Consider the following 288358-nt stretch of genomic DNA (forward strand, 5'->3'; position numbering starts at 1 on the left):
GCTGTAGACTATGAGGCTCTCTAGGCTTTGCCTCTCTCCACAAGGTCAGCTGTAGACTATCAAGCGAATGGCTCTGTCGCTCTCCCTGGGATTTCTACCATGTCTAAAGAGCCATCTCTATTCCTCTGTGTCTTTTTCCAGGCTCAGGTTCTTTCTTGCCAGGACTTGCTTCTCTTTCCTCTGTGTGCTGACTTCTGGGGCTCCAGCTTAAGACTTCAGCATCAAACTCCAACATCAGAAACCCTCAACTCTGTCCTTTGCCATGCCTTTTATCTGTGAGCCCTCACCCACCAAGGGTGACACCCTAATGTCGTGGCCCAATCAAAGCCCTAATCAGGGAAACGGACTTTGGCCCAGTGGTTAGGGCATCCGTCTACCATACGGGAGGTCCGCGGTTCAAACCCCGGGTCTCCTTGACCCGTGTGGAGCTGGCCATGCGCAGTGCTGATGCGCGCAAGGAGTGCCGTGCCACGCAAGGGTGTCCCCCGCGTGCGGGAGCCCCACGCGCAAGGAGTGTGCCCGTGAGGAAAGCCGCCCAGCGTGAAAAAGAAAGTGCAGCCTGCCCAGGAATGGCGCCGCCCACACTTCCCGTGCCGCTGACGACAACAGAAGCGGACAAAGAAACAAGACACAGCAAATAGACACCAAGAACAGACAACCAGGGGAGGGGGGGAAATTAAATAAATAAATAAATCTTTTAAAAAAAAAAAAAAGCCCTAATCATAACATAATCATGACCAGGTACAGACCAGATTATAAACATAATCCAATATCTATTTTTGGAATTCATAACCATACCAAACTGCTACAGATACTACAGAAAAAAGATTAGTGAACTTGAAGTTGTAGCAATATTTTCAAAAGGAAGCATGGACAGAAAAAAGATTGAGTTTTAAAAAAGTCTCAATGACCACTGAGATAATATTAAGTGGCCTAATATGGAAAATGAAAATTTCATGAGGGGGACAACAGAAAAAATTATTTGCAAAGATAATAATATTGAGAGATAGGATTGTAGGAAGATGTAAGAAGCTCCAGGAATCAGTCCTGCTACTAGAACAAATATTAAACAGTAAGGAACTGTCTGAATCAACTATTTTAAACTCCAGAGTCCTGCAGAACACTATGAAGCATCCAGGGAAGACTGAGAGGAAGAGGCTGGTAAATCATGGTAAGTACAGGTGAATTGAACTCTATGGTGGCAACCATCATTTATCCCCATTCTCATGGCTGGCAGCAGAGAGGTGCTCAAACTTGGTCCCTGGTGCAGTACAATGGTGCCAGGGTGTGATATAAAGAACTCATTTTCCCAAGATCCCGGGGAATATGGTCTACTCACTAATCACTGCTTTTAATTTGGCTCTTCAGGTCACTGGAGGACTGGCTCTGAAGGTGGCCATTGTTCCAACCCTCCCCAGACAAAGGTGGCAGAGGAAACTTAAAGATGACATATGTCCTCAGAGCTGTGGAGAGCAGTTGAAAAGCTGCCTTTGCTGCGCAGATGCCAAGTCAAGAAAATTCAGTTTTGGGGAGGCATGAGGAAAGCTCCTGATGTTCTTCCTGGTCCATCTCTCATTCCTTCCCCAGGGCAATTTGGGGCCTACCAGCACTTCCTTTCTGAATCCCTTGCCTTGTTCTGACTAGGAAAGAAAATCTAAAAATTTATCTTCAATATGCCCAAGGAGATGAAGGCAAACACAGAGAAAGAACTAAAGGATATCAGCAAAACAATGACTGAACAATATGGGAATCTCAGTAAAGAAATTCTGAAAAAGAACTAAACAGAACTACTACAATTGAAGATCATCTGGGTTTCAACAGTAGATTGGAGCTGGCAGAAGAAAGAATCAATGAACTCAAAGACAAGGCAATTGAAATGAGTCTGGCCAAGAAGCAGCAAGAAAAAGAATTATAAAAAGTAAAAATACCCTACGATATTTGTAGGACATCTTCAAGTATACCCATAATACATTATGGGAGTCCCAGAAGAATAAGAAAGAAAGGGGAAAAAGGAATATTCAAAGAAATACTGACAGAACACTTTACAAACTTAGCAAAAGATGTGAATATGCACATTCAAGAAACCCACAGAACACCAAACAGGATAAGCTTGAGGAGGATATTCCCTGACACATACTTTCCAAACTGTTAAATCAAAATGACAAGGAGAGAGTTCTGAAAGATGCAAGAGAAAAGCAATGTGTTATGTACAAGGGAGTACCAATTGAATTAAGGGCCTAACTCTCAGCACAAACTATGGATGCAGGAAGGCAGTGGGTTGAAATATTTATAGTGTTGAGGGAAAAAAATTGGCAACCAAGAATTTTATATATAATGAGACTTTCTTTCAAAAATGAGGAAGAGATTAGGACATTACCAGATAAACACAAGCCAATGGGTTTCATTACTACTAGATTTGCCTGACAAGCATGCTATAGGGAGTTCTTCAAAATGTAAGGAAAGGATACTACAGTGGTTCAAAGCAACATAAAGAAATAAAGACTCACAGTAAAGGTAATCAGACAAGTAATTATTTACAAATACCAGTATTATCGTATTGTAATTTTTGTTAAGGAACACCACTTCTTACTTCTTACAAGTGTTAAAATGCAAATGCATAAAAAAGAATGATAAATCTATGGGCATACAATGTACAAAGATGTAATTTATTACAAATATAAAAGAAGGTGGTGGGACGGAGGAGTACAGGAACAGTGGAAATGTATACTACTGAAGTAAGTGGGTATAAAATCAAATATAATTGTTAAATATTTAGGATGTCAAATTTTAACCCCACAGTAACCACAAGGAGAACATATTTAAAATATATCCAGAATGAAATGAGAAGGGACTCAGTATGTTACAATATGAAAAATCAAGTAAATATGAAAGCTGGCATTCATGAAGAACTGAGGGACAGAGGTAATCTAAGACTTACAAACACTAAATAGCAAAATGGCAGAAGAAAGTCCTGCATTATCAGCTATTACTTTATGTGTAGATGGATTTAACTTTCCAGTCAACAGGCAGAGACTGGCAGAATGGATAAAAAAGTATGACCCAACTATATGCTATTTACAAGAGACTGATGTTAAATTCAAAGATATAAGTAGGCTGAAAGTGAAAGGACGGAAAAAAATATATACCATGTGATTAGTAACCAAAAGAGAGTGGGGGAGTGGCTATACAAATATCAGATAAGATAGACCTTATCTCAAAAACTGTTATGAGGGGAGTGGTTATGGCTCAAGGGAGGTCCCAGGTTCAGTTCCCGCTGCCTCCTAAAAACAAAACAAAATAAAACAAAAAAACAAAGAAAAAACAAACAGATAATAAAAATCAATCCAGGGGATTGCTGGTTAAGTACCAGCTTCCCACATTCAAGGTCCTAGGTTCAATTCCTGGCCCAGGTACCTAAAATAAAAAAACCACAACTGCTATGAGAGACAAAGATGGCCAACATACTGATAAAACGGTCAATTCAACAAAAGACATAATTATGAATATATATGCAACTAACAGCAGAGTCCCAAAATATAAGATGCAAATATTGACAGATTTGAAGGGAGAAATAGTTCTACATTTATAGTAGGAGACTTTAATAAACCATTTTCAATAAAGGATAGACTATCTGGATGGAAGATCAATAAGGAAATAGAAAATCTGAATAATACTCTAAACCAGCTAGACTTAATGGACATATATAGAGTACTTCACCCCAAAGCAAGAGAATACACATTCTTCTCTAGGATAGGCCATATCTTAGGTCACAAATCAAGTAAAAACATTTAAGTCATACAATGTATCTTCTCCAACCACAATGGAATGAAGATGGAAATCATTAATAGAAAGATTAATGGAAAATTCACAAATATGTGCAAATTCACAAAGTACTCTTAAACACCAAAGGCTAAAGAAGAAATAACAAGGGAAATTAGGAAATATCTTGAGGAAAATGAAAACGAAAACACAACATACCAAAACTTATGGGATGCAGTAAAAGTGGTGCCGAGAAGGAAATTTATAGCTCTAAATGATTACATTAAAAAAGAAGAAAGATGTCAAATCAGAGACAGCACAAAACTGTAGGAACTAGAAAAAACAAGAGCAAACTAAACCCAAAGTGAGCAGAAGCAAGGAAATAACAAAGATTAGAGTGAAGATAAATGGAATATAGAATAAAATTAGAGAGAATTAACAAAACCAAAAGTTGGTTCCTTGAAAAGATCAATAAAATAAACATATGACAAAGGTAAAAACGATGACACAAATAACTAAATCAAATGGTGCAGGGAAAACTGGATCTCCATTTGCAAAAGAATGAAGGTGGACCTACCCATATCAAAAAATAACCTCAAAATAGACCAAAGACCTAAATTTTTTAAAAAAGATTTATTTATTGACTTATTTCTCTCCCCTTCCCCCACCACTCCAGTTGTCTGTTCTCTGTGACTATTTGCTGCATCTTCTTTGTCCTCTTCTGTAGTTGTCAGCATCATGGGAATCTGTGTTTCTTTTGGTTGCGTCATCTTGTTGTGTCAGCTCTCCATGTGTGCGGCACCACTCCTGGGCATGCTACGCTTTCTTTTCACGCTGGGTGGCTCTCCTTATGGGGTGCACTCCTTGCACATGGGACTCCCCTACACGGGGACACCCCTGCGTGGCAGGGTACTCCTTGCTCGCATCAGCACTGCGCATGGACCAGCTCCACACAGGTCAAGGAGGCCTGGGGTTTGAACCGTGGACTTCCCATGTGGTAGACGGACGCCCTAACCACTGGGCCAAGTCCGCCGCCAAGACCTAAATATAAGAGCTAGAACTATCAAATTCCTAGAAGAAATCTTCAGGACCTTGAGTTAGACAATGGTTTCTTAGACTCTACACCCAAAGCATAAGCAAAAAAAGAAAATACAGATAAATGGAACCTCATTAAAATTAAAAACTTTTGTGCATCAAAGGACTTTATCATGAAAATAAAATGACAACCTACATAATGGAAGAAAATATTTGGAAATCACATATCAGATAAGGGTTTATTATCCCAAATTTATAAGCAAATCCTACAAGTCAACAACAAAAAAGACAACCCAATTTTAAAATGGGTAAAAGACTTGGGTAGACATTTTTCCAAAGAAGGCATCACAAATAACCAAAATGCAAATGAAAAGATACTCAATATCACTGGCCACTAGGGAAATACAACTCAAAACCACAATGAGATAACATACTAAAAAATGGTAAGTTACAAGTATTGGAGAAGATGTGGAAAAATAGGAACACTCATTCATTGCTGGTGGGAGTATAAAATGGTATAGCCACTGTTGAAGACAGTTTGGCAGTTCTCAGAAGGTAAAGTATAGAATTACCATATAACCCAGCAAGCCTACTTCTAGGTATATATGCAAAAGAATTGAAAGCAGGAACTTGTACAGATATTTGCACACCAATGTTCATAGTTGTAGTATTCACAATTGTCAAAAGATGGAAGCAACCAACATCTCAATCAACTGATGGATGGATAAACAAAACATGGCATATATTCACAGTGCAATATGATTCAGCTGTACAAAAAGAATGAAGTTCTGCTACATTAGACAACATGGATGAACCTTGAAAGCAACATGTTGAGTGAAATAAGACAGACACGAAAGGACAAATTTTATATGATCTCAGTGATATGAAATAATTAGAATAAGCAAACTTATACAGTTAGAATTCTAGAATAAAGGTTATACCAGGGAATGATATAGAGACAGGGTGGGCCTTAATGCAATATTGCTGAAGTCTTTATAAGCAAAAGACATGAGCAATTGGACATGGAAAGAGAAGCCATAGGAAGAGCAAGAAGCTAGAAGTTAACAAAACCCAGAAGAGAAAGGATAAGATGCCCAAATGTGCATTGCCCCATGCCAAAATGCCAGTGACCCAAGGATTGTCAGCAATCCAAAATGCCACAGTGTTTGGTAAGAAAGCATTGCCTTGCTGATGCCTTGATTTTGAAATTCGCCTATGTGCAAAACTGTGAGCCAATAAATTCCTTCTCTTTAAGCTAACCCACTATGTGCTATTTGTTTTAGCAGCTGGCAAACTAATACATTAACTTTTATAGAACACACCACTCAACAATAAGAACATAGACTATTCTTTTCAAGAACATAGAATATTCACCAAGTCAGATCATATTCTGAGCAATTGCACAAGATGCAATAAATTTTAAAACACTGAAATCATAGAGTATGTTTTATTACAGTAAAATTAAATTAAAAATTAATAAAATTACCTATAAAAATATTTGGAAATTAAACAACAATCTTCTAAATAACCCATAGGTAAATGAAATTGAAAACAAATTAGAAAATATTTTGAATTTAAGAAAAATGAAAATATGATATATCAAATGTGTGGGATGCTGCAAAAGTAGTGATTAGAAAGAAATGTATAGCTCTATATACTCATATTAGAAAAAAAAGAAAGATCTAAAATCAGTGATCTAAGTTTCCACCTGAAGAAGTCAGAAAAGGAGAGCAAGTTAAAATAAAAGTAAGTAGAAAATGTTTAGTATGCTCAGAGGGGATGGTCTGACATAGGACGGACTCCTGGGGAATGTCTGAATGCTCATTTTGCCAGGGTGGGTTGTACCATTGGGTAGAGACCCAAGTAGTGAGAGTGGGGGTGGACCCATATCCTGAGGAGGGCTAATGCCATCAAAAAAGAGGGAACTGTATCTCTCGAGAGAAAGGGTGGCTCCCAGGGCATTAGGGCAGTTGAGCAAGTCAGGCCCTGAACACTGTTGCAAGTATCTCTGGACGTGGCTCCTCAGGAAATGGAGATTGGCTGTCACTGTGGGCCCCAAGGGGAGGGGAAAATGGATGTTGAATGGATGGAACCAAGGTAAATGTGGGGGTAAGAGAGGAGTTTCGTTAGAGTACACAAGGATGGATATAAAACATGTAATATTACACCAAAAATATATAGAGGATGACAGACTAATAATGTAAACCATAATGTAAAACATAGGATAACTAAAAATTTAGAAAACTGTATATCCTAAAGTATGGACCACAATGTAAGCACAGATGTCACCTTGTTTGAAAGCTATTGTCTCAGAGTCTGTACATCAGTTTAAGTAAATATGATATGAATAAGTTATAAGATTATCGCTGTGGAAGGGAAAAGGTTTTATGGTAGATGTGTGGGAGTACTGTATATTGTATATATGAATTACTGTGATCTAAGGCTCTTGTGAAGAGAAGCTCAATAATTAGGAAAAAAGAAAAGAAAAAGATAGGATGTAGAATTTTTCCAAGTCAATACGTATTCTAGATCTAACCTTTAAACTCATCGCTATATTCCATTTTACTAGTAAGGGAACCTGACATTATATTGGGCTTCACTTTTCAGGAAGTTTTGGAACACAGAGTGGTTCAACAATGGCAGCGGAGGAATACTGGTATGGGATGTTATTGACAGGCGATATATGGTTGACAGGGCATATGTCCAGGGTGCATGGTAATGTCTGGATATACTCATAGTGGAAACAATTAAAAACAACAGCTGGGTGGGTACTGGGTTCCTGGCTGGGAGCGCTCTGTCATGGTCCCTAGGGGAGCAGCGGCAGTCCCCCAGGTGCAATGGTAAGGACCAGGAAGGAATGAGGGTCCAACAGTGAGCCCCTGATACTAATGACTATGCTTGTGAGCCTATACGCCTGAAATAAGAACAAGGCCTAGAGCAGCACTGTGCCTAGGAGTTTCCTCCTGACAGCCTTCATGTTACTCAAATGTGGCCAGTCTCGAAGCCAAACTCAGCACGTAAATGCAATGCATTCCCCCCAGCGTGGGACATGATACCCGGGGATGAGCCTCCCTGGCACCGAGGGATCACTACCAAATACCAGCTGATGATGCAACTAGAAAATGACCTTGAATTAAAGGTTCAACGTAGACCAGCAGAATATCCCTGTCTACATATAATAACAGGAGTTTAAAATGCTGTTTGACCTAATGTAAGGGGGAAATGGAAAGGAGAAATGAGTTTATATGGCTATGAATCTCTAAAAAAGAGTCTGGAGGTTGTCAGAAGGATTGCCCTTATGCACACCTGAGCAGAGTCTCAGAGACAGATAAAGTAGATGCAACCCCAGATACTGGTTCTTTTGAGGGCTAAAGAGACCCACGGGTTCTATGGTTATGGCAGATGGGATTCACTGCCATGTCAGTTGGCCCTTCTTTGGAGCTGGTGTTTCTGCATGATGGAACTGGACTCAGATGGGATCTCTTTTCACAAGACTTTCATGCTACTTTACTGGAATTGTAGTTGGTGCTGGGGTTTAAGATATATCTAGGGGATTTGAATCCTGGACTGACAATATGATAGCCAGGCCCTGAGCCTCAACAGACTTCAGCTCCTACACTCTGGTTTATTGGACTTACCCCACTCAGCTAACATGGAGTTGAAGAATGTCAACCACCACACTATGGAGCCTAGAGTGCCTACAACTGAAAGCAGGAGGATTGCATCCAGTATCCATGTGGAATCTAAGCCCCCTCTTGACATAGATGTGCAATGGACACAACCAATCCAAGGTCCACAGAGAAAATGTGGCATTGGTGTGGGAAAAGTGGCCATGGTGGCTGCTGGGTGCAGGGAATGGGAGGAAGAGATGAGATGTGGAGGCGTTTTAGGAACTTGAAATTGTCCTGGGTGGTGCTTCAGGGACAATTACCGGACATTGTAGATCCTCCCAGGGCCCACTGGATGGAACATGGGAGAGTATGGGCTATGATGTGGACCATTGACCATGAGGTGCAGCGATGCCCAGAGATGTACTTAACAAATGCAATGGATGTGTCATGATGATGGGAGAGAGTGTTGCTGTGGGGGGAGTGGTGGGGTGTGGGCGGTGGGGTTGAATGGGACCTCATATTTTTTTAATGTAATATTTTTAAAAAATGAATTAAAAAAAAAGTAAGTAGAAAAAATGAAATAATAAAACTCTGACAGTTTAAAGTTCTTTTTTGAATCCCAAAAGATTTTGTTCTTAAACTAATCTATTCTTGTGGCTGTGGTTCCCTTGGATTGAATTCAGTTCATTTTAGGTGATTATATTAGATTGCTTTTGATTGGACTATTAATACATCAGTGAGGCATGACACAGGTTGGGTTTCCTCTCTCTTGCTGGGCCTCATATAAATGAAAATCATAGAGAGACATAGAGAGAAAGGAAGCTGCCATATCAATCCTGCCATGTGAGCCAGGGGACTTCAGGAAAACAGAGAAACATGAGCTGGGACCATGAAGCAGCTCAAGACTGAGATGAGCCTGATCACCATGAGGCCGAAACCATATGAGCATCTTCATTGAGGAGTAAAAGCATGGACAAAATTCAACACCCAGTCACAATAAAATTTCTCGGCGGCCTTCAGGAAGATGGTGGACTAGAAAGACACGGGACTCTCTCCCAGAAAAATAGCTAGAGGACAGGCTGAATTGGCCTGAAAAAAGGTCTTCAGGGTTTAGGACTCCAGGGGAAGGCTGGACACCACCCAAAAGAGAGAGGGACAAAGGAAAAGAAGAGCAATGGCGAAACTGCGAGTTAAAAGCCACAGCTGCAACTGCCGGCACCCTCCCCACACCAAAGGTACTTTTGAAACCTCAGGCCTCAGAGCAGGTGGATACAGACAAAAGGGGCCCCAGGGACCACCTCCTAAGGAAAGGGAAGCAAGGGGAACACAGCCTAAGGCTGCCTCAGCTTTTGACCCACAGATTTGGTCTGCTGTGTCCCACAAGCCTTTCCAGGCAAGGTGGGGCCGTGTCATTGTTTGCGTTGGGTGTCTGTAGGAGACTAAAGAGAACCAGGACGAAAGAAAGCCAACCCTCCCAATCTCCCTCTCTACTAGCTGGGATTGACTGTTGAAGACACAGAGGGGAGTGGAATTATTTCCTGCCTGGGAAAAGGGTGGGGGCTGACAGGGAAGGCTGGAGAACTGTCTCTGAGAAAGTTTGAATTACAAGGCTCTTAGCCTCCAGGCAGGAACCTCTAGCACACAGATCTGGTCCATATTGCAGCCAACACACTCCAACCAGACATCGAACTGAGAGGGCTGCCAAAGTGCACCATCTGCTGGCAGACCAAGAAGTGCACATGAGAAAATTAAAAGGAAGTAAGAGAGACTTTTTCCGGCCTTTATAGCCTCCCTTCCCCGAAGACCTAAGAAGCAGGTCTGCAACCTATTACTGGGTTCAGCACCCAGTTTTGAGCAACTAACAGTGGCAGTTATAATAATCCAGGCTGAACCAGGAATCAAAGAACAGCAGTAGCACGTAGCCTCCTGGCACTAAATCCCTGCAGAAAAGGAAGAAACTAAGCATCTGAGTAAAATACATTCTAATCAGATGCCTAGGCATCAGAAAAGATTTTGAGACATACGAAGAAAATGAGGGAAATGGATATGGCTCAACTGATAGTGTCCGCCTACCATATAGGAGGCCTAGGGTTTGGTACACAGGGCCTCCTAGTCCATGTGATGAGCTGGCCCATGTGCAGTGCTGATGCACTCAAGGAATGCTGTGCCACACAGGGGTGTCCCCCACATAGGGGAGCCCCATGTGCAAGGAGTGCACCCTGCCAAAAGAGCCACGATGAGCGAAAAAAAAGAAGTGCAGCCCATCCAGGAGTGGAGCTACACACACAGAGAGCTGACACAGCAAGATGATGCAACAAGAAGAGACACAGATTCCTGGTGCCGCCGAGACACGGAAGAACACATAGCGAATGGACACAGCAGACAACAGGGCAGGGGGAAGAGGAGAAAAATAAATAAAAATAAGTCTTTAAAAAAAACAAAACAAAGAAAATGAAAGACATGGCCCATGAAAAGGAATACACCAAAGCTCCAGAAGAGATGCAGGATTTGAGACAACTAATTAATGAGATACACACAAATTTCCAAAATCAAATAATGAGTTCAAAGGCAATATGGCTAAAGAGATAAATGACATCCAGAAGACACTGAGTAAGAAGAAGAATTTGAATCCAGAATAAAAAGGAACAGAGCTCATGGGAATGAAACACCCAATAGGTAAGCTCAAAAACACATTAGAGCCATACAACAGCAGACTTGAAATGACAGAAGAAAGAATAAGTGATACCAAAGACAGAATAGCTGAAATAGAAGAGAGAAAAGCATGGAAAAAATTAAGCCGGGGCTCAGGGAGGTGAATGACAACACAAAACACAACAACATATGTGTCATGGGAGTTCCAGAAGAAGAAGAGAAGGGAAAAGGGGCAGAAAGAGTATTTGAGGAAATAATAGTTGAAAATTTCCCAACTCTCACAAAAGAAATGAACTTACATGTCCAAGAAGTGCAGTTTACCCCAATCAGAATAAATCCAAATAAATATACTCCAAGATACATACTACTCAGAATGTCAAATGTCAAAGCTAAAGAGAGAATTCTGAGAGTTGCAAGAGAGAAGCAAATCATCACATACGAGGATGCCCAGTAAGACTTAGTGCAGATTTCTCATCAGAAACCATGGAGGTGAGAATATACTGGTATGATACAATTAGGATACTGAAAGAGAAAACGTGCCAGCTGAGAATTCTTTATCTAGCAAAACTGTCCACCAAATACGAAGGTGAATATAAAATATTCACAAACAAACAGAAACTAAGAGAGTTCATAAAATAGAATCTACCTTTGCAGGAAATATTAAAGGAAGCCTCACGACGTGAAAGAAAAAGATGAGAGAGAGTTTGGAGGAGAGTACAGAAGAAAGAATAGCAGAAAGGATAAACAAAAGAGTAAAAAGACAGATGAAAATATATGACATGAAAACCAAAGAATAAAATGGTGGAAGTACAAATGCATTTATAGAAATATCATTGAATGTGAATGGATTAAACTCCCCAATCAAAAGATATAGGCTGACAGAATGGATAAAAAAATACGTGAGCCATTCATATGCTGCTAACAAAAGAATCACCTTAGACCCAGGGATACAAACCAGCTGAAAGTGAAAGGTTGGAAAAAGATACTCCATGCAAATAGTAACCAAAAAACAGCAGGGCCAGCTATACTAATATCAGACAAAAGAGACTCTAAATGCAAAAAAGTTACAGAAGGCCATTATATATTAATAAAAGGGACAATCCACCAGCAAGATGTAACAGTCATAAATATCTATGCACCTAACCCAGGGTATCCCAAAATATATGAGACAAACTCTGGCAAAACTGAAGGGAGAAATAGACATCTCTACAATAATCATTGGATACTTTAACACACCACTCACATCATTAGATAGAACAACTAGACAGAATATCAACAAGGAAACAGAGAACTTGAACAATATGTTAAAACACATTAGACCTAACAGACATATACAGAATACTGCATCCAAACTCAGAGGGTTATACATTCTTCTCAAGTGCCCATGGATCTTTTTCCAGGATATAACACATGTTAGAACACAATGCAGGTCTCAATAAATATAAAAAGATCGAAATTATACAAAGTGCCTTGTCAGATCATAATGGAATGAAACTGGAAATCAATAATAGACAGAAAGGAGGTAAATTGGCAAATGTGTGAAGGCTGAACAAGACAATCCTAAATAATCAGTGGGTCAAAGAAGAAATTGCAAGTGAAATCAGTAAATATATTGAGACAAATAAAAACAAGAACACAACTTATCAAAATTTATAGGATACAGAAAGTCAGTATTGAGATGGATATTTATAACCCTAAACAAGCACCTATATTAAAAAAGAAGAAAGAGTTAAACTCAAAGATTTAACTGAACAACTAGAGAAACTACAAAAACAACCAATCCTAAAGCAAGCAAAAGGAAAGAATAAAGATTAGAGCAAAAATAAACAAAATTGAGAACAAGACCAACAACAACAAATACAGTATAGAAAATCAACAAAACCAAAAAGCTGGTTCTTTGAGAAGATCAATAAAATTGACAATTCCCTAGCTAGACTAACAAAGAAAAAAAGAGAAAAGATGCAAATAAATAAAATCAGAAATGAAAGAGGGGAAGTTATGACTGAGTCCATAGAAATAGAAAAGGAACATAAGAGGATATTATGAGAAACTGTATGTCAACAAACTAGATAACCTAGATGAAATGGACAAATTCCCAGAAATGCACAAACAACCTACACTGATGCTGCAAGAAATACAAGAACTTGCGAAGTGGGTTTGGCCCAATGGATAGGGCATCTGCCTACCACATGGGAGGTCCAAGGCTCAAACCCAGGGCCTCCTGACCTGTGTGATGAGCTGGCCCACACACAGTGCTGATGCCCACAGGAGTGCCCTGCCACACAGGGGTGTCCCCCACATAAGGAGCCCCATGTGCAAGGAGTGTGCCCCATAAGGAGAGCCGCCCAGCATGAAAAAATGCAGCCTGCCCACGAATGGTGCCACACACATGGAGAGCTGATGCAGCAAGATGACATAACAACAACAACAAAAAAGAAATACAAGAACTTAACAAACCAATCACATTTAAAGAGATCGAACCCATTATCAAAAATCTCACAGCAAAGAAAAGTCCAGGAGCAGATGGCTTCACAGATAAATTCTACCAAGCATTTCAAGAAGAATTAACATCAATCCTATTTAAGCTCTTCCAAAAAATGAAAAGAAGGGAAAATTACCCAACATGTTTTATGAAGCCAACATCACCTTAATACCAAAGCCAGATAAAGACACTATAAGAAAAGGAAATTACAGACCAAGCTCGCTAATTAACATAAATGCAAAAATTATAAACAAAATACTGGCAAGTAGAATCCAACAGCATATCAAAAGACTTATACTTCGCAACCAAGGGGGAGTTATTCTTGGTACACAAGGCTGGTTCACCATAAGAAAATCAATTAATGTAATACACCACATTAACAAATCAAAGAACAAAAACAACATGATCATCTCCATCAATGCAGAAATACAGCAACCTTTCTTTATAAAAAACACTTCAAAACATAGGAATAGAAGAAAAATTCCTCAATATGATAAAAGGCGTATATGAAAATCCCACAGCCAACATCACACTCAATGGGGAAAGGTTGAATGCTTTCCCTCTAAGATCGGGAACAAGACAAGGATGCCCACTGTCACCATTGTTTTTCAACATTGTTCCAGAAGTTCTAGCTAGAGCAATTAGACCAGAAAAAAAAAAAAAAAAAAAAAAAGAATAAAATAAATAAATAAAAGGCATTCAAATAGGAAAAGAAGTAAAACTCTCACTATTTGCATACCACATGATCCTATATTTAGAAAATTCTGAAATGTCTATGACAAAGCTGTTTGAATTAATAAATGAGTTCAGCAAAGTGGCAGGATGTAAGATCAACATGGAAATACCAGTAATGTTTCTCTACACTAGTATTGAACAATCAGAAGAGGAAATTGGGGGGAAATTCCATTTGCAATAGTAACAAAAAGGCTTAAACACCTAGGAATCAATTTAACCAAAGAAGTATAGGGTCTATATGTAGAAACTATAAAGCAATGCTAAAAGACATCAAAAAAGACCTAAGCAAATGGAAAGGTATTCCATGTTCATGGATTGGAAGATTAAATATTGTTAAGATGTTAATCCTACCCAAACTGATTTATAGATTCAATGCAATCCCTATCAAAATTCCAACAGCCTACTTTACAAAAATAAAAAAGGCAATTACCAAATTCATTTGGAAGGGAAAGTGCACCCAGATAGGCAAAAGCATTCTAAAAAAGAGAGAAATGCGAGGAATTTCATTGCCTGATCTTGAAACATTATTACAATGCAAAATGCCAGAGACTTTGATCAGTGCAATAGAAGTGAAAATCTAGAAATAAACCTTACCTCTACGGCCAATTATTTTTGACAAACCTATCAAAGTCATGTTAATGGGACAAAACAGTTCTTCAACAAACAATCTGGAGAACTGGATATCCATAACCAAAAGAATGAAAAAGGACCCCTATCTCAGTTGTTATACAAGAGCCAACTGAAAATGGATCAAAAACCTAAATGTAAAAGCCAGGACCATACAACTACTAGAAGAAAATATAGGGAAACATCTTAAAGACCTTGTGGTAGTTGGTGGTTTCTAGGACCTTATATCCAAAGTACAAGCAATAAAAGAAAAAAACAGATAGGACCTCCTCAATTAAACACTTTTGCACCTGAAAGGACTTTGTCAAAAAGTGAAAAGGCAGCCAACTCAATTGCAGAAAACATTTGGAAATCACATACCTGGTAGGGCTTAAATATCCATGATACTAAGATATAGGGCGATGTTACAACTCACAATCAAAAGACAAATGACCCAACTGAAAAATGAGCAAAAGACCAAAACAGACATTTGTCCAAAGGAGAAATTCAAATGGCAAAAAAGCACATGAAAAAATGTTCAACATCCCTAGGGATTAGGGAAATGTAAGCCCAAACTACAATGCGGTATCGTTTCACACCTATTAGAATGGCTGCTGTTAAAAAGACAGAGAACAACAAGTCCTGGAGAGGATGTGGAGAGAAAGGAGCACTTATTCACTGTTGGTGGGAATGTAGAATGGTACAGTCGATGTGGAGGACTGTTTGGAAGTTCCTAAGGAAGTTGAGTATAGCCTTGCCATGTGACCCAGGAATACCACTACTAGGTATATATCCAGCAGAAATGAGAGCAGTGACACAAACAGACATGTAAATGTGAACACCAATGTTCATAGCAGCTTTTTTTCATGTTTGCCAAAAGATGGAAACAACCCAGGAATACATCAACAGATGAATGGATAAACAAATTGTGGCGTATACACACTATGAAATTTTATGCAGCGATAAGAACAACGAGGTAGTGAAGTATGTGACAGTATGGATGGACCTGGAGGACATTATATTAAGTGAAACAAGTCAGACACAAAAGGACAAATATTGCGTGACTGCACTACTATGAACTAAATATATTGTATAATCCCATGGCGTTAATAACTTGAATATGGGTCACTAAAAAATAGATTGAGATTAGAGAATGAAAAGCTGAAAGTTAACTTATGTAGAATGGTAAAAAGGATGTTTGTTAATCTTCGGAAATGAATAGAAAAGGTGAAAGCCCAACATAATGTCTGAAACTGGCAGTACTATTATGTGGGTATGAAAGGGATTAAAGGAAAACTCTAAGGTCACTTATATTACTAACAGGAAAGGTAAAAATGTAACATGAAACTGTATAGCATAGTAAAACCACATGCAAAATATAAATATGGGTAAAATTGTATGTATGACTTTCTCTTTGAAAATTGAACAAATATGTTAACACTACAAGATGTTAGTATCAGACCAAAAAAAACCATTATACTAAGTGAAAGAAATCATACACAAAGTATGACATATTGTATGATTTTTTTAATATAAAATGCAAATATAAATCCACTTATAAAGATGAAGTTAGATTAGTGGTTACATAGGGCTGGGGAAGGACTGCTAAGGGGTATGATTTTTTCTTTTTGGAGTAATGAAATTGTTCTAAACTTTTTTGTGGTGATGACTGCACAACATTGCGATTATACTAAAAGCCATGGATTATACACTTTGGATAGACCGTACGTAAATGAATAGATCTCAGTAAAACTGCTTCATAAATAAGGAATTGTGCAAGAATAGCCAGTGTTAGCAGCTATGTACAGCAGGGGAAGCACAGAGAGATCGAGGGGTAAAGAATTTTCTTGTTAGTCTGTTTATTATTATAATTATTGAAATAATGAAAATGCTTTAATGATGACTGAGGTGATGAGTACACAACTATGTGATTATACCAAATACCATTGATTGTACACTTTGGATGAATTGTATGTTTTATTAACATGTATCAATAAAATGGATTTGTTGAAAAAAATTCTCAGCAAACTAAAAGTAGGTAGGACATCTATGACAAACCTAGAGCTATCCTTATATTAAACATGAAAGAATGAACACTTTTCCCCTAAGATCAGGAACAAGCAATAACATCTGTTCTTGCCACTTGTATTCAACACTGTACTGGAGGTTTTAGCCAGTGCCATAATACAAGAAATAGAAATGAAAAGTATGTGGGGGAAGCGGACTTGGCCCAGTGGTTAAGGTGTCTGTCTACCACATGGGAGGTCTGCGGTTCAAACTCCGGGCCTCCTTGACCTGTGTGGAGCTGGCCCATGCGCAGTGCTGATGCATACAAGGAGTGCCCTGCCATGCAGGGGAGCCTCTGGAGTGCACCCTATAAGGAGAGCCGCCCAGCGAGAAAGAAAAGTTCAGCCTGCTTAAGAATGGCGCCGCCCACACGGAGAGCTGACACAACAAGATGACACAACAAAAAGAAACACAGATTCCTGTGCCGCTGATAATAACAGAAGCAGACAAAGAAGATGCAGCAAATAGACACAGAGAATAGACAACTGAGGTGGGGGGGGGGCGGTTTACTAACTAAATAAATCTTTAAAAAAAAAAAAAAGAGAAGTATGTGGTACCCCAATGGACATTAGGTAATAGTGTATCAATATTGGCTCATCACTAATGCAAGGTGTGAAGAATAGGAGAAATTGGGGAAGTTGGAGATGGCTGGGAACAGGAGTAATGGGAATTCTGTACTTTATGTTCAACATTTCTATAAATCTAAAACTTCTCTAAAAAATAAAGTGTATTAATTTTTTTAAAAAATCATATGTAGTTCAAGCTCTGACATGTAAAGAGTTTAGAAATTATGACTCCTGCCTCACAAGAAAAACACTGAACAATCTGGAAATCAATGACTTTTCTTAGATCTATCAGAGAATTGTCACAGGGAGAACTACAACTCTGAAATCTGGAGAGATAATCAAATACAAGATCTGCTTACCTGAAGCAGTAGCCACTGGAGCTAGTAACTGGTCAGAATATTTAAATGGTTATTTTGGTGAATTTTTGGAGTCTGAGTGTAGACTAGCTTGAGAGATTAGAGGTCCTGGGTTCCTAGTCATAGAGGCCTCATCTCCCATTCTATGGCTTTTACTTCCAGGAGCCCCAACAGTTTGTCAGGGTAAAGACTGATGGAAAATCTCCTAATGCTTCTGGAAAGGAAGGGGGAAAGTTGCCATTTTTTGCAATATAGCCAGAGTGTTCTCCCTAACAATAGCCTACCCTCCAAGGATACTATATTACCAGAGTCTTAAGTGACCTGGGGGAAGCTAACCTGGCCAGCTCCAGCCCTGTCTACACTTCCTTTCTCATATAAGGAGTTTAAAAAAGCTAACAAATGCTTCTGAATATCACATCCCAGGGACTCAGGCCAGAAAAAAACTAAGATTAAATCATAAGATTATAGAATACTTCCCTTTGCCAATACCACCATCACATCAATAGGATTCCAGTAGAATATAATAACAATGGATTATAACTGAAAAAGCTGCAAAACACAGACTCTGTTTAAGAAACTGTTCTTAGGAAAACTCATAAAAAGTAGAGGAGTTTTTTTAAAAAAGGAAACTGAAGCCTCTGGCACCTACAGTTAGAGCAAACATTCAACACAGCCCAGCTCCTATCCAGATGAATATAACACCTCACACTAAAGCTCGATTACCTCAATTCCTTTCACCAGATATATCAAATCTGATTTACAACAAAAAATTAAAAGGCATACTAAAAAGTAAGAAAAAATACAGTCTGAAGAGTCAAAGCAATGGGCAGAACCAGAGTCAGATATGACACAGATTTTGAAATTATCTATAGAGAATGTAAAAACCCTATGATTAATATGTTAAGAGTTCTAATGGAAAAGGTAGACAACATGCAGATGGGTAATAAAAATAAGGAGCTAGAAATTCTAATAAAGAATCAAAAGGAAATGCTGGACACCAAAAAGACTGTAAAAACAAAGATGAAGAATTCATTTTATGGGCCTGTCAGAATAGACAAGCCATGTCTGAGCAATGCAAAGAGAATAAAGAATAAGAAAGAAAAAAAAGCAGAACATCTAAGAATTGTGAAATAATTACAAAAAAGATAACATATGTATAATGGGACTAAGAAAAGGATAAGAAAAAAGGGGCAGAAGAAATAACTGAAGTAATAATGATTGAGGATTTTCCAAAATTAATGACAGACACCAAACCAAAGTTCAAGGAAACTCAGAAGACACCAAGCAGGATAAATTCCAAAAAATATACATCTAGTCATATCATATTCAAACTGCAGGAAATCAAAGACAAATAGAAAATCTTGAAAGAAGCCAGAGAAAAAGAACATATTACCAATAAAGGAAAAGGATAAGAATTACATTGGACTTTTCACCAGAAACCAGACAAGCAAGAAGAAAGTGGAGTGAAAGTGTTGGGGTCAGGGGGAAAAAAACAAAACAAAACAAAAAAACCCACTAAGAATCTGTATCCTTTAAAAGTTAAAGAGTAATAGACTTTGTCAGATAAAAAAATTCTGCTTTGCAAGAAATGTTAAAAGAAGTTCTTCACAGAACAAGAAAACTATATAGGTCAGAAACGCAGATATATAAAGAAAGGAAAAATGTTAGAGAGGAATAAATGAAGGTAAAAGAAAATATTTTACTTTTCTTATTCTTAATTGACCTATATATAACTGTTCAAACAATAGCAACAATATATTGGGTAAATACAGCATATGGACAAATGAAATAAATAGCGACAATGTTCTAAAGAATGGGAGGGGGGAATTAGAAATACTCTATTATAAGGTAACTGCACTACCCTGAAGTGGTACAATATTATCTGAAAGTAGACATAGGTTAGTTTTAAATGTATATTGCAAACTCTAGGACAACCATTAAAACTTTTTAAAAGAATTCTAATTGGTATACTGAGAGGAGAGAAATGCTCAATTTAAAATAGAGAAGGCAGAAAAAGAGGGGAAGACAAAAAAGAAATGAAGAATATGTTCAACAAATAGAAAACATTTAAAAACATAGGAAATATTAATCCCGCTATATCAGTAATCATTTCAAAATCATATAAAAAAGAAATCAAAATTTTTGAACAGACACCATACCAAAAATGATTTACATAGCAAATAAGCATAGAAAAAGATGTTTAACATCCTTTGTCATTAGGGAATTGCACATTTAAACAATAATGAATACCTCAATATCTTGACCTTTACTTCACACCATAAAAAAAATTACTTGGACGAGCTAACACCATAAAATTTCCACAAGACAAGACCAGAGAAAATAACTTTCCTCTAAAATTACTGGCAATGCATTTATGTAAGAAAATGCATGTCAAAACAAAATTTCAAGAATAAACAGAATCAGTCAAATATGTTTAATATGGCTTTAGAGGGTAGAGCAGTTTGATACAGTTATGAATTCCAAAAACAGATATTGGATTAGGTCTGTAAACTGGCCTCTACCTGGGCATGATTAAATTATGATAAGGGCTTTGATTGGACCACATCAGTAGGGCGATGAGATAAAAAACATGGCAAAGGACAGAGGTGGAGAATTTTGATGTTGGAGTTTTGATTTGGAGTTTGATGATGAAGTCTTCAGCTGGAGCTCTGGGAAGTAAGTACACAGAGGAAAGAGAAACAAGCCCGGAAAGAGAGGACCTGAGCCAAGAGAAGAACACAGAGGAATAGAGATGGCTCCCTGGACACAGCAGAAACCCCAGGGAGAGAGACAGTCATTCACCTCATAGTCTACAGCTGACGTTGCAGAGAGAGGCAAAGCCTAGAGAGCCTCATAGTCTACACCTGACATTGTGGACAAAACAGAGACCTGAGCCTGGAGAGAAGCAAGACCTGGGAAGAGAGAAACCCTGGAAGCCTGAACTGTGGCAGATGTCAGAAGCCATCTTGCTCCAACATGTGGAAATAGACTCTGGTGAGGGAAGTAACTTATGCTTTATGGCCTGGTAGCTGTAAGCTCCTATCCTAAATAAATACCTCTTATAAAAGCCAACAGGCTTTTGGTATTTTGCATCAACACTCCTTTGGCTAACACAGAGAGGTATTGCTGAAGCAGATGTTATATTCCCTATAGTTAAGAAGGACTGATGAGTCTTATGTCTTACATATTTTCCAGGCAAATTCCATCAGCATTTTTCATGGTTTGGGTGAGGAATCCCTGCCTTAATATATAAAACTAGTTTCTGCTTTACTTTTCCTTTTATTTTTTCTCTTTACATGTTTCTGATGTATCAGTTTATAATGTCTGATCATCTCCCAACTGGATTTTTAGTGTCTGATTTCATAACAGAGTCCCAGGAAATCTTAAGTTTGGACAAAGGGTCTAATCAAAATAGACATCAAGATTAATAACTTTCCAACCCACATAGTATACTGTGTAAACTAATAGCAACCACAACAACTCCTTATACTTGGATGTAAAGCCTATGCAAGTTAATAAGCTAGGTCTTGAATATGTTATACACTAATACTAGAAATAATTCAATGAAAGATGTTTCAAGGTAGCCCAAGCACTTAAAAGTAAGATGTTCTGCTAAAAAGTCAACTGTATTTTGCAAAGCCTTTTAAAGTCTTGAAGTACCTCACAATTAGACTTAGGTTGATAAAAAGTTAAGTTTAGAGAAATTAATTTTTTAAAGTCCTTATTGGGAAAGTATTTACATAAAAAGTATTAGCAACCATGTTTCTAATCAAATATTATATCTTCAATCACAAACTTAAAAACAACAATTCTCACCCTAAGAATTATATTTACATATCAATTAGCTAAACATTTAAATGAATAGAAAAAAGCTCAGTAAGAAGCTTAATAAGAAAATCAGATCACTTAGAAGATGAAAGAATCATACCAGTTTTTTTCTCCACAAACTACAAATTGAAGGACAGAACAAATTACTTCCCTATTTGGGCAATTGTATTCCTTCTTCTATGTTTCCTGTAAATCTAATTATACAAAAAATATGAGAGATGTATAATATATACTTAGAAAGAGGCAAACTTAGAGCTATGTCAGACCATTCAATAGGAATGGTACACTGCTAAATTTTTTAATTAAAGAAGTACAAATAAAGGTTCTCTCAGAAGAATATGTTTAGGATCCCAAATTTGCTCTAGTTCACACAGAAAAAATAGGAATTGATTCAAAATAATCACTTTTTTTTTAAAGTTACTTTTAAATAACACAGAATATAGGGGTCAGAAAGAAAAGAGAATTAAAGATAATTTTTTACACTGTTTTCAAATCTCATTTCTGCCATTTACTATCTATGTGAACTTGGGAAAATTGCCTACTTCCCTGTTTTTCAGATTTTTATCTGTAAAATGGGGATATACCCTGCCTACCACCTAGGTTTGTTATGAAGATTCAATTACTACTATGTGTAAGGCACTCTTTACAGTGTCTGGCACACAGGAAGCTTCAAAGTGTTAGCTATCTTTTATCATTGATGTGGAGGCAGTGGTCACTGGAGGTTCTGAGGGAAGGGAGAGGGGAAAAATAGGTGTAATATGGAGGCATTTTTGGGACATTGGAATTGTCCCGAATGACATTGCAATGATAGGTACAGGTCATTATATATCGTCATAACTTACAAGATTGTGTGCGAAAGTGTTTAAACTATATTGTAAACTATAATTCAAACTTAGTGGCAATGTCCCAATATATGTTTACATATAGAGGGCACCATACTAATGAAGGATGTTGTTAATGTGGGGAAGTGTGGGAGGGGTAGGGAGTGGGGTATATGGGAATCCCCTACATTTTTTATGTAATATTTATGTAATCTAAGTATCTTTAAAAAAATAAAAATAAAGTATTAAAAAAAAACTGTTAGCTATCATCATTAGCAGCAGCAGCAGCAACAGCAGCATTTATTCTCCTGGAAAACACTAGGGAGAACAGATTTTTCAAAATTATTTGACCAAAAGTGTTGAAGAAGGTAGGTTTGGCATATGGAAGAGTAAATGAATAGGGGATCCTTGGAATAGAGTTTGACTCCAATTTTGATGTTTGACTGCTGATGCCTTACAAGTCCACCACTTCCTCTTTCCCCCATGCCCCACATCTGGGCAGGCTGATAGAAAAGTCTGAATACATCCTTCTTTAGTGCCAGTAAAATGTTCAAACCCCACAAGCCCAGGCCAGCACATAGGAACCCTCACCCCAGCACCAGTCCCTAACTACGATAAAACCCCAAAGCAGTCTCCTTTCCCTGTTCTCTCAAGCCTTTTCTGGACCAGCTTATGAGTCAGCCCTGCTTGCCCCAGAAAGCCTCAATATCTGAGTGATAAGCCTTTAAATATCCTCTTGGTGTGTGTGTGTGTGCGTGTGTGCGTGTGTGTGGTGTCATCAGTCTCAACATCTCAATATCTGAGTGATAAGCCTTTAAATATCCTCTTGGTGTGTGTGTGTGTGCGTGTGTGCGTGTGTGTGGTGTCATCAGTCTCAACATCTCAATATCTGAGTGATAAGCCTTTAAATATCCTCTTGGGGTGTGTGTGTGTGTGTGTGTGGTGTCATCAGTCTCAACATCTGAACCAGATTAAAGATGGGGTCCATCCTGCTTCTGTGCAGTTTTCCAAAGAGAGGAATTTACCACCCCCCATTATGAGAAAGCCAAGAATTCACCTTGTGAATTTTGTAAGAGAGACATATCTATGAATATCTGAAAAACAACTGTAAGTATTTCAAAATCTTGTATAAGGTGCTTAGTAACAATAGACTAAAAAGCAATTAACAGGGTCTGAGTTTCTGCATTTTCATAGGCCTCAGGATGTTAACACAATATTAATGAAATGTCAAAGGGCAAGAAGGAAAAAGAAAGGCAAGAGTCCATGGCTTCTGTATTCCTACTTCTAAATTCAAGTTCCATTTTTAAAAAAAACAACACAGAATGAATAACCACTTTTTAATTCGATCCATCAAATCTTACTCCCCTTCTGGCTCTACCTAAATTTAGAATAACTAAAATGACCTACATAACTCTCCAACTAGATCAAAATACATTTTTTAGAAAGAGCAAAGGCAGAAAAAGAGGACTGGAAGGCAATATATCAAAATGTTTTATTATTGAAATAATGAAAATGCTCTAATGATTGAAGTGATAAAAGCACAACGATGTGATTGTATCAAATACCACTGATTGTACACTTTGGATAAATTGTATTCTTCATTACTATGTACCAATAAAATTGATTTGGTTAAAAATTGTTTATAGGGGCTTTTCTTGTTGGTAGAATTACAGGTAACTTATTTTTAATGCTATAGTTTTCTATACTTTTCAGAGTTTCTACTAATAGCAAGTCATTTACATATTTATGCAGTTTTATTGCTGCTCTTGTTTTGTTTTCCTCACATTTGACTTACAAATGTGGAATTGTGTTCATGGCTGTTCTCGTGAAGCTCAGGCAAATTTTTATCTTTCTTAAAATAAAATAGGAATTTTTATATTTAGATCAGCTATCATTTTCAAAATTATGATGAAGACCAATCAGAAATATTATTTTAATTCTATGAATCATATTGTGTAATTTTATAGCCAATACAGATAATTTAAACTATCTATATACCAATAGATTAATATACACTGAAGATCATAATCTCTATATATTGAAGTCAGTGTCTGTAATGAAAAGGCAGAAAAACAAAGTAACAGTTTAAAAGAGGAACAATACGGAAAGATAAAAATACCGTCTTATATATAAAGATCGCCCTAACATATTCATACAGACCTCCTATTTCTGTTTTAGGCAGCCTCCTCTTCAAAAATATTTTATCCTTCCTTTCCTCCTTCCTCCTTTATTTAGTTACTTCCAGTGATGAATATTTGGCCATACGCATATAGTTTAAAAAGTACTTGTCACACACATTGTGTGATTAACAAGACAACTGCAGTTAAGTGTTTCAGATAGTCTATAGATGATTCCTTAAGGCAGTAATGTTCAAAACCTGACATCTCTAAGTTTTGTTCCAGGCAGGATGAATTTACTTATGTATACTTAAAAATTAGATATCCTTTCACTGGTACCTTGTCTGTGTATACCATTTACCATGTCAGAATTTATAAACTTCTTTTATACATGAAGACATATAACCTAAATTTTCCCAAGCTCATTAGTTAGGACTTAAAAGCTGGGCCAGTGCCAACCAATCAAAAGAAACAGATGTGGTTTTTTTAGCTGGGTAGGCCAAGGTGGAAGTCAATGGAGAAGAGAGTGTTTTCCCCTCCAGGTAGAAAGGGGAGGTCAGATCTATACTTCCAAGAAACAGAAAAAATACAGGGGTACTTCCAATGTAGACATGGTGGGGGGAAAATCCAATTTCTGTGGAAGATCTCTCGGTCTCTCACATTCTCTACTGATAATCATATCTAAAACAAGGAATCAGCCGTCAGTTTTAATAAGCACCCAAAGCAGGCAGTCTCCACCTTTATTTATTTCAAATTATTTATGAGAATGACAGCAGGCTCTACCTAGATAGAAAATAATTTGAGGAAGCAATGCCAGAAACTGAAGACATGCTTCCCCAATGTATAAAAATGGCATATATCCGGAAGCTTTTACTTTACCCTTCCCTTGGTCTTGAGGATATTTGTACTCTGCAGCTATCTAGCATTTATTTACTACCTTGGGTTCACTGCTATTAGGTTATAATTTTTAAGTTATGCCTAATTCCCTTCCTTATTAACTTTAAAAAGCAAACACCTATACAATTAAATTTTACAATAATTTTCAATAAGAAAACAAAATATTGGACAAAATAATTTTAACAAAAAAGAAAATAAAGCAACTAGAATAGGGTAACTAAAAAGAAGCAGTAGGTAACATACTGGCATCATTTCACACAAAATGATGACAAAAGTAATCCCTTCCCTATCATTTAGGCAGCGATTTTCAAAGTGTGCTCCATGGATCCCTCAACCCTTTCAGGTGGTCTACAATGACAAAACTATTTTCATAACAATACTAAGATGTTATTTCCTTTGTATTTTTTGCCACGTTGAAATTTGTGCCAATGGTGTAAAATTAATGGTGGGTGAAACTGCTGGCACCTTAGCACAAGATGGAAAGGCCCTTGAGCTGGAACTGTCCAGCTGCTTCATATGTATGGGGCACATGAGCACTGTCCCGCTCATCATTTGAGCTTCAGCCACACACTTTGGATTTGGGTGTGGGAGCATTCCACACATAGGAAACAGAAAGGGCATTTTCTCCAGATTTTGTTTTCTAATTTCAACTCTAAAATTGTAGAAGTTTTCATCTGGGTCAGAATCCATTTCTGGGAATTCAGAAGTGTGATGGCATCTACCTTAAAAAGAAAGTTAAAATGTGGTTCTTGAGGTTGTTCTTTACACTACTAGTAAAACACCAAAGTTTGTACCTATATACATCTAACAAAAGTATTTCTACCCAGCTTACAATAAGAGCTACAAAGACCATCCCCTAGGAAAGAAAAAGGTTTGGACATTATGCTTTCCTCTGATAAATGTCAAGATCACAAAGAAATGAACGGGAATTCATTAATTAAACAATATACACTTAAAAAGAGAAAAAAATAGAAAACAGAATGTATAAAGAGGTATTTTCAAGTGCTAGAGGCTTCCAGTCAAAACATGGCAGCATAAGATGCTCCCAGGTACCACAAACCCACAAATGTATCTTTGAACATTTAGCAAAAATTGGCAGAGCCATCTTCCTCAAAACTCCAGAAAACAAAGGGCTGCAGTAACCAGATGGCTGTCAAATCAAGAAAACACAGCTTTAAAAAGGTAGAAGCTCATGACGACCTTGCTGGTCCCTTCCCCATGTCCCTGTCAGTGCAGTGTAGAGCCAACTTGTGCTCCCACTGTGAGTCCCTGGCCTTGTTTCAGAGGGATCAGAGTAACCCCTATGCACATACTGGGATTTCTGTGTATTGATGAAAATCTATCAGGTGGCAGCCTGAAAGACTGAGCAAGGAAGCTTTTCACTGGCTTACCCTCCCAGAAGTTGCACTGCAGGCAGAAGAAAATGTAGACAGCAAATGCAGTGTAGGAAACAATTAAGTCAAAGCAGCCTGAAGTGAAAGATTAACTGCTTTCAGAAATACAATAGAGCACCCAGGAAGGTGGGAAAGTCTATTTCTAGAGGGCAATGGAATTACTGTAAATGGGGGAAGTCCTAAGGCCACAAGCAAACACAAGTCCAACAAAAGGCACAGGCTCAGAAAAGACAGAGAGGACACTATACTTCCTGTTCACTGTTCACCTCAGGGTGATTTCTTTTTTTTTTTTTTAAGATTTATTTTATTTATTTCTCTCCTCTTCCCACTGTTGTCTGCTCTCTCTGTCCATTCGCTGTGTGTTCTTCTGTGTGCTTGCATTCTTGTCATGTGGCACTGGGAAACCAAGTCGCTTTTTTGTTGTTGTTGTGCCATCTTGCTGCGTCAGCTCTCCGTGTGTGCAGTGCCACTCCTGGGTGGGCTGCGCTTCTTTCACACAGGGCGGCTCTCCTTACAGGGCGCTCTACTTGTGTGTGGGGCACCCCTTCACAGGGGACACCCTGCGTGGAACGGCACTCCGTGCGCATGGCAGCACTGTGTGTGGGCCAGCTTACCACATGGGTCAGGAGGCCCTGGGTATCGAACCCTGGACCCTACATATGGTAGGCAGATGTTCTATCAGTTGAGTCACAACCACTTCACTCAGGGAGATTTCATGATAGGAGGGCTAAACTCTGAAGAATACCAGTCAATATGGAGCCAATTTGCAAAGACTAGACTATGAAAGGTGATTTTTCTGTTGATTTATTTGTTTTTGTTAGCTGCTGGCACTCAAGGAATTTGCTGTCATATTACTAGCTGAATACAAATTTAAGGAACATACAGCTAAGGGACTAAATCCCAGAGTAAATACATGAAAACATTGAAATGTACAGTGTGTAACAAAAGATTACAAGACAAAGGAACAAGAAATGATGACCCATCCAAAGGAATAAAGATAAAATTCTAAAAACTATTAATGAAGAAGACCAGACATTGGATGTACCAGAGACTTTTTTAAAAATGATATTCAGTATGCTTAAGGGAATAAAAGAAAACATGGAAAAAGAATTAAAGGATATCTGGAAAGTGGTGAATGAACAATATGCACAATATGGTAATCTCAGTAAAGAGACAGAAATTTTAAAAAGGAACCCAACAAAAATACTGGAGTCGAAGACCACAATAACTGAAATGAAAAATTCTCTAGAGAGCATCAACATAAGTCTGCAGCTGGCAGAAGAAACTATCAGTGAATTCAAATACAAGACAATTTAAATGATTCATGTTGAGGAGGAAAAAGAAAACTTCAGCAAAATGATGGGGTACAAGATCCACACACAAAAATACCAGTAGTGTTTCTATAAATTAGTTATGGACAATCGGAAGAGGAAATCAAGAAAAACATTCCACTTACAATAGTAATTAAAGAATCAACTATCTAGGAATAAATTTAACCAAGAATGTACAGGACTTGTACATGGAAAACATTGCTGAAAAGAATCAAAGACGACCTAAATAAATGGAAGGGCATTCTGTGTTCTTGGACTATAAGACTGAATATTGTTAGATGTCAATTCTACAAAGCAATCCCAATGAAAATAACAAGAAGCTTCTTTGAGGGAATGGAAAAACCAATCATTAGCTTTATATGGAAGAGTAAGGGGCTATGAATAGCCAAAGCCATCTTGAAAAAGAATAAAGTTAACTCACATGTCCTGATTTTAAAACTTATTACAAAGTTACAGTAATCAAATAACATGGTACTGGCAAAGGACAGATATATACACCAATGGAATTGAATTGAGGTTGAGAAATAAATTCTTGCATCTATGGCCAAACAATATTTCCCAAGGGCACCAAATTCACTCAGTGGCGAGAAAACAGTCTCTTCAACAAATGGTGCTGGGAAAACTGGATAAGTAATGAAGGGGGAACCCTACCTCTCACCATCTACAACACATAATTCAAAATGGGTCAAAAAGCTAAACATAAAAACCAAAACCATAAAATCTCTGTGAAGAAAACATAGATATGTATCTTCAAGACTTAGTGTTATGCAATGGTTTCAAATACTTTACACTAAAAGCAAGAGCAACAAAAGAAAACAAAACAATAACTGGGACTTCATTAAAATTTTAAAAACTTGTGCAAAGGGCTTCATAATGAAAGTAAAAAGACAATCTACAGAATGGGAGAAAATATTTGGAAACTATAACTAATAAGGGTTTAATATGTAGAACATATAAAGAATTCCTACAACTCAACAAAAAGACAAGCAAAACTCGGTGAAAGACGGGACTTGAATAGACATTTCTCCAATGAAGATATAAAAATGGACAATATGGACATGAAAAGATGTTCAACATCATTAGCCATTAGGGAAATGCAAATCAAAACCACAGTGATTTTAGGATTAAATAACATAAATGTGCTTGGACAGGATTTTTTTGGAGTAATGCTTCCACATAGTTAAGTTCCCTTCTGTCTTTTATTATCTAAAGTTGAAATAAGGTTTAAAAAACACACAATGAGATATCATTTTACATCCATAAAAATGACTCTTATTAAAACAGGATAAATAACAAGTGTTGGAGAAGATGTAGAAAAATTGGTACAATCATTCATTGTTGGTAGAAATGTTAAATAGTATAGCTGCTGTGGAAGACAGTTTGGTGGTTCCTCAGAAAGCTAAGTCTAGAATTACCATATGACCTGGCAATCCTATTCTCAGGTATATACTGAAAAGAATCAAAAGCAGGGTGTATTAGTCAGCAAAAGGGGTGCTGATGCAAAATATCAGAAATCTGCTGGCTTTTATAAAGTGCATTTATTTGGGGTAGAAGCTTACAGTTACCAGGCCATAAAGTATGAGTTGCTTCCCTCACCAAAGTCTGTTGCCATGTGTTGGAGCAAGATAGCTGCTGACATCTGCCAGGGTTCAGGCTTCTGCTTTCCTTAAGACTCTATAGTCCCAGCTTCTTTCAATATCAGCTGTAGCTGGGGTACATCTCATCTATCTCCCAGGGTTCATTTTGCTCTGGGCTTAGCTGCTCTGCTCTCTCCACAAGGCTAACTATAAACTGTCAGGCTCTCTCTCTTCCTGGGGCCTCGGCCATGTCTATGGAGCTGTCTCTATTCCTCTATGTTCTTCTCCTGTGTGTTTACTGCATGGGGTTCCAGCATGAAAACTCAGTGTCTTCTGCCTTGTCATTTTCTCTGTGAGTCCCCGCAAAGGGGGAGGGGATGCAACATCCCTGACATGGCCCAATCAAAGCCCTAGTCATAATTTAATCAAGTAAAAGTGAAACCTCTGAATTCAATACAATCTAAGGGTATCACTAGCCCAGGGGAACAGACAAGTTTACAAACATTACCAGTATTTCTTTTTGGAATTCATCACTGATATCCAATTGTTACATAGGGATTCAAACTGATAACTGCACACCAATGTTCATAGCGGCATTATTCATATACCCCAAAAGATGGAAGTAACCCAAGTGTTCATTAACAGATGGATAAACAAAATGTAGAATATACATAAAATGGAATATTATTCAGCCATAAAAAAGAACAAAGTTCAAGGTCCATCCATGCAACATCATGGATAGACCTTGAAGACATGTTGAGTGAAATAAACTAGATGCAAAAAAGACAAATATTGTATTATCTAATATCAAGTAATTAGAATAAACCAATTCATAGAGTGAGAAACTAGAATACAGGTTACCGGGGAAGAAAATAAGGCAGCAAACTTTCCAAATTTATTGGAAAACAATAATCAACATATCCAGGAAGCTCAAAGACCTCTAAGTAGGACAAAGCAAAGAGATCCACAAACAGACACAACATAACAAAAATGCTGAAAACCAAAGACAAGGAGAAAATCTCAAAAGCAGCCAGAGAAAAATGATGAGTCTCTTACAAGATTAACAGCAAACTTCTCAGCAAAAGGAATGGAAGCAAGAAGGCAGTAGCATTGAAAGTGCTCAAAGAAAAAAAGAAAAAAAAATCAACAACAACCAAAAATCCTGTATGCAGCAACTATCTTCCAAAAATGAAGACATCAACCCCATTGTCAATCAAGATGGCAGAGCGAGAAGCTCCATGGCTTGGTCCTGCTTTAGTTTTCTTTGGTTGTTCAAGCAAATACCATGAAATGGGTCAATTTAAACAATGGGAATTTATTAACTCACAGTTTTGAGATTAAAAGAATGTCCAAACCAAGACATCACTGAGGTGATACTTTCTCCCCAAAGACTGTGGAACTTATGATGGGTTTACGATGGCTTCACACCCACAGGAATGGATTAACTTTAAGAATATTTTTTTCTGGGTAATATACAGTTTCAAACCATCACATTCCACCTGGTCTTCCTGCATGCAAAATACATTCATTCCATCACAACAAAACAAAAAGCCTAAGTCATTTTAGAAATAATGCTAAGTACAAAGTCATCAAAATTGGTTATGGGCATGGTCTGTCCTGAGGCACAATTCTACTATGTCTGTGGACCTGTGAAACCTAGAGAACAAATTATCTTCTTCCAATATAAAAAGGAGGGACAGGGAAACGGACTTTGGCCCAGTGGTTAGGGCGTCCGTCTACCATATGGGAGGTCCGCGGTTCAAACCCCGGGCCTCCTTGACCCGTGTGGAGCTGGCCATGCGCAGTGCTGATGCGCGCAAGGAGTGCCGTGCCACGCAAGGGTGTCCCCCGCGTGGGGGAGCCCCACGTGCAAGGAGTGCGCCCGTGAGGAGAGCCGCCCAGCGTGAAAAGAAAGAGCAGCCTGCCCAGGAATGGCGCCGCCCACACTTCCCGTGCCGCTGACGACAACAGAAGCGGACAAAGAAACAAAACGCAGCAAATAGACACCAAGAACAGACAACCAGGGGAGGGGGGGAAAATTAAATAAATAAATAAATCTTAAAAAAAAAAAAAAAAAAAAAAGGAGGGACAGGCATATGATAAACATTTCCATTCCCATAGGGAAAAAGTGGAAGGAAAATAGGGGATGTGGATCTCAAACAATTTTGAAACTCAGAAGTACAAATGCCATTAGGATTCAAAGTCAGAGAGTCATCTATAGATTGATGTTTGTCCTCCAGACCTGATGGAGTGGCAGCTCCACTCTTTCTAAGTGCTTGCACAGTAGCCATGCTCTCTCCAAACACTGAGGTAATGGCTCTATCATCTCCAAGCACTGGGATGAAAGTCAGGTTCTCTGTGAATACCAGGGCATAGGCTCCACTCTCCCTGAACAATGGATTAGAAGGCACTGGGGCAGAGTCTCCCTTTCCACACACATGTGCCCACTTTTTTGTCCCAAGGAGATCTCTTCATGCAATTCATGAACAGAAAGTATCAGGGGGCCCCTACACTTTGGCCTTGAATTATTCTCTAAACTCACTATATGAATAAGCCCTGAAGAAGAGTACTCACACAGGTCAATCTGAAAAGACTGAGAAAGGTGTTTTCTTCTTCTTTTTGGTTAGTTCTGGCATTCAAGGAAAGCTCTGCTGTAACACTAGCTTAAGGAACAGACATCTCAAAGTCTACGTTCCAGCAAATAGCAAAATGCCCAGATTTCAATAAAAGATTACAAAGTAATAGGATATGATGACTCAGGCAAAGGAAAAGATTAAAGCATTAGAAACTATCAATGAGGAGTACCAGAACTGGGACATACCAGAGGAAGACTTTTTAAAAAGTGGTCCTAAATATGCACAAAGAGCTAAAAGAAAACAAGGACCGAGAACTAAAGAAATCAGGAAATGATAAATGAAGATCAGGAGAATATTTACAGAAAGCTGGAAATTGTGAAAAGGAACCAAACAGAGCGGAAGACATCAGTAAAATAAATTTAAAATTCCCTAGAGGGGATCAGCAACAGATTGGAGCTGGCAGAAGAAAGAATCAGTGAACATGGAGATAAGACCATTGAAGTCATCTAGAATGAGAAGCAAAAAGAAGAAAATATAAAGAAAATCGACTAGATCATGAACGGTGGGACAGTATCAAGCATACCAATATATGCATTGTAGAAGACCCAGAAGGAACATAAAAATACAAAGAGGGGAGGGCAGATGTGGCTCAGGTGATTGTCACTCACCTCCCACATGGGTTTGGTTTTCAGTGCCTCCTAAAGAAGACAAGCAGACACAGTGAGTAGACAGATGAGGGAGCCATCTCAGGGGGTAATAAAAATAAAAATTAAAAAAAAAAATAAAATATAATATAATATAATAATGATACAAAGGGGCAGAGCGAATATTCAAAGAAATAATGGCTGACAACTTTCAAAATATAATGAAGGTCATGAATACATATATCCAAGGTTCTCAATGAACTACAGAAGAAACACAAATAGATACACAGCATGTCATATCATAATCAAACTGTTGAATGCCAAAGATAGAGAATCTGAAAGCCACAAGAGAGAAGCACTGTGTCATGTATGAGTGATCTTCATTGGATTAAGTGCCAATTTTTCATGGGGAACCATGGAGGCAAGAAGGTATATTTAAAGTGCTGAAAGCAAAAAAAGTTGGCAACCAAGAATTACATATCTAGCAAAATTATCTTTGAAAACTAAAGAACAGATTAAACCATTCCCAAATTGAGAGAGTTTGTCACCATTAGACCAGTCCTACAAAAGATTCTAAAGAGAATTCTGCGGGTTAAAAGGAAAGGACACTAGACGATAAACAGAAGCAGCATGAATAAAGCTCGCCAGTAAGGATGACATGGGTAAAAACAACTGTCCATACTATTTTATTTTTGGCTATAACTCCTCTTTCTACTTCCTTCAGGTTCTAAAAGGCAAATGCATACAATTTAATGATAAACTGGTTGTTTTACACTCATAATATATGAACATGTAATTCATGACATAAACTACATAAAGGTGTAAGGACAGAGAAGGCCCATGGTTTACTACAAAGAAAATACTGGAGAATATGCAAACTCATAGAGACAGAAATTAAAGTACAGTCACCAGGGTAGGGGGCAGAGGAATGAGGAATTAATGCACAATGGGTATAGAGTTTCCATTTGGGGAGATAGGTAACTTTTAGTAATGGAATGTAGTGAGGGGATCACAACATTGTGAATGTGATTATTCACACTGTATGGTATGCTTGGGAGTGCATATATGTTGTATATATATTTTCCCACAATGTAAGGGAGGGAGGGAGGGAGGAAGAGAAGGAGGACAACTAAAGAGACAATGACAAGTAAAGGCAATACTATATACACACACACACTGGAATATTCAGCCATAAAAAGGAATGATGTGATGCTATACGAAGTATTCATGCATTCTACAACATGGATGAACTACAAAAACATTACGCTAAGTGACAAAAGCCAGTCACAAAAGGTCTGGGGAGAATCTGTTTATCAGATACAGTGTTATTTTGAAATGACAGAAATGTTTTGGTCTGAGATAGAGGTGATTATACAGCATTGTGAATGTATTAAAAAAATTTTAAGAAAAGAATAAAGATTGTCTAAAAAAGACAAATCTATTAATATAGAGACAGAGAGCAGATTAGTGGCTGCCTGGGGCTGGGGATGAAAATGAAACATGACTGCAAATGGGAATGAAGAAACTTACTGAGTGATAAAAATGTTCCAAAACTAGTGATGGTTTCACAATCTGGAAAGTTTACTAAAAATCATTGGAGTTTATACTTAAATAGAGTGATTTTATGATATGTAAGTTATATCTCAATAAAGTTTTAAAAATGCAAACCTGGGAGAAAATGCAATTTTCTAAAAATTTAGATATAATATATTCTTGGGCCTAGAACATATAAAAATAAAATGTATTTGCCAACATATAGTTGTACAAAGGAGGAGGGTAGGAGCAAAGCCCAATTAGCCTAAAGAAATGACTCCAGATAGTAACGAAAATCCACAAGAACAAATGAGCAGAACAAGAAATCAGAACTAAGAGGGTTAATATAACAAAAACTATATATAAACATGCTCTCCTTTCTTTTTTTGACTTAGTATAAATCTCAAGCTAATTTGAATAAGGTAAGCCCTAGAATATAAGCCCTAGAGCAACCACAAAGGAGATAACTAAAAAAAAGTTATTAAAAAAATTAAAATGTTATATTAGAAAATATTAATGCAAAAGAAAGCAGTGAAGGATAACTAGAGGAACAAAAAAGACATGACACATAAAGGAAACAAAAAAAGTAAAATGGTAGACATAAAGCCAATCATATTAATAATAACATTAGATGTGAATTAATTAAACAATCTACCCAAAGGCAGGGATTGTCAGAATGGATTTATAAAAAAGATCCAAACTATAAGCTATCTACAGTATATGTACTTCAGATTCAAAGCTACAAATGGATTGAAAGGAAAAGGAAAAAGATACATGCAAATAGCACCCACAAGAAAGATGGAGCGGCTCTACTAATAAACAAAATAGATTTTTAAAAATATTACTAGAGAATATGACAAAGTGAATATACTAGGAAGATAAAATAATTGTAACCATATACACATATCTCATAACAGAGCAGCAAAATACATGAAGAAAAAACTGAAGGGATAAAGGCAGCTCAACAATAATAGTTGGAGACTTTGTATTAGACATTTAATGGACATTGAAACTTCACGTGACTGAAATAGAACTCTTCATTCCTTCTCCCGTCCCTAAAATCTTTTCCTTCTGTCTCTATCTCTATAAATGACAATGTCCTCCTTAGTTACTCAAGCAAAAAAACCCTAAAGTCTCTTTATCTTTCACCCACCTCCAATCAATCAGTGAACCCTCTAGCCCCTACCTAGAAATATATCAAGAATCCAACCATTTCCCTCACCTCCACTGACAGCAACCTGGTCCAAGCCACTACCACCCTGCAGCTATATTATTGAAATAGCATCCTCCTGATCTTTCCCCCTCTCTCGGCCCCCTGCAGTCTACCTCCACCCAGCAGCCAAGTACACCTTCAGAAAGAAATGAAATCATGTCACTTCTTTCCTCCAATATCCAAAGGCACCAAAGTAAAATTTAAATGAAATCTAAATCCTTTCCAGTTTTATTTCCTACTCCCTTCATCACAGCACTCTTGTCACAACGGCCTCCCTGTCCTCAGCAAGTTAGTAATCAAATTTATAATATAAACTTGTTTTTAAAAATACCATTCATATATATAAATACACAGAAAAAGTCAGAAAGGAAGGATATCCAGGATAGGAAAATGTGAATAGTAATTACCTTCAAAAGTAGGAATACAGACAATTTTGATTTTTTTCTTATTGCAAACAACATATTTCTAATTTATGTATTAGTTATGTGTGATTTTTACATATTACTTACATAATAAAATATATGAAAAGTTGTATATAAAACTCTTTACACCCAGTAGGGTGACAGTATTTGATTACATGCAAATTCTGGAAATAAACAATTTGTATCTCACACTTCTACACAAACCTTGCCCATATTTATAGCTAGTCTTTAATATATGTGCTGGGCTTGTAAATTCCTTTTCGCATTTAATTCTTTTAATAACCTTATGAGATGCAAACAATTACCCCCATGAAACTGATGTTTAAGGTTAGTCTGAAGTTGCACAGTAAATGGTGGACTCCAATTCAATTGTCTTGAATGCTATTTTCTAAATACTATTCTAGATATTGTCCCATACTTACAGACAATACTGCAAAACTTGAAACGATCTAGACATCCAGTAACAAGAAAAGGGAATATGATATAGTTATAAAAATGTTTATTAAAATTAGGATGCAAAAATTGACGGTGATGTTACATGAAAAAGCTATTACACTCTACATATAAAGTGCCTATGAAAAATTTTAATATTTCATAAAAATAAAAGCCAAAATAAGTTAATGTTTGTTCTTGATTAGGTTTCCGTAATGGGATTCCGGGTAGTTCTCATTTCTTTTTCTTTGTTGTATTCGCCAGATTTTCTTTTAAATAATTAAACACCAGAATTATTTCAAAACAAGCAAAACATTAAATCACACTTTCAGGAAACAATGGGAAAAGCTTCCGTACCTTCCCAAAAGGTTAAAAATTCCAGTATTAGGGTAAACTAGAGCCTCGAGTCTTAAGCGCAGAGTTCATCTGTATTCTTTTAATTGACATTTGGGGATTCTACACGGACCAAGAGTTTTCTTCAAAGGGTTTTATGATTCTCTTTATTCTTAATGTAGTCTATATTGAGTCTATTAAGAGCTCACTAAGATTGATGATAGCAGCGAAGCTTAGAAGATAAAATTTCAACAATTTTTTTGCACAGGCGGAACTTAATTCAAAACTATTTTCAAACTAGATATGGCACGTTTATCTTGTATGGAAGTAATAATGCTTTCAAAGAAGCAAGCAAAGATAGTGAGAAAAAGCTAAGTCTTCAGGAATGCAGCGGTGGCCCCCGAAGCCCTGCGTCCACGCCGGGAGGCTTTCCGTCCCGCCGCGCGGCGTGGTCCTCAGGGTTTCACGCCAGCGTGGGCCTGGTAGGGGCTCCGCAGCCGAACGCCGGGGCGGCCGGGCCCGGCGAGGCAGGTCCCTGAGCCGAGGCTCGGGCGCCTACTTACTCCTCAGGCCGGCTCTGCGGCTTGGCAAACGGCCTCGACAGGGATGGCGGGACCAGCGCCGTCTAGACGGGGACCGAGGGCACAGGAGCGCGGACACCAGAGAGGCGGTAACAGCGCCCTCGCCCAAAGGCGGGGCGCGCAGGCCTCGACCGCGCGCAGCAGGCGGAGCCTCGGGCCTCGAGGGCGGCTTGAGGGCGGGGCCTGCCGAGGGTGGACGGCCGGCGCTCCTCAGCCGAGCCCGCCCCACGCCTCGCCAGGACGCACGCGCGCGCGCAAGGACCACTCCCCCCCTCCCCCCCCGGCCCGGGGCACCGCGCCCTGGCCAAGGCCCCGCCCCTCTCGGGCGTCCGGAACTTCCGCGAACGTCGTGGGCTCCTAGGCTGTTGCCAGGCGTTGGGGTCCTCCAAAACAGCATGGGGCACGGGCGGCCTTCCGGTCCGTGGGACCCCAATTCCCGGCTCGGGAAGCGGCTAGAACGAAATGTCTGGCGTGAATTTAGCGTTTAATGAACGGTTTGCTAAATTATTAAACTAGTAAGTGAATATTTGCTTTAATTTTAACTCTTGTCTTCGAAACACCCGACTCTTCCAAGAGTACACAAATCCTCTTCCAACTTTACTCTCCGAACTGGCAGTATTGTGCAAGTGAATTATGTGAAACTTTTTTTTTTTAACAAATCAATTTTATTGATCCATATTAATAAAGCACATAATTCATCCCACGTGTACAATCAATGGTATCTGCCATAATCACAGTTGTGAGTTTATCACTTCAGTCTTTATTAGAGAATTTTCATTACCTCAATAGTAAGAAAATTCCTCACCTCTCAATCTCTGTTTCCCCCATGGTACATAACTGCTATTACTGGTTATTTTATCCTAAGTGTATAATCAATGGCTTTTAGTATATTCACAATGTTCTACATTCATCATCTCAAAAAACTTTGGAACAGTTTCATTACTCCAAAAAGAAAGACTCCATGCCCCCTTAGCATTCCTTCCTCAGACCTACATAACCACTAATCTGCTTTCATCTTTATAAATTTATTTATATTTACATTTTATATAAATGGAATCATGGACTATGTAGTACTCTGTTTGGTCTCCTTCACTTAGTACAATGTTGTTTGGTCTGGTATTAACATTTTGTACTACTGACTTAAACGTTTTGTTCAGCTTCAAAGAAAAACGGTCTTAAATATGCAATTGTACCCATATTCATTTTATAATTTTTTTCTGAGGTGAGACATTTTTAGAGGAAAATCTTGCCAGCGTCCTTTTCGAGACTTGTTTTATTGTGCTCGTTTAAAATCTTGTTTCCCAAGTCTGAACGTTAGTCAGACACAACTTGGCTTCAAACCTGAACAATCTTAGGGCTAATATTCTTCCCCCCCCGGCCTCCATGCCCACCTTCCCCACACTCCACTTAAAGCTTACTCCTTGAGAACTGTAAACAGAAAGGGACCTTGGAGATAGTTAATATTGTGATTGAGGAAACTGAAACCCGGTCTATGAGCTCCTGACTCATCAGCAATGAGGAAGCCGCTAAAGCCTCCGGATAGAGAAAAAAAAGGGATTTCTGGATCCCAGACCAGGATTCTTTCCATTGTCTTCATTTAACAAGCATCTGCCTACCAAAGAGCTCTGGGTGGTTATCCTTGAGGTAGATGCTAAACAAGAAAACATTTCTGTGGAAGCAGCTTGGCAAGAAGGAAAGAGCACAGCCTTGGGAGTCCAACATTCGTTCAAATCCGGAACTGAGTCATCATAAGCTACATTTCATTGTCTCTTAATGCCAGTTTTCTCATCAGCAAAACGTGGTAATAGTACCTGACCCGATACATTATTCCATTTTATTTCCAAGGTAAGGTCTCTTGCAGGTTTTACTACGTGAGGTATTGATTTTTAATTTTTTCTTACTGTAATTACACATTTTTGGGTTATTCATGTCAAAATGACACATGACCATGACCTTATGAGGGGGAATGAGGAAATATAATTAAATATAATGCTGAATTCTTAATTTTTTGAAGCTATATGGGGGATGGGGACATACAAGTAGAAACAATTAGAAACTCTAAATATATGGTTAAAATAAGGACGATTCTCGACATTTCTTAAAACTTGTTCCTTTCAAAGACAGCCAAGTTAATACACCTAAATCTGATTTAGAAGGGTACAAATCCTAAGGAACACAATATAATTTAGGGGCATATAAAGAAATTCCACCACTGGGTGGGGGAAATGAATTCACAAAAATAAATAATCCAAGGGTCACCTTAGTGCCCCATAGTATTAGTATTTTAACACGTCTGGAATTCATCCAACCAGGGACTCATTTTGTTAAGATAGTTGGAATTCTTCCGGTGGGAATGAAAAATATAAGGAGCCCTCAGACTCCAAGCTCAAATTTCTAGAACAAACCCTAACTCAGTTGGTGACGAGAATGAAAAGTGATCGTCACCCTGTTTTCAAGTACCAGAATGTTTCTCAGAGGAATTTCGGGACCTACCTCATATTGAGCGCCTTCCAAAGGGCCAGTAAATACATTCTCATACTTTTTAATTCCATTACTGTAGAGTCCATGATTTAAAAAAAAAACAAAAACAAAAATCGTAATCACATAAAGCAATTAGAGTTTTTAAAAAAAGAATTATTTACCATCAATTTATAGAACCAACGAACGGAATGTCTCCGGAACTATGTTACCCCCGGACTGAGCAAAAAGTTGAAACGAATTTCAAAAGTTTCAGATAAATGTATCAATCTAGTTCCACAGAAAAAGGCATTTGAGTCCTAGGGACCGTCCTAACTTTCGAGCATTCCCACTCCCTTCGGCCCTTTCTCCCAGTCTTTCAGCGTTAGATTTTCGTTCTCAACCGGCTAGAGACAAAACCGCACAACTCACTCAACCTTACTGGGGCGACGGCCGCCCCTCCCCCACGACCCCGGAAGTTGCGTCATGACGCCGCGCGTCGTCCCGGATGGAGGTTTTATATCCGGATTCTTACAGCGGACTCAGCTCTGCGCTCCCTTGATCTTCTGGCACATGCGCGGCGGTTCTTTTCCTTCTCCCACCACTACCGCCAGCTTCACCGCCCGGGCAGCCGCCGCCGCCGCCGCCAAGGAATCAGGAAGTTCAAGATGGCCGCCACGGATCCCGCGTCGCTGCGGGAACAGCCTGAGTGAGTAATCCCTGTTAGTGGCCGGGAGGCCCGAGTCGGGGACTGCCGGGTGGGAACGGCGGAGACCTGCATGGGCGAGCGGGAAAGTTCAGGCCTAAGGCGGGAGCCAAACTTTGCCTTCCCCGCGCGGCATGCTATGGGTCGGCCGGCGAGGGGAGCGGGAGGGCGGCCTTCGAGCTCCGCTCTCCGGAGGCCGCGGCTGTTGGGTGGAAGGCGGTCGCGGCCTGCCGCGCGTCGTTGCCCTGGGAAGCGTCGGCGCGAGCGGCCCCTACAGATCCCGGACGCGTGGCGACTGCAGCGGCGCTGAGGTCGCGCTTTCCTAGCCCTCCTTCGGAGACGGGCCAGCTCCCGGCCCGCAGCACACAGCGGCAGCGGTGTTGGGATCCGAGGGGCATTGGCGGCAGGCGGCGCAAGTCCCAAGTCTTTTCTTCCGCATGCAGTACTTTGAGTCGTCCTGCTGCTGGTGTCAGTTTTAGGACCTGGAGTCAAAGAGGTGCTCGGGCCAGACTCTGACCATCCCAGAGCTGTAGTTTGTGGATAGCGGGATACTTCATTTCCCCACTCCTGTACACTTTACTTCGGCAACCACCTTGTTTTGTTTTGTTTTTCCTGCGTTTGGGCAGCTCATTTGACAACTTGCAAACTTGAGGCAGAGTAAGATAGACTTCTTGGTTTTGAGGTCTGACGTTTTTGGTTCGAGCTTATGGCCCTTCTTCTGGAGCACAAGAGGAAGAATTGGAAATTCTTGGCTATTTCCAAACCAAAGCACTTACGTCTGTAATTAATCTAATGTAATAAATCGAGCAAATGAAAACATACTTTAATATGCTGTAAAGGATAACCATTGCATAACTAAAAACAGAATTTTAGTTTTTGTGTTTATGCTAGGAAATCTGCAAACAAAAACCTGAAAGAAGAGGATGGATCCTAAAACAGCATTCTTAGAGTAATATTTTTTTGTATTATCTGATTTGTTTCCAGCCACTTTCGGAAAGAGGTAGATACAGTTCCCCAGCAACTTGTGACCGGGAGCTAGGAGAAACCTTTGCCACCAGACGGACTGACACTTAATTGTTGTGCATCCAGTTCTGGTCTGCCCAGAATCATTTGCTTTACTCAAGACAGAAAATTACTATATAAGTTTTTTATTAAGGGCTTCTGAAAACTTCTTTATCTAATTTATAATTTTTCTTATCAGAGAGCAAGATTTCCAAATTGATTCTAAAGTTTTAACTGATATCTTAAGAGACTTAGCTTTGCATTGTTTCTAACCAGGTTCACCCTGTGGCACAGTTACAGAATTTAGACCAATACAATGCAAATCTTACACTGTACAACTGATTTTTCTAGTAGTCTGTGAAGAGTTTTTTGGTATTATGTTCATTATTTGATTTCAGGGATTGTTCAGATTCATTTTATTCACATTTCTTTAAAAATATACTGAATTTAATAATAGCATGCGTATTTATTTAGTTCTGTGCTATACAAATGACAGAGATAGTCCTTAACTTCCATCTTCTCCCACAACAGTACACTTGTAAGTGAAATTTGGTTTCGTCTTCATGTGTTCCACTTTCACCTAAAATATATATATATAAAGAAAATAACAGTTGGATGTGAAAGCAAATACTCTACATACTGCTTATAGTGAGTGTTCTAGTGTCTAGGCTAAACAGTTCTTCAGAGAACAATGAGTAGTTTACAATTACCTTTTTTCAAAATAGACTTAGAATAAATATAAAAAGCAGTTTTTAACCTACCCGAAGATGTTTTAATGTAGTGGCTTTTAAATTGTCAGTCTCTTTAGCTCAGCCTTTTTGAGAAGTATAAACATTTACATTTTGTGTGCATTGACTTACTTATACCAGGTATTCTTCAAAGCCTTGGACAAATAGTAACTCACCTAATCCATATAACACTATGAAAGTAGACAGGAGACGAAAATGAAGCACAGAGAGATTAAAGATGAAATAACTTGCCCAAGGTCACACTAGTGGAAGACACAGCGTTTGAACTTCGGCATGAACCTAGGCAGTCTCCACCCAGAGCCGTCCCTTCTCCTGACTACTGTGTAATGCTTGGCCTCCCACTTCATCTTGCCCCCCCCCCCCCCGCCCTTTTTAAAAATAACCATTAAGATTTGAAATCATTTTGATTTATTTCCAGTGTCCCAGAAAAGTCCTCTTTTTGATATGACATTTTTATTTTTTTTTTTTTTTTTTTTTTTTTTTTTTTTTAAATTTTTTTATTTTTTATTGAATTTGTAATAATATTACATTAAAAATATATATGTGAGGTCCCATTCAACCCCACCCCCCCACCCCCCCCTCTCCCCCCCCCCAACAACACTCGTTCCCATCATCATGACACATCCATTGGATTTGGTAAGTACATCTTTGGGCACCTCTGCACCTCATATACATTGGTTCACATCATGGCCCATACTCTCCTCTATTCCATCATGTAGGCCCTGTGAGGATTTACAATGTCCGGTGATTACCTCTGAAGCACCATCCAGGGCAGCTCCATGTCCCTAAGACGCCTCCACCTCTCATCTCTTCCTGCCTTTCCCCATACCCTTTGTCCATTATGTCCACTTTTCCCAATCCAATGCCACCTCTTCTATGTGGACACTGGATTGGTTGTGTCCATTGCACCTTTATGTCAAGAGGAGGCTCAGATTCCACCTGGATGCTGGATGCCATCCTCCCATTTTCAGTTGTAATCACTCTAGGCTCCATGGTGTGGTGGTTGTCCTTCTTCACCTCCATCTTAGCTGAGTGTGGTAAGTCCAATAAATCAGATTGTAGGTGCTGGAGTCTGTTGAGGCTCAGGATCTGGCTATCACATTGTCAGTCCAGAGATTCAAATCCCCTAAATATATCTTAAACCCCAACATTAACTGCACCTCCAGCACATTAGCATGAAAGTCTTATGAAGGGAGATCCCATCTGAGTCCAGATTCATCACACATAAACACCATTTCCAAAGAGGGGCCATCTGCCCTGGTAGTTAACCCCATCGGCCATGACCATAACTCCCATGGGTCTCTTTAGCCCTCAAAGGAACCAATATCTGGGGGTTGTATCTGCTTTATCTGTCTCTCTGACTCTGCTCAGTTGTGCATGAGGGCAAACCTTCTGCCAGCCTCCAGACTCTTTTTTAGAAACTCGTAGCCATATAAACTCATTTCTCCTTTCCATTTCCCCCTTACTTTAGGTCAAACAGCATTTTAAAGTCATGGTATTTTATGTAGACATGGATATTCTGCTGATCCGCATTGAACCTTCCATATAAGGTCATTTTCCAGTTGCATCATCAGTTGGTAGTTGATAGTGGTCCCTCGTTGCCAGGGAGGCTCATCCCCGGGTGTGATATGACATTTTTAATTCCATAAAACTTAGTTTCTCAAACCTGATTTGATAAAGGGGGAGGGAGATCCTTTTAAGACTAGTTCGTCTTTTGGAGCCGTTCTTATTTTTACATTTTCACTAATTCTTTCTCTACTAAAACGTTTTGAAGTTGTCGTACATACAGTCTTAATTACTTCCCTTGTAAAAAAACAAGCAGTAAAATTCACTTTGCTCACTATTAAAACTTTTTTAAAAGGTTGTTTAGCTTGAAACCACAAATTCACTCATATACAAATTGTAAGTTTAATCAAGTCATTTTGTCTCCAAAGCACAAATTGATTGCCTTCCAAGCCAGAGTTATTAAAACTATTCTTTGGAAAACATGTGAGAGAGAGAATGAAGTAACACTAGTGTGCAGTGATTGGTCATTTAATATTATTTAAAACTATTCCTTTAAAATTTATACCATTTAAGGAAGTGGATGTGTCTCAAGTGGTTAAGCACCTGCCTCCCACAGGGGAGGTCCCAGGTTTAGATCCTGGTGCCTCCTGAAAAAAAAGATTGACAACAAGCAAAACAAATGAAAAAAAACAACAAATGGAAGCCACTGTAACTCTGTGGTTGAGCAACAACTTCCCAATCCAGGGTCCCGAGTTCAATCCTGATCCCCATACCTAAAAAAAAAAAATTATACCATTTGTATTGTGACAGAGACCACAAGAACTGGGTTATTTAAATGGTAAAACGTGTAATAAAATAGATGAACAGATTTGCTAGACAACCCCATATTGTCTGTCCTTCAAATTCACTTTTGTTACCCAAATAATCTGATTTGAAGGATGTTACCCAGTACTCAGTAGGTTCTCAGTATTTGTTTTATGAGAAATTTGTTGTAAACCAGGTTGGTATAGCCATGCATCTGTTTAATGTGTAATGTTAAATTGTGAAAGAAAACAAATGCTAAAATGTAAACTTGTATACAGAATTTATGTAGTTTGTATTCGTTGCCAATGTATAAACTGTAAAAGATGACCACTAGGTTTCTTTTTTTTTTTCAAAGATTTATTTTTATTTATTTAATTCCCCTCCCCTCCCCTGGTTGTCTGTTTTTCTGTGTCTTTTTGCTGCATCTTGTTTTCTTTGTCGTCAGCGGCACGGGAAGTGTGGGCAGCGCCATTCCTCGGCAGGCTGCTCCCTCCTTCGCGCTGGGCGCCTCTCCTTATGGGTGCACTCCTTGCGCGTGGGGCTCCCCTACGCGGGGGACACCGCTGTGTAGCACGGCACTGCGCGCATCAGCACTGCGCATGGGCCAGCTCCACACGGGTCAAGGAGGCCCGGGGTTTGAACCGCGGACCTTCCATGTGGTAGACGGACGCCCTAACCACTGGGCCAAAGTCCGTTTCCCAGACCACTAGGTTTCTTAACAAGAAATCTTTCTCTAAAGCTTTAGAAAAAAGCTGTTGATAATGAGCCTAAACTGCCTGCTGGAACCTAAGCTCATTATACATAATGTTATGCCATTGACTCGTTCAGGTTAAGTTTTCCTAATTTACCTGGTCTGGCCTCACTTGTTTTCTGTGAACCTTGCTTTGGGAAATCAGCTGAAGAGCATGAAGTTCTTCTATATGCCTAACCCCAGTGTAGGAGAGCTCTATTAAGGTTAACCTAGATTATACCATTTTTTATTAGTAACCTAGTCATTGTTTCTCGAGATTATACTCATTAAGTTACGAATAGAAATAGGGTCACTCATGGGAATAACTCTTGAGTAAGTCTGGGGATCATGATGTAGGTCCCGATTCCCAGAAGCTCTTGGAGCTATATTTTCTTTTAAAGGAAATTACTTCCATTGTAGGTAAGCCTTAGAAGACTTGTATAAATTGTTCCCTGAAAGCATTAGAAAAGGTAAAGATTCAGAACAGATTTTTCTTTGGGGCACAAGTGATTAAACTTAAATCATATTGGGTATTGTACATTCAACAAATACTTATGCACCTACTATGTGAGAGGTACTGTGTGCCTACTAGTGTAAAGCCCTGGAGACATAGAGCAAATTGGAATCTTTGCTGTGAAGATTTGAGAGTATAGCATAAGCAGTGTCAACCTCAGCTGTCCTTAGTATGATGAATACAGCTTATATGTTACTTTATATAGGGCATTTCTTGACTCAGCAAATACTGAGTATCTACTATGAGTTAGATAATCTTCTAGGCCCTCAGGGTGGAGCATTGAGCTGTTTTAAATGTAAATAGATAAATGTTCTGCTCTTATCGTGTAATGTGGAGAGACAAACAAGAATTAGACAAGTAAAAATGTATGTAATAAATATAGGTGGTAGCAGTTGCTTTGGAGAAAGAGTAAGCAGAGAAGGGAATACATGTGTGGTGGGAGTAAAGGCTGTAATTAAAATGAATTCGTTAGGAAAACTTGACTGAGAAAGTGACTTGAGCAAAAACCTGAGGAAGGCAAGAGAGCCTCAGTGTTCCTCTCTGAGGAAAGCATTTCAAGCCAAAGAAACATTAAATACAACTGCAAAGGTCCTGAGCAGGGAGTGTACCAGGGATTGTTCAAGAGGCCACTGGCTGGAGCTAACTTAGGTATAGAGGAGAATATCGGGTTCAAAGTTTTGGGAAGATTGGACATATCCTATAGGGGCCCCAAAAAGGATTTAGCTTTTACTCTGAGATAGGAAGCAATAATCATGATTCAAGAAGAGTCGTGACATGGCCTGGCAGGTTTTAAAAGCTTCTTTAGTCATATGGAATCACTTTGACCGACTTGGCTTTTAATACCAGCCCTTTCATTAGTTTAATGGGAGTGTGACCTGAGGCAAAGTCCTACTCCATAACTTCAAAACTTCGTTTGTCATATAGAGAGATGACATTTCTTGAGCACTTCATATGACACTGTTTTACATACAGGAACTCATCATAACAAACCTATGATGTTGGTATTTCCCCATTTTTACAATTGAGGAAACAGGCTCAAAGGAGTGACTTGCCTTTGGGTTACAGTAACTGTCATGTTATAGGCAGCATTTGAACCACACAGATGCCAGAATCCATGCTCTTTGACAGTATTCCTTAAATTAACATTCTTAGTATCAGCCTGGCCAACTCTACAGTATCCTTGGAAATATACATAGATAGATGTAGTAGCTATACTATAATGGCTTATTTTGGGGGACACAAGTTCAGGCTAGGTACTGTTAATAGGCACTAAAAATGAATGAACCCATGTAATCCTCACAACATCCTTGGAGGTAGGGACTGTTAGGTTCTCTGTTTCATAGATAGGATTCTTAAGAAACTTGCCCAAGGCCCCAACTGTAGCAAGTAGTGAAACCAGGATTTGGACCCAGGCAGTCTGACTCCAGAGACAGTTTAACCCCTCAGCTATCCTGTATCCTGTATCCTGTGAGTACAGTTAAATGGCCTTTAGATAACTTGTGTTTCGTGTTAATGACTAGGATTTGTATTCCCACATCATCTGGACTGTGGTGTGGGAGGAGGAGGTGGTGGTGGTCCCTGTGAGGGAGTCTAGCCTGGTTCAGCAACAAAGTTGAAATGTATTCAGATCTTCTCCTTAAATCTCTGTGATTTTCCCCCCCTTCCATTACAGAGCCAAGTTGGTTTGAGGCTTTTGTTTTGTTTTGTTTTTTTCAAATGTAATGCAAAGATATTACATTTTCTTTTTCCAAGTCTGAGAAAAATTGAATATCCAGAGAACACGGCTATATTTATCCTATGTTTTCTCATATGCAATTAGAAGCCAGTCCAAAATAAAACCTGTCTTTAACAGAAGGCTCTGCTTCCTCTCCCATTCTCTTCAACAGAGCATACTTCTTTTTCATATTCCAAAGTAACAGAAATGGAGATTGGAAAAGTTGAGTTTCATGCTCTGTGGTGGCTATATTATTCTCCAGATCCCCTCCTTATTGTCACCTAACTTCTCACTCATTCCTCCCATTCCCCCCAACTTTATTGAAGACTGTGAGACCTCATTGGAAGACTAGACTCTATACCCCAAATCCTGCCATAATCCTCAGAAATAAGTGTTGTTATAAACAGCACGTCCAGTACTTAGCCTTGCAGTTCCCCCAGTGAACTTCTAATTCTTAACCACTCATTCCCCAAATCACATATTGTGTCTTGTCATCTGGGATTGATCCATTTGAGAGCTTAACCTCTGTTAGACCACTGATTTGCTTGTAGTCCATTATATGTGCCTCTCTGTCACCTGCTTTCTCTATCTAAATTGCCCCTTTCTCCTTGTAGTAATTTCTTATCCATTCTCTAGAGCTATGCTATTCAATCTTTATCTTTTTACTCCCCGTCCCTTCTGGATGAACACTTCTTCTCTTTGCCCAAAGTTCCTGCTCAGCAATTGGCTTGCGTTTTCCTGTCATATACAGGGCACCTTCCCTGACCATCCTCAACAATTTTAACTGGCTCCCAGTGATCCAATCAAGCCTTTATTCCTGTCTTTATCATTGTAGTTCTCTAATGTTTTATGATTGTTACAAAAAGACTTTTCCACTGAATTATTTCCTTGAGGGAAGCAGATAATGGTCTTTGTTTTCCTGCCACCTTGCCTAATACCTACACTGGAAGATGATTTTTAAAGTATGCTAAAAGAAATTGGAGAGATGAATGAATTTTTGACTTGGAAGAAGCATGGTAGTATATGGTATAAATAATAAATTTTCTGAAACTATAGGAGTGTATAATTTGAAGGACTTATACAAAATGATCCATAGTAAGATGATAGTCTGAATTCAGAAGATTTGAAGTCTGGTCTTGGTCTCCTATTCTAGAATGTGATGGCTCATGATGGAATGACTTTAAAGGGAAAAGTTAAATAATGGTATTGTAGCCTGTATTTAACTTGTAATTACTGAATGCCAAGGGCTTAACAAAATAATTCAGAATCATAAATGCTTTATCTCTGCATTGCCCAAACATCCAAGCAGAGAACCTCTTTAATTAATTTTAGGAGGTATAGCGTTTACTAGTATGAAGACAATTCAGTGAAACTAATCTCTTCCTTTGAAATAACAAGGAGTTTAATAACTTGCTGGATAAATACTAGATTGAAACATAAAACTGCTGCTATTTGACCAATTTTGTCTTCTGAAATGAGGCACTCCATATGGTTCAACCCAGTATATAGTTAACTTAGTGGCAGGTGTTGGAAGTAGATTCTGAGAGTTCTGGTTCTTAGTCCAGTCTCTGAAGTTTTAACCCTTGGGAATGTATTTGCATTGCCAGTGTCAACAACTTCAGAAATGAGTGCTTATTTTGATAAACCTCAATTGTTAGTTCAAGAGGCATTTCGTTTTTGTTTTAAGGTATAAGATGAAACAAATGACCTGCTAGGCTTATTTGTAGGGGCATCAGGTTTTCTTCTGAATTTCAAGTAGAGAAAGTTATTAGTCTTCTAGTATATGTTAATGTGTTTTATGGAAGAAGAAAAAAACAAAATTGGAAGCTGGTCCTTTGGTTAGATAAATCAAGTTATTGAGTGACTGTTTTAACTAAATCATTATTGACTTCAGGTACCTGATTTGGATTCCTTTTTTCTGTTAACTCTAGTGTTTTTAACCGAATCCTCTTATCCCCAGTGTATTTCCTCAATACTTTTGGTATGAGTTCAACTGTTAGAAACAAATGAAAATTATGTACCACCACCTAACTCAGTTCTGGCCCTATACCCACTTTGAAATAAAATGTCTGAGGCTGTTCTAGGAAAATTTAGTGATTATCCAACTTCACGTATTTTACTGAGATGTATTTTATTATTACTGTATTTTATTATGTATCTTTGAATCCTTGTTAAATTTCGTGATTTTAAAATCTGTTTCATACATTTATAGGATAGAAGATGTTGATAATTCTGAAAAGAGTATAAATGAAGAAAATGGAGAAGTATCAGAAGACCAATCTCAAAATAAGCACAGTCGTCACAAAAAAAAGAAGCATAAACACAGAAGTAAACATAAGAAACATAAACATTCCTCAGAAGAAGACAAGGATAAAAAACATAAACATAAGCATAAACATAAGAAACACAAAAGAAAAGAGGTTATTGATGCATCTGACAAAGAAGGTCTTTCTCCAGCAAAAAGAACTAAACTTGATGATTTAGCTTTGCTGGAAGACTTGGAAAAACAGAGAGCCTTGATTAAAGCTGAACTTGATAATGAGTTAATGGAAGGAAAGGTCCAATCTGGAATGGGACTAATATTACAAGGTTATGAGTCTGGCTCTGAAGAAGAGGGGGAGATTCATGAAAAGGCTAGAAATGGAAATAGGTCTAGTACTAGATCTTCAAGTACAAAGGGGAAACTTGAACTTGTGGACAATAAAAATAGTACAAAAAAACGAAGTAAAAGCAGATCCAAAGAACGGACTAGACATAGATCTGACAAAAAGAAAAGTAAGGGAGGTGTTGAAATAGTTAAAGAGAAGACAACTAGAAGCAAGTCTAAGGAGAGGAAAAAGTCCAAAAGTCCATCCAAAAGAAGTAAGTCTCAAGATCAAGCAAGAAAATCAAAATCTCCTACCCTTAGAAGGCGGTCTCAAGAGAAAATTGGGAAGGCAAGATCTCCTGCTGATGATAAGATTAAAATAGAAGATAAAAGTAAATCAAAAGATAGAAAAAAATCTCCAATTATAAATGAAAGTAGAAGTCGTGATCGGGGCAAAAAATCTAGATCCCCAGTTGATTTAAGAGGTAAATCCAAAGACAGAAGATCACGGTCCAAAGAAAGAAAATCAAAACGGTCTGAAACTGATAAGGAAAAGAAGCCAATTAAATCTCCCTCTAAAGATGCTTCTTCTGGGAAAGAAAATAGGTCACCCAGTAGAAGACCTGGTCGTAGTCCGAAAAGAAGAAGTTTATCTCCAAAACAACGTGATAAATCAAGAAGAAGTAGATCTCCACTTGTAAATGATAGGAGATCGAAGCAGAGCAAGTCGCCTTCTCGAACTGTTTCTCCTGGGAGAAGAGCCAAGAGCCGATCCTTAGAAAGAAAACGAAGAGAACCAGAAAGGAGGCGACTTTCTTCTCCAAGGTAACTTGTTTTCAAAATGTAAATCATTTTTATTAGCCAATGCACCAGATTTTGAAGGAGAAACTAGAATTTGTGGACAGTTAAAACTAGAGAGTAATGAGTTTCATGATTTTAAGTATAATCCAGTCCATTAATTATATTAATATTTGCAATTTGATCATTATCTTGATTGTGTATTATTATTTTACATTGACTTTCGTGACAGAGTCAGATTTTTTGTTTTGTTTTTTAAGTTCTTGATTTAATGTGATATCTAATTTGCTAAATCATTCCTTTTAATCCAAGTCATTTGGCTAATTAAATTTATTTATACCCTTTTATGGAGAAGGGTGGGAATTATTACTTAATTGAACAGTGCAAGCTAAAGCTTCTAACTTTAAAAGAAAGGGGTATCACTGCAAATATGGCAAAATGCTAAAAGTTGGTAGATCTGGGTTGGGGGGTATGTTGGTATGTATGGGTTTAGGGTTTGTATTATTTTTGCAACTGTTCTCTAAGTTTGAAATTATTTCAAAGTAAGAAAGAAAGAAGGGTGAAAGGTTAACAGTTTAAAGATTGTTTTTTGCCCATAATATTTCTCTTGCATTTGCATGATTTTGAACTTTAACAATATAAATTGAAACTAAGATTAGTATTTTTTGTCCCATAATTATAATTGAATTTGAAATGGAAAATTTTTTTGTCACTAATTCACTTAATCTCATTGTTGAAAAAAGTAGTACCTCTTAAGGTTAGGAAGAATAATACAAGAAACTGTTTTATTTTGTATCAGTAATAAGGACAATAGTTCATTTTTATTTAATAATATAGTTTATTAGAGTCCTTTCTCATAAATTCTCATGTGATTATTTTAACTCGGTGGCGGGGTCTCCCCATCCTTTCTCCACTACTGCTTCTAAGAAATGTCTTAGCCCCTTTTCTCTGTACGTACAATTATATGGATATAAGGTTTTTTCCTTTAAAAAGTGAGATCATACTCTTCATATTAACATTGATTTTCTTTTTCCATGATACTTTCTTGACAGTACATATATCAATATATAGATCTTTTTTGTATTCTGTATAGCAACAATGTGTATTTCACAGTGTAGATGTGCCATAATTTAATCATTCAAAGTAAAATTGCAAAGTCTAAAGATATGTCCATTTACATTTTAGAAAGTCATTGTTAAATTTCCGAACATGAAAGTTATACCAATTTGAACTTGTTTCCAAATCCTTGCTAACTTTACTGCTCAGGTTGCTGAATCAAAGTCTACCTTGCTCATTTTGGCTAGATCAGAGAACGATTCTTTTAAGTACTGTGTTCCCTGTCATAAATGTAAGGCAGGATGTCCTTTTACATTTTATTAAATGGGAACAATGTTATAATCTATTAGGTTACTATTTAATTATAGAGACAAACCCATTTATAGGTTGGCCTGATTGTTCAGGATGAATAGTCCTATCCAAATCTGGAACAACATTTAGATATTTTCAAAGGCTATTTTAAAAAAGTAAGTTGTAGAAAGGCCTGCTGTAATACAGATAGCACATTAAACAAGAATAAAACGCATTGAAAGCTATTTGTGAGACAAGTGTTAAAAAGAGTGGCTGAAAGGGATACTGTCTTCAGTTCTAAGGTTAATGTTGATTGTAACATTGAATATATTATAGTATTATACCTAATGGCCATATTAACAGTAAGACTTAATTTATAGTAATGTCAAATAGTGAAAGACGAAATTTTCAAAATGAGGAAATCCAGAAGTATTACACACTTGGGCAAGTTTTGTTTGATCAGTGTATCTGAAATTGGAGTCAGCAGCTTGCATAGTATGAGTAACCTTTAATAATTCACTATTTAAAAATTAATTTAAATATTGAGGAAATGTACCTTTAATGAATGTGTGCCTACCATAATACCAAAATGTCATTGTCATCATCTAAATTTTAAGTTCTGTTACAAAACCTGTTAATCAGTATTTGCCGTCATTAGGTTAGTCTTTTCTGATGATATTCTTTACATGTAGAAGAAATTATTTTGGTTTTTTTTTTGTCTGTTAACTTGTATTTGGTCTTATTAAGAACACGACCTCGAGATGATATTCTCAGTAGACGTGAAAGATCAAAAGATACTAGCCCGATTAATAGATGGTCTCCAACCCGAAGAAGAGCTAGCAGATCTCCTATTCGAAGGCGATCTCGTACCCCACTCAGACGTAGCAGGTCTCCAAGAAGAAGAAGCAGGTCTCCCCGGAGAAGGTAAAGGTCATTTCATATGCTAGTCTTTTGAATCATTACAATCTGAATGTCTTTAAAGTTGCATATTCTTTTACTAGGCTTTCTGATAGACCATTCTTTGTAAAAATCGTAGATGTGATTACATAAGATTTTTTTTTTTTTAAAGAAGATACTGGGGATTTAACCCGGGACCTCATTCACAGGAATCAGGTTCTCAACCACTGCGCTATCCCCATTCCCCCTGTATGATTTCTTTACCAGTCTGATATTCCATATCTGGTGATTTTTCTTTTATATAGTTTTCCTTCAAATTTAAAATTTAAACAAATCTTTGCTCATTAAGAACTCAAAGTAATCTTTTAAAACTAGAACAGTTTTTCATTTTACTTTCATAAGAGAAATACTAAATGAGAGGCTTAGGGAATTTTTTTTTTAAACTTGGTAGATAGATCATAGGATGGTAAAAGTGTAGACCAGCGGGAGTGGATGTAGCTCCAAGTGGTCTAGTGCCTGTTTACAATGTACAAGGTCCCAGGCTTAATCCCTGGTGCCTCCTAAAAAAAAATGTAGCCCAGTTTTCTGACTTTTTTTTTTTTTCTCATTTTTTAAAAAATATTACATTCAAAAAATATGAGGTCCCCATTCTCCCCCACCGCCCCCATGACTTTTTTATAATTGTAGTTCTGTATATTGATAACTTTTTGAAGATCCTGGGCATAGACTCATTCAATTCATTGTAGAAATCATTTTATCTGAGGTACACATAATGGTTGGCTAATCAAAATGATTGGCGGCTGGTTTTTAAAGCAAGGAATCATTAAAATATATCCACATGAACATTAAATATTCTATTTTAATTGAAAACATATTTGTCAGTCTTTCTGACATTTTTAATTGAGGTACTACATAAGTGCAACTTAAAAAGACAGCACTCCAAAGGCTTATATTACAACCAGTGGGTATATCTTTACATGTTTTTGAAAATCACTGCCATTTTATCTGTTGATTTCCTATTTTGGAAAGTGAGTTTATATACCACCTCTCACTCATGTTTCTCTTCCTCCAAATTTTATCATATTTTTGCATGCTTCCACATCAGTATAGTAATTACTATGACCGTGTAAATATTATTCCTTGCTGAGCATATACTTGGATGGGGCGGGAGGTACTTCCTTCTTAAGCTCTTAGTCTTCTGGTTCCAAACTGATTTTTAGACCTGCTTGTACAGTTATTATTGTGGGATTTTTTTTGCCATTTCTGTCACCTTGGAATTCCCTTGTTTCTTTCTCGTGTTGGATTCCATTTCTGTTTCCAGTATCTTCATGTTTACCCCCATGATTTTGATAGAGCCATCTCCTAAAAGCTTTCTGAGGAAAGTATATGGAAGGAAGATTTGGGGGAACCTTCCATCTCTAAAAAAAATCCCTCTCATTACTACTGATTTGGCAAGGAATAGAATTCTAGGTTGAAATCATTTTTCCTTAAGGATTTTGAGGTTTTTCCAGTACAGAGAAGATAGTGCTATTTTCATTCCTGGGCATTTTTATGTGGCTTCCTTTGTTTCCCTTTCTCTGGAATTTTTTAAATTTTTTTTAAATTTTATTTTTGTTGTTTCACACTGAAAAAACATTAGTTTATTAGCTTACTTAAAATGATGAACTCATATTAACATACTTTTATGAAAAAATCTTTTTCAAAACAAAAGTGTATAGAGAAGAATAGCATCAATTTACATTTTTTGGAAATCTCTTTTAATTTTTATTTTCTTTTGGTTTTATTTTATTTTTAAAGGAACTATAGATTATGTAAATGTTATATCGAAAATATAAGGGATTCCCATATATACCCTCCCTCTCCCACACTTTTCTCCATTAACATCTTATGTTAGTGTGGTACGTTTATTACAATTGATGAACACATATTGAAGCATTGCTACTAACCATGGTCTATAGTTTACATTATGGTTTACAGTTTGCACCGCACAATTGTATAGGTTTTGACAAAATAATCTGGTGTATATCCATCATTGCAGTATCATGCAGAACAATTCCAGTGTCCCAAAAAATGCCTCATTATACCTATTCTTCTTCTCTCCCCTTAGAATCTCTGGTTACCACTGTCTTTATATCAGTGTTACAGGTTCTTTCATTACTAGAATAATAATAAGTCTACTTTAGGTCATAGTTGCATTCCCTCCTTATGTTTGTCCATTTCTCAATTGTGAGAATTTTGGGATGGTGATGCCCACTCTGCTGCTTATTGAGATGGGTCTTAGACCCCATGGAGCAGATGGGTGGGACTGTCTTGATTGTAGTTGCAGATACTCTGTTTCTTGGGATGGACGTTGTCCATCATCATCCTTTTTTCAGTTGTCTTGGGTGAGTCTGATGAACTAGAGAGTAAGTGTTGGCTTCAACTCTGCTGAGATTCAGACCTCAACCAAGATATGAACAGCCAGAAGATTTCAGTCTCTGGGACACATATTTAATGACTATTGTGCTAATTACGGGTTCAAATAAAAGGGACATAAAAACCATGTGTAGGAAAATTATGAGTGAGTCCAACTCAAATACATCGGGGTGGTAGGTGATCGATCGTATATTCCAAGGTAAGGTCCACTGACAGGGTGCGAAATTCCTCAGGTTGTCTACCCTGCCTATGGTGTCCAGGTGTCTCTAGAGCTTCAGGAGCCCTCCTTCTTGAGGTAGTGTTTACTGCGGCAGTGAGATCCTCCTGAGACAGAAGCATGAACTGGAATGATCTCCTGACTCTTTCTGAAATCTCTTAGCCATTATAAACTCATTTGTAGTTAATATTTTCCCCTTTTGGTTTAGGTCTTTTTCCAAATGCATCACTAGTTGGCACTTGGTAATAATCCCTCATTGCCAGGGAGGCTCATCCCCAGGAGTCATGTCCCACAGTGGGGGAAGGTAGTGAGTTTATATGCTGAGTTTAGCTTAGAGAGAGGCTGCGTTATAGCAACAAGGAGGTTTTCAGAAGGTACGTGTTTTTTTTGTAAGATTTACTTTTATTATTTATTTCTCTTCCATTCCTCCCTCCCCCCCCCTTGTCTGCTCTCTTTGTCTGTTCGCTGTGTGTTCTGTGTCTGCTTGCATTCTTGGTGGCACTGAGAATCTGTGTCTCGTTTTGTTGCATCATCTTGCTGTGTAAGCTCTCCATGTGTGCAGCGCCATTCCTGGGCAGGCTTTGCTTTTTTTGCGTGGGGTTGCTCAGTGCAGGATGCACTCTTTGCATGTGGGGTTCCCCTACGCAGGGGCCACCCCTGCGGGTCACAGCACTCCTTATGGATGGCAGAGCCTTGCGTGGGCCCGCTCACTATACGAGCCAGGAGGCTCTGGGTTTGAACCCTAGACCTCCCATGTGGTAGGCTGACTCTCTATCAGTTGAGCCACGTCCGCTTCCCTCAGGAGATAAATATAATACTAGGCTAAATTTCAGTTTCACAAGAATAAGGTTCATAAGTTACAAGCATTAGTATCAATCAAGGGCCTGTCTTTGGTCTTTTCTCCTTTGTTAGGCACTGCTGGTGTACTTTAGGGATTCTTGTCACTCTTAGAGAATGTAGCAGGAGACTCCTCAGGATGGGAATTCAATATTCTTTTGGTTATTTTCTGGGTTTCCACCCACCAAAACAACACCCCGTGACCACTTGAACACATTCATATTCCATAGAGGCATGCCCCAGGTGCACCCCTCCCCACTTCCCCCACCACCGACACCTTACACCAGTGATCCTTCCCTGCCACAGTTGCAATTCTTCTGCCATCCAAAACCTCCCTAAAAACAAAGCAAAAAATAGTAATAAAGTACAAAATTAAAAGGTACAAAATAAATTCTTTTTACATTTTGTCTTTTATCCCTGTAAGATCTCTTATCTTTTATGTGCAGTTTCTTCTGTATGTTCCCCCAGTATTTTATTTTTTTCACCTTATTTTCAAAGAAGCTTTAGGTTACAGAAAAGGCATATAAAAATAATTTTTAAAAAATGAGTGTCCTGTGTTCTGTAATTTCACTATAACATTACTTGGCACATGCATCTTTTTTTTTCCACTTGTTTTGCTGAGCATTGGATAGGCCCTTTAAATTAGGAAGCTTATGGCTTTCTATTTCTGGAAATTTTCTGTTTTTTTTTTTAATTTGTCATTTTCTTTTTTTCCAGTTGGACCTTCTGTATTCTGATTATTTTTTTCTCACCTAGCTTGCATATTTGTCCCTTATTTTTACTTTCAGTCTATGAGATTTTTTTCATTATTTCTCACCCTTTTATTGCTAAATTTTTTATTTTATTTTTAAATTTTCAAGTCTTCATTGTATTTATTTTTTATTGTTTTTTGGGTTTTATTTTAATTTTCTTATTAGAGAAGTTGTAGGTTTACAAAAAAATCATGCAGAAATAGAGTTCTCATATACTCCCCTACCCCCATTATTAGCACCTTGTATTAGTTTGGTACCTTTGTTAAAATTGGTGGAAGAATATTAGTAATATTTAGTAAAATTGCCCTATTAACTCTAGTCCATAGTTCGTATTAAAGTTCACTGTGTTGTTAATATCATTATAAAATTTTTATTTTAGTAATATATATTACATAAAATTTCCCTTTTTTACCCATATTTAAATACAAAATTCTGTGTTGGTTGTTGACCATATTATGTTACTGTCACCAACCTCTATTACTAAAACTTTCCACCACCTGAAACAGAAACTCATTAAGCATTAACTCCACATTCCCAACCCCCACCCCAGTCCTCTATTCTAGTTTCTGACACTATGAATTTGCTTGTTCTAAGTATTTCATTTCATTGAGATCGTACAGTGTTTGTCCTTGTGTTTCTGGCTTATTTCACTAAAAATGGTATTTTCAATTTTCATTCATGCTATCGTATGTATCAGAACTCCATTCTTTTTTATGACTGAATAATATTCTATTTTCTGTAACATTTTAATCATGTTTTATGAGAGTAGCATTTCTTATCTCTCAGACCATAATGAGTTTATTTTGTGGAGTTTTTGTTCTTTATACTTCTCTTTCTTATACTTTGTTCCCAGATTTTTTTTTTTATTTTTTATTTTTCTTCTGTTTACCTTTGCATTTGAGGACTTTCCTCAACCAGCTGATATCCTTGACTGGCCGCCTATTGGGATTTAAACCTTAGGCCCTTAGAAAGCTGAAAGGAAGCTTAGTGCCAGCTAATGGGTTTCACCTCAAGATGATTGTCATTGTCTCTCGAACTTTCCCTTGGACTGGGAAGTGTTCCCAGAACCTTCTCGTCTCTTGCAGAGGAGTATGGACTTGGATGCCAACGGAGATGGTTGTTGTTCACTGCACAGACTTCTGCTGAAGTGCCTCCCCTGCTCCAAGTGCCAGTTTTTACAACAGCCATCACCTCTGCAGAAAGTAAATCTTAGGTGTTCTGCCAGATTGTGGTGCAGGATTGTTGGCCTTTTCCACTGAGGAAGGGAGAGGCACATGCAGAATCTAGCTGTTCCTTTTAAAGACTTTCACCACTTCTCCTGTTTTCACCTTTTACCTCATACTCCACCCTTGAGGATATTGGTATGTCTTATTCCTGAGTCTTCCTGGACTTCTAAGGCATGCATACTGGCTTGTTTCTCGTTCACCTTCTGTATTCCTATTGGACAAATATTTAGCATGGTTTGACATTTTGCTACTCTTCCATTTTGCATATTTCAAAGTTTTGTTGGCATCTGTGCTGTCATCTCTCTTCACATTCTCTTTGCGTGTAGATTTTTAAAAAAAAGTTCCTTTATTGTTATTTAGTGAAATTTTAGAGAAAATGTGAGTCATCAAATGTGATAGCAATAGGAATCTTGTCAATCCTTTCTGCATCCATGTCCTTTTCTCTTTGGGAGATTTCACAGCATCCTTCTAACATAAATTTCACCCTTAATACTTGAACTGTAATTTCAGTTTCTGTTTAACATGAGGCAAGAACTTTAAGTATTTATCCAAATGCTTATTGAAGTATATTATTCACATACAACAAAATTCACTGTTTCAGTGTACAATTATATGAATTTTAACACACTCAAAGTCACGTAATCCCCACCAAGATAGAGAACATTTCTGCCACCCCCAAAAGTTCCCTCATGCTCCTTAACAACCACTGATCTACTTTCTGACCCTATAGTTTTTCTGGGAACAACTCCCCTTTTTACACTCTTGTTCCATTAGCTTACGTAATTAGTCATTTAAAATGAATACAGTTGGAGCAGAAACAGGTTAGAACAGAATAGACAAAACTAACTCTTGGTAGTCATAAAACTCAACTGGTCAAACCAGAAAGAAGCCTGCTAGTTTTGACTATTAAAAAAAGACATATTTAGTAACTCTGTGTTTCACAACCTTGATGCTGTATGAGTACAAAAGAAACATACTTGTTCATTTCCATTGAACATATATTCAAGATCAAGTTCATGAGAACTACTTTTTAGTTTAAAATGTGGTAGAAAAGTAATGTTTTAGCCATCCCAATTTTCTGATACCTGTTATTTTACTTAAAAAATTTAATTCTCCTTTTAAAAAATGTATCTTTTTTTTTTTTCTTCACATAGAGACAGAGGTCGGAGGAGCAGGTCACGTTTGAGGAGGCGGTCTCGATCACGGGGTGGTCGTCGACGGAGGAGCAGAAGCAAAGTAAAGGAAGATAAATTTAAAGGAAGTCTTTCTGAAGGAATGAAAGTTGAGCAAGAATCTTCATCTGATGATAAGTAAGAATGGAACTTTCCCATAGTTATTAACTTTTTCCAGTTTTGAGAAGCACTGTTTGCCCTAGAAATCTTTGTAATTTCCAATTATTGTAAGCAAGTCCATTAATTTGGTCCTGAATTAAAGGCTTCTCTTTTGTTCATACTATGTAGGCTATGTACATTGAAGTAGGGGCAGTGACTTTCTGCATTTAAGAGTTTCTGTTTCAGCTGGAGTGAATATTTATGATATTGATAATGTTGTGTACTATCATAATCCTCCCCTTCTTTGTTTTTATTAAGAAGAACAGATACATTTTCATTAGTTAACCCTACTAATCATAGTTAACAATTTCAGAGGGAAATTTTATACAAAATTTGGATTTTTCAATTTGTGTTAAGTGGTACATACTTTGAAATTAAGGCCGTCTAGTGACAGGTATTCCTGTTTGTATGTGAAAATATAGAAACACTTCAGTGACCAAAAAAAGTGGGGAAAAATTTTTAATCCAAACTTCATTGTTTAAATGAAATATCACAAAAATTAGTAAGACTAATTTAAAGCAGTATTCTCAGCCATGGGCAGTTTTGCCTCCCAGGGGACATTCAGCAGTGTCTGAAGTCATTTTTTTTTTTTTTTTTTACATTAAAAAGTTTCTGATTTTTTATTGAAATCTCATGTTAGGTATCAAACAAAATCTGCTTTCTTCAGATAAAAATATTCTCTCAGATGTCTCCAGATAACCAAGTCTAAATTGGTCCTTCAATGTCTTATTTTATTTCTATTGTCCTCATGAAACGTTCATATACACTTAAGATGGTTCCAAAAAGGATTTTTATCATGTAAAGGACCGTACATGACGACCTCTACCACTGCCTCCACTAACAAACTTTCCTCTTGAGCCTCCACTGCCACTATTTGCACTTGCCCAGGAAGGTCCAAGTCCCCCACGACCTCTGGAAGCACGGTCACGAGGACTAGGGCGATAGCCTGTAGAACTAAGTGGTCGTAATGGTGGAAGTGGGCCTCTGTTAAAATTGCTCTGGCCTCCACGACTTTCATTGTAGGTTCCTCTAGGAGTATTCTGAGCACTCCAACTGGAGCCTCTTGTTCCTTCCCGACGACTATAGTTTCCTTTTGAAGCCGGTGGTGTGAAAAAACCTGTTCTGTGAAGTCATTTTTGATTATCATCTTGTTCTGGAGGCCAGGGATTCTGCTCAGGATCATCCTACAGTGCACAGGGACCCTCCCAACCCCCTCCTCCCCTAAACAAACACCTATCCAGATTAAAATGTCTGTAGTGCTAAGGTTGAGAAACCCTAATAGAGTTAGGTGATTAAGAAAATTAGATAGAGGAAGGATGTTCCATGTAGATCCCGATGGACTTGATAAGAGTCAGAGTGCACATTGCTTACTCTTTTGCATTGAACATTCAGCAGATCATAGGATCACAAAAGAGGTTACACTGGGAGGGACAAAGACATGGAGGAGTTCTTTGGAGGAGCCAGAGGCAGGGAAGGGGCTCAATCCAAAGTCCCCCTTCAGATTATATGCGAGCGTTTGCATGTGCATTTTTGATAGGGGAAAGATCTGTAGCTTTTAATAACATTGGAATATAGTGTATTTGATATCTCTAGCTTTGAAAGAGATTTCGAAGGGTTCTGTGACCCTAAAAAAGTAAGTAAGTTCTTTTTCCCAAGCCTCTCTACCCCTAGGCAAGAAAACTAGGGCTAGAGAGGTAAATAACTTTATTACTAAGGTCATGGTAGAGCCCCCAATGACTCTTTAAACTTAAGGGTCTATCTTTTGCTTCCAGTTTTGGTGCCATGAGACAGGTGAGGAGAAAACTGGAACACAGGAGGGTTAACTTACTTGCCAGGATTCCAAAACAGGCAACTCAGTCCATTTAGAAACAAGAAAGAGAATAAGACAGTAATAAGGCCTTTGCTGTAACTTAATAGTGACCTACATTTTCCAACCTTTGGTTTTAAAATGTGTAAAAGTTATGGTTTTCAAATCTGTAAGATTGTTTAAAATTAATTGTAAATGTGTAAACAAAACTTTTAGCCTTGAAGACTTTGATGTAGAGGAAGAAGATGAAGAAGCCTTAATAGAACAGAGAAGAATACAAAGGCAGGCAATCGTTCAGGTATGCATTTTTAGTAAAGTTTCAGTCAATCCTTGGAAGATTGTCACTTCCTCATTGGCCACCCTGAGGTAAAGCCACAGGCACTGGATCCTTTGGGCTGGCAGTCCTGTAAAGTGTCTTTCATGATCATTCAGAGAGTTTTCTGAGAATGGGAACAGGAGTGGTGGAGGTAAGAAGAAGGCTAGAAGCCATGAAAAATATTGCATGAAGGGTTTTATAAGAAGGACAACCACAGCAGCCCCTTTTAAGGGTGCAAAGGAGAGATGAAGCAGCAATAGAGCAGAGAGAGGACAACTTAATTCCCTACAGAGGAAGGAGGAAAGGGACTGCACATGCTCATGAAACTGGTTTGCCTCTTGACAAGGGCAAAACTGGCATTGCAGAGGAGGCTTACTTTTCTGGAACTCTGCTAAGATTATTGTGATTATAATATAACCTTGAAGACTTGGTTGAATTCTCTTTTGTTTTGCCCAGGTCCACAATCCCCTATCTCCAACCCTAGAGCCAGGTGTCCTTCAGAACTCAGAGTTTTTTGAATATTAGAAAGGTAAATGGTGCATATGTGAGTGTCATTTAATGCTACTTGGTGAAATTTGGAGCAGCACCGCATGATCAAACACAGTATTTTTGCAGTAAGGCATATTAATATTCTACAGAGGGGGATAAATAAGACTATAAATAGCCTCTCATCTAAATAAAGGAAAACTTTTTCAGTGCTTTCTAAATTTTGTAATTACAGATTGAAATCTAATTCAACCAACGTATCGATAATAGCCTTTTTTTTTAGCATTATTTTACACTTTTTTAACATTTCACATGCAGAAACTCTGAGCAAATTAATGTATTCAGATAACATCAGATTTTATGAAAATTATCCATTGGATTGTTATTACAGAAATACAAATACCTTGCTGAAGACAGCAACATGTCTGTGCCGTCTGAACCAAGCAGCCCCCAGAGCAGCACTCGCACGCGGTCACCTTCTCCAGATGACATTCTGGAACGGGTAGCTGCTGATGTTAAAGAGTATGAGCGGGAAAATGTGGATACCTTTGAGGCCTCAGTAAAAGCCAAGCATAATCTCATGACAGTCGAACAGAATAATGGTGAGTAATAAGACAGATTTTTGTTTCGACCATCTCTATTAGCATGGTTTTCTGAGTTTTTAGCCCTATAACTTTGTGTATTATAATGAGAGAGCTTATTTTGAGTCATATTAGGGACTAGGGAAAAGGAAAAGGGATTAGGAATGTTGCTTCTGCTAAATATTATAGTCGTACTATATTAAATGTATTGTGACATATTAATAAAATTAATTCTTAATCTCATCTAATGTCTATTTATAATTGTTTTGTTTGAATATAGATGCAAATAAGACACACACATTGCAATACTATCCCTTAAGTCTCTCTCAGTCTTTTAATAGTTCCTCTTCCCATCCTTTTTTTCCTTTCCCCCTCTTGCCATTTAGTTATGAAGTTACTAGGCCAAGTGTCCTATAAAATTTTCCACTCTGATTTTGGCTAGACATTCTTGTCATATATCTCCTCTATTCCCCTTGTTTCTTGAAAACCAATTGTTACTAAATAGAGACTTGAATAGGTTTTAGTTTAATCTTTTTTGCAAGAACAATTCATAGGTGGTACTGCAGTGGCACATTGGTTTTGGTTTTCCTGTTTTTGTTTTGCCTTTTTTTTTTTTAAAAGATTTATTTATTTATTTCTCTACCCTCCCCCCACCCCCCAGTTGTCTGTTCTCTGTGTCTATTTGCTGCGTGTTCTTCTTTGTCCACTTCTGTTGTCAGCGGCACGGGAATCTGTGTTTCTTTTTGTTGTGTCATCTTGTGTCAGTTCTCCGTGTGTGTGACACCATTCCTGGGCAGGCTGAAATTTCTTTCGCACTGGGCAGCTCTCCTTATGGGGCGCACTCCTTGCGTGTGGGGCTCCCCTACGCAGGGGAGACCCCTGTGTGGCACGGCACTCCTTGCGCGCATCAGCACTGCGTGTGGGCCGGCTCCACACGGGTCAAGGAGGCCCGGGGTTTGAACCGCAGACCTCCCAAGTGGTAGATGGACGCCCTAACCACTGGGCCAAGTCTGCTTCTCTTTATTTTGCATTTAGAGTGACTGTGTTTAGAGATGAGCCACATCCATTTAGCATAAAGTTTCCTTTCAGCTATTTGCCCAGTGATTTTAGCAGCCATTAATGATTAGTCTTTAGAGCCATTATTTCATTGGGACTTCCAAAGTGGTGTTTTTTATCAAATCACTTCTTTTGAATTATTAGCTGTAATTCTATAAAAGAAGATTCCACCATTTGGTTATCTCAAAACATAGCTTGTGTAGGAAAAGCAGGATAGGTGCTTAATTATTTTCTGACTAGTTTTTAAAATAGGGGTAAATGGATGTGGCTCAAGCAGTTGGGCTCCCATCTACAGTATGGGAGGTCCACTTTCAATACCCAGAGCCTCCTGGTGAAGGCAAGCTGGCCTACGCGGAGTGCTGCCCTGCACATGGAGTGCTGCCCCACGCAGGAGTGCCAGCCCACATGGAGAGCTGACGCAGCAAGATGGCACAACAAAAAGAGACACAGGAGAGACAGTAAGAGATGCAGCAGGCCAGGGAGCTGAGGTGGCGCAAGACAATGATCGCCTCTCTCCCACTCTGGAAGGTCCCAAGATCGGTTCCCGGGGCCGCCTAATGAGAATACAGGCAGGCACAAAAGAACACACAGTGAATGGACACAGAGAGCAGATGGTGGAGGGAAGGGGGAGAAATAAGTAAATGAGTCTTTAAAAAAATAATTAAAATAAAATAGAATAAGATTGGTGCTCTAGCAACTTGCAGAGATGACCATGAGATTTTAATTGTTGTTGGGTTTTTTATTGTTTGGTATCATTATATAGTTGATGTGTTTGAATTCATTGCTGTCATTTTTCTCTTTTGAGGCTTAGCTGGTTCTCTCTTCAACCAGGGTGTGGAGGGAGCCCTTTAAGTTAGTTTTTAATGTCATTTTAACTCAGTTCTTTAGTATTTTCCTGACTTTCTAGGATCAAAACTTCTACTAAATACTTGCTACTGAACTAGTGCAAAAACATCCATAGACAGTACATCAGTAAGTATAGCTGTGTTCCAGAAATGTTTGTTTATGGACACTGGAATTTGAATTTCATACAGTTTTCACATATCACAAAATAGTATTTTTTTCCCCAAAACATTTAAAAATATGAAAACCATTCTAACCTTACAGACTGTACAAAAACAAGTGGTGGGTTTGGATTTGGCCCACAGACTTACCTTGTATATATCCTGCCCCAGAGCTAGAATCAGCTATTTCTTAAAGGAACACTTGGGCACTGTGTGGTGTTGCATTATTCTGTACCTTTTCAGTTGACAAAGTTAGAAAATAGGTAGAGGCATACTCGGAGATACTGGGAGCTTGTTCCAGACCACCACAATTAAGCAAATACCACAGTAAAACAGACCACATGAATTTTTTGGCTTCCCAGTACATATAAAAATTACATTTACGATATACTATAGTCTAAGTGCAATAACATCGTGTATTTAAAAGCACAATGAAAAAAAATACGCACAATGTACATTCCTTCATTTAAAAATATTTCATTGCTTAAAAAAGGCTATCATGTAAGCCTTCAGCAAGTCAGAATCCTTTTGCCGGTGGAGTGTCTTGCCTCAGTGTTGATGGCTGCTTAATGATCAGGGTGTTCACTGGAGTAACACTTAATTTTTTTGACGTTTTTGGTTTTTTTTTTAATAATACTATATGTAGTTCTAAAGTCATTTATCAAGCAAGGTACATTTTAACATTTTTTAAAAGTTTTTAATGTATCTTTCACGTCTATGTACTTGAATTATGTCTGCACACATGCACGTAATATACACGCTCATCAGTGTGCAGAAATCTTCCTCATTCCTTTTAAAGCTGTATACTATTCGAGTGTAATGGATGTGCCATAGTTTCCTTCATAAAAGGACTAGTTGAGTATATATGGTTTGTCCAGTACTTTGCTGACCCAGCAATCTCACTTCTAGGAGCAAATGAAAGAACATGTAGTTTTGCCAGGTAGTGCCAAATTCATGTCGGTATAGATGATATGCTTTGCCCATCCCACAGTGTCTGAGTTCTTGTTTATCTAGTACTTTTTAACAGTATTGTTACACTTTTGGATCTTCAGCCTTTAGCACAGGTGAGAGATGGTATTTTTTAATTTGCATTCCCCGTGTAAGTGAAATTATGTTTTCTTATGCTTAAGAGCCATTGCATTCTTTTTTTCAAGAAACTTGTATTGTTACCTATCTTTCTATGGAGTTGTTGATCTTTTTAGGAAGAAATATATTTAGATCTATATCTACAGAGGGGATAATAACCCTTTAGAATTAAGTTGCACATTAATATGATTTTTTTAAAGAACTTTTTTGTTTTGTTGCAAGGTCATTGTTTATCTGTTAGCATATTAATTTAACTAACAATGATGAAAGCACTGATAAATTAGGTCTCAGACTTTCTGAAATGCATTGTTTTAGTAAATAATGAATAGTTTTGTACATATTAATTGATGCAAAGGGATTCTAAATTGAGTATTAATGAAAACTGAATTGCTGTTAGTAGTTTTCCATTGAGTTATTAGTATTTGTTTTTAATTTTTATCTCCATTTTTCAAATAGTAATTTTAATTTCCTTTAAGGTTCATCTCAGAAGAAGCTTTTGGCACCTGATATGTTTACAGAATCTGATGATATGTTTGCTGCATATTTTGATGTAAGTAATTTTGGTGGCCTAAAAACACAATTATTAAACAGTAGATGGTTCAGAAAAAAGTATGCATGTATGTAAACATCTGTGTGTATGTATAAAGAGAGAAAGAGAAAGCAAATGTAAATGTTAACATTTGGAAATCTGGATAAAAGGTATCTGGAAACTATTCATTTTTTCAGCTTTCCTGCAAGTCAAAAGTTATGCCAATTTTAAAAATAAAAAGTGTTGTTAAAAATATAGCAAATTGGAGAGCTTTATAAAGTGGCACACTGAATGACTTAGAAGTGCTATTTTAGAAAAAAATTTTCTCAAATTCATATATGTATTTGTACATATATGTGTAGACATATATCGTGGTTAGGGGGGAGATAAGGTGATGCTAACGTTTTCCAGGCCTTTATTAGAGTAGTGTTACAAGTGGTGTCTCGATCATAAAAGAGGCCTAAAAGAATTGGTGAAAATTGGAAGGAGAGTTAGGCATTAGTTACAAAACCTATGATTGTTAACTGAGGGTCAGCCTATAATTTTTATCCCAATGTGCCTGTCAACTATGAAAATTCAGATGATTTTACATTATCTTCATTTATATTGCCTCCTTTAAAATGCCCTGATTTTATTCCTAAAAGTTTTTGAAGATACTGTGTTAATTTTTTTTCCTGAACATTATTGTGATACAGTAAAAGAGACTTTGGTAATCATATTCCAGCTATATGGCATTTATTTACATGGGTGGCAGTGATTGTTTATTTAATTTGATAGAAAATACCTTACTAAATTACAGCTGGTTTTGCCTTATTTTGTTTTAAAGGAAGTACTTTAAATGTCTGCCTGATTGGTGGGTTTAAATAGCTCACGTTACCTCCTTAATTTCAGAGTGCTCGTCTTCGGGCTGCCGGTATTGGAAAAGATTTCAAAGAAAATCCCAACCTCAGGGATAACTGGACTGATGCAGAAGGCTATTATCGTAAGTACTTAACTGTAGAGTTCATTGTGATATTTTGTAAAATCATGTTGCTTTGGTCAATCACATGTTATTGGAGAACTATCAGATCATATCACAGTGGCATCATTGAAAAAGTGTTGCACATCTAGCAGCTGCATGAGGCCATCTTGTATTCTAGGAAGCAGCCCAAATGAAAGTGAAGTAAAGACTTGATATGTAACTTAAATCTATTCAAAGTTATTTTCTGCCATGAGATAATCCTCCAGGAGAAAGGGGTGCGTCACTTGCTTATCTTGATCTGAAACCAAGAGAAACAACATACAAGGAACTTGGGATGCCAATCATGCAGTATTTTTAATGCAGAACTAAAATTGGAAGCACATTTCTTCCCTACTCATTATTAAGATTATCAGCAGTTGATAGAAGAGTAGGAACTCTTGTGATGATGTGAAGTCAGCATGCAAATGCAACTTCTAACCACATTATGGAAAAGAGTGACCAATGGCAGAGGTGTGGTTTTGATTTTCCGCTGTGTCCAGAAAACCAAGCACAACCGTTGTGTCCAGAAAAACAACCAGAAAATTGGACACAATTTTTAAGTGACTTGTATTTACTACTTTCTAATCTCATAGTTTTTGCTTAGTAATCTAGGTCTATTGTCAAAATGCTAAGTTTTTAATATACTTTTTTTAGGTGTGAACATAGGTGAAGTCCTGGATAAGCGGTACAATGTGTATGGCTACACTGGTCAAGGTGTATTCAGTAATGTTGTACGAGCAAGAGATAATGCAAGGGCCAACCAGGAAGTGGCTGTAAAGATCATCAGAAACAATGAGCTCATGTAAGTTGAGAAAACACATGGATATTCACAAATGGACGTATTTTAAAATGCCACTCTTAAAATGTGTAACACAATCTGGGAAACAAGCGTGACTATAGCAGCAGGTATTTTCTTATATATAATGTACTAGAGCCATGGGCTGATTGAATTTCATTTGTTGCAGTTGATTTCAGTACTGCGTATGCAGATTATTACCTTAGGCACTAATATCAACCTAACTCCATTCCTTCTGCTTCTTGTCTTGTGGCCACCTTTTCCTGTGACTGACTTAACGCAAGACGAGAGCTGAGAAATTGGTGGCCTATAAAAAGTAAAAACTGGTATATCAGAAAGCATTGTGAATTATTTGTATCTTTTGTTTTATCAGTTGCCTTTTTCCTTTAACAGATCATTGTCATACCCAAGTTTTTTAGTACATAATCTCTACCATGCATTGCATTTTACCTTTGGTTTTCTGAGTATGCTATACTCGGAAAAGTTTTTTTCTTTTGATGGTAAGCCCCAACTTCTGTATTCTAGTCACTGACTTTAAAATGGAGCTTACTGGATAAATTATAGCCAGAATTTCAGAGGATAACCAAATATTAAAATTTGGTAAGACATGTTCATCATTAGATTCTGAGACAAACCAATACCTAGTATACAGTGTGGTTCCATTTTTGTTAAAAATAAATAATTAAATCAAGACATTTGTGATAAATGCAAAATCATTTTCTCTTTAAACATCTGAGACTAGTAAATATACATTAATGGGTTTTTTCTAAATTCTGAATATATTCAATTTTGGCCAATTTTCTTTTTCATTTCAGGCAAAAAACAGGCTTGAAAGAACTAGAATTCTTGAAAAAACTTAATGATGCTGATCCTGATGACAAATTTCATTGTCTGCGACTCTTCAGGCACTTTTATCACAAACAACACTTGTGTCTTGTATTTGAGCCTCTCAGGTACAATGTCAAAACCTATATATTAAATTGAAAATTCAGTTTCTTCATCCCTACCAACCTCATTTAGGGTAATGCCGTGACAGATTTTCTGGATATTTAATTTATTTCCAGTCAGCTCTGGATCTGTTCTTTTGTTTAACTTTTGGCTAAGAGCTTCTCAGCTTCACTAAGATACAGATGTTAATTGATTGCACACTGTGTGCTGGCAGTAGTCTCATGTAGCCTACGGTCAATGGAGAGATTCTCTAATAATTAAATACTTCAAGGAAGAGAGTATGCCCGAAAAGGGATGGGAGAAGTGGAGATGGTTTAATTTTGATCTTCATCAGTAGGGCTTCATTGTAGTGTCTTCAGAAGTAGCCTGTCCTAAAGTCGGATTAGGAATTTTACTATGGATATCTTTCCCTCTGTTAATTTTGAAAATTGAATTTCATTGGGAGATTGCTTTGGATATGTATGAGAGCATATTAAAAACATTCTCATTTTAGTGTAAAATAATCAAACGTGGGTTCTTTAAAAGAATATTTTCATTTTAAATTATAATTTAGATTTATTCTTTATGCTTGAACTTTTTTTTGCCTTTTGTATTTCCGTTTTGCATTCTAATCCCTAATTTTACTGTTTTTTTTTTCATTCTCTCCTGAAAGTATGAATTTACGAGAGGTATTAAAAAAATATGGTAAAGATGTTGGTCTTCATATTAAAGCTGTAAGATCCTATAGTCAGCAGTTGTTCTTGGCACTGAAACTCCTTAAAAGATGCAATATCCTCCATGCAGATATCAAGCCAGACAATATCCTGGTAAGTCAAACAACTGGACTGCCATGGACACCCATCTCTCTTTTTACACAGTGTGATAGTTATTGTCATGTTTTTCTTGAAATCTGAGAAGCATAATTCAGTTTATTAGTTACTAATTATAAAAACTTTACCACTTTTTACTCTTTTGGTAATTGAGCTGTGAAATTTTCCGGAAGAGAGAATATGCCATTGTCCCATTATTTTACTTGTGATGCATCTGTAGTACACACAAACCCCAAGTCTGCTGTCATGTAGCAATGATGGACTTCCTCTGGTATTTAAAAAAAAAAAGTACTACACATTTTGCTGTTTTGAAACAAAGGCAGGTTCACGCTTTTTTTCCTCTTATTTTATAGATTTTGGGACATTTCAGGGGATTTACCGTCTCTTATGCAGATGTACAGACTCTTGTACAATTAATGTCTAGGAGAGAGACCTTTAGAAAAAACCAAGTTTGTAAGATGTCCTTTATTGTGGGCCATTTGAGCTCTGACAAAATTAATTAAGACCGTGATCTTATTAACGTTTGGTAAAGACTCTATCAAGAATTTCTCTTAGTTCATGTTCCTTTGCCCCCCCATTTTTAAAATATCTCAAATATTTCTAGAGCACCACATTAATAATGAGGCATTTCATTTTTATATATGTGATCTGGGTTTATATTGTATATCTGGTATAACTTGGGGTTAAAGGAGATGAGAGGTACAGTGTAAGTGAATTGTAGAATTGCCTAGCCAACTTCATAGTTGACTTACTTAAATTTTTTTTCCCTTTTTAATTATGAAGTTAAGTCATCCATATCAACAAATATATAAAACACACATACAATTTAAAAGGTAATTGCGCAGTGAACACCTGCATAACCACCTTGGAGATTAAGCAATAAGACATTTTCCAGTGTCTTAAAAGCTCTTTTTTTAAAAACCTTGTTTTTCCTGGAGCTAATGCTAAATTAGCACAGGTTTTTACATGGATTTCAGGAACTATATGTTTTCCCTTCACCCTGAGGAAGAGAAAACTAAGCCTCATAGACCACATGGAGCTGGTTCTGCTAATAAATCCAAAGCATTTTTAGCCCATGCTTTCCGCCGTTAATACCACATTCAGCATGGAAGGTGTGGAAGGTATAGCACACTAAAGATGCATGTGAGTGTGGATTCATTTAAGGTATTCTAGACAGCCCAAGAGTTCCACTAATTTAGATGCTGCTTTTTAAGTAGTCTTGGGGTTTTCAGCTGGGTATTGAAACGGTGTCTTAAGTAGCTTGAATAGCTGAGTACCGCTTATAGTTTTAAAAGCTTTAAATGTACTTTCCTATTTTAAGATACCTGTTTTCCTGATGCCCAAAAGGAAGAGAACAATTTTTGATGTGGTGGTTAAAAATAATCATTTATTATCTTCATTTTGTGGCTGTCATCTGTAATAGACCAATCTGTAATTTTGACCCAGCTTTATGATAGCCTAATAGTACCAAGGGCTGCTTCTTAGGAAGTGTCACTTTGGGGTGGGAACCGGGGGCCAAGTTTAAGTCGCAACTCAGAATTTGTGTGTGCCTCTTTTAAAGGGGGGAAGGGACTCTGGAAAGTGAATTTCCTTCACTTGTTAATCCTGCACGTGCTTCTGACTAATGAGTGACAGCAGTCATGGGAGCACCTCCAGCCTTTCTCAGCAGATGTCACTATCACTGTGTATGTTGACGTATTTACAAAAGAAACGAGAAGCCAGTAGCTAATATGGAGGTCATATTTATCCATTTTGCCAAAAATACTTAACATTTTCTTGACTAATACTTCCTTTATATTTAAGGGATTTAATACTTTTTAGATTTGAAGTGAGTGTGCTAAATTTGGGATGGGCTAGCAGCTTTGGATGAAGAATGCTTTTGTTTTGCTTTTGTCAGAATCATCCTTCTGCTTTTCTTGACATTGTAATTTTCTGGCAGTGGAAAGCTAACTTAAGTCTGACCTTTAAATGAATGTCTCATATTTCTTAGTAATTTGACCTTATTAGGTATTCTGGGAGTTTTTAAAAGATGCTGTGCTTCATTAAGATTATTCTTTTCCCCACTGGTTTGTAAATGGTGTTTGTTAAAATTAAATTAACTTGGTAGTAAAAAGTGTTTTTGTTTTTGTTTTTTACTAATTGTAATCCTATATATAATGGTAGTTTTTACTACCATTAAGAAATTAATTTATAGAAATAAATTGAAAAGGAAAATGAGTGACTTGGTTCTCACTACTAGAATTAATATAACATCTCAAAATATATTTTTATTTGTTTTATTCCTGGCTTGAATTAAATTTCCTGGGGTATGTTTTGCAGGTCAATGAATCAAAAACTATTTTAAAGCTCTGCGATTTTGGATCAGCTTCACATGTTGCCGACAATGACATAACACCCTATCTTGTCAGTAGATTTTATCGTGCTCCTGAAATCAGTAAGTTTCTTAAAATGCTCTTTGGTCTGGGCCATCCTGTGTGGTGGAAACAGCGTATTTAATTTCTAAGTACTGTTTTCCATCACACTTCAGCAGCTGCACGAGCTCATTCATGAGGAAGGGAACCGTAGCAAGTTCATCCTCCTCAGTTGGAATGATGGTAGTTGTGACAGGAGGCTTGATCATGTCGGGCAAGAGTAGCAAAACAATTGTGGAAAATCCTCGACTTTAGAAGACTGCTCTTGATTATTCAAGGTCTGATTATCATTTGTGAATTATATGGGACCTTTGGTTTTTCTCTTCCTCTTGCCTTTGTTGAGGCTGATTAGTACCTCCACCAAAGGTGAAATGAACAAAGAGAAGAAATACACATTTTCTTACTTCTGCCACTTCATTCCCACCCATCTCCCATTTTTTTAAAAAAATTTTTAAGGGTCTCTGTTGACAGAGTTAGTGGGAAAGAACTGAAACTAATTGCCAAAGTAAGATACTAAGATTGTGTTGTAGTCCAAGCTAAGGTAGTCCCCCATTAATGGAGAATAATTATTAATAGTTGATCGTTCCTACCTCATATTAAAATTTTATCTTGTTTTCAGTTATAGGTAAAAGCTATGACTATGGTATAGATATGTGGTCTGTAGGTTGTACCTTGTATGAACTCTATACTGGAAAAATCTTATTTCCTGGCAAGACCAACAATCATATGTTGAAGCTCGCCATGGATCTCAAAGGAAAGATGCCAAATAAGGTACGACATTAGCATGAGCCTGTTTCTTCATGGTCTTAGTAGTGACTTCTGGTAGACCAATAGACAGGCTATAAAAAAATCAGGGGAGGCATGTAGATGACTACCATTAGCACCTTTTCCATTTCTGGCCTTAAAATCAGTAGTTGTAATCAGCCAAGAGCTAGCAAAAGAGAGCCTCTTTTCTTTTTCTGTGTAAAGTCTACCTCCTGTTTTCCTCTTATCTCTTAAGATTTAGGGTAGCATTGGAACTGGGGGAGAGAAAATTTGCTAAAGCACCATGTTTATGACTTAAGTCTGCTGTTATTCTTGGTTGTCTTTCAATGATGGGCAGAGAAGCTTCAAAATTCTTGAGAGTACACCCTTATTGGTAAGAGTATCAGGCACGTGCATGTATGGGAGGTAGAATGTAAAAAGATACAGACTTAGGTTAGTTAAATGAAAGGAAGTGCTTAGTGGCCAGAGAATGAGTATTTTAAGAGGAACTTGATGGCAGTCAGGTTGGAGGTTCTTTGGTAATAGAACATACCAAGAAAACTCACTTGATCTTTCTAACTTAAAACTCATCCTTTAATTCATCTGTAATGTCATTTCTATTTAACATGACACTGGAACTTAAGGCATTTATTAAAATGTCTGAGAACCATATCTTAGAATTTTAAAATTTCAACTTAATGAATTTCTGAGAGATTTACAAATGTTTCTCTCTGTGGGTCAGAAACTGTTGGGTTTTGGGGCACTATGTAGATTTTATTGTCAGGCTCATTTAGAATATATTATACAGAAATTAGCTATTTGGTATTTGCTGTAATGAGATCTGACCTGTATCATATTAGGGCTGTTGGAACATAATTTGCACAATATTATTGGGTTTCCTAGCTGCCAAGAAAAAAGACCCCAGTTTATATAATATTTTCCTAAGAATACATAATTTTCGTCTTTTTTTATAGTCCCAGATTTTGAGTAATGAAAGCACATCTTGATACTATATTAACTTGATGTTATATTTGGTGTTGGTCACTGCCTGAGAAAAAATATGTTATTAAGAACTTTAGAAGCAGCATTTGTATTAACTTCCCCAAAGATTTTAAGCTCTTGAGAGGAAGGGAATCTGAGGTTATTTACAAATGAGAAAGCAAAGCCAGAGTGACTAAACAATGTATTTGTATGACTTGTTATGCATTAAAGTGTTAGTAGGTCACAATGTTTTGTAGTAGTTCAAACTCCAATTACTTTTTTCTTAGATGATTCGGAAAGGCGTATTCAAAGACCAACATTTTGATCAAAATCTTAACTTCATGTACATAGAAGTTGATAAAGTTACAGAGAGGGTAAGTTTGTTTTCAGTGTGCTTCATTAAATAATTGCCTTACTGTTAATGAATTGAGTACGAGGTAATTTCAGGAGCTGTGAATATATTTTTTAAACCACTAAAAATAATTGCTGTAAATTATTAATATTATTCATATATAGGCTCCTATCATCTCTCCTTTGGATTCACTGTTCTGTTGTGGCCCCATGTCCCACTTCCTTACTGATACCAGAGTGATCTTTCTGAAAAGATAGGTTTGTGTTACCCTATTTACACCCTCCATTGTTTCTTTATTACCTGTAAGATATTTAAATTGCTCAAAGGAGAAACCAAGTCCACCATGGTGTAACCTCTGCCACCTTCAGCAGTGCCCTCCGTTCTCACCGCTTCTGCACTTGGCAGTTATCTAGAGTGCATGCTGTTTCAGACCTCTGTGCCTTTGCTCACAGACCTCCCTGAGCTCACAAGTCGCCTCTCCTACCTCACCAGGCTTCAGCTGGAATAGCTGCTTTCTGTACTTAGTGATAATACTTCGTTGTTTAGACTCGCTTACGTGTCTTTCTCTTCCACCAGGTTAAAATCTCCTTCAGGGTAGGGAAAGCACAGTTCAGATAGCCTGTGATTGCTGTTGATTAGTTTTCATTGCTTTAACTTTGTTTTTGAATATCAAAGAATTCCTTTCTGTTGTCATTTTGATCTTTTTACAAAATTATAGAATAATGATGTAAAAAAACTAACTAACTTGGGGTTGGCCTTTTTCGTGTAAGTTTTTTGATTGCTTCCTTAAAAGATGTAAGAGACGATGTAAAGGTTTTAAATGAATAATGATAATACTGATTACTGATGGAAATATTCTTAATATTTCTCATAGAAGTCTAATTTTGAGTCATGCCTTTAGTAAACTTATTTAGAGATGTGCATTTTTAAAATTATCTTTAGGAGAAAGTTACTGTCATGAGCACCATTAATCCAACTAAGGACCTGTTGGCTGACTTGATTGGGTGCCAGCGACTTCCTGAAGACCAACGTAAAAAAGTTCACCAGCTGAAGGACTTGTTGGACCAGATCCTAATGTTGGACCCAGCTAAACGAATTAGTATCAACCAGGCCCTACAGCATGCCTTCATCCAGGAAAAAATTTAACGAGATAAAGAAGCTCCAAGGGTTTGAGTAATTAAATACAAAGACTGAAGAGATTTCACAGCAGTTTATTAATGTATATAAACTTATAAATATTTCTCCAGCAAATTTGAGGAAGCATGATATATTTGAATTAACACCAAGGGTGATATTCTTTTAGAAATGTTAGTTAATATGTTTTGTGTCTTATGTGAAATTTAAAAACTGTAGAAATCTTTTAATTGCCAAGACTGCACAAAATCTCAGTGCTAATGTATATGGTTGCAGTTCACATAAAAGGCAGAAGCATCTGTTATAAAATGAGTAGTAATACTGGGTGGTTGATTTGTTTTTAGCAGACTTGGCTTCATTTTGGTCTTCAAATAAAATGGCCAGCATAAATGCTGTTTATATTCACGTTTTCCTAGGTTGTGTGTGCAGGCCACAGCAGCATGCCCTTGGTGTAGTCAGTGCCGCAAGGGGTCTGTTCCTTCTTGAGCCTGCCTGCAGGGACGGTCTCCTTTTAAAGCAGGTTGTGTACAACATTCAGTACACTGAAGGTAAGCTAAACCATCAACATCACTGGTGTTTTAAGATGTTATTTTACTGGAACAATTGACAAAGGAGGGATATTAGCTTTGTAGCAGAATTCCCTGCATGTGTGATAACTGATCTTGTTTTCTTTTTTGGCATTGCAACTGTGGCATAGTTACAATTTCTGTTTTGTTCATCACATTTAAAATTTGAGGAGTATGCGCTTGATGGATAGAGCGCCTTCAGTGTACTGTTTCTTATTAACTTTAATTTTTTAAAATCAACTTGCTATAGACTTTATATACATTTTGTTAAATACAGTTCCTAGTGACATAGAAACAATGTGTAGTTTTCATTTACTAATTACAAATGTTGAGGCCTAATTCCGAAAGTCCTCATATTTAAAAGTTAGATAGACAACATAATGAAATTTTTAACTATTTGTATGTCATTTTGAAAGTGTACTACTTTATGGTAAAAGTGTTTTTCATTTGTTCATTGTTTTCATTATTTGTGATCATGTTGTCTTTCAATACAGGCATAAACCTTCCACTCTTGAACAAAGCAGCTGCTTTTTAAAAGCGGTAATTGCTTCTTTACCTTTTATTTCTTTTGTAAATGAAGCTTTTCTTTAAGAATGTGACTTTAAAGTGTTGTCTATTGCATAAAACAGTTGACACTCACTTATTGTAAAGTGAAGATTGTTCTACTGCATGTAAAGTGGACCATGCAGATTTCTGTATGTTTTCAGTATGCATCATTAGATAATAAAGTCTTTTGTGAACAAGGCATTTGTAGCCATTTTTAAAAATTTTTGTCTTCAGTGCTGGTAAGTCAGGTAAATCCATAAATAGTTAAAAAGCAACCTTTCATTTTTCCTTTAAGTCTAACTAAAAGTATTACTTGTTAGAGATGTAAACCTAGCCTAAAGTTTTATCATTTTAATAATAATTAGGATCCTAAATCATCCAAAAAAAATTCCTACAGATATTGTCAGCTTTCAGTATAGAGAGATTATTCCTATAGGTTATAGGGGTATATTTCAGGATTTAACTAATGTTTCTGCTATTTTCTCACTTTTCCTTTTGATGGTGCGGAAAGAGAAAAAGGAAAACGGGGCACAGGCCACTCACCGCCTTCTCCAAGGGGTCTGATTTGCTGAGACACCAGCTTCACCTTCTTAACAAGGTTATTTCTGACAGCATGTGTAGATAAACATTTAGCAACAATTTAAAACACAAAGGGATTAGTATATTTAACATGGCAGAAGAGAATTTTCAAAAATGTATGGAATCTTTTCTGTTTGGGCAATTAATGCTTGTCTCCCTGACGATTCTGGAAAATAATCAGATTTTAGGGGCTTAAATAATATTTTTAAATTGTAAATGGGATTTTTTTATTCACCCAGGCACCTAATTACAACAAGCATGCACATTTTGGTGCATTCAAGAATGGAAAATCAGAATAGCAGCATTCTTCTGGTGGGTTGTGCTCCATTTAAAGACATGAGATGAACTACAGCCAGGAAGGTGATAGGTGATATAATATGCCAACTGTAAACCTGCAGCCCGTCTCTTCATGGTTTAGGCTTACTAAAATAAATGTGAGGTGGTTTTCATCTTCAGGTAGAGTGAAGCCTTTAAAGAAGGCATCACAAGTGCAGCTTTTCTACCTTAGTGAAACGGGTATTGATTTTCCCACCATTACTTTATTTTGGTGATGATGTGCTGCATATTCAAGTCTTCTGAAATAATTTCCACTTAAAATAGTTTGATGTTTCTGGGATTTTCATGGCTTCATTTTGTATAATTATTTAAGTAATTTAACTTCCACTAGAAACAGTTCATCTTATGCCTTCAGAACTATTACATATTCTTTAAAAAACAAAGTTGCTTGTTACTTGTTCTTTGTGTTTTAGGTGCAGCTCAGTGGAAGATGATGGCAACCAGAAGACATGAGCTAAGGTTTCTGTCCTATAAAAGATTTAAAAAAAAAAAAAAAGAAAGAAAGAAAGAGAAAGAACTCCATTTAGTTTCTGTCTACTTTTTTAGTTTTCAGCATTATGATTTGGGCTTCATTAATGTTTGATACTTAGAATAGTAGTGCTGTTGTATTCATCCGTGAAGTGCTTGTTTTATCATGCTTTCTGCTTCCCCTCCCCATTTCCTCCCTCTACAAAAGCAGTAGTGGTCAAATTCAGTGATAGCAAGGGCTCTTGGAAGGCCAGACAACACATAGTTGTTGAAGTTGGTTTTTAAGGAGTATTAGAAAACCAGCAGACACCAAAATACATTTAAAGTAGTCTTCAGCGCTTTGGGTTTCTTGATCTCCTTGGCAGATGCAAAAAAACAGTAACTGGAATATTAAGAACATTATTCAACTTAACTTAGTAGTCTGTTCTCCAGCTTGCCCTTTAGTAACCTTATTTTTAACAAGTGTCCCAGTCATGATCTTAAAATAGGCAAAATATTCAGAGCCATTGTCAGCTAGTCTTCTTAAAAGAAATGAGAAAGATGTTATACTGTAGATCTGGTGTTTCCAAATTTAGCACTCCTAGATTTATATATTTGAAAGGAACCCTGTTAACAGTCCATGGCTTTATTAGAATTTGTAGTTTTCCTGAGGCACAAATTTGGAATTCTGCAAGACCTCTATTCGATTGAGGTCATTTGGTGAATCATCCTTAAACCCCATCCATGTTTCAGAATAGCTGTAGAGTTTTCAGATACAAAAATCTCTCGTGAAGTTGATTTATTACATTTGAAGGCAAAAATTATATAAGGTGATTGTCTGACCTGAGGGTTCGTAGAAGTCTTAGGATATGACCCACAAAGATGTTGTAGTTCCTTCGCCAGTTAAGAGACTAGTTGAGATCTAGAATGCAAATACATTTTAAACCCTTTGTTCTGTGGGTGGACTTCATTTTTACAGGTTATTAGAAATTAGGTTGGATTTTTTTAGTTTTATGGGGAGCATCTTATAAATTTTAAGACTCTCCCAGTTTAATTCAACCTTAAATTATCCTTGTTAATCACATCCTTTTTCTTACCTCCCTGGTAGCTATTTCTTCAGTCTATTTTCTCAAAATAATTGTCTTATTAAAAATAAGATGATTTTTACCTTATTTGTCATTATAGTTACCACTTTTTCCTACACAAAACACAACAGTTTTATAATAAAGACAAATATATGTAATGTTTTGTGGTAGAGGTAGTGAAATGTAATGTTCTCAGCTTTGTTCCATATTTGCATTCCTCTTACCGTGCTTTACCTGTACTTTATCATTTGTGAGCAGAGCTATAGCTGTGTAGGTAGACATAAAATCCCTGACATGAAACAGAAGAATCACATAGAATAAAATCTGGGCCAAGCAGAATGCCCTTTTACATATCAGAGATGGGAAAGAAGCCAAATATTCAAATATGCAATTTCCCTCTTCCAGTTAAAAAGATGTGGCTTCAAGAATGTGTATTTCCTTCTTGTAGTACCCTAGTTTCTGACAAATTTTCAATATGAATTTTATCATTGCTCCTAGAAGGAATATCCTCATAGACTTGTTCACTACAAATTCATTTGTTTTTTAACATGTCAACAATGTACACTAAATTAACTTTAAAATGTTTTGCAGTTATTTTGATATATGTCATCATGGCATCATTTTCTTAATTTTTTTCTCCTTCTATATGTAGGGTAAGGGACTTTTCTTCTGAAGAACCTTTCCATTTAGTGATCAAGATATGGAAGCTGATCTGTGAAAATACCCACTATGTATCCTAATTGTTCATGGTATTATTTGAATTGTAACTTGCATTTTAATAGCATATGCTTCCAAACAACTTACTGGCAAATGTAATAAAATATGCCTCTTGCTGTCATATTGTTTCCTGATTTTTCCTTCACTTGAGTTTTATATTATGTATTTAAGTTTTAAGTTAAAACCTTTCTCACCTATGTTTCTCAGATGCTGTTTCACTGATAACAGCTGTGCTTTGGAAACTATTCTGTGCTCAAATATGATTGGGAACTGCTGGGTTAAGTAAAATTCAATAGGTATCTTATTGTGAATCTCAAAGAGGGGGTGACTATGAAGGGAAGTAGTTAAGTAATGTGATAATTCCTTTGTGATTATTTATAATCAATGGGTTCAGCATAGATGCAGAAGCCTGGCAAATATTGGGCTCTTATCCTCAGTCTAGTCAACTCTTCTATCTCAGGTGACTGGCAAAGGTCATGAAATCTTTGTGTATCAGTACATTTGAGGGAAAGTAGTAGAGTACAACTCTAATGCCGGATGGGGGTGGTGTGGAGGATACCATATGTGCTTTCTCTCATGAGAATGTTAGATAATCTACCCCCCCAGTTAAGTCCTAAAAGAGGAGTTGGGGGGAAAGTATCAATATTGGAGTGCTAACCATGGAAATAGGTGAGCAAGCCAAGAAGCCAAGTTAACCTAACTAAAATTTCCTGGACAAAAATCACTTTATACTAATATATATCTGTAGGTGTGTACATATAAACTTTTCCTCATTTTTTTCAAAAATGGTCGAAGTTGGCTTCCAACTTGCCTGAAAAAAACAGCCATTGTCTTTTTTATTTCAAATGGAACCCAGGACCTTGTTTGTGCATTGGCAGCAGGTGCTCAACCACCAAGCTACATCTGCTTCCCAGTGAGAGTTGGTTTCTTCATTTGTTTTTAGGAGGTACCGGGGATTGAACCCTGGATTTTGTACATGGGAGGCAAGCTCTCAACCACTTGAGCTACATCTGCTCCCTATGTCTTTTGTATTTGTTAGTTAATAGCTACAGTTTTTTCCCCAATCTTGTGTTTTTCTTCTTCTCAGAATTCATGTGTGTCGATTTTAACAAAGCCTTTCCCATTAATCTACAAGATGATTGAATAGCTACATCATCTATTTTCTGCAAACTCACCACTTGTGGTCTCCAGAAGTACTCAGTTAAAAAGAAAAAATTCCAGCAACTGTATTTTTTAAAACTACATCAGGACATGTTAAAATTAGTCCCTTTGCCTCATAATAGGTATCAGCAATGCCTTGACAGTTATATTTAAAGCAAATTTGAACTATAACTGAAATCTGAAAGTGCCAGGGAAGTCTCAGACTCATGCTTGCAGCCTTCTCCCAGGTCTCACCAATATCTCAGTCTGTTTCCATTCCTCAGTCCTGGGTCGAGTGGAAGGGCCCAACCAGACCTTAAACCTGGAAACTGGGAACAAGCAGCCCCAGATGCTTACCAGGGCAGGAAACTTTAGTGGCCAGACCCCCTCCCTCAGGGTGGAGGAACACCCTTCTCAGGGCAGCACAAACATGCCTTTTCGAGGCAAAGTGGGGCATGTGGCGCTGCCTACCAACCCTGACCAGAGCATTTGGCCTCCCCAGGATACCAACCATGGTGGGATCTCTTCCTCTGCTCTTTTGGACCCTCTGTGCCAAGTGGGTGAGTAATAAAGCAGTAACTTGCTGGAAGTTTATCGTGCTTGCGTCTGTTCCCAAGACAAACCGACCTACTGTTCCATGGGTAGGTGTTAAGAGTAGCTCCCTTTTTAGGTTTAATGGCTTCCTAAATAAAGTAGCCTGATGATGTTTCCAACAAGAACTTTCCCCTCAACAATCTCTAAGACCATCAAAACCCAGAATTGTAGGTTTTCCCCTCTATATTTTGAAGGGTCCAAAGCAATCCTTGAGTTTCCCTGGCATTTTTTATTACCTCTACTTCTGAAGTGTGCTGCTTTACCTCCCATTTCCTTCTCCCCTGCCCACACCCAGTGCTGGCCTTGGTTTCTTTGTTACTCAAAACTATGTCCTTGGTGCCTGGCGCATGCCTTGGAAGAAAGAGGACATTAGTAATCTGTTATCCCTCCTGGGGCAGTTAGGAGGGATAATTAATCAATGCTAGGGCCACTCATTTCCATCCTTGAGCTGGCTTGCCCTCTAAGTGTCAGTCCTAGTCCCTTATCAATAAAGTAAAACAGGTTAAGGACCCTGCCTAAGGTGTTAGAGCTATTAGGAGGCAGAACTTGGGCACAGTCTTGCTACAGAGACCAGGGCTCATAACCACTGTAAGGAGTAACTTTCAGTGATGACCAAGTCCATGAGTCAGTTACCTAAGAGCATCTGCTACAGGATAGGCAGTATCGATGGGGCCACGGGGGAAAAAGGCATGGCCTTTTCTGAAGGCGGGCCTTAAGGGGAGAGGATAAAACCTAAGCAGGTAAAGGTAGATATGAATGAGTGCAAAAGGCTGTTTGAAAGTAAGATTCAGGGCTCAAGTTAAAGGGAATTGCAAGAATGAAAGCAAAGGTGTTTGACAGAGGAAATGAATAAGTCATGTAAGTTAGGGACTGAGCAGAAATATAAATTCATTTTTGCATTATAATTCTAAGAAAAGGATTACCATTTTGGCTGAGACAACTTGTATAATATAAAATTCCATTATAAGGAAACTTGCAGTTTATTTTCCATTACTGTATTGATATGGTTCCAGAATATTCTTTGAAATTAACCTAAAAAGTAAGCATACTTTTTGATCACTGCCTCTAAGAAAATTGAGCCTTATGCTTTTACTAAAGGTCAAAAATAGGAAACAAACTACAGTTGTGCTTTTCAACATGTACTGAAACTTCTCTCTAATCCATCTCACTCATCCTTGACTCAAATATTCCATCTCATTTTGGGGACAGTACACAAAACCTGTTAATAGTGGTTGCCTTTGTGGAAAGGGGGGGTGAGAGAAAACAGTGGGGAGAGGCCTTTTACTCCTCATTTTGTGCCTTCGAGTAATGTTTGAAATTTTAACCATGTGCGTTACTCCTTTTTTTTCACTGCCTAATTCTATTGATACATACTAATAAATCATACAATTCATCCAAGGTGTACAATGTACATTACCTCTTAACATTTAAGAAAAACTAACCTGAATTCATCCACTAAAGCCAAAGCATACTACACCCCAAAATATAGAAACCTCTGGTCTGTGCATGTTACATCAAGTTTTCCATTTACTATGTTTCTCAAAGTGTGATCCAAGACTCACCCACCTTAAAGTCACCTGGGATGTTTATAATGTGGGTCCCTGAGTCCATTCCCAAAGATTCTGTCTCAGTAGGTCTGGATAAAGTCCAGGAGTTTGTTTTTTTCGTCTCCTTGATTCTTAGGGGCAGAAAAGCTTGTCAATCCCACGCAGGTTCCCTTCCCACCAAGTAAATGAATTAACTTTAGCTGTCTGCGTTTAATCCCATGCAGGGTCCCTTTCCCACCAGGTAAATGAGTTAACTTGAGCTGTTTGCATTTAATCCCAGGCAGGATCCCTTTTCCATCAGGCAGATGAGTTAAGCTTTAGCTGTTTGCTTTCTAGGTTAATACTTCAGCAACATAAGCCCTTCACATGGAAAAAAAAAAATTCCATTAATGTGAGATTGTGGCTGCTTCGTGGACACTGACCTTTTCCTATTTTTTCTTTGGTATTTTAAAACCATTAGGTCTCAGTGGAACAGGGCTGTTTCATGCTAAGACCTGCAGTTGGGCCCCAAAGTGAACTTATGTCATATTTGACGAAAGGCCTGGGAGATGAAGTTTCAAAGAATTTATAGGAGGATCTAGAGGATCTCATATATTAATTTAACAGAATAGCAACTTCTTTAGCTTTTAAAGGCCAGGCAAATGCCCAAAGGATAGGTCAAAATGATAGACAAAGGAAATTTGTGGAGATGGAGAAGGCAGGGAAAAAAGGTACCAGTGTGGAGAGGACTGAAAAATTACTGATGTAACTGCAACTCTAAGGACTGCATAATGGAACACGATGAAAGAATAACTATAGCAGCAGTAAGTCAATTATACCATTTATTGATGGACTTAATAATGGAAAATAATAACAAAAGAACAATCTTTTGAATATAATGGTTTAGTTTACTAAGTGAAACACTTCTTTGAAACATACAAAAGATTGTCAACTATGTCATAATAGAAGTCCTGGAATTTATAGAGACATCTCCACATCGATTTTTACAAGTTCCACTCATGTCATATCAAGCAATTGTTTCCTGTGTGTGTGCCTTTAACAGCTGTATCTTGGAATGATGAGCCATATTTTAACTGGGCTTCTCGGAAGAGTTTTGTTCATGATGAGATGTATGAAAGAAAAGTGTTATTTTTGTTCGGTGGGTGAACATTTATCCTTCACTATAAATGAAGGTGATAAACAGTTCAGCTTCCGAATATAGAAGGGTCTGTTCAATACTATATTTTTTCGGTAAAGTGTCTTTTTGGTCCTTGGCTTAATTTCTTCCCTCTGGTTTTCGGGGAAAGACAAAGGGACAGGTGAAACTGGTATGGGAGACCTCGGTGGCAGACATCTGGTTGAGGCCATCTTAACCAGGGATGGTGCTGTTGGGGCAGGACTCGGCTTGCTGGAGGGTTCTTGGCATGGATTGATAACGGAGCCTTTGGGATTCTTCAATTCGTCATAAGCTGCGATCAGTTGTTTTGTGGTGGATGAACTTTTTAGAGATGGTGGTCTAGTATTCCACTTATATTTTCCAGCATTGCTCCAATTCCATTTAGAAGCATTTTGTTCAAACTTGCCAGAACCAGAGTGATTTTTTCTTTTTTCTCGACTTTTATCTATACAAGATGTCTGAAGACTTAGAGAATCAGAAAGTTTTGACTGCCTCGCTTTGGGCGTAGCTTTGGAGGACGAAGGTCGTTCGGTAACTGCAGGAGTGAGGAAGTTAGTTTGTAATTTGGGCCTCTCTTTTTGTATAGTCACATGTTGTATTCTTTCCATTTCCAGTAAACGAGTTATCAAGTGTTCAATAGAGCTTTCTGGGGGCTCCACTGTCGCTTTCCAATTCTCTGATTTTGAGAGGGCCAATTTGTGTAAATCTAGAGTATTGAAAGGTGGAGGGAGAAAATCAGGATACGGAAATACTTCACTTGGTTCCTCTGTGAAAGATTCTTCCAAGTTTTCTATGGTTTCTGGCTTTAGGTTCAGGTCCATCTTTTTAAAATAGTTGAGTAAAGTGTCATTGGTTTTTTCATTTTCTGATAAATCACTTTCATCTGTTAAATTTTCTTCCACACTGCTGTTTGCATATTTCAAATTCCAGTTTGGAGCTGAAAAGGTTTCACCACTGCTGTTTTCTGTTGCTGAACACGAGGTCACCTGAGGCTCATTTCTGTCTTTAAAGAAGTCTCCATCGGCATAGGGCCAGCAGAGCCCTAGTGGCACCTGCTGCAGTCCAGGGTAAGAATCCACGTGCTTATCGACTGAAGCGCTTGTTAGTGAGTGGTTCAGAGAGAAGAGCCTTATGGAATTATTGGTTACATTAAAGCCAGTTTCCACTGAAGATTTTTTGAAATCCCTTAAAAAAAAAAAAAACTTAATTAATGAATGGTTTGTTGACTAGAATCAAAGTGCTATTGAAATGATATGGATAAAGAACTGTGATTGAAGGCTGGTAAATGTTATAGTTCCCAGTGGCAGATCTGTATCTATTGGTCAGTAACAGAAATATGTTAATTTTCAAATATGCTCTAATTATATACAATATATATACATTTTTAAAAATAATAGATATAATATTAACTGGGCAGTCCTTCCTGCAAGCATAGGTGATTAGATCATTTTATCTACAAATAGCTAACTGTAGCTATGAATAGGCACTAAGATAAAAGTGGCAAATTATACCTAGTTTCCTATGTATATACTGTGCATGCAGTTATGATGTCTGAAAAGGAGGCTATCCAATGCAAACTGAAATTAAAACAGTGAAATATTTATTGACCCAGAATCAGATATAAGGAAACTCATGGAATATCATTAGGTTACTTTAAAAAGGTTTTCAAGTTAGCCATTGTGGGTTGGTTTTTGTTTGTTTTGTTTTTCAATTATTACAAAAAAAGGAAGCAAAAAAACATCTAGCAAACAAAATTATCCCAGGAATAATTCATAGTAATTATCTTCTGATAGCACTCTTTTATTTTAGAATAATACTTCCAGGAATTACACTGAAAAGAATCCTGCAAATAGGCCACAGATTACTGAGTACTTGGTTAGTTTTTCTTGTTGTTTTTTTTTTTAACCTTACTAGAAATGCTGACATTGAAAGAAGATTTGATGCATTAATTGACATAGTTTTATTATCTTCTTGCTGCTTTTAAGGCCAATCTATGTTCAAGATATCAAAGTAGTCTATAAGGATTTTGAAAAATGAAGAAATTGATTTAGCTAAATACCAGGTGTGCTGTCTTGCCTTTGAAGAACCACAGGAAAATCGCTGAAATCTAAAACTGATAACAGTCACTAGTCAATGCTGTGCAGAAAAAGGAGCATGGGCTCTGGAATCAGAATACCTAGGCTTGAACCCTTTCCCCACCAGTGCATGGTCAAAATCGAAATGGTAACACGTTCCTCAGAGTTGCTCTAAGAATCAAGTCAGATGATTTATGTGAGCATAATTTGCAAAATGTTCAACACTGAATGAAGGGTATTGTTTTTATTTTCTTTACTTGAGGATGAAAAAATCTCAGTAATATTTCATTGATATCAGGCTCCCATCTCTGCAACATTATTAGTCCTTCTCAATATTAATGGTGAATATATATCAAGCACATTATTCTGTTTAATACCCAAAACAAACCCATAAGATAGGCCCTTTTATTTTCTACTTTTTTCAGATAAGGAAACTGAGAAAACAAAGTGATCAGGCAACTTGCCCAAGGTCACACAGTGCATGGTGGAGCGGGGATTTGAACCCAGCCACGGGGTTCCCTGCCCATGCTCTTAGCCACTGCCCTCCACTGCCTCTGTGCTTCCTCCTCTGTAATGGTGATGAAATTCAGTGCTGGAGCACTTCCTTTGACCTCCTACCTTGGAAGCTCTTATTGCAAGATAAGCTCTTTTCCTCAAAAGCAGCCATTTGTATACCTACCAGGACCAACATTCCTTAGGACATTCGGTTTTGCTGTTGAATATATTTTTCTCATTATTTTAATTAGAGGGGTTGTAGGTTTATAGAAAAGATCATGCATAAAATGCAGAGTGCCCCTATACCATCCTATTATTAACACCTTGCATTGGTGTGGTACGTATGTTACTATTCATGAAAGAACATTTTAAAAATTGTCCTAACTACAGTCTATTGTTTACAACAGGGTCACTGTTGTACAGTCCTGTTTTGTTCTTTAAATTTTTGTTCTAGTAACTTATTTTTTAAATTTATTTCTCTTCCCTCCCGCCCCCTCCCCCCCCCCAGTTGTCTGCTCTCTGTGTCCATCTGCTGTGTGTTCTTCTGTGACCGCTTCTATCCTTATCAGCGGCACCGGGAATTCTGTGTTTTCTTTTTGTTGCGTCATCTTGTTGTATCTGCTCTCCATGTGTGCAGCCCCATTCTTGGGCAGGCTGCACTTTCTTTCGCACTGGGCGGCTCTCCTTACGGGGTACACGCCTTGCGCGTGGGGCTCCCTTATGTGGGGGACACCCCTGTATGGCATGGCACTCCTTGCGCACATCAGCACTGCGCATGGGCCAGCTCCACACAGGTCAAGGAGGCCCGGGGTTTGAACCGCAGACCTCCCATATGGTAGGTGGACGCCCTATCCATTGGGCCAAGTCTGCTTCCCTCTAGTAGCTTATATACCACCTACAATTTCCCCTTTTAACCACTTTCAGTGGTTATAATTCAGTGCTGTTAATGACAATCACAGTGTTGTATTACCCATTACCACTATCCATTACCAAAACTTTACAATCAACCCAGATAGAAACTGTACAATTTAATGATCAACTCCTCATTCTCTACCCCCACCTTATCCGCCCTTGAATTTTAATTTTAAGGTGAACTTCTACCTGGGCCTCATAAAGATAGAAGCATCTGGCTAGGAAATAGCTGCTCTCAAAAACCACCCTATTGTTAAAACTAGATAAAGAATAGAACTCAGGATCTCCTTTAAATAATACACTGGATGTAAAAGTGACATATAGCAGGTGTTCAAGAAATGCTCATTATTTTCCAGATAATAGTAAGCTACATTTTAAAGACACATCCTAGGAGGTTCTACTGCACACTAAAGTTTAAGAACTTAAAAAGAACCCAAACCCAGGTTTAAGTGTGAAAAGTGACACTGTGTAGTGGTTGTGCACGTGGGCTCTGGACCAAGCTACTTTTAAAATCCTGGTTCTTCCATTCATTAATTGGGTGACTTTGATCAAGTTACTTAACTTGTCACTGTGCCTCAGTGTCCTCTGTAAAATGGGGTTGATGATAATAGCACCTAACTTATAGTATGGCTGTGAGGATTATACAAGTTAATGTATGTAAGGAAGTAAAATAGTTCCTGGCACAAGGGATGCTGCTTTCCTTTTCTCTTCCACAAGAAGTCCAAACTCTTTCCTTCCAAACCCTCACTGTAAAGGCCCCATAAACTACTCACGACTCACATACTGATTATCTCTGGTGTCAGCCAGCCTCTTCTGTTTTAGGGTGGCTTTCCATTATTACTATTCACATATGGTACTTTTCTCTTCTGGTTGTTTTTGGCCTTGTGTTTCAAGTCTTTAACTCATCTGTACTTAAATTTATTTCACTAATTTAGGGTTTCACAAAAAGAAATATTCTTACTTGTTCTCCATGGTGCTTTCTTCATTAAGATGACTCCATAGCTGAAATATCCCTTGTTTACTATTCTGATAATATATTTTTAAAAAAAAACAAAAACATGGACAATATTTTAGTAACTATATGCATTTTTTTCAAGAATATTTTAAGAGTATGATAAATAAAATCCCACCTGTGTTCTTTTTTGAGCATGCTCTGACAAATTAAGTTCTAGCATCAGTTGCTCTACTGGAATTTCCAAATGGTTCTATAAAACAGCAGAAGACTTTTGAACAGTATATCACAGTTCCCCATTCTTGTTCTAAGAACGTATAATTCTTGTTTTAAACAAAGGATAAACAGTTCTAATCAAGTAATGTATAGGAAATATGAATATTTAGGAAAGTTTTATGATATTATTTTATACAAACGAATTGTGTTTTACTGATTTTGCAGGGACAGATATAATGTTATAAATACTAACTAAACAGTACTGACCAATGAGACTTCAATATTCAAATTGTCTTTATTTTATTGATCATTAAACATTTTGTATTTTGAACAAAAGAGGTAATTGAAAAGATTAATTTTCTCACTACTTTATAACAAGATATTGACCATTTCAACTGCTTCAAGATATTTTAAGGTGAACCCTTTTGGGCAATGTCTCAAAAACACTATATTCACTACAGTGTTAATTTCCATTTATAGTATTATATTGGAAAACAATATTAGTAACACATTATTAATTTAATGGCCAATTCGTAGCTTCATAAAAGAGTAAAGGCTTTAACTTGTTTGAAGAATTCTAAAGAAACAAAATGTTAAGTTTAACTTTGACTAAGGGAATTTTTATTTTAAAGAACATACAACTTCAAAATTATTTGTTTTGCAAATTATTTAAAACCAAACATTTATCCTTACCTTGTTAATTTTGCCTGAAAGAATGTGCATGAAAAAATGACAATTAATAGTTACATAAGATTAGTTTTATCCAAAACAAACCCCCTTTAATATGAGTGATTATTACAGTATAAAGATACACATCTAGGATTTCTTACCACCTGCTGCAATATCCCTTCCAGGTAGAAGGTTTTTATTTTCAAGAGCAGGTACTTCCGAATCCAAATTCCAGTGGGATAAGTTCTAAAACAAGATTTGTTTTAGAATAAACTTAACAGTCAAGAAAAAAAAATTTTTAAGCCCAAGCACATTATTTTATATGTCCTTTGGGTTAAGTACAACAAAAGGCACAAAACTTCAGTGTGACCCTATCCCTGTTAAAAGCATTTCTGGCAGCATGCAACCTTCTCTTATCAAACTATCATCAACCTGATTACATCTACTGAAATGAAAAGGCTTTTGACAATATTTTTGGTTTTGTTCTCACTTTTAAAAAAATAATGGCACAGGTTTTCAAAAGTAATGCTAAAATAATTTTAAAAATCCGTGTTCAGTAGCAAAGTCACCAAATTTTCTGAGTACCATATCTGAAACCCTTTAAAATCTTGCCATCAACCAAAGAAAATATCTAATTCTCCAATCATATTCAACACTGACCTGTCCATTTCTCATTCAGGACTCTAGAAATTGATTAAAAAGGGAAAAGTACTAATATCTATTGAGTATTTATGTTCCAGACATTGTGTAGAGTGTTACGGAAAAAAAAAATAGTGTAGGATGTGTGTGTTAAGGATCGAAATGATTCTGGAAAAGGGCATGCTGAGAAATTATTTTTTTAAAAAGGTCATTTTCTTAGGGATAAACTCAGCTGTTTTCTCTCTCAGATGAGAAAACCATTTGTAAATTAAGCTCTAAAGCAGTATACAAATGGAATGTAAGGTATTCTTAGGTGTCATCCTCTCTCTAAGGAGGAACAGGGAGAGATAAGCTTAAATCAGATTGAACATTTTATCCCCCAAAGAAGTCCCTCTGGACAGAAAGGATAGTTGAACCTTGGAAGGGAATAGCAAGGAAGGTTTCAGATTATCTTTCTCTAAAGGTTTTAGAAAAATTAATTCTCTATTTTCTGGGATAATATATATGAGGTCTAGTCTCCACAAGAGAATCACTTGGGGAGTGTTTGTAAAAACTACTAGTTGAAAATAAAGTACCAGAGATTCTGCTTATTAGTAGGAGAGTGAGCCCAGTCACCTGTATTTTAAAAAGCTCACCAACAGATTCTCGAGCTCCTTTCATTTGTGTAATCCTGGTACACTAACGTACAAAATAACAAGTGAGAGGAATATTCTTCCATTAAAATAGGAAAGGGAAATTGATGAAATGTATGCTATTGAGGTCATGCAATAAAATTAATGTAACCAAACTTGTCAACTTGTGGGAAGGCTCAACTGAGTAGGAAGTAAGCTAGAATGCAATTGGGACTTGGTTGTACTTTTTGATATCCCATCTGCCTTACTAATGTTTTTCACAGAGTAAGTGTGAGAAAATTAAGAAGTGAGATCTGCCAGTCTGATCAAGCCAGCATCTTTAACAAAACCCAGCTGCAGTTAGAAATGTTTTCAGTTTTGGAGTAAAGCTGGTTAACCTTTCCATCAATAAAAGACTTTCCATTTGATGTTCCAAAAATGTACCAAGGGAAAACTGAGTACAAACTGTTCACAAAGAGCAAGCAGCAAGGAATCTTAGGAGTAAGATCGAACAGAAATTAGATCTTAGCAAAGGGGAGCTACTGGCAAAACATTCAAGTTCAATAGCATCTGCCATACCTCATGAGAGATGTTTGACACAGGTAGGGTGGTGCCACAGTTTCCACCATTTCTTCTTCCCATTTTGTTGCAGCTGCTCCTCTGTTCCCTTAAAATCCTATACAGGTTGTGGGACAGGCACATTTGTGGGTAAGGTACAACATTTTATATACAAGTAAAGCTTGAGTTTTAGTTGCCCATCATACCAAAGTTAAGAAAATCCTTAGAAAGTAGAAGAGAGGGACTGGGGAAGAAGAGGTGGTGGTGTGTGTAACAACATGAAATAAACCAGAAACGAGGGGGCAGGCCAGACAAAGGACTATAAACAACAGATTGGAATATCTAAAAGAATGTTCAAAGAGTGTCAAAATTAGGGTCAGAGGTGTAAAAGGAGATATTATCAAGATAGGAGGCTGAAATATAAATTGGAAAAAATATGAATTATCTGGAATTTATAAAATGGGGCCATGAATTCTGCTTTTAATCATTTAAAACATGCTCCATTTGAAAAGAGTTAAACAGAGCAAGCACTCTGTGTGATGAGTTCAGATACACTAAAAGGCCCATCAGATCAAGCAATACGTTCCACATCAAACTGTCATGGTGTCTCAAACGCCTACTACCATTTAAAGTATTAGCGAACTCCAAGATAACAACAAAAATGTCTTCACTATTGGGAAAGAATCACAAATTTAAGGCACCACAGTAACTAGTGTATATGCTCATCGTTTATAATTTATTGGCTCCTAGGGGGAAAGGTGCACCCTGGAAAAATAGGAGAGATGGTTCAGGTAAGTTCTGAATTGACAAGTGTTGGTGCACCTGCTGTAATGCCAAGCCGTGGAATGGGAGAACGGTGTTGGGAGGAGGTGGTTGAGCAGGTGGCGCTGCCCTGGGACACCCAAGTGTGTGCCATGGAGGAGGGCACCGCACCTGGAGGAGGGGCCCGGTGGCCACGAGGCCTCCTGACCGAGGGCTGGGGAAAGCAGGAGAGCGAGAGGCGTGTGGTGGGAGGGAGGTGACGGAGGGAGGCCCGCCGCCCCCGTGTGCGTGGTGCCCGCTCCCCTCGGGAGCCGTGGCCGTCCCTGGTGGGGGCAGCAGGGCAGGGGGCGGCCGTGAGGTCCCCGGGGGCCCAGGGAGCGGGGTCTCTTACCCCGCGGCGCCGCAGGCCCCCGCGTCCTCCCCGGCGTCCTCTCCGAGGGCGCCGCCGCCCCGCAGTGCGGGCGCCTCCGCGTGCTGGGCGAGCGGCTTGCGGGGCGCCGCCTCCGGCTCGGCCTTCCTGGAGCGGGAGGAGAAGCGGGGCAGCGCGCGGAGGCCGGCGGGGAGCGCGGGCGCCGCGGCCGTGGAGAGGCTGCGGGCGCCGGGGGCCGGGCCCGAGGCGGGGGGCCGGGCCGGGCCTCGGGGTGGCAGCCTGGGCTGGGGCGGCGGCGCCGCGGGCGACCCCGGCGGCCGGGTCTCCCGGCAACTACAATCGGGCAGGGGCGCCCGCGGCCGCCCCGCGTTCCAGCAGCCGCACGGGTGTTCCGGGGCCGCGGGCCCGTCGCCGGCCGCCCAGGCCCGCAGCCACTCGACGCTCGGCGAGGCGGCGGGCCCGCGGCGCGGCGGGCGCCGCCGGGTGCCAGGGCCGGGCCACGCGGCCTGCTCCTGCGCCCCGCCGGGGCCCGTCGGGGGCGGCCAGGCCCACTCGGCCATCCCGGTCAAGGCCGCGGGACGCGGATGCCCCCGCGGGCGAGCTCACGGCCACAGGGCCCTGCGCCCGGGCGCAGCCCGAGCCCTCCCGGCCGGGCCTGGGCGCCGAGCGACGCGCTGGCCGCTGCCTACAAGGCCTCGCGGGCACCCAGGAGGCCGCGCCCGCCCGAGGCCCGCGGCCAAGCCAGGAGCTCTGCCTGTGTTACTCCAAGCCAAATATATATACCTGTGTGGATCTATGGAAAGCTATCTCTGTCTTACAGACATTTCATATATTAGATTATACTGGAGAAAGAAAGTTAGCCAGATCATTGGTCTTACAAATGAAAGAAAAAAATTAACACACACACTGGCTAGACGACGTTTACATTGTAGGAGACCAATTTGGGTCCCTGAAAGCATATTTCTTACTACAACTTTATGAACTAAGCCTGAAGGGGGGAAAAAAAAAAAAAATATATATATATATATATATAATATTTTATGTTATATATATCATATAGTATGCATTTTCTTCACCCACAATAGTGTGACATAGAGAAAAATGTTATATACCTAAACCGATTACATATGTAAGTAAATGAATAATAAAAATGTTTGTAGGAAGCGGATTTGGACCAATGGATAGGGCCTCTACCTACCATATGGGAGGTCCAAGGTTCAAACCCAGGGCCTCCTGACCACCCTGATGAGCTGGTGCCTGCACAGTGCTGATGCACGCAAGGAGTGCCCTGCCATACAGGGGTGTCCCCCTGTGTTGCGGAGCCCCACGCACAAGCAGTGCACCCTGTAAGGAGAGCTGCCCCACATGAAAAAAAAAAAGCTCAGCCTGCTGCACACACGGAGAGCTGACGCAGCAAGATGATGCAACAAAAAGAGACACAGATTCCCAGTGCTGCTGACAAGAATAGAAGCGGACACAGGAGAACACACAGTGAATGGACACAGAGAGCAGACAACAGGGGGGAGGGGAGAGGGGAAGGAGGGAAGGGGGAGGGGGAGGGGGTGGGGAGAGAAATAAATAAAAAATAAATCTTAACAAAAAAAAGGTTATAGTCTTTATAATAAGTTATGACATCTGAGGAAGAGAATTTTGTGATCCTTTGCTGATGACACTGTAGGATTCCGTCCAGTTGAACACCCAGATTTAGAGCCTAACGGGGAAGTGTTTCATTAAGCATCTGAATGCACTGTTCCTGACATCTGGGTGCAGAGGAGCCCACATCCTTTAGAGAAACTGCCCAGAAAAATGCACACACATATCGAATGTTGACTACCTTTTCAAGGGCTTCTCGGGTTTTAGATCCCCCACCTCACTGCAGCCCGAGCGTGTCCGTCTCCTTCCTCCGCATTTCCTTTGTCTCCTCAGAAGGGTCATCCCTGACTCCCTTCAAACAAGCCCTTCCCAGCTTATTTAATAACAATTTTTTCCATTTGCTTCTATGTGCTAATCACAGTCTTGTTGATCTGTTTACTTGGTTGCTTTGCTTTTTCTTGTCTGTCGGTCCCTAGTAAACTATAAATCTCCATGAGGGCAGGAGCTCTTTCCTGGCTAATGCATTACTGTATTCACATCGCCTAATCCTGTTCCGGGCAGTAGGGACACAGGTGACTGAGTCAGGTTGGAGACGGTCCTTGCTCACTCCAGCTCCCTGGAGGTTTCCCTGGAGATCTTTTGCCATACTTCTGCTCTGAAACACAGACCTATGCAAATGGCCTCCAAATGTCTAAGTAAAGTCCAATTTTCGTAGCCAGGTTTTTAAGTGTCTTTTCTTCACCCTTCTAGCCACATATCCCCTCCCAGCTTACTACATGTCTGACATATCAGACATTTTGCAATTTTCTAAAAGCTCTCTCTTCCAGGCCTTATATCATTTTTACTTTTCTTACAATAACTCCCATCCTCCCTCTTTTACTTGCCTAGTTAAATCCTACTCAGATGCCTCTAGCTCACAGGAAGAATAAATTGCTGCCTCCTCTAAGTTCCCTATTGTTATAATTATTCATTAACAATATCTCATTCCACTTCCCCCCAATCTCTCTTTTTTTGGAGACACTGTCTTTATAATGTTGGGCTAGAGTTTGAAGTTCAGATAGCTTCACATATTTAGTTGATATTCTTTTTTAAAATTAATTTTCTTCACACTCTATAGCCACCAACTAGACACTCCCCCTTCCTCACTCATTACCTTTTGAACACACTGAAGGTGAGACTGGATCTTTATCTAGCAGAGTGTCTGGCACATAGTAGGAATTCAATAAATGTTTGAATAACTGCAAAAGGTCTGTTAGACTGTGTGGTACGGTTACTATATATCAGACGTAGTGCTGTACATTTTGTATGGTTAATATTTCTAACAACCAAGGAAGTGGATGCTACTAATTATTCCTGTTGTATAAATGAGTAACCTGAGCCTGAGCAATCTTTAGTAACATTTTCCAACTTACCACATTTTTTAAAAATTATAAATTCAGGTAAATATTGTGGTCCATTTATTCCCAGCCAATGCTTTTTACACATATATCTGACTGAGAAATGCCTTTTTCTGTTCTCTGGATACAAGACAGAAATTGTGTGTGTGTGTGTGTGTGTGTATCCTTGCTCTATGTTTATGTTTCTCCTTTTCCCTTTTGTTTTGGAACCTGAACTTAGATCTTAGAGTCCCTCTGAGATTTGTTATCCATAAATGTATCTAAGAAGCTCTCTATTTTTCCTAGACATTATATGCTTAAAAACCTTCCTTTCCTATCATTTCCCACTTGACTTTCCTTCCTACTCTAGAGACTTTCAAACGCTTTGATATAAGCATCAAAATCCTGGCTGCCTACCCGCAGCCCCCAGCCAGCCGTTTACTGAATCCAGAATGTTTTTAGTGTCACAGGTCTGAAACTGTAGTGGCAGAGCTCCCAGGCTAAGTGGTGAAGAGACAAGCTGAGAGATAGAACTAAATATGAGATATCACGGTGGTATGAAATACACAGAAAACAACGAAGAGTGGCAACATCTCCAAACCCTGAGGTCTAGTTTGACTCTAGCCCAGTCTTGGCACTGAATATACATTAGGGTTAGCTGGACAGTGTGTTGTTTCCACAGCAGCTCAGACCCAGCTCTAACATCAACCCCTGGCTCCAGGGAATGTATCTGATTTCTTGGCTAATCCATGACCACCCCTGGAATTCAGCGTTTTTAATGGGCACCTCATGCGTGCCTAATTTTAAGCCTGTACCTTGTTAGCTAATACTGAATGAAACAGGTTTTTTTTCAAGAATGAAGTGGAGTAAGGTAACACAGTGTTTCACGTAGATGCTATCTGTCTCATGGCATTTAATAAGTTCTTACATTAATTAGAACAGAGGTGACCTATATTGTGGGAAAGCCTTGGCACCAATGACTTAGCAAATCCACTAAGCATGTCCTGCTGCCCACTTCGGTTTCTGCCACTATGACAGAGGTGCTGTGCTCTTGATTGATACATTGACTACTTTGGAAAGCACGTTGATGTAAATTCCTGCTCGTTGTCCAGAGTCATGCAAAGAAATGTCAGTAACAACATTTCTCAGTTTCTAATTATTCTGGAGGGAAAAGGCTTCTTCTGTTTCAGTCTACCCTTTCCCACAGTATTGCCAACATCATGGGTGCTCATGTACTACAACAGAATTTTGTACAGTGTAATTGTGTAAACATTTTTGGAAAGTCAGAACCATATTTTCTAATTCATATTATGCCGTTTATGCTCTCAAATAAGATGCTAAGTCAGTGGAAAAAATTTCAATTACGGACAATTTGAATTTAGCATATGGTTTAGCTAACTAGTCTTTTTTCCCCCTTTATCAGCCTCTGCTTTGTCCTTCAGTAATGGCCAATTATATTTATCTTGATTTAGAGTTCCATTTCTAAAAGTACTCATTTTAAGTATCTTACACCTTTCTGTATCAGTATAATTCCTTTTTTTAAAAAAAGTATATATGAAAATATTTCTAGTTTGAGGTTTTGTTTTTTTCTTTAAAAAATTAACCTTGGATACTTGGCTCTCCGAGCAATGTCTTATTTGGGAGGCCACCATTCTGTTGCAAAAACGTAAGAAATCTTGTTTAAAGTTTTCTAGAGGCAGCGGACTTGGCCCAGTGGTTAGGGCGTCCGTCTACCACATGGGAGGTCCGCGGTTCAAACCCCGGGCCTCCTTGACCCGTGTGGAGCTGGCCCACGCGCAGTGCTGATGCACGCAAGGAGTGCCCTGCCATGCAGGGGTGTCCCTGTGTAGGGGAGCCCCACGCCCAAGGAGTGCGCCCCTTAAGGAGAGTGGCCCAATACGAAAGAAAGTGCAACCTGCCCAGGAATGGTGCTGCACACACGGAGAACTGACACAACAAGATGACGCAACAAAAAGAAACACAGATTCCTGTGCCACTGACAACAACAGAAGCGGACAAAGACGCAGCAAATAGACACAGAGAACAGACAACCAGGATGGGGGGGCGGGGTGGAGAGAAATAAATAAGTAAATCTTCTAAAAAAATAAAGTTTTCTAGAATGGGTGTTACAGTGATGCATGTGAACATATTTCCAAAAGGAAGGAAATAAGATAAGCACATAGATCATATATTCTACTCTTTCATGCGCTGAAGTTAGTGCTTTTGAACACATTCTCAATCAGCTATTTCCTCCATTCTTTGGGTTTTTCGGCAAGACTTGATCCCTGCACTTGGGGTTGCTTTCTAAGCCCTCCCACCCTCCAGACGCCTGTACTCTGAGGCTGTATTCTCCCCGTCTTGCCTTACATCACGAATTCACTCGAAATTCTGGTTCATATTTCAGTGTCAGAACTTACTTTCTGGTGCCAGGAAAGCTTGGATCCTCTTTCCGACCATCTGGACCGTCCCACCTCATTTGCTTTGAACGGAACACTCGCTTTAGAACGCTTTCTTTGAGAAACTTGGAGAGTATTTTCTCTCTTTGCACATTACTGAAGACTTTGGCTTCTGGGAGCCAGCTGATCTTGTCACCTCCACCATGGCTGGGGGCAAGGGGGAGGCTCTCAGGAGACACAGCAGCCCTCTTCGGAATGAAAAAAGGAATTGCCGTTTGAATAAAAGATCAGCCTAACTAGAAAAACAACGGAGAGTCCCACAGCTGCTCTGCTGTGGGATCAATTTAGTCAATATCACACTGCCAGCACCTCAGGGACATCATGGGCCCTGCATAGCAACTCATCATCATAATAAAGAAAGGGAGCATTCTTTCTCATCTTTGATTCTTTTTCATCTTTTCTTGGGAGAAAATAATAATATATTACAAATTCAGTTTTGAAAAGATAAAAATAGATTGGTCATTGAAGAATGGATTTGGAAATAAGTGCAATACGAAACCAAATTCAGAACGGAGGTAAGGGACTCATCAAAGATACATCAGCACTCTGGGATGAGACCTGGCTGGAGTCAGACCAAGCCCACATAGAGTTAGCAGGAAAGCTTTAGCCAGCCTTCATTCACCCCTGTTAAATCCCATCCTACACAGCGTTTTTCCCACCATACCTTAATTAGAGAAAATTTAATTACGCTGATTCATAGAAGAAGTTTTACTACTAAAAAAATTTGTCCATCAGATAGTTTCTTTTTCAAAATGAAACGGAATCGTTGTGCTTCCAATTTCAGTCAAAGTCAATAAGCTTCTGATGGTTACAAACAGTCCATCAGTTGATTGAGGGCATATGGATCAATTTACATGTAGTACAAAGAATCAAATTTTAATAGGTCACTTCTTGCATATATTGAATGGCTTTTCAAACATGGTATGTTTTCTCCCATTTATGTAAATGAGGATTTAAAGTAATACACTTAACTTTGCTTGGAAGAAAGAAGCTTGGGGGTATGTCCTCTGGCTTTCCGGTCATTCTACCTCCTCAACCCCACCAATTCCCTTCTGTCTCCAAAGACCCCCGTAAAATGACCAGAATCATATTTTGTCTGAACAGTTCTGGCTAGTTCTATAGCACATTTTGAATATGGTTGTATTTTAATTATACATTTTGGTTTCTTTTTTTAAATTTTATTTTATTTTTAAGTTGGTCAGTTGAAAATGAAGAAGTATAATTTACATCTCCTACTCTGGACACTAGTACATCATATGGCTTTATTCTCATGTTTATACGGTCCTGGCCAAGGGTTTTTACATTTGTCGGATTCAACCTTATATTAGTAGGATTCAAAATATCTTCTTGAGTCTATCATGACACTCAGCTTGTTCTGTTCACTTTATTTTATTTTTAAGGCGGTACCAGGGATTGAACCCAGGACCATGTACATGGGAAGCAGGCGCTCAACCACTAAGCTACATCCACTCCCCAAATGAGAGCTGGGTTTTCTTTCATTTGTTTTTGTTTTTTAGGGGGTGCCAGGAATCGGACCTGAGACCTCATACATGGAAGACAGGTGCTCAAACACCTGAGCTTCACCCGCTCCTCTGTTCTATTCATTTTAATTCACCTTTCGCCATTTGGCTCTCCTCATCCTACCTCTGTTGCCTGCTTCTCTTCATTTCTGAGATTTTTTTGGCAGACTGGGAGAAGTTACCAGGTTTTGCCAATGCACCCTCAGCTCACATGACTTTCCCCACTTCCCACCACTTTGCAGTGGGGCTACCCAGCCAGCGCATAAAGAATAAAGTCCTTATGGTAAGCCTCAGTCAGTTGGTGCAGCATGCAGAAATTAAGGAGTTGCTATAACCTTATGTGCATTTTTGTCCCAAATCTGGGAGAAGTTCTTGGTAGCTTCTATCTTGCTTAGGGCCATCAAGTTTGGTGGTTTAAGGCTATTTAATACTTCTACTCTTCTCCTCTCTTGTTTACAAAGAAATATAGCTCCTACCAGTAAAACTAGAGTTGACCATTTTTGTTTCATTGTTTTTCCTCAGTGATTGCTAGAGAAGTCAAACAATCAGCAGTTTGGATTTTTACCTGTGTTAATCTGGACATCTCCTCAGTTTTGGAGGATGAAGCACTTTCCTTAATTCTGCTTGAATACTGTGCTGATAGAACCACTCTCTCTGGGCCAAGAAGGTCTTTGAGTCTCAGTTACGCAGACACAAGGTGCACAGCCTCAACCAACAGCCAGATAGGAAAATCACACAGGATATGTGCATGCCCTGTTTCCCCTCTTGTCTTTAGGAAAGCTCACTCTGTTTTCTCAGGAATCGTCCACATCCAGATAGGGAACTTGGAGTTTCCACCTAAAACCCATGTACGGTTTGGCAGGATGTTTCTGATGGACTGGCTTTCTCTCTGGTTTGAAGATGCAGGATGAGCGCTCAGGGTTCCAGGCTAGTAGCTAGACCATTGTGACTCTCAGAATGTTACACAATCAGAGACCTGAAAAGAGGTTCCATGGTATCTTCTGAGAGATGGAGGAAAGCTTGGAGAAAGTACATTTGCAAGGGACCTCTCTCTTTGCAGTCTCTCTTTGTTTTCTCTGTGCCTGAAGGGGTCATCATGGGAAGAGCCAACCACAATCGACCTGTAACAAGGGTTTTATCCACCGAAAAAGGCCAGGAATTCAAAAATTATGACCAACCTGAAGTTCTGCGTCACACCTTTGAGACTCTGTCTAACCTCCACAGGCTGCTTCCAAATAATATGATGGAGATGCTTCATTCCTACCGAAGTGAAGAGGATAAAAAGCAATGTATGTGGGGGAAGGGTGGGTGTGTGCTCTTTTTAGTCGACATAAACTTGATTTTGGTAGAAACCACCTCTTCTAGCTGTAAGAACTTCTTGCTTCCACTGCAGGAGTGGTCAGACCTTGAGACCCATGGGACCCACTCAGCAATGATCATGCTGAACCACCCCACAGTCTCAGAGCCCAACATGCAATTTACCCACATACTGACTTAGCCATCATTTCAGCTTTAGATATGATTTTAAGGTTAGTTAGAGAGCTTCCAAGTTGAAGGTCAGGTTTTGAAGTTTTCCCTTTGCTCTGTTTCCTGCCATCTCTTCCTCCTATTGCCAGAGAGGAGTTGGATATTTCCCTTGAGGATTAGAAGCAACCTGCACTTTTTGAGGTTTAGAATGGTCCGCCACTCCTGGAATCTTGTTAGGTGCACTTGATAACTGGAATACTTACCTGAACTGATTTGCAGAAGTAGGCGGAGATTGCCCCTTGATTGTTCATGATAAAATACAGAGCAGAGGTAAATAAATGGTGCCACCCGTGATGGTTAGGCTAGTGTGTCAACTCAGCCAGGTAATGGTGCCCAGTTGTTTAGTCAAGCAAGCACTGGGTGATTTGGACATTTCATCCATTTTAATCCTTAGTGAGTTGATTGCATAGATGGCTGATTATATAAGGAGATTGTCATCAGCAATGAGTGCTGTCTCATCCAATCAGTTGAAGGCCTTAAAAGGGGAAGTGCTTTAAGCATTTAGAGAGAGAATTCCCATTTCTACTTCAGACGACCAGCCTCTCCTGGGGACTCATTAAGGACCTTCCTGGAGCCCCTGCTTTGCAGCTCACCCTGTGGAATTTGGGCTTGTGCATCCCATGGCTGAGTGAGGGAATTTTATAAAATCCCATACTATTTACAGTTCTGTTTCCCTGGAGAACCCTGACTAATACACCACCTATGTCCATGAATTTAAAAAAGCAAAATAGTAACTTTGACAGTGATTAAGGCATAAATCCCAGAAAAGAAGGTAGGTTTTGATGTAGTGACTTTAAAACGTTATAACAATTTTGACCTTGCTCTGATTAATCCCTAATCCCCGAATCCAGAGTGTCATGAATCAATCCCCAAAATTCTTCTCTAAACAGAGCTTTTGAACCACCTCAGTAGGAGTGACTTAACAGATATTGTTTTCTTGAATACATCTATTCTTGTCATAGTCTTTTACATTTTTCTGAAATGGAGAAGGGGTAAGAGTTGATAGTTTGGTTAGTTGTAGAAAAGTAGCATTGGTAAGCAGATCTTTGAAGAACTTCATCATTATCATTACACAATAACTATGCTTACTAGTTCCTTGCTTCTTCATTTTACACAAAGCTTATGAAATTCATGAGCTATCCCTATGTGCAAAAGGCATTAAAGAAAACAAAAAGGATGATGGTCTATAAACTTTTTTTTTTCATATATCCTAGCAGTGAAAAAACTTTTGATTCCTATATATGTGTATATGTAGATATTTACAAATTATATACGTGGCTGTATAATATGTTAATTATAATTTGTCACAAAAAAAGAAGTTACAAAAGGATGAGGCCATGTAAATATAAGTGGGCATTCTACATTTTTCCCACACTCCAGGGAAAAATGTATACTCCCGAGGTTGTGCTTTGTTGGAACCTCTCTTGGAGACCACAACAACAGAGAAAATTCAGAAAAATCATAATGTAATGAGATTAGTCTTGTCAAGACATGAAGTGGGTGAAAATTTCCTTTTCAAAAAAATCCTACTTACTGTCATCCAGACCACAATGAAATGTCTTTGTTCCATTAAGAAGGGGTAAAGAGTGTGAATATTCAGTCTTAATTTGACATTGAGATCCTAACCATCTGTGGCAACTAAAAATGAAATGGAACCGGTGATGTCTCATGAAATGACAGAGTAGGAAGAACATTCCCTCACTGAAGCAATCACTGAGCTAGTAAGAGTGTTTGGAATCCACTATTTCAGAACTCTGACACCTGATCAATAATTTTAACAACAGCGGGGTGCTTGATAAAGGGAGAGGCTGCTCTTCCTTGGTTCTTTGGTTAGCCAGTGATGTGCTACTCTTACCAGCTACTATCCTCCATTCCTTAACTCTACCACAGTTTATGGATAGTGACTCGCATTCCTGGAATGGCTGGCTGGTGCCAGGGTGGGCAGTAGGATGATTTTGATTGCTTTATCTTCAAGTTCTCTTTCTTGTGCCTGCTCACATCTGCTTTTGAACTCCTCTAGTGAATTGTTCATCAGTTCTTAAATTTTTCTACTCCAGAATAGTTTTTGGTTACTTCTTTTTATCATTTCTCTCTCTTTGTTGATATTCTTATTTTCTTAACACATTGTTTTTATTGGTTTCCTTTACTTCTGTGTCTATAGTTTCCTTTAGCTCATTAAACATATTTAAGACAGTTGATTTAATGTCTTTGACTAGTAAATATACTAAAATTCCTGTTGATTAAACTGTTATGTGGTGTTTATTATAGTAGCCCTGGCAAACTAAAACAACCTCTCTTCTGAATTCCATACTCATATATGCAGCTGCCCACTTGCCATGACCATTTGTGTGGCTAAAAATTCTTCTCAGATGCAACATGTCCAAAAAGGAACTCTTGATCATCACCCCAAAATCTATTCTACTTGCAGTTTCTAAAAACTAACCATAAAGTTTACCTATTTAATATTTTATTGCTTATTGCCAGCATTCTCTGTCCAAATGTCAGCTCCTCTAGTTAAGGAATCTTTATTTTGTTCACCGATGTACCTCAAGGGCATATAATAGCATCTGACACATAGTAGGTGCTCAAATATTTGTTGAGTGGAATAAATGATAAAGATATAACAAATAAACTGTATTTAGTTTATTACAGTTTATTCTGTAGTAAAAAGATAATTCAAGGAATATTATTGTTAGGACAGTTGGTTGTTAGGAAAAAATTAACACTAGAGTCTTAATTCTCACCCTATACCAAAATATAGATGAAATTATGAGCTAAACATAAAATATATAAAAATGTATATAAAAGCAAATATAAAGTATATATGGTATATAAAATACATAAAAAGTATTTTTATTTTTATTTTTAAAAAAGATTTATTTATTTCTCTCCCCTCCCCTCCCCCCCCGCCCCAGTTGTCTGTTCTCTGTGTCTATTTGCTGCGTGTTCTTCTTTGTCTGCTTCTGTTGTTGTCAGCAGCATGGGAATCTGTGTTTCTCTTTGTTGCATCATCTTGTTGTGTCAGCTCTCCGTGTGTGTGGCACCATTCCTGGGCAGGCTGAAATTTCTTTCGTGCTGGGCAGCTATCCTTATGGGGTGCACTCCTTGCGCGTGGGGCTCCCCTACATGGGGACACCCCTGCATGGCATGGCACTCCTTGCGCGCATCAGTACTGCACGTGGGCCAGCTCCACACGGGTCAAGGAGGCCCAAGGTTTGAACCATGGACCTCGCATGTGGTAGATGGACACCCTAACCACTGGGCCAAGTCCGCTTCCCTAAAAAGTATTTTTAAAATAAGACTTTTTAAAAATAATTGTGGGGGTAGAGATGCCTTCTTAATCAGGATGTGAAATTCAGAAGCATAAGGGAAAGAACTAAAATTTTAAAAAATTGTAGCATAAAGGATACCACAAAATTTTTTTAAAAAATTAAAGGGAGCTGGTGAGGCTCAGTGGTTTGAGTGCCTGCTTCCCATGGACAAGGTCCCAGGTTTAACCCCTGGTAACTCCTTAAAAATAAATTAAAAGATAACTAACATTCTAGAAAAAATACTTGCCGAATGTAGAACAGATTGAGAATAAATATCCAGATTGCCGAATGTAGAACAGATTGAGAATAAATATCCAGATTACACATAAAGAATACACATAAATCATCAAGAAAGGTATAGGTAGTCTAATAGAAGCAGGGAAAGACTATTCCTAATATGAAATACAAATCATTAAGACGCATGCAAACATGTTTAAACACTCTGGTAATAAAGGAAATAAAAGATACTTCAAGGAGATATTTGAGGTCATCTTACCGACCAAAAAGATCAGTAATGTCAACATTTGGGGAAATTAATATCCTCTATCACAACTGAGGATATTAACTGATGCAAGCGTTCTAAAGGGCAATTTAAGAGGATTTGTCAAAATTTAAATGTATATTACTGGTTTATTGAATGAGCTGAACTTGGTAGGGTGTAAGCAGAAAATAATTTTATTCTTCCTAACATCTTCCCCTTTCAACTCATTCTGACTTGTCATGGCATCATCTTTGGGTGAAATTACAAGCAGATCTCTCAGGCTTTTCTGGTCACATTCAGATAATAAACTCCATGCTAATAATCAAACTTTAAACTCTTGTTCAGGTTTAAAACCTCTCTGTTCCTGATTTAGATTCAGAAAACTGGAGAAGGGCACACCCTGCTGTGGGGAAGTGTCCAGCCTGAGGAAAAGTGGGGCTGGATGATCTGATTTGATTCTTTTAAAGCTTGCCCTGACTCTCTCGAGGCTTACTCTACCAGTGTTAGGTTTACGGCAGCTGTCTTATTCTCTAGTGCGCCCAAATGGATTGCAGTTACACAAAGTGTGATCTGCAAACTGAATGCTGGTTCTCAAGCTATTACAATTTGGCAAAGTGATAAGCAGCTTGCACGGCAATATAAATCAGCTATGTCAGTAAACACGCTAGTTGATTTTTTTTTTTTTTGGTGGCAAGATTGTCTTGATGAGGGAAGCAGTGTGTTGATTTACCTTCTGATACAAGCTTCTTGTCTCATTGCAGATGGGCACTTTGTTAGGGGCCATTCAAGGTCAATGTGAAGCAATGGATATGATGTAAAATATAGAACATGGATAAAAATGATTGTACAGTCACTTGCCATTAGGTTGGGACTCATTCACAAATAGCCAGCAGTATTCGTGCTGGTCCCAGCATACTTGTATTTTGTTTGTTCATTAATTTGTTCATTCATTTATTTGCTGTGCCTCCTTAAATGTTGCATGCAGGTAAGGTCTAAATAGTTCTCAGTAATTGGGAATGAAAGAATTACAGAGCTAAAATGGGAATTATTGAATGGCGTATGTATCCTTTCTCATATTAATGCCACTTTACATTTGCTCTGCAAAGATGGAAAGGAGCATTGAGTTGGATTAACGTTTATTCCATTACCAGGTAATGATTTTGAACTCTCCGGTTTAGAAAGGATCTTAGTAAGACACGAGTGGCCAAAAGAGATTAATCTGACACCGAAGCCAAGCCACATGCCCTTCTGGAAAAGAAAAGTCAACAACAATGTCAGTGATAAGTGGAAGAAATGCCACCTGGGGAAAAGAACCACCCAGGAGCCCCCACTGTCAACTATAGTTGTACGGTAGGTCTTGTCTAATTTTTGTCTTATATGGACCCAATTTAGAGATACAAAGCGTGTCACAAACTATGCCCTGGCTGAAAAATGACTTCATGTGGTCTTTAAAATATGAATGACTATGAAAAAAGTACTGCTCTGTGTAAAAGCAAATGGGCTCCATTTCACGCACACACCAATCTCTGAGGAGAGGACCCACGAGGTCAGGAGCAGTTTTGTGGATGTCCCATCATCCACTGCATTCTCGGTTCATGAACACAGATAAAACGGGGTGGAATGGAATTGCTGCAGAGAGACAGACCACTGGGCGTGTGTATTAGTCAGCCAAAGCGGTGCTGGTGCAAAGTACCTGAAATCTGTTGGCTTTTATAAAGGGTATTTATTTGGGGTAGAAGCTCACAGTCACAAGGCCATCAAGAGTAAGTTACTTCCCTCAACAAATTCTGTGGCCATGTGTTGGAACAAGTTGGCTGCCGGTCTCTGTGAGGGTTCAGCCTTCCTCTTCCTCCTAAGGCTCCATGGTCCCCTAGCTCAGCTGCAGGCTGGCATAAGGCTCATCTCTCTCCCTGCGGCTCATCTCTTTCTGGGCTCAGCTGCTCTACTCTCTCTACACGGACAGCTGTAAACTATCAAGCGAATGACTCAGCTCTCTTCTCGGTGCTCCAGCATCAAAATTAAGTTCTCTCCTCTGCTGTGTCTTTTCTGTTTCTCTACTTCTCTGTGTTTTACTTCCATGTAACAGTCTGTTTTATCGGCTTCTTAAGAGGGCAGGGACTCAACTCCACATGCTCTAATGATGTGGTAGAATCAAAGCCCTAATCTTGACATAATTTAATCAAAGGCATCTCAGCTGAATACAATACAATCAAAGGGTCTCATGCCCACATGAACAGACCAGTTTACAAACAAAATCTCTCTTTTGGGAATTCATAAATAACTTCAAACTGCCACAGCATCCTTCAGGAAGCACCAGCCCCACTCTTGGATGACCAGGACTGGGTATAATGGACTGACATGGCAGAACCTGGGCTCGATCTGAGTTTGCCCGCTCAGTATTCATCGTTGGGGAGCTCCAGCTCTCTTCCCTTGGCCTAATCAGAGGGCTGGGGCCAAGCATTGTGTTCAAGCAGGATTTAGAAGCACAGACTTCTTTGAAAGGATCGACTCCTTTTTAGGAAGGCAAGCTTGCATAGATCAGGCTGGAATGAGTTAACTCTTGCCTTTCGGTGCTCATTGAATAAATACTACAATATCAGGACTTGGTGTTTTTTAGGGTATTCAGTTTGCATAAATATGAGAACATACAGAGACAGCTGTTCAGACTGAGGATCCTCTGTGCCGTTGATGTAGACAACAGGTAATGAGGAAAGAGTACAAAGAGACCTTTAGGTTTCTTTTTTTCTTCTTCTCATCTTTCTGTTTAGGAGGCACCGAGAACTGATCCCAGGACCTCTGGTGTGGGAGAGAAGCACTTGATTCCTTGAGTCATTTCCTCTCCCTGAGACCTTTAGGTTTTGATTCAATTTACCTGCAGCGTAAGAACCTACTAATATAGATCCAAGTCATTTAGAATCTGTACTTGTCTATATAAAGCATCAGATATTTATTTATTTATTTATTTTTTAAAGATTGGTTTTATTTCTACCCACTCCCTCGTTGTTTGTGCTTGCTGTGTCTGTTTGTCTTCCTTGTTTCTTTTTTTTTTTTTTTTTTTTTAAGATTTATTTACTAATGCCTCCCTCCTTGCTACCTGTGCTCGGGATCTCCTCTCTGTGTCCATTTGCTGTGCATTTTTTGTGTCTGCTTGTCTTCTTGTCTTCTCTTTAGGAGGCACCAGGAACTGATCCCGGCACTTTTCAACATGGAAGAGAGGCGATCACCTGAGCCACCCTACCTCCCTAGTTTGTTCTGTCTCTCACTGTCTCTCCTCTGTGTCTCTTTTTTGTTGTACTATCTTGTGCCAGCTCTCTGAAACATGCGAGCCAGTTCACTTTCACCAGGAGGCCTGGGTACCAAACGCAGGACCCTCCATATGGTAGATGGGAGCCCAGTTGCTTGGGCCACATCTGCTTCCCTTCCTTCTTTCTTTAGGAGGCACTGGGAACCAAACCCAGGACCTATGATATAGGAGGGAGGCACCTAATGGCTTGAGCCACCTCTGTTCCCTGCTTTGTTGTCTCTCATTGGGTTTTTCTCTTGTGTCTCTTTTTGTGTTATCTTTTTGGATCAGCTTGCCTCTCCTGCCTATTGTGCCAGCTCACTGTCTTCCTTGTCCTCTTTAGGAGGTACCAGGAACCTCCACTCCCTGCTTTGTTGTGTGTCTCATTATGTTTTTTTCTTGTGTCCCTTGTTGTGTCAGCCTGCCATGCCTACCCATCATGCCAGCTTGCTGTCTTCTTTAGGAGGCACTGGGAATTGAACCAGGGACCTCCCATGTGGTAGGCAGGAGTTCAATTGCTTGAGCTGCATCTGCTTCTCTAGACTTTTATTTAATGAAAATCTGGATTTTTTTGTTCTTCTTGTTTTTGTTTTTTTTATTTTTTTTTAAAAAAGATAAATAGATCACATAAAATGTTACATAGGTTCCCATATACCCCACTCCCCACCCCGCCCCTGCTCTTCTCCCACATCAATATTCCCTTTCATCAGTGTGGCACATCCATTGCATTTGGTAAATGCACCCTGGAGCACTGCCACAATTCATGGACAAAGTTTAGATTGTAGTTCACACTCTCCCCCAGTCCATCCAGTGGGTAATGGCAGGATATACAATGTCTTGTATGTGTCCCTGCAATATCATTCAGAACAACTCCAAGTCCTGAAAATTTCCCATATCGCACCTCTTCCTCCCTCTCCCTGCCCTCAGCAACTCCTGTGGCCACTTTTTCCATATCAATGATACAATTTCTTCCTTTGCTAGAGTTACAACAGTTCTATAGTAGAATACCAGCAAGTCCACTCCAATCCATATTATATTCCTCCATCCTGTGGACCCTGAGATGGTGATGTCCTCTCCACCTCTAAATCAAGAAGGTGCTTAGATCTCACATGGCTGATGGATGTGATTCTCCTGCTTGCAGTTGTAGGCACTCTTGGTTCTCTGGTGTGGAGGTACCATCCTCACCTCCTTGTCAGCTGATCTGGGTTAAGTCCAATGAACCGAAGAGTAGATGTTGCAACTCTGCTGAGGCTCAGAACCCAACTGGCACATGGACAGTCCAGAGAGTCAAGTCTCCTGAGCATACACAAACCTCAGCACCAATCACAGGTTCAGTAAAAGTGACAGAAGAGGCATGTATAGAGAGGACACATCTGAGTCCAACTCCATCACAATCAGGAGCACAAATTCCAAAGTAGGGCCCACTGGCAAGGCAATGAACTGCAGAGCCAACTGTCATGACTGTAGAACCTGTGGGTCTCCAGAGCCCTCAGGAGCACAAGCACCTGGGGTTGTATCTTCTTTGGCTTTTTCTTGGATGCTGCTGAGATATGCATAAGCATGACCCCTCTGATGACCTCCTGACTTTTTTGAAGACTGTTAGCCATATAAATTCATTTGTCTTTACCATTATTCCCTTTTTATTCAAGGTCATTTTCTTTTTTTTTTTTTAAAGATTTATTTATTCATTTATTTCTCTCCCCTTCCCTCCCACCCCGGTTGTCTGTTCTCTGTGTCTATTTGCTGTGTCTTCTTTGTCTGCTTCTGTTGTTGTCAGCAGCACGGGAATCTGTGTTTCTTTTTGTTGCATCATCTTGTGTCAGCATTCTGTGTGTGCAGCACCATTCCTGGGCAGGCTGCACTTTTCCTTGCGCGTGGGGCTCCCCTATGTGGGGGACACCCCTGTGTGGCAGGGCACTCCTTGCGCGCATCAGCACTGTGCATGGGCCAGCTCCACACGGGTCAAGGAGGCCCGGGGTTTGAACTACAGACCTCCCATGTAGTAGACGGATGCCCTAACCACTGGGCCAAGTCCACCGCCTCAAGGTCATTTTCTAGTTGCATCATCAACTAGTGATTGGTAGTAATCCCTCGGTGCTAAGGAGGCTCATCCCCAGGAGTCATGTCCCATGCGGGGCGGGGGGGGGGGGGGGGAAGCAATGCATTTACATGCTGAGTTTGGATTAGAGAGGTCATGTTTGAGCAACATGAAGGCTCTCAGGAGGTAACTCTTAGGTACCTTGCAGCTCTAGGCCTAGTTGAAATTTCAAGCACACAGGCTCATAAGCATAGTCATCAGTATCAAGGGCCCATCATTGGACCATCCTTCCTCACTGGTCGTTGCCCTTGCACTTGGGGGATTGTTGCTGTTCCATTGGGGAATGTGACAGAACTCCCATGGCTAGGAACTCAGCACTGCCTCAGTTGTCATGTGTAACTCTATCCACTATGACAATACCCACCAAACTTCCAAACATATCTCTATACCTTATATGCATGCCCTGGAGAATTCCCTCCCACCCATGCATCCCCAATCAATGACACCCCACACCAGTGCTCCTCCCCTGCCATAGTTGAATCCCTCTGTGATCCAAAACTTCTTCAGAAATGAAGCCTAATATATTGCCAAATTCAATTAGTAGGAAAATGAAATAGTATTGACAGGTTTAAAGATTAGAGATAGAATACATAATAATTCAGAAAAACTGAAATAAAGTAAAAAATAAATTGAGTTATTAAAAAATGAAAAATATCATGAGACTCTGTTTTTGACATTTTGCCTTTCATCACAGTAACAGGTGTTGCCCTGCATGTACAGTGGCAAGGCAATCTCTTTCATTCCTTCCTCAGTGTCTGCATCGCCCCCCCTTTTTTTAATTTTTAATTTTGTCTTCTAAAAAGTTTTAGATCACAGTAAAGTCACATATACAGTATAGGGGACTACCATATACCTAACATCAAACCCTTTTCCCCCTTCCCCAACAATGATATTTTTACATGCGGATGTTACATTTGCTACAGCTGATGTACAAATATTGAAACATAGCTACTAACCATGGTTCCATTATGGCTTACATTATGCCATATGTTAAATGTGTACATATATACATATATACATATATATATATGCCATATGCTAAATGTAAAATATATTATATTTTAGCCTGTACACTTTTCTAAATTTTTGGTTGCATTATGGTTTACATTTTAGACTACATACTTTTATTAATTTTTGGAGAAATTTAGCATGGCTTATATCCATCATTGCGCAATCTTCCATTGCCCCCCAGTTACCCCCTCTTCCATCTGTTCTATTCTTTTCTTCCCCTCCCCTCAAGGCCCACAGTGACAACCAAACTTCATTACTTGACAGACAGGATTCATAGATACTTACATCAATGTCGAGGGCTTGACACGCTAGTCTGTCCTCCCCCATTGGGAGCCACCCATGCTCTCAAGAGATTCCCTCTCCTCTGTTCGAGAATATCAGGCCTCCCCAGATAGGGGTACATCACTTTCCCACACACTGCATGTATCTCCACCCACTGATGTAACACCATATGACAAGATGAGTGCTCACACACTCCCTAGAAGCCTGCCCCAGGTGCCCCCTGTGCCAGATGCACCCTTAAACAAGTAACCCTTCCTTATTATATTTTCTAAAGACTTTTCTGAATGTAGTTAAAAGGAAAAACAATAGGTTGTATGTATGGTAACAGAACAAAAATATTTTTAAAAATTCCTTTGAAAGGCACTACGCCAACAGTGAATCCTAAATTAAACTGTGGGCTATAGTTAGTAGTACAATTATAAAAATGTGCTGTCATCAGTTGTAGGAACTGTTTCACACCAGGGCAAGGTATGAATAGTAGGAGGATATAATGGAATCTGGTATGATTGTTCTGTAAACCCACAACTTCCCTAATAAACAAAAAGAAAATTTTAAGGGTATAATGCAAAACTTTTCTGTTTATTATATTATCATGTAAGGTCCTAATGCAATTCCTGATTTTTTTCCAGTTTACCTCATTTTATACATAACAGTAAAACTTGACTGAAAGATCAGGGAATGAGATAATTCCTTTAGATTAAAAGTGTCTTTTTAAAGGCTATAAACAGAAAAATAATCCTTTGGATTTGATACTTCATGGTTTAAGTTGACCTCTCTTGCATCAATGCACAGAGAAAACATACTTGAAACTTTCACAAATGATTATAAATTGTGATATCTCAGAATTGCCATTTTTAATGTTTTTGGGATTATTGGTATAAAGGTACATATAAAGTACATATGTACTGGGCCTATCATATACTTTTTTTTAATGACAAATTTCATATAAGTTTTTTGAGTTTGAGGATATTTCTCTTTGTCTCTCTTACCTTAAAAAATGAATATGGTTAAATGATATTCTCCACTGTATACACATTTTATCTTATTTTATATTGTCCATGTAGAATATTTGAAATCAGTAAAATTACATTTTTGAAAAAAATTCTAAAGATTGTTTTTCTCTGCATGTTAGAAATGTTAGAAGGAGATCTTTCTGCCATTTTTAACTATTGACTTTCCTAGAATTATTAATTAATAAAATATTACTAAAAATAAAATCAGGGTTCCAAAAATAAAGAATTTCCTATCCTGGCACTAGCTACATCATAATATTTCATCACATGAACTGTAGGCTGGGAAGTTGTCATTCTTAGAAAGAAAATCCATAAAATCTAAAAGCAGTTGCTCAATACTTACATATATAGGTGATACCATAATTTTTACTAATTCTATATTTTTAATGCAAAATATTTCAATATTCCCCAAATTTAGGAACACACGGTACCCACCAAGCAACAACATCCCCCCAGTCCTTGGTAATCTTGAATCTACTTTCTGTCTCTCTGAATTTGCTTATTCTAAAATAGCTATTTCATAAACATGGAATCACACAACATTTGTCCTTGTGTCTAGCTAATTTCACTTATCACAATGCCTTCAATGGTTTTCCATGTTGTGGCATGTATCAGAACTTCATTCCTTTTTACAGCTGAATAATTATGGTGTATATAGACCACATTTTGTTCATCCATTCATTGGTTGATGGACACTTGAGTTGCTTCCACCTTTTGGCAACTGTGAATAATGCCGCTATGAACATCGGTGTGCAAATGTCCATTTGAGTCTCTGTTGTTTGTTTTTTTGCTTTTCTAAATAATGTTACAATTAAAATTGTTGCACTGCAAAGAATCTTTGCCTGCATCTCTATTTCCTTTTAGGCTATGTAGTGTAAGTAGTTTTGATCTTTTACTCACATATTTAGATGTCCATGGAAATGAAGTTTTTTAATTTCCTATCACCTAATCTTGCTCAAGCCACATGCCATCCTCGCCAACTCAGTTCGTTCCAGTAATCTCCATTCAATGTAATGATTTAAACAGTTTTTTTGAGGAAGGCAATCTCTATTTCATCAATGCTCAGCCTCTCGGATTTCATTCCCCTCACGTTGCCCTTTCCTCAGATGGTTGTCAGTGTGTGTGTGTGTGTGTGTGTGTGTGTGTAGGGGGAGAAGGGTGGTGTTGACATAGCCTTATGGCTGGAGAGGGGACCTGGGATCCACGGGGGCAGATCCTGGCCCCATCCTTTGCTCCTCTGGCTTTGATTGACAATGTTCTGGTCTCTGAGCACCTTTTGGGCCTGATGCTGGTGTAGGGTCTTAGGGCACTGAATTCTGTCTTCTTTAGCTTGGTCAGGGGCCAACTGATCTCCCTCATGACTTGGCCCACCATGGGTCTTGCTGTATTGAGCCCTGAGGTTTGCCTGTGAAGCCAATTTCTTCCTAGGCCCAGATGTACCCTGGGTAGCCCTTCACTACCTGCTCATGTGATTCTTTCCACAGAGATGCTTTCCCCCTACATTTTGCCAGTTGGCGCCCTCAACTGGGACATACCGAACCATCTGGATCCCTTCCAGGTCATGCAATGGCCAAGGCACACTTGGGGAGGAGCCCTTACGCTCTGTCTAACCAAGCAAGGGGGTCTGTAGTTGTGCCTCAGCCTTTGGCTCTTTTTCAACTTAACTCATTATGTCTCTAGGGATATGAACCTCCACAGGGGCATTAAGACCTTCACCACTTGCTGACTCTTCCCCTAACTCCACCCTCCTTTTCTTTCCATTACCCATGGGAGCACTTAGAAGTCTGTGTATCGTAACTGGGATGTTTGATTTTTAGGAGTGAAAGGTATTGTGATTTTTTGTTGTTGCTGTTAGGGTCCTTTTCTTTTAAAAATATGCATTAAAACAATGAAGGATGAAATAAGATATCTATGATTGGCTTCAGCATAATCCAGTGGAGGGCATTATGTACAATTGTTTTGTAAGCTCATAACTTCTCTAATAAATAAATAAATAAATAAATAAATAAATAAAATATCCAGCAAAGGGGAGAAGCAAGGACTAGAACTATAATGGTCAGGTGGGTCATGAGTTGATAATTGCCAAATCTGGGCAATGGATACATGGGGATGGTTTGTTGCACTAGTCTCTTTATTTTTCAATATGTTAACAATTATCTACAAATGAAAGTTAACAAAACCTCAAGAGTCAGAGCTTATGCTCTTTACATAAGGAAAAGTCCATCATGCCCAGGTATTAGGTCACTTTATTTATATTTTAGACACTGCCGTAACATGTTTAATACTTGGTTTTCCTACATCAAATCCATTTTGAAGCAATACAATAGAGAGGGATCTGCCAGTGCAAAGGCCCTGAGGCAGAAGCATGCCTGGCAATGATCAAAGAGCCTAGAGGTTGGAGGGCAGGCTGGGGTCAGATTACAGAGAGCCTTGAAAGCCATTGCTAGGACTTTGGCTTTTACAGTGAGGGAAATGGAGGAGCTTTTGGAGGGTCTTTGAAAAGAAGGGTACCATGATCTGACTTACATTTTAAAAGGATCACTCTGCGAGCAAGGAAGCCAGTGTGGAAGCAGGAGAATGGCTGGGAAGCTTTTCCAGTCGTCGAGGTGAGGGGAGGTGTGCCTGAGACCGGTTGGCAGGAGTGGGGTTTTGGAATGGGCTGGGTTCTGATGCTCAAAGCCATAAGTTTTCATTCTGTGGCAAATTATCTTTTCTGGAACAATTCCTTCCTGGCCACGCCAGATCGATGAGGTCTTTCTGTATTTGTTTGGTTAATATTGCTGTCCAGTGCCTAAAACATGCTGCTTGATGACTCTACGCATAAGAAATGCTCAAAAACTTCTCTTGCTGGGCTGATGAAATATACAATTTGTTACAAAGATGGAGCCCTCCCTCTGTGGCAGACACAAAGGAGAGTTCCAGCTCGCGGATTTGCCTATACTGGAAGCTCCTTCTGGGACCATTGTCCCTTTGAAATAGTTTCCTTGTTTACTTTTTCTTTTTCAGAGTCTGAAGTAGCTTAACGTGCCAATTTGATTTAAAAATCTGTAGCCAGTGAAGGCAAAGGTTTATTGCAAATGAAGGTGGTCATTGGAACCATGATGTTTTCTGCTGGAACAATGTGAAGACAGACTTTTTGTCCAAATAAAGGTAGAAATTGTTCTATATGGGCAGCAGGTGTTTTACGTAGAAGGGTTGAAATTATTTTATACGATGATTCTTGATTGCTCAATTAACATCATTTCACCATGCGTTGGGGGCCTACTTAAAAAAAAACAAAAACAAAACAGTTCAAGTTTCCCAACCATAGAAGGTTTATACACCTGAATCTCAGGCCATAATGCTTTCTCTTGAACAGATAACTTTACATCTGAGTTTGGTGTCTGAAAAGATAGCCAAAGTATTAGACCATAAGAAATAGCACACATTTATTCATGTTTCCAATGACAAGCATTTATTTGCTTTTCTTAAGAGGGGCTGCTTTATTTACTTTTGTATTCCCGGTGTTGCAAGTCAGGGTCTCTGATAAGCAAATGCCGAGATGGAAATAAGAGCACAGATGGCTGGCTGGGGTGTTTGTGACACGAAAGCAAAGAAAGATGTGGTATTGGGCAGGGGCAGAGGGTGTCAAGGTGTGAAGCAGATCTGGCAAAGTCTCTGCCTGCCCCCAGGGATCTCCAGAGCAAAGACTCCCCTTTGCGAGGGGATGTCTCCTATCGGGCAGAAGTGGCTAAGCCTTTGCTCCACCATCTTGCTCATTCTTTGGACAAGGAGCCACCCTGAGAATAGCATAACCTCATCTGAGAGCTGGAGCTGGCATCCATCCATCTCCAGTTGAGCCGCAAATCCTTGATAGGGCATCTGAGCAGGGGCATCCCCAGCCCCTCCCTCCTAGTATCTGCCTCTTAGCAGGTGCCCAAGAATAATGAAGGGAAGTTGGTCCATTGAGGCCGTGTGGGTACGCTGTGCTGTTGGAGAATGTTTATGACCTTAAGAGGTGTCACTGGGTGGGATCAAGACTGATGAAACTTCCTTGCCTCACCCTGGATGCCATTTGTCTGTTCCTCTCTTGTGGCACTTAGCACTGGCGTTGCCAGTTTGGCCGATGCGTCACTTGCTTCAGAACCCCCTCAGATCTATTGCAGACTTAGAGGACCCGCCTCTCTAAAGGTGGGACTTGGGGAACATGTATTTTTTCATTTTATTTTACATGAAGTGATGCTGTGAACACTAAAGTCAAGACCCATTGTTCTAGAATGTCTGACATTCTCCACTATTCGAATGTAAGCTTCTTGAAGGGCAGAACCCATAACTGCTCACCTTTGAGTTGCCACATGCCGCATTGCCTAATACAGTGCCCCCAGCAATGCAATTGCACCCGACCTAGCATACACCTTGCTGACGGCTTTTCAGCCACAGGAACCTTCTCTCCACTCCTTGGACCTGCCAAGCTCTCCCCCACCCCAGGCCTCTGTCTATGCCTCTTTCTTTTCCTAGTATGTTCTTCACCCCTCACCTTGCCTGTTCAACTCCTTCTAATGCTTTGGCTTTTTGCTTTGTTTTTGTTTTTGCTTTTTGTTTGTTTTTCTTATTTCTCCCTCTCCCCCCTTGTCTGTTCTCTGTGTCCATTTGCTGTATGTTCCTTTGTGTCTGTTGTATTCTCATTAGGTGGCTCTTGGAACCCATCCCGGGACCTTCCAGAGTGGGAGAGAGGTGATCATTCTCTTGCGCCACCTCAGCTTCCTAATTCGCTGCACCTCACATTGTCTCTTCTCTGTGTCTCCCTTTTTGTTGCGTCACCTTGCTGCATCAGCTCTCTGTGTGGGCAGCACCACTCCTCGGCAGGCTGCACTCCCTGCACGGGGAGCACCCCTGTGCAGGGCAACACTCCTTGCACACGGCAGCACTCCACATGGGCCAGCTCGCCACACAGGCCACAAGGCCCTGGGTATCAAACCCTGAACCTCCTCCTATATGGTAGGTGAAATCTCTATCCATTGAGCTGCATCTGCTTCCCTGGAGTTTGGCTTAAATCTCCCTAATTGGATAGACATTTCTGCTCTCTGTCTAATTTATGTCATCTCTCTTTTTCTTTCATAAAAACTTTTATTTTTCTTTCATAAAAGCTCCTTGTAATTTTATATTTGTATTTCTTACTTTGCCAGTAAGAGCAGGGAAAAAACCTGTTCACCCTGTATGCCTTGGCACAGTGGCCAGAACATAGCAATTTCTTAGAAGCCACGCACAGAATGACTGACTAGCAGGTGTGAAGGAGAGCCAGAGGCCAATGTGTTGACATGGGTTTGGGATGATGAGTCAGATGGCAGAATCAGCACTGGCTCTGAGGTCATCCACTATGGTACTGTGGCCAGGACACCCAGCCAATCCTCTGCAGAAGCCAACACCACCGTTCAGGCAATGTCCACCACGAATGCTGCATCAGTGCATACAATGCTGCATAACAAACAACCTAACCCCTCCATGCACGCACCACCCCCATTGATTACTTCTCTCAGGTCTCTCAGTTGGCTAGATGGGCCTGCTGACCTGAGCTGGTGTCTGCTGGACCTGCTTATGTGACTGTGGTCAGTGGGCATGTCCGTTGGAAGCTGGTTGGTCTCAGATGGTTTTGGCTGGAATAACTTGGCTCCCCTCCGTTCTCATCCTCCAAAGACTAACCTGAGTTGGATTGACACGGCAATGGTGGGATTGAAAGTGAGAGAGAGGAAGGACACCCTAGTGGAAAAATGACTGTGAAACTGAGTTTTGACATGTCTAAAGTAACGTTGGGATGTATAATACAGTAATTTTATTTATTAGGTCAAGCCGAATATTAGTACTAACCATGAACTTGGCTGTCAAACTGTCCAGTTTATGCTGTGTATCCCCACCAGAGCAGGGAAGACAAGTCCTTTCTCTCTTAAGGAATAGGCAGATTTAGGGCCACACAGCATAACAGGCAGCTCGTGTATCTGATCTGCTGGCTTTGGCAAAGCTCCTTCAGATCTATGCTATGTAAATAAATCAAACACAAAAGCCAGCAGCAGAAAGTGTATATGGCTCAAGTGATTGAGCTCCTGCTTACCACATCAGAGGTCCCAGGTTTAGTTCCAGTGCCTCCTGGAGAAGACAAGCAAGACAGTGAGCTGATATGTTGGGCAGGTGTGATGGACAGGTACAGCAAACTGACGGAACAAGATGATGCAACAAGGAGACACAAAGAGGAAAGACAATGAGAGATACAACAAAGGAGGGAGCTGAGATGGCTCAAGTGATTGAGCACCAGTCTCCTACATGGGAAGGCCCAGGTTTGATTCCTGGTGCCTCCTAAAGAGAAGACAAGCAGACAGTGAGCACAAAACAACGAAGTGGGAGAGGGAAAAGTAAATAAAATAAACCTTTTTTAAAAAAAAAGCCAGCAGGTTTGAGACTGTGCTGGCCAATAGTTTTGAGGGTCTAGAGCTGCAGATGGTGTTGTATCATCTTGTTGGAGAACTTGGCAGGACACCAACTCCCCCTTGCCCCCCAGTTTTATAATACTGTAAACCCCTCTTGGATATTGCATGAAAGTTATAACTATTTGTAAATTGAATTTTTTGGTTAAATGTGTTCATATTCATATGGGCTCTAGGAATTAATTTTCTTTTCTTTTGAAAAGTCTTACAAAAGCAGGAATTGAAGAAGTCAGTATGCTTAATCCAAGGTCATTCATTTAGATTTCAAAATGTTTATATCATCTCAACATGGTAGCAGCTGAAGATAGGTTTCATTCTGCCTCCATCTCTTCCATAGACATTTCCAAGTAAGCCTGACTTGGGGCCACCCCCCCACCCCAAGGAATCACCCCCTTCTCTAAACCATTTGTCTTCCATTGTACATATCATACTATAGAGTAAATACATGTTTGTTTGCTACTGCAATCTAAGCTTTCCACTTAGAGGGCTTGGGTAGGCATTCAAGAAAAGTTTAATGTACTCTACCACCCACCTGATACCACAATATAAATTCAAAATATAATTGATTGGGAGCAGATGTGGCTCAAGCCTGCTTCCCACATGGGAGGTCCTGAGTTCAGTTCTGGGTGCCTCCAAAACAAAAACAAAACAAAACAAAACAAAAACAAAACCAAAACCAAAACCAACAAGCAAACAAGTGAAAAAGTTAACTCAGGAGAGCTGATGTGGGCTCAGTGGTTGAGTGCTGGCTTCCCATATATGAGGTCCCAGATTCAATCCCTGGCCTCGGGGTGGGGGTGGGGGGAAATATATATATATATATATATATATATATATATATATATATATTCTGGTTATATTTAGCCAAATGAAAGTCTCTCATGTCTCCTTCCCTTCCCATCTGTTCCTTGTTCCTCCAACCTTCACAGGACTCCTAGACCCTTAGAGCTGGGAAAGATAGATGAGATGTCACCTGGTCCTTGTTGGACAATGGGGAAACTGAGTGCAGAAGAAGCAGGTGCCTTCCCAAGGCCACATAGCTAAGAGAGGCAGAGCAAGGATGAGAGCATCTAATTCACTCAACTTTTTAAAAAAAATATTTACTTTTATTTATTTCTCTCCCCTCCGCCCCATTGTCTGCTCTCTGTCCAACTACTGTGTGTTCTCCTGTGTCTGCTTGCATTCTTGTCAGGCGGCATCGGGAATCTGTGTCTCTTTTTGTTGTGTCATCTTGCTGCATGAGCTCCCCGTGTGTGCGGCACCACTCCTGGGTGGGCTGTGCTTTTTTCATGCTGGGTGGCTCTACTTGTGGGGTGCACTCCTTGCATGTGGGGCAACCCTACACGGGGGCACCCCTGGGTGGCACGTTACTCCTTGTGCGTGGCAGCACTGTGCATGGGCCAGCTCACCACACTGACCAGGAGGCCCTGGGTATAGAATCCTGGACCTCCTATATTGTAGGCGGATGCTCTATCAGTTGAACCATATCCGCTTCCCTCACTTAACTTTTATAAGTCCATCAAGGCCCCTAAGGTTTGTCTGCTGGTCAGGGTCTTTCTCATTGATGGGCATTCCAGAAATTCGGCACTTGTGTAATCCCAGAGGGGCTTTGACGTAATTGTGTGCGTGTGTGTTTAGGAATGGACTCACCATGGAAATCAATAGCATTAACAACATTGTCAAGGGAAGACTGATAATTGAGGGCTGTGCATTTCTCAAGAAAGGAAGGAGGGGGACTCTGCTTTCACATTTCTCTCTTATTTCACCAGTACTTTCCACCTGAAAAGAGCAGTCATCCATTGAGCAGGGGAGTGACTGGAAGCCTCAGAATAAAAGCACTGTGCTGAAATGTCTCTGGCCTGATTTGGGAAATGGGTGGAAAATTCTAGAAGGAAGCCGTTCAGTATCACTGCTGGCCTGGGGGCTCTTGACCTGAGCTGTACATTAAAGTCACCCATACCTGCTGGGCCCATCCCAGACCAACAGAATCCTAACCTCTGAGGTAGGGTCCAGACTGCTACTTCTAGAAAGCTCACAGGTGATGATAATCCACAGCCGGAGGTGAGAACTGAAACCCTCCAAGTCAGGAGGCATAGAAACTGAGGTAATCTTCCTGAGATGTGTAGTCTCCCATTTTTGACATTCCAAGAACTATCACAGGATATATCAGTCAGATCAGCTGGCCTGACTGCAGGGAAATAAGGTTTGAAGGATGTTTTTCTGCCCTGAAGGTCATGAATGAGAACAAAGGGGTTCTAGATAAAACAGGAAACATAATCCAAGAGAGAGGCCTACAGATAGACTCTTGAGGTACTGAGAGATCAAATTTAGTGTTAGAAGGGTTTTGAGAAAAGAAATATGTGAGAGCAAAGAGAAGTGTGTCAGAGAGGGTAAACCCAGGAAAGAAACATCAAGTTTTCTCCCCCAGGAATGGGGCTGGAAGTTCTGAAGCAGCCACAGCAAATCAATCTACATGGAAAGGCAGGAAAATGGCTGCCGGATGTCCAGGTACAAGGCAACTGACCGCTGGCCCCATGTATGTAGGTGTTTTTCTGAACACTATTTTGTTCCATTGATCTGTCTATATCCTTTTTTAGAAAACGGATTTATTTATTTCATCCAATCCTCTTTGTTGTTTGTGCTCACTGCCTGCTGTGTCTGTTCACTGGGTGCTCTCTGTGTCTGCTTGTATTTCTTTTTAGGAGGCATCGGGAACTGAACCCAGGACCTCCCATGTGGGAGGAGGTGCCTAATCACTTGAGCCACATCCACTATTGCTTATTGTGTCTCTCATTGTATTTCCTCATGTCTCCTTGCATCATCTTGTTGCGTCAGCTTGCTGTCTTGCTTGTCTTCTTTAGAAGGCACCAGGAACCAAACCTGGCATCTCCCATGTGGTAGGTAGGTACCCAACTGCTTGAGCAACATCTGCTTCCCTCATCTGTCTATATTCTTGCCCAAACCAAACAGTCTTACTGTAACTTTTTAGTAGGTCCTGAAATAACATAGGGATCTAACTTTGATCTTATGTTTTAAAAATTATTTGGTTATTCCAGCTTCTTGGTATTTACTTATAAATTTTAGAATCAGCTTGTCAATTTCAAAAAAAAATAGTCTACTGCAATTTTTATTGGGACTGTGTTGAATCTATAGACAAATAGGGAAGAATTTCTATCTTAATAATATTGTGTCTTTCCATTCATGGACAGGATTTATCTGTCCATTTGTTCAGGTATTTTTTAATTTCTCTTAGCAATGTTTTATAGTTTTCAGTATAGAAATCTTGGGCATCTTCTATTAAATTTATTACTAGATCTTCTATGGTTTTAGCACTATTGTAAATGGATTTTTTTTAACAATACAGGAATATATAAAAATACAGCTGATTTTTTAAAAAAAATTTAATTGCCTTTTTAAAAAAAGATACATAGATCACAAAAAAATGTTACATTAAAAAAATAGAAGAGGTTCCCATATACCCCACAGCCCACCACACCCCACTCCTCCCACATCAACAACCTTTCATCATTGTGGCACATTCATTGCATTTGGTGAATATATTTTGGAGCACTGCTGCACTGCTTGGATTAAAGTTTACGTTGTACTTTGCAACCTCCCCCAGTACATTCAGTGGCTTTGGCAGTAGATATTATGTCCAGCATCTGTCCCTGCAATATCATTTAGGACAAGTCCAAGTCCAGAAAATGCCCCAATATCACATCTCATCTTCCCTCTCCCTGCCCTCAGCAACTACCATGGCCACTGTCTCCATATCAATGATACAATTTCATCAATTACTAGAGTCACAATAGTTCTATAGAATACCAATAAGTCCACTCTAATCCATATTTTATTCCTCTATCCTGTGTACCCTGAGATGGTGATGTCCAGTCCACCTCTAAATCAAGAGAGGGCTTAGATCACACATGGTTGATGGATGCAATTCTCCTGCTTGCAGTTGTAGGCACTCTTGGTTTCCTGGTGTGGTGGATGACCATCTTCACCTCCCTGTCAGTTGACCTGGGTAAGTCCAACAAATTGGAAAGTAGGAATTGCAGCACTGCTGAGGCTTAGGGCCCAGCTGGTACATGAACAGTCCACAGATTCAAGTCTCCTGAGTATACACCAACCCCAGTGCCAACCACAGGTTCAGTAAAAGTGACAGAAGAGGCATATGTAGAAAGATCACATCTGAGTCCAACTCTGTCACACTCAGGAACACAAATTACAAAGTAGAGCCCACTGACAAGGCACTGAACTCCAGAGCCATCTACCATGATTGTAGAACCTGTGTGTCTCCATAGCCCTCAGGAGCACAAGTACTGGGGTTGTATCTTCTTTGGCTTTTTCTTGGGTGCTGCTGAGATATGCATAAATGTGACCCCTCTGATGACCTCCTGACTTTTTTGAAGACTCTTAGCCATATAAACTCATTTGTCTTTACCATTATTCCCCTTTTATTCAAGGTCGTTTTCTAGTTGTATCACCAGCTAGTGATTGGTAGTAATCCCTCGGCACCAAGGAGGCTCATCCCTGGGAGTCATGTCCCATGCTGCAGGGAAAGTAATGCATTTACATGCTGAGTTTGGATTACAGAGTGGCCACGTTTGAGCAACACGGAGGCTCTCAGTAGGTAACTGTTAGGCACCCTGCAGCTCCAGGCCTAGTTGAAGTTTCAGGCACATTGGCTGTTAAGCATAGTCATTAGTATCAAGGGCCCATCATTGGACGATCGTTCTTCACTGGTCTTTGCCCTTGCCCTTGGGGGATTGTTGCTGTTCCATTGGGGAATGTTACAGAGCTCTCCTGGCTAGGAACTCAGCACTCCCTCAGTGGTCATTTGTAACTGTAACTACTATGAAAATACCCAACGAATATCTGAGCATTTCCATATACCCTATATACAGGCCCTGGAGAACTCTCTCCCAACCATGTGTCCTCCAACAGTAACACCCCACACCAGTGTTCCTCCACTGCCATAGTTGAGCCCCTCTGTGGGCTATAAACTACAGTTTATAGTAAACTATAGTAAGTAGTTTATTTACTATTGTAAATGGTATTTGTTTCTTGATTTCCTCCTCAGGTTTCTCATTATTGGTGTACAGAAATGCTACTGATTTTTGTGCATTGATCTTATCACCTGCGACTTTACTGAACTCATTTATAAGTTCTAGAAGCTTTGTTGTAGATTTCTCAGGGCTTTCTATGTATAGGACCATGTCATCTGCAAGTAGTGAAATTTTGACTTTTTTCTTCTCCAATCTGGATGCCTTTATATCTATTTCTTGCCTCAGTGCTTGAGCAAGTATTTATTTTATTTATTTCTCTCCCCTTCCCCACCCCCCCCCCCCGGCCCAGTTGTCTGTGTTTTATTTTATTTTTTTTTCTGTGTCCATTTGCTGCATGTCCTTCTTTTTGTCCACTTCTGTTGTTGTCAGTGGCACAGGAATCTGTGTTTCTATTTGTTGCATCATCTTGTTGTATCAGCTCTCCGTGTGTGCAGCACCGTTCTTGGGCAGGCTGCACTTTCTTTTGTGCTGGGTGGTTCTCCTTACAGGGCACACTGCATGTGTGTGGGGCTCCCCTATGCGGGGACACCCCTGCGTGGCACACCACTCCTTGTGCACATCAGCACTACGCATGGGCCAGTTCCACACAGGTCAAGGAGGCCCGGGGTCTGAACCGCGGACCTCCCATGTGGTAGGTGGATGCCCTAACCACTGGACCAAGTCCGCTTCCCTCTAACACAATGTTAAATAGGAAGGGTGGTAGTAGGCATCCTTGTCTTGTTCCTGATCTTAGAGGGAAAGATTTTAGGATTTCACCATTGTAAATATAGTTAACTATGGGTTTTTCATATATATACCATTTATCATGTTCAGAAAGTTTCCTTCTATTCCTATCTTTTGCAGTGTTTTTATCAAGAAAGGGTGCTGTATTTTGTCAATTGCTTTTTCTGTGCCTATAGATAAGGTCATATGATTTTTTTCCTGTGATCTCTTTATGTGATGTATTATGTTAATTGATTTTCTTATGTTGAATCATCCTTACATACCAGGAATGAAACCCACTTGGTCATGGTGTATAATTTGTTTAATGTGGAAGTGGACTTGGCCCAATGGATAGGGTGTCCACTTTCCACATGGGAGGTCTGTGGTTCAAACCCTGGGCCTCCCCGATCCATGTGGAGCTGGCCTATGCACAGTGCATGGAACACAGGGGTGTCCCATGTGTAGGGGAGCCCCACGAGCATGAGGTGTATCCTGTAAGGAGAGCTGCCCAGCTCGAAAGAAAGTGCAGCCTGCCCAAGAATGGTGCAGCACACATGGAGAGCTGACATGGCAAGATGACGCAACAAAAAGAAACACAGATTCCCAGTGCTGCTGATAAGGATAGAGTGGTCACAGAAGAACACACAGTGAATGGATACAGAGAGCAGACAACTGGGGGGGGGGGGGGAGAGAAATTAACAAACGAACAAATAAATAGATAGATAAATCTTAAATTTGTTTAATGAGTTGTTGAATATGATTAGCAAGTATTTTGTTGAGGATTTTTGCATCTAGGTTCATTAGAGAGAATGGTTTGTGTAATTTTCCTTTCTTGTGGTTTCTTTGTTTGGGTTTGGTAATAGGGTAATGTTGGCATCACAGAATGAGTTAGGTTATGTTCTTTCTATTTTGATTTTTTTTAAAGCATTTAAGCAAGATTGGTGTTAGTTCTTTCCGGAATGTTTGGTAGAATTCCCCTGTGAAGCTGTCTGGCCCAGGGCTCTTCTTAGTTGGGAGTTTTTTTTAATGGCTGATTCTATCTCTTTATTTGTGATTGGCTTGTTGAGATAATCAATTTCTTCTTTTGTTAATGTAGGCTACTTATGTGTTTCTAGGAAATTGTCCATTTCCTGTAAATTGTCCTTGTTGGCATATAGTTTTTCAAAGTATCCTCTTATGATATTCTTTATTTCTGTGGGGTCAATGGTGATATCCTCTTTCTCATTTACTTTGTGTATTTGCATCTTTTCTCTGTTTTTATTTGTTAGTCTAGCTAAGGGTTTGTCAATTTTATTGATCTTTAACAAAAATCAGCTCTTTATTTTTTTCTAATGTTTTCTTATTTTCTGTTTTATTTAGTTCTGCTCTGATCTTTGTTATTTCTTTCTTTCTTTTTCCTTTGGGATTAGTTTGTTGTTGTTGTTGTTTTACTAATTCCTCCAAGTGCATAGCTAGGTCTTCAATTGTACCTTTCTTCTTTTTTGATGTATGAATTTATGGCAATGAATTTCCCTCTCAGTACAGCTTTTGCTGCATCCCATAAGTTTTGATATGTTGTGTTGTCATTTTCATTATTTTCAAGGTATTTACTGGTTTCTTTTGAGATTTCCTCCTTGACCCATGTTCGTCTAACAGTTAAACACTGTTTATTTAACTTCCACATGTTGGTGCCTAAACTGGGTCTCTGGCCCTTGCAGATTTCCAGCTTCATTCCACTGTGGTCAGAGAAATTATTTTGTATGATTTCAATCTTTCTGAAATCATTGAAACTTTCTCTGTGTTCTAGCATGTGGTCTTTCTTGGAGAATGATCTGTGTGTGCTTGAGAAAAATGTATATCCGGCTGTATTTGGGTGTAGTGTTCTTTATATGTCTATTAGGTCCAGCTCCTCTAATATATTGTTCAAAGTCTTTGCTTCTTTATTGATTCTCTGTTGAGATGTTCTGTCCAATGGTGATACTGGTGTATTAAAATCCCCCACTATAATTGTAGAGGCATCTATTCCTTCACTTGGTTTTTCCAGTTTTTGCCTCATGTATTTGGGGGCACCCTGGTTAGGAGCATAAATGTTTATGATTGTTCTTTCTTTTTGAAAGATTACCCCTTTTATTAATATGTAGTGTCCATCTTTGTCTCTCACAATAGTTTTGCATTTAAAGTCTATTTTGCCTGATATTAATATAGCTACTCCTGCCCCTTTTTGGTTATTGTTTGCCTGTAAGATTTTTTTCCAGCTGTTCACTTTCAACCTCCTTGAATCCCTGGATCTAAGATGGGTTTCTTGTAGACAGCATATAGATGGGTCATATTTCATTATCCATTCTTCCAATCTGTGTCTCTTGACAGGTGATTTTAATCTATGACATTCAGTGTTACTACTCTCAAGGAATTACTTACATTTGCCATATTTTCTTTGGATTTGTATATGTCATATTTGTTTTTATTTCTCTTTTTATCTTTTTAGTTGTTCTTACACTCTCCTCCAACTCTGTCTCTCCTGTTTTTTTCTTTCTTCCTGCAGAAATCCCTTTAGTATTTCTTGAAAGGCAGGTTTCTTATTGGCATACTCTCTTAGTTTCTGTTTATCTGTGAATATTTTGAATTCTGTCATTTTTGCATGTCAACTTTGCTGGATAGAGCATTCTTTTTTTTTTTTTTAATTTTTTTATTTTTTATTGACTTTGTAATAATATTACATTAAAAATATATATGTGAGGTCCCATTCAACCCCACCCCCCCACCCCCCCTCTCCCCCCCCCCCAACAACACTCGTTCCCATCATCATGACACATCCATTGGATTTGGTAAGTACATCTTTGGACACCTCTGCACCTCATATACATTGGTTCACATCATGGCCCATACTCTCCTCTATTCCATCATGTAGGCCCTGTGAGGATTTACAATGTCCGGTGATTACCTCTGAAGCACCATCCAGGGCAGCTCCATGTCCCGAAGACGCCTCCACCTCTCATCTCTTCCTGCCTTTCCCCATACCCTTTGTCCATTATGTCCACTTTTCCCAATCCAATGCCACCTCTTCTATGTGGACACTGGATTGGTTGTGTCCATTGCACCTTTATGTCAAGAGGAGGCTCAGATTCCACCTGGATGCTGGATGCAATCCTCCCATTTTCAGTTGTAATCACTCTAGGCTCCATGGTGTGGTGGTTGTCCTTCTTCACCTCCATCTTAGCTGAGTGTGGTAAGTCCAATAAATCAGATTGTAGGTGCTGGAGTCTGTTGAGGCTCAGGATCTGGCTATCACATTGTCAGTCCAGAGATTCAAATCCCCTAAATATATCTTAAACCCCAACATTAACTGCACCTCCAGCACATTAGCATGAAAGTCTTATGAAGGGAGATCCCATCTGAGTCCAGATTCATCACACATAAACACCATTTCCAAAGAGGGGCCATCTGCCCTGGTAGTTAACCCCATCGGCCATGACCATAACTCCCATGGGTCTCTTTAGCCCTCAAAGGAACCAATATCTGGGGGTTGTATCTGCTTTATCTGTCTCTCTGACTCTGCTCAGTTGTGCATGAGGGCAAACCTTCTGCCAGCCTCCAGACTCTTTTTTAGAAACTCGTAGCCATATAAACTCATTTCTCCTTTCCATTTCCCCCTTACTTTAGGTCAAACAGCATTTTAAAGTCATGGTATTTTATGTAGACATGGATATTCTGCTGATCCGCATTGAACCTTCCGTATAAGGTCATTTTCCAGTTGCATCATCAGTTGGTAGTTGATAGTGGTCCCTCGTTGCCAGGGAGGCTCATCCCCGGGTGTCATGTCCCACGCTGGGGGGAAGGCACTGCATTTACATGCTGAGTTTGGCTTCGAGACTGGCCACATTTGAGTAACATGAAGGCTGACAGAAGGAAATTCCCAGGCACAAAGTTGCTCTAGGCCTTGTTATTATTTTGGGTTTATCAGCTCACAAGCATAGTCATTAGTATCAGGGGCTCACTGTTGAACCCTCACTCCCTCCCGGTCCCCACCACTGTACCTGGGAGACTGTCGCTGCTCCCCTAGGGACCACGACGGAGCACCACTGGCCGGGAACCCAGTACCCCCCCTACTGTGGTTTTTAATTGTTGCCACTATGAGTATATCCAAACATTACCATGCACCCTGGACATATGTTCTGTACAGCTCCCTGTCAGTCATATTTCATCTGTCATTGGTGTCCCATATCAGTATCCCTCCATTGCCATTGTTGAAACACTCTGTGATCCAGAACTCCCCGAAATTTGAAGCCCAATATAATGTCATGGTCCCTTACTAGGGAATGGCATATAGCGATGAGTTTAAAGGATAGATAAAGAACTTGGATAAAGTTAGATAAAGAACTTAGATAAAGAATGTTGACTTGAAAAAATTCCACATCCTATTTTTTTCTTTTCCCCCCCCCCCCCCCCTAATTATTCAGCTTTTCTTCACAGGAGTCCTAGACCACAGCAATGTATATATATAATATACAGCACTCCCACACATCCACCAGAAAACCTTTTCCCTTCCACAGTGATACTCTTACGCCCTATTCATATCATATTTACTTAAAGTGATGTACAGAGTCTGAGACATTAGCTTTCTAACAAGGTGACATCTGTATTTACATTATGGTGCATACTTTAGGATACACAGTTCTTTACATTTTTAGTTATCCTATGTTTTACATTATGGTTTACATTATCAGTCTGTCATCTCCTATATGTTATGGTGTAATATTACATGTTTTATATCCATCCTTGTGTACTCTCAAGAAACTCCTCTCTTACCCCCCATTTACTTTGGTTCCACACATTTAACGTCCATTTTCCCTTCCACCTTAGTGCCCTCAGTGATAGCCAACCTCCGTTTCCTGAGGAGCCACTTCCAGAGATAGATGGAATAGTGTTCAGGGCCTAACTTGCTCAACTGCCCCAATGCCCTGGGAGCCACCCTTTCTCTCGAGGGATACAGTTCCCTCTATTGGATGGCATTAGTCCTCCCCAGGATGTGGGTCCACCCCCAATATAGAGCATTCTTGGATGGAAAGTTTTTTCTTTTAATACCTTGACTATATCATACCACTGCCTTCTTGCCTCCATGGTTTCAGACAAGAAATCAGCACTTAATCTTATTGAGCTTCCCCTGTGTGTGATGGTTCTCTTTTCTCTTGCTGCCTTATTTTCTCTTTGTCTTGAGCATTGAAAAATTTGATAAGTATATGTCTTGCGGTAAGCATGTTGGGATTTATGTTGTTTTGGGTGTGCTTTGCTTCCTGGACATGTACATCCATCTTCCTCAATAGGTTTGGGAAGTTTTCAGCCATTATTTCCTCCAACACCCCTTTTGTCCCCTTTCCCTTCTCTTCTCCTTCTGGGATGCCTATAATGCATATGTTTGTGCATTTTGTGTTGTTATTCAGATCCCTAAGTCCCTGATGGATTTTTTCAATCTTTTTATCAATTAGCACTACTGTTTGATTTCAGATGTGCAGTCTTCCACATCACTAATTCTTTCCTCTGCCTCTTCAAATCTGCTGTTATTTGCTGAGAGTATATATTTTTTTGTTTTTTTTAGCTTATCCTATGATATTCTTTTTTAAATTTTTTAATATTACATTAAAAAAATATGAGTTCCCCATATACCCCCCCACCCCCTTCACCCCACTCTTCCCCCCATAACAACAACCTCCTCCATCATCATGAGACCTTCATTGCACTTGATGAATACATCTCTGAGCACCGCTGCAGCTCATGGTCAATGGTCCACACTGTAGCCACACTCTCCCACAGTCCACCCAGTGGGCCATGGGAGGACATATGATGTCCAGTAACTGTCCCCACAGCACCTCCCAGGACAACTTCAAGTCCCCAAAATGCCCCCACATCACATCTCTTTCTCCCACTCCCTACCCTCAGCAGCCACCATGGCCTCTTTCTTCACACCAATGTCACATTTTCTTCAATTACTAATCACAATAGTTCATGAATAGAATATCAGTGAGTCCACTCTAATCCATACTCTATTCCTCCATCCTGTGGACCCTGGAATGGTTATGTCCACTCCACATCTATATCAAGAGGGGGCTTAGATTCCCCATGGATGCTGGATGCAATTCTCCTGCTTTCAGTTGTAGGCACTCTTGGCTCCCTGGAGTGGTGGTTGACCTTCTTCACCTCCATGTTAGCTGAGTGGCGTAAGTCCAATAAACCAGAGTGTAGGGGTTGCAAGTCTGTTGAGGCTAAGGGCCTGGCTATTACATGGTCAGTCCAGAGATTCATGTCCCCTGGGTATACAGTAAAGCCCAGTGCCAACCACAGATCCGGTAAAAGTAACAGGAGAGGTTTGTGAACAAAGATCAAATCTGAGTCCAGCTCCATCACACAGAAACTCCAAAGTAGGGCCAACTGACATGGTGCTGAACTCCATCTGCCATGACCATAGAAGCTGTGGGTCTCTGTAGCCCTCAGAAGAACCAAGAATATATTTTTGATTTCTTGGATTGTACTGTTCATCACCATCATATCTGTTATCTTTTTGTGTATGTTTACAATTTCTTCCGTATGCTCTCCAAGTGTTTTCTTAATATCCTTAATCTCTTCCTTCACTTCATTAAATTGGTCCATGATACATATTAGAGAGCTTTGATTAGCTGTTTGATGTTCTGTTTCTCTTCCTGGTTCTTAGTTTGTTCATTGGATTGGGCCATGTTTTCTTGATTACTGGTATGGTTTGTAATTTTTTGTTGTCTGGTTGTCATTTTATCTTGATGAGTTTGTTCAGTTGATTAGCTTCTCCATCTAGTCTCAGGATTTATTTAGGTGCTGTTCGTGTGTGTGTGTTTAGTCTTCTCTTTAACACTTTGCTCTTCTTATTAGATTTCCTTGTTGTAGTTTAAGTTCCCTTGAAAGAAAACATTAGGGCCAGGTAAAGCAAAAGAGGTAAGAGAAGAAAAAGTATAATAGTAGTATTGATAGTAAATGATAGCAGAATTATGTGAGGCCTAGGAGAATGGATATTACACTCATGTAAGCTGTGTACAGTTATAATAGTAAAAAAGTGGAGTACCTCCAATGAGATGGTAAACTGAATATGGAGAATATAGTGTGGATTAAAAGGCCAGTGTGGTCAGGAGAGAGGGAAAGAGAAAAAAAGGACAATAACATAAAGAGTGAATAAATGATAGAAAACAGAAGAGAGGTGTTAGAAATGAAAAGTAAGAAAAATTGGGGACTAAACAAAGAGAGGTGGAATGTAGGAGAAACAATAGATGATGGAAGATAGAAAGATGTAAAGGAAAGGGGATAGCATTAGTAGCCAAAATCAGTACACACAGAAAGGAGGAAATCAAGGGTGAGGAAGCACGGCAAACAAGAAACACTGCTGGCAGCACCTAATAGAAAGAAAAAAAAAAAAAAAAGGAAAAAAAGGGGGGGCATGGGAGATAAAGAGGAAGGAACTACAAGAAAGCAAACAAACAATAAAGACCAGACCAGGCCTCAAGCAAGCAGTCCTCTTTGCAATTGAATGAACTGCTTAGGAGTCTATCCTTCCCCCTTCTCCCTTCCTCACTTCCCTCTCTCCCGGGGCAGCAGAAGGGCTGTGAGAGCACTCCCCTCTGAGATTCAAATGGGACCCTGGTGAATCAACTCACCACAGAAAATAATGACTCTTGGTTTCTGTGAGAGAGAGCACCCACACCTTGCCAGGAACCCTAAGTATGCTACTGGAAGCCTAAAAAGCTTGTCCTACTGTTCCCCTCCCTTAGGTATGCTATGGGGGGGGCTAGCTAATTTTCTGAATCCACCTTCTCCCAGACCAAGTTTCCCTATCCTGGGGTATTTAGGTAAATGGGGCTCTCTCAGCAAGTTCACCTCTCCTCTCTTCCTAGTCTCTCCCCAAGCCAGCTGGCACGCTCCTCCAAGCTCAAAAAAAGAGGGGACCAGACAATTGAACCTGCACTCCTCCAGCCCCTCTGCACCCCTCACCAGAACCCTCCCACTCCCAGAGTTTGTCCAGGACCAGAGGGCTAGGGGAATGCTGGGGTTGGGGATTGCTGGGTTCAGGGAATGCAGGCTTGGGGGAATGCAGGCTCAGGGAACAAGAGTTTGGGGAACATGGGTTAAGGGGAATGCAGGGTTTAGAGAATGTGAGGTTCAGGGAACACGGGTTTGGGGATTGCGTTTTGGAGGAACACAGGGCTCAGGAACGTCTCCGTGCACCTGGCGGTGTTCAGGGAATGGTGCGGAATCCTATGGGAAGGGTTTAGCCTTCCCACAACTGCCAGCTCCTGTCAGAAACCCGCGGTTTTACCTTGAGCAAGCACTGCTTTTGTCACACTCTCTCCAGGTTGATGTTCAGGAAACTCCTGCTTCACGGGTTCCCAAAAGTCCCAACTCAGGCAGGATTCTGTCCCCACTCAGCTGGTTTTTTGCAAGAGAGATGACAAGGGTGCACTCAGATGCCATCTTGCCCCATCCCTCCAGCTGATTTTTGCTTACTAATATTGTGGCCTGCAAACTTGTACATTCATTTATTAGTTCCAGTAGCTTTTTAAAGATTCCCTGGGATTTTTCTATATAATAATCGTATCATTTGCAAATAGGGATATTTTTACTTCATCCTTGACTTGTTCTCCAACTCAGGGGGGAAAATTTAGTATGATGTTGGCTGTAGGTTTTTCATTTGAGGAAGTTCCATACTGTTGTTGGTTTCTGAGACTTCAAAAAAAATTTTTTTTATCATAAATGGACATTGAATTTGGTTGAAAGCGTTCTCTGCATTTATTGAGTTGATTGTATTTCTCTTTTATTCTATTAATATGGTGAATTGCATTGCTTTTTGAATATTTAATCAACTTTGCATTCCTGAGAGAAATCCTACATGGTGATGATGTATTTTGTTGGCTTTGATTTGCTATTATATTTGTTTAAGATTTTTTTTTTTGCATCTGTATTCCTGAGGGATAGTTTCATCTTTTTTGGTAATATTTTTCAAGCTTTGTTATTAGGGTTATACTGGCTTCATAAAAACAGTTGGGCAGTGTTTAATCCTCCACTATCTCTTGAAAAAGTTTGTGTAAAATTGATATTGTTGGGAAGTGGCTGTAGCTCAGGCAACTGGGCTCCCACCTACCACATGGGAGGTTGCTGATTCAGATTCCAATGCCTTCTAAAGAAGACAGTAAGGTGGCATGACAGGCAGGCATGGCAAGCTGACACAAGAGACAAGAAGAAAAAACGTGAGTGACACAAAAACAGGGAGCAGAAGTTCCCAGTGCCTCCTAAAGAAGACAGCAAGCTGATGCAACACACAGGCATGGTGAGCTGACACAGCAAGATGGCACAACAAGCGACATGGGGAGGAAAAACATAATGAGAGACAAAACAAAGCAGGGAGCAGAGGTGGTTCAAACAATTAGGCACCTCCCCTCCACATCAGAGGTCCCAGGTTTGGCTCCTGGTGCCTCCTAAAGAAAACAAGGAAGGGAAGTGGATATGGCTCAAGTGATTAGACTCTCATCTACCATATGGGAGGTCCAGGGTTTGATTCCTGGGGCTTCCTGGTGAAGGCAAGCTGGCCCTCGTGGTGAGGTGGCCCAAGCAGAGTGCTGGCCCATGTGATGTGTGGGCCCATGCAGCGAGCTGGACTGAGTGGAGAGCTGGTGCAGCAAGATGACATAACAAAAAGAGACACAGGGGAGAGATGAGATAAGCAGAGATGCAGCAGACCAGGGAGCTGAGGAGGTGCAACTCCCACTCTGGAAGGTCCCAGGACTGGTTCCTGGTGCTGCCTTTAGAGAAGACAAGCAGACACAGAAGAACGCACAGCAAAAGGGCGCAGAGAGCAGACAATGGGTGTGGGGGTGGGGGGAGAATAAATAAATAAATCTTAAAAAAAAACAAAAACAAAACCAAGGAAAACAGACACAGCAAGTGCAAACAAGGGGGTAAGGAAAAATAAATAGAATAAATTTGTATTAGTCAACCAAAGGGGTGCCGAAGTAAAATACCAGAAATTGGCTGGTTTTCACAAAGAGTATTTATTTGGGGTAGGAGCTTACAGGTACCAGGCCATAAAGCATAAGTTACTTTCCTCACCAAAGTCTTTTTTCACTTGTTGGAGCAAGATGGCTGCCAATGGCTGTGAGGGTTCAGGCTTTCTGGGTTCCTCCCTTCCAGGGTCTTGCTTCTCTCCAGGTTCAATGTTCCTCTCTTCCTGGGGCTTGCTTCTCTTTCCTCTGTGAGCTGGCTTCCCAGGGCTCCAGCTTAAGTCTTCAGCATCAAACTCTAACATCAGAAACCCTCAACTCTGTTTTTTGCTGTGCCTTTTATCTGTGAGTCCCCACCCACCAAAGGGCAGGGACTCAATGCCCTACTCATAACTCAGTCATACCCAGGTACAGATCAGATTATAAACATAATCCAATATCTATTTTTGGAATTCATAACCATATCAAACTGCTACAAATCTTAAAAAAAAAAAAAGGGATTGTTTCTTCCTTGGACATGTGATAGAATTAACAAAGAAACTACCTGGGTGTGGAGTTTTCTTTTGAAGACAGGTTCGATGGAAAATTCAACTAGTTATAAAGCTATATTCAGATTTTTGTTATCATGCCAATTTTAGTAAGTTGTATTTTTCAATAAATTTGTCCATCTTCTCTAAATTGTTGAATTTCTTGGCATAACCTTGTTTAGCAAGGTCATTTTCTCTAGATTATTTTTGGCAGTATGATTATAATTTGCTATAATGTGGCTTTGAATTTTATCCCAGGGGTCAGCAAACATTTTCTGTGAAGAGCAAGTTAGTAATTATTTTAGGTTTTGAGGATCACATTGAGTCTCTCATTCATTTTTAAAGTAACACTTTAAAATAAAAATGTAGATACCATTCTCATGTGCTGTACAAAAACATACTGCAGGCTGGATTTGGTCAAAGGCTGTAGTTTGCCAACCTTTAGAGTTTATCCTCTTTTGGAGTCTCTGAGCTTCTTGAATTTGTAAAGTTAGGACTTTCACCAAATTTGGGAGGTTTTCAGCCATTTCTTCTTCAAATATATATATTTTTTCTATCCCAATCTTTTCTTTCTCACATTTTGGGACTCCAATGATATGTATGATTTTTTGTTATTGTTCCCCCGGCCCATGAGACTTTTTGTTGTTGTTTTTATTCTTCCATGAAGCGTTATACATTTTTTCTCTCCAACTTTTTTTCCTCATTTCTTTGCATTGGGTCATTTCTATTGATCTTCTAGGTTCATTGGCTTTTTAATCATCTGGTCTGCTTGTTATCCCCTCCAGTGAAATTTTTCACATTTTCGGTTCTGGAATTTCTATTTGGTTCTCTTTTGTAGATTTTCTCTGCTGAAGAACTTACATATTTTTAACCATTTCAAGTATATTTTCCTTTATCTCATTGTGACAGTGTGAAGTTTCATGAATCCCAGATAAGATGATGTTCTTAAACTAATCCATTTCTGTGGGTGTGGGGCCCTTTGACTGCATTAAGGGAACTTTTGATTAGATAGCTTTAGGGCCTCTGATTGGAAGTCAGTGAGGCATGACCCAGGGTGTGTCTCCACTTTCTTGCTGGGGTTTTATATAAACTGAGAATTGAAGCAGAAACACACAGAAAGATGGCTGCCACTTTGACCCTACAAAGTGAGAAAGAGGATTGCCTGTGGTCACAGAAAGAAAAAGAAACCCCGAGAGGCTGGAGGCTGTGTATGCTCCAGATCAGCAGAGCATGGAAAGAGGCCCCCAAGAGGCTAGGCCCATGGAGCCGCTCAAAGCTGAAGAGATGAACTCTGCCCTGTGCTTGATCGCATACGGCTGAGAACGCGGCCTGCAGGAGAAGGCAGAGACCCAGCCAGAGAACTGCCATTTTGCCTCACCACATGGCAGGAGCCCAGAATCCAACCAGGAGCCAACCTTTGGTGGGAAGGCTTCTGATGAGGCCTCAATTTGGACTTTTTCACAGCCTTGGAACTGTAAGCTTTTACCCTAACAAATCCCAATCATAAAAGTGAACATAGTTCTGGTATTTCTGCACCAGCAGCCTTAGCAAACCAAAACACTCATGGACCAGAGGGCTCTTTTAAAGTCTGCATGAGTAATTCCAACACCGGGTCATCTTGGGATTGACACCTACCTTTTCCACCTGAGTATGGCCCTATTTGTATGGTACTTCATATGTCAAATACCTTTGGATTGTATCTTGTGCATATTAGGTTGTGTGGACTCTGGGTCCTATTATAATCTTCTAGATGATGTTGAGGTTTTTGTTATATACAGGCAATCAACCTAATTTGGTTCATACTACAAATTCTGCAAGCTCTGCCTTGATCTGTGGATGTTGGTTAAAATCCCAGTCTCATTGCGAGCCATATGAGGGGGGTGGCAAGCAAGAAGGGGGCAGAGTAGAGACCTTTCCATAATCTACCTGGTTTTTGTTTGATGTCAGCATTCTAATTTTTCTCATGGTTTTGTTGAGATTTTAGTTGTAATTAGTGGAAGGGATAAGCAGTAGTCAGAGTGGGAACGGAACTCTGCCTGGGTTTTTATTCCCATTCTGACACTTACTGGGAGTTAGGATCCTTATTTGTAAAGTGGTGGCAGCAACAGCTCTTCCTCCTTTATATTTCTGCTTTTGATTTTTGAGGATAAAATGTGATTATGAGCATATAGCACTATTAACAGTAAGTTCCCAATAAACATTAATGATTATTTGCTATTGGCATATTTTCTGTAAGGCTGAACCTTTTGGATTAGGATTACAGGAAGAAAATAGTAAGCACTAAAAACAGTCAGATGCTCAGGGGATTAGTTTCCTGGATGCTTACACTTAAAAGAAAGGTGAAAAAGGAAGGAGGGTATTTAGGAAAGCAAAATGTCCCAGGCCAGTTTTTAGTCATTGCAATTACACTCTCAGACTTTTATCAATTGATATGTGTGGAATTAATCAAAACAGAAAGCTGCAAGGACAGTTTTAAGGCGCCTGTGCAGGTACGCCCTTTTTAAAAAATACCATTTTAAACAAAAATTAAGACTATTTGTAATAAAAAAGGAAATAATAATTCTAGTAAAGAACATTTTCTCCCAATGACTCAATTCTCCCTTCATGCCTCTAAAATTGCGGGAAAAAGAAAAAAAGAAACGAAGAATCTTATTTATTTTCTGTTAACATTTCTGTTTGCTCCCTCGCTAGGTGGCAGAAGAAGAACATGCAACCCACGGAAGATCTTCAGTCAGTCATTCAAAAGCTGTCAGGGTTCGGTCCAGTTCGGTCTGTGACCCCTAGTGGACAGCAAAGTGCTATCGTGGTGTTTAAAGATACGAATTCAGCTTGTCACGCTATGAATGCTTTTCAAAACAAGAGCCCAGGCAGGCTATTTCAGTGTTTCTGGCAACAGCCATTCATGTCGACTCCTGTAAGAACCCACCCCCCCCCCCCATTACCAAAAACCCATGTAAATTCTTAAAGCTGGTTCTATGTACTTTCTTGTTTGCATCTGGGCTCTCGTAAATTTGTAATTACCATCATAGATACTTTAACAATGACGAAAGGCACAGTGGCAGTTTATTTAAAAGAGCTCATGCATCAGGGTTATATCACGCTCCCGCCTCTGAAACACCTAACTCCACTGCCGTCATCATCACAGTTTTGCTCTTCTGGATAAGAAGCTCACGACCGCATTCATACATTCCTTTGACAGCCACCTTTCCTGCAGGATGCTGCATTCTTCAGAATTAACAGCATGTAGCTTTTCTCTCTCTCTATTTCGGATTGTATGTTTTGAAAATCTCATGGCCTGAAGAAAACAAAACCAATAAAAAGGTCAGGAGTTAGTCTATCGGGAACGGGCTTATACGATAATGCTCATTCTTGTTTCTTCAGTATTCATTTAACTAAATCCTGTTAAACCTTAAGATGTATGTGCAACACAAGAACAGTGTTCCTCAAACTTGCATTGTATGCGCGTCACCTGGACATCTTGTTGAAGACTCTGATTCCATAGGTGCGGGGCAGGGCCTGCAATGACACACTTCTAAAAAGCTCCAAGTAAATGCTGAAGCTTTTGTTTTCAGACCACATTTTGAGCAGCAAGAATATAAGCAGTGTCAAGCAAGTTACTCACTACCAATGTGAACAAGAAAGTGCTATGCAGTAAGAGTCTCCTAAAATACTAACTTCTTCCCTGAATTTCAAAACGGGCTCCACTAACAGTCATCCTCAAAGTTATCCCTATAAAGAACTGCCCTACTGCCCTTTGCATCAGAGAAATGCCTATTTCCTAAATTTTTTTAAAAAAAATCAGTATTTCCAACATGATTATTACTATTCGAATTCCTAAAGTTAGATATGCTTAAAGCCACCTGGAGATCATCTTCTCTTTTTATTACTTATTCTCATAAGGCAAATAAATTTTGCCTTTAGGGAATTATATCCATGATTCCTATAAGTGAAAAAGGAATACTAACATTTGGGGGAATCTTTGCATATGCTCTCAGCCTGGCCCAAACTTCTTCCTGGAAAGTGCTATCGGGAAAAACTTCAGCAACGAGTCCTTGAGCACATGCTTCTCTAGCTGTTATCTTCTTTCCAAAAAGAAGCATCTCAGAGGCCTGAAATGAAAAGCAAGGTTGACACTATTTTAATAAAACAAGGCTTCAGTTAATTTCAGTGAATTAACTACTTCCATAGGCACAGGGGAGATTTCCTGGTGGTCCTTTGAGGTTGCCTGAATTTCTTAGGTAGAACGTGTTGACCTCAATGGACAACAGTTTGCCAACTGCATGCCGAGACCACTTGGAGACCACCTCGGGCTCTCTACAAAGGCGGTGGGTGGGGCTGCTCCGTCTTATTTTGGAGGGGCAGAAAGGACCTAAGGCAGATACCGGTTATATTAACTCTGAGCAGCTCTGATTTTCTGTTTTATACACTATAACAATTACAGAATAAAGAAAAAAAAATCACTGTCACAGGGAATGCCACGAGCCTTTAGAAATACTAACTTTCAAAATCCCATTTGCTGGAAATTCTACCCAGTGGTCTAGCTCTGGCAGTCTTCTTTACCTGCACAGGTATTCAAATTAAGCCTCTATGACTCAAGATAAGTTAAAAAGGGCTTATATTTAGTTTTGAACAAAACCAAAAAGGGCCCTAAGTGGATATCCTTTACAGATGCAATTTCTCTTCCAGAAAAGTCAAGGTAACTTCATAGGCAAATGCTTAAGCCCTAGAGTTGGTTCAGCCCAACTTTGCAAAGTTAAAGCCTGTTTAACAATTCAGGGTACCTGAACAGCATCATGAGATTTTAAAAAGTTTTAGAATTTACAACAAAACCTAAAAGGCCAATGAAAATTCTGTCAGATCTTCACGGAAGCTGGCTAAGCCCTTGCCCACACCCTGGCTCTCCAGACCTGTCCTCATGCCCTATAGCCACATACTCGTAGCCTGGGCAACCAGGGTTCTATAAACAGAGACCCAAACAGCCACTTCGCAGCCTTGGACGCCTTAACACAGACCGGGAGTGCTTTGGGAAGTGGTAACACCCAGGAACCTCACTATCTGCTGGTACTGTATATGACTTCCAAAGCAAAGAAGTTGTGATGTCACTGTCAGTGGATGCTGCTCATCTGTCAGGCAATGGAACGGGAGGGACTCTGGGCTCAGAGGAGCATGGGGGGCTGGCCCAGCCCCGCTCCTTCACCTGGCTAGTGCGCAGGGCTGCTGGGCGCAGGCCTGGGGCACACAGTAGCTATCACTAGAGCAACCTGCAAAAAGAGCAATACCCCGCTGTATTAGTCAGCCAGAGGGGTGCAGATGCAGAATACCAGAAATCGGTTGGTTTTTATAAACGGTATTTATTTGGGGTAGGAGCTTACAGATACCAGGCCATAAAGCATAAGTTACTTCCCTCACCAAAGTCTATTTGGAGCAAGATGGCTGCTGATGGCTGCGAGGGTTCAGGCTTCCTGGGTTCCTACGTTCCTGGGGCTTGCTTTTCTCTGGGTTCAAGGTTCCTCTCTTCCTGGGGCTGGCTTCTCTTTCCTCTGCATGCTGACTTCTTGGTCCTCCAGCTTAAGTCTTCAGCATCAAACTCCAACATCAGAAACCCTCGCATCAAAAGCTCCAACTCCATCCTTTGCCATGCCTTTTATCTGTGAGTCCCCACCCCTTGGTGGATGGGGACTCAACGCCCTAATGATGTGGCCCAATCAAAGCCCTAATCATAACTCAATCATGCCCAGGTACAGACCAGATTACAAGCATAATCCAATATTTCTTTTTGGAATTCATCAATTAAATCAAACTGCTATACCCGTGCTTTGGAGCCGCAGGGGGAGCTTCTCATTTTCTTTCAAACCAGAGACTCTGAAGAGTCTGGTTTTTCACAAAACTGAGGGGCCAATAATTTGCCCCCCCCCGCCTTTTTTATTTTTTGCCAACTCCCCTATATTTTTCATGACATCTTTTCCAAATATTGCTTTCTTGGAGGTCTAACTCCTTTTTAAAAAGAAATAATTTATTTTTAATTGTAGTAAAATATACATAACATAAAAATCATTTTAGCCATTTTAAGTGGACAATTCTGTGACACTAAGTACAGTGATAGTACTGTGTAACTTTCAGCTTTGTTTCCAGGATTTTGATCATCCTGAACCAGAACTCATACCCATTTAGTAATAACTGCCCACTCCCCCACCCCAACCCTGGTAACCACTATTCTGGTGTCTCTATGAATTTGCTTATTCTAAGTAGTTCATTTAAGAGAAGTCATATAATGCTTCTCTTTTGGTGTCTGGGTTATTTCATTCAACATGATCTCTTCAAGGTTCATCCATGTACTAGCATGTACTAGTACTTCATTTCTTTTCTATGTGTGAATAATATTTGTGGCAGTTTGGTATTGTTCATGAATTCCGAAAGTAGATATTGGACTATGTTTGTAAGCTGGTCTGTCCCTCCCAGGCATATTAGATTATATGAGAATCAGAGGTTTCACACTTTTACTTGAATAGATAACGATTAAGGCTTTGACTGGGCCACATCAATAGGACATAGTGTCCCTGCTCGATTGGTGGGTGGGGACTCATAGAGAAAATGAAAAGGCACGGAAGTTAGTTGGAGTTTTGAGCCGGAGCCTGGGAAGGAAGCACACAGGAGAAGAACACAGAAGAATAAAGACAGTTCCACAGACACAGCAGAGTCCCCAGGAAAAGAGATGAACCATTCGCCTGATGGTTCACAGCTAGCCTTGTGGAGTGAGCAGAGCAGTCAAGCCTGGAGAAAATCGAGCCCTGGGGAGAGAGAGGGACAAAAGCCTAGAGACCCTGATAGTCTACAGCTGACCCTGTGGAGAGAACACAGCAGCTGAGAGCTGCGAGAAAGGAGCCCTGGAAGACAGACAAGATTTATCCCAGCCTATTGCTGATACTGGAAGAAGCTGCGGCTACAGAGCCTTAAGAGGGAGAGGAAGCCTGAACATTGGCAGCCATCTTGCTCCAATGCGTGGCAACAAACTATGGTGAGGGAAGTAACTTATGCCTTATGGCCTGGTAACTGTAAGCTTCTACCCCAAACAAATACCTTTATAAAAGCCAACAGATTTCTGGTATTTTCTATCAGCATCCCTTTGGCAGACTAATACAATATTCCATTGTAGGGGTATACAGCATTTTGTTTATCCATTCATCTGTTGATGGACACTTGGGTTGCTTCCACCTTTTAGGTATTGTGAATAATGCTGCATTGAACATTGGTGCACAAATATATGCTTTCAATTATTTTGGGTAGGGACCTAATGGTAGAATTGCCAGGTCATATGGTAATTCTATGTTTAACATTCTGAGGAACTGCCAAACTGCTTTCCATAGTGGTCAAACCATTTTACATGCCCATTAACAATGAATGAGGTTCCTCTTTCTCTGCATCCTTGTCAATAGTTAATATTTTGTTTTTCAAAAACACAATAGCCATACTAGTGAGTTGAAATGGTATCTTACTGTGGTTTTTAATTTGTATTTCTCTGATGGCTAATGATGTTGGGCACCTTTTCATATGCTTATTGGCCACATGAATATCTTCTTTGGAGAAATGTCTATTCAAATCCTTGACCCATTTTTCAACCAGACTGTCTTTTTGTTATTAAGTTGCAGCTACTCTTTATATATTCTGGATATTAGGTCTTTATCAGATACATGCTTTCCAAATATCTTCTCCCATTCTGCAGGTTGTCTTTTCACTTTCTTGATAATGTCCTTGATGCACAAAAAGTTTTCAGTTTTTTTCCTTAATGGAGAAGTTTTAAGTTTACAGAAAAGTCATGCATAAAATAAAGAATTCCCATATGCCACCCCACCACCAACACCTTGTGCTGCATTATGTTTGTAAACTGATCTGTACCTGGGCATAATTAAATTATGATTAGGGCTTTGATTGGGTCATGTCAGTAGTGTGTTAAGTCCCTGCCCCTTGGTGGGTGGGGACCCACAGATAAAAGACATGGCAAAGGACAGAGTTAGAGATTTTGATGTGGAGTTTTGATGCTGGAGTCTTGAGCTGGAGCCCTGGCAAGTAAGCACACAGAGGAAAGAGAAGCAAGCCCCAGGAAGAGAGGACCTGAACTAGGAGAAGAGCACAGAGGAATAGAGATGGCTCTTTAGACATGGCAGAAACCCTGGTGAAAGAGAGAGAGCCATTCGCTTGATAGTCTACAGGTGATCTTGAGGAGAGAGGCAAAGCCTAGAGAGTCTCATAGTCTACAGCTGCCCTTGTGGAGAAAAGAGAGGACCTGAGCCTAGAGAGAAGCAAGACCTGTGAAGAGAGGAACCCAGGAAGCCTGAACCCTGGCAGACTTCGGTAGCCATCTTACTCCAACATGTGGAAATAAGAATTTGGTGAAGGAAGTAACTTATGCTTTATAGCCTGGTACCTGTAAGCTCCTACCCCAAATATATACCCTTTATGGAAAACAACCCATTTCTGGTATTTTGCATCAGCACCCCTTTGGCTGACTAACACAGGTATGATTGACATCTTAATGATTTAGTCTTCCAAACCATGAACACGGAATGTCCCTTCCATTTATTTAGGTATTCTTTGATTTCTTTCAGCAACATTTTGTCGTTTTCTGTATCCAAGTCCTTTACATCCTTGGTTAGATTTATTCTTAGATATCTGACTCTTGTAGCTGCTGCTGTGATTGAAATTTTTTTCTTATTGTTCATTAATTGTGTACAGAAACACTACTGATTTTGGGGTGTTGATCCTGTACTCCATCACTTTGCTGAACTAATTTATTAATAGCTCTAAGAGCTCTCATGGATTTTTCAGGATTTTGTGTATATAGGACTATATCATCTGCAAATAGGGAAAATTTTCTTCTTTCTTTTCCATTTGGATGCCTTTTTTTTTTTCTTTTTCTTGCCTAATTGTTCTGGGAAGACCTTCCAATATAATGTTGGATAATGGTGACAGTGGGCATCCTTGTCTTGTTCCTGATATTAGAGGGAGGGCTTTCAGTCGTTCACTATTAAGTAGGATGTAAGCCATGGACTTTCCATATATACCCTTTGCTATGTTGAGGAAGTTTCCTTCTATTCCTAGTGTTCTAAGCGTTTTTATCAAGAAAGGGTGCTGGATTTTGTTAAATGACTTTTCTGCATCCATTGAGATTAACATGTTCTTTTTCTTCCTTCATCCTGTTAATGTTATGCTTTACACATTAATTGATTTTCATATGTTGAAACAAAGCTTGCAGACCAGAAATAATCCTACTTCAGCATGGTGTATAATGCTTTTACTATGCTGTTAGATTTGGTTTGCTAATATTTTGTTGAGGAATTTTGCAACTATATTCGTAAGAGATATTGGTCTGTAGTTTTCTTTTCTTGTGGTTTCTTTATCTGGCTTTATTGTGAGGGTGATGTTGACCTTGTAGAATGAGTTCCCTCCTCTTCAGTTTTTTGGAAGCATCTGAGCAGAACTGGAGTTCAAGTCTTCTTGGAATATATGGCAGAATTTCCTCGTGAAGCCATCTGGTGTGGGTTCTTCTTTTTTGGGAGGTTTTGGATGACTGGTTTAATATCTTTACTAGGACTTGGTTTGTTGAGATCTTCTACTTCTTCTCACTGCAGATAGTTTGTATGTTTCTAAGAATCTGTCCATTTCATCTAGGTTATATAATTTACTGACATACAGTTGCTCACATTATCCACTTATAGTCCTTTTCATTTCAGCAGGGCTGGTTGTAATGTCTCCCTTTTCATTTCTGAATTTTGTAATTTCTATCTTCTCTCTCTTTTTGTCAGTCTAGCTAAAGGTTTGGAAGTTTACAGATCTTTTCAAAGAACCAACTTTTGGTTTTGTTGATCTATTTTTTCTCTGTTTCGTTTATCTCCACTCTAATCTTTGTTATTCCTTTTTTCTGCTCACATTGGGTTTTCGATTACTCTTCTGTTTTGAGTTCTTCCAGTTCTTAGGTTAGGATTCTGATTTGAGATCTTTCTTCTTTTTTAATGTAAGCATTTAGAGCTATAAATTTCCCTGTCTGCACTGCCTTCGCAGCATCCTGTAAGTTTTGGTATACTCTATTTTCACTTTCATTTTCGAGATATTTCCTAATTTCCCTTATGATTTCTTCTTTAACCCATTGTTTAACAGTATCTTGTTTAATATCCACGTATTTGTGAATTTTCTTTTTCCCTCTGATACTGATTTCTAGCTTATGTTGTAGTCAGAGAATATGCATTTATGATTTCAATATTTTTAAATATATCAAGACTTCTTTTGTGACCCAATATATGGTCTCTGTTGGAGAATGATCCATGTATAACTAATGTATTCTGTTTTCATAGGATGCAGTGTTCTATATATGTGTTAGGTCTAGTTGGTTTGCTGTATCATTCAAGAAAGTATACAGGACTAGATGTTCTATCCTTTGAGAGTGGTATGTTAAGTCTCTTACTATTAATATGAATTTTCAATTTCTCCCTTTAAATCTGTTAGTATTTGCTCCATATATTTTGGGGCTCTGCTGTTAGGTGCATATATATTCATAATTGGATACACTTTCTTACTGAATTGTCCCCTGTTTCATTAGGTAATGACCATCTTTGTATTAAATACCTTGTACCTGTTTCTGACTTAAAGTCTATTTTATCCGATATTAGTATAGCCATCCCAGCTCTCTTCTGATTAACACTGGCATTATATAATTTTTTCTATCTTTTGCTCTTCCCTGGATGCAGTATAGTTTCCTTCTGGCCTCTGGAGTTTCAAAATAGTTGTTTGAGACAGTTCCTGCATGTTTAATCGTTGTTTTGGTGGAAGGACTGTGTCCTGGAGCTCACTACTCCACCATCTTCCCCAGAAATTTCTGAAGTTTTTAATTTTGACGAAGCCCATTTTATCTATATCTTCTTTTCTTTTTGTGCTTTCGGTATAAAATCTGAAAATCCACTGCATCTCCTACAACATCCCGAAGATCTGTCCCTTTATATTCTTGTAAGAGTTTTAATACCATTAGCTCTTATATTTTGGTTGCTGACTCATTTTGAATTAATTTTTGTATACAGTGAAAGGTAGGGGTCCACATTCATTTTTTGGGGGGCATTGATTATTTCTGCTTTTTTTTTTACTTAGAGAAACTGCAGGTTTACAGAAAAGTCAAGCATGAAATATGTAAAATACAGAGCTCCCATTTACCACCCTACTATGAACGCCTTGCATTACTGTGGTATATTTGTTACACTTTATGAAAGAGCATTTTAATAATTGAACTAGTAACCACAATACTATTAACTATAGTATTATAATTTTATTATAATTATATAAATTATGTAAATTATAATGATATAAATTATAATTATTATTTTAACTATAGCCCATCATTTACAACAAGGTTTGCTGTGTTGCACTGTCCCACGAGTTTCTTAAATTTTTTTATTCTAGTAACATCTATACAGCCTACATTTTCCTCTTTAAACCACATTCACATACATAATATGCAGTGCTGTTAATAACCTTCACAATGTTGTGCTACCATCACCACCATCTATTATCATTTCCATTTCTTTTGTCCATATTAGCAAGAGAAAGGGATTCCTTTTGGAATAGAAGTGATTCATTGCACTGGAATAGAGATTATTCATTAAAAAAATTTTTTTTTTTAAAGCTTTACAAAAGTTACCTTAGCTGATCCCATTATCTTTGGAAAAGTGTAAGAGGAGCATCCTTCTGGAGTCTGGCCGAGGTGGCTAAAAGGAGTATGAAATGTTGCCTATTTGGGGAAAACAAAAGAAAACAAAACCATGTGATTTGTTAATAGCATTATAAGCACTATTTGCCTACATCTTTATTATACTTAGTGGAATAAACATTATTTTTAAGAAATCAGGATTCCTGTGATATAATACAGCCATGATATAGTTCACTCCTCCAAAGTGTGTGGTTAGATGAGTTTTAACAACTGTCTAGGCACATAACCACCACAATCATGGTGCCCAATATTCCCATCACCCCAAAAAGGTCCCTGTGCTCCCCTGCTGAAGTCAATCCCTTCTCCCGCCCCCAAGCAACCACGGATCTGGTTTCTGTCCCAAGAGTTTTGCTCTTTGAGAATGTTACATAAATGGAACCACATGCCATGTAACCATGACTTTTCTCAGCACAAGGCTCTTGAGAGGGCTTTACCTTGCTGCTGGGGCGGCGGTTTATTTCTTGTTATTTTTGAGTGGTACTCCATTGTATGGATGTGTCAGAATTGTTTCTCCATTCACTTGCTGATCTGAGTTTGTGACTATTACGAATAAGGCTGTTGTGAACATTTGTGTACAGGTCTTTGTGTTTTCAATTTCCCTGAGCTAATACCTAAGAGTGGAACTGCTGGCTTGTGTGACAAATGTATATCTAACTTTATAAGGAACTGGAAAACAGTTTCTCAAAGTGGTTGTACCATTTCACATTTCCTTCAGCAGTGCGTGAGGACTCAACCAACAGTTGCTCCACGTCCTTGCTAGAGCCTGTTATCAATGTTTTTAACAATTCTAGTAGGTATTGGAGTGGTGTAACGTTTTGGTTTTAACTTGCAGTACCTTAATGACTAATGATGTTCAGCACTGGTTCATGTACTCACTAGCCATCTTCCTTGGTGAAGTAACTGTTAAAATATTTTGCCCGTGGTACCAGGACCAGGGATTGAACCTGCAACTTCGTACATGGGAAGCTGGAGCTCAACAACTGAACCACACTGGCTCCCCCACTTTTTTTTATTACATTGTTGTGCTCTTCTTAGTGAGTTGTAAGAATTCTTTATATACTCTGGTTACAAGACTTTTACCAGATAAATGTCTTGCAAATATTTTATCCTGGTCTGTGGCTTGTCTTTTCATTTTCTTTACGTCTTTCTGTCATTTATTTTTTTTAAGTGGAGCAACATCTATACAACTCAAAATTTCCAATTTTAACCACTTTCAGGCGCATGATTCAGTGACAGTAATCACATTCACACTATTATGCTACCTACACCAGCAACCATTACCCAACCCCTCCGTCACAGAAACTCTACCCCTCTTTAAGCAAAAACTGCCCATCCCTCACTACTTCTAACCTCTGAGAACAGGTGCTGTAACCTACCTTCTGTCTCTACGAATTTATTTATTAAGGTATTTCATATAAAGTGAGGGCTTCTGATATGTTTTTAAGAGCTATTTATATTTTGTTCTGTGAGCTACTTATTCCTATCCATTGCCCATTTTTATATTAGGTTGTTGATTTCTCAGTTTATAGATGCACTTTAAAAATATCTTACAGAGATGAGATTTTGTTATGTAAGTTGGAAATTTTTTTCCTCAGTCTGTCTTGATTTTGCTCCACAGATTTTTGATTGGCTTTAAATCCTAGAATTGACTTTAATATTGGTAATTTAGAATACAGGAGCAGTCGTTTTAGTTTTTTTCCCCTAGGTTTAAGACTTTTGTTTGTTTCTTGATGAATGAAAGGAAATTTGATTTATAATTGACAATAAATAAACAGAATAGGTAGGTATAATTTCCTATTATCAGTCAAGGTGCTGTTTATTAACAAATATTTGTTAGAAGATATAAATATATAATGTTTGCAACATATAAATCAAATAATAACAGTCATTTATTAATTTCACCTTTCTTCTCTTTTTCTCCTCATCCAGAAGAAAGTTTATTCAACAAAACATACTGAGAAGTCACAGCCTAAGGAAAATAAGCAAGAAACTGGGGGTAAAAAAAAAAGGGCAACCATAGCTAAGGGTCCACAAACAGGTATATACACAGCTGACAATGACAGCATTTAAATGCTTACTTTCAGAAACAGAGCAGTAGAGTATAGTTAAGGGGTGAAGCACTGACATCAGACTGCTCAGTGACTTTCGAAAAATTTCTCAATCTCTCCCAGCCAGTTTCCTCATCTGTGAAGTGGGGATGACAGTCCTATCTCATAGTGCTGCTGGGTGCAGTGTTTTTACATATATAAAGCGCATTGACAGAGTGCTTAGTAAGCATGCAAATATTCTTAACTTTTAGGATTCCCACCTTCTAATTAGCACATAGACATATGTACTACCTGCTGCCGGAGAAGCTAATAGGCATTGTTCTAATTAACGTATTTGTTATATGGGTTAAATATTAACCCACCACTTAATACAGTATTTTTTTAATGACACTTTTTAAATTAAAGTTAATAGATCACATAGAACATTAATGTAATGTATGTAAAAAAACATGAGGTTCCCATATAACCCACACCCCACCATCATTTTTGTACATTATATTTTTTTGAAGATATATACGTCACAAAAAAGGTTTCCATATATCCTCTATCCCCCACCCCACTCCTCCCACACCAACAACCTCCCCCATCATTGTGGCACACTCATCGCACTCGGCGAACACATTTTGGAGCACTGCAACACCATGTGGATAACAGTTTACCCTGCAGTTCACACTCTCCCCCAGTACATTCAGTGGGTTATAGCAGAATATATCATGTCCAGCATCTGACCCTGCAGTATCATTTAGGACAACTCCAAAGTCCCAAAAATGCCCCCATATCACATCTCTTCTTCCCACTCCCTTGGTATTAATTCACAAAGCCAGTTATGATCAATCCTATAAAATGAATTTCTTCCCGCAGATTCTCTCCTCAACATCTTTCCCTGATTTTCAACTAATCCTTGGTTTAATTCTGTTGGGTGAACTCTTGGCAATGGTCACTACATGTTAAGTAAATTTTACTTTGGGCCAAATCTCTTAGTACCTAAATTATATCTCTAGGTTCTCTGATTTCATTTTAATTCCAATTTGCATCATAAGAAATCAAAAAAATCTTTAAAAGGATGATGTAATACGATAATAGTTTTGAATTCAGTGGGAGAAGCAGGACAAGATTCAAATATAGTTGAATATTTGTCCAAGTACTTATGATACCGACCCCAACTCTGTTAAAAGCAGGTTAACAATAGGTCACTTAACAAATAGAATGTAAGCAAAGGCCACTGATTCCATTTTTTAAGCAGGAACTTCCACCTATGAAAGTCAGGCAGCTACTCCAGCCCTTAAAATCACATTTTCTAATATTTTTATGGGAAAATTATTAATAAGAATTAGATCTGCCAGCATGTTCAATCTGATTAAATGAAATTCAGCAAAGGATGATCCAAGAGAGTTAAAGACCGTAAAATATTTTCCTGTCTCAATGGAAAATACCTCTCAAAAAAACTAGGAATCACTTCGATGTCAAAAGGGGAATGTTTCCCACCAGGCTGTGGATCAGCAAATTTTATAACCACGTAAGCAAAAGTCATTCTAAGAATGTGATAACCCTAGTGGTGGCTATTAGTGCTACGATAAAAGTTCTGGGGTAAAATTTCTAAAATCTTATCACATCTTTGCTTATAATGATGAAAAGTGGAAATAGCCTAATGTCCTAGCAATCAAAGGGTTAGTTAAATAAGTAACCCAAATGTTAACACTGGTTATCTCTTAGTGGTGAGATTATGTTTTTTTTTTTGTTTGTTTGTTTTGTTTTTATTATAGGTACTGGGGCTAGGGATTGAATGGGGAACTCGTATATGGGAAATCAGTGCTCAAATACTGAGCCACATTGGCTCCCGAGTTGGTTTTCTTGTTTGCTTACTTGTTGTTTGGTTTTTGTTTTTTAGGAGGCACCAGGGACTGAAACCAGGACCTCCCATGTCAGAAGCAGGCACTCAAGTGCTTGAGCCACATCTGCTCCCTGAGTGATTTTTAACTTTACTTTTTTTCTTTGGACTTTTCAAAATTTCATTTCCTATGATGACCCATGTTGTTACTGTAGTAGGAATAAGTAGTAAGATATGTAACGCAGTGGTGAACCCTTTAAAAACAGAAGGCTGAATTGTATCTTGAACAAAGAACTTCTCTGGCAAAGGACGGAGTTTGAGTAGTTAATGCTTGCAGTCTTTTCCTACTCTAAAACTCTTAAGTTCCAGAATTTGTTTAAGTTGGGAAAAAAGTGTCAAAATAATCCACTTGCAAAAACTGCAAATAAGCTATACCCTCCGCCCCTGAAAACCAGTTTGCAAGAGTCTTCTAACTACTTTAGAACAATATTAAAATTGGAAATTGAAAAACAATTGATACAATGTTCATAACAACTGGTTTTTAGGAAAATCCAAATAATAATAAAGGAAAAATAAAATCAGTCAAATTGGTTAGACAGTCTTTGAGGAAAATCTAACTTCAGTCCATTCTACCACACATCCTATATGACCTGTTTACTACTAGCAATAAAGGAAAACTCAAAGGACCCCATCTCTACTCTACTTGCCTAATTTAATAGATTCTTGGAGCTGACTTACCTTGTCAGACGCATACACCACATCAAATAGCCCAAGAAGGGTGACGGCGATTCCCACAGCTGGACCATTCACCACTGCAATCAGAGGCTTAGGAAAATCTATAAAATGGCCAACGAAATCCCTACAGGAATGGAAATATCAAAGCACGTTTAAATTGTCTGAAGCAGCATTACTGAAGTACAGGCAAGACAGTAATGTGTCTGAAATAAGAATTCCTTCTGGGCAGGCTGGGAGTTTCTGAAACACCAACCAGCAGAGCCTCCCTGGCTGGTCCGTGCTGTGGTCTCCCACGATCTGTATCCATGACATCCACTGGAATGGAACTTGATGCATCCTATTGGTCTACCTCGGTACACAGTGCATCCTACTGGTATACCTTGGTACACAGTGCAGCCTACTGGGTGGTGTACCTTGGTACATAGTGCATCCTACTGGTCTACCTTGGTACACAGTGCATCCTACTGGTATACCTTGGTACACAGTGCAGCCTACTGGGTGGTGTACCTTGGTACATAGTGCATCCTACTGGTCTACCTTGGTACACAGTGCATCCTACTGGTCTACCTCAGTACACAGTGCATCCTACTGATCTACCTTGGTACACGGTGCAGGCTACTGGTCTACCTTGGTTCAGAACTCCTATTTCGGTGGTTAGGTCTGGCCAGTAAGCAGGCTGTAGACTCTGAGAGTAGGATGGGCTGCAATATTATAGCACAGTGGGCACTGGGGGCTTGGCAGGGACAAATGAGTTAGGGACAGAGATGATTTTGCGTCCTCTGCGTTTCTTGAGGCCACTTCCCCTTCCTCTTACCAGGAAAATGAAGTCATGCATTCCTCTGCCTGGAAAAGAATCAGTTAAATTTTTCTGCCTTGAGAGAACTTTATTTATAGCCACATTTGTTTATTTTTTTTCTCTGAGGTTCTAAGGGCTGGGGATTAACCTGGGACCTCATATATGGGAAGCTGGTACTCAACCACTGAGCCACATTGGCTTCTCTGAGTTGGCTTTATTATTTGTTTTACTTGTTTGTTTTTTTTCAGGAGGCACTGGGAACCAAACCCGGGACCTCCCATGTGGAAGGTAGGCACTCAACTGCTTGAGCCACATCTGCTCCCACTGCTTACTTTAAAAAAAATTTTTTATTTTGCTATCACTGTTTACTTTTATGCTTTTCAAATTCAGCAGGATGAACAAGTAGAGAAGTTAAAGAACCATCCACCTATTGATGGAAGTGGTTTGGAAAAAGATGCGTGTCCAATGCTCACAATTACACTGGCAAAGAGTAATCTAGATTTTACTTTTGTTCAACCAGAGACCACTGTGCTGAGTAAGGAAGAGCCCCCTGGGATCAGACGAAGACCAACTCTTACCTGAGTAAGACGGCAGAATTTTTAGCTTTCTCCTCTGGGCTAACAGGGAGACTTTCAGTGAAGTTATTCAGATCGTTCCCACTGCTAAAGTAGTCACCATTTCCTGTAAACAAGAAAATCAACAAACACACCATTCATTCATTCATTCCATAATTATTGCATTTAGGCTTTGTGCTAGGTACTGGCAATCTACTGGCTAAGACTGTCGTCGTAATACAGACTATGAGAAGCTAGACCACTGGTTTCCAGGCACCCAAATAAGCGTCAATAATGCCACTATGATCGTGCTGCGAAGGAGAAGTAAATGATGACATGAGTCTATGTCACCAGGGGTTTTGGGTCATACTGGGGAGTTCAGGGAGGGACGCTCCTAAGGGACAACTGACCTGAAATCTGAAGGACTTGCAAGACCAACCAAAAAGACAGGAGCAGGAAGAACATTCCACAGTGGGAACAGCATGAGTTAAGGTCCTGTACAAGCTGACCCCAGGACATGGGATGGGTTAAAAGTGCCCTGGTGCCCGAGGGTGAGGACGGGCAGCACAGGCCATGCTGGGTTTTGCAGATCCTGTTTTTTTAGTAAGTATATGATTTATGTAAGTTTTAAAAGTGGGGGAGAGGGAAGCGGCTGTGGCTCAATCAGATGGGCTCCCATCTATCATATGGGAGGCCCTGGGTTCACGTCCCAGGCAGGGCCTCCTTGGGAAGGCAAGCTCGCCCGCACACTGCGGGGAGCTGACGGCCCAGGCGCCGTGGAGGGCCGACTCAGCAAAGTGACACAACAACAACAAAAAAGGGAGACAAGCAAAAACACAGAAAAGCGTGCAGCAAATGGACACAGAGAGCAGAGAGCAAGCAAGCCGCAAGGGGGGGATAAATAAAAATACAGAAACAGAAGCACACACAGCGAATAGACACAGAGCAGACAGCAAGCAAAAAGCCACAAAGCGGGAGGCAGGGGGGATAAAAAGAAAGAAAGTAGGGGAGAATTAGGATTTTAACTTGGGAAGATGATGCTGGATGTAGTGAGGAGACTGAACTGGGCATGGGAAGGACAGGGCAAAAGTAAAGTGGACAGGCTACACAGGAGTCTACTTCCGTTCAGACAGGAGTCGGTGGTGGCTTGGACTAGGGCAGACAGACAGGAAAAAAGACGGATTCTAGAGATACCGATGAAGTAAATGGAATTGGACTGGACATGGGAGGCGACGGAGAGATGAGCACCAAAAACAAACGCTAGGATCCTGGTCTGTGGCACAGGCCAGAGGAGGAGCCCCTCACTGCGACTGGGAACCCCTGTGTGAGGTTATCCTGGTGACGCCCACGGGCAAGTGTCAGGAGCTCCAGCATGTCCAGCCCAGAGCTCCAATTTGTACCTGCTTTTCACATTACAAAGATATCTATATCTGTGTCTATTATACCTTACATATTTATGAATTACATGAGCTCAGTGGTGGAAATGATCTTCTAGCATATTCAATCAATTTCATCTCTTGTGAGAACTCCCCCAACAGAAATATAATAAAATGTCTCACCTGTTACAACAGTGATGGCTGAGTCATCCTTGCTTGCAGCCTCAAGGGCAAGCATAATTTCTTGATACAGCTATGTGGCCAGAAAGGAGAGGAAAAGAACTTTGAAAATGAGAATCAGCACGCAATGCATTCCCTAAATGCCAGTTAGGATAAGCCTGCTCTCTGCAAAGTACCAAAAATTTATGTTGGTGGTATTTAAACAATGAAAAAGAAGAGTACAACTGAAAGGCTTTTCATTCCTTTTACAATTTCTTGGGGGCATATGATATAGCAGATGCTGCAGTGGATGCTTGGGGACAACCACTTGATTCAAAAAGTGAACGGAAATGACAACGGTCCTTGAGCTTTGGGAATTAAGAGAGGATTACATTGGCAGAAGGAAAAGTGAAGAGCTAAGAAGCCAGAGAAGTCAGTGAGACTTACCTAGGGCCAAAGGGATAGGACGTGGTAGAGAGAAACCTCTGCGAAGCCATGTTTAAGTTATGTCAAGAGTGATCTGAGCAGCCTGGGAAATGTTAACTAATGCTAAAATGCTGAAATTCTAAGATGCTGCAAGGGGCTCAACATTTTAAATCTAACATTTCTGAAAATCTTGGACCCATCTTTGTTATAGTTTTTAATGCATTTTAAACAGGTATGATTTCTACTTTATATGAAATTTCAATGTGGGAGAGAACCATGAAGAGGGCTGATATTCACAGACAGAGAAAATAAACGTACGGCCTTGGAACAATATATAAAGGTGGACTCATGGCCACAGAGGAATGGAATGAAGAAATAATTCCATCGTTCATATACTTTACGTTCGTGTTATGATGACATAGCACAGCAGCATGACTGACAAAAGCCAGGATTGGGAGTTGGATACATCAGGGTTTTGATATGGGTGTTCCTGTTTATTTGTACATGAACTTGAGCAAGTTACTATTTAACCTCTCTTTAATTACTTTCTTGTTAAATAACGTTAACAGTAAGGTCCTTGTGAGAATTAAATGAACTTTGATGTGAAAAGTGCTGACAGGCACTCTGTAAAAAGCAACCGTTATTATCCCTGCAGTTATACAGAAACACATTAGGGGAAAATGGAAAGAAGGTTTTGAGAGTCAAATGCTTTATTAATTGAATGGCACATATCCAACTTCATGCTATTCTTACCTGGGTCTATTTTAAATTAGTATGCTTTTTCCACTACAACACAAATTATAGACCAGTGGCAGGGGGTAGAACTCGAAATTTACTTCCAGTTTAGCACCAAGCATCCAATTAATTCTCTATAAATTTTTTTCAAGGGGAAAAGGCCGGGGGTGGGGGGAGAAATTATTGTTATTACCTAGTTTAACGACAGATTTAAAAAGCAAAGTTGTCTTTGCAAAGCGGCTCATTTTAAGGAGAGCTGGGTTATGATCTATTTAGAGTAAGGTTCATCCTCCTTTTTCTTTCAACTTACACAAAAATAAAAAATAAAAAAATGCTCCATGCAAGCAGAATAATATTCCCTTAGATGTCTAAGTGGCATGAGATCCTTCTGGGAGCATTCTATAATAAGTTCTCCAATCTTACAGGGTCTCTATGCATCGCCTTTATTTTCCATATATATATTTTTTTCATTTACTTGTATTAGAGAAGTTGTGGCTTCATAGAACAATCACTGTGTTTATTCTCTTAACTCTGTATGTTTCACATATAGTGATGTATTTGTGATTCCATTATTAGGGAAGTCGCGGGGCCTTCTAGGATGCAGGACCTGCTTGAGGCACATTAACCCTAAATCCCAAATGCCCAGCTCTGTTGGAGGAAGAAGTGGCCACAATTCGGAATCTTCCTGTATACGCAAACGAGAGAGCTCACAACTGAGGAATAAGGCAGAAAGTCTGCAGACAGAGGAAGAGATCAAAGCACGGCCAAGTCCCCCCAACAATGTCACCTGGAGGGTGATGGCATTTTTTTTGGTGGGACGGTTTAGCATGATCTTCGTGATGCCGTCCTCTCTCGTCACCACCAGGGCCTCACATCCGCCCTGTTTCACGGCTCCGCCGGGCTCCGCTTGGCTGGAGGACTCAGACGGTGAACCCAAACTGGACACCAAATCCACATAGTTCTGCCTGGCTGTTTCCTGAAGAGAAGATGACAAAGAGCTTCGGGCACGGTCAACGAATAAATACTGGGAGACACTCAGTAGATTAATAAAGAGCACCTTGCGCTGAAGGAGGTCCAGAGGCCCTGATTCAATACAGGGACCAAGGAGCCTGAAGGTTCCCTTAGCAGAAGGACAGCAAGAGAACTAAAAGCAGGAGAGATGTAGATTCACCTTGGGCAGGCTCCCCAGGGCATCCCAGGCGTCCCATTTTGCCTTATTGATCATGTCAAGGACGCCTGGTCTTGGCACACGACAGGGTCCTTCGGTGGCCTGTGAAAAGAATAGGAACTGTTAATGCTCAAATGTCCCAGCAAATTGGAGCCCTAAATATTTAAGAGCCATCAAATCCTCAGCTAGCATGAAGGCCTGCTGTTCCCCTCCCCTAAAATCTTTCACAGGGCCCATGAATCGATCTGATCCTTTCCTTTTCCCCCTACCTCTCTGTCCCCTTTTTGATGCTGTTACCAAGAATACACAAACAAGGGGAAAGAGACTGGAGAAAGAAAATGTGCTGATAGCTCTCAGACCCCAAGATAGGTTCTAACTGCCTGTGTCTGAAAACACGGCAAGAGAAGGGCTTGAGGGAGTTAACGTCTTAAAATATTCTAATAGTTACTCAGTCTTACTTTTTTTTTTTTAAAGATTTATTTTATTTATCCCCCCCGCCACCCTGTCCGCTGCTTGCTGCCTGTGTTCGTTGTCTGCTCTCTGTGTCCATTCACTGTGCGCTCTCTGCACCTGCCTGTCTTTTCTTTAGGGGGAGAACTGATCCCGGGACCGCCGATGTGGGAGAGAAGTGCTCAATCGCTTAAGCCACCTCAGCTCCCTGGTCTGCTGGTCTGCTTTCTCGCCTCTGTGTTTCCCTTTGTTGCGTTATGTTGCTGTGCCAGCTCTCTGCGGCACAGGCTGCCAGCTCTCCGTGGTGTGGGCCATCAGCTCTCTGCAGCATGGGCCAGCTCGCCTTCACCAGGAGGCCCCGGGAACCAAGCCCAGGGCCTATGGTAGACAGGAGCCCAATCGCTTGAGCCACATCCGCTTCCCTTGGTTTTATTCTGATAGTTACATTTTTCATACGTAAAATATTCAGGCAAACAACTGTCAAAAGAAACTAGCTGACAAATGTTTGGAAGCCCACGGTATATTCTGATGGCCCCCTAAGATGCAAATGGCACAAATTCAGGGGTGGATTTCTGGTAGTTTTGCAACAAGGTGGTAGCTAGGGAGGCTCTGGCTCAAAGGATACTCGACTGCAAGGGAAAAAGCAAAAAGCATCTACATTTTATTTGGGTCAAGGCTGGTGGAGTAGGTGATTTAAAATAAGAGCCTGACAGGTTGCTTTTCAGAAATGGTGATTGAAAGCTCCATTTAATAACTATGTTTCAAAGCTTTGATTTTATAATGTAATTGGCTAAAACAGGAGAAAAGAGGCTTTGAAAAACAGGCAGAAAGGAGAGAAAGATAACACACAAAGAGGACTACCCTTGTGGAAGGAAGAGTCTGGCACTGCCATGAGAACAGTAAACAATGTGGGTACCCACTGGGCACATTTCCATAGGGAGGCACCTTTGCCAGGTGGTCTTTGAACATTGCAATGTAAGAGACTTTCCTTTTTAAAATTTATTATAAACATTTTCAAACGTACATGTAAATAGATTATAATGAACCCCCAGCACCCAACACCCAAATTCTACAATTACCGCATTTTGCCATACTTGCTTTTTTGGTGCTACCTCCAAACTTCATGCCATTTCATGCCTATAAACTCAATATGCATTTCTAAAAAACATCAACATTTTCTCATATAGCCATGATGCTATTAATGATAATACCTAGCATCATTGAATTCATACCCAGCCCATATTTGATTTTTTTCCAATTGTCTCCAAATACCTTTTACAGTTGATTATTCTAATCAGGATCCAAATAAGGTCTACACATTTGATTGTTTTATCTTTTATCCTTCTTTTCTTTTGGAGTGATTTTTTTTTTTTGCCTGAATAGTACTTCAAGGTATAATACACAAGGAAAACTCTTGTGTATATACCCATCAGAGGAAAAGCAAGCCCAAAACAGGAAAGCTGAATTTTAGTAAAATATACAGCCTGTCTATTGGAGAGGTCACCTGTCCAAAATGTCTTTACATACTGTCAGGCCTTGGGCATTTACCTGCTTGTAGAGAGCATAGAGTTTCAGCTTCACTTCGTTTCCTGGATCCTCCTTCAAGTGCTTCAGCTGGTTTACTGCATTTTCAAAGTCCTTCTGACTGGCTCTCATCGCTGAGCTGCTCGTGTGCACCTGAGGTCCTGGGGAAACAACGACCTGCAAAGGACTACAAAACAGGCAGCCTTTAACACTGCAACATGACTGCTAATCGCTCCCAACCCTGACGTACCACGATGCTATTTCTGTTGGAAGTATTTTCTCCCTCCTCGCCCCAGCAAGCTAGCTGCAGTTTCCGAAACAATTCCTCAATAAAAAATCAATACAGAAGGTAGCCGTAGTAAGTTCAAAGGGAAGGCAAGCTGCAATCCTTACCGCTCAAACCCGTATACATAAACAATTCAAGCCAGATGAGAACCTCAGGGAGAACTAAAATGGCTGTTTCAATCCCACCACAGACAAGAAGGAATGCGCATGCACGGTGGAGCTGGGCAGGCCAAAGGGGCAAAGTGCACGCAATTCAGTCCTTGTCCCAGGGTTCAAAGCCAGCCTCTGCACTCGCATGGATAAATAAGGTATCAACTAGGATGAGGTCAGTTCTTTCCTGGTGTGCCGCAACATACAAACAGGTGGGAAGAAGGAGGGCATGGGTGAAGAAACACAAGTTCAGGAGGGCAGATGAGCAGCCGACCGGGTTCCAGGACCCTTGTCCTTCTCCCGGGGGTGGGAGGACCCATCCTTAGGGCTCAAGGCTAATGGGGCTACTGGTTTTCCCAGCCCTGAGGGTGGATCAGAAACCACAAGCCTGGCCGCGGCACCCGCAAGACTTCAAGTACCCACAGTTAAGTAGAGGGATGGCGGAAACTTGATGGCACTGTACTGAGGTCACAAGAAAAAAAAAAGGGTGTTCGCACTGACGACCCCTGAATAATAAAGGTAATGGCCTTAAAAAAATTAAGGGGGGCGGATATAACAGGGCAGTGCCGCGTTAAGAGGTCCGGGTTCAATCCCCCGACCCCAGATACTTAAAAAAAAATTAAATTAAAATTAAATTAAATTACAAATAAAACCCAAACTTACCAAATGGGACCCCTCCCCTGCCATTTTGTAACTTCCAGATGGTACAATGAACAAGGATCAAACCACACAATCTTGAGCAATTCAATAAACTCAGGCTACACTAATTTTTATATTGAAAGATCAAAGTTTTGGTGTGTGGAAAAGGGAAAAACTCTGCATCCGACGTGAATGTGGCACCCGCCAAGTAGAAAACCAAAGGAAAGCCTAAAATATCCACAGCAGGCCTAAGTGTGCCAGTGCCCCGACAACGTGGTGCATTCATTTCCTTTCCAAAGAAGTGTGGGCTTTTAAAATCACAGACAAGTGAACACTTAAGAAAACAGGAAACATCCGGAAAATCACTCATAATTCCACCACTTAACGGCGCCCACCGTGTTCCGGTCCTTTCAGTTTCCCAGGCAGAGACTGTGTTTCTGGTTCTTACGCAACTGTGTCTGCCTACCCTACACTGAATATTCCAGCAGAAGCGTTTTCCAGAACCCGCCCCCGCTGATGACGTCTTACCCTTAAACGAGGCTTACCAAAGTCCTCATTTTGGCTCACTACGTTTTGCCCAGGAGCGACCCCGGGCGGGCGGCGGGAGCCTTGGGAACCCACGGCGGGGCCCGTCGCCTCCCTAGCGTCCCTAACGGAGCGCTGGAGATAGAGACGTACTCTCTCCGTGGACGCCCGGGATATAAAAGAAAGGACCCGCGGCCACCCAGACGACACAGAGGGTGCGCCTCGGGCGCGCGGCCACCCCGGCGGGCCGCTCCCCCAGCCCGGCGCCCCGGCGCCCGCGCTTACCTCCTGCCCGCGCTCTGCCGCCAGCCCCGCGCCAGGACCACCGCGAGCGCAGCCATGGCGGGGCAAGGTCGTGGGGGCCGGCGCCGGGCGCGGGGCCGAGAGACGGACGCAGAGAGTGGGGGGACTCGGCGACTGGAGGGACGCGGGGGCCGGGTGGGGGGGGAGCTGGGGGTGCGCGGGGCAGGTGGGGCGGCGCGGGGGCTGGGGGCTGGCGGGCGGGAGGGGCGGGGCGATGCGAGGGGGCGGGCCCGGGGCCGCGGGAGGCGCTCGGGGGCTCACCGGGGCGCGCCTGCGGGGCCGGGGCTCGGGAGCGCGGACGCGCCCTGGCCGGGCGGGGAGGGCAGCTCGGCGGTGGCGGCGGGCGGGCCTTCCGGCCCCTGGAGAGATCCGCGGAGCCGGAGCCGGGGCGTGGCGCGAGAGGAAGTCCCCGACCCTGGGAGCGCCGGGGAGGCGTGGGCTTCCTCCTGGGGCCCGGGAGTCGGCGGAGAAGGTCATGTCCCCGCGGGCGGAGCGCACGGACGCGGCGGTGGAGGCGGGGTGGGGTGGGGTGAGCAGCGGAGCGTGTCGGCTAAAGAAGCTGCTCATTTCTAAAGAAAAAATTGCCAGCACCGGCAGGGACCACTTGAGGACCAGAGATGGTCTCTGGGATAGTGTAAAGCCACCTTTTCTTGTCGCTGATGGCTTCGGTGGATGTTTCTGAGTTCCGCCGAAGCATTTGCTTTGGGGAAGAGTCAGCAGATTCTTAACATTTGGAAGGGCCATTGGCTGTCACCTCGTCCAGTTTCTGGAAAACCAAAACCAACCAAACCAAAAAACCTCATTAAATCGGGTGTTTAATATGCCCGGGACCACTGACATGCCTACATTTCTGGAAGAACTCGCACTTGCAATTCTTTCAGCAGTGTTGCGGATGGGGACATTGTGGCTCAGAAAGATGAATTAGGGGACGTGCCCTGGGCCGTGAAACTTACAGGTGGGCGGAGTCCTGATTCACAGCCTCCTCAACGACCCGATAATATTCCGTGCTCACTGGCTTTCTTCAGGCGCATCTGGGTAGTTGGCGTGTGTTAGAAGGACTTCTACTAAAATCTTTCTTCAGATGCTGCAGAGTGATACAGTAGTCCGTAGGCTGAGCTGAATCTCTCAAAAGACTCTGCCCCTCTCCCAGGTTGAATTAGGTGGCCTTCAGAAGGTGCTAGAAATTGCAGGTACAGGAAGATTCACTGAGCTCCACAAGATGACACGCTTCCATAGAAACCATACTTTTTTAACGTATATTTGGATTGAGCGCCTTTCACAAGTGAACTCTTTGCAGGTATATGCCTACTGTATTCAGACAGGACAATGGAGAGTGGGAAATTAGCTGTTCTTGTCAAAGTACAGTCTAAAAAATATAGAATGAGCATGTGTCAAAGATTTATTTAATTCGTTAATGACGGGCGCGGCAGGATGGCAACGTTGGTTCAAAAAAGACTTGAAAAGACTGGTGTATATAGTCAGTGTAGAAAAGAATGCTGGAACAGATGGCCCAGTTAGGTACAAAACTGGCCAAAGTCTTACAGAGCAACAAAACCATAACCTCATGGCGACTTTTTTCCCCTGTTAGACAAATCATTTGCATCTCTACCAGCTGTCATTTACTAAGGACCCTTTCATGATACGGCAGGGTGTGAGTGAGGGGAGGTGGTTATCTGCTCTCGGTGCAATCTTATGCTCCCAGGACATCCTCAGCGTCATGCTTCTAGATAAGGGCAAGAAAGGCAGAAGCTTCTTGGGGAGTTGATGGTCTTGGGGAGAAAGGTCCACTCCAGTTAGATCCTCAGAGGACTGGTTGCAGGGAGGGGCGCTGGCTGCCAGGGAAGTTGATACTTTTTTGGAACCCCCTAGTGGTCACAGGCGCTGAGGAGGGGTTGTCCCCTGCTCTCATGAGTCTCAGGGGACAGGCCTGCCCCGTCACAGGGTCGTGCTCCGTGGTAGGAAGGAATGCTCAGTTTTAAGACCACAGGCTAGAATGTACTCTTTGCGAATCTCCTGCCAGTTTGCGACGATTGTTTTCATTTCTCCTATTTAAATTGTCAGATACTGTTGTTCCGGCACATAAAAAGTGCATCCCGTTGGTCGGGAGGAACTCTTGTGGCATTGTTGTCCGCTGAGTAGCACAGTCTGGAAACCTGGACCTGGGCTCCCATGTCCCTGACATCTCACATTCACCCAGTCACCGAGTCTTAGTCATTCTGCCTCTTAAATATGTTTGGAATGCATCCTTTCTCTTGTTCCTCTGCCACTGCTCAGTTCGGTCCCTCATGGGATTTCGGATTCCTGCTCCGTGGAGGATGGCTGGATTATCGTCCACACCGCTTCCCAGGGTTGCCGACTTCACTCTCCCCTCTGCAATCCTCTCTGCCTGTTTCCTGACTGATCTCCCTAAATTGTGACTCTGATTGCTACACTCCCCTAACCTTACCCCCGTGACTGAAAATCTTTTAGTGGGTCCCCTCTTGCCTTCGGAACAAATCTCAACTTCTCTGCCTGACTTAGAAGACCCTCAGGATTTGGCCGCTGCCTCCCTGCCTGGTTCCTCTCTCGCTAGCCCATGCTTGCACTTTCCAGTGCAGAGGATCTTGGGATGCTCAGGGGTTCTCAGTCTCCATATTTCCAGGCTCTTTCAGCCGAGGCGTTGCCTTATTTGGGAAGTCTCCTTGACCCCTCCATTGGCAAGTTCTTTCCTTCTTTAGTCTCCTGTAGTCTCCATCTAGGCTGCATTTTCTCAAACACTTATGTGTCTGAATTGTACACGTCTGCCAAGTCATGTGTCTCATTCGTAGAGTACACGTGTTGAATAATGGATGAGCTATTGAAACGTTCTACTGGGCTTTGGTTCTGATAGCTGGAAAATGTGCCTATGGAAATTTCTTCACATAACCAGCTTTGAAAGAGCTTGAGAACGCAGGACTGAGAAATTACATGTACCCTCCTCACGCATTCCTTTTTTTTTTTTTTTTAAGTTATTTTTCTTCTTAACTACCCCCTTTTTTTTTCCGTATAAAAACCTTAGCTCCCATTTTCACTTTGAACTAGTTTTAGGAAGATTCCCCCAGTTCTTGCTTGTGCACTCATAATAAATCACCTTCTTACTAAAAGATACATTTGTCCTTTGTAGTGCAGAATCGGGCAGGCCTTTCTATTGGAAATAGCCGTCCTTACGTGAACAGTTTCCCGCAGCTGATAACGAGTTATGAGCAAGTTGCTACCATTTTATTAAGTTGCTGGATGGTATTAACATAGGTGTTTTGTACTTCAAAATATTTCTTTTCCAGTGAGTAGTAGCTTGGGGAGAAGGAATTTGATTATTGCTGGGCTCCTGTCCCCAAATGAACTGGGAAAAAGTCGCACCAAGGAAACTGTGATGTGATTTACCTCCATAAATTCCTGGGGTGAGTGTGTGTGATCTATTATGCCTTCATGTGTTAGTCATTAGAGATTACTCCCATGTCCTGTGTTCTGCCATCACAAATATTCCTGCTTTAGTTCCTTTACATTGCTTGAGATAAATTATGTGCTACTATTATTTGTTTGTTGTTATTTCATTTGTTTTCTGTAGGTAGGCTTTGCATTGTATTCCTACACAGTCATATGTGTTCTTGTCAGAGATATTAAAGATAATGTTCTGGAATCTTAATCTTTTTTTTTTATTTGTTTTTTAAAAAAATCTTTTTGTTCATTATTTTTATGCCCCCACCCTCATCCCCCGTGATGGCTCCCTCATGCTTGTTGCCTGCACATCTTCTTTAGGAGGCACTGGGAACCGAACCTGGTACTTCCCATGTGGGAGGTGAGGCCCAAATGCTTGAGCTACTTCCACTCCCCACTGGTTGTGTTGTCTCCTGGTTGTGGTGTCTGCTTGTGGTGGAGGTTGTGGCGTCTGCTTGTGGTGGAGGTTGTGGCGTTTGCTGTGGCGGCGTCTGTTGTGGCGGCATCTGCTGGTTGTGGTTCTGCTCGTCTTCTTTAGGAGGCACTAGGAACTCCCATGTAATAGGGCGCCCAATTGCTCGAGCCACATTCGTGCCCCTCAGTCTGCTTTGGAGTGGTCTTCCTTATTCCCAGTTGTTATAATTTAGAGAAGGAGATATTTCAGAAGCGAACATTTGACACACTGCTTCACCTCTGCCTACATTCCTTACACTTGGATGACTCATCCATTCCCCCAAGACCATTTTATCCACTCCTTGGTGTGCTGCACAAGCATTAAGGTTGCTTGGCTATCATTCCTGTGCTGGAGAATTCCTTTTGAACCATTCCTCTCTGGCAAAGAAATCATCCTCTGGTATCTCCCTCTAGAAGGTTTGGAACTGATAGATATTCCTGTGTAAGGAACAGCGAGTCCAAGTGCATAGAAAAAACAAGAAGAATGCCTGGAACAAAAAGTCAGCTGAGGGCCCACAAAGAGAGACCTAAGATATCTAGTAAGCTCAGTGTTCTGTGATGTAACTTACATTGACTCTGGGGCTGAGGGAGATGTCAGGGATGGCATGTTGGCTGACGAAGCAAAGGAAATTCAGCCTCTCCTTTCTATGTAAGCAGGGATTCCTAACCCTTTTTGTTCCACGGACCACTTTGCCAGTCAGGTGAAAACCATGGACCCCTTACTAAGTTCACACCATCCTGTCTAGTATTTAATAAATATATCACACCTGCACCAACACGTCCCCACAAGAATAATGTTTTTCTGAATTTCAATTCAAGCTCACGGACCCCTGCTGTGGAAGAAAGAAGTTAAACATTCCATTCTTAAATCACCAAATTAGGACATAAAAAATGAGTAATGAGATATATGCAGTTGTCTCAGCTTGGGTTATCCTAGAAGCAGACCCACGATGAAGAGTTTATCTGGGAATGACCCAATGAAGCCTTGGTGTGGGAGTAGGGCAGCGAGACAGGAAAGCAAGGCCAGCCAATAAAGGGCATGTCATCAAGTCAGCTACTTCTGGGACAGATGGAGCTCAGTCCCATTGGAGAACTCTGAGAGCCAGGGAAGAGCATGTGTCTTGGATTTATCCTACATGAGGGGTGGGGGAGGTTGGGCATTTCCATGTACTGGGGGACTTTTCCGGTATCTTTCTCTAATGGAGTTCTAGTTTAATTCCATTATGGTCCACAAACATACTGTGTACAATCTCAGGTCTTTTAAATCTGTGAAACTTTGTGTCATACCCCAGAAAATGGTCTAAATTGGGGAGCATCCCATGTGCCTTTGAAAAGACTGTGTATTCTACTGTGGTTGGCGGGGATGTTCTATAAAGAAAACTTGGGTCAAGTTGGTCACCACCTGTGCGTGCAAATGAGCGTAGTGTAAATTCACACACACGCATGTGCCTTGCTGCATACGTGGTTTACACAGCCATGGCCTTGTCAGAACGCCCTCCACTGGTAGAAGGAGAAATAAGGGCTAGTTTCAATTGCATTGCAACACAGTGACCCTGCGAAAATTCATTATTTGTTGACATGTTATGTTTAATTGCAGTCCCAGGGAGTTTTGAAGTGCTCATGATGTTTCTTGCTTTTATGTCATTTTCCCTGGTTTCCAAAGTTTGTTGTCCATGTATCGGTTTTAGTTCCATCCTCAGTATTCAGTATTTTGTAAGATGATATTAGGTTGTCTTGGAAGTTCTTTTTACTGTACTGTTTATCTCCGCCCCATATATACCTATTTCCAACCCCAAAGTTGTTTCAGGTTTTGTTCTGCTAGATAAAATGCTTTGCTAATGCTTTGTTATATGTATATGTTTATAGATTGATGTAATAACTCAGTTAACTCAAGCATAAGAAAGCAATATGAAGACATGTATTTATTTTATTAAACTTCTGTTAATAATTGGGAGAATATAAAATAGGCAAAAGATTGCTTACAAACAGAGGTCCAACTGCTGTATCGTAATCCTTTACAACATATATACTATAGATAAAAGCTCACCAAACCAGGGGACAAGCTGACATACCTGGCCCACCTCTGGCCAGAGTCCTGGTTGGATGCAAAATAAATGTATATATGCATATCTAGTTTAATAAGTCTATCCTGACAATTAGACTGAGAAACAAGAATACCATAACCAGGCAACAGCTTAAATCAGTACTAATCAGAGTCAGAAAATAACAGAGAACTAGAACAGTCTTACGTACAAACTCACGGCTGGGCAGCCCCGAATCAGCAACCGATATCGGAATCTTGATGGAAAGCAACATGTGCAGAGCACCCTCTCCCAGGGTGGGACTTCCAATGCCCTCACCAGGGACCGTCCCTTTTGTTGCACTCATAACCAATGAACTCAGTACCAGAGATGCCAACTTGCGAGTGCTGCGTCAATTCCCGAGGAGGTGGCCAGCCTTCCTGGGAGGATCACAACCCTCCCCGGAATGTACCCTGTTTGTCCTTATTTGTCACAAAACCTTTCCCCATGTGCCTCCTGCTCTAGTTCTCATCATTCCTCCTGAAATATGAGAAGTGCTAGCCAGCAAGGCATTGGTGTGCTGATTAACAAAGCCTCCTGCATGATGTTTCACTTTTAGGTTTGAACAGTACCCACACATTTTTTCCCAATACAGATTTGGATCTCTGGATGTTCCAGACCCATTTTTCTCCCTGTGAGTCTCCTTTTCTCTCTATTCCTCCACAACTGGCCCTAAATAACAGGCATTAAGGACCAGTGATTTCAACTTTAGCTTTCTTCTTTTAGGGTGCAGTGGTGGGTGAGAAGTGGGCAGATTGGGAACATAATATGCAACTTATTCGACCATAGAACTCCATTTTTGGAGAAGCATCTATTCATAAACCATGGCATGCTAGTGTCCCACAGAACACAGCCCAGTGAGACCTACCTAAGGTAAGTGGTACGTGTAGGAAGTAAGCGGTGACACCAGGAACTTACCTGTCTTCCCTGCTTGGAGTGCCTTCTTTATCTCACTCTTCTGGGCTTAGGTGCAGGTCTCCATTCCTTTAAAGCACGCCTCAAGATCTGCCCTTTCCAAAAGCTTGTCCCACATTCTGGTCCACTCTCACCTGAAATACTTCTAGATCTGCCACTGCACTTGTCATCTGTACTCCACATTCCACCCACCCCCCCCAGGCTTCCCTTTCTATATTTTTTATTTAAATTCATTATTAAGGATAAAAGTAATACATTCTACTACCTTTATATTATTTCATTACAAAAATGTTATTAAATGTGAAATTATACAATGTAATTCAAACTGCTTAGAAATTAGAAAATGAGATGCATGCCTTTCCATGAAATTCAGCAGATCTAGTCTCTGATAATTTAAGGCTAAAAGGGAAGAATAAATAGTTTCCAACCACACCCTGCATTTGTCGTGTTTCTGGGAACTGATGTATCTTAAGGCCTTCCAGACATGCTGTTGTTGTGGGAGGGATGACACAGTGATTCCACCAAAAAGATGCATTGAATGTCCTCACACACTCAGACCTGTCCATACTGGTGCACTTAAGTCTGCAGGATAAATTTATAGGTGCTTAATTGCTGGGCCAAACTATACGTGCAACTAAAATTTTTTTTTTTGGCTCTTAAGCATTTTGGCTTTTTGTTGTCTTTCACCTGGTGAGCTCAGAGGATCAAGGAATTTTTGGTGCTCCAAACCAGACAGCTGGATGAGCAATTGGCACACCAGGAAATTGTCCTGACAACCAGGGCAGGATCTGGGCTCTCGGCCTTGGCCTGCTGATCCGCTCCTACTGGTTTGATCTCACATTGCCTGGTGGGGGAGGTCCCTAGCATTTGACTCCCCTGTGTTTTTCCTTCCCTGGGTGCACCCACTTTGGGACTCCTCCTTGTCTGTCTGGGCTCCCCCACCCTCACTATTTCAGGTAATCCTGCCCTTGACAAGTGCCACTGTGGTAGATTGAATGATGTACCCCGACACATGTTCTTCATCTTAATCTGGGTCTCTGTTGGTGTGATCCCATCGTAAATAGGACCTTTTGAGGAGGTTTCTTTTAGGTAAGATATATAGTGAGCTGATCCATGGTCAGCCTTAATCCAGATTACTGAAGGATTTATAAAGACAACCTGGAAGTCACAGAAGTCAGAAAGGAGAGGACATTGCCACATGATGGGAGGCAGAGAAGAAAGCCAAGGAAAAAGGTTTGCAGCAAGCCAGCACCAGAATGCTACTCTTTGGGGAGAATGCTCGGTCTTGCCAATTCCTTGATTTTGGACTCCTTCTAGCTGTAGAACCATGAACCAATAAATGCTTGCTGTTTAAAACATCTCGTTGTGTGGTATTTGTTACAGCAGCCTGGCAAACTAAGACAGTCATATCAAAGGTTTGTTTGACTTGGCTGTCAAAAGACCTAAGCTGTGAGATCTTTGCTGATTAGATTGATTCCTTTTATATCTCTTTCTCCAATGGTATCTTTTTTTGTATTGGAGAAGTTGTGGGTTTATAGAACAATCATGTGTAAAATACAGTAACCCCATATCCTGTTAGTGTCTTGATAGTGCAGGACAAGTTGAATTAAATTGAGGTAAGTGGATTCACAGGTCCAACCCAGTAAACACAATAATTGATTTATTACAATGTGGTTATAATCTTGAGTAAATCTTTTCATTGTGGAGCAGAAACATATCTACAGTTATACTTCCCAAGATAACAGCAGGCAGCCCTCATAATCTAATTATATTCCTCATGGACATTCCACAAGAACCATCTAGGCCAGATTTAATATGTTAGAGTGTTGCTGTCAATCACAGGGAGCTGAGACAAAGAATTTATTAACATCTCTGATAGAAAATGAAAGATCTACCATTCATACCTGCTTCGTGAAGGCATTGGCAGCATTTAGCAAGACCGGCAAAGAGACAATGTTCATTCATTCATTCTTCAGTCATTCCTTCAGCAACTATTTACTGAGCATCTGTTCAGTGCAAGGCACTAGCAGGGGACACTGGTGGGATGAGGTCAGGGCTCTCAGGCCCAGTTTGTTGAAGCTGGCGAATGGCAGACCCCTGACTTCTGCTGATGCAGAGAAGAAAGAGGGAATCCCCAGTAGAACTGGAGCCAGGAAACCATGCCCTGGAGAAGGCCCATGCATTTGCTGTAACAACAACCTCAATAACAGTTCGATAATTTAGTGAACTCTTACAATGTGCCACCTGGATTATCCGACATTACATTAGAGGTAGAAAGAATTGTGTTACTGTGCAGAGAAGAGTCCAGGGAGGTGAAATAACTTGCGCAGAGTCAAACTGTGTGAGTGGGGCCTTCTGATCCCAGAACCCAAACTCCTAACCGTGGTGCTCTCTTTGCTGATTATGCTGAACAGAGGAGCAAGGGCACGGATTGCTATGAAAACGTGCTGGAAACACAGTTTCTTGTAAGCGATATATGTATTTTTTAAATCAGAAAATACAGATGTTGTGTCAAAAAAATCAAGCAGCTCATATATGTTTGAATCCAAATGAATGTAATTTGTATTCAATTGAATTTAGGTAAATAAATTTGATATTAATGGGAAAGGATTACAGATTGTTAGAGACATGATGGAAAACTCCCAGGAAAGTATATTTAAGGGTCTGAGAGCACCTGATGGTGCCTGGGCTCTTCTCCCCCAACAGCTTCCTGCCCTCCCCCCATGCCTCTCTGCCAGGCTCAGCGCCTGGCAAGCTGAGCTGGTTGGATTCCATCACCCTTAGGCAAAGAACAGACTTGCACAGCTCTACTTGCTGCAGGTACATTGTGTGAGGCACATTGTAAAGCAATACATTTTTATTTTTTATTTTTTTATTTTTATTTATTTCTTCCCCCCGCCCCCAGTTGTCTGCTCTCTGTGTCCACTTGCTGTGTGTTCTTCTGGGACCGCTTCTATCCTTATCAGTGGCACCGCGAATCTGTGTTTCTTTTTGTTGCGTCATCTTGTTGTGTCAGCTCTCCGTGTGTGCGGCACCATTCCTGGGCAGGCTGCACTTTCTTTCGCGCTGGGCGGCTCTCCTTACGGTGTGCACTCCTTGCGCGTGGGGCTCCCCTACGCGGAGGACACCCCTGCGTGGCAGGGCACTCCTTGCGTGCATCAGCACTGCTCATTGGCCAGCTCCACGCGGGTCAGGGAGGCCCCGGGTTTGAACCATGGACCTCCCATGTGGTAGACGGATGCCCTTATCCATTGGGCCAAGTCTGCTTTCCCAATAAATTTTTTTAAATAAAGCAAAGTGATTGATTATTTGGCACAATATAGTGTCAGGAGCTATTTGTACAAGCAGACAAGAAAGTGAAAGAGTTGGGGAGGGAGTAGTTAGGAAAGGCCATAAAGTTGGAAAGAATGTGGATATATGAGATTTGTGGACATATGCTATACAAGATATAATACTTTTATCTATTTTCTTTTATTAGCCAAAGTCCAAACTCGACAGCAAATAGCAGGTATTAAACTCAGATAAGTAATGGCAGATACAACTAAGGCCACAATTTTTTTTTTCAGTGTAGCTGAGGTTAAGTTGCTGAGCTGTGGATTTCTAGGCAATGATTTGTTAAACTTTGTACTTTGCTTATTACTTTTCAGAAGCCAAGATTAACTTTCCTATTGCTGCTATACTTTTTTGAACTCGTAGTAAGCACTAATTGCAGATCTCAAACCTTTTTATTTTTTATTTATATTACATTCTGTGCTGGATTACTTTATTCCTTTTTGTTGACTGCAGGTTGGAACTTTAGGCTATTGATTGCTTACTCAAACCTTCCCCCATGAAATTTTCCACATAAAAATGTTTAATTTTTCTCGATAAATTACAAATATTTAAAATTGGAGTTCATTTTTTATGCCTTCAATCAGGTATTACCGTGAGCCAGATCTCTCCTAGGCACCAGGATAAATGGGGAGAACCACACAGATAAAGCCCTTGCTTTCCTGGATTTCACATTCTAATTGAGGGAGGCAAAACAAATGAACAAACAACAAAAAAATTCACAAATAAGCAACAACAACAAAAAACACCCACAAACAAAAAACAATCCTACAATAGATGCAGAAAATCCTACAATGTTATGCAGAAAATATGATAGTATACTGATTTAAAAATGGGAGCTGGGGGCCAACTTCAGGTGGGGTGGTCAGAGGAGGTCACATCTGAGTTGGGACCTTGAGGACAACACGAAACAGCACACATGAATATTTGAGGAGGAAATATTTGCTTCCAGCAGAAAAGACAAGTGAGAAGGAAGGCCCTAAGGCAGGAAGAATCTTGGTGAGTTCAAGGGACAGAAGAAAGACCAATGTGGCTGGAACCTGGCAAGTGATGGGAGAATGGACAGGGCTCAGTGGAGGTGGTGGAAATGACCAGATCATGTAGGACCTTACAGGCTATGTTCAGAGTTTATTTGTTATTCTGAGATTAAAGGGAAGTCATTGGAAAATTTTAAGTTAGAAGTGCCTTAAAAGGACTAATCTGGCTGCAGTGTTGGAAAATGGATTGAGAGGGAAAGAGAAGGGAGGTTATGGGTTGAATCGTGTCCCTCAGAAGAACATGTTAAAGTTGAAGATATTTAAGGTGTGAACCAACTGAGTCAGGGTGGGCCTTGATCCAGTATGACTGGAGTCATATGCAGAAGAAATTCGGATACAGTTAGGATGAGGAGATAGACCATGTAATGGAGGCAGAGACTGAGTTATGGATGCTGGCAAGCCACCACCAGAACGCTACAGGCCTTGGAGAAGCATGATCCTGATGATGCTTTGATTTTGGACTTCTAGCATCCCAAGCTGTGAGGCACTCCTGTTGTTTGAGTCAACAAGTCTGTGGTATTTGTTATAGCAACTCTGGCAATCTAAGACAGGGGGTCAACATCCAGGTAAGAAATGGAGGTAGCTGGAGTCAACGTAGAGGTAGTGAAGATGGAGAGAAGTGGGTCAATTTGGCATAAGCTTTGGACGGACAGCCTGCAGGACCTTAGGATGGATAGATATGGGCTTATGAAGGAAACAGAGGAGTTAAGAATAACTTCTAGGTGTTTGGCTTGGACCATGTAAGAGTGCCATTTAGATAAAAGTGAGATCAGGAGAAGAACAGTTGAAGTCGGACACAATAAGATGCACATTAGAATGTGAAGTATATTTTAACAGAACTGTTCCAAAAAAGGTACACATGACTTCCAAATGAAGGTGTTAAATTTCAATTAAATTTATCCACACTTATTGAACACCCAATATATGCTGCACTAAGTACAAAAAGAAATAAAAAATGAACCAGACAGTAGCCCAGCCCTCAGCAGCTTCATGGTCTATAGGGAGATTCAGATAATTAGGTAAAGTAAACCTCTTGGTATTCTTAACTGTTAGCAAGCAACCCTGAAAGTCCTGTGACTAAATTTTCTTTGGAGATCAAGGCTTAACTGCAGAGAGCTGTTGTGAGGATGAAATGAACTATTTGTGAAGGACTTAGCATGAATCTGAGATCCAGGGGCTGCAAGGCTGGAGGGCAGAAGTGAATCAAGTAGGCTAGTCTTGCCAAGGAGCCAACTGCCTCAGATCTGATCTCCATCTTGGTATGGTTCTGGTTTTAAGAACTTCTAATAAATGCAATGGATTTCCATCTAAAATCAAGGTGGTTATTTTGTGCTGTTATTAAGGTACAGTCAAAGGACATGAGAAAGAGAGTCAGTGAGGAATGACTCCTACCTAAGGGGTTCTAAGAAGACTGTAAAGAGTTGGGATTTGAGTAGAGTTGGCAGTGAAACTGTAACTGCTGTTGTCACTAGGTAGCCCAGTTCCCTTGGGAAAAATCTCTGGTTCCATAGCAGAGCTCAACTCTCACAAAAACAACAGAGAAATGTCCAAAATGTCCAAGGAACCTACTTTGGGGGTCAGCAGACGAGGACAGTGCTGTGCAACACCCAGGAGGGCAAGGCACAGAGAGATGAAGAACCTGAAACAACAAATGTGCTACCAAACCCCATCAGCAGCTGGGAATGGCCCTCATCCCCCACCCTCCAGACATTAAGCCTGGATAAAACCACTGGCTCACTGAAGCCAACTGAGAGGAAAACAGATGTCTTCCTCCCTGACATCTGTTACAAAGGAAGAGGGAGGGTTCCTTGGAGGGTGAAGAATAGTTGCTCTTCAGTGAATTTGGCCAAGAAGGCCTGATTTGAATCTCGGCTCTGGCAAGACCAGAAACATAGGAAAGCAGAGTTTGAAAGAAACACCGTCATGAAAAGAGCCATCAAGAAGCACCATCTGCTGGCTAACCAGGAAATTGCAAGGAGAAAACCTGCTTTTATATCTCTGTTTATGGAGTTCTCCCAACTCCAGGGAGAAATCTGCACTCCATTAGTGAGTTCCTGGTCTGATTTTAGTAACTTAAGCTGGGCAATTTTAAAGACTCAGAATAAGTTGAACCGAAAATCAAAGAAGAGTTGTGAGGAAAAAAACAAACAAACACTAGGCACGAGAGTGAAACTGATCATCAGAGTAAGTTCACCAATAATCAGATGTATAGACATCAGCAAAAAATTACAAGCCATACTAGGGAACAGGAAGGGATAGCCCAGGCAAAGAAACAAACCAAAAATCCTGATGAGATACAGGATTTACAACAATTAATCAATGATAATCACACAAGTCTCCTAAGTCAATTAATTGAAGGAAAATATGATGAAAGAGAGAAAAGATATTAAGAAGACACTGGTGAGAGAAGCAGACATGGCTCAACTGAGAGAGGATCCATCTACCATATGGAAGGTCCAGGGTTTGATCCCCAGAGCCTCCTGACCCATGTGGTAAGCTGGCCCATGTGCAGTGCTGCTACACACAAAGAGTGCCATGCCATGCAGGGGCACCCCCATGTGGGGGTGCTCCATGTGCAAGGAGTGCGCCCCGCAAGGAGAGCTGCCCCATGTGAAAAAAGTGCACGGTGCCCAGAGTGACACCGCATACATGGAGAGCTGACACAGCAAAATGACTCAACAAAAAAGAGATGCAGTTTCCTAGTGCTGCCAGATAATGCAAGCAGTTGCAGAAGAACATACAGTGAATAGACATTGAGCAGACATTGGGGGGGGAGAGGGGAGAGAAATAAAAAAATAAATCTTAAAAACAAAACAAAACACACTGATGAGCATAAAGAACAATTTGAAAGCCTGCAAAGAAAAGTAACAGAGCTTATGAGAATGAAAGACACAATGAATGAGATTACAAATGCATTAAAGCAGAGTGGGTGTAGCTCAGTGGTTGAGCACCTGCTTTGCATGTACAAGGCCCCAGGTTCAATCCCCAGTACCTCCTAAAAAAAATAAAATAAAATATGTTGAGGCTTGTTCGAACAAACAAAAAGTATATTACAGGCACAGAATAGCAGATTTGAATTGCTCTAAGACAGAATTAGTGATTTCAAAGACAGAACATCTGAACTTGAAAAGATAGGCAAACAGAAAGAGAAATGAATGGGAAAAATGGAACAGGGCCTCAGGGAATTGAATGGCAACATAAAAGGAATTGAATGACAATGCAAAAGGCACAAACATATGCATTATTGGTGGCCCAGAAAAAGTAGAGAATGGAAAAGGGGAAGACAGAATATTTGAGGAAATAATGACTGAAAACTTCCCAACCCTTATTAAAGACATAAATATCAATATCCAAGGAGGACAATGCACCCCAAACAGAAAAATCCAAATAGACTTACTCTGAGACACCTACTAGTCAGAATGACAAATACCAGAGATAAAGAGAGGATTCTGAAAAGAGCAAGAGAAAAGCAGTGCATCACATCCAAGGAAAACTCATAAGACTAAGTGCCAATCTCCCATTAGAAACCAAGGAGGTAAGAAGAAAGTGGTATGATTTATTTTGAAGTACTGAAAGAGAAAAACTGCCAGTCGATTATACTGTATCAGGCACAACTGTCCTTCAAAAATGAAGGTGAATTTAAAGCCTTCATAAACAAAAACTGAGAAAGTATGTTACCAAATGACCAGAATTACAAGAGATACTAAAGGGAGTACTGCAGCCTGAAAGGAAAAAACAAGGACAAGAAACGTGGAGAAGAGTATAGAATTGAATATTATTAGAAAGTGTAAATTAAAAGGTAAAAACACCCACTGTAAGATATAACAATGGAAAGCCAAAGGATAAAAGGGATGAAATAATACATTTACCATAATAACCTTGAATGTAAATGACTTGAACTCCCCAATCAAATGATATAGACTGACTGAACGGAAAAAAAAAATTTGAGCCATCTGTATGCAGTGTACAAGAGGCTCACCTCAGACCTAAGGACACAACCAGGTTGAAAGTGAAAGGTTGAAAAAAGATATTCCAAGCAAATAGTAACCAAAAAAGAATTGTAGTAGCAATACTAATATTGGACAAAATAGATTTTAAATGCAAAATTTTACACAAGGGATGAAGAAGGTCATTATATATTAATAAAAGGGGTAACATGCCAAGAAGAAATAGCTATAATAAATATTTATGCACTTAATCTGGGTGTCCCATGAGACATGAGGCACACACTGACAAACAGAAGGAAGAAATAGATGTCCCTACAATAATAGTTGGAGATTTCAATGCACCACTATTAGTATTGGACAGAACATCTGGGCAGAGGATTAATAAACAGAGAGCTTGAATAATATGAAAAATGAACTAGACCTAACAGATGTTTATAGAGCATTACACCCCAAAATAGCAGTATATACATTCTTTTCAAGCGTTCATGGATCTCAGTGCCAAAAAACAAGATGATGTAGATAATATGGACAAAATCCTAGAAACATGAACTGACCCTAGGAAAAAACAAGATGAAAAGCCCAGGGCTAGATGGTTGCACAGGTGAATTCTGCCTATCTATACCAATCAAAGTCTATCTATACCAATCTTGCTCAAGCTCTTCCAAAGAAAGTAAACAGGAAAGAATGTTCCCAAACTCATTTTATGAAGCCAACATCACCCTAATACCAAAACCAGATGAAGATAATATGAAAAAAGAAAATTACAGACCAATTTCTCTAATGAATACAGATGCAAAAATCTTCAACAAAATACTTGCAAACCAAATCCAAAAGCACATTAAAAGGATTACCCACTGTGATCAACTGAGTTTTATCTCAAATATGCAAGGGTGGTTCAATACAAGAAAATCAATTACTGTAATAAATCACATCAGTAAATTGAAGAAAAATCACATGATCCAGTTGATTGATACAGAAAAGACATTTTAAAAATACAGCATCCTTTCTTGATAAAAACATTTTAAAAGTTAGGTATAGAAGGAAGGTTTTTCAACATGTTGAAGTGCATGTATGAAAAACCAACAGCTAGCATTTTACTCAATGGTGGAAGACTGAAAACTTTCCTGTTGAGATTAGGGACAAGATAAGCATGGCCACTGTCACCACTGTTATTCAATATTGCGCTAGCAGTTCTAGCTAAAGCAATTAGGCTAGATAAAGAAATAAAAGGCACCCGAATAGGAAAAGAAGTAAAACTTTCACTATTCACTGATGATATGATCCTTTATCAAGAAAATCTTGAAAATCTACTAGAATAGACAATTTCAGCAAAGTGGCAGGATACAAGATTGAAATGCAAAAATCAGTAGCATTTTTAAATTAAATCAGTAGCATTTTTAAATTAAATCAGTAAATGCTACTGATGAGCAATCTGAGGAGGAAATCAGAAAACAAATCCATTTATAATAGCAACTAAAAGTATCAAGTATGTAGGAATAAACTTAGCCAAGCACATAAAAGACTTGTATTAAGAAAATTACAGGGAAAGGACTTGGCCCAGTGGTTAGGGCGTCCGTCTACCACATGGGAGGTCCGTGGTTCAAACCCCAGGCCTCCTTGACCCGTGTGAAGCTGGCCCATGCGCAGTGCTGATGCGCACAAGGAGTGCCCTGCCACGCAGGGGTGTCCCCCACTTAGGGGAGCCCCACGCACAAGGAGTGCGCCCGTAAGGAGAGCCACCCAGCGCGAAAGAAAGTGCAGCCTGCCCAGGAATGGCGCCGCCCACACTTCCCACCGCTAACAACAGAAGCGGACAAAGAAACAAGACGAAGCAAATAGACAGAGAACAGACAACCCGGGGGGAATTAAATAAATAAATCTTAAAAAAAAAAAAAAGAAAATTACAAAACATTGCTAAAAGAAACCAAAGAAGACTTAAATAAATGGAAGGACATTCCGTATTCCTGGATTAGAAGACTAAATATCATTTAGATTTCATTCTACACAAATTGATTTACAGATTCAATGCAATTCCAATAAAAATCCCAACAGCTTTTTTTTTGCAGAAATGGAAAAGTCAACTATCAAATTTATTTGGAAGAGTAAGGGGCCCTGAATAGCCAAAAATGTCTTAAAACAGAAGAATGAAATTGAAAGACCCTCACGTCTTGACTTTAGATCATATTATTTATCTACATAGGTAAAAAACAGTATGGTACTGGTATAAAAACAGATATATTGATCAGTAGAACTGAAATGAGAATTCAGAACTAGTCCCTCACATCTACAGTCAAGTGATTTTTGACAAAACGCTCAAGTCCACCCAGCTGAGCCAGGAGAGTATTCAATAAATGGTGCCGGGAGAACCGAATATTCATATTCAAAAGAAAGAAAGAAGACGCTAGACCCCTATCTCACACTTCATGTAACAATGAACTTAAAATGGATCAAGGGCCTAATATAAAACCAACCATCAACCTCTTGGAAGAAAATGTAGGGAACCATCTTCAAGATCTTGTGGTAGGCGGTAGTTTTTTAAAAAAACTTACACCCAAAGCATGAGCAACAACAACAAAAATAGATAAATGTGATCTGCTCAAAATTAAACATTTTTCTTCTTCAAAAGACTTTGTCAAGAGAGTAAAAACAAAGCTTACTCAATGGACGAAAATATTTGGAAACCACATATCTGATACCCATGTTATATAAAGAGATCATGCAGCTCAATGATAAAAAGACAAGCAACCCAATTTAAACATGGGCAGAAAATCTGAACAGACGTTTTTTCACAGTGGAAATACAAATGGCCAAAACCACATGAAAGAAAAAAAAGATCAACATCACTAGCTATTAGGGAAATGCATATCAAAATTCCTTTCACACCTTATAGAATGGCCTCTATTAAAAATCAGAAAGGTACAAGTGCTAGAGAGGATGTGAAGAAATAGATACATTCCTTCACTGTTGGTGTGGACTGTAGAATGGTGCAGCTTCTGTGGAAGACAGTTTGGCAGTACATCAAGAAGCTGAATATAGAACTGCCATATGATCCAGCAATTCCTCTACTAGGAATTTATTCAAAAGATTTAAAAGAAAGGGCTCAAACTGACATTTCCACAGCAATGTTCATAGCAGTATTATGCACAATTAGCTAAAATATGGAACCAGGCCCAAGTGTCCATTCACTGATGAATGGATAAACAAAATGTGGTAATACACCTGTAATGAAATACTGTTCAGCTGTGAGAAGAAATGAAATCAGGATGCATATTACAACATGGGTGAACCTTGAAGATATTATGTTGAGTGAAATAAGGCAAACACAAAAGGATAAATACTGTATGGTCTCATTATTATGAGCTAAATACAATCAGTAAACTCATGGAGGCAAACTCTAGGGTATAGATTACTAGGCGATAGAATGTGGGTTGAGAATGGGAGCTGATGCTTAATATATGTAGAATTTTAAAAAGATTTTATTTATTTATTTATTCCCCCCCCCCATTGTCTGCTCTCTGTGGCCATTTGCTGTGTGTTCTTCTGCGCCCATTTGTATTATCCAGCAACACTGGGAAAATTCGTCTCTTTTTCGTTGCATCATCTTGCTGCGTCAGCTCTCCATGTGTACATTTTCTTTTTTCATGCAGAGCAGCTCTCCTTGTGGGGTGCTCTCCTTGCACATGGGGCATCCCTCCGTGGGGGATGCCCCTGCATGGCACGACACTCCTTGCGTGCCACAGCACTGTGTGTGGGTCAGCTCACCACATGGGTCAGGAGGCCCTGAGAATCGAACCCTGGACCCTCCATATGGTAGACAGATGCTCTAGCAGTTGAGCCATGTCCACTTCCCCTATATGTAGATTTTTAGTAAGTTTTATTGTGAAAGAGTGGAAATGATTAGAAATGATGGTAACCTATTATAATGAGTATAACACTGCTGATTTATAAATGTGATTGTGGCTAAAAGGGGTGGTCTGTGCAGGTAAACATCAGTTGAAAGAAAGCTCGAGACTAATCTAGGGAATGTATGACTGTGATTTTGGTGGTAGATGAAGATTGTGCCTAATAGCATAAACATAAGACTGTTCTCTTACACAGTGTTGAGAATATGGTGATACATGGGAAAATTACAACTGATGTAACTTATGGATGATAGTTAACAGTAATATTGTAATATTTTTGCAGGAATGGCAAAGAGGATATTATATCAATTCTAAGGGACAACAATAGGGGTATAAGAGGTATAGGATTTTTCCTTTTGGATTAATGAAAACATTCTAAAAACTGACTGAGGTGATAAAAGCACAACACTGATGAAAATAAGAGATACCGAGTGTACACTTTGAATGGATTGTACAAAGCATAATACAGGGAATTCAGTGGTGGAAGACAAAGTGTGGTTAAGAGGGCAAATAAGAAAACATTCTCTCATGAACTATAACAAATATATAACACTAATACAGGGCGTTAATAATTGGGTGGGTTGGGGGAAATACACTAAATGGGCTATAATTAGTAGTTTTATTTAATATATATTATAATATATATTAGTAGTCATATTTTAATGATGCTTTTTCCTATTTTATAACAAATCTTTTATGACAGTGCACTGTGTTGATTGTGGGGTGATATATGGGAGCCCTGTATGATGATATGCATGTTTGTAAGTTCACACCTTTTGCTATACACTTATTGTTTACATATGTTCATGAATGAATGGCATACTTTAATAAAATTGCATTTTAAAACAGAATTTTAAAAAACCTTATATTCAGCACTTATCGTCTACAGGGAAACAGGTATTTTTCAACAAATCAATTATCGATACCTATTAATAAAGCATAAATCCGTCCAAAGTACACAATCTATAGTATTTGATATAAACCACATAGTTTTGCATTCATTACTTCAATCATTATTAGAGCATATTCATTATTCCAATAATAATAATAACAACAACAACAGACAAACAACAAAAACTCATCACCTCTCAACCTCTCTATGCTTCCCTGCCATTCTGTTTCTCTCTCTCTGGTTTATTTGTATATAATATTTTGTAAAAACATATGTTCAATATTATATATTCAATATTACCCACATTTGTATTTCACAGGAAGTTTCACTATGTTACATAGTCCCATGTTACATTTTATAGCTTTCCTTCTAGTAATATACATATCTTTAGGCTTTCCCTTTCAACCACTGTGATGCCCATATAATACCTCTGCTAGTTACAAACAGTATGATGTGCTTTCACCATTTCTACTCATTTCCAAAGATTTACAACATTTTTACCAATTTTGCACAGATTAACCCTCAGCTTTCCATTCTTTACCCTCATCCTATTTTCTGTTGATTATTTACTCCATGAGTTTACACAATATATTTAGTTCATAATAGAACAATCATACAGTATTTGTCCTTTGAGTCTGGCTTGCTTCAATCCCCATAATGTCCTCCAGGTTCATCCATGTTGTCATATGCTTCACAACTTCATTTCTTCTTACCACCATATAATATTCCATCATGTGTATATATTGCAATTTGTTTATCCATTCTTCCTTTGACAGACACCTCTACTTCTAGGACCAGTGTAGCATCTTTGTGTTTTTCTAGGAATTTGTTCATTTCGCCTATGTAGTCTAATTTGTTGGCATACACTTGTTCATTGTATCCTTTTATGATCTCTCTTATTTCTGCAGGGTCAGTGGTAATGTCCCTCTCTCATTTCTGATTTTAATTTTTTGCATCTTCTCTCTTTTTTCCATTGTTAGTCTAGCTAAACATTTGTCAATTTTGTTTATCTTCTTGAAGAACCAACCATTGGTTTTCTTGATTCTATTGTTTGTTTTCTCAATTTCATTTATTTCTGCTCTGATCTTTATTATTTCTTACCTTCAGCTCGGTTTGGATTAGTTCCGTGTTCTTTTTCTAGTTCCTCCAGGTGTGCAGTTAGGCCACTGATTTTAGATCTTTGTTCTTTTTTAATGTAAGCGTTGAGGGCTGTAAATGTCCCTCTCAGCATCGTCTTTGCTGTATCCCATAGGCTTTGATATATTCTGTTCTCATTTTCATTTGTCTCAAGATATTTAGATTTCCTTGCAATTTCTTTGTCCCACTGATTATTTAAGACTGTGTTGTTTAATCTACTTATATTTGTGAATTTTCCCTTTTTCTGTCTGTTATTGATTTCCAGCATCATTCCAGTATGGTGAAAGAAAGTGCTGTATATAATTTCAATAATTTCAATCTTTTAAAATTTATTGAAACCTGTCTTGTGGCCCAACATATGGTCTATCCTGGAGAAGGATCCACGAGTGAATATATATATATATATATTATGCATCTCTCTCTCTATATATATATAGCTGATTGGGGCTGTAATGCTCTATAAATATCTGTTAGGTCTAGTTCATTTATGATATTATTCAAGCTCTTGGTTTCCTTATTTATCCTCTGTCCAAATATTCTGTCCAATGCTGAGAGTGGTGGATTGAAATCTCCAGCTATTACTGTAGAGATCTCTTTCTCCCGTCAGTTTTGCCAGTGTGTGTCTCATGAGTCTTTGGGCACCCAGATCAGGTGCATAAATATTTGTTACAGTTTTTTGGTGAGTTACTCCTTTGATTAATAAATAGTAATCTTCTTAATCTCTTATAACAGTTTTGCATTTAAAATTTATTTTGTCCATTATTAGTATTGCTACTCCAGATCTTTTTTGGCTTCTGCTTGTGTGGTATATCTTTTTCCACCCTTTTGGTTTCAACCTGATTGTGTCCTTTCTTCTGAGGTGAGTCTCATGTAGACTGCATATAGATGGCTCATATTTTTTTTAATCTATTCTGTTAGTCTATGTCTTTTGATTGGGGCATTCACTCCATAATGTTCAATGTTATTACTGTAAAGACATTACTTACTTCATCCATTTTATACTTTGGCTTTTTGTTGTCATATCTTACAGTAATTAATTTTACCCTTTAAGTTACCCTTCCTAATAATCTTCATTTCTACATTCTTCTTCAAGTCTCTCAGCCTTGTTTTTTCCTTTCAGGCTGCAGCATTATGCCTGCAAATATTCTTTCTGTCCTTTTCCCATTCTCTTCTCCTCCTGGGATACTGATAATGTGTATGTTTGTGCATTTTGTGTTGTTATTCAATTTCCTGAGACCCTTGTCCATTTTTTTCCCATCCTTTTCTCTTTCTGTTCTGTCTTTTCAAGTTCAGAGTTTCATTCCTCCAATTCATTAATTCTGTCCTCCATCATCTCAAATATGCTGTTATATGCTTTTAATATATTTTTAATCTCATTCATTATGTCTTCCATTCCCATAAGCTCTATTACTTTTCTTTGCAGGCTTTCAAACTGTTCTTTATGCTCACTTTATGTCTTCTTAATATTCTTTATCCCTTTAGTCATATTTTCCACCCACTCCTTTGAATATATTTAGGAGATTTGTGTTATTATCATTGCTTAATTGTCTTAAATCCTGTGTCTCATGATTTTTTGCCTGTCTCTTGGCTGGGCCATCTCTTCATGTTCCTTAGTATGGCTTGTAATTTTTGCTGATGTCTAGGCATATGAAACTGTTAGTGAATTTATTTACTCTGATGGCCATTTCTCTCTCTTGGCTAGTGGTTTTGTTTCATGGTTTCACTTTGGTTTTTAGTTCATCTTATTCTGAGTCTTCAGACACACCCAGTTATCAAAATAAGTGAAGGACTCACTAATGGGGACACATATCCAATCCAAGCAGTCTGGGATGAGACTCCAAAAAGCGTTCTTTCCCCTTGCCAGCAGGTGACATGCCCATTGGAGTATCTTTTCACAGAGGTGACCCTTTCAACCCACATTTGCCCTTGATTCTGATCTGGACAGAGGTGAGCTTCAAAGCGGGCTCTGTTGACCAAACTCAGTGAAGAGAAACCACTCTCTGCCCTCTACTGCACCCTCTTTCTTCCCACAGAGGAAGATGTCTGTTCTCCTCTCAGTTGGCCTCAGTAAGCCATGGATTTTTTCCAGGCTGTTCACCTTCAGGGTGGGGGATGGGTGCCATTCCCAGCTGTGGGGAATATTGGGCTTCTTTTTTTTTTTTTAAGATTTATTTTATTTCTCTCCCCCACCTCCTGTTGTCTGCTCTCTGTGGCCATTCGCTGTGTGTTCTTCTGTGTCTACTTGCATTATCAGGTGGCTCTGGGAATCTGTGTCTCTTTTGTATTGTGTCATCTTGCTGCATCAGTTCTCCGTTTATGCGATGCCACTCCTGGGTGGGCTGCACTTCTTTTCACATGGGCCGGCTCTCCTTGTGGGGCACACACCTTGCTCATGGGGCACCCCTACGTGGGGACACCCCTGCTTGGCATGGCACTCCTTGCTTATGGCAGCACTGCACATGGGCCAGCTTACCACATCAGTCAGTAAGCCTTGGGTATCAAACCCTGGACCCTCCATATGGTAGGTGGACACTCTATTAGTTGAGCCACGTCTGCTTCCCTGAGCTTCTTGATTATGTGGATTTATAGCTTTCATCGAATTTTTAAAATAATCAGTCACTTTTTTCAAATATCAGTCACTATTTCTTTAAATGATTTTTCCTTTACCCCTCTCTTTTCTCCTTTGAAGACTCCATTTTCAAGTACATTAAGTCACTTGAAGTTGTCCCACAGCTTACCAATACTCTGCTTATTTTGTTTACCTTTTTTCTCTCTGAATTTTATTTTTGTTTGTATCTATTGTGTCTTCAATTTTACTTATCTTTTCTTCTGCAATGTCTAATCTGCTGTTAATGGCATCCAATGAATTTTTCATCTTAGACATTGTATTGCCATCTTTTGAAACTTGATTTGCATTAGTTTTGATGGATTGATTTTTCTTCTCATTATGGGTCATATTTTAATGCTTCTTTGCATGCCTGCTAGTTATTGATTGAGTGCCACGCATTGGAAATTTACCCTAATGAAAGCTGGATATTTTTATATTTATTGAAATATTCTTGAACTTTGCTTTGGATTGTGGTTATTTGGAACTAGTCCCTTACAAAGTTTAGGGAAAATCAGAGCAACATTTAATCCAGCATTAATTTTCCCCACTATCAAGGCAAAACCTTTGGAGTACCCTTCCCAATCCTTGTGAATTATAAGGTTTTCCACTCTGGCTGGTAGGAACAGGAACTATTCCTGGCCAGTGTGATCACCGATGGTTGTTTCCTCTAAACCTTTTGGGTAGTTCATCCCCTCACCTTAGATAGTTTTCTCTGTGCCCATACTTGATCAGAATTCAACTGAATACTTCAAGGGAGCCTGGTGAAGGTCTCTGGTGCTGTGTCTCCAGTTCTCTTCTCTCTGGTGCTGAGTCCTATGAACTAGCTGCCTTGGCCTGCCTGGACTCCCAGCTCTGTCCCCTCAACTCGGGGAGACCACTGGGCTCTGCCTGGGTTCCCCCTTCCTGAGCTACACCCTAGAATATTTCTCAAGGCAGAAAGCTGGAAGTAATTGTAGGGGCCACCTCATTTGTTTTCCATCTCTCTAGGATCACTGTCCTTTAGAGTTTGTTATCCAAAGCCTGAAAATCATTGCTACATATCTTTGTCCATTTTTTTTTGGTCTTTATTAATTTTTTTAAATATTACATTAAAAAAATATGAGGTCCCCATATACCCCCCAGCCCCCTCACCCCACTCCTCCCCCCATAACAACATTCTCCTCCATCATCATGAGACATTCATTGCATTTGATGGATACATCTCTGAGCATCGTTGTACCTCATGGTCAATGGTCCACATCATAGCCCACACTCTCCCACGTTCCATCCAGTGGGCCATGGGAGGACATACAATGTCTGGTAATTGTCCCTGCAGCACCACCCAGGACAACTCCAAGTCCCGAAAATGCCTCCACATCTCATCTCTTCCTCCCATTCCCCGCACCCAGCAGCCACCATGACCACTTTCTCCACACCAGTGCCACATTTTCTTCGATTACTAATCACAGTTGTTCATGAATAGAATATCAATAAGTCCACTCTAATCCATATTCTATTCCTCCATCCTGTGGACCTTGGATTGGTTGTGTCCACTCCACATCTATATCAAGAGGGGGCTTAGATTCCACATGGATGCTGGATGCAATCCTCCTGCTTTCAGTTGTAGGCACTCTTGGCTCCATGGTGTGGTGGTTGACCTTCTTCAACTCAATGTTATCTGAGTGGGGTAAGTCCAATAAACCAGAGTGTAGGAGCTGAAGTCTGTTGAGGCTCAGGGCCTGGTTATCATATGGTCAGTCCAGAGATTCAGATCCCCTGGGTATATATTAAACCCCAGCACCAACTACAATTCTGGTAAAGTAACAGGAAAGGCTTGTAAATAAAGATCACATCTGAGTCCAGCTCCATCACACAGAAACACAAACTCCAAAGAAGGGCCAACTGACATGACACTGACTTCCATCTGCCATGACCATAGAACCTGTGGGTCTCTGTAGCCCTCAGAAGAACCAATACCTGGGGTTGTATTTACTTTATCTGTCTCTGGGACTCTGCTCAGGTGTGCATAAGGGCAACCCCTCTGATAACCTCCTGGCTCTTTTTTGGAGACTCATAGCCATATAAACTCATTTGTCCTTTCCATTTCCCCCTTGATTCATGTCAAAAAGCATTTTTAACTCCTGTTATTATAAGTAGACTGAGATATTCAGCTGGTTTGAGTTGAACCTTTTATTCAAGGTTCTTTTCTAGTTACATCATCAGCTGGTACTTGGTAGTAATCCCTCGGCACCAGGGAGGCTTATCCCCGGGAGTCATGTCCCATGCTGGGGGGAAAGCAACGCATTTACATGCTGAGTTTGGCTTCAAGACTGGCCACATTTGAGCAACACAGAGGCTCTCAGGAGGTAACTCTTAGGCACACTGCTGCTCTAGGCCTTGTTCTTATTTCAGGTGCACAGGCTCACAAGCATAGTCATTAGTGTCAAGGGCTCATTGTTGTACCTTCATTCCTTTTTGGTCTTTTTTTAAAAAATTCGTTCAAATAGGAGGGCAAATTTGCTCCTTATTACTCCACCTTAGCTGGAAGCAGAAGTCTTCTAATTCTTACCACAAATTACTTTTAATTGAGTGGCTGAATTGTAAGTTATTTAAGCCTTTGTTGTTTATATGAATTTACTTGTAATTACTAAATAACATTTCATTGTATTGATGTGCATTGACTGTTTAATAAGCAACCTATTGTTTGACATTTGGGTTGAATTTTAGTTTTCCTTTTTATAATCAGGCTATGAAATTATCTTGCAGGCAATTATTTATGGCTTGTATGTTAATTTTCTTAAGGTTTTTTTTTAAGGTCTGGATGAGGGACTCACAGAGCATGCAGATTCCAAAGCACACATTGTTGTCCTCCAAAGAGGTGGAACCAGGGAAGCGGACTTGGCCCAGTGGTTAGGGCGTCTGCCTACCACAAAGGAGGTCTGAGGTTCAAGTCCCGGGCTTCCTTGACCTGTGTGGAGCTGGCCCATGTGCAGTGCTGATGTGTGCAAGGAGTGCCCTGCCACGCAGGGGTGTCCCCGCATAGGGGAGCCCCACGTGCAAGGAGTGCGCCCTGTAAGGAGAGCTGCCCAGTGCGAAAGAAAGTTCAGCCTGGCCAGGAATGGCACTGCACGCACAGAGAGCTGGTACAACAAGATGACCCAACAAAAAGAAACACAGATTCCTGTACCGCTGACAACAACAGAAGCAGACAAAGAAGAACATACAGCAAATAGACACAGAGAAACAGACAACTGGGGCAGGGGGGAAGTGGAAAGAAATGAATAAATAAATCTTTAAAAAAAAAAAGCAAAGAGGTGGAACCAGTTTACACATTGTTTGCATATAATTTATTTGGATATTGATTCTTCCTCAAAATCACTTCTTCTTTTCACCCTTCTATGTTATCTTCTTTAGTATGGATCTCCTCATATTATGAGACCCTAGGATCATCAGCACATCTGACACTTGAAAAGATTAATATTAGGCCATTCTGTGGGTCAGCCTAGCCTTTCTTTTTAAGATTTTATTTTATTTATTTATGCCCCCCCACCATTGTTGCACTTGCTGTCTGCTCTCTGTGTCCATTTGCTGTGTGCTTTCTTATCTCTTTAGGAGGCACTGGGAACTGAACCTGGAACCTGGGACCTCCCGTGTGGGATAGAGGTGCTCAATTGCTTGAGCCACCTCCACTCCCTGCTTTGTTGTATCTCTCATTGTCTTTCCTCTTTATGTTCCTTGTTGTGTCATCTTGTTGCGTCAGCTCACCCCACCAGCCCATTGTGCCAGCTTGCTGTCTTGTTTGTCTTCTCTAGGAGGCACTGGGAACCAAACTTGGAACCCTCCCATGTGGTAGGTAAGAGCTCAATTGCTGGAGCCACATCTGCTTTCCCAGCCTAGTCTTGATCCAGTGGTGTTCTTCCACCTGTAGCACTCCCCAGACTATTTTGCTGTTAAAATGTATCTGCCAATTAATTTGGTTTCTATGTATTAATTTCCTTACTTATTCCAAGAATATTCATTTTTTCCAGGAGGAAAACCACAAAGCTTTGCATTGGTCTTTATACTCAGAAATCAACTTTAACTCTGTACTGCTGTTCTACCAAGGATGAGGCCAGAGCAAAATCTAGAAACAGACAAATAATTATACTATGTCTTTTGACACATTTATTGGACCAAGCTTGTTTACTTGGATCTCTTTCTCTAGAACAAGTTATTTCCTTTCAACCTCCTCAATCTGGATGGACTTGCTAAACCAGCACTTGCCTTGCTCTGTCAGTAGAATGAACCCCAAGCTAGGACCCATGACTTTATAATCTGTCATTATAAGATAAGAAATCTTTGTAGTCCATGTTAACTGTACAGAAATTAGCTTAAAGGGTCAACATTAAAGAGGTAGAGAGATTTTTAAATTTATTTGCTTTTAACTATGGAGACTCAGAGTTTATATAAATTTTGGAATGAAAAAGGTAGAAGCTGCTTAAGGAAATTTTGCTTTTCATTTTCATGATTATCGCTAGAGACAGAGTCACAGTATAATTGGGTGTTGAGGCGGATTAGTCTAGGAAATGAGGCAAGGAGACTGGTCAGAATAAAGCTGAAACCCAGCAAAGAACTTAGCCATGAGCTCCCACCCAGAAATCCCCTGAGGGTGAGGCAGCTACTCGGGAACAAAGCCATAATCCTTATGACCCAAAAGCCTGCCAAGACCCTGGACACATCACTTTTGAAGCTCCCAGGCTCAAAAGAAGCCCCAGATAACTGCAAACAGAAAGGCCTCCCCATTGGTTCCCTGAAAGCTAACAGTGGAGGTAGAAAGGCAGCCAATTAGGACAGCAAATAACCGAGACCCTTCCTCAGTATGGGGGGTGGGCGGAGGAAAGGTCAGCCTTAAAATGGCCCCCGGGGCCCCAGCCCTAGCATGGGTCTCACCCTGTAGCATGCCCGCACCCATGTCTCGGGGGTATACCTTTCCCTTGCTCTGGTTTCTCAATAAACCCTTTTACTTGCCTCCTTAAACTGGCACATCTCTGAATTCTCTCTTATGGCATGACCAAGAACCTGACAGAAAACAGCCTCTGTTAACAGTGGGAGGACTCGAGGTCATCTAATAGGGTGACAGCCTTATCGCAGGTCTCCTGATGCTCAGATACGGTGTTCCATCGTGAACTGCGTGGCCTGTTCAAAACAATTCACAATGGCCCACTTGCTGACACTGCTGTGAGGCAGTCTTGCTAAAATGCTTTCTTATTCTGCATTTGAATACGTTCTTTGTTCATTGTGTGTACACGTGGAAGAACATTGAATCATCATGGCAATGGAAGACAGCTGAGTGGATACTTAGTCCTTTTATAGATGAGAGCTTCAGAGCCAGAGGAGGGAGAGTCTTGTCCAAGGACTACTACCAGCCATGATGGAAGCAGGAGCTCATTTAAATAGACTGACTGCTTGGCCCATCACATTCTCATCTACTTAATTAAACAATAGACAGGAGCAGCTGACCAAAGTGAGTATCTGTGTGTATATGTTTGTGTGTGTTGGACAGCGTGGGCAGGCAGGTAGAGAGGAGAGGATTCAGCATGGAGAGGTGAGTCAAACAATCTTATGAAAAGAACCAACCACACAGAATTGAAATGACAAGACTATGATAGATTTGGATATGTTCAAGATTGCCCATTTTCAAAATAAAGCACAAAATAGACAAATGATGTACATTTTTAAAAACCCCTTAATGTTGAGACCTAACTCTTTAGATAATACTTTTCATATTCATGTGAAAATGTATGATTTGGGCTGTAAAAGAAAATGTTGTGTTTATAGATTCTGTCCCTAAAATAAGCAATCAAATTAGAAACATATACAAAGGGAGGCAAATAGAACAACAGAACTTCAAAAGGTTGTTGCTTTTCTTCCCTTGGAAATACAGTAGGACATTGTTTTATGCAATCATTATGCTCCACGACCCTTCTTATAAACTGAAAATCGTGCATAATGGTGAACTTCATGGTTTTTTAAAATATATTTTTATTACAGAAATTGTGAACTTCTAAAACAATCATGCACATGTGTAGAATTCCCTACAACAACCCTTCACTAACACACCACTGCATTGTGGAACATTTGTTACAGATGAGGTATTATCTTCAGGCTGTTACCACTAATTATGGTGCTTAGCTTATATTTGTCATATTTTTCCATACCCCCTATTATTAACACAGTACATCTTTGGCATCAATGCAAGAATATTACAGTATTGCTGTTAACTATAGTCATAGGTTACATTAATTGTATTTTACACATGCTTCTCTGCATTCTCACAACCCTGCAATAGTGACATACATCCATTCTAGCTCACAGGACATTCTTGAATTTGTACTATTAGCCACAATTCTCATCCATCTCTGGGTTCGCTGTGTTATTCAGTGATTATTTTCTAGCTTTGTTTCAATTGACATTTACATCCCTAAACTACCCTTTTCAGCCACAATCCCATTTATAAATCAGTTGTGTGAACATCAACTCTATCCCTTTTGCACACATTTACAGTTAAGTTAATTAAAACTTCTACATACATTAAGCACCAGAACTCCTTCGCAGTTCTCCTCTTAACTCCTAATAACCTATACTTTACATTTTAATGCCATGTGTTTATTCTTCATATTAGTTTATATTAGTGAGATCATGCAATATTTGTCCTTTTCTGTCTGGCTTATTTCACTTAGCATAATGTCTTCAAGATTTATCCATGTTATCATGTATGTCCCAATTTCGTTTCTTACTGCAGCATAGTATTCCATAATCTGTATATACCTCATTTTGTTTATCCATTCATTGATTGATGGATGCTGGGTTGTTTCCACCTTTGGCAATTATGAATAACTCCTCTATGAACATCAGTGTGCTGCTGTCTGTTGTGTCATAGTTTTCAGTTCTTCTGGATATATTCCTAGTAGAGGAATTGCTGGATCATAGGGCAGTTTTATATTTAGCTTTCTGAGAAACTGCCAAACTACTGTCCACAGAGGCTGCACCATTTTACAATACCACCAACAGTGAAGGAGTGTTCCTATTTCTCCACATCCTTTCCAGCACTTATTGTTGTCTCTTGTTTTAAAATAATGGCCATTCTATGTGGTGTGAGATGATATCTCATTGTTGTTTCAATTTGCATTTCTGTAATAGCTAGTGATATTGAACATTTTTTCATGTGCTTTTTGGCCATTTGTATTTCCTCTTTGGAGAAATGTTTATTTAAATCCTTTAAAAGTGACAGAAGAGACATGTGTAGAAAGGTCACATTTTAGTTCAATTCCATCACACTCAGGGACACAAATTCCAAAGTAGAGCCCAATGACATGGTACTGAGCTCCAGAGCTATCTGCCATGACCATATCCCTGTGGGTCTCCGTAGACCTCAGGAGAACCTGTACCTGGGGTTGCTTCCACTTTAGCTGTTTCTGGGGTCCTGCTGAGGTGTGCGTAAGTGCTACCCCTCTGATGACCTCCCGGCTCTTTTTGTGAGACTGTTAGCCATATCAACTCATTTGTCTTTGCCATTTATCTCTTTTATTCAAGGTCAAAGAGCAGTTTTTAACACTTGATCCAACATGTAGGCTGAGATATTCTGCTGGTCTGAGTTGACACTTTTATTCGAGGTCTCTTTCTAGTTGCTTCTCCACTTAGTGATTGGTAGTAATCCCTTGGTGCCAGGGAGGCTCATCCCCAGGAGTCATGTCCCATGTTGGGGGGAAGGTATTGCATTTACATGCTGAGTTTGGCTTAGAGAGTGGCCACATTTGAGCAACATGGCGGCTCTCAGGAGGTAACTCTTAGGCACTGTACAGCTCTAGACCTAGTTCATATTTCAGGCACACAGGCTCCTAAGCATAGTCATCAGTATCAAGGGCTCATTATTGGACCATCCTTCCTTGTTGATCTTTGTCATTGCATGTGGAGGATTATTGTTGTTTCATTGGGGAATGTGACAGAGCTCCTCTGGGTGGGAACTCAGCACTCCCTCAGTTGACGTTTGTAACTGTAACTACTATAAAAATACCCAACATGTATCCTAACATATTTATGTTCCCTATATACATGCCCTGGAGGACTGCCCCCCCCTCCCACTCATGTATCCCTCCATCAATAACACCCCACACCAGAGTTCCTCCCCTGCCATAGTTGAACCTCTCTGTGGTCCAAAATTTCCTCAACAATGAATCCTAATATATTGCCAATTTCAATTAATAGGAAATTGAAATACAGTGATGGGTTTAAAGTTTAGAAATAGAATACATAGTAATTTAGAAATACTAAAATAAAGTAAAAATAAATTGGTGTATTAATAAAGTGAAAAATATTGTAAAGCTTTGTTTCTAACATTTTGCCTTTCATCACTGTATGTACAGAGGCAAGGCACTTTCATTTCTTCCTCAGTGTCTATATCCGTTTTTTTTTTTTTCTAATTTTTAACTTTGTCTTCAGAAAAGTTCTAGATCACAGTAAATTCACATACATCATATAGGGGACTCCCATATATCCAATATCAAACCCTTTCCCCCTCCCCCAACAATGATCTTTTTACAAGTTCATGTTACATTTGCTGCAGCTGATGTAAAGATTTTGAAACATAGCTTTCAAACATGGTTCCATTTTGGTTTACATTATGGTTTATATTTTAGACTGTACAAATGTGCCAGCTGGGCCCTGAGCCTCAGCAGAGTTGGAACTCTTATTCTCTGGTTTATTGGACTTATGCAGGTCAACTAACAGGGAGGTGAAAAACAGGGAGGTAGTCAATCACCACACCAGGGAACCAAGAGAGTCTACAACTGCAAGCAGAAGAATTGCATCCATCATCCATGTGGAAAAAAAATATATATATATATAGAGGTGGAGTGGACATCACCATCCCAGGGCCCACAGGATGGAGGAATAAAATATGGAATAGAGTGGACTTACTGATATTCTACTATGAAACTTTTGTGACTACTAATGGAAGAAATTTTATCATTGATGGGAAGAAAGTGGCCACAGTAGTTGCTGAGGGCAAGGAGTGGGAAGAAGAGATGTGATGAGGGGACATTTTTGGGACTTTGGAGTTGTCCTAAATGATATTGCAGGGTCAGATGCTGGACATTATATATCCTGCCATAACCCACTGAATGTATGGGGGAGAGTGTGAACTACAGAGTAAACTACTATGTGCGTGGTGCCGCAGTGCTCCAAAATGTGTTCGTCGAGTGCAATGAGTGTGCCACATGATGGGGGAGGTTGTTGGTGTGGAAGGAGTGGGGATGGAGGGTATACGGGAACCTCTTATGTCTTTTATAATGTAGCCTTTTTTGTAATGTATGTATCTTCAAAAAAACACAATTTACAAAAATGGGAGTGGGGGAGTGGGGTGTGGGTTATATGGGAACCTCTTATGTTCTTTTAATGTAAGGTTCTATGTGATCTATTAATTTTAATTTTAAAAGTTTCATTAAAAATTAATTAATTAATTAAAAAACTAAATCTTTTGTCCATTCTTTAATTGGATTGCTTGCTTTTTAATTGTTGAGTTGTATGATCTCTTTATATAGAATGGAAATTAAACTCTTATGGATATGTGGTTTCCAAATATTTTCTCCCATTGAGTCGGCTGCTTTTTCACCTTCTTAACAAAGTCCTTTGAATCACAAAAGTGTTTAATTTTTAGTAGGTCTCATTTATCCATGTTTTCTTTCATTATGTGTTTTCAGTGTATGATTTAAGATGCATCAGGTCTTGAATACCAACAGGTCTTGAAGATGTTTTCCTATATTTTCTTCTAAGAGTTTTATGGTTCTAGCTTTTATATTTAGTTTTTCATCCATTTTGAGTTAATTTTTGTATAAGGTGTGAGATGGAAGTCTGCTTTCTTTCTTTCTTTTGGCTATGGATATCCAGTTCTCCCAATACTTTTTCTAGTTCCTCCACTTGTTGAATAGGCTGTTCTTTCTCAGCTGGGTGCGTTTGACAGGTTTGTAAAAAAAATCACTTGACCATAGATGTATAGATGTGAGGGTCTCTTTTTGAATCATCAATTGGTAAGTATTTTGTTGATTTTTGCATCTATGCTCATTAGAGAGATTGTTCTGTAGTTTACTTTTCTTGTAGTATCTTTATCTGGCTTTGGTATTAGGGTGATATTGGCTTTATAAAATATGTTGGGAAGTTTTTCCTCCTCTTTGACTTTTTGGAAGACTTTAAACAGGATTGGTGTTAATTCTTCTTCAAAATATTTGGTAGAATTTACCTGTGAAGCCATCTGGTCCTTGACTTCTCTTTGTTGGAAATAAGTATTTCTTTTATGACCATACCTATCACACTTTTTTTCTTATTATTAAGGCAAAAAATACTCTAGTAACAATAAATAAACAAAATTAATCATTGAAATCATTTTTAAAACATTTAATTCTCTCTCTCTGCCTTTAATTTTTTCAGTTGCCAATTGTGTCTCCTTGAATTCTCTTTGTTGAATTCATGTAAAAAAAAGGTCCCACTGTATAGGGATAAGTGTCTAATAGAAATCAAATGTCTCCCTTTCTTTCTTCTTATTCACTTCCTCTCCTTTTAATTTTTTTCCCTTTCATCTCCCTTTTCTTTCTCCTTTTCCTTTTCCTCATTCTTCTCTGAGGAATTGGTAGATGAGAAAAACAACAAGATGTTGGGCAATAGCGAATGGAACGGCATGGTCTTTTTCAGCATTGAGGTCAAAGGGATCTTGGGTTTTATTCAGGTATTGATCTTCATTCTGCAGGGTTCAATCAATGTTAAATGTTCCCTCTTCCTTTTTTTTGCCTATAAGGCCCCGTATAATGTGGGCTCACTTTGCTTCTCTAGTGCTATTCCTCACATTTCTTCTTAGTACTAATATGAATTTTAGAAAGCTCTTTTAGAAAAAAAAAACTTCCTTCAACTGAGTCAAAACCTTCCTCCTTATCAATTCCAGGCATTGGTTCTAGTTTTGACCCTCACAGGAGTCCTCCAAGTATTTGCCTATAATTTTCTTTGCCAGTCTTTTCCTCAACCAGCATGATTTGAATGCCCTCAGGATCTTGATTGTGCTCAAGTTTTATCTCTGGAGTCAGACAGACACAACTGGGTTTAAGCTCTCCTCTTGTCATTTACTGTCTGTGAGGCTTTGGTTAAATTAACCTTTCTAAGCCTCAGTTTCTAAATTTGAAAATGAGGGTAATAATGGCACGGAAAGTGCTTACTAAAGTGCCTGGGAGATGGCAAATGGTCGCTATTATCATCATCACAATGGTTGGTCAGGGTCCCTTTTAAAGTGTAGAACCTAGAACTAACTGTGGTAGGGTGTGCAGAAATGGGCAAAAGAATTTCTCTAGACTAGTGAGTTTAAAGCATCTATTAAGCACAGCACAGACTCTGCGGGTACCTCTAAGGGAAGAGGCACACCCGGGGGAGGGTGAGCAGGGCTTATAAATTGGGTTCTGCTTAGTGCATTCCTGTGGTTTTGCTTGAACCCAGATTGTTTCCCAGGTAGGTGGTCAAGGTGTTCTGCTCCTTTTGTACTGAGAACCTAATTTTCATCATACAGAATGCCCTAGCCTCAGACTCTTTGCTCGGTTGGTTAGCGGTGTGTGTTTCTTCTACCTCCTCCCCGCTTCTCCCTCCAGCTCAAGCCCCCTCTCTCCCTAGTCTACACTGCCTCATAACCACAGCACTCCAGGAGTGGTCTGGCAGCGTGCAGTAGATGGAATTATCACCTCCACTCCCTTGTTCAGGATAGGGTACTTTAATGTAATCTACATGGGTGGGCAAATCAACTTAATTCAAATTCAAGTCCATTCACAGTGCCTGTCCTGCCTGATGCTGGAAGTTCAACCCCAGGTCTTATTAGGGCTTCGTCATCCCTCCTTGTCACAGGACCATGGGAGGCCATGTGATGGCCCTAACACGAGGGTAGGGTGGACCATCTGACCTGCAAGGAGCAAGGACTCTGCTGGTCGTGCCGCATGGGTTCGGGGAAACTTGGGTAGCTGTGGCAGTGGTGGGATCACCTCTCAATGCCGTGGGAATCCACCGCCTTCCCAGAAGGGCCACTGGGGAATGTGGGCTGGTCCCCCTCTCTGCGGTCCAAAACCTTCTGTTTCCTCCTCACCTAGGAGAACTATCTTTCTCTCCTCTCCAACCACCCTGGAACTCTGTCCCCAGTTCCTCCTCTTCAATAGCACTTGAAACGACCCCTTCAAAAGTCCTGGGCATTCACAAATTCCTTTGACTTCAAGCCACAAACATCGACCTGAGGTTATGGAGACAAAATCAGATTCTTTGCTTTATTAAAGGGAGAGTGGGGGCAGGAACTTATGGGGAAAACAAATAGCCCGAATCACATTGTATACCCCCAAGTCCTTTTTCACCATGTACTGCCGTTAGGAAGGTTTGATACATTTTTTAAATCCCCATTTTAAACCCAGTTGGAGAACATTATATTTACCTTGATTATTTGATTTGGCTAAACTCTCTAGCTCAGGGTTTCTCAATCCTGGATGCATAGTGCCTGGTGAGCTTTTAGGAATTACATGCTGGGACTCCAGCTCAGAATAATTGTATCAGAATCTTTGAAATGTCCCCAGATAACTCTAATGTGCATCCTAGGTGGAAAACCTCCAGCCTCCGCCCCAGTGGTTCTCATATTTCACCATGCATCCGACTTCCAGGAGGGATTGTTGAAACATGGATGGCTGGGTCCCACCTCTGGAGCTTCTATCTCAGTAAGTCTCAAATGGGGCTCACAAATTTGTATTTCTAACAAGTTCCCTGGTGATGGGAATAATGCTGGTCTGGGGACCATATTTTGCAAATTACTGGGCTCTTGCCCATCAGGGTGGAAATGGGGCATCGGAATCATTTGAGGAGACCTATCAAATCAAGCCCATCCCCTTCTGTTATGCACTGCTTGGAGGAGGCGCCATCTATATTTTAGAAAACTCCCCAGGTTATTCTTTTTTTTTTTTTTTTAATTTCTCTCCCCCACCCTCCTGTTATCTGCTCTCTGTGTCCATTCGCTGTGTGTTCTTCTGTGTCCGCTTGTATTCTTGTCAGCAGTACTTGTAATCTGTGTCTTTTTGTTGCGTCCTCTTGCTGTGTCAGCTCTCTGTGTGTGCGGCACAATTCCTGGGCAGGCTGCACTTTCTTTCGCGCTGGGCGGCTCTCCTTACGGGGTGCACTCCTTGAGCATGGGGCTCCCCAACGCGAGGGATACCCCTGCATGGCACTTCTTGCGCACATCCGCACCACGCGTGGGCCAGCTCACTACACGGGTCAGGAGGCTCTGGGTTTGAACCCTGGACCTCCCACATGGTAGGTGGATGCTCTATCCGTTGAGCCACATCCGCTTCTCATCCCCAGGTGATTCCGACAACAACCAGATCCCCCCACTCCCAGGCGGGAAACATTTTAGTTCTTTCTGGACACTGCTTGTGCCATCTGACCAATGAGCTATCTTCTACATGCCTTGTAGGCCCTCATTCTTCTTTTCAGATTGTTCCTATAACTGAAAATGCCCTTCCTTCCAATGTCTAAAACCCACTCATCTTTCAGAGACTAAAATATTGAAGAGGGGCTGGGGTGGTCCTCGGCTGAGTTCGTCCACTCAGTGCGGTAGAATAGACAGACACACCTAACTAGGCTAGGAAGGAAAAGTTACTTTATTTGCCAGAGGGAAATCAGAGATGTACAATCTCCAATCAGCCCCCCTCATCTGCAGAAATTCTAATATTTTATAACACCAAGGTACTAATGAATAACTGGGGTGGAGTTTGCATTGACGCTTTAATGAATAAACATTCAAGGGTTGGACAGGATGGGGGTGGGTACCAAATGGGGTGAGTTACTGTGGAAATATGGCTGGAGGTTAAAATGTTACGCAAGTGGGGAAGTGGACTTGGCTCAATGGATGGAGTGTCTCCTTATCACATGGGAGCTCCAGGGTTCAAATCCAGGGCTTCCTGACCCATGTGATGAGCTGGCCCACACATGGTGCTGATGCGCACGGGGAGTGCTGTGCCAAGCAGGGGTGTCCCCTGAATAGGGGAGCCTCACTCACCAGGAGTGTGCCCCATAAGGAGAGCCACCCCACATGAAAGGAAGTCCAGCCTGCCCAGGAGTGGAGTCGCACACACGGAGAGCTGACGCAGCAAGATGATGCAACAAAAAGAAACACAGATTGCTGGTGCTGCTGACAAGAATCCAAGCAAACACAGAAGAACACACAGCGAATGGACACAGAGCAGACAACTGGGGGGCGGGGGGAGGAGGGGAGAGAAATAAATAAAAATAAATCTTTAAAAAAAAAGCTACTCAAATGAGGGTATGGACCTTAGAACATCAGGTCCTTTCAGTTTGGAAAACTGTCCTGAACAACCCATAATTGTTTGCAGAAAGAAACATTTAAACCTTGCAGGACATACATGGGAAAAATGTGGGTGTGATTGCTATGGCATAATGTTATCTAAAGAATAAAAAAGTAACTATACTCCCATCCCTGAGATATTCAATAAGTACGATGTGGAAGCTTGGTTCGAGCTCTTAGTCCTTGAGACTCTGAATCCCCTGTTCCCATCTTTTACTAAGGCTTGTGTCTCTTTCTTAAGTTCTGCGGCACCTGCCATTTGAGTCATTCCTTTGTTAAGCTGGTCTCAACAAGTTGCAAAGTTATGGGAAGCAGACTTGGCCCAATGGATAGAGCATCTGCCTACCACATGGGAGGTCCGTGGTTCAAACCCCGGGCCTCCTTGACCCGTGTGGAGCTGGCCCATGCGCAGTGCTGATGTGTGCAGGGAGTGTCCTGCCACGCAGGGGTGCCCCCGCGTAGGAGAGCCCGACGCGCAAGGAGTGTGCCCCGTAATGAGAGCCGCCCAGCGCGAGAGAAAGTGCAGCCTGCCCAGGAATGGTGCCACACACACAGAGAGCTGACACAGCAAGATGACGCAACAAAAAGAAACACAGATTCCCAGTGCCAATGATAAGGATAGAAGTGGTCCCAGAAGAACACACAGCAAATGGACTCATAGAGCAGACAATGGGGGGGGGGGCAGTAAATGGGAGAGAAGTTTTTAAAAAAAATCGTAAGAAAAAGTTACAAAGTTACAATCATTATCAGAGATGAAGGTATCTGGGAGAGGACGATACTGAAAAAAAAATGTCATTTACAAGGTTTTTCGTATGGATTTCAGATGAAGATGGAGTGGTCACTGTTTCAGTAGAAATGCTCATATACAAAGGTAAGACCTGTATTGAATAATTATTATAGTAGTAGGTACAAGTGGCCATATACAAGGGTAAGATCCACCTGGAATAAATATTTCAATAGTAGAGTTTTAGTTGAAAATGACTACAAAAGGGTGAAGTCTGTCTAGCCAGTTTCAGTAATCTCAGATATCAACTTTTGGCTATTTAATAATTTATTGGGAAGTAAAAAGGCATTTCTGTAATGATTTAATAATCATAATTATTTGTTAATTCTTAATTCTCGGTTACAAAGGTTGAGTACAATGCCTTAATAGTTAAGCTATATTGGGTTTTTCTTGTTCTACAATATGACCTCATCATTTTCTCTCATATAGTCCCCGATCCCTTTACCTATAACCTTTCTGAATGCTCATTGCATCTGCAAGGCTGAGGGAACTAGAACAAGGAACTTAGTACTGGATGTTCTCTTCTAAATTTATCATGGATGGTTTCATCTAGCTTCTAAGTGCCAAGCTTTGTATTTCTTTCATAGTTTCCTTGGTGACCTTTGTTCTGCTGTGTTTTGAGTAGGATCTCAATGAAAAAGAGAATAGAATTATAAAATGCCCAAGTATTTATTCAGATCATTTGGCCTACTCATCCTATTGTACAGATGAAGATTGCTGAATCAATGACTTTGAACGCTACTCAAGAGATGCTAGTTGTCTAACTACCTTGTTGAGAGGCCTCTCTCCCTCATCTCCAAGGTCCACCAACAATGAGGTGCCACAGCAATGGGACCAACAGGCAGTATTTTGGTGGTAAACTATGGAAGTAGGTCTGCTTTTTCTTGTGTACCAACAGTTCTTACTATTAATTTAAAAAGAAAAACAACTTTGGAGATGTGTCCTTTGGAAACCAGACCATATCTCCTCAAGGGCAACTTGACACCATGGAGCAAAAGCCCTCTGTTTTCCCCAGAAACCAGTTAAATAAAAAAAAAAATAAAAAAATAAAGAGAGGTTATCAGGTATGGTACTACATAAAACCTTGAATTTATTCTGACTTTTAGTCTACTCGCTGGGCCCATAGCTGTCAACCTATAGTTTTCTTTTCTTTTCTTTTTTTTTTTTAAAGATTTATTTATTTCTCTCCTTCTCTCCCCACCCCGGTTGTCTGTTCTCTGTGTCTATTTGCTGTGTCTTCTTTGTCCACTTCTGTTGTTGTCAGCGGCACGGGAATCTGTGTTTCCTTTTGTTGTGTCACCTTGTTGTGTCAGCTCTCCTTGTGTGCGGCGCTATTCCTGGGCAGGCTGCACTTTCTTTTGCGCTGGGCAGCTCTCCTTATGGGGTGCACTCCTTGCGCTTGGGGCTCCTCTAGGCGGGGGACACCCCTACGTGGTACGGCACTCCTTGCACGCATCAGCGCTGCGCATGGGCCAGCTCCACATGGGTCAAGGAGGCCGGGGGTTTGAACCGCGGACCTCCCATGTGGTAGATGGACGCCCTAACCACTGGGCCAAGTCTGCCACCTCCAACCTATAGTTTTCTGTACTGCACAACTAATGACTTTAACAGAGGTTACCATGGATGAATCTGTATCATGGTTGGCAAACTACAGGTATAGGTGGTCAAATATGGCCCCTGCCCATTTGTGTTGATGTCGTCTTATGGGCCCATAGCCATGCCTATTCTTTCATGACTTGTCTGTGACTGCTTTCACTTTGCAGCAGCAGATTTGAGTAGATATAACAGAGAGCTTATGGCTAGAAAGGTCCTTTATAGAAATAGTTAGCCAGATCCTGTTATAGTCTATAATTTCCCCTATAAAGTATAATCAAATGCAACTCCAGAATGTCATGATCATTATCTGCCTTGCTGGGTGTTGCCCACATTTTCATCCTCAGTCAGAAACAGCTTGTGGTGGTTTGGAGGTATATGTATCCTAGAAAACATGTTCTTAAACTTAGTCCTTTCCTGTGGGTGTGGACCCATTGTAAGTAGGATCTTTTCATACGGTTACTTCCGCTAAGGTGTGGCCCACCTCAGTCAGGATGGCTCTTAGTCCTATCACTGGAAGAGAATGAAATTCAGACACAGAGAATGCCAGAAGGAGCAGCCAGGAGCTGAACATCAATAAAACCCAGATGAGAAGTGGCTGTGGCTCAATCGATTGGGCTCCTGTCTACCATATGGGAGGCCCTGGGTTCGCGTCCTGGGGCCTGCTTGTGAAGGCAGGCTTGCCCTTACCAGGGGAGAGCTGATGGCCCGCACCCATGGAAAGCTGGTGCAGCAAGATGACGCAACAAAGGGAGACAAGCAGACACAGATGAATGCGCAATGAATGGACACAGAGAGCAGAGAGCAAGCAAGCAGCAAGGGGGGAGGGGGAATAAATTTTAAAAAATAAATCTTTAAAAAATAAAACCCAGATGAGAAGGGAGAGGCCAGGAGACACTGCTATATGCCTTGCCATGGACAAGCTAAGGACCAAGGATTGCTGGGAGCCACCCCGGAACGCCAGTCTTTGGGGAGAAAACATCCCCTTGACTTGGACTTTTTCCCAACCTCAAAATTGTCAGCTAATAAATTCCTATGGTTCAACCCAACCCATTTCAAGGTATTTGCTTGAGCAGCCCAGGAAATGAAAACATAGCTATAGTCCCGGCTGGAATTTCCAGGGCATGTGCGTCATGAAACAGAGACCAGAGCCATGACCGTGCCACAATTACCTAAGAAAGAAATGAAAATCTAGTTACTTGATGAGGGTGGCTGGGTATGCTCAGGGGAACCAAGAACAACACTGCCTCTCCCCATGGAGGCCGGAGGCTGGCTGGTGCCATGGATTGGCCAAGCGACTCATTCCGTGGCATCTGCTATGACAGTCGGGCCCCAGAAAGATCACCCAATGTTCCAGGTCATGAAGACATTTGGAAGTGCTTGGGTGTGTCAAGTAATACTAATAATACAAAGCTCTCATTCTGAGAAGTATTTCAAACAGTCCCTCGTCTGTATTCGTCCATAGGAGACTCAGCCTTGGTGTTTTAAGGAGAATTTTAGGAATCTAGGTAAAATCTCCTATTATTTTCTGTTGTCTTTGGAGACTGAGATAAATCTACTAAAGTAGGACTTTAATAAGTGCTTCTAGGAAAGTGGCTTGGAGAGTAACCTCACTTGGGATGGACAGGGCAGTTGCTTTTGGTGCACGTGTCCCTGGTAAAATTACAGTTTTGTGAAGTGGAGAAGACTGGAAATACTAAAGCCTAACAAACAGTGCAAGCGTTTCTTTGCCGCCCACATTAGGACATAGCCTAACTTGGGCTCCTCCTTCCCCTACACTGTCCAGCATCCCCGATAAATGCCCTCTGTCCTGTTGCCCTACCCCTCCTTGGGACAACAAAGGTATATGTAATCCTTTGAGGGGTAAAGTCACCCATTTCAGGAATTTCTGGAAGCAAAAAAGAATGGCAGTGTTCGGATGGATTTTGATAAAAGGTAGAGAGGTGTGTGTCTGTGTGAAGCCACAGAGAACTTTCTCGTGACTGCAGGAGACAGCCTGGCACACTGAACTTATGTCACGGAACGGGTTCCCGAGAAGTCTTCCATTGTGACAGATCAAGAAGAGTAAAAGATGCTGGAAGGAAGTTTGCCCAAAAATACTGACCACCCCTTGCTCTAGAGACTGAGTTCCCGAGGTCTCCAGTAAACCAGAGCTGAGCTGCAGAGAACCGGGGCCAGCTCGCTGAACTGAGAAATGGAGGTGAAGAAACTCAGGTCTATAGATAATTCTTACCAGTGAAAAAATGATGGGACCAAGTGAACGTTCATCCAGTCACAAGGTCCTGGGGGCTGAGCACAGCCAGATCCGGTCCCTGCCCTTTGTAGCTTCCAGTAAAGGAAAGGAGGCAGCCACTAATGGGGTAAGCACGCAAGTAAATGCAACGTCATGGCACGGATACAAGTCAGGGAGGAAGGGTACTTGTGGAGTGGGGCCACCGGGAGCAGCTCCTCTGGCCAAGGTTGAGTGGGATAAACCGAAGATACTGTTTGAATGCAACCTTCTCTGAGCAGTAGATCACCTCGGAAATCTCACTGAGGCTCTGAGGAGCTCTGGTTTATTGAACGGTGGCTTCTTTGTGGGAGCAATAGGGTCCCAGTTTTAGAAGAGACTTTAGACATCTTCTATTCCTGCAGCGTCCCTGACAGGCAGTTTTAGCTCAAGTTCTGCTATTTCCATTCACATCAGCTCGCCTTCCTTTTATTAACTCCTTTTTTTAAAGGAGGTACCAGGGATCAAATCTAGGACCTTGTACCCGGGAAGCAGGTGCTCGACCGCTGAGCTACACCCACTCCCCTCACCTCTTTTTAAATTAAGCTTCTGGGTGTCAGGGAGTTGGAGGCAGGGCTTTGGAAACAACATACTTTTCAGAGCAAAGATGTCTGAGTAGAGGAAAGTAAATAAATACTCCTGAGGTCTGAGGGAGCCGGGGCCAAGGAGGCTACAAGAACGCACATTCTGAAAGCGAACAGCTCTAAAATTAGAGTATCACCACCATCCAGGAACACTGAGGAAATGCCACACAAGTGGGACAAAGTGCATCTGTGCTCTAGCAAACTCCCTGGCTCCTCCCCCTTCACCAATTCCTGCCCACACGTTCAATTGATAATGAAGTGTTAAAATCAGTTCTACCCTGCGGGGTACTTATTTTTGAGATTAATAGAGACGATGACGGCTTGACATAATCGATGCCCAGAGGAAAAGCACCACAGTCAGCCGACCAGAATTCAGGTCGGGAGGGATTTGGTGCTTTCTCTTTCCCCCACCCTTCACAAGGGAAGTAGAACTTTCAGTTCAAGGTTGAAGTCACAGGAGTCCTTCTGCTGCCACCTGGTGGCAGAAGTGTGAATACAACCTCACAATTGTACGCAGCCCTCTGGGCAACAGAAAGTTTTCAACCACATTTACTTCTCCAAAAGGAAGCCTGCGATTCCTGCCTATCTCTCTATTTTGACTAACAGTTAAAATAGGTTTTCCAACTCTGAAAACTCATGCATGTCCTTTTGAAAAATCTGCAATGTTAGGGATTTATCCTGGCTTTTAAGAACCTATAGAGTATGCCAGAAATTCAGGGGGAAAACAGATTTGTTTGACAGCAGTCTCTAAAAATGTCATTAAATTTATCTAAAAAGTTCCTCTGTTTCTTCAGCACTTCATTTTCCTTTGTGCCTCTGAGTAGTTCAGTGAAGGCTAGGGGCTGTCAAAATTCGAAAATTCGGTCTCCAGCTGGTGATCTATAGCTTTTTCTTTGGTTGGTTTCTGAAAGGATAAAAGAGTGATCCAAGTTCTGATGTTTGGAAAACATTTCTGGCTATTAAGAATATTTTTTAAAAGCTGGGGGAGGGGCATGAAATTCAGACTCTGGGGACAGTGGCTCAGGTTCATTAATCTTTGTATCCATTGGACAGTGACACAACCTGGGTTACAGTAGGTGCTCAATAAATGCTGGTGTTGCGGGGGCAAGGGACCAAAACACTCATTGGTCCCTCATAGAGGCGCCATAGACAACCTGGATTTGATTGGAACTTTTAATATCATGCCCCTCCATGCCACTCTCCCAAATGAAAGGCAAGTTGAGTGGGAACCTCCAGAGCTCAGGGGTGGTTTGAAGTGAGTGTTGAGGATTAGAAGAGAGTCCCGGAAAGAGTAGAGTTTTCCTGCTTGACACTGTCATGCTCCTGCCTTCCAACTTCTCTTACCTCTCCTTTTGCCAAACGACCTAAGTGGCAGGTTCCAAAAACCCGTGATGGAATAGAGCTGTAGGGGCAGTCTTGGGGGCAAAATACCTAAACCAAACCGCTGCGGACAAGGCAAGGTCCTGGGTAAAGATTTAGGAAAGAACATGTTTAGTAGCTGCTGTTCGGATATGTGCAAACTTTCAGGAAGATGGTGGACTAGAAAGACACGGGACTCTCTTCTCCAGGAAATAGCTAGAGGAGAGGCTGAAACAGTCTGGAAAAAGATCTTCTAGGGTTTAGGACAGCAGGCAAAGGCTGGACACCGCTCAGGGGAGAAAGGGACCAAGGAGGGGAATCTTGACCACAGAACTGTGAGCTGAAACCTGCAGCTGCTGCTGTCAACACCAACCCCCACCCTAAAGACACTAGGAATCTCAGGTCTCTGGGCCTGTGGCTACAGACAAAGGGGGCTCCAGGGATCCACCATCCCAGGAAACAGGAGAGAGAAGGACATAGCCTAAGGCAGCTTCTGCTTTTGACTCACAGGTTTGGTCTGCTGTGTCCCAGGAGCCCGCCCAGGTTGGGTGGGACTGTGCCACTGTTTGCCTTGGAGCCAGCAAGGGGCTAAAGCCATCCTACCTTATCAATCTCCTCCTCTACTAACAGGGACTGATGGTTGAGGGTTCAGAGGGGAGTGGAAATATTTCCAACCTGGGAAAAGGGAGGGGGCTGCTAGAGAAGCTAGAGAACAGTCATTGAGAAAGTTTAAATTACAAGGCTCTTAGTCTCCAGGCAGGAAGCTCTATTACATTGATCCAGTCTGTGTTGCAGCAAACATACTCAGACCAGGCACTGAACCGAGAGCTCCAAAGAGCACCATCTGCTGGCAGACCAAGGAAGTGCATGCAAAAAAATAAAATTTAAGTAAGAGAGGCTTTTCCCCGACCTTTATAACTTCTCTACTCAAGGCCCTAGGAAGCTAATCTGCAACCAATTATTGGGTCCAGAGCCCTGTTTTGAGCAGCTAGCAGGGACACTCCAGATCGAGCCAAGAATCAAAAAGCCATGGTAACACAAAGACTCCAGCCACTAAATCCCTACAAAAGAGAAAGAAGTTTAGTATCTGAGTAAATTACATCCTCATCAGATGCCTAGACATCAGTAAAAAGTTATGAGCCATACTTAGAAAATGGAAGACATGGCCCAAGAAAAAGAATATATCAAAGTCCTGGAAAAGACATAGGATTTGAGAGAACTATGCAGCAAGATGCACACAAATTTCCAAAATCAAATTAATGAGTCAAAAGACAATATTACTAAAGAGATACTTTACATAAAGAAGACATTGAGTGAGCACAAAGAAGAATTTAAAATCCTGAACAGAAAAGTAACAGAGCTCATGGGAATGAAAGATACAATAGGTGAGATCAAAAATACCTTAGAGGTATACAACAGCAGATTTGAAATGATAGAAGAAAGAATAAGTGTTACCAAAGACAGAATAGCTAAAACTGAAGAGAGAAAAAAATGGAAAAATTGAGCAGGAGCTCAGAGAGTTGAGTGACAAAACGAAATGCAACAACATACATGTCATGGGAATTCTAGAAGAAGAGAAGGGAAAAGGGGCAGAAAGAGTGTTTAAGGAAGTAATAGCTTAAAATTTCTCAACTCTCATGAAAGAAATGAACTTACATGTCAAAGAAGTGCACCATACCCCAATCAGAATAAATCCAAATAGACCTGTTCCAAGACACATGTTACTCAGAATGTCAAAAGTCAAAGAAAAAGAGATAATTCTCAGAGGCAGCAAGGGAGAAGCAAACCATCAGGTACAAGGGATATCCAGTAAGACTTAGTGCAGATTTATCTTCAGGAACCATGGAGGAGAGAAGACAGTGGTGTGATACAATTAGGATACTGAAAAAGAAAAACTGCCAGTGGAGAATTCTTTATCCAGCAAAATTGTCCTTCAAATATGAAGGTGAGTATAAAATATTTACAAACAAACAGAACTAAGAGAGTTCATTAAAAAGAACCCACCTTTGCTGGAAATATTAAAGGAAGCCTAAAACATGAAATAAAAAGACAGGAGTGACAGGCCTGGAGGAGAGTACAGAAGAAAGAATAGAGAAAGAATAACCAAAAGAGCAAAAAGACAGACAAAAATATGATGAGACATAAGAAAACCAAAGAATAAAATGGTGGAAGCAAATAATGTATTTACAGTAATAACATTGAATGTGAATGGATTAAACTCCCCAATCAAACGATACAGGCTGACAGAATGGATTAAAAAAAAAAAAAAACAAACCCATGAACATCCATATGCTGCTTACAAGATTCACCTTAAACCCAGGGATACAAACTGGTTGAAAGTGAAAAGTTGATAAAAAAAACAAACTCCACACAAACAGTAACCAAAAAAAAGCAAGGATAAGTATACTGATATCAGACAAAACAAACTTTAATTGCAAAAAAGTTATAAAAGATGCAAAAGGCTGTTATATATTAATAAAAGAAATAATCCACCAGGAAGATATAACAGTCATAAATATCTATGCACCTAACCAGGGTGCCCCAAAATACAGGAGACAAACTCCGGGAAAGTAGAAGGGAGAAATAAACATCTCTACAAAAATCATTGGAGACTTTAACAACCCACTTGCATCATTAGATAGAACAACTAGACAGAAGATCAATAAGGAAACAGAGAACTTGAACAATATGATAAAACACATTAGACCTTACAGATATGTACAGAACACTGTATCCAAACTCAGAGAGTTACACATTCTTCTCAAGTGCCCATGGATCTTTCTCCACGATAGACCACATGTTAGGGCACAATGCAGCTCTCAATAAATATAAAAAGATTGAAATTATACAAAGCATCTTCTCAGATCATAATGGAATGAAATTGGAAATCAAAAATAGACAGGAAAAAAGTAAACTCACAAATGTGTGGAGGCTGAACAACACACTCCTAAATAATCAGTGGGCCAAAGAAGAAATTGCAAATGAAATCAGTAAATATATTGAGACTAATAATAATGAGACCATAACTTATGAAAACTTATGGGACATAGTGGAGGCGGTTTTGAGAGGAAAATTTATAGCCCTAAATACCTATAATAAAAAAGAAGAAAGAAGCAAACTCAAAGATTTAACTGAACAACTGGAGAAACTAGAAAAAGAACAGCAAGCCAATCCCAAAGCAAGCAAAAGTAAAGAAATAATAAAAATTAGAGCAGAAATAAATGAAATTGAGAACAAAAACAAAAAACAAACAAAAAACAATAGAGAAAATCAACAAAACCAAAATTTGGTTCTTTGAGAAGATCAATAATTGACAAATACCTAACTAGACTAACAAAGAGAAAAAGAGAGGAGATGCAAATAAACACAATCTGAAATGAAAGGGGGGAAGTTACAACTGACCCTACAGAAATAAAAAGAATAAGAGAATACCATGAGAAACTGTATGCAACAAACTAGACAACCTAGATAAAATGGACAAATTCCTAGAACTGCACCATCAACCTACACTGGAGCTACAAGAAATACAAGAACTTAACAAACCAGTCACATTTAAAGAGAGTGAATCCATCAGCAAAAATCTCCCAGCCAAGAAAAGTCCAGGACCAGATGGCTTCACAGGTGATTTTACCAAGTATTTCAAAAAGAATTAACACCAATCCTGTTTAAACTCTTGCAAAAAATTGAAGAAGAGGGAAAATTACCCAACACATTTCATGAAGCCAACATCACCTTAATACCAAAGCCAGAAAATATATTACGGGAAAAGGAAATTACAGACCAATCTCTCTAATGAACATAGATGCAAAAATTCTAAAAAAACAAACAAACAAACTTGCAAATAGAATCCAACAGCGTATCAAAAGGCTTATATATCACAACCAAGTGGGACTTATTCCTGGTATGCAAGGTTGGTTCAAAATAAGAAAATCAATCAATGTAATACACCACATTAACAAATTGAAGGAAAAAAACCTGCATCATCATTTCAATCAATGCAGAAAAGGCATTTGACAAAATCCAGCATCCTTTTTTGATAGGAATGGAATGAAAATCCCTCAATCTGATAAAAGACAACAAGACAAGGATGCCCGCTGTCAACATTGTTATTCAATTCTGTACTAGAAGTTCTAGCTAGGGCAATTAATCAAGAAAAAGAAATTAAAGACATCCAAATAGAAAAGAGGAAGTAAAACTCTCACTGTTTATGGAGACATGATCCTGTATTTAGAAAATTCTGAAGTATCTACAACAAAGCTACTTAAGGTAATAAATGATTTCAGAAAAGTGGCAGGATACAAGATCAACAAGCAAAATCAGTAATGTTTTTATACACTAGTATTGAACAGTCTGAGGAGGAAATCAGAGGGAAAATTCCATTTACAATAGCAACAAATAGACTCAAATATCTAGGGGTCAATTTAACCAAAGAAGTACAAGAACTATATGCAGAAAACTACAAAACAATGCTAAAAGAAATTTTAAAAGAACTAAACAAATGGAAAGACATTCTATGTTCATGGATTGGAACAATAAACATCATGATGATGTCAATCTTACCCAAACTGATTTATACATTCAATGCAATACCAATCAGAATTCCAACATCCTCCTTTACAGCATTAGAAAAGTTAATTACCAAATTCATCAAAGGGAAATTGCACCCAAAAAGCCAAAAGCACTCTAAAAAAGAAGAGCAATGTGGGGGGAATTTCACTGCCTGACTTGAAACATTACAAAGCTACAGTGATCAAAACAGCATGGTACTGGCATAAAGACAAATAGGCATTTGTACAAAGAAGAAATGCAAATGAATTTGATCAGTGAAGTAGAACTGAGAATCCAGAAATAAACCCTTACCTGTACTGTCAATTGGTCTTTGACAAACCTACCAAGTCCATGTTAACTGGACAAAAGAGTCTGTTCAACAAATAGTAGTAGGAGAACTGGATATCTATAACCAAAAGAATGAAAGAGTACTCCTGTCTCACTCCCTATGCAAGAATCAAATAAAAATGGATCAAAGACCTAAATATAAAAGCCAGGACCATAAAACTACTAGAAGAAAACGTAGGGAAACATCTTAAAGACCTTGTGGTAGATGGTAGTTTCTTAGACCTTACACACAAAGCACAAGCACCACCACCAACAAAACAGATCAATAGGACCTCCTCAAAATTAAACATTTTTGCACCTCACAGGACTTTGTCAAAAGAGTGAGAAGGCAGCTAACTCAAAGGGAGAAAATATTTGGAAGTCACATGTCAGATAAGGGTTTAACATCCAGGACATATAAAGAGATGTTACAACTCAACAACAAAAAGACATGTGACCCAATTACAAAATGGGCAAAAGACCTGAATAGACATTTGTCTGAAGAAGAAATAAAATGGGAAAAAACACATGAAAATATGCTTAAGATCACTAATGATTGGGGAAATGCAAATCAAAACTACAATGAGATATAATTTCACAACTATCAGAGTGGCCACTATTAAAAACACAGAGAACTACAAGTGTTGGAGAGGATGTGGACAGATAGGAACACTTATTCACTGTTGGTAGGAATGCAGAATGGTACAGCACTGTGGAAGACTGTTTGGCAGTTCCTAAAGAAGCTTAATATAGACCTGCCATGTGAACCTGCAATATCTCTACTGGGATTATACCCAGAAGAAATGAGAGCAGTGACATGAACAGACATCTGCACACTGATGTTCATAGCAGCATTATTCACGATTGCCAAAAGTTGGAAACAACCCAGATGCCCATCAACAGATGAATGGATAAACAAACTTTGTTGTATTTACATGATGAAATTTTATGCAGCTGTTAGAAGAGATCAAGTCATAAAGCAATGACAACGTGGGTGAATCTGGAGGACATTATGTCAAGTGAAGCAAGCCAGACACAAAAGGACAAATACTGTATGAACCAAATGTGTTGTGTAACATATTGCATGATTTTAAAAAAATATGTATCCACCCACATTTAATTGAGAAATGTATATTTTCATTCAACTGTGCTTTCTTTTTATTTTAAATTATTGTTTATATTTTCAAATTATTAAATGTACAAAATAAAGTAAAAAAAAAGGAAAGACGTGTGCCCCTAGTTAGGCAGCAACAAGCCATCAACCTCAAGCAAGGACCAGCCACTCCTAAATTACAGGGCAGGTAGAAAGTCGTGTACCTCCTTTGCTCTCTATTCTTCACAGCATGCTCCATGTTCAAGAGAAATTTTCACATTTCATTTCCCAGTGTCATTTAGCACCACCACTTTTTAAAAATAGGTGACTATGGGGATGGGTGTGTGTCTATGAATAGGAAGACACAAGAAATTACTCTTTGGGTCCACCATTGGAGTACTGCAAGGGGAAGGAAATGTGGTGACAGTGGAAGGTTGCCCCTGTTTCTCTGCTTGGACACATCCCCACCACTGTTAAATGCCTTGGCTTCATACCAAATTATGTTTTCACCAATGTATTGTTTATTGCAACTATTTGCAAACTCTTTTCAGTTACTCGGTGTTCAGCAGTGATACACACACACACACACGTGACTATAAATATGCTTATTTAATTGAAACAAACTAAAATGAATTATGGAGGAAGAACTTTTTGATAATTTCATGGCTTCACAGTGTGATCAATGAAGACCTTTAGACAGTTGGAAATGCTTCATTTTGGGGCTACACGAAAAATGACTTCAGGCTTACGTACTATTTCTAATACCAATCCTGGCAGCAGCAGGATTTTAATAAACATTCGTTGACAAATCTATCAAAGAAACATTGAAAAATAGGGTGAACTGTGGAGACGGTAAAGAGGCTACAGACCCAACAACTAAAAACCAGCTCTTGGGCCATTTGGTGCAGTAGACACTGCAAAAGTTCCCCAGGGTCCTTGCAGGAAACTCAGAGTCACTGAGTATGTTTGGTGTCAACAGGAAAGGGTTGATTTTGTTCAGTTTATGTTGTTTAAATCTGAGAACTTAGATGCTGTTTAAGATTTTCATTAAAAATAGTGGAAAAGTTTTTATTTAACCCTCAAAAAAAGGAAAATCTATTTCCTTGATTCCTGTGAAGCTGTGCTTTCCTTATTCTATGTTTGTTTCTTGTATTAGTCAGCCAAAGGGGTGCTGATGCAATATACCAGAAATTGGTTGGTTTTTATAAAGGGTATTATTTGGGGTAGGAGCTTACAGTTACCAGCCCATAAAGCATAAGTTACTTCCCTCCCCAAAATCTATTTTGACATATTAGAGCAAGATGGCTGCCAATGTCTGTGAGTATTGTGGGAAACTGGCTTACTTGTTCCTTATTGTAAATGTTATACCTGTTCTATTGTAGACGTTGCAGTTGTTAGATGTTGCAGTTTTTCCCTATTATTGTAGATGATATTGTAGTTCTAATAGCAAACAGCTATTGTTTGCTATTATTGGTAGTTTCCAATAAATATGAGGTGGAAACTAGGGTCGAAGCTCTCAGTTCCAGAAACTGTGAGTCCCCTGGTTCCATCTTTATCTCTTCTCTTGTGTCTCTCTCTGTCCCTTTATTTCATAAAGTTCTGCATTGCCTTCCCTTCAGGCCAGCCTATTGTGAGCTGATTGCAGCATGCGAGTTCAGGCTTCCTGGGTTCCTACCTTCCAGGGTCTTGCTTCTCTCTGGGTTCAAGGTTCCTTCCTTCCCAGGGTTTGCTTCTTCCTGGGTTCAGCATTCCTCCCTTCCTGGGGCTTGCTTCTCTTTCCTCTGTATGCTTACTTCCTGGGGCTCCAGATTAAGGCTTCAGCATCAAACTCCAACACTAAAGACCCTCAGCTCTGTTCTTCACCATGCCTTTTATCTGAGAGCCCCCATCCACCAAGGAGCAGGTACTCAATGCCCTACAGCACAAGAGGCTTACTTGATTACATAATCTGAATTCAATATAATCTCATATGCCGAGGGGAAAAGACCATTTACAAACATAATCCAGTATTTCTTTTTGGAATTCATCAATAATATCAGACTGCTACATTTTTTAATGAAGAAGTGCAGTGAACATTTACCATGTGCCAGTGATGAGATAGGATGGCTTAAGAGACATTCACCACCTGCAGAGGAGACCCACAATCAAATTGGAGGCATGTATGCTTGGATAAAAGACCTTTGATAGATGAGGGGAGAAGGCTCCCAACCAGGCTGGGAAGCTTCTGGGAGCTGTGGCAGGGAAGGTAAGCAGTCAGGTGAATGGGGTTTTTGGTTGCAAGTACAGAATCCAACTCTGGGCCACTCCAGCAGAAAGGAACTATATTGGAAACAATCTCATGAAGGCAGACACAAGCAAGGCACAAATCAGCAGATTATGAATCCCACTAGCAGGAGCGTATAGACCATCATCAGTTAGATCTTCAGAGCTGGTAAATGAGCTTTGGCCTTGCTTGCCTTCCTTATGTCATGTCCCTCCTATTTCCAAATCTTGAGATGAAGATCCAATGACCCAGCCTGAGCCACACACTTCCCCTTGGCTGGGGTTGGGCAGAGCCTTTCATTGGCAGATCCACAAGCTGGCATCTCATGGTGGAGAAAAAATTTCCCCTGACAGATAAGGAGGAAGACAAGAAATGACCAGGAAAGTAGCCAGCAGCTAACTAAAGAGGAAGGGTGGAATTTAGCAATCTTTTGGAGATACATGTTGTTTGTATTCTGGGTGCAAAGGCAAATGTCAGGATTGACAAGAATGAGCAAGAGGAGAGCAGAGGCAAGCCATGAAGCAATTCCTGTGCTACGTGGAATTTGCACTTTATCCTTATAGCCTGGGAACCACTAGAAGATTTTCAGCAGGGAAATCGATTCAAGTTTTTTGCCCATTTTAAAATTGGGTTTGTCTTTTTGTTGCTAAACTGTAGGAGCTCTTTATATATTCTGGATGCTAAACCCTTCTCATATATACGATTTCCAAGTATTTTGTCTCTTTTTTGCTTTCGTGATAAAGCCTTTTTTTTATCCCCCTCCCCCGTGGTTTTTTTTTTTCATGCTCTCTGCTCTCTGTGTCCATTCATTGTGTGCTCTGCTATGTTTTTTTGTTTGTCTCCCTTTTGTTTTGTTGTGTCACCTTGCTGAGCCAGTTCTCCGTGGTGCTTGTGGGCCGTGTGGTGCTCTCTGGTCCTTGCAGGCCAGGTGGCTCTCCACAGCATGTGGGTGAGCCTGCCTTCACAAGGAGGCCCCAGGACATGAACCCAGGGCCTCCCATATAGTAGATGGGAGCCCAACTGATTGAGCCACAGCTGCTTCCCATGATAAAGTCTTTTGATGCACATTTGTCTATTTTTTCTTTTGTTGCTTGTACTTTTGGTGGAAAGTCTAAGAGATCATTGCCTAACACAAGGTCCTGAAGATGCTTCCCTGTGGGAAACAAAGGCACATTGTTTCCATTAAGCAAGTTATTTCCTTGACCACTGAGACATACAGTCACCATGGCTTTACATGCAGGTCACAAGGCCAGCAAGGAGATGTGTGTGTTCAGGTGGAACAAGGCAAAGTGAGCAACAAGAATTTATAGGCTTGTTTATAGAATAGTGTTAAAGAACATGCTGATTTTATACCTAGAGGTGTAATCATGTAGGTCCTGTACATTAGATGTGTGCCTACTTTTACTGGAATGGGTTGATGTAATGGTAATAACTAACTAGGAATAATTGCCTGCTTTCATGCTCTGAAGGGGTATAAAAGGAAGCCCCTGAAATTAATAAACTTGTCTGATGAGTCTGACGAGTCTGTGCTCTCAGACCCCCTGATCCCAATCTCTCTTTGTCTTTCATTCCCGATACCCTTCGGGTTGATGATTCCGACACTTCCTTACATTTTCTTCTAGAAGTTTTATCATTTTAGTTCTTATATAGGTCTTGATCCATTTTTAGTTGATTTTTGTATACGGTGTGAGGTAGGGGTTCACCATTATTCTTTTGCATATGGATATCCAGTTTCCCCACATCATTTGTTGAAAAGACTATTCTTTCCCAATTGAGTGGATTTGGCACCCTTGTCAAAGATTATTCAGCCATTGTGGTGGTTTGGAGCTGCTTGTACTCCAGAAAAGCATGTTCTTACATTTAATCCATTCCTGTAGGTGTGAACTTACTGTAGGTAGGACCTGTGATAAAGTTACTACAGTTAGAGTGTGGCTCAGGATGGGTCTTAATCCTATTATTGGAGTCCTTTATAAGCAGAAAAAAACTCAAATTCACAGAGAGAGAAAGTCATGGGAAACAAAAAGCTGAAGTTCAGTGGAGCCCAGAGAGAAGGGAGAGGTCAGATGAGGCTGCCACATGACAGAGAAGTCCAAGACAAAGGATCATTGGCAGCTAGCCCCAGAATGCCAGTCTTCAGAAAGCATTACCCTAATGATCCCTTCATTTGGACTTTCTCTTAGCCTCAAACCATGTGCTAATAAATTTCCATTTTAAACCAACCCATTGCCTGGTATTTGCTTGAGCAGCCCAGGAAATGAAAACAACCGTAAATGTGAGGATTGATTTCTGAAATCTCAATTAGATTACATTGGTTTATATATCTATCCTTGTGTTTTGATTACTGTGACTTTGTAATAAGTTTTAAGATTGGGATGTGGGAGTCCTCAAATTTCATTCTTTTTCAAGATAGTTTTGGCTATTTAGGGTTCCTTACCCTTCCATATAAATTTGATGATTAAATTTTCCATTTCTGCAAGGAAGGCTGTTGGAATTTTGGTTGGGATTGCATTGAATATATAAATTGCTTTGGATAGAATTGACACCATAACAATATTTAGCCTTCCAACTAATGAACACAGAATGTCCTTCCATTTATCTAGGACTTTGATTTCTTTTAGCAATGTTTTGTGGTTTTCTGTGTACAAGTCCTTTATGTCCGTAGCAGTTTGATATGGTTATGAATTCCAAAAACAGATATTGTTTTTGTTTGTAATCTGATCTGTACCTGGGCATCATTGCATTATGGTTAGGGCATTGAGTTCCCACCCCTTGGTGGGTGGGTACTCACAGATAAAAAGCATGGCAAAGAACAGAGTTAGGGTTTTCTGATGTTGGAATTTGATGTTGGAGTTTCATGCTGAAGACTTCAGCTGGAGCCCTGGGGAGAAAGCTCCCAGAAGAAAGAAAAGTCAGCCCCAGGAAGAAAGGAACCTTGAGCCCAGAGGAAAGCAAGCCCCAGGAATGTAGGAACCCAGGAAGCCTGAACCATCACAGATGCTGGCAGCCATCTTGCTACAAATAGACTTTGGTGAGGGAAGTAACTTATGCTTTATGGCCTAGTATCTGTAAATACCCTTTACAAAAACAAGCCAATTTCTGGGATTTTTGCATCAGCACCCCTTTGACTGACTTATACAACAACCTTGGTTAGATTTATTCCTAGAGATTTGATTTTTAGTTGCCATTGTAAATGGATTTTCCCCCCTTCATTTCTTCTTTCAATTGTTCATTACTTGCATATAGAAAGACTCCTGATTATTGGGTGTTGATCTTATACTGCACCACTCTGTAGAATTCATTTATTCACTCTAGGAGCTTTGTCACACATTTTTAGGACTTTCTAAATATAAGATCATGTCATCTGCAAGTAGAGAAAGTTTTGCTTCTTCCTTTCAAATTTGGATGCCTTTTATTTCTTTTTCTTGCCTAATTGCTTTAGCTAGTACTTCCAGTTCATTATTGAATAACAGTGGTAAGAGTATGCATCCTTTTCATGTTCTTGATCTTAGAAAGAAAGCTTTCAATTTTTCACCTTTGAGTTTGATGTTAGCAGTGGGTTTTCATATATGCCTTTTATTATGTTGAGGACATATATTTCCATTCCTAGTTTTCTTTTCTTTTTATCAAGAAGGGGTGTAGGATTTTGTCAAATGCTTTCTCTGCATCAATTGAAGTGAGTTTGTGTTTTACTTCCCTTCATTATGATAATGTGGTTTATTACATTAATTGAAATTCTTAGGTTGCACCACCCTTGCATACCTGGGATAAATATCACTTGACCATAATGAATAAATCTTTTAATGAGGATTCAATTTGCTGATGTTTGGCTGAGGAGTTTTGAATCTATATTCATAAGAGATATTGGTCTGTAATTTTGGTATTCTTATCTGGCTTTGGTATGTTTGACTCCATAGAACTAGAGAGTCTTCTCTCCTCTTCAATTTTTTTGTAAGAGTTAGAGTAGTATTTGTGTTAATTCCTCTTGGAAAGTTTGGTAAAAATCACCTGTGAACATCTGCTCCTAAGTATTTCTTTGTTGGGAGGTTTTTATTTTATTTTATTTTATTTTATTTATTTATTTATTTATTTATTTATTATTTTTTTAAAACATATTACATTCAAAAAATTAGAGGTCCCATTCAACCCCACCACCCCCACCCCCCACTCCCCCCACAGCAACACTCTCTCCCATCATCATGACACATCCATTGCACCTGGTAAGTACATCTCTGAGCATCACTGCACCCCATAGTCAATGGTCCACATCATAGCCCACACTCTCCCATGTTCCATCCAGTGGGCCCTGGGGGGATCTACAATGTCCCCTAATTGACCATGAAGCACCACCCAGGACAACGCCACGTTGTTGGGAGGTTTTTGATTACTGTCAAGCTCTTTTTTAGTTATAGGTTTGTTGAGGTCTTTTATATCTTCTTGATTTCATATAGGTAGTTTGTGTGTTTCCAGGGATTTTTCCATTTCAACTAGGTTTTCTAATTGGTTGGGATACATGTGTAAATAGTATCACCTTATAGTCTCTTTTATTTCTTGGAGTTGCTGGTAATGCTCTCCTTTTCATTTCTGATGTTTGTCCTGTCCTTTTTTTTTTTTTTTTTTTTCAGTCTAGCTAAAGGTTTGTTAATTTTACCAATCTTTTCTAAGAGCCAAATTTTGGTTTTGTTGATTCTCCCCTTTTTTTTTTTTTTAATTCTCTATTTCATTTCTCTAATTTTTGTTGTTTCCTTCCTTCTTCTTGCTTTGGGTTTAGTTGCTGCTCTTTTTACAGATCCTCCAGATGTGAGTGAGGTCTCTGATTTGAAATCTTTTTTCTTTTTTAATGTAAGCATTTAAAGCTATAAATTTCTCTTTTAGCACTGCCTTTGCTGCATCCCATAAATTTTGTTGTATTGTGTTTTCATTTTTATTCACTTCAAGGTATTTCCTAATTTCCCTTTTGATTTATTTTTTGATCCATTGGTTGTTTAAGATCCACATATTTGTGAATTTGAAGTATTTTCCAATTCTTCCCCAGTTATTGATTTCTATCTTCATTCCTTTGTTGTTGGGGAGAATGCATTGTATAATTTCAATATTTTTGAATTTATTGAGTCTTGTTTTGTGACTAAATATATGGTCTATCTTAGAAAATGATCCATGTGTGGTGGAGAAGAATGTGTATTCTGCTGTTATTGGGTGAAGTGTTCCTTATATGTCAGTTAGGTCTAGCTGATTTAGAGGATTGTTCAAGTCTTCTGTTCCTTACTGATCATCTTTCTACATGTTCTATCTGTTATTGAAAGTGGTGAATTGAAGTCTACTAGTAACAGAAAACTGTCTATTTCTGCCTTCAAATCTATCAGTATTTGCTTCATATATTTTGGGACTCTGCTGTTAAATACATATTTATTTATAATTGTTATGTCTTTTTGTTGAATTGACCTCTTTTTCAGTATAGAATAGCCTTCTTTGCCTCTCATGACAGTTTTTGACTTAAAGTCTATTTTATCTGCTTTAAGTATAGCTACCCCAGCTCTATTTTGGTTACTGCTTGCATAGCATGTTTTTTTCCTTTCTTTTTATTTTCAAGTTACTTATGTCTTTGAATTTAAAGACAGTCTCTTATAAACCGCATATAGTTGGGTCATGCTTTTCTTTTTCCATTCTCCAATCTTTGCCTTTTGACTGGAGAATTTAATCTACACTAAAATAACTACTGATAATGCAGTACTTTCTTCTGCCATTTTGCTATTTTGTCTTTTTAAGTCTTTTTTTTTTTTTTTTTTAATTAATTTATTTATTTAATTTCCCCCCCTCCCCTGGTTGTCTGTTCTTGGTGTCTATTTGCTGCGTCTTGTTTCTTTGCCCGCTTCTGTTGTCGTCAGCGGCACGGGAAGTGTGGGCGGTGCCATTCCTGGGCAGGCTGCTCTTTCTTTTCACGCTGGGCGGCTTTCCTCACGGGCGCACTCCTTGCGCGTGGGGCTCCCCCACGCGGGGGACACCCTTGCGTGGCACGGCACTCCTTGCGCGCATCAGCACTGCGCACGGCCAGCTCCACACGGGTCAAGGAGGCCTGGGGTTTGAACCGCGGACCTCCCATGTGGTAGACGGACACCCTAACCACTGGGCCAAAGTCCGTTTCCCCTGTCTTTTTAAGTCTTAAACTTTTTTGACCCTCAGTTCTTCTATTAAAGCCTGTTTTCATATTAATTTGATTTTTTGACATTGTACCATTATGAGTCTCTTCTCATTTTTTTCTGAATATATTTTTCATGTATTTCTTTGTGGTTAGCATGGGGTTAAAATTTGACATCCTAAATCTATAATAATCATATTTGATTTGATACTAACTGTACTAGTCAGCCATAGGGGTGCTGATGCAAAATACCAGAAATTGGTTGGTTTTTATAAAGGGTATTTATTTGTGGTAGGAGCTTACAGATGCCAGGCCATAAGCATAAATTACTTCCCTCACCAAAGTCTATTTTCACATGTTGGAGCAAGATGGCTGCCGAGGTCTGTGAGAGTTCAGGCTTCCTGGGTTCCTCTGGGCTCAGCTCCTCTGTTTTCTCCATAAAGTCAGCTGTAGACTATGAGGCTCTCTAGGCTTTGCCTCTCTCCACAAACCCAGCTGTAGATGATCAGGCGAATGGCTCTGTCTCTCTCCCGGGGGCTCCAGCTTCAGCATCCAACTCTAACATCAAAACTCCAAAAGTAAAAGCCCTCTGACTCTGTCCTTTGCCAAACCTTTTATCCAAGGGTGGGGGCTCAACACCCTACTGGCACAAGAGGTTTACCTGATTACTTGATCAAGTAAACCTCTGAATCCAATGCAATCTAATATGCCCAGAGGAAAAGATCAGTTTACAAACATAATCCAATATTTCTTTTTGGAATTCATCAATAATATCAAACTGCTACACCAATTTATCCTCAATAGAATACACATACCCTGTCTGTATTCTCCTTCATTCCCTCCACCCTTTGTTTTTGGTACTTGTTACAACTTATATTTTTGTATGTTGCACATTCAAAACCACAGATTTATTATTACTTTTTATGCATTTGAATTTTAGCACCTGTAAGATATAAAAAGTGGAATTACATACTAAAATATACAATGCAATAATACTGACATTTAAAATACCATGTGGTTACCTTTTTCATAGGTTTTTATTTCTTTTTGCTGCTTTGGTCCACAGTCTATTGCTCTTTCCTTTTAGTCTGAAGGACTCCTTTTAGCATTGTTCATAGAGAAGGTTCCTCAGCTTTTGCTTACTCAGGGATGCCTTTCTCTTTTATTTCTAAGAGAAATTCTTGCCAGATGTAAAATTCTTGGTTGGCAATTGTTTTCTTCCAATGAAATATTTTATTCTACTTTCTTCTTATCTCCATGTTTTTTGATGAGAAATCAATATTTAATCTTATTGCGATTCCCTTGTACTTAACTCATTACTTATCGCTTGGGCTTTGAGAACCCTCTGCTTGTCCTTGGCACTGGGTAATTTGATCACTCTGAACCTGGGCATGGTTCTCTTTGAATTTATCCTTTTCGTTGGGCTTCTTGAATGTTCATATTCATGTCTTTTGCTAAATTTGGGACTTTTTTATTTTTTACCACTATTTCTTTGAATAGTCTGTCTGCCACTTCCTTTCTGCTGCTTCTGGGACTCCTATAATGCATATATTGGCATGCTTGATATGTTTGATGGTGTCCCACGATCACTTAGACGTTGTTCTTTTGTCTTTCTGCTCCTCTGCTTGGATTATGTCAATTATTTTGTTTTAGAGCTCACTTTTTCTCTCTTCTGCCACCTCCAGTCATCTGATGAAACCATCTAGGGAATTTTTTATTTCATTATTTTGTCTTTCAACTCCAGGATTTCTGTTTGGTTTCCCTTGAGAATCTCAAAGAGATTCCCATATTGTTCATGCAGTTTTCCTCATATCCTTCACTTCTTTCTCCAGGTTTTCCTTTTTACCTTGAGCAAATTGAGGATTATTTTTTTAAAGTCTCTGTCTGGTTAAGTCCAAAGGCTTGTGCTCTTCATTAATGGCTTTGGCTTCTGGATTTTTATCTTGTTTCTTTGAATGGGTCATCATTTCCTGTGTCTTTGTTTTGTCTTGTAGTCTTTTGCTGCACACTGTACATTTGAATACTTTTCAGTGTTAACTATAGGATTTAGTCCCTTTCTGTTTGCGTTCTGTTCCTTACGGTTGTATCCAGCTAGTGACACAACAGAGATTTTCTCAAATGCCAGGAGCCAATAAAAAACAATGAAATTAGAGCAAAAGTCACTTTTCACTGACTTTGCAGACTGGATCTGGTTTGGCTGGGGTCTCCTTCAGAGTTTAGCCCTCCTATCAAGATCAGCCCAAGGCAAATGCAAAGTGCAGGGTCCTCTTTGTCTTATCTGAATCTGCATGGAGCAGCAAAGCCTACTTTTTCCCCTGGACTTGTGCTTGCTAGAGGCCTTAGGAAATCTACCATTTGCAGTTTCCAGGAGTTTGCACGAACACCCCCTCTACCCTCTTACACTGTCCCAGCTGTCTGCAAGCTGCTTCTCTGGTCTCAGGACAAACCATGGGAGGGTGAGCCAGAGAAGTTCCCCAGCTCAGTGTCCCAGTCTTCTACGTAATAGATTGGCACTGACATATATGCACGCCAGTATGCTCAAAGGAGCCACTCTGCTCCCTCTGCAACAGGGCCAGGGACTTGCAGTGGTAGCACAAGCTGCCTCCACCTTGCACTGTGGAGGGGTGGGAGAGGGGCCGTCAAGGAGCTTCTCCTATTGAAGATGGGGAAGTGTTGTGTTCCTCTAGGTTCTTGGCTGTGTTGCATAAATGAATTCAAGAACGTGCCAGTTTAATTAGGCCAGTAAAAAGAATTTATTGTCAAATGGGGCAAAGAATAGAGCTTGCTGAGAAATGGGAGCACTGTTTCCCTCATATCTTTTACTTCTTTAGTGCGGGCTCCTCTAGGCAGAGAGAGTGATGAGCTCTGCCTTGTGTGGTTACCTTTTAAACTGTTAATGATTCCTCCCCCTTGCTAATGCTAAGGGGAGGGGCCCCAGCTGTTATTGGTTACCCTACTGTGTCAGTCACCCAAAGGGGCGCTGATGCAAAATAACAGGAATCTGTTGGTTTTTATAAAGGGTGTTTATCTGGGGTAGCGCTTTCAGTTATCACGCCATAAACCATAAGTTACTTCCCTCACCAAACTCTGTTGCCATGTGTTGGCGCAAAAGGGCTGCCGATGTCTGCAATGGTTCAGGCTTCCTGGGTTCTGTTCTTCCCAGGGCCTGCTTCTCTTTTCCTCACAACCAAGCTCCTCTGTGTGCTTACTTCCTGCGGCTCCAGTTCAAGGCTCCAGCTTCAAAAACTCCAATATAAAAAATTCTAACTCTGTCCTTTGCCGTGTCTTTTAGGGTAGGGACTCAATACCCTACTGATGTGGCCCAATCAAAGCTCTAATCATAATTTAATCATACCCAGGTGCAGACCAGTTTATAAACATAATCCAATATTTCTTTTTGGAATTCATCAGTAATATCAAACTGCTACACTCCACCCTCTGAATTCCAAAAAGACATTACAATATTAAAAAAACAACAAGCCTTAAATCAGTAGTAAATGCTAATTATAGAGTTACATCACAATCACTTTAAAGAAATACAGTTTGTCTTGGGGCAAAATCCCACCCACTATAGACTCTGCAACTTACAAAACAATTTATTTGCTTCCAATACACAAATGGACAGAAAAAGGATAAACATTTTCATTACAATAAGGAGAAATTGGGGGGAAACATGAGTTATGGGTCCAGAACAGTTCAGTAAAGCTTCAAGGCATCCTCCATTTGATTTCAAAGTCTGAGAGTCATTTTTCTTTTTTTTTTCTGTATCTTATTATTTTATTTTATTTTTTAATTATCTTTTTTAAAAAGTTAATAGATTACACAAAGTGTTACATTAAAAACATAAGAGGTTCCTGTATACCCCACCCTCCACCCTGCCCCACTCCTCCCATACCAACAACCTCTCCCATCATTGTGGCACATTCATTGCATTTGGTGAATACATTTTGGAGCACTGCTGTACCACATGGTTTATAGTTTACACTGTAGTACTCTCCCTCAGTACATTCAGTGGTCATGGTAGGATATATAATGTCCAGCATCTGTCCCTGTAATATCATTTGGGACAACTCCAAGTCCTGAAAATGCCCCCACATTCACATCTCTTCTTCCCTTTCCCTGCCCTCAGCAACTACTGTGGCCACTTTCTCCACATCAATGCTACAATCTCTTCCATTATTAATCACAATAGTTCTATAGTAAAATGTCAATAGGTCCACTCTAATCCATATTTTACTGAGCTATATCTTAATATTATCCTCAGGTATAGTGGAGGAAGCAAGCCAGAGAGATTAAGTAACATGTCCAAATTCACATAACTAGTTAAGTAAGGGAGTTGAGGTTTGAAACCAGTAAGTCTGATTCCTAAGTCCATGTTTACTATTAATGCATATAAAGTCTTGGGAAGCACAATGTGTAATAAATACTACAGAAGACAAGTTTTATTATTGATTTTACTTACATCAGAGAACAAAAGGAACTGGATTTCAGGCAGCGATTCAATAAATGTTTATTGTGCACACACACTGTGTCAGGCATTGAGCCATGTGCTGGGGATAAGGCAATGGACACAAAATGCACAATTTCTATCCTCACAGAGCTTAAAGTCTAGTGTGGAATCCTGGGGGCATTTGTGAGCCATACTTGACCCACCATAATTTAAAGAAACTAGTTTCCAGGATGGTTCATTCCTCTCATAAATCCTTTGGAAATTTCCATGGGTGAAACTCTTCTACATAAGGGCAGAATAGCATAGAGTTTCAGTGTATGGACACTGCACCTAGACAGAGTTCAAAGCTTTATCTACCTCCTACTCAACAATTTTTCACTAATGCCTCCCTTTGGCCAAACTTACTTGGAAGCCCAAGAGGCAAGGGAACCTGGGAAATGTATTTGCCTCTGATGAAAAACAGAGTTGAAGAAGAAGGGAGTTAGGTTTGAAGCAGTTAAAGGGTACAAAAACCAAATTCTCATCATTTATTAATCATGACTTTGAGTAAATTTTCCTATACTACAGTTTCTTTACCTATAAAGTTGGGATAGCATTGTATCTCTCCATAGGACATTTATGGGAATGAAATGACTCAATACATGTGAAGTGTTTAGAACACTGTTTGGCAGATAGTAAGTCCTGCAGAACTTACAGTAAGATATAACGAGGTATAATAAAGTATTATTAAGAACTGTTATTACTATTCCCTCATATACCTTATTCCCATCTCATTGTATTTATTAAAGTTCTCACTTAAGGGAGCGCATAGCTCAAGAGTCTCAGCAAACACTAACTGGAAATGAATGAGTCTAACTCTTTTTATCTGTGGCACCTCTCCCTAGAAGCCATTCTCATAAACTTACACAGTTTTCACCCCAGAATTTAGGTACGCTTATGAATCACCTGAGAGGCCCTGTCTCCACCATCACACTCTGCAGGAAGCATTCAACATAACCTGCTGTGTTAAGTTAGTATGACTTTGGGCCCATCAGATAAAAATAAAGAAATGCAAAAAAATATTATTAGGCATTTACCCCACAAATAAGTTCCCAGTGGCCTTTAAAATTTTTTTTTTGATTGTGTGCTGTACCACTCCTGGGCAGGCTGTGCTATTTTTCATGTGGGAAGCTCTCCTTGCAGGGCGCACTCCTTGCATGTGGGGCTCCCCTACATGGGGGCACCCCTGCGTGGCACAGCACTCCTTGCACGCATCAGCACTGCGCATGGGCCAGCTCAGCACATGGGTCAGGAGGCCCTGGGTTTGAACCCTGGCCCTCCTATATGGTAGATGAATGCTCTATAAGTTGAGCCAAATCTGCTTCCCTCTAATGTAGGTTTTTTTTCTTCTTTGAGCTAATATTTTATTTAAAATTTTTGTATCTACATTCATAAGAAAGATTGGTCAGTAGTAGTTTTTTGTTTGTTTTTTACACTTTTTAAAATTAAAGTTCATAGATCACAAAGAATGTTACATTAAAAATCATAAGAAGTTCCCATATAATCCACTCCCCACTCCCCCATTCCCATCATTTTTGTAAATTGTATTTTTTTGAAGATACATATCTCTTAAAAAATGTTACATTAAAAAGCATAAGAGGATCCCATATAACCTCCACCTTCCCACCCCACTCCTCCCACACCAACAACCTCCCCCATCATTGTGGCACACTCATCGCACTTGGTGAACACATTTTGGAGCACTGGATAATAGTTTACCCTGTAGTTCACACTCTCCCCCAGTACATTCAGTGGGTTATGGCAGGACATATCAAGTCCAGCATCTGACCCTGCAATATTATTTAGGACAACTCAAAGTCCCCAAAATGCCCCACATCACATCTCTTCTTCCCTCTCCCTGCCCTCAGCAACTACTGTGGCCACTTTTTCCACCTCAATGCTACAATTTCTTCTATTACTAGTCACAATAGTTTTATAGTAGAATATCAGTAAGTCCACTCTAATCCATATTTTAGTCCTCCATTCTGTGGGCCCTGGGATGGTGATGTCCACTTCACCTTTAGATCAAGAGGGATCTTAGATTCCACATGGATGATGAATGCAATTCTTCTGCTTGCAGTTGTAGGCACTCTTGATTCCCTTTTGTGGTGGTTGACCACACCTCCCTGTTAGCTGACCTGGGTAAGGCCAATGAACCAGAGAGTAGGAATTGCAACTCTGCTGAGGCTTAGGGCCCAGCTGGCATATGGGCAGTCCAGAGATTCAAGTCCTCTGAGCATACACCATCCCTAGTGCCAACCACAGGTTCAGTAAAAGTGAGAGAAGAGGCATGTGTGGAAAGGTCACATCTGAGTCCAATTCCATCACACTCAGGAGCACAAATTCCAAAGTAGGGCCCTCTGACATGGCACAGAACTCCAAATCCATCTGCCATGACCTATATACCCTGTGGGTCTCCGTAGCCTTCAGGAGAACCAGTACCTAGGGTTGTATCTACTTTGTTTTTTCTGGGGTCCTGCTGAGGTGGGCATAAGTGCAACCCCTCTGTTGACTTCCTGACTCTTTTTTGATGACTCTTAGCCATATAAACTAATTTGTCTTTGACATTTCCCCCTTTTATTCAAAGTCAAAAGCAGTTTTTAACACATGATCCTATATGTAGGCTGAAACATTCTGCTGGTCTGAGTTGACCCTTTTATTCAAGGTCTGAGAATCATTCTTAAGATGATGGTTTCTTCTCCTTGGTGCATCTTGAGGACCCACCCTATACACAGGTTTGCTCAATGGCCATTTTTTGGGTCCAACCTCATTAAGCATCTAGGTGTTGACCAAGCTCTAGGCCTCATCCTGTGAGCATTGGGGTGATTGCCACACCTTACCCAATCTTTGGGTTAGAGACTTAACCCCTCTAGTACAGTGAGGTGAAGGTAACATCCTCCCTAACCCTTGGCATCTAGGCTCAACCCTCTCAGAGCAATGAGTTGACCACCTGGCCCCCCCTAATCCATGGGGGACAGGCACACTCCTCTCAGGCCTATGGGATGCTGACCTTAACTTCCCTAATTCTTGAGGAATGTGCTTCACCTTCTCTGTACCCTGGGGTGGCAAAACTCTCCCCAAACATTGAGTGTGACCATCCACCCTCTTCAACTACTGGGGCAAACTCACCCTCTCTGTACATATGAGTGGAGTTCCTCTCTTGGTCCAAGGCGATGACTTAATTCCAGACCTCAACTTCCATGGTTTTCATCTAAAAGCTGTTTCACCTTCAATCTCTCCTTTCCATGTCCCTTTTAGTACAACCTGACAGTGATTTTGTTCATACAACTCTCTCAAAAAGCTTGTTAGTTTAGCATGCAAGAAACAGGGGCCCAAGCCATCAGACATAAGACTTTCCACAAGTCTTTCTGAGATAACTGTATCTTCAATCCTGATTTACAAGTTCCAATTTTAGTTAAGTCCTCAAATGGGGCACTATCATCTGGGAACTTGATTTCCAGAGGCTTGGACTTTCCAGAATCAGTTTCTGTTTTCTTTGTATCCAACAGTTCAGTCCTTAGCTTATCTCTCTTATCTACCATTTTACTATAAGCCTCAAGGGAAGCCAAGCTGCATTCTCTGAGTTTACTTTGGAAAGTTCTTCAGCTAAATGACCAGGCTCACCATTTTCAAATTCTGCCTCCCATAAAACAACAGAAGTTAATCTTGCTAAGTTCTCTGTGACTTTAAAACATGGATTGCCTTTTCTCCAGTTTCCAATAGTAATTTCATCATTTACTTTTAAGGCATCATAAAAAGTCTCTTTAGCATCCACATTGCTAACAACAGTCCCTCCAAAGCAATCTAGGACTTTTCAATCAAGTGTCTCACAATTCCTCCAAAAAATACCCCTTATCCATTTATAAAACTGTTCCAGCATTTTTTGGTAATTGCAAAAGCATGACCCCACTCTCCAGTACCAAATTCTGATTTAGTCAGCCAAAGGGTTGTTGATGCAAAATACCAGAAGTCTGTTGGTTTTCATTAAGGGTATTTAGTTGGGTTGGAAGCTTACAGTTACCAGGCCACAAAGCATAAGTTACTTCCCTCTTCAAAGTCTTTTGCCACGTGTTGGATCAAGATGGCTGCCGACGTCTACCAGGGTTCAGGCTTCCTGGGTTCCTCTCTTTCCGGGGCTTGCTTCTCTCTGGACTCAGGATTCCTCTCTTCCCAGGGCTTGCTTCTCTTTCCTCACAACAAAGCACCTCTATGTGCTTACTTCCTGAGGCTCCACCTCAAGACTATAGCTTCAAAAACTTCAACATCAAAAACTCCAACTCTGTCCTTTGTCATGTCTTTTATTTGTGAGTCCCCACCCATCAAGGGGTGGGGACTCAACACCCTATGGATGTGGCCCAATCAAAACCCCTAGTTACAGACCAGTTTATAAACATAAGCCTATATTTCTTTTTGGAATTCATCAATAATATCAAGCTACTATACCTACCAATGGTGGGGGCCAATGATGAAGCCAGTTTGGAATATCTGGGGCCAAGGGTAGGTCCCAGAAAGAGAAACTTGGACCTCAAGTTTAAACTAAAGTCTCAGTGAGGTCTTGCAGCCATGTTGTCTGTCGGCCATGTTGTGACTCATCTTCTCCTCGTTTCCCTGGCTAACCTGCCTCACTATGGCTTTTGAAGCTTTTTTTCCCTTGATTCAGTGGTTACTCAGTTAACACAGTCCTTTAACTGTTTTCCATTGTTTTGAGGAAGGTAACTGTCTTTACGTTCCCTCTGGTGCCTTTTCCCCAGGGGGTTTGAACAATGGCCTCCCTCAAAGCTTTCATTATATACCCAATGATCTGGAATAGTGATCAAAATCAGTGATCACCTATCATCTCCTGGGGCTTGGAGTACTAGGTCATTAAGATTCACGTTGGCACTGGTAAGGCGAGCCAGGAGCCTGAGAGTCCAGTCCCCATCCCAGCTGCTGCCCACTATGAGGCTGGAGGGAAGGGGTGGTAGCTGCGGCAGGGAGGGTGGAACTCACTGGCACTTATTGACATTTACCAGCCTCTTTCTTCTGCTTCTCCCTGGGATGCTGCCCAGTAGTCCCCTAGACCTCAGAGTTTCAAAATAATTGATTCATACAGTTCTCAAGTTCAGTAGTTGTTTTGGTTGAGGGATTGATTCCTGTAGCTTCCTACTCTACCATCTTCCCACAATCTCTAGTGTATTTTTTTTTTTTTTTTTTTTTTTAGTAAAAGGCGAAAGATTTATTCGATCTGAAGAGAAACCAGAGTATTTTTAACCTCTGTTGTGCTTTTCATCCCCATACATTGTTATGCTCCTTTTTAAACTTTCTACTTTTTTTCAAACATTGTCTTCTTTATATCTTTTAGTTCTAAAATCCACGTTTATTTCTATGTATGTTTTCCTTTAGCTCCTTGAATTGAATGTCTTTGATTAGTTGTTTCAATATCTGGTTTCCTCTGAAGTTTTAATTTGTTGCCTTGATAAACCATCTCTTCCTGTTTCTTTTTACAGCTTGTGATCTTTTTCTGATGTCTGGGCATTTGATTATTTTTATGAATAATTCTGGAAGTCAGTTTTATGCTCTTGCCCCGCATTTTAGTGTGGACTGTCTGTGTGTTAAGGCTTGTCTTCAATGCTTGGTCCAGTTGATACCGATCATTGAAGCAGCCTGTGTTTAATTGTTCAGATTCTCTCAGGTCTTTCTGCATCAAACTCTTGCTCTGATCCTGCATAATAACTTTTAAGATTGTCTTACTATATGTGATTGTTTCTCCTCCAAGACAGGATTTCCTGTCTTTCATTTCTCCACTTGAGTCCTGGGCTGTTCTCTTTGGTTTTATTTTTTTATGTACATTTTTATCCCCACAGCTGTGATTTGCTCAACTCTCTCCTGTGCTCTCTCCTGTGCTCTGGCCCACCTTTCTACTCTAGCTTTCAATCCTGGACTCTGTCCTCCCTTTCAGTGGTTCACTTTTCCCTTTTCCATCAGCTTTTCTGTCTCTAGTAACTTTCAAGTTAGTCTATCCCAGCTGTTTAAGCTAGATAGGGGCCAGGGTTAAAAACACCTGATTTTTTCCCTTTATATGCACCAGTGGTTAGGGGCTGGGCTGGGAGTGTGCACAGCTTGCCAGTAGCTCTGCCACAGGCTGTTCTCATTTCTAAGGGACACTTTGTATGTGTGCTATAGCAGTTTGGTATTATTTATGAATTCCAAAAAGACATGTTGGATTATGTTTGTAAACTGGTCTAATAAATTCCTCCAGACATATTAGACTGTATTGGATTCAGAGGTTTCCCTTTTACTTGATTAAATTATGATCAAGGCTTTGATTGAGCCACATTAGTAGGACATCGAATCCCCGCCTCCTTGGTGGGCAGGGACTCACAGAGAAAACTAAAACTAAACAGCAGAGGAATTAGTTGGAATTTTGGATCTGTAGTTTTAATGCTGGAGCTCTGGGAAGAAAATATACAAAGAAGCAGATACATGAGGAAAGAGAGGACTCCATTAAACATGGCAGAGGTCCTGGGAAGAGAAACGAGATGTTTGCCTGATAGTTTACAGGGGGCCTTGTGAAGAGAACAGAGCAGCTGAGCCTAGAGAAAAACAAGCCCCAGGAGAAGAAAGACTTATCCCAGCCTACAGCTGATATTGGAAGAAGTTGGGGCCATGGAGACTAAAGAGGAAGAGGAAGCTTGAATCCTTGCAGACATTGGCAGCCATCTTGCTCCAACACATGGCAATAGATTTTGGTGAGGCAAGTAACTTATGCTTTATGGCCTGGTAACTGTAAGCTTCTACCTCAGTAAGTACCCTTTATAAAGGAGAAACATATCTTTTAGTGAGAAGGTGTTCTATTGTGAGTGCACAAAGCAAGGAACTGGGGGAATCTTCACAAAACCAGTTCAAAGTGAGAACAGAAGCTAGGGTTTTCATAGGCAGAGAAAGGGGGGTAGAGTCGAGGATCAAGTGATAACTGCGTGATGAATTCTTGCTATGTCAGTGATGATGCTGGTGTTTTCAAAGGGTCTTGTGAGGAGGATATGAGCAAATTTCTCAGTCTCAAGCATGCCAAACTCCTGTTTGTTGTCCCAGTTTTAGAGATTATCAATTAAAGCTTATGGTGGATATTGTTGTGTAAGCAGCTGACCTCTCAAGGATATCAGGCTTTTTCTTTTGGAGGAAATTTACAGATTCACTGGGTCATAAGGTGTTCCTGATGCCGTTGTATGATTTTACTTTGAGATACTATTTTATTCCTATTATTTCTGTAAGCAATTGGTTATTCTTTCTAGGCACCAAGAACAAAGAGTAAACTACTAAGATTAGAGGAATAAAAAAACAATTCAACTAGATCTGGGGATGGTATTAGAGTTTTCAGAGCTGCTTATGTGAAGAGATTTTTTAGTAAGCACCTTTTCCTGCTATCACTGTGAGAAGCCCCTGACCCTTGTTGGCTGGGTCAACCGTGAGCAATCTCCAATCAAGCGTTCAGCAAGTTGGCTTTTGGTAAAGGATCCTTCAGTGAGTTTTGTCGTTTATCAAATTGGTTTTTGGAGAAATGAATTAGAATAGTCCAGGATCTATCTCATTATCTAGTAGAAAAGTTTAGGAAGGTAAGTTTAAACAGAGAAGCTCTTTTAAGCCTAGAGTTGAGTTGGGAATTTAAAAAGACATGGTTGCAGGGGCAGGATTTTCTGGAGGCTTCTATGCCTGCCAATGCCCATGAGACAACTGGCCACCCAAATCTCCCTAGAGGGAAAAGGCTGTTTGGGTTGGGCTTGCCCTAGACTCTGTGGTCTGCACTCATCAGCTCTCTCTAATTGATCCCACTAGCCTGTCCTTCCTTGTACTTACTCATGTGCCATTTGCAGCTACTCTGCTTGTCACCTACCTGGTCTATTCTATCTTCCCTGGATTTTACTGCTGTCATTTTTCTTGCAAAGTTACGCATCCTGCTTTCCACATATCTAAATTTTCTCACGTGTTCCTCCTCTCATTAAATGAAGACAGTCAGAGACTCCAGTTAAGACGTTCTTCCACCTGTAGAGCTGCCAAGTTGGGGACAAGCCTCCAGGGCTCATGGCTCCATACTTTCACCTTCCCCTACCCTGGGGGAAGAACTTAGTTTTCTCCTTTCCTCTTTTTTCTCTTCTGTAAAATCATGGGGATGGATTTAAATACCTTTAAGCATTTTTTTTTTTTAGTTTAGTATGTTAAACAGTTTTATTGAAGTATAACTAACATATATAAACTGAATTTTTGATATATTTTAAAATATATTCTGATACATCTGTTAAACAATCACCATAATTGTCATAACCCTCAAAGTTTCCCTTCTACCCATTGATAATCCTTCCCAAGTAACCACTTGGTGGAGTGTGTGTTCAAATTTTCATCAATTAAAAAATTGGGCTGACTGGATTCTTATTGTTAAATTGTAAGAGTTCTTTATATAATCTAGATACAAGTCCTTTGTGTCTTTTATTTTATTTTGCTCATTGTTCGCTCATTGTTTTGCTCATTGTTTGCTTGTTGTTTTTTTGCTCATCTGTTTGTTTTCTTTAGGAGGCACTGGGAAACTGAACCCGGGAACTCTCATGAGGGAGGTGGGCACTCACTTGCTTGAGTCACATCTGCTCCCTATTTTATTTTTATATTTGTGTCTTTTGAAGTGCGTTTTCAATTTTGGCAAAGTCAAATTCACTCATTTTCTTTTACATTTTGTGATTTCTTGAGTTGTATTTAAGAGATCTTTGCCAACTCAAAGTAACTAAGATTTTTCTTCCTTTTTCTTCTGGAGATTTTATGATTTTAACACTTATAATTTGGTCTAGGATCCATTTCAATTAACTTATTTTTAATTGAGATATAATTCTCTTACTCTAAAATTCAGTCTTTTAAGTATACAACTCAGTGGTTTTAGTAGGTTTGAAGGTTGTTCAACTAGCAGCACTATCTAATTATAGGACATACTTATTACTTCAAAAAGAAACCTTGATCCCAATAGCAGTCACTCCCCATTTTCCTTCCCCTGGCCCCTAGCAACCAGTAATCTACTTTATGTCTTTATGAATTTGCCAGTCTCAACAATTCATATTAATGGGATCACACAATATGTAGTCTTTTGTGTCTAATGTTTTCAAGGTTTATCCATGTTGTGGCATGCAGTAGTACTTCTTTCCTTTTTATGGCTATAGCATTCAATTGTATGGATATATCACATTTTGTTTATCTGTTCAATTAATATCAATTTGGGATGTTTTGAGCTTTTTAACTGCTATGAATTATGCTACTATGATCATTCATGTATAAGATTTGGTGTGGAAGGCTTAATTTATTATCATCACAATATTACTCAACTTTCTATATCTGAAATTTGGAATAAACACTTCATACTATGGCCTTTAAATAACCCTATAAAACAAAATAAACTTAAATATTAAATTGTTTGCATCACTCTACAGGTATTTATTATTTACTGTCTGTTCTGTTTTCCAACTTCATTCTTCCTTCTCAGAATTGTTTTGGCTGCTCTAGGTCCTTTGTATTTTCATATAATCACGTTGTCAATTTTTGCTTAGTTTGTTATTTATTTCAGGCTTTTAAAAATTGTAAATTCAAACAACAAAGAAGTCATATAAAAAAGATATAGTGCAGGGAAGCGGCTGTGGCTCAATCAGTAGGGCTCCCGTCTACCATATGGGAGGCCCTGGGTTCGCGTCCTGGGGCCTCCTTGCGAAGGTAGTTTACCTGCATGCCACGTAGAGCTGCCAGCCCGCCAGCACTGCGGAGTGCTGCCCGGCCTTCAAACGCTGTGGAGTGCCGCTGGCCCACAAGCACTACAGAGAGCCGACTCAGCAAGGTGACGCAACAAAAAAGGGAGACAAGGAAAAACACAGAAGAGCGTGCAGCAAATGGACACAGAGAGTAAAAACAAGCAACCTGCAAGGGGGAGGTAATAAAAATAAATAAATATGGACACACAGAAGTATGCATAGCGAATGGACACAGAGCGCAGACAGCAAGCAATCACAAGGGGGGGAAATAAAAAAAAAAGATACAGTGCAGAATGGGTTTAGCTCAGCATTTGACTGCCTGCTTTGCACATATATGGTCTGGGTTTCAATCCTTAGCACCTCCTAAAATATTCCCTCCCTTTCCTGTTCCCCAACCCTAAGTTTCATACACACTTACACCCACACTGATACACATGGAGGTAACTACTGCTATTAGTTTCTTGTGCCTCCATCCAGGATTTGCATACATGTAAGCAATTATTACTTAACCTATTCTCCTTCCCTTTTTAAATAAGACACCATATGTTGCACACTGTTCTTACCTTCCTTTTTTCACTTGAAAATATATAGATCTTTGCAGTTTATTCATTATATAGTGATAGTTTTCATTTTTTAATGTCTGTGCGATATCCCATGGATGAATTATAATTTTTTATTCCCTATTGATAGACATTTTGGTTTCCAATCTTTTGCTATTATAACCATGCTGTAATGAATGGCCTTGAGCGTGTATCATTTCAAAGTTGTATGAGTGTATTTATAATATAAATTTCTGAAAGTATAATTGCTGGGTCAATAGATAGTATAGATATATGTAATTTTGATGTGTAGTGCTAATTTCCATTTCGTAGTGGTTGTACCAACTTAACCATCTGCTAACACTATATGAAAGGATTTTTCCACAACCTTCTCAAGAGTGTGTTATCAACGGTTTGTTACTTTGCCTGTCAGATAGGGAAAAAAAAGGTATGCCAGGATAGTTTAAATATTTCCTTTTCTTATATATGATGTTGATCATATCTTTATTTGTCCATTTTCCCTAGTAGATTGTTGCTTTCTTTCTTATCAATTTTCTGGAGCTTTTTAAAAAAAAATTTTACTTTCATTTAATTAATTTTTTTAGTATGTTAGGGAGATTTGCCCTTTTCCTGTTATATGGATTACAAATCGATTCTCTGTACCCTCCATTTGTTATTTTTGTTTTTACTGTACTCGCTGTGTTTCCCCCTCATATAGAAGTTTTCTTCTTCTTCTTCTCTTTCTTCTTTCTTATAACTGAATCTATTTAAGTGGCTGAATCAATTTAGAGCAATGTTCAGAAAAGGTCTTCCCCATTCCAAGACTCTAAAAGAATTATCCCATATTTTTCTAGAACTTTTCTTTTTTACAGAAATTTAACTTTTTAACTGAGGGTTAAGAATTAACAAATAAGAAATAACAAATACTAATCATATGGATGCCTTTTCACTTCCATTATTTTATAAAATAGTCAAAGGTTAATATCTGAAACTACTGAAACTGGCTAGAGCAACTTCACCCTTTACATATGACCATTTCCAACTAAAATCCTGCCATTGTGATGATTATTCCAGATGGATCTTAACCTTGTATATAGCCATTTCTAACTAAGACCTACTATTATGATGACTATGCCGGACTGAGCTCACCCTTTGTATATCAGCATTTCTTTTTTCAAAATTTTTTTTTCCAAAGAAGTTTTAGATTACATAAATATTACATAAAAAATATAGGGTATTCCATATGCCATATACCATATGCCACCCCCACATACTTTTGTTACATTTGTTGCAATTGATAGACAAATATTGATGCATTGCTATTAAACACGGACTATAGTGTACATTACAGTTTACACTTTGCCCTACACAGTTTTATAGGTTTTGACAAAATGTATAATGGCCTGCAACTGTCATTGCAATGTCATGCAGCACAATTCCAATGTCCCCAAAATGCCCCCATGTTACTCCTATTATCCCCTCTCCCTCCCCTCAGAACCTCTGGTGGCCACCTCCTTTATATCAATGATACAAGTTCTTCCATTGTTGGAATAATAATAAGTCTATAATAGAATAATAATAAATCTACTTTAGTCCATTGTTCACTCCCCAAGCATGAGGATTTTAGGATGGTGATCCTGCTCTGTTTCTGATTGAGAGGGGGCTTAAATTCCATGGAGCAGATGGGTGGAACTGTCTTCCTTGCAGTTGTAGATGTCCATCCCCATCCTTTTGTTAGTTGTCCTGGGTGAGTCCAATGAACTGGAGTGTAGGTGTTGCAATTCTGCGGAGATTCGGGGCTCAACCAGCATATGAACAGCATATCACCAAAGATTTAAGTCTCTGGAATATATAATTAACAAGTCTAGTGCTAATTATAGATTCAACTAAAAGGAGGAGAAGAGCCATGGGTAGGGAAATTACAAATAAGTCTAACTCTGTTACATTGGGCAGCATATATTCCAAAGTAAGGCCCACTGACAGGGTGCTGAATTCTTGAGCGTGTCTGTCCTGCTTATAGTGTCTAGATGTCTCTAGAGCACTCAGGAGTCCTGCTCTTTGAGGCACTGTGTACTGTAGCAGTCAATGAGATCCTGCTGAGATGTGCATAAGCATAACCTCTGGAACGACCTCCCAACTCACTTTGAAATCTCTTAGCCATAAAAACTCATTTATATACAATATTTTCCCGTTTTGGTCAAGGTCTTTTTTCAGATGCATTGCTAGTCAGTGCTTGATAATAATCCCTCAGTGCCAGGGAGGCTCATCCCTGAGAGTCATGTCCCCCACTGCGGGGGAGGTAGTACATTTGTATGCTGAGTTTGGCTTAAAGAGAGTCCACATTTGAGCAACAAGGAAGCTTTCAGGAGGTAACTTTTAGGCACTATATAATACTAGGCTAAGTTTCAATTTCACAAGAAAAGTTTCATGGAAACAATCATCAGTATCAAGGGCCTGGTGTAATGGTCTGTCCTCCTTCTCTAGGAATTCTCAGGGGATTCTTGTTGGTCTATTAGTGAATGTAGCAGGACTCTCCAGGATGGGAATTCGATATTCTTTTGATTATTGTGTGGATCTCCAGCCACCAAGACACCCCATGAACACTTGAACATATCCTTATGCCTTAGAGGCATACCCCAATTGTACCCCTCCCCACACATTCCCCAATCACTGACACCCCACACTAGTGATTCTCCTCTGCTGCAGTTGTGACTCTTCTGCAATCCAAAACCTCCCCCAAAACAAAACCAAAACATTATGCATTTAATAAGAAAATAAATAATATTAAAAATAACAAACAAAATACAAAAATAAAAAATAAAAAAAATCCATCTTTCATCACTGTTAGATCTGTTATCTTTTATATGCAGTGACAATTTCTTCCATATATTCCCCTAGTGTCTTATTTTTTTCACTTTATCTTCAAAGAAGCTTTAGGTTCAGAAAAGTCATGTAGAAAATATAGGGGATTCCCATACCTCCAACCCTCTCCCCTTCTCCCGTATTAATAATATTTTACATGTGTAAATTGATGTACAAATATCAAAACATTGCTACTAACCATGCTCAATGGTTTACATTATGGTTTACATTGTACACCATACACTTTTATAGGTTTTGACAAAATTTAAAATGGCCTGTAAACATTATTGCAAGATTATGCAGAATGATTTCTATGCCCTGAAAATGCCCTTTGTTCCATCTATTCTATTTTCCCTTCTTCCTCCCCTCAGAACTATGGTAACCATGAAGTTTCAATTTTTGAAGAATAAGGTTCATAGTTACATGCAATAATATTGAGGGTTTGACATATTGGTCTGTTTTCTTTTATTAAGCACTGCCTATGATCTCCAGAGATTCTTTCCCCTCTAATTGAGAACATCTCAAGACTCGCAAGGATGGGAGTTTAACATTTTCTTGTTTATTGTATGAGCATTTCTATTGAAATGGTAACCACTCCACCCTCCACTATTGGAGATCCATAAGAAAAACCTTGACTCCCATCCTGTAGCCCCCATCCCCAGATGCCTTGATCTTTAATAATGATTGCCTTGTGATTGTAATAACCTTGTACTCATCTCTATTTTGCATCCATCCCCCATCCTGTTCAGTCCCTGAATGTTTATTAATGAAAGAACCTGAGCCAGTCTTACTGCGAACTGCTAAGCCTGGATATTATAAAGGTATCAGGACTACTGCAGTTCTGGGAGGCACATTTTGGGGTCCTTAGGCACTGACCTTCTTTGCTATGCACAAGCAAGTAAACTTTCTGTCGTTGAAATCCCTGTGTCCCAGGAATTGGTTGATAAAGTGCATCAGCAGAACTCATGTTTTGCTCGGTATCACCTTGGTGTATGGTATGAGGTAATATCAGTTTTTACTTTTCCGAATGACTATCCAGTTGTCCCAACACCATTTATTGAATAGTCCTTCTTTTCTCTACCTGTCTGAAATGCCACCTTTACCATGGACTCATGAATTGGGGTCTATTTCTGTGGTCTGTGCCACCACCACACTGTTTTAATTACTGTGGGGTCCTAATAGGTCTTGAGGTTTATTTGGACTAGATCTTGAGGGTGAGCTCTGAATCACTCAGAATAAGGAGTAAAGTCTGCAGGGGTGAGCCCTCCACCATGATCATATCCCTCCTCCTCTGTCTCCCACACTGCCTGAGTTCTGCTCTCCTCTAGGAAGTTCTAGGGGAGCAGCCACCAGAGGAAAGCCTGTGGGGAGCCTGGGAGATACAAGAAAAGAAGTGTCTGCCCTTTCTCAAAGATAGTTTTTGACTGAAGGGTGCCTGCTGAGTAGTGAAGGAGCCAGCTTCCAAATGGAAAAACAGGGTCAAATTCTGCCCAGAGTTTTCAGGAACTGAAACAGTTCAGACATGCAAACACATTTGTTTTGAAAGGGATGATGCATTGTGTGGGGGAAAGAGTGGGAGAAGTTCCCATGGCTTTTCTTTGAAATTCTTTCACAGCGGCATGGCAGGATTTGCACAAGAGAGAGTTTCTTGGCAGATTCTGAAGGAGAGAGGGATGATGTTATTTGGGGCTGATGATGAGCTTACATGTGTATAGTGTCTTTTCTTCAAGGATCACAAAATGCTTTATGAATGCTAAATTGCCAAACAGTCATTAATCCTTCTAGCACCCCCATGAAATGTGAAATGAAAAATACAGCTGAACGGTTCCAATGAATGCAAATGGGCTCCCACCTATGCCCACCCATCCCAGACTGAACAATGAATGATGGAGGAGCTCATTCTTTTGTGCTAGTGGGATATTGATAGGGGCAGAGCTCCTACCCACAAAACACCCACCATTCACATTATTCTGAATGCCAGTTATCCAGGAAGTGCTTACAAATAGCCAGACAGATATTTCTCTGACAGATTTAAACATCTTTTGAGAAAGAAATCCTGCAACCTCTCTAGCTAATCCTGCTTAGGTAGAAATATTTTTCTCTATTAAACTTCTTTTTTATATATCATATGCACATACATATAACTTTACACATTTATAGGCTGTTCCTCAGGAGAAAGGAAGAGCAATTTAATTGTCTTCTTATAGAAAGTAGAGTATTTTAGGGCAAGAAGGGAAATTTTAAAGTATCACATTGACCTTTTCTGTTTTATGGATGTGATTGATACACAGATGGATGAGGGAGACCTGTGATCCATAGACTGAGTAGGGGCAGTCCTAGAACTCAGTACACTGGACTCTCTGTTTAGTGCTCTTTCTGTTGGGATGATGTGTACATAGCAGTCATGTCAATGGCACACATCCATAATCAGTTCCGGACTTCTGGTCAACCAAGATGGCCGTGTAAGACACCCTAGGGTTCCATTCTCTCACAGAATCTTTAAACAACTAGCAAAAACTGGCAGAGGCCTCTTACTCAAAACTCCAGAAAAGATCGAGTTGCTGTAACTGGGTGAGTGTGAAATGAAAAAATAAAAAAATAAAAAACCCCAAAACACCCAAAACAAAAAATAAAGCCACAAGGTTAAAAAAAATCAGGAGAAGCTTGGGCACCCTTGCTGGCCCCCATCTGGATGCAGTGTGGAGCCAGCCTACGTTCCCGTGGGGGGTCCCTGGTCCTGTTCCAGAGGGAACAGAGTAAGCTATGTGTGCATACTGGTGGCCTATATGTTTGTGCCAATGGTGTTAATCTATTGGATGGCAGGCTGAAAAACTGAGCCAGGACACTCCTCTCTGGCTTGCTCTCCCAGAACTCGCTCTGCATGCAGAAGCTGCTTGCAGACAGCTAAACCAGTCTGAGAAACAATTAAATCAAGGTGGCCAAGGCAAACCATACTGGCTTTAAGGTATACCACAGACCACCTGGAAGGGTGGGGGGAGTCTATCTCATAGGGAGTAGGAGAGGAATTAAGATTCCTATACACAGGGAAATTCCTAAGGCCAATAGCTCAAGACCAGAAAAGACACAGGCTCAAAGAAGGAGAGGACCCTGTGCTTCTGCCTTCTGCTGAGTTTCTTGATAGGAGGCTGAATGCTGAAGGGGAGTGTCAGTTTGCACGAAGCAAATTTGCAAAGACTGTGAAAGGTATTTTTTTGTCAAGGTTTGTTTTTGTTAGCTCCTGGTACTCAAGGAAATCTCTCTTTGTCACTACCTGGATATACACTTAAGGAACAGTTAGCTCAGGAGCTAAACCCCAGAGTTAACACATTAAAATATCAAAATGTACAGAGTGCAACAAAAGATTACCAGATAAATAAACAGGAAATGAAGGTCCATGCAAAGGAACAAGACAAACACTCAGAAACCACCAACAAAGACCAGACCAAAAAAAAAAAGTCTTCACTATGCTCGAAGAAAGAAAGGAAAACCTGCAGAAAGAATTAAAGATATCAGGAAAATGATGAGTGAACAATGTCAAAGTCTCATAATAAATCCTTGCATGGTTTCCCACTGAACCTCACAGTTTTCTTCCACTGGAGCTCCAGGCAGCCCTGGCACTCACTGGGAGTTGGCATAAGCAGATAAGCACAGGCTTTTTTTTTTAATTAAAAAAATTTTTTTTAAATTTATTTCTCTCCCTTTTCCCACCACCCCCCCTCACCGCCCCCCGCGTCCCTGTTGTCTGCTCTCTGTGTCCATTTGCTGTATGTTCTGTGACCACTTCTATCCTTATCAGCAGCACCGGGAATCTGTGTTTCTTTTTGTTGCATCATCTTGCGGCATCAGCTCTCCGTGTGTGCGGCGTCATTCCTGGGCAGGCTGCACTTTCTTTCATGCTGGGTGGCTCTCCTTATGGGGCGCACTCCTTGCGTGTGGGGCTCCCTTTGCGCGCATCAGCACTGCGCATGGGCCAGCTGCACACGGGTCAAGGAGGCCCGGGGTTTGAACCGCGGACCTCCCATGTGGTAGACGGATGCCCTAACCACTGGGCCAAGTCCACTTCCCAAGTACAGGCTTTAGAATTAGACACACCTAGAGAAGACTCCTGGGTCATTTATTTAATGGCTGGCGGTGTAGACAAAAGTACTTAATCTTTCTGAGTTTCAGTTTCCTCATTTGTAAAGTGGGGATAACACTCATAGCTACCGCATTGGTCTGATTTGAGGATTAAATGCATCAAGTCATGTAAAACAGCACTCTTATGCAAGTGCTCAGCACTTGTTTGCTGGGGTTTTGATGAGGACAATGATGATGATGGTAAATGAAGATACCTTTCTACCATATCCTGCTGTACCATACATCCATGGAATGTACCATACATCCATGGGATGTTTGAAATCAAAAGGGTAATGCCATCCCCCATCCATCCAGACGCACTGACGGTGCTGCCAGTTTTGCTCTTAGGCTGCCTGCTTTCCTCGGCATCTTGAAATGGATCCAGTAGTGCTCCCTGCTAATCGAAGCCTGCATCCAACCCAGTCGGGGCTGTCAATGAACTTACCCCCGGCTCAGTTTCCAGGGGAAGGGTCACAAGGGCTGGGCCCCCTGCACTGCCCTAAGTCTCTCTTAGGGACGGGAAGCCCCAGGTTTGGAGCCCCGGGGAGACACCTCTGCTCCCATGCTGGCTTCTTCCTGAACTCACTGAGTTCGGAATGGCATTTGCCTGATCCTCTGGTTTCCCCATTTGAGCTTGAGGCTTTACCTGGTACCCAGTTCAGATGACTCTGTGTCTCAAACCAGATCCTGCTGGGGTGTCCACAGCCTGGAAACCAGGTGTATAGGTGGATCTTGCCCATGGTCGCTCTCCTGAAACAGGACAGCCTGCTGCTGGGCTCATGAGTGCTTGACTGTGGTCCAGTTTCCCCACACTGCCAGGCCATCCTCAAGCCCCCACCCCTGCCATCAGACACTATTCTGCTGCCCATTCCAAGAATTATAGCTGCGCCTGCTGTGCCCTTCTGTGTACTGCTCAGACCACTCGGTTGCTCTTTCCTGGCCCAGCTGGAGTCTCACCCTTGGGAGGACACTTCTGCCAGATCCCAGCTGGCATCTCTGATTTTCATTGCTGAGCAACCTGGAATGGTTCCCTCAAGAGTTTCCAGACGGGCAGCAGACTTGGCCCAGTGGTTAGGGCGTCCGTCTACTACATGGGAGGTCCACGGTTCAAACCCTGGGCCTCCTTGACCCGTGTGGAGCTGGCCCATGCGCAGTGCTGATGAACTCAAGGAGTGCCGTGCCACGCAGGGGTGTCCCCCGCGTAGAGGAGCCCCACGTACAAGGAGTGCGCCCCTGAAGGAGAGCTGCCCAGCGGGAAAGAAAGTGCAGCCTGCCCAGGAATGGTGCCGCACACACGGAGAGCTGACACAACAAGATGATGCAATGAAAAGAAACACAGATTCCCATGCCGCTGACAAGAACAGACAACCCGGGGTGGGGTGGGGTGGGGTGGGGTGGGGTGGGGTGGAGGGGGGTGGGAAGGGGAGAGAAATAAACAAATAAATAAATCTCTAAAAAAAAAAAGTTTCCAGAGGTAAGACAATTATGACCTCAGATAAATCGAATATACGGCCTGAGAATTCATTGCATATTTTTAGTGTTAACAATGTTCATGGTAGAAAAATCAGAAAAGCAAAAATAAAGAAAAAATAATGCCATCACATTACTTAGAAATCTATTTATTAACATTTTAGTTTATTTTCTTTTGGGCTTTTTTCTCATTTCACTCTTTGTGTGATTTCTTCATTCTTATTTATCAAGGTAAGACAAGCACAGGGTTAAAAAATCACATAGTTCTAAAAGGCATATAGTAAATGCAGTGGTTCCCTGTTTCTCCCACCCCCTGCTCCCTCAGTTTCCTTTCCAGATATCATCACTTTCAACTCTTCTCTCTCTTCTGACCCTTACCCATCTGCTTACATCCAAAATTTAGACACTATTGACTGATTTTCTATGTAAGTGGACAACGATTTAGCTTTCTTACAACGTTAAGTCTCTTACTCCCCACCCACATCCTCCTCACATATTTACCACAATTTAGCTAAAACAATATTCAGAGTAGTATTATGTGGTTACAAATAATCTTTACAGTTGAAGGTTGCTATTTTAGTGGGTGCACATTGGTATTTCAATGTAGTTTTAATTTGCATCTACCTACTGGCTTCTTTCAGGAAGTGCCTCCTTAGGCTTTTGCCCATTTTTCCTATTGCATAGTCTATCTTTTTCTTATTTATTTGTAATAGTTCCTTTTTATTCATGATATCATCTTTTCTTTTTTTTTTTTTTTTTAGGTCATTCAGGCTGGGGATTGAACCCAGGACCTTGTAGGTGGGAAGCTGGAGCTCAACCACTGAGCCACACTGGCTCCCTTGAGTATGTTTTATTTGTTTTGTTTTTGCTTGTTGTTTGTTTGTTTGTTTTGTTCTTAGGAGGCACCGAGAACTGAACCTGGGACCTCCCATGTGGGAAGCAGGAGCTTCACTGCTTGAGCCACATATGCTCCCATATGAATGTTTTGTGAACTATAGGGTTGCAAAAATTTTCTTCCTTTTGAAATGTCTTGATTTGTCTTTTCACAATGTACAGAAATTCTTATATTTCCAATTTATTAATCTTTTCCTTGAGGGCTGATGTTTTTCATGCTCTGTTTAAGAAATCTTTGCCTACTCAAGGGATCATGAAAAGATTTTCCTATTTTATTTTTAAGAAGCTTTAGTGCATTACCTTTTATATTCAGATTAGAAAACATCCTTCTTGACCTAGTTTCTGTGTATGATATGAGGTAAGGGCCAGGATTATTTTTTCCATAAAAGTATTAAATTGATCCAGCAGCAGCATCTATTAAAATGACCATTCTTTCTCTGCTGTGTTGCAGTGTCATTTTTGTTGTAAATTAGGGACCATAGATGTGTGGGTATGTTTCTAAACTCTATATTTTCCCATTGATCTGGTTGTCTATCATTTCAACAATATCATAATATATGTTGGGTATATTTTCCATCTTTTTTTCTTTTTTTAAAGATTGTTTTACCTTACTCTTGGCCCTTGTGTTACCATATGCATTTAGAATAAGTTTGTCAATTTCCATACCAAAAAAAAAAAGCCTCCTTAGATTTTGGTTTGCATCAAATTGAATCTATAGTTCAATTTGGCAAGAATGACATCTTTACAATACTTTTCCTTCAATCTACAACATGGAAAATCTTTCCATTTATTTAGACCTTTAAAAATTTTTCTCTAAAATCTTTTTTGGTTTTCTGCATAGCGGTCTTATAAATCTTTTGTTCAATTTCTTCTATTTTATATTTAATTGTTTCTGAGGCTATTGCTTATAGTGTTTTTAAAAAACGTTACTTTCTAATCATTCTTTGTAGTATATAGAAATAAGTCTTCAACATTACTAAATTTACTTCAATTCTAGTAATTTATCTGTAGATTTTTCTTCTTGGATTATATAAGTACACAAACATGTTGTCTGCAAATAATGATAGTTTCATATTTTCCTTTCCAATCTCATGCTTCTTCTGCCCTCTTTTTTCCTTATTGCAAATCCTTCCTGCAAGTTAGCTCCTTCAGTACAATGTTGAACAAATGTGGTGATAGCAGACAACTTTGTCTCATTCTTTCTCTCAGGTGGAAAGGTTTCAATATTTCACCACAAAATTTTTTGTTTATTGTGGGATTTTTGTGAGTTTTCATCAGTATGAAATGTTGTTTTAAAAATTCTTGAGTGGGTTTTGAATTTTGTCATGTACTTTTTCTTTATCTATGGAGATGATCATGTGATTTTTCTACCTTTCTCTGTTGTTAGCATTGCTTTTCAAATGTTAAGCCAGCATTACCTTCCTGGAATAAACCCCACTAGTTTGTGATTTATTATTCTTTTTTAGTAAGAAGATTCAATTTGCTAATATTTTCTTAAAAATTTGTGTTGTGGTAACATAGCTACAACATGAAGTTTTCTGTATTAACCACTTACATGTGTATAATTCAGTGATCTCAGGTAGATTCACAATATTGTATCACTATCACCACCATCCATTACCAACATTTCAACATGCTAATATTTTGTAAAGAGATTTTAATCTGTGTTCATGAGAGTCATTGGTCTGTAATTTTATTTTACTGTAAAATCCTTGCCAGATTTTAATGTCAACATTATGTTGGGTTAATAGAATGATTTTGGAAGTGTGTTCCCTTTTTCTATTCTCTGGCAGAGTTTGCTGTGGGTCTATTTGAATTCATCCTGTTTGGTGTTCTTTGGGTGTCTTGTATGTGTATATTAAACTTCACTCATTCTTTCTTTGAATATTATCTCTCCCCCTTTCTGTCTTTTTTCTCCTTCTGGGATGTCTATATTGTGCATATTGGTATGCTCAGATCCCCAGGCTCTGTTCACTTTCTTTCTTTCTTCTTTTTGCATCTCAGACTGTATGATTCCAATGTTTTATCTTCAAGTTCACTGATTCTTTCTTCTGCCAGTTCCAGTCTGCTGTTGAACAGCTCTAGGAAAATTTGATTTTGTGTTACTATAGTCTTCAGCTGTTTGATTCCTTTTCATAAGCTCCATCTTTCTACTGATCTTTTTGTGTTCATCTATCATTTTCTTGATTACCTTTAGTTCCTTGTCCTTATTTTCTTTAGCTTTATGAGTATATTTGGTACAACTTTTAAAAAGTCTTTGTCTGTTACGTTCCAGGTTTTATCCTCCTCACTGATGGTTTCTAAAGCTCTAGCTTTCTCCTTTGCCTGGGCCATCACTTCCTGTTTCCTGTATGTTTTATAATCTTTTGTTGGGTGTTTATTGTGTTATTGCTGGAATTTAGACTTTGAGACATCTGTTCCTTAAGCTTGTGTCCAGCTAATGTTATGACTGAGCTTTCCTTGGATGCCAGGAGTCAATAAAAAATAAATAAAAGAAGAAAAAATGAAAATGTCTTCCCCAGTCTTTGCAAATTGACCTGTGTGAGTACTTTCCTTCATGGCTTGCCAATACGATGAATTTAGAGAATAGTTTCAATCCAAAGCATAGGGCTTCCTTTCTGTGCATGCATCTTGTCTTGGACTTATGCATGAGGCCCTGGGAGTTCCTTCATTTACTTGAAAACAAATGCCCCTCTTCCCTAGGAAACAGTTTCTTCATGATCCCAGGTACTTTACTGTATACCCTACAGCCAGCTATCCCTTGTCCCAGGTAGCCACGACTTGACTGATGACCCACAGCATTTTATAGGAGGGCTCTATGATCTGCCTTATACATGTGGGCAAGTTTTGGGATGGAGCACCTGCAGTGAGTGTCCTAGATCTGTCCCTCAGCCTGTCACCAGAAATATTGAGCCAGACATATATTCTCTTAATAATTGCACAAAGGTTACTCTGTTTCCTCTGGAACCAGGACCAGAAACCAGCACTGAGAGTGTGGGCTGGTTCTTTGCTGAGCTGGAGAGGGTTGGGGGAGGGGTCTGCCAGGGTGCCATGTTTTCCTACCATTTTTCCATTATTTTTAATTAAAAAAATTTTTGGGGGGGGGGTACTGGGGGTTAATCCCAGAACCTCATACATGAGGAGCAAGTGCTTGACCACGGAGCTACATCCACTTCCCAATGAGAATTCCATATGTTTATTTCATTTGGTTTTAGGAGTACTGGGGATAGAACCCAGGACCTTGTATATGGGAAGCAGGTGCTCAACCACTTGAGTTACATCCATTCCCCAATCCTACCACTTTTAAGTTGCCTTTTTCTTTTTTTTTAAAGATTTATTTTATTTATTTCTCTCCCCTTCCCCAACTCCCCGCACCAGTTGTCTGTTCTCTGTGTCCCAGTTGTCTGTTCTCTGTGTCCATTTGCTGCATGTGCTTCTTTTGTCTGCTTCTGTTGTTGTCAGCGGCACGGGAATCTGTATTTCTTTTTGTTGCGTCATCTTGTGTGTCAGCTCTCCGTGTGTGTGGTGCCATTCCTGGGCAGGCTGCACTTTCTTTCTCACTGGTTGGCTCTCCTTATGGGGCATGCTCCTTGCACATGGGACTGCCCTATGCAGAGGCACCCCTGCGTGGCCTGGCACTCCTTGTGCACATCAGTATTGCATGTGGGCCAGCTCCACATGGGTCAAGGAGGCCCGGGGTTTGAACCGTGACCTCCTATGTGGTAGGTGGACGCCCTATCCACTGGGCCAAGTCTGCTTCTCTTTTTCTTAATTTAGTCCTTGCTCTGTTACTGCAATCCTTCAGCTGTCTTCTGGAGCATTGAGAAAGATGTTTCCTTCAGTTCTTACCGGTCATTCTAAGTTTCTCTGGGGATAGGGAGCCCTGAAGCTTTTCACTCTGCCAGCTTGATGGGGTGGTGCATACTGTCTTATTTTTGTCTGCATATTTTATCAATTATTGATAGATGTTTGTTAAAATTTCCTACTATGATTGTGCGTTTGTCTATTTCTTTTAATTTTGTCAATTGCTGCTTTATGTATTTTGGAGGTATGTTACTGGATGCATATGAATTTAGAATTGTGGTATCTTCTTGGCAGCCTGATCACTTCATCATTTTGTTATAATCCTTTTTATCTCTTGTGGTGCTTCTTCCCCTAAAGTTCATATTTAAATATATCCTAACCACACCATTCTTTGTTACAGTTTTACAGAAAGATCATGCACAAAATGCAGAGTTCCCATATAACTTCCATATAATATTTAACATTTTGCGTAAGTGTGGTACCTTTGTTACAACTGATGAGAGAATATTATTATGATGTACTATTAGCTATAGTCCATTGTTTACACTAGGGTCCACTTTTTGTGTTGTACAGTCCTATGGCTGTTTTGTTTTTAACTTTTTGTTCTAACAACATAAATATTGCCTAAAATCCCCTTTCAACCACATTCAGATATACAATTCAGTGGTGTTAATTACATTTACAATGTTGCATTACATCACCACTACCCATTAACAAAACTTGACTGTCTCCGCACACAGAAACGCTGCCCACATATGACTTTAAATGTAGAGCAAACAATTCCTCAGCTGCTTAAACCTATGTAGACTCTTTTTAAAAACTAATTGATTAATTAAGTTTATTTTTAAAGAAGCTTTAGATTATATAAATGTTACATTAAAATATAGGGGATGACCATATACCCCACTACCTCCCCCTCCGAGCTTTCCCCCATTAGCATCTTTCATTAGTGGTACATTTGTTACAACTGATGAACGCATATTGAAGTATTGCTACTAAACATGGTCTATAGTTTACATTATGGTTTACACTCTGCACTGCCCAGTTTTATAACACCACTCTCTTTTGGTGACTCTTTTCCATGATATATCTTTGGATATACTTTCACTTTCAACCTTTCTGTGTCCTTATATTTAACATGGGTTTTGAAAATAGTATATGGCTTTGATTTTTACCTTTTATCCAAGATAATCCTTTTAATTGTTGCTGGCTTCCTTCATTTGGGTCTTATTGTTGCTGATTTGAAGGTGATGCATCCCAGGCACCTCTCCTCCCTGCCCCATACTGCTAAATTTTTTCTCTTTGTTTTGATTTTTAATAGTTCCACCTTGATGCATTTAGGTGCAAATCTCTTTGTCTTTATTCTGCTTGGGGTTTCTGAGCTTCTTAAATCTGAGGTGTGGTATCCTTTGTCAGTTCTGGAAATTTTTCTTCAAATCTTGTCTTCCCACTCCGCTAATTTTAGACTGTTTGCCCATGCCGCATCTCTTATATTTCCCACATATATATATATATATTTTTTTTTAGTCACTGGTGGTCCCATTGTTTTTCAGCCAAGACCGCCACCTTATTTTATTTTATTTATTTTTTCTTCCTTTATTTTTTTAATGTTATGTTAAAAAAATATGAGGTCCCCATATACCCCCCACCCCCCTCACCCCACTCCTCCTCCCATAACAACAACCTCCTCCATCATCATGGGACATTCATTGCACTTGGTGAATACATCTCTGAGCACCGCTGCACCTCATGGTCAATGGTCCACACCATAGCCCACACTCCCCCACAGTCCACCCAGCCAGTCATGGGAGGACATACAATATCTGGTAACTGTCCCTGCAGCACCACCCAGGACAACTCCAAACACCTGAAAACACCCCCACATCACGTCTCTTCTTCCCACTCCCTCCCCTCAGCAGCCACCATGGCCACTTTCTCCACACCAATGCCACATTTTCTTTGATTACTAATCACAATAGTTCATGAATAGAATATCAGTAAGTCCACTCTAATCCATACTCTATTCCTCCATCTTGTGGACCCTGGAATGGTTGTGCCCACTTCACATCTATATCAAGAAGGGAGTAAAAAGGGAGCCCACACAGTGGGAGAAAATATTTGGCAACCATATATCTGATAAGAAACTTATAACTTGAAAGATAAACAACCCATTTAAAAAATGGGAAAAAGATTTAAACAGACACTTCTCCAAAGAAGAAATACAAATGGCTAAAAAGCACATGAAAAAATGCTCCAAATCTCTAGCTATCAGGGAAATGCAAATCAAAACTACAATGAGATACCATCTTACACCCATAAGATTGGCAGCTATGGAAAAAAACAGAAGAATACAAATGCTGGAGAGGATGTGAAGAAAGGGGAACACTCATCCACTGCTGGTGGGAATGCAGAAGGATCCAACCATTCTGGAGGACAGTATGGCAGTTTCTGAAAAAACTAGCCATAGATTTGCCATATGACCCAGCAATACCACTGCTGGGTATATACCCAGCAGAACTGAAAACAAGGACACAAACCGATATATGTACACCAATGTTCATAGCAGCATTGTTCACTATGGCCAAAAGTTGGAATCAACCCAAATGCCCATCAACAGATGAGTGGATCAATAAAATGTGGTAAATACACACAATGGAATACTACTCGGCTGTAAGAACAAATACACTACAAACACACGTGATAACATGCATGAATCTTGAGAAACTTATGTTGAGTGAAGCAACCCAGGCATTGAAGGACAAATACTACTTGACCTCAATGATATGAAATAAGCAAGCTGCCTCAGAGAGCAAGAGACTGAACGATAGGCTTACAGGAAATCGGGGGGTGGAGGAAGGAAGTGAGCCGACGTCTGCAGGGGTGGAATTTCTGATGAGCTGGTGGTAAGTATGAACACAAAGAAGAGATAAAATGGGGGCAAGGGGTTGCCTTTGGGAGGGCTTTGCGGGTTTGAGGGTAGCTGGGGATGGGCGGATGGGTAATATTGCCCAAAAGTGGGTGGAGGGAGGGGTAGCATATGAACATAGGAGAGTGTCAGGTGTTGGTGGAGAGTAAAATGCCGAGAAAATCATACCAAAATATTATTAAGAGGGTTACCTGTTTAGAATGCTCGGAGGGGATGGTCCAATGCGGGACGGGCTCCTGGGGAATGTCTGAATGCTCATTTTGCCAGAGTGGGTAGAGACCCAAGTAATGAGAGTGGGGGTGGACCCACATCCTGGGGAGGTTTAATGCCATCAAATAGAGGGAACTGTATCTCTCGAGAGAAAGGGTGGCTCCCAGGGCATTGGGGCAGTTGAGCAAGTTAGGCCCTGAACACTGTTGCAAGTATCTCTGGACGTGGCTCCTCGGGAAACGGAGGTTGGCTGTCACCGTGGGCACCAAGGTGGATGGGAAAATGGATGTTAAATGTGTGGAACCAAGGTAAATGGGGGGTAAGAGAGGAGTTTCGTGAGAGTACACAAGGATGGATATAAAACATGTAATATTACACCATAACATATAGGAGACAACAGACTGATAATGTAAACCATAATGTAAAACATAGGATAACTAAAAAATTAGAAAACTGTGTATCCTAAAGTATGCACCACAATGTAAACACAGATGTCACCTTGTTTGAAAGCTATTGTCTCAGACTCTGTACATCAATTTAAGTAAATATGATGTGAATAGGGTGTAAGAGTATCGCTGTGGAAGGGAAAAGGTTTTGTGATGGATGTGTGGGAGTGCTGTATATTATATATAGGAATTGCTGTGGTCTAGGGCTCTTGTTAAGAGAAGTTCAATAATTGGTGGGGGGGAAAGAAAAAGATAGGAGGTAGAATTTTTTCCAAGTCAACACGTATTCTATATCTAACCTTTAAACACATCGCTATATGCCATTTAGCTAGTAAGGGATCCTGACACTATATTGGGCTTCAATTTTCAGGAAGTCCTGGATCACAGAGTGGTTCAAAAATGGCAATGGAGGAATACTGGTATAGGATACTATTGACAGGTGATTATATGGCTGACAGGGAGCTATACAGAACATATGTCCAGGGTGCATGGTAATGTTTGGATATACTCATAGTGGCAACAATTAAAAACTACAGCTGGGGGGGTACTGGGTTCCTGGCCAGTGGTGCTCTGTCGTGGTCCCTAGGTGAGCAGCGACAGTCTCCCAGATGCAGCAGCAAGGACCGGGAAGGAATGAGGGTCCAACAGTGAGCCCCTGATGCTAATGACTATGCTTGTGAGCTGATATGCCTGAAATAAGAACAAGGCCTAGAGCAGCATTGTGCCTGGGAATTTCCTCCTGACAGCCTTCATGTTACTCAAATGTGGCCAGTCTCGAAGCCAAACTCAGCATGTAAATGCAATGCCTTCCCCCCAGCGTGGGACATGACACCCGGGGATGAGCCTCCCTGGCACTGAGGGATCACTATCAACTACCAACTGATGATGCAACTGGAAAATGACCTGGAAAGGAAGGTTCAATGCGGATCAGCAGAATATCCCTGTCTACATAAAATAACATGACTTTAAAATGCTGTTTGACCTAATGTAAGGGGGAAATGGAAAGGAGAAATGAGTTTATATGGCTATGAGTCTCTAAAAAAAAAGAGTCTGGAGGCTGTCAGGAAGATTGACCTTATGCACAACTGAGCAGAGTCTAAGAGACAGATAAAGTAGATACAACCCCCAGGTATTAGTTCCTTTGAGGGCTAAAGAGATCCATGGGTGCTATGGTCATGGCAGATGGAGTTAACTGCCATGTCAGATGGCCCTTCTTTGGAGCTGGTGTTTATGCGTGATGAATCTGGACTCAGATGGGATCTCTCCTCATAAGACTTTCATGCTACTGTGCTGGAGTTGTAGTTGGTGTTGGGGTTTAAGATATATTTAGGGGATCTGAATCTCTGGACTGACAATGTGATAGCCAGGCCCTGAGCCTCAACAGACTCCAGCACCTACAGTCTGATTTATTGGACTCATCTCACTCAGCTAAGATGGAGTTGAAGAAGGACAACCACCACACCATGGAGCCTAGAGTGCCTACAACTGAAAGCGGGAGGATTGCATCCAGTATCCATGTGGAATCTGCGCCTCCTCTTGACATAGAGGTGCAAAGGACACAACCAATCCAATGTCCACAGAGAAAAGGTGGCATTGGAGTGGGAAAAGTGGACATGGTGGCTAATGGGTATGGGGATTGGCAGGAAGAGACGAGATGTGGAGGCGTCTTTGGGACTTGGAGCTGCCCTGGATGGTGCTTCAGGGGCAATCACTGGACATTGTAAATCCTCACAGGGCCCACTGGATGGAATGGGGGAGAGTAAGGGCCATGATGTGGACCATTGACCATGAGGTGCAGAGGTGCCCAAAGATGTACTTACCAAATGCAATGGATGTGTCATGATGATGGGAATGAGTGTTGCTCGGGGAGGAGTGGTGGGGTGGGGGTGGTGGGGTTGAATGGGTCCTCATATATCTTTTTTTTAATGTAATATTTTTACAGAATCAATAATAAAAAAAATAAATTAAAAAAAAAAAAGAAAAAAAAATATATCAAGAAGGGGCTTAGATTCCACATGGATGCTTGAGGCGATTCTCCTGCTTGCAGCTGTAGGCACTCTTGGCTCCCTGGTGTGGTGGTTTTATTTTGTTTTTATTTCTTTGTCTCAATTTGAATATTTTCTATTAACTTTTCTTCCAATTCAATAATCCCCTTTTTCTCCTCCCTTAGTCTGTCAGTCATCTATTTTTAGAATGCTACTGCATATCAAATCACTCCAAAGTCAATGGCTTGAAATAATGATAATTTATTTATCCTCAGATGTTTGCACATTGACTTGAGGTTATTTAACCTACATTGAGCTGAGCTGAGCTTGATTTCAAGGTGCATGTTGGGCCCAGACCTGTCTCTCAACCCTGCAGACCAGTGTACTGGCTGGAACTATTCTTGTGGTGATAATAGAGGCATAGAAGGTCAAACTCAAACATGCAAGTGCATTCCAAGCCTCTGGTCCCATCATATTTACTAATATCGCATTGGCCATTGTAAACCACATGGCCGAGTTGAAAGTCAAGGAGCAGGAAAATACATGCCCTCTCTAGTGTGAGGAATTGCAGTTACATCACAGTGGAGAACAAGGAGGGCTGAAGTAGCAATCCTGAAGTCAATCAGCCAGACCCGTTTTCCCCATCCTTGCGAGATTTTAAAGAATCATCTTTACTTTACTAGGATATTAGAAGGTGTGAAATTATGCATTCACTCTCCCATTCTAAGAATTCTTATTTTTTTCTTTCACCCAAGAATTTTATGTTTCAGTGTATCCCACATGTCAAATTCTATTTGCATCAGTTTGCTTTTGCCCGATAACAAATTACCACAAATTTAGTGGCTGAAAGCGGCACACATTTATAAATTCACAGTTTCCAGGGGTCAGGGGGCTGGGCATGACTTGCTGGCTCCTGCTCGGGTCTCACCAGGCTGCTATCGAGGGGTCGGCTGGGCTGTGCCCTCACCCAGCTCAGCGGCTGTTGTCGTAGGGGAGGCTGTCAGAATTTCCACCAGCCACATGTGTCTCCCCGCAGGAAGTCCACAACAGGGCTGTTTGCTTCCTCCTGGTAAACAGGAAAATCTCTGTCAGTTAAGACAGGGTGTTACCAAACACAGTGTAATCCTGGGAGCGAACGTCCATCGTCTTGGCTGATAATACGACCTAATCAAGGGGGTGATGTCCGAGCCACCGGTGCCATGCTCTACTCTCTAGAAGCAAGTCACACGCCTGCGCAGACAGGAGCAGGTGGAGATGGGATTTACCAGGGTGTGATTCGGAACATGTGTCAGTCACATTCTCTTTATAGCATGATGCCCCATTTCCTTCCCATAAAGAAAATAATGTACTGGAATTTCCTTTTTATCCATGTGTTTTAATAAAAAACCCTTTTTCCTCTTCCATGTCTTTTTGCTTACCATGTGTCTCATGGATAATCCAAACAATGCACTTTATAATTGCAAAATCCGAAGGCGAAATGATTGACCTCTTTTTAAAAATCTCTTTCCACTAATTTCTAAGTCAGATTTTATGATGAAAGGCCTTGAAAACAATAAACTTAAAATGAAAACAAAACAAAACAAAACAAAACGCATAATGCGTTTAAAAAAGACGGAAAATACTTGTAAGCCTGAATGAGGAAATAGCAACCCTCTGGGACAATAGAATTCTGACATGGTTATTTCTAAATCAATCAGCATACTCTTACTAAACAGAATGAATTCTTGCCATGGGCAGGGTTCATAGCACCACTGGAATGGCCAAGTAAAACTTAACTGTGTTATTTTAGCAAATTTCCATCAAAGAAAATACCAGTGTGGATAAAAAGTATTTCTTCTAGGGACTCTGCCTACAGGAAATGAGCCAGGTAGAGCTCTGCCCCAGAAGGGAAAACTGGCAACATCTGGAGACATTCCTGGGTGTCACTGCACAAGGAAGAGGCTCCATGGCCACTTGCGGGTAGGGGCCAGGGGTGCTGCTGAACAGCCTGCTATGCCCAGGACGGCCCATACCCAGGGGCTCCCCAGCCCACGTGCTCGTGCGCCAGGGGCCCCTTCCACACACGGAGGCCTTGGATTCTGCCGCATCCAGTCGTCTCACTGACGTTGGCATCCCCGAGGTGGGCAGACGTTGTTCATGGACCTTCGATGCCTCTTGGCGTTTCTGTCACATCTTAGGGCAGCACCTAGCCTGGCTACCTGTCTAACTGCAGGGAGACAACGACCAAGAGAACCCACTCTTAGGCTTCGCCTTTGCCCCCTGGAGAACTGCAGCCACCAAGAGGAGCCACTGCAGAACTGAGACAGAGGAAAACAGGGCCTGGCCAGTGGCTAGAAGAGGGCAGTGGAGACCCCAGGAGAAGGCCGCGTTCAGCAGCCTGAGGGCAACGCACAGGGAAGCCGTATGTTTACAGTACATTAATACTGTAAAAGCTTCTCTTGTTACTAGAAAAGCTTCTACTAATAAGAGCTGACGTTTAGTGAGTCCTGTAGTGACAGGCATTGCACTGATAAGCAATTTTCATTCCTTATCTGTTTACTCCTTACAATAACCCTAAGAGGTAGCTCTTGCTTTTATTTTCTTAAAAATTTCATTTATTTTTATTATTATTTTTTTTGCAATTGTTACTATCTCTATTCCCAAATGAGGAAACCGAGGCGCAGACAGTGAAGGAACTAGCTCCAGGCCGCAGAGCTAGTCAGTACCAGGAGGGACTGAGATGGAAAGCGAACGGCTTCGCCCCCAGCCCTGAGCCGGTGGCCAGCGCAGGGCAGGACCTATTAGCAGATGGGGGGCCCCAGTCTCAGGGAGGTGGGGCTCGAGGGTGCCAGGCAGGGGCTCCATCAGAGAGAATAGGATGACTTTCAGGATTTGGGTACGAGATCAGTGTTGGGGTAGCAGAGAAGATGACTTGATGCTAAGGACCATAATGTTTGACAGAAGCTATTAAAATTCTTTCCGCTTGGGGTGCAATTCTCTCAAGGAAGCTCTGAGCCCTTAGAGGAACAAAAGTGGCTTGAGGTATAGGGAAAGAGGGATAAGATTAAGGCAGCAACAGGTACAACATTCCTTGTTGGCAGGTACTTTGTTACAGATCTGTTCCTTGTTCCAAGTCCTGAGAATCTGAGCAACTCCAGCTTGGAAGCCGATAGTAAAACTAATTACTTCTACATTACATTAAAGGAAACCCACTGATAAAGATGAGAAGCAGCTCTGTTCTTCAGCAAATGGAGGCACATACCTATGATCGCTCTAGCTCTTTTGCCAGAGTCTTTCATTTCCCCTTCACTATACAACTCCTAAACAAGTACATCAAGTGGAAAAAACTTTAGGTAAAAGGTTGGGACTTTGAGCTTTTCTGCTGATGCTCCTTCCCATAGAGTGAAACCTGCTGCAAAGGTGACACCTGTACCTCTTAGGCCCAGCTCTGCTCCTTAGGACTTGTGAGAACCTGACCAGGTTTCATAGCCTCAGTTTACCTCTCTGGAAAGCAGGGATCACAACCTACATTGCTGAATTGCTAAGAGGCACCAATGTGTGTAAAACTTTAAATAAATATTAGCTATTAATAATTAGTTTATTAATGAAAATGGTCTTCTAAATCACAAGTTTGATTTGTCCCCAGCATAGCAAATGAGCATGTTGCCAACTGATCACTTCTGGGGAAAAAGAATGATCTGAGGTAAGGTTTGGGAGGTGCAGGTCAAGTACCATCATAACTGATGGTGATTGGTGATCCCTGGGTTGGGACCTCTGGACTGGACTCAAACAGTAAACAAATACCATAGCCGACACCTGTATATCCACCACGGATATTAAATGTGTGCTGAGATTGCACCATATTGGTTTAAATCTTTTTAAAAATAATCAAGTTGTGGCAAGAAATATAATGGCCTGTATCTGCCATTGCAATGTCATCCAGGACAATTCCCAAGTCCCAAAAATGCCCCCATATTGCAACTGTTTTTCCCTCTTCCTGCCCTCAGAACTTCCAGTGCCACTGCCTCCACATCAATGATATAATTTCTTCTATTGCTAGAATCACAATAAATCTACAGTAGAATACCAGTAAGTCCATCACGCTAGTCCATCATTGTGTGGCAGAGAGGGTAAACTACAATGTAAACTATAATCCATGCTTAGTGGCAATGCTCCAGAATGTGTTCATCAATTTTAACAAATGTACCACCCTAATGAAGGATGTTGTTAATGTGAGAAAATGTGGAAGGTGTAGGGAGTGGGACATAAGGGAATCCCCTATATTTTTTATGTAACATTTATGTAATCTAAGTATCTTTTAAAAAATTAAAAAGTATATTAAAAAAATAATTAAAACATTACTGGGAGTCAATGTGGCTCAAGCTGTTGAGCACCCGCCTCCCACACGGGAAGTGCTGGGTTCAGTTTCTGGTGCCTCCTGAAAAAAAAACAAACAACAAGCAAAACAAATGAAAAAAAAAAACCCAGGGAAGCTGATGGTGCTCAGTGGTTAGCGCTGGCTTCCCACATACGAAGTTCTGGGTTCAATCCCCAGCCCCCAGTACCACAAAACAAAACAGCAAAACAAAACAAAACATTACTGAACAGCTGTTTTCCCCTTGGCAATCCCCCTCTCTCATTCTTCATAGTTAACTAACATTTTCTTATATGTTCTAGCTCTTTTATATCCATATGTCATTTTTTGTTTGTTTAAAACATTTAGCTAGATGATATAAATGGCATAATCTAAGTATTCTATGCAAATTACCTTTTTTTTTTCACTCAACAGTCTGCTTTTGAGATTTAATCTTGTTTGTATATACGTATATCTTCCTCAGTCCTTTCAACTGCAGAGTGGTATTTCAATACAATTAAACATGCTTTATTTATCTATTCCCCCTACTCAGGGACGGTAGAGCTTTCCTTCTTTCCTTCCTGCCCCTCATAGTTCTCCTCTTCCCTCCCTTCCTTTCTTTCTCCTTTTCCTTTATTTCTTTCTTTTCTGTTACAAACTCCAGTGGGCATTTGGAGAGCTCCTTGGTTACCTGTGTAAGAGCGTCTCTAGAAGCAGGGGCTCTTAACCTTTTTTGTTCCACGGACCCCTTTGCCTGTCAGGTGAAATGAATACTACTGGAATTTATTTATTGCTTACATTCGTAAGTTAAGGACATGCTAGATTTCAGCTAGAGGCCAGAGAAAATAAAGATAAGTTGATTTCTTTCAACTCAAGTTCACAGATCCCCTGAAATCTTTCCACTGACTTCTGGGGTCCATGGACTCCTGGTTAAGAACCCCTGCTCTAGAGTGTATCCTTAGGACACACTTAGAATTAGCCAACTGCTTAATAACATAATATAGAATTATATTTTTCTAATATATAAACATATGATATTATTATAGATAATATAATATATAATATAATTATATATATAATTATATAAGATAAAAATTATAATTTTAATATATAATGTATAATTATATTTATTAATAATATAATTAATAATTAGCCAACTGCTTAATAATTCTAAGAATACACTTAGAATTATCCAACTGCTTGCTAGCTACTGCAAACTTGCTTTCTAGAGTGCTGATCCAACTGCTTGCTAGCTACTGCAAACTTGCTTTCTAGAGTGCTGATTCCTGTTCACTCTTCCATGAGCAATAAATGGAAGTCTCCATAGCACGTACTTGATGTGATCGCACATTCATTTTTGTCTGCCTGATCTGTGTGACATGCTATGTAATCGTTGTTTGAATTCGTATTTCACTCAGTTTTATTGAGTTTGATCATTTTTTTCATATGACTATTGAATGCTGGTTTCCTTCTCCATGAATTCTGTTTATGTCCTTTGCTCATTTATCAACAGGGCTGTTTTTATCTTTTGGATTGAAAAGATAACTGTATATTCTAACTACTGGTGATCCTTTGCCGTATTTGTTGGCTGCCAAAAACTTATTTAAATAGGTATAGGTTGATTTTCTATGTTGTTTATGGTTCCTTGATCATACAGATGCTTTAGTTGTTCAGACATTCTAATTTATATATATATTTATTCATTAGGGTCCTCTTAGAGAAACAGAACTAACAGGAGATATCTGTTGGTATGAAATTTTATACAATTGTCTCATGGGACTATCGTGGTGCATGAGTGTCAATTCTCTAGGGCAGGCTGCAAGCCAGGGTCTCCAAAGGAGGTCCTCAGTGACTCCCCCAGCAGGAGCGGGCTGGCTGAAGGAGGAATGAAAATTCTTCTGACAGACGAGATCATCACTTTTCCTTTTAAAGTCTTCAACTGATTGGATGAGACGTCTCTCATTGCTAAGGTAATTTCCTCAGTTGATTGTAGATGTAATCAGCCATGGATGCAGTCAACTTGCTGATGAGGTAAGTCCATGAAATGTCCTCACAGTAACAATTAGGCCAGTACTTTCTTGACCAGACACCAGGCACCATTACCTGGCCAAGGTGACACATGAGCCTAGCCATCACAGCCCACCCCTTTCAGTCTGGGAGCCATACACATATCTTAAACCATATTTAATCTCTAAATAAAAACAATTGTATATTATATAATTCCTATATAATATATATAAAATATAATGTATCTTTTGCTTAACAATACTCAACGGTCCTGCATACAACTGGAAATGAACTGAATCTCTCCAGAGTAGGGTACAAGTCCTTAGGTTAATATTCACTCTTGAACTTGACATCCTATAATTTAAATATTCTGTCATGAAACTAATACAACTTATGTCATGTAAGTGGGTAAAATAAAGAAGAAAACAAAGATATTTTCTTTATGTACATATACAGCCATACTCAAAACAAGGAAGAAATATTCTGTAATCGGTCACATGATCACAATTCATATTTATTAATCACTACCTTCTTCCACGGTCCCTTTACCCTCAGCAAGCACCTCAGCTCGCTGTCACTCTTTGCCTGGTGGGGTGACCCAAACCTTCATTCCTGAGGTTTCGGGGTCATTGGGAGTTCTGCCTGGATTAGATTGTTGCAGTTTTCCATTGACGTTAACAACAAGGCATGGTTGTACTCGGAGATGCCCCAGAGGATCTCCTGCATTCCAGCCAAACTATACTTTAAAAGGTATTTTCCTTTAAAATTTGTGACTTTTATGTCTAAAAACATTCTTCCATATCTGGATGTCATAAAGATATTTGTCCATGATATTTTATATATTTTCTCTTTGTACATCTAGGTCTTTATTTTTTAAATTTTTTATCTGAACATTTAAAAAAATTTTTTTACATTTTTTGTTAAAGTTAATAGATCACAAAAAATGTTACATTAAAAAACATAAAAATACATAAAAAACATAAGAGATTCCCATATACTCCACTCCCCACCCCTCACCCCATCATTTTTGTAAATTGCATTTTTTGAAGATACATACATGACCAAAAAAATGTTACATTAAAAAATATAAGAGGTTCCCATATACCCTCCCCCCAACCTCCAACCCACTCCCCCCACACCAACCTCCCAACTCACTCCCCCCACACCAACCTCCCAACCCACTTCTCCTAGGTCTTTAATCCACCTGGACTCCACTTCTGTGTGTAGTATGAAATAGGAAACTAATTTTCTCTTTTGCCATACTGATAGTTAATTGTCCCAATATCAGTTATTGAATAGTCTGTATTCTCCTCATTTGTTTGCAGGGTTACCTCCTTCATATACTAACTATGTACGTGGTATATTTTCTCATTGTGCTCCTGATGACTTCCAGTTGCAATTATTTTCATCTATGTGCCTGAGGACTTTTTATAGACTCACAGGAGGCTGAAAATTCTGGGGGAAATGAACATCTTGTGGGAGCAGTTCTCAACCAAAGTCTGAAAAGAGCTGCTTTATAAATATCCCAGCTCATTCATTCACTCACTCTTCAATTTGAGTAATTCTGAGATGTGTGTTAGACATTTCCCCATAGGAAATATTTCATTTGGTCAACTGTTACACCTGGCTTAGCTACCCCTGATAGGATGCCTCCCTTTCCTGCTTTACTTCCCTGCACCTCCCAAATAAACCATGTGCACATAAATCCTTGTCCCAGGTTTGAGAAGCAAACCTGAGGATATATTTCTAGGCCTTCCATTCTGTTGCGTTCTTCTACTTGTCTATTAATGCACCATTCAGTTTCTTTTCTTTTTTTTTTTAAAGATTTATTTAATTTATTTATTTCTCTCTACCCCCTTGTTGTTTTGCACTTGCTGTGTCTGTTCATCTTCCTTGTTTCTTTAGGAGGGATTAGGAACTGAACCCAGGAACTCTGATATGGGAGGGAGGCACCAAATTGCTTGAGCCACTTCCATTCCCTGTGTCTCTCATTATGTTTTTCTTCTTGTGTCTCTTATGCATCATCATGTTGTTGGAATTGGAGGAATGGGGGGTATATGGAGTGGGGTATATGGGAACTCCTTATATTTTTTAATGTAACATTTTGTGTCATCTATGTATTTTTAAAAAAAAGATAATAAAATTTAAAAAAAAAGAAATGGAATCATACAATATACAGTACTTTGTATATGGTTTCTTTACCTTAGCATAATGTTTTTTACCTGATATTAACATCTTGTAGTATTATATACATTTGTTCAACTTCAAAGATATGCAATTTTACCCATATTTATATTTCACGTGAAGTTTTACTATGCTATTATAGTCCCATGCTACATTTTTTAGCTAACCCCTTTCATACCCACAAAATAGTACTGCTAGTTATAAACATTATGTTGGGCTTTCACATTTTCTATTCATTTCCAAAGATTAACACACATCCTTTTTACCAATTCTGCACAAGTTAACTGTTGGCTTTCCATTCTCCAACCTCATTCCATTTTCTGGTGACCCATATTCAAGTTATTAACTCCATGAGATTACACACTATATTTAGTTCATACTAGGGCAATCACACAGTATTTGTCCTTTTGTGTCTGACTTGCCTCATATAACATAATGTCCTCCATATTCATCCATGTTGTCTTCTGTTTTATGACTTCATTTCTTCTTACAGTTGCATAATATTCCATCATGTGAATACACCACAGTTTGTTTATTCATTCATTGGTTGATGGGAACTTGGGTTGTTTCCAACATTTGGCAATTGTGAAAAACCCCTCTATGAACATTGGTGTGCACATGTCTGTTTGTGTTACTGCTCTCAATTCTGCTGGGTATATATCCAGTAGTGGTATTGTTGGGTCACGTGGCAAGTCTATATTCAACTTCTTTAGGAACTGCCAAACATTTCTCCTGTACCATCCCACATTCTAACCAATAGTGAATAAATGTTCCTATCTCTCCACATCCTCTCCAGTACTTGTAGATCTCTGTTTTTTTAATAGTGGCCTTTTTGGTAGGTGTGAAATGATCTATCTCATTGTAGCTTTGATTTGCATTTCCCTACTCACTAGTGATGTTGAACAATTTTTCATGTTTTTCTTTGGCATTTGTATTTCTTTTTTGGACAAATTATGTTCAAGTCTTTTGTCCATTTTTTAAAAAGATTTATTTTATTTACTTCTCCCTCTCCTTTTGTTGTTTGTTCTTGCTGTCTGTTTTCTGTGTCCTTTTGTTGTGTGCTCATCTTGGTTTTAGGAGGCACACCTCCCTCCCTGCTTGTTGTGCTCTCTTGTGTTTCCTTGTTGTATCTCTTCATTGCATCATCCCTTTGCACCAACTTGTCCTGTGAGCTTGCTGTGCCAGTCCACTATGTCAACTTGCTGTCTTGGTAGTCTTCTTTAGGAGGCACTGCAAACCAAACCCAGGACCTCCCATGTGGAAGGCTGGTGCCCAATGGCTTGAGCCACATCCACTTTCCTTTTGTCCATTTTCAAATTGTTGTTTGTCTCTTTATTGTTGAGTTGTAACATTTCTTTATATATCATGGATATTAAACCCTTATCAGATATGAGATTTCCAAATATTTTCTCCCATTGAGTTGGTTGCCTATTCGCCCTTTTGACAAAGTCCTGTGAGATGCAAACTTGTTTAATTTTCAGGAGTGCCCATTTATTTATATTTTCTTTGTTGTTTGTGCCTTAGGTGTAAGGTCCAAGAAACCACCACCTACCACAAGGTCTTTAACATGTTTCCGTATATTTTCTTCTGGTAGTTGTATGGTCTTGGCTTTTATACTTAGGTCTTTGATCCATTTTGAGTTGATTCTTGTATAGGGAGTGAGATAGGGGTCCTCTTTCATTCTTTTGGTTATGGATAGCCAGTACTCCCAGCATCATCTGTTGAAGAGATGGTTTTGTCTTGTCAACATGGACTTCGTAGTTTGTAAAAAACCAGTTGGCCATAGAGGCTCTCAATTTCTGGGCTCTCAATTTTATTTCACTGATTGGTGTGTCTATCTTTATGCCAATACCATGCTGTTTTGATCACTGTAGCTTTGTAATAATTTTCAAGGTCAGGCAGTGAAATTCCTCCCATGTTGTTTTTTTTCAGAATGCTTTTGGCTATTTGGGTTCACTTTCCCTTCTAAATGAATTAGGGATCACCTTTTCTACTTCTGTAAAGTAGGCTGTTAGAATTTTGATTGATATTGCATCGTATCTATACACAAGTTTTGGTAGGACTGACATCTTCACAATATTTATTCTTCCAGTCCATGAACACAGAATGTCTTTTCATTTGTTTAGGGCCTCACTGATTTCTTTTAGCATTGTTTTGTAGTTTTCTGCATATAGTTCTTGTACTTCTTTGGTTAAATTGATTCCTAGGTATTTGAGTCTTTTTGTTGTAAATGGAATTTTCTCCCTGATTTCCTTCTCAGATTGTTCAATACTAGTGTACAGAAACTTTACTGATTTTTGCATGTTGATTTTGTATGCTGCCAGTTTGCAGAATTTATTTATTAGCTCAAGTAGCTTTGCAGGAAACATTTCTGCATTTTCTAGGTGTAGGATCATGACATCTGCAAATAATGAGAATTTTACCTACTCTTTTCTTATTTGGATTCCTTTTTTTTTCTTTTCTAGTTGCTCTGGCTAGAACTTCTAGAACAGTGTTGAATAACAATGGTGACAGTGGTTATCCTTGTCTTCCTGATCTTTCCCCATTGAATATGATGTTGGCTGTGGAATTTTCATATATGCTTTTTATCATATTGAGGAATTTTCTTTCTATTGCTATCTTTTGAAGTGTTTTTTCTTTCAATCAAGAAAGGATGATGGATTTTGTTGAATGCCTTTTCTGTATTGATTGAGATGATCTTGTGATTTTTTCCCCTTCAATTTATTAATGTGGTGCATTACATTAATTGATTTTCTTATGCTTAACCACCCTTGCATACTAGGAATAAATCCCACTTGGTCATGATGCATAAGTCTTTTGATATGCTGTTGGATTCTATTTACAAGTATTTTGTTGAGAATGTTTGCATCTACGTTCATTAGAGAGTTTGGTCTATAATTTTCTTTTCTTATATTGTCTTTATCTGGCTTTGGAATTAGGGTGATTTTGGCTTCATAAAATTGGTAGGTAATTTTTCCTCCTCCTCAAGTTTTTGGAAGAGTTTAGACAGGATTGATGTTATTTCTTCTCAATGCTTGGTAGAATTCACCTGTGAAGCCATCTGGTTTTGGACTTTCCTATGTTGGGAGATTTTTTTTCCTTTTTATTTATTTGTTGGGAGATTTTTAATGACTGATTCAATCTCTTTAAATGTGATTGGTTTGTTAAGTTCTTGTATTTCTTGCAGTGTCAGTGCAGGTTGTTAGTGTATTTCTAGAAATTTGTCCATTTTATCTAGGTTGTCTCTAGTTTGTTGGCATACAGTTTCTCAAAATATTCTCTTATGATCCTTTTTATTTCCATGAGGTCAGTTAGCTTCTCTCCTTTCATATCTCATTTTATGTATTTGCGTCTTCTCTCTCTTTTCTCTTTGTTAGTTTAGCTAGGGGGTTGTCAATTTTACTGATCTTCTCAAAAGAACCATCTTTTGGTTTTGCTGATTTTCTCTATTGTTTTTTCTCTCAATTTCATTTATTTCTGCTCTAATCTTTATTTCTTTCCTTCTGCTTGTGTTGGGAATGGTTTGCTCTTTTTTTTCTAGTTTCTCCAGTTGTTCCGTTAGGTCTTTGATTTTAGCTCTTTCTTCTTTTAATCTAGGCATTTAGGGCTATATATTTCCCTCAGGACTGCCTTTGGTGTATCCCCTAAGTTTTGATAAATTGTGTTCTCATTTTCATTTGTTTGAATATATTTACTGATTTCACTTGAAATGTCTTCTTTGAGTCACTGATTATTTAGAAGTGTGCGGTTTAGTCTCTACATTTGTGAATTTACCTCTTTTCTCTTTATTATTGATTTCCAGTTTCATTCCATTATGATCTGAGAAGGTGCTTTGTATAATTTCAATCTTTTTATATTTATTGAGAGCTGCTTTGTGACCTAACATGTGGTCTATCCTGGAGAAATATCCATGGGTACTTGGGAAGAATGCGTAACCCACTCAGTTTCGGTGCCCCATTCTGAATATATCTATTCGGTCTAGTTCATTTATCATATTGTTCAAGTCCTCTGTTTCTTTCTTGATCGAGTGACTAGTTTTTATATTGATTAATGTGATATCTCTAGCTATTATTTTAGAGATGTCTTTTTCTGCCTTCAGTTTTGCCAGAGTTTGCCTCATGTATTTTGAGGTACCCTGGTTAGGTGCATAGATATTTCTGACTGTTATTTCTTCCTAGTGGCTTGTCCCTTTTATTAATATATAATGGCCTTTGCTATCTCTTATACTTTTTGCATTTAAAGTCTGTTATTTTCTGATATTAGTATAGCTACCCCTGCTATTTTTTTACTATATATATATATATATTTTTAAAGATTTATTTTATTTATTTCTCTCCCCTTCTCCCCTGCCCCCCTTGTTTGTTCTCTGTGTCCATTCACTGTGTATTCTTCTGTGTCCACTTGCATTCTTGTGTCGCTGTGTCTCTTGTTGTTGTGTCATCTTGCTGCATCAGCTCTTCATGTATGTGGCACCAGTCCTGGGTGGGCTGTGCTTTTTTTGTGCTGGAGAGCACTACCTTGTGGGGGCACACTCCTTGTTTGTGGGCTTCCCCTATGTGGGGGGAACCCCTGTGTGGCATGGCACTCCTTGTCCACGGCAGCACTGCATGTGGGCCAGCTCGCCCCATGGGCCAGTGTGCCCTGGGTATTGAACCCTGGACCTTCCATATGGTAGGTAGATGCTCTATCAGTTGAGTCACATCTGCTTCCCTTTGCTATTTTTTGTTACTGTTTGCATGGAGTATCTTTTTCCAACCTGTCACTTTTAGCCAGTTTGAGATTAAGGTGAGTATCTTGTAGGTTATATATGGATGGCTCATGTTTTTCATCCAAGCTATAGCCAATGACTTTTGATTGGGGAGTTTAATTCATTCATGTTCAATGATATTACTGTAAATGTGTTATTTACTTCCACCATTTTATGCTTTGGTTTTCATAGGTCATATCTTATTTCCACCAGTCTTTTTACTCTTTTTATTATCCTTTCTGCTATTCTTTCTTCTATACTCTCCTCAAAGTCTCTGTCTCCTGTCTTTTTCTTTTAATTTTTCCTTTAATTTTCCTATAAAGATTGCTTGTTTTTTATGAACTCTCTTAGTTTGTGAATATTTTAAACTCACCTTCATATTTGAAAGACAATTTTGCTGGATAATGAATTCTTGGCTGGTAGTGTTTCTCTTTCCATATCCTAATTATATCATGCTACTGTCTTCTCGCCTCCACGGTTTCTGATGAGAAATCTGCAAAGTCTTACTGGGCTTCCCTTGTATGTGGTGGTTTGCTTCTCCCTTGCTGCTCTCAGAATTTTCTCTTTATCTTGGTTTTGACATTCTTAGTAGTATGTGTCTTGGAATAGGTCTGTTCACTTTTATTCTGATTGGGGTATACTGTGCTTCTTGGACATATACGTTCATTTCATTTGAGAGTTGGGAAATTTTCAGCCATTATTTCCTAAAATTCTCTTTCTGCCCCTTTTCCCTTCTCTTCCCCTTCCAGAACTCCCATGACATGTATATTGCTGCATTTTGTGTTATCATTCAACTCCCTGAGCCCTTGCTTAAGTTTCTCCATTCTTTCCTCTCTTCAAGTTCAGCTTTTCTGTCTTCGGTATCACTTAGTCTTTCTTCTATCATTTCAAGTCTACTGTTGTATGTCTTTAATGTGTTTTTTTAATCTCACCTATTGTGTCTTTCATTCCTATGAGTTCTGCTCCTTTTTTATTCAAGTTTTCAAATTCTTCTTTGTGCTTGCTGTCTTCTTGATGTCCTTTTATCTCTTTAGCCATATTGTCTTTCAACTCATTAATTTGATTTTGGAAATTTGTGTGCATCTCATTGATTAGTTGTCTCAAATCCTGCATCTCTTCTGGGGTTTGACATGTTCCTTTGCTTGGGCCATTTCCTCCATTTTCTTAGTATGGCTTATAATTTTTTGCTGATGTCTAGGCATCTGATTAGGATGGTGACCTAATTCAGATGCTTGATTTCTCTCTCTTTCCTAAGGTTTTAGTGGTGGGAGGCTACTGTCCTTTGATACTTGGTTCAACCTGTTCAGGTCTTTAGGATTGTCCCTGTTAGTTGCTCAAATCTGGACCTTGGACCCAGTAATGGGTTGCAGGCCCACTTCCTAGGGCCTTTGAGGGAGGCTGTAAAGGCCAGTAAAAGCCTCTCTTACTTATTTACTTTTAATTTCCTCATGTGTACTTCTTTGGCCTGCTAGCAGATGATGCTCTTTGGCAACCCTCTCAGTTCAATGCTTGGTCAGACTGTGTTTGCTGCATCACAGACTGGATCAATGTGACAGAGCTTCCTGCCTGAAGTTTAAGAGCCTTGTAATTCAAACCTTCTCAGAGGCAATTCTCCAACGTTTGCTTAGCAGTCCCCCCTTTTTCCTGGGTAGGAAATAATTCCACTCCCCTCTGCATCCTCAACAACCAGTTCCATTCAGTAGAGAGGGAGATTGAGAGGGTCAGATCTCTTTAGTCCCTTGCCAGTTCCCAAGGCTAACAATAGTATGGCCCTACCTGTCCTTGAGAGGCTCATGGGACACAGTCGACCAAATCTGAGGGCCAAAAGCTGAGTCACCCTTAGGTTGTGTCCCTTTCTGTCCCCTTTCCTGGGGAAGTTGGTCCCTGGGGCCCCCTCTACCTGAAGCCACCAGCCCCAAGACCTGAGAATTCTAAATTGTCTATAGGAGGAAAGAGGATGCCAGTATTTGCAGCTGCATCTTTTAACTCACAGTTTTGCCATTGCATTTCTTTCCTTTGTCCCTTTCTCCTCTGGGTGGTGTCCAGTCTTCCCTTGGTGTCCTAAACCCTAGAAGATTTTTTTCCAGGAAATTTCTGCCTGTTCTCTAGCTATTTTTCTGGGAGAGAAGAGAGCCCTGTGTCTTCCTGCCATCTTTCTGGAAGTCTCTGCTGTGATTTTGATTCTCCTGGTTCCTGCCCTGATTCTGCTCATCTGATTATTTACTCTGCATAGGGTCACTGCCCTGTTATGATTTTAGGCTTGCTTCACTTCAGATAATTTGGATTTTCCTTCAGGATATGACTTTTGGCTCCTTGAGAAAATGTCACACAAATAAGTCTGTCATGAAAAAAAAGTGGAGAATAAGATGTGTACATCTAATTGGTAGTTCTTTGGAGTGCTCCTTGGAGTGCGTCTTGGGCTTTCATATCATTATCTTGAAGAAAAAGTTGGAGTTTCATTGTGGCATGACAAGCGGAACCATGCATTAATTTAATTACTTTGCTAATTTTATACAGTTTTAACTTTTCTATCATGCTTAGAAAAGGTATATGTGCCTGTTTTAGTTTGCTAAAGGCTGCCAATACAATATACCATTAATTGGTTGGCTTTTACAATGGGGATTTATTATCTTATAAGCTTACAGTTCCAAGACTGTGAAAATGTACAAATCACGGATTCATCAGGCAATGCTTTTCTCCCTGAAGACCAGCTGCTGGTGGTCCTGGATTCCTCTCTCATACGGCCAGGGAAATGGTGAGGCCCATGATGGTGTCTGCTGGTCTCTGCCTTCTCCTCCAGGCTCTGTTGCTTTCTGCTCTTTCTGTGGCTTCCTCTCAGCTTCTGGTATTTCTCGATGTCTCTGAAGCCTTGCCAATTCCAGTTTATAACAGACTCCAGTTAGAGGATTAAGACCCACTCTGGCTCATGCAATATAATGAAAGACCCTTAACTGAAGTAATTTAATCAAAAGGTCCCACCTACAATAGGTCTATATGCACAGGTATGGATTAGCTCTAAGGACATCTTCTGGGGTCCACCCAGCTTCACACTGTCATGATGTCCTTCACCTTCCACTCCTGTTCTTCACTGAAGTAATGTTTCTAGGTCTAGGACTTTCTGATCAGACATTCTACAGATCAGACCACCTAGAAATAATATGGGACACACAGGGGAGGACTCAACTTAAAGAGTTCTAGTTTCTTTGGAGGAATTAGAAACTGATTTCAGAACCCACTGTATATCCTCTCTAACCATACATAGTGTTTTGAACGTAATTCTTATTACACAGCGTGAGTGCAGACATTTTCAACTAATTCCTTGGTATCTACTTAAAATTTTGAGTTTTTTAAAAAAGTGACTGTTATCATTACTATTCTTTGTAAATATCTACAGGTCCTATCCTGTTAATTACAGTTAAAATTCTGAAGTCCAGAGGGAGCAAATCCAGGATAGCAATTCTCACATAAAATTCTTGTCCTTACACTTTTTATTTCTGTCTGGGATAGCCACACATTACCACAATATGGGTAAAAGCTCTGTCAAAATGCATTTATAGTGGCACTAATACTAGGAAAGGGATTCAATAGTGTGAGGGTGGAAAAAATTCAAAGCCAAGCAGAGCCACCTACTATACTGAGTGGTCAAGTTTTGAGAACAGTGGACTGTGCTTATCTTTTAAGAACTTCAGCTCTGCCAAATTCCTGTTATTAGTTGCTTCTTTCAGGGCTCCACCACATGGTCCTTCTCAGCCATGATTATAGTTTAACTAAGTAACATGGAGTACCAAAAGAATAAGCTATGACTCCAAATTGTGTGGTAAATCTGATAGAATTATTCTTAAGCTTTTCAGTTAAATAGTGTTGGTTTTTTTTCCCTTTCTTTTTTTGGTAGGTGGCTATGTTGCTGTTACTTACAGTAACATCATTCTTGACACAGAGATGGGGAACTTACGTATATTTTCCATATGATTCCAAAGTTAGCTTTGTAGATTTTTTTCTGTCTTCCTTCTCCTCCCTTCCTCTCTAAAAAAATTTTTGTTTGCAGATTTGCTGGAGTTACTATCTATTTCATTGAGTCTGTTTTCCCACAGTCATTTTCAGATAAATGACTTTCATTTATTACTTCTGCTTCGAGGTTCTTGAGCGCAGTGTTATAAGGGCTATATCAAAATGACCCTCTGGTCAAGACCCTTATCTTTTCTCTGTGGGAGCTCTTGGCTCCTGACTGAAATTATTTCCTTGCATCTCAGCGACTTGGGAGGGGTCGGCCCCAGTATATTGGCTTTCCCAGCAACCTTTGCTCTTCTTGGGGTTGTAAATTATGCTTTCATCCCCATGGAAGGGCCCTTCATTCCAACCACAGGATGCGATTATTTCTTAAAGTCCTGTCGGCCCCTAAGTGCTGTACTTAAGGCAAAGGGATTCCTTTTCAGCTAATTGAGAGCAGCTGGCGGAGACCTGGAGTTAAATAGTTTCTAGGTCATGTCTACCTGCACGTTTCTCTCTTCAATCCTATGTTCCCTGTGAATACTTCTTTTCTCGATGACCCAGAACCATTTCACTAAGTGTTTGAAGAACTCGGTTTAGATTCATCTACGGGCCTCGTTAACCATTTGTAAATCCCATGGTGCCCTGTGGCAACCCCACGGTGCATGATGATTCGTAAGTTACATTTTGACTTAGTGAGTCTCATCAGCCCACTCAGAGTCTGCACGGCTGTCGGGGGTGGAGGAAATCACTGTCTTCTCCTTGAGGACGTGGAAGGACCATATCTTCTCTGTGTCCCCACCACACCCTATTCCTGGATTGGAATTCCAGGGTGTCTCCCATTTGCCCAGGCCACATGGATATACTCAAGGTCAACAGTGGCACCATTGGCACAGTTAGCTTTTCCATGCCCTTTCAGAACCTTCCTACATGCTGGGTTCTGTGACCTCATGTTTCCCCCTCTGCAGTCCTCAAACTGTGCTTGCTGAGCAGCCATTGGCTTTCTGCTCCTGCCCTTCTCACCAGTCAAAATTGACGAAATCTGCCCCTCTAAGTAACTATCCAATGCCTGAAATGAAGTAGGTCCGTAATAAATCCAGATGAAAGTGTTCTGGTGTTATCTTGATTTTTTTTTTTCTCTTTCTGCCCCAGTTATTGGACTGGGGTGGTTGGATGGGGGAGGGTCAAACATTCACCACAAATTATTAAGTCCAAGTTTTCCAGGCAAGCCGTAAGTGGTCAGTACATTTGGCAGGAACACCCTTCACAAAGTACAGGCATACCTGGAGATACTGGGCAGGAGGTTCCAGACCACTGCAATAAAGCAAATATCACAATAAAGCAAGTCACACAAAATGTTTCGTTCCTAGTGCATATAAAAGTTGTTTATACTACTGTAATCTATTAGGTGTGCAATAGCATTATGTCTATAAAAACATTGCATATATACCTTAATTAAAATGTAACAGAGACACAAAGTGTGAGCACATGCTGTTGGAAAAATGGTGCCTAGACTTGCTTAGAGCAGGGCTGTCACAAACCTTCAATTTGTAAAAAACACAATACCCATGACGCCCAATAAAAATTGCAAAGTGCAATAAAATAAGGTATTTTGTAATCTATTTTTCATTAGTGCAGCTCTTCCCTCTAGTAAATTCCCACCGAATAAGTTTTCTCAAAGGCTGGATTGGCGGACATTCAAGTAGTACTACTTAAGGAACTACCCTTTCATATCCATCCCAAGGATGCTAAGTTGTATACCCCCATGCATATGTTAGGCAGGCAGGCAGGTTCACGACAATGAAAGAAAATATCTTCAAGGAGTCCATCCCTTAACAGAAGTGTGTCAATTGCTCATCTTGAAATTTGAAAGTAGATTCAACTTTCCTTCAACCATAAAACTCAGGTGCAGGAGACAGAAACCACTCTTAAATTACTAGAACCTGGAATGTATGAACTGACTTTAAATGACATGCTGAGAACCTGAAAAGTTTACTGTAGCGAAATCTGTATACAAATGTGCTTTAGCATTACCATGGAAACAGCTCCTCATCAGTAAAATAATGAGATGGTAATGAAGAAACATGTATATAGTAAACTAAAAAAAACATAGTTGCCATTGTAAGGAAAGTGCAGAAAGGGCATGCATTATTCAGCCAGAGGGGTGCTGATGCAAAGTGCCAGAACTCTGTTGGTTTATAAAGGATATTTATTTGCGGTAGAAGCTTATAGTCATAAGGCCCTAAAGAGTCCAACTCAAGGTATCATAAGATGTACTTTCTTACCCAGAATCTGTTGCCATGTGTTGACACGAGACTGTGGGCGATGTCTGCGGGGGTTCAGTCTTCCTCTTCCTCCCAAGGCTCCTTGGTGCCAGCTGCTTCTAATCTCAGCTGTAGGCTGGGATAAGTCTCATCTCTCTCCCAGTGCTCATCTCCATCTAGGCTCTGCTACTCTGTTTTCTCTACAAGGCCAGTTGTAGACTATCAGGATCTCTCTCTTCCTGGGGCCTCTGCTGTGTTTATAGAGCTGTCCCTATTCCTGTGTTCTTCTCCTGTGTATTTACTTCCCAGGGCTCCAGCATCAAAACTCCAACTTTCTCCTCTGCCATGTCGTTTTCTCTGGGAGTTCCTACCCACTGAAGGGGCAGGGACTCAAAGTCCAACTGACATGGCCCAATCAAAGCCCTAATCATAATTTAATCAAGTAAAATGAAATCTCTGAATCCAGTATAATCTAATATGCCCAGAGGAATAGACCAGTTTACAAACATAATCCAGTATAATCTAATATGCCCAGAGGAATAGACCAGTTTACAAACATAATCCAGTATCTATTTTTGGAATTCATAAACAATATTAAACTGTCACAGTGCAATTGAAGGAGGAAGGAGTAGGAAGGAGCAAAGGGAGGGTGTATTAGCTAAACAGGTGCTGATACAAAGTACCAGAGGTCTGTTGACTTTTTTTGGTAAGATTTATTTTTATTTATTTCTCTCCCCTTCCTCCCCCGTTGTCTGCTCTCTGTGTCCATTCACTGTGTGTTCTTCTGTGTCCACTTGCATTCTTATCAGGTGGCACCAGGAATCTGTGTCTCTTTTTGTCACATCATCTTGCTGTGTCAGCTCTCTGTGTGTGCAGTGCCACTCCTGGGCAGGCTGCACTTTTGTTCACATGGGGTGCCTCTCCTTGCAGGACACACTCCTTGCACATGGGGAACCCCTATGTGGGGAGCACCCCTGCACGGCACGGCACTCCTTGTGTGTGGCAGCACTGTGCATGGGCCAGCTTACCGCATGGGTCAGGAGGCCCTGGGGATTGAACCCTGGACCTCCTATATGGAAGGCGGATGCTCTATCAGTTGAGCCACATCTGTTTCCCATGTTGGCTTTTATAAAAGGTGTTTCCTTGGGATAAAAGTTTACACTTACAAGGCCCTAAAGAGTCCAGATCGAGATACCATAAGAGGTTCTTCCTCACCCAAAGTCTGTTGCCACATTTTGAAGCAAGATGGCGGGCGATGTCTGTGAGGGTTCAGCCTTCCTCTTTCCCCTTAAGGCTCCGTGGTCCCAGCTTCTACTGAGCTCAGTTGTAGGCTAGCATAGGGCTGGTCTCTCTTCCTGGGGCTCATTTCTTTCTGGGCTCAGCTACTCTGGTCTCTTTACAAGGTCAGCTGTAAACTCTCAGGCAAATGGCTCCTCTCTCTTCCTGAGGCCTCTGCCATTTCTATGGAGCTGTGTCTCTTCCTCTGTGTATCTTTTCTGTATATCCGCTTCTGTGCTCCTGATTGAGCACCAGTTTATAAAGCCCACCAAGGCGGTGGGGACTCAACCCTGCACACGCTAATGATGTGGTCGAATCAAAGACCTAATCTTAACATAATTTAATCAAAGTCTTCTTGGTCGAATCTAATACAACCAAAGTGTATCATGCCCAGAGGAACAGACCAGTTTACAAACATAATCTATATCTCTTTTTGAAATGTATAAATTATATCAAATTACCACAGAGGGGAAGTGTAAATTATATTAAAATCTAGTATCAGGACTTAGAATTTGGGTGTTGCAGATTTTAGAACTTCTTTATCCCAGTTGACTGCTATGATGTGTAATAAATTAAGTCTTGATTTCTAAATATTAGCCATCTGATTCGCAAAAGTGTTCAGGACTCCAATGGCCCGTGTGGATTAATAGATTCAGTTTCTGCTGGTCCTGAGCCCCGTTTCACATAGTAGACTGTTGGAATACTGCTAGGAGAACAACAACAACTTTGGGGAAACAGCACAAGCCCTTGTGTCAGAATGGAACCTATGAATCTTTTTTAAAAAACAGTTTTATTCACACACCATACAGTCCATCCAAAGTGTACAATCAGTGGGTCTGAGTATAACCACAGAGTTATGCTTTCATCACCACAATCAATTTTAAATCATTTTCATTGCTCCAAAAATAAAAATCCCATTCCCTTGGTCCCCCCAAATTAGTGGCCCTTAGGATTGGTATGGTATCTTTGTTACAGTTGTTGGAAGAATAGTAAAATATTACTGTCTCTATAGTTCATAGTTTGTATTAGGTGTATTTTTCACCAGATACCACGCTATTACTAACACCCTGTAAGAATGATGTATGTTTTATCTAGTGCATGGAAGAAAATTCTTACATTTGTGCTACTAACTTTATTCATTTTCTACAACAGGGTTTACTATATTATACAGTCTCATGTTTCATCCTCTAGCTTTCCTTTTAGTGACATACACTACCCTAGACTTCCCCTTTCAACCACAATCATACACACAACTCAGTGCTGTTAATTATACTCGCAGTAATGTGCTACCATCACCTCTATCCATTTCCAGACATTTACAGTCAGCCTTATTATAAATTCTGCACAAATTAAGCACCAGCTCACTATTCTCTGCCCTCATTCCATCTTCTGGTAACCTATATTCTACATAGTAAGTCCGTGAGTTTGCTCATTATATTTAGTTCATATTAGTGAGATCACACAATATTTGTTCTTTTGTGCTTGGCCTATTTCACTCAACATAATGTCTGCAAGGTTCATCCATGTTGTCATATGCCTCCTGACATCATTTCTTCTTACAGATGAATAGTATTCTGTTGCATGTATATACCATATTTTGTTTATCCATTTATTGGTTGATGGACCCTTGGGTTGTTTCTATCTTTGGCAATTTTGAGTAATGCCTCTATGAACAACAATGTGCAATTATCTGTTTGTGTCCCTGCTTTCAGTTCTTCTGGATATATGAGCCTCCATATCTTGACATCACTTAAAAGCAAGGGTTTATTCATCCTAGGATACTTCCCCCAAATTAGGGGCACCCCTCATAGCTCCTTATTTGAGCATAAATACTAGTGCTCAAATTGCCTATTATTATTTCCCCCCAGGAGATGGATTTCATGCAAATAGAGAACCCAACAATCAACACCATCTTTGTTTATAAAATTGGCTCTACATGTAGATTTTGAGTTCCTGTGCAGGAGACCTCCAATATTATTTACCTTGGAATCTTCAGAGTCTTGCCCGTTGCCTGAGTGTGAGTTGGAGACTCAGAAAGCATTTATTCAATTATTGGTCAGAGGAGAGAGGGAGATTTAGTTATTAAATTTGAGAGTAGTTTAAAAAGTGTACACAATTTAAATCCATGGATGAAAGCACTTCACTATTATTTAAGATGGCTTTTACAACACCTCCACAAATTACCATCCTTATTAGCAGTAAATCTAGAACATCTTTGGTGCTGCATCTTAAATATGGGTCCTACTGAAGGGTGAGTGCATTCCAGGTAGACCAGGGGGCCTTGTTAGCACAGCCTTTGTCCCCTACTTCATAGCTTCATTTTCCATCCATGTACCATCATTCCTGGATTCTCTGGGAATCTCCTTGAAGCTTTGAAGACTGCAGGCTATCAGGCAGTTATTCCTGTTTCTCGTGAAGATGAGGAATTACCTCACGTAGAAGCACTGTGACACCCACCATGTGGGTATGTCTAGGGATCACACACCCAACCCCTGGTTGTTCTAAATATTAGCTGCCCCCTTACCTTGGTCACTCTTCTCTCCTGTCCTGGTCTACTTTGTCCCTACCTCACTCCCTAAAGAGTGAGTCTCCTGGAATGGAAATATACTAAATAGGTATGTTTGATTCCATGGGACAAGATCACCCTATTAATTTGCTTCTGCTTGAGTTGGGTTTTAAAAAACTCACTGCCCTATAGATATGTGATTTGACTGACAAAATGATCACTGGCTTCCTACCAGAGGTAGCTCAACTCTTTCCTCAACTTGCTCTCTGCCTCTCTTGGTGCCTTCCTTACACCAGGAGGCAAAGGACCTGAACAATTCTTTCAGCAAGTACATTTTTTTTCCCCCAGAGACAGGTTTCCAAGGAAACCAACTCAAGAAGGAATATTCAGCAGAGGCAGAGTTTGCCAAGTAGGGTGTGGCAAAAACCACAAGAAGGATATGGGAGAAGGTCTTTGTCTCAGAATTATTATTATTTTTTCAAATAAAATGAACAAAAATGTACTATTTTACATTTTCCCATACCACTTATACTATAAATATACATAAACTCTATTTCAAAACACTTGTTACTTATAAAGTGAAAGGTTTTGAAACGTTAGATAAACATTTCTTTCTTGTACTTACAGTTGATGGTGCAAATATCTCAAGTCAAAGTTTCTTAATGTTATGGAAAAATCATACTAGACAAGGCATAGGTGTGGACATAAGCAGCTCCATTTTATAAACAATGTTTTAACCTTCCATTTTATTCCATTGAACTACTTTGAGTGGCTGTCTCAGGATTATTTTTAAAATGTGAACAAAAATATACTCAGGGGCAGCAGGACAGCATGTTAAAATTTAAAAATGTTTTAAAATGTTATGCAATGGGTGTGAAGACCCTAGGAAAACCAGAGGCTAAACAGCACCTACTGTGTGCCAGACAGGGCAAAGTGCTGAGAAATGTTCAAATGTCAGAGGTGACTCTGCTCTCAGGGAGTTTGCAGTCTCTTTGGGGCAAGATGCACGAACGACTACACAAGACAATAGTGCAATGAATGTCTCATGATGAGTGAATACATCTCTGAGCTCCGCTGCACCTCATGGTCAATGGTCCACACCATAGCCCACACTCTCCCACAGTGCACCCAGTGGGCCATGGGAGGACATACAATGTCCGGTAACTGTCCCTGCAGCACCACCCAGGACAACTCCAAGTCCTGAAAACACCCCCACATCACAACTCTTCCTCCCACTCCATACCCCCAGCAGCCACCATGGCCATTTTCTTACACCAATGCCACATTTTCTTCGATTACTAATCACAATAGTTCATGAATAGAATATCATTAGGTCCACTCTAATCCATACTCTATTCCTCCATCCTGTGGATGGTTGTGTCCACTCCACATCTATATCAAGAGGGGGCTTAGATCCCACATGGATGATGGATGCAATTCTCCTGCTTTCAGCTGTAGGCACTCTTGGCTCCCTGGTGTGGTGGTTGACCTTCTTCACCTCCATGTTAGCTGAGTGGGATAAGTCTAATAAACCAGAGTGTAGGAGTTGCAAGTCTGTTGAGGCTCAGGGCCTGACTATCACATGGTCAGTCCAGAGATTCAGGTCCCCTGGGTACACACTAAACCCCAGCACCAACTGCAGAGCTGGTAAAAGTAACAGGAGGGGCTTGTGGACAAAGATTACATCTGAGTCCAGCTCCATCACATAGAAACACTAACTCCAAAGTAGGGCCAAGTTACAGTGCAATGAATGTCTCATGATGATGGAGGAGGTTGTTGTTATGGGGGGAGGAGTGGGGTGAGGGGGGTGGGGGTATATGGAGACCTCATATTTTTTTAATGTAACATTAAAAAAATAAATAAAGACAAAAAAAAGAAAGTAGATAATGGAACCTCCTCAAAATTAATGACTTATGCTTCAAAGAACTTTGTCCAGAAGGTTAAAAAGGCAGTTTCAAAGGTCTACCGATAGAGGGGAATTTTGTTCCATGACAGACTGCATGCCTATACCTGATTTGATGAGATTTTGTACTAAGCATTGTTACTGAAATGATTTAAGGTATTTGAAACATTGTGATGGAAATAATATATTTTGCACATGGAGAAAAAAAAAAAGACAATAGTGCATTGTAAGAGCCAAACGAATGGGACCGCAGAACCAGGCAGGAGGCCGGCATGGCTTTCTTTGGGCCAATTCAAATTACTTTTAGAGGCCAATCTTTTTTTTTTTTAATTGACACGTCTATTATATATAAATAAACACTGAGAAGAAACCAAATCTATATCAGGGTGACCTTAAGGGAAATCAATCTATAACCCTGATCCTCAACCCCCTTTAAAGGACAAGTTTTAAAATATAGGTGGCAGTAAGGCACAGTTTTATGGTATTGGTGATGTTTCAGGAGAAAGACAGAATTTGATGTCATAGAAGAGAGGAGGTTATGATTTACAACCTTGGCTACATACTGGAATCATGTGGGGAGTTTTAAGTACATATATCTATTTATGAATATTAAATCCGGAATGATTTTAATATGGGCGCTTAAAGATATTACTTAAAAATAACAATATTATTGAAAGTATTGTAAATAGTCACCAAATGCTTTCTTACACCTTTCTGATAACAATAATAGCCATCGTTTATTCAGTGCTTGCTAAGCAGTTTGCAGACAGCACGTCACTTAACTGTCACACAGCCTTATGAAGTAGGCATGCATTCTTTTCTGTATCTTACATGATTGAGTGAGCCTTAGAAATCCGAGGCACACTGTCCAGGCCACAGAGCTATTGGATGATTTGAAGGTCAGGGAATTGTGACTTGGAAGTCTACTTTCTTAACCACACGCTCCATTGCTTTCTCTCACTCAGTGGTTTGTAACCCTCTCTGTACGGTAGGATCACTGGGGCACATTTAAAAAAATAAGTACTGATGCCAAATTGCATAATCCAGACAAATTGCATCAGAATCTCTGGCGTGATGCCCAAGCATTAGTATATTATAGAGACTTCCCAAGCAATTGTAATGTGGGGTCAGTGTTGAGAACTGCAGCTAGTAATTGTGAATTAGTGTGACTGCGGAAATCATCTGGATCCTATCAACACCTAATCATCAGTGTTCAGGCTATCCATGTCCCAACCTGTGTTGGGACAAATCCCTTTCTCTCAATCCAGGGTTCTTATTACTAAACACCCACCCACACAGATCCTACTTCTGAATGGTTCTTTATACCAGCAGTAGGGATATGAGACCCAAGTTCGGGTGTATAATCTGGATGCCTTGGTCAAAAGCAGAGGTGGAAACAGCTCTTGTCCAAAGACTGCAATGCATTAAGCCAAGAAAGATCATTTGAAAGGCAAACCTTAGGAGACATTGAATCTAATGATTGGCACAGAGTCCTGCATCCAAAGAAGCAAGACAGAAAGAGGTAATCTGGCGATGAAGTATCTGGGGATGGGGACCAGATGGTTTGAAAGGATTGATACAGAGTGCTGGTTATTGGATCTGGGTATCAAAGGAACCATAAAAGCAGAAATCACAAAGTGTAGGCTCAGATATGTGTTCCATTTGTTTTGTAGCAGTGCTTTAAAAAACTCGAGTTGCAGTTGAAAAACGGGAAGATTGTACATGCAAATTGAGAATCCAGCTTTAAAAAAATTTGAAGATGTGGGGACACCAGGCCTTGTTTCCATCTGGTAGCCATCAGTGGACCCACACAGCGGCTACCCCATTTCAGTAGGATGGAGATTTCCAGTTCTCCATAGTCCCCCCGGAAATTGTGACTCTTGCTTAGGTTATACACCGGCCACTCCATGTGTTGGCATTTGTGGTTTACAACTTAAGACTCCAAGCTAACATAAAGGAGTGACTGAATACCAAGTTTTTATTTATTGATGTCTGTGTTAACCTTTTATTTCCTCCAAATATCCCTAGGAAATGTTCTGGCTGGTTGTTTCACCAGTTAATGGGATTGGCTGCACAGTGCTACAACTCTTTCTCTCTCTTTCATTGAAGTGCTACGTTCTACCCTGGTGTTTTCTCTCCTATTAGTGATCTCTCTCCTCATCAGCTTTGGGTGTTCAGCGTCCCCTTCCTGTGTAGTATCATGGAACTTCCTGTGTAACACCATAACACCTCCCCACCAGTCCCACAACAGATGACAGTTCAGCCATGACTGCACAATCCTGTTTTGCTCAGGCTCATGCCAGTGTGTTTCACCTTTTCTGTAACCTCCTTTCTTAGAGAACTTTTATAGGCAAATTCTTAGAAAAAACTTATTTCCAGCTATTCCTCTCAGGATTAGTTTGGTTTTTTTTCCCCCTTAGATGTGGCCTGACCTAATTTCCTGAAGAGTTTGTTTTTCTATTTTTCCTTAAAAACTTTATAATCAAGTTCTTTAAATTCGGCTGACCAGTTTGGGAAAGGTCTGAATGTTCTGAACTGTGTGTTCCTTCTAGGAGGGCCTGTTGTTCCTGTAAACACAGCAAAAGCAAAGCAAAGTTCAGATTGTTTTTCATAAAAAGTGTTTCCTCCTGGGAGAGCAAGACAGTCTTGGATTCTCTTTGTTTGTTGCAAAAATAAAACTGTGATTAAACAAACACAGATAAATTCTAGAGAACCTTGCTGTCCTTTACAGATTTAAAAGACTAAATCCTTACAACCACATGTTTGAAATTCAATTTTTCATTTTTATATTCTGAGTTTAAAAAAATATTCAAAGTTTGGGTGTAAAGTAAAAAGATGACCAAGTCCTTTCGGTGTCACACTCAAGCATTTTCTAGAGGGAGGCTACCTTTGTTTGTTCTACTATTTACTATTGATTAGGCCCAGAACCTATCAAATTAGATACTAATGTGTGGATTCAAACGTTGGACATGGTCTTTTTAAAAATTATAATCACTGTTTTAGTCTGCTAGGCTGCCAACAGCAATGTGTAGGAAATGGGTTGGCTTTTATTACAATGGGGATTGTTGACTTGCAAGCTTTCAGTTCCAAGGAAAATGCCCGAATCCAGGCACCATCAGGCGATGTTCCCTCCCTGAAGCCTGCTGATCCTGGACTCCCTGTCCCACAGCAAGGCCCAGGGTGCCACCTGCTGGGCTCTCCCTCCTCCACTGGGCTTCCTTACCTTCAGCTTCTGGCCTCCCTGTGTCTTTTCTCTGTCTGGATTTCATTCTCTTATAAAGGACTCCAGTCAGAGGATTGAGAGCCTTCCTGGGCCATCGCTTACTGAAGTAGCCTCATCAAAGGGCCCTTACCTGAAGTAACCTAATTTAAAGCTCCCACCTCCCATGAGTTCACACCCACAGGAACGGACCAGTTTTAAGAGCACAGATTTCTGCAGGACACACCGTCTCTAACTACCACCGTCACCTCTACTTATTGGCATTTGGATACTCAACAATTTTTAAAAACTTTTAATTATAGTAATGTATGTAAAACTCAACAACTTCACAGTTTTGAGTGTACAACGCAGTGGTATTAATTACAGTCCCATTATTGTGCTACCATCACCAACATATGTAACCCCAACATTTTTTAATCACCTCAACAGAAATGGTTTTTATCTAGTAGAAAAGCACATGATATCTATCCTTTAGAAAAGATACCCCAAAGGTGATGGTTTTATTACCCTGTAGGACCATAACCAGTTTCCTATCTTAGCTAATAATGTTATTCCTCTATTATTCCTTTTAGCAACTACATGTGCTCTCCAATACCCTCTGAACCAGCTTCACAATTTACCTTCATTAATGAGTTAAATCATTCTTTGTAACATGTTCATTATGTATTTGTATGAGAATCAAGTTTTCAACTTTATAAAAATTATGCTTTGACACTGGCTGTAGCAGTTTGGTATGGTTATGACTTCCAAAAATAGATATTGGATTATGTTAGTGATCTGGTCTGTACCTGGTCATGACTGACTTATGATTGGGCCAAGTCATTAGTGTGTTGAGTCCCCTCGGTGGGTGGGGACTCACAGATAAAAGGCATGGCAATGGACAGAGTGGAGGGTTTTTGATGTTGGAGTTTTGATGTTGGAGTTTGATGCTGAAGCCTTAAGCTAGAGCCCCAGGAAGTAAGCTCACAGAGAAAAGAGAAGCCAGTCCCAGGAAGAGAGGAAACCTGAGACCAGGAAGAAACAAGCCCTGGGAAGAAAGGAACCTTGAACCCAGAGAGAAGCAAGACCCTGGAAGGAAGGAAACCAGGGAGCCTAAACTCTTGCAGATGTTGGCAGCCATCTTGCTCCAACACATGAAAATAGACTTTGGTGAGGGAAGTAACTTATACTTTATGGCCTGGTATCTGTAAGCTCCTACCCCAAATAAATACCCTTTATAAAAACCAACCAGTCTCTGGTGTTGTGCATCAGCACCCCTTTGGCTGACAAATATACTGGCCTTACTCCAAAAAGCATTTAAGGTGACCATAATCTCCTGTTCACTTTGGAAACTTCTTTTCTTGGGCTGTAATAGGCAACACTTTGGAAATGCTTCTTTAGATAATTAATAAGATGGTCACTTTGGTGAGAAAGAGAGAATTGATAAATTAGTTTCATTTTAGGGGAAAAATCTCATTGATACAAAATAAATACCGTTTAATGAGGTCTCTTCATGAGGTCTCTGCTCAATTCCAACGTGACCTCCACTGCTGCTATGGTTTCAGCATAGGTTCACTTTTGTGGGGAGAAGCTGGGTATTCGCTGAGATTTCCTTTTTTAAAATTATTATTATTACTTATTTATTTCTCTCCCCCATCATTGTTTGTGCTCGCTGTCTGTTTTCTGTGTCCATTTGCTGTGTGTTCTTCTGTGTCTGCTTGCCTTCTCTTCTTGTCTTTCTCTTTAGGCAGCATGGGGTACTGATCCTGGAACCTTCCAATTGCTTGCACCACCTCAGCTCCTTAGTCTGCTGTGTCTCTTATTGTCTCTCCTCTGTGTCTCTTTTTGTTGTGTCGTCTTGCTGCACCAGTACTCCTGTGTAGGCCAGCACTCCTGCATGGGCCAGCACTCCTTGTGGGCCAGCACTCCGCATGGGCCAGCTCTCCATGTGGGCCAGCTTGTTTTCACCAGGAGGCCCTGGGAATTGAAGCCTGGATTTCCTACATGGTAGATGGGAGCCCACTCGCTTGGGCCACATCCCCTTCCTCCTGCATTTCTTTTTGACATGTGCTCTTTTCAAGATTCTCTTGTTCATTCTCTTCCATTTCCATGCATCATAGCATCTGGGCAAGGGGCCTAGGAAGCCCATCTGCCCGCTGCCAATTTAGGAAATCGACACAGCTCTCTAATAAAGGTTTTTCTGAAAGGCTGGGTATAAATTCAATTTAAAAATTTATTTCAAATGTGCTAGATGTTTGCTTTGTTATAAAGAGAATGAATTATTTAGTTAATAGTGAAGAAATCACTATGTAGCTCTATTCTAAAATGTGATTAGGTACTGTTTAAATATTTTTAAATGGTGTCATTTAGGGAAAAATACATTGTGTCTTCCAAATATTGGGATAGATTTGGAAGGTAAAATAGCAAAGAGTTATCTCTGAAATGCTGTAGCAAAAAGTGAAAGTGCCTTGCAAGCGATATAGCATTATATTTTTTATGCAAATGTTATTTCTTATTAATACAATAATTAAAATGCAACCCGAATGTCCCCAGTTTCATAGACAACTGCAGGCTCACTGTTCCTTTGATATACAAATAAAGTTGCTTAAGTCCATAACCCACATTTAATTTTAGGAAATTCAGCCCCATCCTACATATTACTGAAAATTCCCAGAGTGCATTTATCAGCCACAAACTGGTTGGCAGCTTATTGGCTTACTGGCTATTGGGGCCTCTCCTCAGTCCCCCTACTATATCTTTTTATTGCTTTCTGTTATTTTCTGCTCCAATTCACCAGCCCAAATGATCACAGCCCTTCCTTTATTTCCCAAGAAAAAGCTAAAATTAATCTGATATTGATTTAGTAGTCAATAAAATTTTGATAAAGTCATTGGAGGATCATGAAAATACAAAATAGGAAGCAACTTAAAATATTCTCTCCTTAAGCCCTGCCTCTCACCTGGGATCCTGGGGTCTGCTTTCCCTGGCTAAAACCTTTTGTACTATTTCTTTTTGTGCTGAGCCTACCTAGGGGGCCCCAAAATCATTTAAAACTAGGTCAAACTTCCTCGCAGAGGATAGATGGCCTTTTATATTATTGCAAAGGGGACTTCAGTTCTCTTTTACTTGACCTCCTCATTCTAGCCAATACCTTGGACCTTATCTTTCAAAAACAATTACTCTCTAAAAATTTCTTTCCCTGAACGAAACAACTTCACTTTGAAAGAACCCTTCACCATCCTCCAAGGAATGTGGAATTGCTCCGGCAGATTTGTCCTCTCCTCCTCATCAAGAAGAATTGGTAAGGAGAAGCAAGATAACTTGCCAGACAAAGGCAGGGAGGGCCTCAAAGTCAACTTTTAGAAGATGTGAAGCTGTCTCCTAACTGATTTTGTTACTGGATTCTGTCCAAGTTCTTGACGAAGCTTCAGGAAATGAATTTCAAGAGCTAGCCACAGTGATTAGGCCAGTCATTTATTAAGGTAGGGAAGAAAGAGAAATGGGAAAAAATGACAGATCACGGGGACCAGGTAGAGAGGAAGGGGTTGAAGCGCGATAAAGAGGGCTGATTTACAGAATACCGTTCCCCATTATAGGTTATAAATCCCCCTTTTACTTGTGTATTGATCCAGCCGGGGGCCAAGAAGGCCAGAACAGGGCAGGAACAGGCACCGGGACAGGGCAAAGGCAAGAGAGAGCAAGAGGCCTTTGTGCTTACTTTTTAATCCATTAATTATTCTGCCCCTTTGCTAGTGGCATGGGAGGAGTCTCAGCTGTTTCCGGTCTTTTGTTTTTTTCTTTTTCCTTCTTTGTTTTTTTTTTTTTTTGTTACATTAAAAAAATATGAGGCCCCCATATACCCCACACCCCCCTCACTCCTCCCACATCAACAACCTCTTTCATCACCGTGGGACATTCATTGCATTTGATGAATACATTCTGGAGCACTGCTGCACCACATGGATAGTGGTTTACATTGTAGTTTGCACTCTCCCCCAGTCCACCCCGTGGGCCATGGCAGGACATACCATGTCCAGCATCTGTCCCTGCAGTACCACCCAGGACAACTCCAAGTCCTGAAAATGCCCCCACGTCATATCTCTTCTTCCCTCTCCCTACCATTCGCAGCTACCATGGCCACTTTCTCCACCTCAGTGCTACAATTTCTTCCATTACTAATCACCATAGTTCCATAGTAGATTATTACTAAGTCCACTCTAATCCATACTCTATTCCTCCATCCTGTGGGCCCTGGGATGGTTATGTCTACTCTCCCTCTATATCAGGTTTGATCCAGTAACCTTTCTAAATTCAATCATTCATTCCAATATTTGTAGATTGTTTTGGATATTCTATGTTTATAAGCTATCATCTGTAAATATTGAGAGTTTTGCTTTTTTCCTATACAAACTTTATAACCCTTATTTACTTTTCCTGGCCTTACTGCAGTGACTAGGGCCACCAATACAAAGTTGAAAGGGATGACAATAGTGTGCAATTTTGCCTTGTTCTTGAAGGCAGGGGAAAGCGTTCAATATTTCAACTTTACATGCATTATTAGCTGTAGGTTATTGGAGCTCCCTTTATAAGATTAGTAAATTTCCTTCTGTTTCTAGTTTGCTGAGGGCTTTTATTTGGGCATGCATGTGGAATTTTATCAAATGCTTTTTCTCAATCTATTGAGATGATTTTATGATAATGCCTTTTACTCTGTTAATATGAAATACATTGATTGATTTGTGAATTTTAAATCAGCCTTGTATTCCTGGGATAAATTATACTTGTTGGATTTGATTTAATAGTTTCTTTTGAATTTTTGTATCTTAGTCTGTTAGAAATTGACCTATAAATTTACTATCTTGCAATATTCTTGCCAGCTTATTGTATCAGGTTTATACTGGCTTGATAAAACAAGTTGGAAGGTGTTTCTTCTTTATTTTCAACAAAGTTTGTATCAGATAGGTGTGATTTCTTCCTTAAATATTTGGAAGAATTCCTTAATGAAGCCATCTGGGTCCAGAGTTTCCTTTGTGGGAAGATTTCAAGCATGGATTCAATTACAGGTATAGAACTATTTAACTACATCTGTAAGTTATGCTTTTCAAGTCATTTGTTTATTTCATTTAAGTCGTCGAATATACTGGTGTGAAATTGTTCATATTTTCTTTTTATTATCTTTTAAATATATGTCAGATCCTGAGTTTGGCAGTTTGTGTGCTTGTTCTTTTTATTTCTTGATAAATCTTGCTAGGGAATTATCAATTTTATAAGTCTTGCCAAAGAACCAGTTTTTAACTTTGTGGATTTTCTGTCTTGCATTAGCTGCTTTCTATTCCATTGCTTTCTGCCCTCATCTTTATTCTTCCCTCCCTTTGACTTCATTTGTGTTTAATTTGCTCTTCTTTTTTTTCTGTCTTCTTTTCATGGATACCTGGATTATTGATTTTTCAACCTTTCTTCTTTTGTAGGATGGACTTTGGCACACTAGAGAAACCCCATGCAGCTTTCCTTTCAAGAAAGAGCTCTTCCTCTGCTATGAGTGTGTTATCTGGCAGCCTTCAACTGTTATCTCCCTCAGGGTCTGCTTTTGTTTTCAAGGCAAGGTCATCTTCTTCTTGGAGTAAGGGACAAAGTCTGAGCAAGGGAGTAGTAGCTGAGTGCAAGATCATTCCAAGGTAGTTGGATCTCAACCAAAGCAGGTCTGTAATGCCAAAGCCCTATTTGGGAAAATCTGGGCTCTAAGATATAGGATGGGGACATCTGAATAGATGCCTCTGAAGATTTGATTCCCCAAGGTTTTTCTGAACCTTCTAAGACAGTAGAAGTGGCCAGCCCCTCTCCATTAAGAGCTAACATTGCCCAGATGGAAAATTTACATCACGAGGCAATAGATGTCCACCTCAGGGGTTGTCTCCACCTCCTCTGCTGGCTAACCATGGATGTGCTGGGTCTGCTAGGGAAGGAAGGGCCTATAGCCTAAAGAAACTGGAAAAGCTAGCCAGCATGTGCTAGCAGGATGCAAAGAAGAGGCAGGGGCTAGATTCAGAGGGTGATCCATCA

At 40.1% G+C, this 288358-nt stretch overlaps 4 protein-coding genes across 12 annotated transcripts; 2 read left to right on the top strand and 2 right to left on the bottom strand.

Moving 5' to 3' along the window:
* The first annotated feature begins 40508 nt into the window (after nt 1–40508).
* PRP4K (pre-mRNA processing factor kinase PRP4K) lies at nt 40509–80594 on the top strand. 5 transcript variants are annotated; one of them, XR_011647030.1, is made up of 20 exons: nt 40509–40734; nt 49963–51162; nt 53230–53406; nt 59981–60136; nt 62181–62262; nt 63158–63368; nt 66970–67043; nt 67914–68004; nt 68677–68824; nt 69634–69771; nt 70419–70572; nt 72895–73009; nt 73606–73757; nt 74999–75085; nt 76006–76745; nt 77258–77303; nt 77821–77907; nt 78128–78200; nt 78638–78683; nt 80409–80594. XR_011647030.1 is itself a non-coding variant. In XM_004473547.5 (15 exons), exons 1-15 carry the CDS (start codon nt 40694–40696, stop codon nt 76207–76209), a joined length of 3030 nt encoding a protein of 1009 aa, XP_004473604.2. In that variant the 5' UTR covers nt 40509–40693; the 3' UTR covers nt 76210–77508. The 5 variants fall into 5 exon arrangements, 1 of the variants encoding a protein (XP_004473604.2); XR_009182725.2 differs by lacking the exon at nt 78128–78200 and having other exon boundaries at nt 76006–76282; nt 76614–76745; XR_009182724.2 differs by lacking the exon at nt 78128–78200.
* Nucleotides 80595–84562: 3968 nt separating this feature from the next.
* Nucleotides 84563–100978, bottom strand: FAM217A (family with sequence similarity 217 member A). Of its 3 annotated transcripts, XM_071211090.1 has the most exons (8): nt 100680–100978; nt 98556–98782; nt 92059–92155; nt 90391–90475; nt 90254–90267; nt 89523–89597; nt 89354–89418; nt 84563–86095 (listed from the first exon to the last, which is right to left on the bottom strand). In XM_071211090.1, exons 1-8 carry the CDS (start codon nt 100695–100697, stop codon nt 84880–84882), a joined length of 1797 nt encoding a protein of 598 aa, XP_071067191.1. In that variant the 5' UTR covers nt 100698–100978; the 3' UTR covers nt 84563–84879. The 3 variants fall into 3 exon arrangements, with proteins under 3 accessions (XP_071067191.1, XP_071067190.1, XP_058141044.1); XM_071211089.1 differs by lacking the exons at nt 90254–90267; nt 100680–100978 and having other exon boundaries at nt 98556–98642; XM_058285061.2 differs by lacking the exons at nt 90254–90267; nt 98556–98782; nt 100680–100978 and adding an exon at nt 93191–93252.
* A 129-nt stretch (nt 100979–101107) lies between these two features.
* LOC101410993 (testis expressed protein 56) lies at nt 101108–151791 on the top strand. The gene is made up of 5 exons (XM_004473570.4): nt 101108–101403; nt 106585–106783; nt 138551–138773; nt 149538–149646; nt 151545–151791. Exons 1-5 carry the CDS (start codon nt 101211–101213, stop codon nt 151559–151561), a joined length of 741 nt encoding a protein of 246 aa, XP_004473627.2. The 5' UTR covers nt 101108–101210; the 3' UTR covers nt 151562–151791.
* On the bottom strand, nt 138906–175719 carry ECI2 (enoyl-CoA delta isomerase 2). 3 transcript variants are annotated; one of them, XM_004473545.5, is made up of 10 exons: nt 161571–175719; nt 159432–159594; nt 157437–157535; nt 157053–157241; nt 155129–155198; nt 153594–153696; nt 152223–152343; nt 147540–147629; nt 139825–139968; nt 138906–139154 (listed from the first exon to the last, which is right to left on the bottom strand). In XM_004473545.5, exons 2-10 carry the CDS (start codon nt 159537–159539, stop codon nt 138999–139001), a joined length of 1080 nt encoding a protein of 359 aa, XP_004473602.1. In that variant the 5' UTR covers nt 159540–159594; nt 161571–175719; the 3' UTR covers nt 138906–138998. The 3 variants fall into 3 exon arrangements, with proteins under 3 accessions (XP_004473602.1, XP_004473600.1, XP_004473601.1); XM_004473543.5 differs by lacking the exon at nt 161571–175719 and adding an exon at nt 161292–161441; XM_004473544.5 differs by lacking the exon at nt 161571–175719 and adding an exon at nt 159801–159937.
* Nucleotides 175720–288358: the final 112639 nt, after the last annotated feature.

The sequence above is a fragment of the Dasypus novemcinctus genome, chromosome 22 (genome assembly GCF_030445035.2).
Source record: "Dasypus novemcinctus isolate mDasNov1 chromosome 22, mDasNov1.1.hap2, whole genome shotgun sequence".
NCBI classification, from domain to species: Eukaryota; Metazoa; Chordata; class Mammalia; order Cingulata; family Dasypodidae; genus Dasypus; species Dasypus novemcinctus.

Coding starts and splice junctions, on each gene's coding strand:
- PRP4K (XM_004473547.5), top strand. CDS start 40,694: ATGGCCGCCACGGATCCCGCGTCGCTGCGGGAACAGCCTGA. Junction 60,137..62,180: donor GAATCTTCATCTGATGATAA/GTAAGAATGGAA, acceptor CAAAACTTTTAG/CCTTGAAGACTTTGATGTAG. Junction 69,772..70,418: donor CTTGTATTTGAGCCTCTCAG/GTACAATGTCAA, acceptor CTCTCCTGAAAG/TATGAATTTACGAGAGGTAT.
- FAM217A (XM_071211090.1), bottom strand. Junction 90,476..92,058: donor TGTCAAACATCTCTCATGAG/GTATGGCAGATG, acceptor ATCTTGTTTTAG/AACTTATCCCACTGGAATTT. Junction 89,419..89,522: donor ATGCTCAAAAAAGAACACAG/GTGGGATTTTAT, acceptor ATATATTATCAG/AATAGTAAACAAGGGATATT.
- LOC101410993 (XM_004473570.4), top strand. CDS start 101,211: ATGGGAAGAGCCAACCACAATCGACCTGTAACAAGGGTTTTATCCACC. Junction 101,404..106,584: donor TGAAGAGGATAAAAAGCAAT/GTATGTGGGGGA, acceptor TTCCATTACCAG/GTAATGATTTTGAACTCTCC. Junction 106,784..138,550: donor CTGTCAACTATAGTTGTACG/GTAGGTCTTGTC, acceptor CTCCCTCGCTAG/GTGGCAGAAGAAGAACATGC.
- ECI2 (XM_004473543.5), bottom strand. CDS start 161,347: ATGGCTGCGCTCGCGGTGGTCCTGGCGCGGGGCTGGCGGCAGAGCGCG. Junction 153,697..155,128: donor AGCCATCACTGTTGTAACAG/GTGAGACATTTT, acceptor TCTTGTTTACAG/GAAATGGTGACTACTTTAGC. Junction 139,155..139,824: donor ATGCAAAGATTCCCCCAAAT/GTTAGTATTCCT, acceptor TGTTTTCTTCAG/GCCATGAGATTTTCAAAACA.